This window comes from Schistocerca cancellata, chromosome 1, assembly GCF_023864275.1.
Source record: "Schistocerca cancellata isolate TAMUIC-IGC-003103 chromosome 1, iqSchCanc2.1, whole genome shotgun sequence".
NCBI classification, from domain to species: Eukaryota; Metazoa; Arthropoda; class Insecta; order Orthoptera; family Acrididae; genus Schistocerca; species Schistocerca cancellata.
Window position 1 is genome coordinate 277,156,883 of NC_064626.1, and position 288,358 is coordinate 277,445,240.

A 288,358-nucleotide genomic window follows, 5' to 3' on the forward strand; every position below is an offset into this window, starting at 1 on the left:
TCCCTACCATATACTAGAGTAACAATTCGGGACAAGGAAACAAGTGAAAAATACTGTGCCTTTCAAATCCTGGCTCACTGACTGTATTGATGTACATTAATGGTCAACAAGTAGGAGTAAATAATCAAATACATCTAGTAACCGAAATTCTAGACAGACACTTATTAGCAATCAATAGGCTTTTCTGGCTAACATTTTACGAATTGAGTTACATGCAGAAATAAAAGGGCAGAAAATGGTAAGACAAAGCACTAAATTTCACAGCCTAAATAAATCACACACACAAAAAGATCATACAAGAACATCATTATATGACCATTCCACAAACACTTGGACACAATGAAAAAGGAATAAGCATCTTTCGTGTTGTAGAACAACAGATATAGTTGAAATGACAGGCAGCAGACCCTAATGAAATCAGTTTTATGCAGAATACTCTGTGAGATTTACCCCTTTCTTGGAGTGCATTTATCACAAAACTCTTGCACAGCAAACAGCACCATGTGGTTGGGCAAAAGTGCAGACTACTCCTACACAGAAAAGGAACAAAAGAACGTGCAAAATTCTAGATTAATGACCAGGGTCATTGAGCATGCTATATGAGTTTTATTGTCAGAAAAACTTCTTTTCATAGTGCAATGCAATACACATTTTAGGAAACAGCAGTTGTGTGAAACAACCATAGATACAGATGATCCTTTAACCATTGAATTCCAGAAACCATTCTACCCTGTATCACATTGGATATATAACAAAAGATTGAGCATAGAGGACTGGTAATGTTATAAGTAACTGGTCTGAAGACGAGTTACAAAAATACTGTACGTACAGAATTGTCCTGGATGGTGAATGTTCGTCAGCGATAAAGGTAATGTCACGAATGCTTCAGAATAGTTAGATTGCCAAACAGGGTGAGCATCAGTCCCAACTGTTTGCTGTTGTAATGAAAAAGTGTGATCACTGAGTGTCTATAGAGATATTCAGGATGACTTGGACAAAATTTCCACTTGGTGTGATGAATGGCTGTATATTTTTTACAGTAAATAAACATAAGTTAATTTGTTTAGGTATGATAACATTCATGTAATTTTTAATGTAGTATTATAAGTTGCTTGACTTTTTTACACCCATTGAATATCTAGGCATAACTGCAAAACAATAGGAAGTAGTGATACGGCTTCCTCAGTTATATTAAATTCCCATTGTTTACTTCTTTTATTGTTAGTTAAATATTGACAATGTTGCATTAATATTTGTCTTAGAACAGCATTTATATAAGCACCTTAAGAACAGAGCCTTATTTATAATTAACATGAATCTTCCTTACTCAACTCCAGATAATTTGAAGGCATGGTCAAAATGGTATGTTTTTTCTTTTCAAACAATGGAAACTCCAGGTTGGAATATTAACGATCTATGAAAGAGAGCTATTGCTACTCACAGTAAGGATGACACACTGAGTTGCCGATGGACGCAATGAAAAGACTGTTAAACATTTAGCTTTCAGCCAAAGTCTTCTTCTGCAAGAAGATGCACACACATTCATACAAGCAAGCACACCTCATGGACACATCTCTAGCAGCTCAGACCTGAATGCCATTTTGGCCGAGCTGCCGGAGACGATGGTTATGGCTGTGTGAGCTTTGCTTGCTTGTACGAATGTTTGTCTCTCTCTCTCTCTCTCTCTCTCTCTCTCTCTCTCTCTCTCTCTCTCTCTGTCTGTTTGTGTGTGTTTATTTTTGAAGAAGGGTTTGGCCAAAAACTAAATGTGTAACTGACTTCTTGTTGTGGCTGTCTGCAAATCAGCTTGTCATCTTTACAATGAGCAGCACTCTATTCTTCTAATTTTCTTTTGAATTTCCAGGCAATCCTAATGTGTTGCTCTATGTCAGAATACAAACTGCCTCTCCGAATCCTAAACAAAGTCTACATGAAAATTATTTTTGCGTCTTGAATTGTTGTTGTGCTGATTTTTTTATCAGCAACAAATATCATTAAGAAGTAAATGTACTGAGAAGTGAGTGTATTTACAAAATAGTTGAAGAGGTGTTTGTTTGATACAGATTACCAAGTTTTCTTACTGCTCTCTTTTACTGAATAGATATTTCTTTTACATTAGCTGCACTATCCCAGAAGATGATTCTGTGACAACATGGAGTAGAAATATGCAAAACAAAACTGCAACATGATTTTCAATTCAGTACAATGAAAGAGACTTGTAATTGTAAAACACGTTGAACTGATCTTCTCCAGTGGATGGAAAACACATCTGTAAATGGTGCATCTGCAGTTACAAGTAATCCGTTGGCCAGTGATCCTAAGGGCTTATTATGGCCTTCAAATATAAGGTTACCATGAAAACCTAGTTTGCAAACAGCTCTCTCATGCCTTATCCATACCTGTTCCTCATTGAACATCCTCATGAACCCCCTGCAAAGGAGCACCTTCCCCCCCTCATTATCCAGTATAACCCTGCACTGGAACAACATAACTATATCCTTGGCCAGTGCTTTAACTACTAGTTACTGTATCCAGGAATGAGGAACACCCTTAGCTACGATTCTTCCTACCCCTCCCAAAATGAAATATTGTCACCCACCCAACATATGCAACATCCTAATTCATCATTGTGCCACTTCAGCTCCTAGCCCCTCTCCACAGGGTTCATAGTGGATATGGCTCACAGCATAACAACTCAGGAGTGGCAGTCATTACAACAGGTGGGATCTATTACGCAGACTTGATATGGTTCTCATCTGCCATGGTCCTAGATGTGTCTGACCTTCTCTGGGTGGAGCGCAGACCTATGTAGCCACCTGTGGATGGGTACAACGTGGTACCACATGAGCACATGACTGTGCTGTAACTGGCGAGTCACGGAGTGGCAAATCTGGCACCCCCGGACATTGTGGCTGCTGCTGAGGGCTTGACTGTACTTAGTGCCCTGCTTCGTCTGTTTACCAACAACCTCATAGGTAAGGCAGGGGCTGTACATGGCCTGCTAAACACAGACAGAAGTATCAAACAATGGAAAATCCAGGATGGAATGTAACAATATTATGAAAAGGAAAGTTGCCACTCACCATATAGCACAGGCGCTGAGTTGCAGGTAGGCAAAATAAAAAGACTGTTCCACATAAAACTATCAGCCTGTAAGGCATTCATCAAAAATAGACGACAGACACACACATACGCAAACACAACTCACACAGATGACTGTAGTCTAAGGCAACCGTGGCCACTGTGGCTACAGTTGCCTTGGACTGCAGTGTGTGTGTGTGTGTGTGTGTGTGTGTGTGTTTGTGTGTGTGTATTTTTCACGGAGGCCTTACAGGCTGAAACCTTTATTGGGAACAGTCTTTTTGTTGTGTCTATCTGTGACTCAGCATCTCCACTATATGGTGTGTGGAAATTTTCCTTTTCATAATATTGTTACAGATGGGAGTGTGATGGTCAAACTACACAGGAGGCAGCACTGCATACACCACATATACAGAGGAATTTAAAAAAATTCAATACCATCCTTTACTTAAATCATTAAGTATTATTTTTAAAAAAAACCCTGAATGAGAAAAATGAGTAGTGAGATAGAAGACTAGCAAAAGTAGCACATACAGAATACACTTTAAAATTAAATAACTACAGTGAACTGATAGTAACATAGTTAAGGACATGATAGGTAGCATTCTTTTGTAATCTGAAAACTGACAGACTGGTAGAAGGAATATACTTACGACTTGTATGACAAAAGAGTTATTACCATTGTTTCAGAACACAAAACTACTGGAGGAGTGGAAAATGAATTCATAGTCCTTGAATTACCAGATCATAATTCAACAAAGAGACAGGGACAGATAATATCTCTGTTTAGTAATTAAAAATTCTAGAAATACATGAAAGAACAACTGTACAGAGTTTATGTCCATGCTATTTCTGTAAAATGTAGTCTATACACACAACCAAAGGAGGCTTGCCCTGGTTTATTCCCAAGAAGAATTATATGCAGGATGCTACTCAGAAACAATGCAAACTACCTTAAGTCAGTAATCCCAAGCAAAGTCCATTTCACTTCATATCAAAGTTTCCACATCAAAGTTCTGTCTATGACAGATAGAGTCAAAATATAAACAGCTTAGCCAGATCGATAGCACATTTTCCATGCACTCTATAGATCACATCACAACCAACTCAGACTAAATTGGGTTGGTTTATATGCTGGGTTTTGGTGTGCTATCAGAGAACACCTCTGGGTAGTGGTGACACAGTAGTCAACAGTGATGATGTGCAAAGTTTTGAGTTTCTGTAGTGACATTGGATAGTGTCACTACAGCACCCCCCTCCTGACACCCACTCCTGCCCACCAAGCATGGTCTGCTGGGCAAGAACTCATGGGTAGTGTGTGATCCAGGGCAGCCAGCATTGGGAAAGGTGGTGGTTAAAAGTTCACTATGTTCATGAGCATCACTGTGGAAGGCCAAGGCTCAATGGAAGATGCACGAGTCATTAAGGTACCAGAAGTTTCACAGGGGCAGAAAGTAAGTGGCTGCTGAGCAGCATGATGGAGGCAAAGTTGATTTTGATTACACCACAGAAGTCTGAGGGCAGAGGCCACCGCATACATCATGGATCTGTGGCGGACAGAGATCATCCCATAGATCCACGTGGGTGGTGCGCAAACTGATAGGTCCACACTGGTTGCCCATCCAGAAAGGACAGGTCTCAGTGATGTGTGCTGATGATGAACGCAGGATATTCAAGAAAATGTGGTAAGGGTGCCCCTGCAACCACTCTGCCAAGCTGCAGCCCTTAATTAAAGTAGCTTGTAAGTTGCCAGAAAACTGTAGAGAACATTAGGTGAAGTGTTACGAAAAATTTCTTTGAAGATCTGGGTTTTGAAGGTACAGATAAAGTATTCCACAATACTCTTGGAGCTCACATGAAAAAGAATGATGTGAAGATGTCGTAGCCCGTTAAGGGCACAAAATCATTTGAAGTCATAGGATGTAAACACTCCAAAGGACAATGTGCAGGATGTGGAGCACTCTCACCAAAGAGAAGGGGGAATCTGGATGCAGTAGTGGTCCTCATCCAAGATCCATAACATAACCCCTTGGGTAAGACTTAGTCAATGCCACTGTGGCCAGCAGGGGCAAAATTCGCTCTCAGGAAATGTGTCCAGTCACCTGTTTGTACAGAGTGAGGTGGCATAACGTCAAGGTTTTGCAGATGGCAACTGAGAGGTCAAGTGACGTTAAGGGAAATGCTGAAACTGCCAAATCCAGTTCTAAATCAAGCTGGAAACACATCAGTTCATTTTGATGGAGGGCTGGGTCAGATCCCATGTGGAATGGGACACTGCATCTGCATTTCCTTGTAACATTGCTGCTCAATAGTGGATAGAATAATGAAAATTAGACAAGTAGAATGGCTGGAGGCAATGGGCAATCTAGTCTGGTAAGCGAAGCAACAGGTGATGATCTATGACAAGATGGAATTTCCCTTCATAAAGGAATACTTGCATCAAACCAGTCTTTGGACTGGAGACCACAACAACAAAGGAATACTTGAAATTTCTGAACTGCATAAATGATAGTGAGGGTCCCTACTCTATTTGAGCATTGTATTGCTCAGAAGCAGATAGGTGTTAGAATCATATGTGATAGGGCACTCAGTGCTGAGTATTTATAGGACAGGACTGTACCAGTACCACAGATGGCCCTATCAGTTGTTACTGCCAGAGACAGACCAGGGGTGTATGTTGTCAAACATGGTGCCTGCTTAAGGCAGTCTTTTGAAGCTTGGAAAGCTTGTTGGCAGCAAGGGAACCATTCATTCAAAATGTGCACCTTCGCATCATCGCTGGTTCAGTGGGTAGGAGACTTTGGTTAGGTTTGCAATGAATCAACCATTATAGTTGATCTTACCCAAAAGAACTTCTAAGTTGTTGTTTTTTTAATATTTTATTGATAGGTGCAACATAATTCCTCACTGGTTCCAGTCCATTTGCAGAAAGTTTAAACCCTAAATATGCCAAGGAAGGTTACACGAAAGAACAACTGTGCAGTTTGCATTTAAGCCCTTTTGCTGCCCACCTCTAGAACAAACACTCAAGGTTGAACCTCTGACCAAAATATCGCCAACATATGTAACAGTTGGAAATACTTTTTAGTACATCACCCATAAAATGCTGAAATGTGGCAGAGGCTGAATTGATTCTGAAAGGTAACCAATTATAAAGGTAAATGACAAGTAGGAAATTGTGCACTAGTTAAGATTGTGATGCTGGGTGCAAGGGAATTTGAAAAAATGCCTCTGTGAGGTCAATTTTACAGGATAAAGTACCTACTTTTGTAAAAAGTTGATCTGGGGTCAGCAGAGGACAAGTTGCCATTTCCGTTTGTGTGTTTATTGTTACTTTAAAATCGCTACAAAGCCTCAAGGTGCCATTGGGTTTGTGTACTGTTATCAGGGGAGTGGCCCACTGACTATGGGGAATAGACATTAACACATCCTCATGAGAGAGTCTAATCAGCTCTGTTTTGGGGGCATCCCTTAGAGCCAAGTGCAACAGTTAGCTTTGAAAACACATAGAGCAACTGTTGATTTAAGAGTGATGTGTGCTCCAAAATCAATTGCCTTCCCTAATCCAGCTGAGAAGATCTGAGCATATCTTAAAGGCAGTGCACTGTTTCATGAACTGAAAATCCAAAGGCATATAAAGACTCTATCCCAAAAACTTTGTCCACTTTGGCGTCAACTACAACTAAAAAATTTACTAGACAAGTGACTTGATTGTAAGTTGGTAAAACTGGAAACTTTTCAAGCAAATATGATGACATTCAAAGATGCAAAGATTTGTCTTGGCTTCCTGAGAAGGAGGTGACCTAAACTTAAGTAATTATATGGGTGTAACAATGATACATAAGCACTGGTGTCCTATGTCCCACGAATTACCTCACACGGTTTTTGCTAATGAATGTATTTAAGTACATTTTCTGGGCTGAATTCAGAGAAATCTGCACTTAGGTACAATGATCACTTGCTTGCTCCACTTTCACAGAGTGGGGCATATCAGTTAGGGGAACTGCTAAAACAGACCTCCTACAAGTGATCTTTTTGCTACATCAGTGGCATGTTTCACACAATTGGGAGCATGCATTGCATGTTTGGCAAAAGAAACAATAGTTGAGCTGCTACTGATGTGACGAGACACTGGTAGTATAGTTGTTTATGGAATCATCTGGACCGCTGGAGATGATATGACATTTTGCATGACCAGTGCTGGAGAAATGACTCTGCAATGTCTTCTTCTGTCATAACAAACTTTGCGCTGAGTGAGCAGTTTGTGGGTTTGGGCCATTCACATTACTTCTATCAGAGAATGGTCCAATTTCCTCAATACATTGTTTCTCAATTCCGGGTTGAGAATAAGTCGCACTATAACTTCAATTATTAATATCCACGTAGTTCTACCCACACAAACAATTGAAAATTGCAATTTCTACTTGTTGTTGTTGTTGTGGTCTTCAGTCTTGAGACTTGTTTCATGCAGCTCTCCATGCTATTCTATTCTGTGCAAGCTTCTTCATCTCCCAGTACCTACTTGGTCTCCCTCTACAATTTTACCTTCCACACTGCCCTCCAGTACTAAATTGGTGATCCCTTGATGCCTCAGAACATGTCCTACCAACTGATCCCTTCTTCTAGTCAAGTTCTGCCACAAACTCCTCTTCTCCCCAATGCTATTCAATACCTCCTCATTAGTTATGTGATCTACCCATTTAATCTTCAGCATTCTTCTGTAGCACCACATTTCAAAAGCTTCTATTCTCTTCTTGTCCAAACTATTTACCATCCATGTTTCACTTCCATACATGGCTACACTCCATACAAATACTTTCAGAAATGATTTCCTGACACTTAAATCTATACTCGATGTTAACAAATTTCTCTTCTTCAGAAACACTTTCCTTGCCATTGCCAGTCTACATTTTATATCCTCTCTGCTTCAACCATCATCAGTTATTTTGCTCCATAAATAGCAAAACTCCTTTACTACTTCAACTGTCTCATATCCTAATCTAATTCCCTCAGCATCACCTGACTTAATTCAACTACATTCCATTATCCTCGTTTTGCTTTTGTTGATGTTCATCTTATCTCCTCCTTTCAAGACACTATCCATTCCGTTCAAACTGCTCTTCTAAGTCCTTTGCTATCTCTGACAGAATTACAAAGTCATCAGCGAAACTTAAAGTTTTTATTTCTTCTCCATGGATTTTAATACCTACTCCGAATTTTTCTTTTGTTTCCTTCACTACTTGCTCAATATACAGATTGAATAACATTGGGGAGAGGCTACAACCCTGTATCACTCTCTCCCCAACCACTGCATCCCTTTCATGAACCTCGACTCTTATAACTGCCATCTGGTTTCTGTACGAATCGTAAATAGCCTTTTGCTCCCTGTATTTTACCCCTGCCACCTTCAGAATTTGAAATAGAGTATTCCAGTCAACATTGTCAAAAGCTTTCTCTAAGTCTACAAATGCTAGGAATGTAGGTTTGCCTTTCCTTAATCTTTCTTCTAAGATAAGTCGTAGGGTCAGTGTTGCCTCACGTGTTCCAATATTTCTACGGAATCCAAACAGATCTTCCTTGAGGTCAGCTTCTACCAGTTTTTCCATTCGTATGTAAAGAAACTGCGTTAGTATTTTGCAGCCCTGACTTATTAAACTGATAGTTTGGTAATTTTCACATCTGTCAACACCTGCTTTCTTTGGGATTGGAGTTATTATATTCTTCTTGAAGTCTGAGGGTATTTTGCCTGTCTCATACATGTTGCTCATCAAATGGTAGAGTTTTGTCAGGACTGGCTCTCCCAAGGCTGTCAGTAGTTCTAACGGAATGTTGTCTACTCCTGGGGCCTTGTTTCGACTCAGGTCTTTCAGTGATCTGTCAAACTCTTAAGCAGTATCATATCTCCCATTTCATCTTCATCTACATCCTCTTCCACTTCCATAATATTGTCCTCAAGTACATCGTCCTTGTATAGACACTATATGTACTCCTTCCACCTTCCTGCTTTCCCTTCTTTGCTTAGAACTGGTTTTCCATCTGAGCTCTTGATATTCATACGAGTGGTTCTCTTTTCTCCAAAGGTCTCTTTAATTTTCCTGTAGGCAGTATCTGACTTACCCCTAGTGAGATAAGCCTCTACATCCTTACATTTGTCCTCTAGCCATCCCTGCTCAGCCATTTTGCACTTCCTGTTGATCTCATTTTTGAGACATTTGTATTCCTTTTTGCCTGCTTCATTTACTGCATTTTTATATTTTTTCCTTCCATCAATTAAATTCAATATTTCTTCTGTTACCCTGTTCTAATAGCCCTTGTCTTTTTAACTACTTGATCCTCTGCTGCCTTCACTACTTCATCCCTCAAAGCTACCCATTCTTCTTCTACTGTATTTCTTTCCCCCATTCCTGTCAATTGTTCCCTTATGCTCTCCCTGAAACTCTGTACAACCTCTGGTTTAGTCAGTTTATCCAGGTCCCATCTCCTTAAATTCCCACCTTTTTGCAGTTTCTTCCGTTTTAATCTACAGTTCATAACCAATAGATTGTGGTCAGGGTCCACATCTGCCCCTGGAAATGTCTTACAATTTAAAAACTGGTTCCTAAATCTCTGTCTTACCATTACATAATCTATCTGATACCTTCTAGTATCTCCAGGCTTCTTCCATGTATACAACCTTCTTTCATGATTGTTGAACCAAGTGTTAGCTATGATTAAGTTATGCTCTGTGCAGAATTCTACCAGGTGGCTTCCTCTTTCATTTCTTACCCCCAATCCATATTCACCTACTACGTCTCCTTCTCTCCCTTTTCCTACTATCGAATTCCAGTCACCCATGATTCTTAAATTTTCGTCTCCCTTTACTATCTGAATAATTTCTTTTATCTCATCATACATTTCATCAATTTCTTCGTCCTCTGCAGAGCTAGTTGGCATATAAACTTGTACTACTGTAGTAGGTGTGGGCTTCGTGTCTGTCTTGGCCACCATAATGCGTTCACTATGCTGTTTGTAGTAGCTTACCCGCACTCCTATTTTTTTATTCATTATTAAACCTACTCCTGCATTACCCTTATTTGATTTTGTATTTATAACCCTGTATTCACCTGACCAAAAGTCTTGTTCCTCCTACCACCGAACTTCACTAATTCCCACTAGTGACCTACCCATTTCCCTCTTTAAATTTTCTAACCTACCTGCTCGATTAAGGATCTGACATTTCATGCTCCGATCTGTAGAATGCCAGTTTTCTTTCTGCTGATAACAACGTTCTCTTGAGTAGTCCCCACCCGGAGATCTGAATGGAGGACTATTTTACCTCTGGAATATTTTACCCAAGAGGACGCCATCATTATTTAACCATACAGTAAAGCTGCATGCCCTCGGGAAAAATTACGGCTGTAGTTTCCCCTTGCTTTCAGCTGTTCGCAGTACCAGCACAGCAAGGCCATTTTGGTTAGTGTTACAAGGCCAGATCAGTCAATCATCCAGACTGTTGCCCCTGCAACTACTGAAAAGGCTGCTGTCCCTCTTCAGGAACCACACGTTTGTCTGACCTCTCAACAGATACCCCTCCGTTGTGGTTGCACCTACGGTATGGCTATCTGTATCGCTGAGGCATGCAAGCCTCCCCACCAACAGCAAGGTCCATGGTTCATGGGGGGGGGGGGGGGGGGATTTCTACTTTAGCCATATAAATCGACAGCCCAGGCTGCGTAAGATTGAGTGATGCCCTTTTTTCACTGCCAACTTTCTAACGTGTTTGCAATTAGAGAGTTGCATAAAGGAAATTTAATTTCTTTACCAGTAAAGAAATTAGGTTTCTTTTTTGCAACTGGTTGCTTATTATTTCATTATATTGTTGTAAAATGTTCTTGTGACAAAGAAAGTATTGCAGACTACTCATGTTCCACTGGATTCATTAATGTCTCCTATTTCTGTATAAAGTCATAATGTTGAGGGTTTTCTGACAAGAACATGGCATTTGTCTTTCTGTGTCCCCATCCACATTGTGGTAGAAAAGCTGTAAACACCGGTGGCACGGGAAACATTCCTCTAGATGGCCCATGAATGGGTTGGCTTTCACCCATTCCACACCAATACAGCTCCTTCCATACAGCCTAGCCACCCAGGCCCATCACATCCGTAGTGACAAGCAGTCTCTCTTGAAGTACACTAAGGGTCTCACTTAGGCCTTCACAGACCATAATTGCCCTCACAACCTTGTACAAAAACAGATCTTCTATGCCTTATCTCTCCAGTCGCCCACCACCTCCCAGAGTCCCACTGTCTGGCCCCAGAAGAGCATTCCCCTCATGACTCAGTACCAACCAGAACTGGAGCAACTGAATCAAATTTTCTACCAGGGTTCTGACTGTCTCTGGTCACGCCCTGAAATGAGGAATGTCCTACCCACTAGCCTTCCCTCCACTCTCACAGTGGTATTCCACAGCCCACCAAATCTACACAATATCCTCATCCATCCATACACAACTCCTGCTCCCAACCCCTTGCCTCATGGCTCACATCCTTGTAATAGACATTGATGCAAGACCTATCGAATGCAGTCTCCCACCACTGTCTACTCCATTCCAGTCACAAGCATCACCTATCCCATCAAATGCAGGGTTACCAATGAAACCAATCATGTGATCTACAAGCTAAGCTGCAACCACTGTGCTGTATTCTACCTGGCTATGACAACCAACAAGCTGTCTGTCCACATGAATAGCTACCAACAAACCGTGGCCAAGAAACAACTGGACAAACTCATTGCTGAGCATACTACTCAACATGATGTTCTTCATTTCAGTGACTGCTTCACAACCTGTGCCATCTGGATCCTTCCCACCAACACCAGATTTTCTGAATTGTGCAGGTGGGAAGGAACTCTCCCTGCAATATATCCCAAGTTCCCAGAACCCTCCTGGCCTCAACCATCATTAGTCATTGTCCTTACTCACCTAGCTCCTTTCCTGTTCCCATTCAAGCACTACATAACCCTGTATTCCACCAATCACCCCATTCTCTTTACTTCTCTTCTTTTCTGCTACTCCCCCCCCCCCCCCCCTCCAAACTCCGTCTAACATTCCAACAGCACATAGCTGCCCTAACCTCTCTCCACCCTGTCTCTGTATGCTACCCCAGTCAGCACTTTACTGTCCCTCACCGCTACCCTGCTATCCCTCCCCCTTCCATCTGTAAATTAAATAAAATAAAAATATATATATATATATATATATAGTTATAATAGAAGGAAACATTCCTATATATATATATATATATGTGAATGTAAATATGATTATTTATATTATTTTGGTGTTTTTTTTATAATTTTTGTTGAACTGAACTGAGATGGATGGAAATATTTTTAAAAAATCAGTGAATATATTTAAACTATGATAAGGTGGCATCGGACATATACTTTGAGAATTTTGTCGCCGTAATGAGGAGGTTCATGGGCCATGTTATTTCTGAGCTAAAATGAGATAAATACTGAAAATACAGTTTACATATAATGTTGAAATTTTAGGATCATGGATTAAACAAATAATGAAATTTCAATAGTGTTAATCATAACTATAATTACTGAAGTGCACTATGCTACTTACATTGGGAATACAATATTAATCACTAGTGATATGTTGATTATCCGCACGTCGGTATCTCGTCCGTGCGCAGTGGAAATTTCCTTATATAATTACTAGTATGCGCGAGTATGCACCCTGCGGTAAGCAGTGACTTTTTATAAAATTAAAGAGTTTAAATTAGAGCAGCCAGTCTAACTCGCGAGGCTCTCTCTCGACTCCATTCCAGAACAGATAACAGAAGAAGTAATTACCAAAGGCTAGACATCCTTTCTGTGTCTCACCAGCGATCACATGCGACCGTGTACAAGATAACTTGCATTGGCTTTCATGCTTTATTAAACAGGGTTCCCTGATTACAAAAAATAGATTTAATGCTATGGCTAAAAATGTGCCTTTAAACATCCTATCCCTCCCCCTTCCCTCCTCCTGACCCCCAACACCCAGCTACTTCTCCCATCACGCACTGCACTGCTGCTCGCAGTGTGGCCTCAGCAGTCATGTGTGTGTGTGTGTGTGTGTGTGTGTGTTTTGCCTATTTCTGAAGAAGGCCTTGTTAGCTGAAAGCTCACTTTCTGACAGTCTTTTTGTTGTGCCTACCTGCAACTCAGCATCTTGCTGCATAGTGAGTAGCAACTATCCTTTTCATAATTTTTTTTCCATAATATTGTTATCAACAATAAAGTAATATCTAATAAAAATAAGTCCATTGTGATGAAGTTTATGTTAAATTATAATATACTGGGTGGTTGTTATTATTACAGTTCAGCTACTCATAGAGGTCAGTGTGGAACTGTAATTATCCTATGGCAGCAAAAAGGGGTAGATATGCTAATGTGTTAACGCAGAAACGATATATGCTGGGAAAAAGTTACGTCCAATTTTTGCCATCAGGTGCAAATCTGGTGCTGTGAATGCAAGAAAGGTGTACAGAAATGTTTCCATGTGAATCGAAATAGAAATGGGACGTGGGCAGAAAAAGTCAAACAACTGAGAAAGGCATAATGTTGATTTCAGTAATATTGATTTTATTACTAACCACTGCTTACATAGTTTGTTCAATATTAGCACCAAAGACATCCACAAGATGCTGCATCCATAAATTGATGTGATCAACAGTTGCTAGCAGCTCTTCCATTGGTATTTGAGTAACATATTACTGAATACTGGGCCTCAGATCCGGTAGAGGCCGAACATGCCCTTGACACACGTGCTCTTTTAGATATCCCCAGAGACAAAAATCACTTGGATTCAGATTAGGTGACTCTGCAGGCTATGCTTTTGGAAAACCTCTGGAGACAACACTTTCATGGAAGGTTGCATCAAGCAGATCTCTCATTGGGTGAGCAACATGAGATGTTGCCCCATCTTGAATGAAAATAGTGGTTCCCATACAGTTGCACTCTTCCAAATCAGAAGGTCACAGTACACCTGACAGGCCCTCCAGGTGTATTCCCTTCAAAGGGAATGTGCTTCATCACTCCATAGAATGTTGCCTGGCCACATGCCATCAACTTTCATCTCTACTAGAAACTGAAGAGAAAATCCAGAACACTGCTGTGGATCACGAGATTTCAATTGCTGCACTGTCTGGATCTTGTATGTATACCACTGTAAAATAGATGAAAAAATGTTCCTTAGTGTTGACCATGGGACCGACAATTCTCGTGGCACTGCATGAGCACTAGCACCACCGAGGCACGTGCTGCATGGTAAGTTACAGCAACCTAGTCAATAACTTCCACCCGTATAAGACACATTCCTTTTACAGGTGCCACACCAAGCTCAATTGTGTTTTCAAATTTCATTATCATAATTTTTAAACTAATTAATGAGATCAGGCCTCTCCTCAGATTTTCCTGTCAGTGGCTGTTGCTGTTCACATAAAACAGTTTCATTAACAGTGTATGGTCTCTCTTCTCAATAGCCATACTACTCACTCACATTACAGCACGTCAAATGAAAGTGTGGATGTCATACAAATGGTGTACAGCACTAGATTGGCACATGGTAACCAAAACTGAAGCTAACTTTTTCCTGCAAAAAGCAGTTCCACATTACATATCTACCAAGTTCCACTGCATTACAATGATTGTAGCCCACATTGGACCTCCATAAGTAGTTGCACTTTAATTATATACACCAAGCACAGTAATCATTTTACATGGAAGAAAGGTATCTAAGAATTTGAAGCCATTTTGACTATTTTTCGACCATGACTGTCTCAAGAAATATGTAAAGGTTTTTTTTTAATTACCACTACCAGTGAGTGGTAGCCGTAGTTTAAAAAACCTTTACAGAAAGGTATCTGCTACATTTGGAATCAAAAAAACATCATAGCTGCAACAAATACTAATGTTTCTGTCTTCAGACAAATAGACTATGGACTAAAATATTCATATAGGCAATAAGGGACTGAAAGCAAGGAAGGAAGATTAAAGTTTATTGTCTTATAAACAATAAGGTCATTAGAGATGTCATACAAGCATAGACAGGATAAGGATAGTGAAAGAAACTAGCTGTATCATTTCCAAAGGAACAGTTGGGGCAATCACCTTAATCAATTCAGAGAAACCAGGGATAACTTGGGTGATCAGTCTTGGATTTGGATTCAATTTCTGCATTAACTGCTGCAACACCTAGCACAGTAACATATGACTCAGATCTGGGAAGGGGTGCACCTGCAGTCTAATGGGAAGATATCAGGCTCTAGAATAGAGAGCAATTAAAATAATTACTAGTATTCTGCATTTTTCTTAAAGAAACTGATGTTGTAAGGGAAAATATGGAGCACAGCACAAACATTCATAATTACAAAACAGAAAATAAAGATGATTACCATATACCACTGAGTAATGAAAGAGTAGCTTCTCAAAAGAGCAATTGCTCATTTCTTCCAGAATGAGATTTTCACTCTGCAGCAGAGTGTGCGCTGATATGAAACTTCCTGGCAGATTAAAACTGTGTGCTGGACCGAGACTCGAACTCGGGACCTTTGCCTTGACTGCATAAGGCAAAGGTCCCGAGTTCGAGTCTCAGTCCGGCACAAAGTTTTAATCTGCCAGGAAGTTTCATGCTCATTTCTTGTTGGAAGACATCACTATAAAAGGGCATCAATTGACACAATGGAACTAAATATTTATGAGCTTCAACATCTAATGTGCTATTTTCTGTATACACCAAATAAGCATGGTATTTGAGAATTATATGTCAAGCTGCCTTATCCTGACTAAACTCTAGCACCATATTTCAGTCCATATTAATTGCTTTAATTAGTTAACTGCAACTTAGCTCTGATTTATTGATGATGCAAATATAATCTGCACTCAGGTAAGGGCAGTTGGTCTCCTAGTACACTGCAAGGCTAGCTGAGGCCTTAACAGGCCAAAATTACCTTCATCTGTTTGTTCAGAAATGGATATCTTGCATCTATTTCCTCACAAATACTCAATATTCTTTGCACATCTGATTACCAGCCATAAAGGGACACCCTCTCTCTCACTTAATAGCCCTCAGGACTGTCACGAATGCTTCATATTCTCCACCAGGGATTTCACCTCTTGTTGTGCCAAGAGGGAACCATAAGGCCAAAGAACAATAAGACCAAGAACGAAGTGCTCAGATTAAGAAGGGTGTAAGACAGACATGCAGTCTTTTGCCCCTACTGTTCAATTTATACATCGAAGAAGCAATGATGGAAATGAAAAGGTTCAAGGGTGAGATTAAAATTGAAGGTGAAAGTATATCAATGATAAGTTTCAAAGATGACTTTGCTAATCTCTGTGAAAGTGAACAAGAATTACACGATCTGTTAAACATAATAAATAGTTTAATGAGTACATAATATGGATTGAGAGTAATTGAAAGAAAGACAAAAGTAATGAGAAGTAATAGAAATGAAACTTTTGAGAATCTTAACATCAGAATTGGTGATCATAAATTAGATGAAGTTAATGAATTCTGCCAGGCAGGCACCAAAATAGCCCATGATGGACAATGCAAAGAGGACATGAAAAGCAGATTAGCACAGGTGAAAAGGGCATTCCTAGCCAAGCAAAGTCTACTAATATCAAACATGCAACCTGATTTCAGGAAGACAATTCTGAGAACGTACATTTGGAGAACAGTATTGTATGGTAGTGAAACATGGACTGTAGGAAACTTGGAACAGAGGAGGATTGAAGCATGTGAGATGATGTGCTACATCAGAGTGTTGAAAATTATATGGTCTGATAAGATAAGGAATGAGGAGGTACTCCACAGAATTGGGAAGGCAAGGACTGTATGGGAAACACAGACAAAAAGATGGGACAGGCTGATAGGACATTGATTAAGACATTATGGAGTAACTTCCATGATACTAGATGGAACTGTAGAGGATGAAAACTATAGACAAAGACAGAGATTGGAGTACATCTAGCAAATGATTGAGGATGCAGATTGCAAGAGCTACTCCGAGAAGAAAAGGTTGTCACAAGAGAACAATTCATGGGAGGCTGCATCAAACCAGTCAAGAGGACTGATAGCTCAAAAAAAGCCATGAAATGGGGCATGTCCTTTCTACCCTTGCCAGAGGCTTTCACCAAACATAAGCAATATATTTGTCCATTGCTATGTCCCTCTTACTCTCAACACCTCATCTGTGCGTCATATCCCTGTGGAAGACTCAGGTGCAGTCCTAAATGATAGCCAACCACATACAAATCCAGCCCTGTGGCATTTCCTACCCCATCAGCAGCATGGGCAATAGTAAAAGCAGCTATGTCATACACCAAATTCACTTTCACCACTGCACAACATTCCGTTTGGGAATGACCATTACAAAAACTTGTCAATCTGAATGAATAGTCATTGCCAAATTGCCTACTACACCACCTACCTGTTATGAATACTGCAAATATAATGTGGCTTACTTCAATGGCTAATTGACAATCCATGCAAACAGAGCACCCCCCCCCCCCCCAAAAAAAAAAGCAACCTTTTAGAACAGCAAAAGTGAGAACTCTCTGTAACATATTCAATTAATCCTTCTGACTCCTATTCCTCAATCATTGATAATCCTGGCTCTACATTTTCCTTACTGTTTTATCGCCTAATTCCACACTCCTGCCCTACACTAATCTCATATCCAACATTTTTTTGCTGCCCCTCAATTCATATATACCTTTCTTTCCACATTTCTTTCTCTTACTTTGGATCCTACACCTCCCCCTGTACTTCTCTCTCAGTACTTCTCCCAGTGGTCCTCTACCCTGGCCCCCATCATGCTGAACCCTGATTCCCGTTAAACTGAGTAAGTGCTTGAAAACTTCCCTGCATGCATTTACATGTCTACAACAGCATGAGCATTACTAACTCCTTCACCACCTATTCATCTCAGTCTCTATGCTCTTTCAGCATCCCTGGTACCCACTCCAACCATTTTCACTACCTACAGCAGTCAGGCTACTGCAGTACCAGAAGACGACAATGCATGTTTATCACTTAATACCTGGATGGTACTAATTTTCCCAACCCATTTTCATTTTTAATTAATGAATTAATCCATCTTATGTTAGCTCTGTTCATATGTAAGTCAGTTGCTGTCAGGTTATTTATTTGTTTAGTATTTGACTGTGAGTAATTGCAAGAGGTACAGTATACGACAGATCAGTGGTAGTCATCTTGGTGCCTACTGTCCACTAGTGTGCATTCCAGCTTTCATGGTGGGCGGTTGCCTGTCGGGGTTATAAAAATATTTTAATTAGTTTTTCATAAAATTTTGATATAGAGCATTTGGTAAGGAATTATTGTTGTATGCTTTGACTTGCTCTAACTTTGCTTCCTAAATTTTATGAAGTAAAGTTACTTCCCAACTTTATGAACCACCATTAGTGTGAAATTAGTGGTCACTAAAAAATGTTACTACTAATAGAGCTATGAAAGTGGCCAATGAGTAGAAAAGGTTGACTACTCCCATGACAGGTGAGTCGTACATATGGCAAACATTAATGATGTCATTAACAGACAAATCTCCAAGTGCCAAAACTGTCCACCAGCCCATTGCTGGTTTTTCAGGTCACTTTGAAATGCCCTGCAGGCAAATTTACGTCTCTCCCATAGTTTTCATATGTGTAGGAAGTTAATGGGCCTGTTACACTATTCATAAGCTATGGGGAATACGGAAGCAATTGGGTCAGGATTACATCATCTCAGCTGGTTCACGGTTCTTGCCAGAGTTTTTTAATATTATATTTATTATTAGTGATTTTGACAAAGTTTGCAGGAAGATGGCAAGCCTTCATTCAGTTGATACTACCTCTTTAGTGTGAACAGTAAGTTGTCTTTTTTATGGTAACAAAATATGTTGACCATTCTAATGTAGTATACTGACTGTGCTGGTAGCTCACTAGACCCTATTATGTTCTGATGCAGTAAAAAATGTTTTTTTACAAAATATTGTAAGTGAAAGTTGCTGCTCAGTACTATATATGATTTTAGGAGCATTTAGTATTTGTAGTAGGCATGACAATGCTGCTACTCAAAATGGTCAGTGCAGGCAATGCACAGACAGGTGGCTGGTTGGTTGATTTGGGGGGAGGGAACCAAACAGTGAGATCATTGGTCCCATCGGATTAGAGAAGGATGAGAAAGAAAATTGGCTGTGACCCTTCAAAGGAACCATCCTGGTATTTGCTTGAAGTGGTTTAGGGAAATCACTGAAAACTTAAGTGAAGTTAGTCGGGTGTGGGTTTGAACCATCAACCTCTTGAATGTGTTCCAGTGTGCTAACCACTGCGACAGCTTGCTCGGTACAGACCAGTGGCGACCTGACAACAAGGGGGGATCAGAACCCCATGAGTGGAATGAACTTGCCATGCTAATCAAACCACACTAAGTGTAACATCTGAACCCTTGTAGATAGGTTCTTAACAATACTCTCAGCACACCTCCCGTGTGGGTGGCTAACAACTGAACACACAATAACTCTCAACACAGGCACAAGACTAGGTCCATGGTGATTGAGCTCCATAGGAGCAATGGGCTGCTCTTCTTACTGCAGCTCGCAAGTAGACATCTCTGTCAGCAAGTATGTCCATATGACGGAACACCTGAGTCCTCCATGGCAGGTTTCTGAACCACTCAACTGTTCTGCATATGCGAGCTTATCTGCCTTCGCTCAGGATGTCTACTGGTAGGGATATTAAATCCCATCCCCCTGAAGAGGTCACAGAGAGCTGAAAATAGCCAGACTTGCACTGTGATCTCTGGCCCAGAACTCGAGAGAGCACCGGAGAATCTGGCAGTGGACCAACCACCACAAGAGGCAGCACCGATGCCCCTGACAATGCTTGAACGGTGGAAGGACACAGAGGCTGCAGTAGTGATGGGTCCACTGGTGGCAGTGGTGATGAGCCACCTCCATAAACAAAGGGGAAGGCGTCAGGTCAAAATCCGTGGGCTCCACCATGGCACGCAGAGACACAAGCCACACTGGGGCCTGAGGCTGCAGGGGACAGGAGGACGGTGAAGGGTGTGAGAATGGTGAGGCACACAGCTGCCAATGGGAGCCCACTCTTGGAACAATGTTGCGATCAACCCAGTCGCTCAGTTGACTGGAAGGCCACAGTGAAGTCACTCCAACAGGTCAGGGTGCAACTGAGTCAGCTGCTACCCACTGACATTCACCACAAACAACTGCTGACCTATGTGGCCCACCATGGCACCTGGCAGCCACCCCAGCTGCTGAACGGAAGACTAGGCCCAAATGGCAGCCAAAGGAGGAAAATAGCATACGACTCAGGGTGCAACAAACCCAGGAGACCCTGCAGCTGGTGCCCATGCAAACATTCCTCTGGACTGCACACTTTGACCGGTATCACCCAGTACATAGCCAGAAAACTTGACAATGCACTGTCATGGGAAGGTACAGGTATGGACTTTTTCATCTGGGTATCGAATGTACCCACAAAGCCTATCACATCTGAGTTACATGCAGGGCAGTAGTAGATGCTGAATACCACTGTGGACGCAAAAGCCCTAGAACTTCAGTGACACAAATTGTCTACTGTTATTGGACACGAGGGTCCTAGGGGATCCTTCAATGGCAAAAATAAGCGACAACATGTGAATGGTGGCAGTTGATAATGTATAGACCACAATAATTACAATGGTGCTGAAAAACGGACCCACTAAATCGATGTGAACCCTGTCCCCAGAGTGCTCCGAGACTGGCCCAGGAGAGAACTGGTTGTGTGCACAAGCCCTGCAAGACTATACCAGGTGTTTGAAGTTACAATCGATTGCCAGCCAGTACACATGACTTGCGCCGTGCCTTCATCCGAGTCAAACTCCAGAGCGACACATGCAACAGCTGGAGAATGCGAGGACATAAAGCCAAGGGACAACCACTCAACAGCATTGCTCCTCTGTGGTAAGCATGACCCCCTGTGCAATGTTGAATCTAGCATGTAACAGAAAAAAATGTACGCCATATTGGATCTGCAACCAAAGAGACATGCTCTGACCAAAACACCAGGACCACTGAAATGATTTTCCAGGTAAACGTGTCAGCAGCCATAGTGGTCATGACCTCTTGTGCTCTCAATGAAAAATCTGACAGGATTTGCTGCAAGACAAGATCCAACACAAACATGAGAGCCTCCTGCCGGTCAAACTCTGTATTGGGCCCCATTAGTAGCCATAAAAGTGCATCAGAATTGGCTTGCTGGTTGGTGGAGCGGTAACAAATACCATAAGATTATTACTGAGAAAGAGGGCCCACCAGTGCAACTAGTGGGCTGGCCCATGTGGCAGCTTGGATCGAGGTCCAAATAAGGAAATCTACAGCTTGTGGTCAGTGATAAGAAGGAACCTCACCCGATACAGAAAGATGTAAAACTTTTTAACCCTGAAAATAATAGCTAGCACCCCCTCCTTTTGCCATGGTGAGTAGTTCCACTGTACAGCCAAAAGCATCATTGATATGTAAGTGATGGGCTGTTCGGTGTTGCCTGGGTTCTGAGGGAACAGGAAGGGCAAGTGCCGTACAGGGATGCATCACAGGCCATGGTCAAAGATTTTCCTGGTGTAAAGGAAGTCAGACAGGCAACAGAGCACAAATGCTGCTTGAGAGACTGAAAAGCATGTTGACAGTCCGCAGACTAGACAAACTTAACACACTTCTGGTGAAACCAATTAAGATGCTGGCAGGCATGCGCAGTCCAGGGAATGAACTGAGCAGAGCATAATCCAAAATTTTTCTAAAGAGACTGGAGCTCCTTCAGGTTCTAGTGTGCCAGTAGGTTGACAATGGCCTTGATGTGGTCATCCGTAGTGACACAAGAGGGAATGTTTTGAATCAACTGCTCCAAATACTGTTCATAAATTTCTGTGACAAGATTCCACAAGGTGAGTGATTAAACTGATAAAGTGTAAAGGGGCTTCTGAGGACCAGGAAAGTCTGAAAAAACTGCGTCCAACAACTAGTGTAGGTTAGCATCGTGCAAGTCAATAAGGGAAAAATACTGGTCCCCTGACAACTTTACCAACAACTCCACCTGCCACATAATGGGATACAAATCTTTGGCACATTGAGCATTGACTGTCTGTTTAAAATCACTGCAGATATGCACTGTGTCATCAGGCTTCTGAATTACCACTAAAGGGGTGCCCCACTGACTCGTCAAAATAGGAGAAACCACACCCTGATCCTGCCAACACTAGAACTCAGCCTTTACCTTATCATGCATGTTAAAGGGAATAGGTGGGGAGGGGGGTGACAAAATTTTGCGAGTGCCAATGACTTAAGAGAAACATGTGCCTTGAAAATTTCTGATCGGCCCCAGGTACTCTCAAATAGTCGGCTGTAGGACCGCAGTAAGGAGTCCGAATTGTGCACAGGAACAGACTGAGGCACTAAATGTACTTTGTCCACAATATGAAAGCTGGAAACAGAAAAGGAGTTAAGCCCAAAGATATTTTGTACCAACACTGAATTAAGCACTAACGATTTAAGTTCCCATTCCACATTCTTGAAATATGTGGAGATGGTGCATTACACTCACAGTGGAATGCACTGTTTACTGTAAGATACGATTTGATGGAGTGGCTGTTGCAACTCCGACCATCCCAGGATCTCGCACATATCCAAATTAATGAAGCTGACCCATGCGCCCATGTCTGTCTGAAATTAGTCATGCTGACCATCTGCAATCAATGCCAGCAAGATGCAATGGAATGACAAGTGTGGTGTGTCAGAGGCAGCCCCAGAGTCCAGAGAAAACACCGGGGCATCCAACGACTGCCTTTCCACTCGCCAACTGTCACAAACAGTTAACAAGTACCCTATCAGATGGCATACCCAACACGTGGCCTCCACATGTGGGCAATCTTGGCGAGCATGCAGCAAATTACAATCAGTGCAGGACCAGTGGCTCACCCAAAGAATAGAAGGAGAATTATGCCAAGGATCTAAAACTGGCTGCAGGCAGGAATTATGATGCTGCATGCAACACAAATCCAACGAGCTTGGCGCAAGCAAAGGCAGGCCACACTGGGACACTGTTGCACTGACATCATCGATAGTGGCAACACATGATGGCTCTATGGGATCAGTGATCCAGGCTGCACATGACTGTCCAGGGCACCTAATGTGCTGGTTAAACTGCAATTGCATTGCTACCACATGGGTTTGATGGGCAAAATACTTCATAAGCAACTCACATAGCTCATCAAACGAAAGCTTCTCAGGCTCAGTGGAGGGCTTCAGGCTTCAGACAACTTCATATAAACCTGTACTGCTGGACAACAACAAGGTGGCTGTATCAACCGGATTGACAATATGCCTTACCTGACAGTGGAACAAGAACTGGTGAACATAATTCTCCCACCTTTCCATAGATCCATCAAAACTAGGAATCGGCATTAGAGATGGCAAAGGCAGAGAAAACACTATCCTGTGGGTTGGTGGCACCCTGCTGGTGTGGCAAGGGCGCGAAGCAAGTCCGCATTCTAGGTTATCAGCACCTGCTCCTGTTGCTGCTGCTACTGCTGCTTTTTCTGTAGGTGTAACTGTTTCTGCAGCATTGCAGAAATGCCAAGTCCAAGGTTGGCCAAAGTGAACACTGCAAAAATGGGGAAAGAAACGAGAAAAAAGAACGGGGGCATCATGAGTAAGAACGTCGTTTATTGCCACTTCAGTACCTGCAGTAGGTGTGACATCAATGCCACTTGATACAGTTGGTACAGGCACCAACAAGCTGGCAACGACCAGGATCAACCAGAAAAGAGAACTCCATGAATGCAATGAACTCTTCGTGCCAGTCAAACTATAAGAAGCAGAATGTCCTAACACACATAGATACGTTGACGGCAATACTCTAAGCAAGTGGCTGGCTAACGAGTTAACGAGTGAGCACACAACAATTCTTGACACAGGTGCAAGGCTAGGTCTGTGGAAGTTGAAATCCACATGAGCACTGGCCTGCACTGCTTACTGTCACTCGCAAGTACACACCTATGTCAGCAGGTCTGGCCATATCATGTGACACATGTGTGCTCCATGGGAGGTTTCTGAACTATTCCCCTACTATGGGCTCTGAGCACTATGGGACTTCTGAGGTCATCAGTCCCCTAGAACTTAGACCTACTTAAACCTAACTAACCTAAGGACATCACACACATCCATGCCCGAGGCAGGATTCAAACCTGCGACCGTAGTGGTCGCGCGGCTCCAGACTGTAGCGCCTAGAACCACTCGGCCACTCCGGCCGGCTCCCCTATTATACCCATGCAAGTTCACTTGCCCCCATCAGGCTGTCCACTGGTGGTGATACTGAAGAGAGCAATCTATTTATGTTTGTTGGCTGATTAGGCACACTTTTTTGTTGGATGCTAGTAGTATGACATTTGTTTGTCACAAGTAGACATAATTTTTTACACTTCATTTTGGTAGTATGCTGCACACGATGTTCTTCCATTGCAAAAATTAGGCTTAGAGCAACAATGCAGAGTCAGTCTGAGAGTTTTGTTATTTTCTAGGTTTCATTTCCAAGAAAGATTACCAGTAGTGGCACCTATCATGAGGAATTTTCACAAGTTTAATCATTCTTGGTCTATTAGGTAGCTCACTGGCCCTTCAAGTGTTCATTAAGAAACAACCAAGTTGAAATGGGAATGTTTCCACACTAGCATTTATTTGTTTTAGGTACTATTGAATGCAAATAAGTTTTTGGAACATTCACAGCCATTTTTTGCCAATTATTTACTTTTCAAAGCTATAGATAGTTTTCTTTTGGTTTAGGAACTCAGACATAAGGAGAAAGTCTCCTCAAGACAAAAATTGATTAGGAGATGACGCCAGAATAAAATGAGCTTCAAGTCATAGTGCACCTATGATCAGATTCAGTGAAATCTTAAGTGTTTTATTAGATGACGCATGAGAATATTAAGATTATTGCATCTTCTAATCATTGAACAAAAAGCTGTGTGTTGAATACTTCAGAAAAGTTCAATTACAGGCAGTGAAAAAGAGTGTTTAATATCACACCTGGCTCTCCTAATTTTATTAAATTTTCTGTCAACATTGTGACAGAGGTATCAGTTATGTTTCTGTAATACGGTGTTTCACTTTCAGCAAACTTATCTGATATGAATGTTTTATTGTTAGCATTTGACTGTAATGGGCAAACAAAAAATTAATATAAAACACGAAAGGCAACTGTAATTAAAACTGTCAGCAGTTGTTGAACTACGGCCTTCGACTTCCTACAGGGAGTTTTACTTTGGAAACTGTCCAAAGCTGAACAAATCTACAAGGTATCAATGACTGTTCCCTGCCAGAAAATCCATGCTATATAGTAGCTACAAATAATGATCTTCCCATTAGCCTTAGTAACATTCTCCTTGCGAAATTATACTAGTATTTCTCATTGGTTGCCTGTGGATTGCAAGAACATACACTCCTGGAAATGGAAAAAAGAACACATTGACACCGCTGTGTCAGACCCACCATACTTGCTCCGGACACTGCGAGAGGGCTGTACAAGCAATGATCACACGCACGGCACAGCGGACACACCAGGAACCGCGGTGTTGGCCGTCGAATGGCGCTAGCTGCGCAGCATTTGTGCACCGCCGCCGTCAGTGTCAGCCAGTTTGCCGTGGCATACGGAGCTCCATCGCAGTCTTTAACACTGGTAGCATGCCGCGACAGCGTGGACGTGAACCGTATGTGCAGTTGACGGACTTTGAGCGAGGGCGTATAGTGGGCATGCGGGAGGCCGGGTGGACGTACTGCCGAATTGCTCAACACGTGGGGCGTGAGGTCTCCACAGTACATCCATGTTGTCGCCAGTGGTCAGCGGAAGGTGCACGTGCCCGTCGACCTGGGACCGGACCGTAGCGACGCACGGATGCACGCCAAGACCGTAGGATCCTACGCAGTGCCGTAGGGGACCGCACCGCCACTTCCCAGCAAATTAGGGACACTGTTGCTCCTGGGGTATCGGCGAGGACCATTCACAACCGTCTCCATGAAGCTGGGCTACGGTCCCGCACACCGTTAGGCCGTCTTCCGCTCACGCCCCAACATCGTGCAGCCCGCCTCCAGTGGTGTCGCGACAGGCGTGAATGGAGGGACGAATCGAGACGTGTCGTCTTCAGCGATGAGAGTCGCTTCTGCCTTGGTGCCAATGATGGTCGTATGCGTGTTTGGCGCCGTGCAGGTGAGCGCCACAATCAGGACTGCATACGACCGAGGCACACAGGGCCAACACCCGGCATCATGGTGTGGGGAGCGATCTCCTACACTGGCCGTACACCACTGGTGGTCGTCGAGGGGACACTGAATAGTGCACGGTACATCCAAACCGTCATCGAACCCATCGTTCTACCACTCCTAGACCGGCAAGGGAACTTGCTGTTCCAACAGGACAATGCACGTCCGCATGTATCCTGTGGCACCCAACGTGCTCTAGAAGGTGTAAGTCAACTAACCTGGCCAGCAAGATCTCTGGATCTGTCCCCCATTGAGCATGTTTGGGACTGGATGAAGCGTCGTCTCACGCGGTCTGCACGTCCAGCACGAACGCTGGTCCAACTGAGGCGCCAGGTGGAAATGGCATGGCAAGCCGTTCCACAGGACTACATCCAGCTACGATCGTCTCCATGGGAGAATAGCAGCCTGCATTGCTGCGAAAGGTGGATATACACTGTACTAGTGCCGACATTGTGCATGCTCTGTTGCCTGTGTCTATGTGCCTGTGGTTCTGTCAGTGTGATCATGTGATGTATCTGACCCCAGGAATGTGTCAATAAAGTTTCCCCTTCCTGGGACAATGAATTCACGGTGTTCTTATTTCAATTTCCAGGAGTGTATTTTTCAGCTTGCAGATACACTACTGTTATGCAGCATTCCAAATGTCTGTTCAGTACAACACTAATTAACATCCAAAGTGTTATAGAATATATCTGACACTGTCAGAGTAGGAGAAAGTAAAATTATAAAAATTTTAAGAGCTTTCTATAAAAATTTTTAAAAACCCTCAAAAATTTTCTATATTTTGTTTCAATCGCATTTAACGTTAAAAGTTTTTTACAAAGTGATGACCATCTTCAGATCTGAGAAGAGGCAACCCAAAGTAAAACTGCCTTAAGTAACAAAGATACATAAAAATTGCTATTGGCTTATTTTAAACATTTTTACAGGGAATTAAATCCACATGTAGTATTATAAATGCACTTGCAGTGTGCAACACAGTTGCATCAACCGTAACATACTTATTTTAAATCTTCAGGTAAAATCTGCTATGTACAGCCTAAAATGAACATAAGGACAAACATATTATATACTGGCAAACAAATAAGAATAACAGATAAGAATAAGATATAAACATTTAAAGGGAGGACTAGTTCATTGAACGAACCATGTTATTTGTGATGCCAGTTGATAGAAAAAGCCTTTACAGTGTCATAAAAGTTTTTATGCACTGAAATGTCTATACAATTATTTTTGTTACAGTTAGTCACTGTAAGCACAGGCTGCAAAGGAAGAAGTAAGTCACAAGTGTATACTTTTATTAAATAGCATATGGAACTAAGATGATTGACTTGAAGTACAGCTTACATAGTGTGTTTCACTACAAATGTTTCACTATTCTGAATAATAGTTTTTTGCAGTGTTAACTACAAGCAAACATTTGTAACTTGCTTCTTCCTTTTCAAAGGCAAATCTCTGCTTGCAATTAGTGACTGTATTGAAAATAATTATGTAGACATCTCAAATCATTAAATTTTTTACGGCCCTGAACAGGTTTTTTGTTTCAATATCTGTCATAGATAGTATGCTACATTCAATAACCCAGACTTTTCTCTAAATAATTATCTCTTATTCTTATTTGTTTGTTTTTTATAATTTGCTTAAAATGCAACACCGAAGTCAGGTTTTTGTGAGGCACTTTGTCCTTCTTTTTAGTAGTTCTATGTTAATAAGATATTTGCTAGTAACCATAAAGCCACATCTGTTCAATTTATGCGAGTCCCAAGCAACACTCTGATACGCATAACAAATATGCTTGTATTTCATTTTTGAGAACTGTTGCATTCTTTTCATGTAAGTATTTCCTTAATGCTTGGTGGGATGTATTAAATAAGTAATGGAAGTTGCAAAATATTTCATGAACCCTCAACTTTCACAAAATTATGTTCTTCCTCTAGCTCTCTCTCTGCTGAGAATTAATCATGTCACATTACTGAACCCTGCAACTGGATTAAAAATAGTATTTACTTGCAAATCTTCACCAGTTCTGACTGTGGCCTCCTAGGATGCTACCTAACAGCATGATCATCTTGGTCTTCTTCTTTGTCACCTTCCTCATCTTACCATATTTACTCGAATCCAAGCCGCACCTGAAAAATGAGACTCGAAATCAAGGGAAAAAAAATTTCCCGAATCTAAGCCGCACCTGAAATTTGAGACTTGAAATTCAAGGGGAGAGAAAAGTCTTAGACCGCAATTCAAAATCAAAACAGAGTTGGTCCATTGTACCATGAGACACAATTTAGGTCGAATGGATGAAGATACAGCTCCAGTAGTTTGGTTTGAGTCGTAATCTTAACAGTTAAGCTTTACCAAGTAGCCATTGTTATGTGTCAGCCGCTCCATTTGTATTTATACGGGTACCCTTCCTTTTTAAGGTGCTTCGTCTGGTTTGAATCGATTGCTTATTTTGCTTTGATCTGATAAGTGTCGTTCTCTTTGTCATAGGTATTTATGTCACTCTAAACTGAAAATGCATTATTGTACTGTGTCATGCATTGTTTGTCACATTCTGATAATGAGTGTTTACGACCTGACGCCGCTCGCAGCATGGCTATCTTTTGTGCATGCTACCGCCGCTTACAATAAAAAAAAAAAAAAAAAATAAAAAAAAAAAAATAGAGGAATTGTCTCATAAGCGAAACAATGGCAAAAGACTGCTATTTGTTGTTACTTACACTGCTACTTTCTTTGATAATGATCAACAAGAAACAAATAATAGACTGCATATGATGTTCTGCATGAGAGTTTAGCGAAAATTTTTCTCTGTTTGAAAATCTTTGCAGACGCCTCTTTAGCACAAAATTATATTCCGCACAGAAATTAGAGTCATTTTAGATTTAAAAATCTAGTCAGTTGCCGTGCTTCATTTCTGACTGTATCACTATTCAGCATAAGAATAATACGAATATAAACATGACATGATATGTATATTCTTCCGCGTTTGCTGTTGTCTCACTCTAGTTTCGTAGTTTATTAGGCAGACAGGATTTAAATGAGATAGCAGCAAAAATGAAAGAATACATGGCATGATGTTTACATTCTTCTACCTTTTATTTTAATTTATTTACTGACACAGAGGTTTTGGCGCCAGTATTTATCTTTGTGCCTGCAAAGCATGCCTGTGTAGCGGCACATATATTCGACGGCAGAAGTTATTTGTGGCGGCATCTACCAACATTTTTCAGAACTTACGCTTACTTTGCACTTGATTCTAAGTCACAGGCGGTTTTTTGGATTACAAATACCGGAAAAAAAAGTGCGGCTTAGATTCGAGTAAATATGGTACTTTGTAATGAACACCTTGTATTATCAAAGTGCTTTGGATTTTGTCAGGTTTTCTGTCAGATTCTTTTCTGCCACCAAAGCAATGAACCTACTGGAGCTAATAGAAGTAACTAGACTTGCAGTGTTCCTGAATGTTTGCAATGGCTTGAAAGATTTAACCACAGTCCAGTCATTTGACTGACTCCAAAAATTGCTCTTCAAACTGCAGCTTGAAAATGTTTTAACACTGGAACTTCTTGACAGATTACAATATAACAGATAAGAAATCTTAATATATAATTACTGACTAACAGATACTTTTTGTAAGTGAAACATGAAAATACTAAAAAAATAAATATATTTACACTTCTCAATGACTTATTTACATTACACATACTTAATATTCAAAATTTTCTGGAAATATACAAAATTTATGCATTTGTTACATAAAACTTATATAATTTCATCAATGCATAGTTTATCACTGTGTTTTCTCTTCACTGGTTTTCCTTTAAAGGCACTTATCTTCTTCTTTTTGCTATCCTTCCTCTTTAACTGCTTTTTAATTCTTCGTTTTGCAGCCTTCTGTGGCTCTGTCACAGCCTGAGACAAACAGAATAAAATATATGTAAACTGATTGTACACCTGATTCAGAATATTAAAATGTCATACAGTGTGCATGGCTTACCTCTTGAGCCCTGATTTTTTTCCTGTCAGCTCGACGTGCAGTTAGTGACATCTGAAGCTTCGTAAAATGATGAGTGTATTCATCTGTACCCACTTTCTTCTTAATTATATCTGCTACTTCTTTAGCTAGGCGACGTAGTTCAGAATTTGAATCATCAGAACTTGTTAGCACACGAACCAGAGGGGGAAGAAGATGACGCAAGTACAATGGAAGCTTTTCTTTCCCCAGATCGACTGCCACAGCTCCAATCCATTTGAAAACAGCCTTTTGCTAGAACATTAAAGGTTTAAGATGGTATATTTTAACAAGTTAACAGGTTAAAATGTCTATATTACATTTCAAACAATGGAAAATCCAGGATGGAATGTAACAATATGAGAGAAGGAAGAAAAGTTGCGACTCACCATATAGCGGACATGCTGAGCTGCGATAGGCAATATAAAAAGATTCACACAATCATAGCTTTCGGCCATTAAGGCCTTTGTCAGCAGTAGACACGCATACACACACACACACACACATGCGCACACACACACACACACACACACACACACACACACACACACACACACACACACACACACACTCACATAAGCGCAACTTTCACACACATCTGCAGTCTCAGAGAGCTGAAACTACACTGAGTTCAGTTAAATTGTTAAAAAAAGGAGCAGAAAATCACTTACCAGTGTAGTGGAGTGTGGTGAATGTATTATCTCATTATTTGAAATTCTTCTCATTCGCCGAATCATCCATACAAGAGATAATTTTGATTTATATTGTTCCTCATCATCTGACATCTGTTGCTCTGAACCAAATACTACGACTTCTGGAACATCATCTTCCTCTAAATATTTTAGGACCCTCGCCAAATAAACCAAATCTTTAACCACCTGTGAATGTCAGACACACCATTCAGATTATGTAATTTCTGAACACAGCTTTATTCATATAGACATTTAGGGAGAAAGATTCGTGATTTGTCTGAAAAATCGCAATTCTAAAGAAAACTCGTTTAACCCAGAAAGGTAAGGGTAATCTCAAGGAATTCCTCACAATTTTACAAATTCTAACATAGATGTACTGAATAAGTTTGTTTCTGCTTTGAGGAGTAATTACTTGAGAGGTTAACACAATGAGCTGAGCTGGTATATTGTTCACTCACTCATAGATACTGCACCTCAACATTGGCTCCTGCACACTCTATGATTTGAAGGCCTCTACTTTTGTTTCCAGTACAGGCTCAGACCACCTGTCATTTGTTTCTCCAGCCTACATCCCTATCCCATCCAGTCTGCAGTCTGCTTTCATACTGTATTAAAGTCAATCCGTGTTTCTTAAAAATTATGAAATGCCATGAACAAATGTCTTTCTGTTAATGAAAAAAGCTTGTTATTTAAGCTGTAGAGAGTGGAATTTTTGAAGAAAAAAAAAAAGATGTTGCAAAAGAGTCTGCTATTTTATCATCTACAATGTCAGATTTAAAAAAATAAAGATCGTCTTACTGGCTGTGCCTTAGGCAAAGAAAGAAAAAGATCATCAGGATGAAATTCTCTGTCTCGAGGAGTGCTCACTGCTCACTCAAGTGGATAAATCAGTGTAGAGGACAAAACACTTCTGTGGATGATTTCATGTTGAAGGAAAAGGTCAAGTCATAGTATTAAAAAAGGTCACATCATCATGTTAAAAGTAATCTGTGAAGGGAATGTCAGCAAGGCCAATTCCCTTTATATTGAATGGAGTGATGAACTAAAACAGCTTCTGAATGGCTACAACCCATACAACATATTCAACACAGAAGAAACCATACCTTTTTATAAATATCTTCCTGATTGCACATTAGGAATCAAGAACAAAAAGGGTCTTGGAGGAAAACTAAGCAAGGACAGAATAGCTGTCCTCCTATCGATCCCATGGATGGTTCTCAGAAGTTGAAACCACTCATAGTAGGGACAACTGAGAAACAACACTGTTTCAAGTGAATAAAATCGATTCTCACAACTTATCACTCTAAGACAAAATCATGAATGACGATGTAATTGTTTAATGAATGGCTGACCTTGGTTAATAGTGATATGAAAAAGGGGATATGCAAAATTTTACTGTTTTTGAAGAACTGCATTGTACATAACAATCAACTACCATTAGATCATGTCAAACTGACATAAAGAATGTATTTAAAAAGAAAGATGATGAGACTTACCCAACAAAAGCGCTGGCAGGTCGACAGACACACAAATAAACACAAACATACACACACAACTCTAGCTTTCGCAACCAATGGTTGCCTCGTCAGGAAAGAGGGAAGGAGAAGGAAAGACAAAAGGATTGGGTTTTAAGGGAGAGGGTAAGGAGTCATTCCAATCCCGGGAGCGGAAAGACTTACCTTAGGGGGAAAAAAGGACAGGTTTACACTCGCACACACACACATATCCATCCACACATACACAGACACAAGCAGACATTTGTAAAGGCTAAGGTAAGTCTTTCCGCTCCCGGGATTGGAATGACTCCTTACCCTCTCCCTTAAAACCCAATCCTTTTGTCTTTCCTTCTCCTTCCCTCTTTCCTGACGAGGCAACCATTGGTTGCGAAAGCTAGAGTTGTGTGTGTATGTTTGTGTTTATTTGTGTGTCTGTCGACCTGCCAGCGCTTTTGTTGGGTAAGTCTCATCATCTTTCTTTTTAAATATATTTTTCCCACGTGGAATGTTTCCCTCTATTATATTCATGACATAAAGAATGCTATCATTGGATAAGGGCGTAGTACAAAATTTTAAAACTCTCCACAGCAGAGAAATTCTTTCACTGGTGCTGCTTAGCACTGAAAAATGTGAGAAGGTAAATATAACAGTTTTGACTTCTATAACCATGACTGATGGAAAAATGTCAGCCCTAGCACTCTTTATAACTGCTTCAGAAATTGCAGGTTTGTAATGCAAAGATAAAATGTGGAACAGCCATCACAGTTGTGAGAATTAACAAATTCAGTCACATGGAAAATTCTACCTAGCTGTGGTGAGTTAACCTTTGAGGATTTCATTCATGTTGATGATAGTATCAGTTCCATGGTGTTCTAATTGATGCCGAAATGTTGGTCCATCAGGATGAGGACAAGAAAGACAGGGAAGAACAAATACTAACTCCAGTCGCATTTAGCAAGGCAAGGTCACCTGTCCATATACTACACTCCTGCAACATCAGAATGAAACAAGTGGTGATTTCTTCTCACAAGGGAAACTCTCCATCACACTCTCCTCAGATTTAGTGGTAAGATGGCTCGGTGGGTAGCCCGCCAGAAACTAAACACGGATCAAGCATGAAAACAGGAAGGAGGCATACTGAACTGTGAAAAAATAAATAAATAAAATAAAACAGTGAACAGTCCAAGCTTAACAAGTGCAATAACAAGAAACAGAATGGCATTGTGGTTAAGTGGTTATGGCGTTTGACTGTAAAACGGACGAGCCACGTTCAAAACTCCCTTGTGCCTTTTTTAACAAAATTATGAGAACTGTCCATCTGGTCACTGAAATTTTCTTCTTTCTGTAGTCTTGACATCAACGGCCTTGCTGCAGTGGTAACACCAGTTCCCGTCAGATCACCAAAGTTAAGCGCTGTCAGGCTGGGCTAGCAGTTGGATGGGTAACTATCCGGTCTGCCGAGCGGTGTTGGAAAGTGGGGTGCACTCGGCCCTTGTGAGGCAAACTGAGGAGAGCTACTTGATTGAAAAGTAGCGGCTCCCATCTCGGAAACTGACATACAGTCGAGAGAGCAGTGTGCTGACCACATGCCCCTCCATATCCGCATCCGGTGATGCCTATGGGCTGAGGATGACATGGCGGCCGATTGGTACCATTGGGCCTTCTTGGCCTGTTCGGGAGGAGTTTAGTTCAGTTAGTAGTCTTGGCCACTGTCATACTATACATTGGTTATAGAATGTGTCATGTTCTAAGAATACATTACCGTCACAAGTAAATATGATGAATAGTGAGAGCAGGTGAGATAACACACAGATGTGACAGAAATGAAAACAACAAATAAATGGGTGTGAACTATGTTACAACAAAGGAATTCAAGAGTCGAAACTTTCAAAATCAAACACACCTTCAAAATCGTTAGAAACATCTATTTTGACAGAGCACAGAAAAACTATGAGATTGGGAAACTGTTGCATTCATTTTTTGCAGCTTATGTGACAAACTATTATGTTTTCATCATTTTCTTGAGAGTGATGATATTCACATTCATATGAACACCTAAATCGGGCAAGGAGACATATCTCACTCACTTACCAGGTGTGTCGATTTCTATCATACAACACACACACTGTTACTAATGGCGTGTACAACACACTAGACATGTTTTCTGGTGGAAGATTTGGTTGACTTGTTGCCTTGTCATCAAATGTTTGCAGTTTCCATTCGAAAGCCATTTCCTTTTGCCTAATAATAGAGTAGTTGTGCAGAATAAACTGTCATTATAGGTCCCCACTTTATACCTCACTGTTGCAAACAGATGTTACATCATGACACAGACCATAGACACAAATTTGAGCACAGCAAACAGTGGAGGGGGGGAGGGGGGGAAGGGGTGAGGAGGGGGGAGGGGGAGGAGAGGAATAGGTGGGAGGAAGGTTTGATCATGGTTCGCCTGCTTGGCAGTCCAACACCACTGCCACCTAATTATGATGCGTTGCTGTTGTACACTGCTCTATACTGCACTTTTTGTCCTTGCACCATTCATTGTTTCTATTTTGCTTTTTTTCACATTCAGTACACCTTCTTCCCATTTTCATGCCTGATATATGTTCAGTTTTTCATGGTTTGTCCACTGGGGCCTCTTACCACTAAATCTGAGGGGGGTGCAATGGGGAGTTTCCCTTGTAGCTCACATTACCATTAAAAATTAGCTGGACAATGCTAGATGGAAGTAATTCACTCAAAAGAAAGTCACTACAGTCACTGACTATTTTTCAAAATGACATGTAATGTTTTCACTGGTTTGTTTTTCTTATACTGTATGTATGTACTGTAAGTATACATGCATGTCTTATATTGCACATTATTAAAATAAGGATGAATGTCTACATGTACGTACTACAATTTACTTTCAATCAAAGTCTAGTGTACTTGAATTTTTTTCTCCACCCCCTCTGGATTATTTGAACTTTCTCCATGGTCCCTTGAGTTTCAAATTATCGAGAGTCAGCTATACATATATATTTTAGTGCATGTACTGTTGATCAAGCACTGAATATTCATGTTTTATAAACAAGTAGTAACTTCCTGACTTTACCATAGTTTTAAACAAAGTGAAGTATGACTATAAGGCAATGAGTGTCCATTTTAAATGAGGTTCATTATTGTGCCAACAGGTTATTAGTATTGGACACAATAAATGCAATTTCAAATTTCAATCTGTAAAGATTTGTCATACAATTAAAATCATTACACATTAGTTCAGCATGGTACAGAAGAGTCATGGTAACAACACCCTTCCCAAAGGTAGTGAAGAGTTAACAACTTACAGAATTATTGTTAACAACATGAAAAACTATTGCTAGATTTTCACTGTTTATGTGTGTAGCTGTCTTAAAACTTCCTTTTTGTAATCAAGCATGCTATGTTTATTCACAGTTCTCAGATAATTGAAATAGTCATGTCAAAGAAATTCACAAAACTTTTCAGATGTGCCTAACAATAAAACACAGTAACTTTTAAATGAACTGATGATTCTGCTAAGTGTATACCTGTTCAACAAAGTCATCTGATATTTCAACAGGTTGCAGTTGGGCAGTCAGATCCAATATTAGGGATCTAAGTTTTCCAGAATTGTTCAGGAAACCACAGCCATTATAATTTCCATCATCACTGTTAGTCTTTTTACACACATGAAAGGCCAATCTTTGTGGGTCAAGTGAACCAAAGACAAAGCCCAGGAACTGTGCTGCCCCCAGACGGACCCACTCATGTTCATGTGATAGCAGCAACTTTGCATTTTCTGAAAAGTGAAAATAGATGTATATACAACTATACAATACAAGACAACTCATAAAACTAGAAAGAGCAATGTTATTTCAGAATACCACAAAAACAAATCAGTTAATGTAACTATCTGAAATAGATTACAAGAGCTATTAAATTCACATACACATGGACCGGCAGAATGCACAATTCCAAGCACAGGAAATAACAAAACAGGAACTAAAAACAGTAGGCCCACTACTATCTTTTGGAACAATGGATTCCTTGCTCAGGGTGAAACAGAGAAAGTAACAATTAACTAAGGAAGGGTCTGCCTTCTGCAAGTACACAAATTACTGTTTTGTTTTATCACCCAACCATGTTTCACCACAGTTGGGGCATCCTCAGTGGGCTTTTTTTATTTTCCTAAAATATATACATACATGTTTTTTTAAATTAACGAACATAATACATCAGATTTTGTTATGTGTGTATTTTACCTTTTATATTTTATTTTGTGTGTGTGTGTGTGTGTGTGTGTGTGTGTCCTGTGGTTGCCAACTAAGGATTAAATTAGTACACCATGTCATCTATAAACACAAGGTCCGTTAGAAAATCATCTGAATTGAATTATTTATTAATTATCCAACCTTTACAATGTATGTTCTGGTAAAACTCTTGGCATATACCTGTTTTTGGCCTTACTATTGTAGTACTTTGCTACTTCTTAGCTGTAACAAGTTTGTTTTTATGTACCAAGTGTGCTTTTGTGTAGGTTAGCTGAGATGAACCTGTGGACACTGATAAAAGTTCTGTGTGGCTTGGGTATGGTGAACTACACAAAATGTTCAATTTTCTAACATCTCTCCTGTTTGCAGATGACAAGGCGTACTAATTTAGACCTGTGGCTGGTTTTGGTTGGCAGCAACAGGGCACAAACAGTGTAAAATGCAAGGTAAAGTACAAATACAATTTAAATGGTAATGAAATCTGATGTATTATATTCCTTAACCTAAAAATAACCTGCATGTACGTATTTCAGGAAAATAATAAAAAACCCACTGAGGAAGCCACAACTGTGGTGAAACAAGGTTGGTTGATACAACAAAACAACAATTTGTGCACTTGCAAAAAGGTGGAATCATCTTTAGTTCATTATTATTTTTCTGCAAGCACAGGAACTGAGCTCTAAACTCCAATATGACAGAGAGAAAGTAGTCTGGTGAAATGAGAGATGAATAGCGGCAGATCACTCGGAACTCAAGTTATGTGGGACCCCATGAGGTATAAAGTAAAGATGTGCACAAAGTTAAGTGGAAGTATGAGGACAAAGACAGTACATTATAAGTACAATACAAGCTTGAGTTCAGAAATACGAGAAACAGTTATAGTAAGACGTGAAGATGGATAGAGAAGAAAAGAAAATTACAGGTGGAAAGAACAATATAAATAATGCATAGCAAATAGGGTGTAACTGGGGGAGGTGGTAGGAACTTACAGGACGAAAACATAGAAGGAAAGAGGGTGGAGGATTAACATAAGTTGATTTATTGTAGGTGTCAGGATGAAAGTGTATGTGGGGGAACAAGTTCCCATTTTCAGAGTTTGAGACACTGACTGTCTGGGAGATTATCCAAATGACTCATGGGACTTAACAAGCACTCATCTTTCTTGAAATGAGAATTAAGTGAGACTATAGCATGATTTCCTCAGTAAACCACAACTCATTAACAAGGGTGTCCCCTCAATAAAACTCCAATTCAGTTCTTAAAAGAAAGTAGTAATTCTGCAACAAATTAAAGTACCTGCAAAACCTTCAACTTCATACTTCCAATTGTTGCTCTTTAGGAAAGATGGACAATGTTCACATATCTTTAGGAGGGTCTGAAGTACTTGAAAAAGCAGATGATCATTCCTTATTTCCTTCTGTTCCTTCTTAGTTTCACTATTAGCATCCGATGCTGCAGGAACAACGCGAACAAATCTACCTGGTCGATTATCTTCAAAACCTCTACCAAACTGCTGTAACAGAACTGGCAGCACTACTTGAAAACGGGTTTCAAATTCTTGCTTTTCAGCTTGAACAAATAAGCCACAAAGCTGTGCAGCCAGCTGTCGATGTTTCACCTGAAATAGAAATATGCACTGTACACAACTGAAGTAATTTACAACTAAAGATACAAAAAGACTCATAGATCAGAACAAAACAAGAATTTCATTAAGTCATGTAGCAGGCTGGTGGTGAATTGTCACCATACTCTGGAGCAGCCGCATGCCTGTGTGTTTTGATGCTTACAAAAGGCAAGGTAATCACTGTTGAAGATACATTTGGAAACTGTTGCTTAGTTGACAAGAGAAAGGAGCAAAGGATTCCATGTGTATAGCTCTGCTTGCAAAGTGACCAGTGATGTGAAAGATCCTACCCCTAACACTAAATGCACATTGCTCTGAGTAAATGTAGCTTGAAACTACTGTTCACGTGTTGGGGACGATGTGTGAGAAATTTAGTTCATTGGAATATCTTGGGGTGGCCACACAGTCTCACTTAAGTCCTCATAAAGATATTAATCAAAATAACATTCAAATTTATGGACTGAGATGGTTGTCAAAATTATTTAGTAGAAATTGCAGACATACATTTTAACATAAAACTGTCGACTTTTTTCAATTTTCACTGCTGTTGTGGAGAATACAAAAAGTATAGCATCACTAAATCTCTTGCAAATATTCCATATAGAATAACTAAAATACAAAGTGCAAAACAGGGTATCTGATAAAAATTTAAGCCCCAGAGCATGTCACTTAAGCAAACACAGGTAAGCGTCATCTACGGTGACCACCAAAATAACCCAGAGTCCCAAATCCTATTGCTTGTGAAAATTTAAGTCTCTATAATTCACATGTGGAATTTTTGAAGTTTCTGAATCTGTACTAACTGAAAATTGATTACCTTTGAATTGTAGATGTGATTGACTCGATGTACAAAGTAACATAGGTTCTGTGCACTGTAACTGCCCAAGACAAATAGCTACATTATGCCCACTGTAGCCCCTTGCATCCACAATAGTTGTTATCAACAGTCGAAGCTGATTTACTACACCTTAGAAACACAAAATCTTAATTTTAACCCAAAAGTCTGACCTGAAATCTGCTCATACCATCAATTGTGCTTCCTGGCAGTGATCAAAATGATGTTAACTGACAAAGAATATTGCACTATTTTAGATCAAATTAATTAATCAAGAAACAAAATTCCTCATCATAAGGGCAAATTAGGCAAATAAATGTTATAACTTGCTCAAGTGTGATGCAAGAATCCAAAATGTCTCTGCACTGAATAATACCCAGTGGTACTGGAATTTCTCTACACTGCATTATTTAAATTCATCGTTATCAGCCACTTGACATCCACTACGGGATAAAAGTCTTCTCTGACTTTTCCAAACACCCACACTGGTGCTGAATGTTTGGCCCATCTACCACCCATTTAGCTGGCAACACGTCCCAACTGCTTCTGTTTCATTTTCTCTACAATTCAGTCTGTTGCGTGATACATACATTCGCTCTCCTGTCTATCCTAATAATTCCCACCACTTACAGAGCTGCCCTTAGTTTCATTTCCTTTCTTTTCATTTATTTTCCTGGCCATTCAGTTATTTAGAATGCAAAAACTCATCAACTGGTTAGTTGACTTTAATGTTAAATTGTAATAATTTACTTAAGTGGTAACTGAACATATCTTAATTTTTTAATTTTATTGTAATCGATTTGCTGTGCTACTTTTGAAATTGCCCCATTAAGATCATAATTTGGATGTTGAAGTTCATCTGCACCATAGGAAAAGTGTATGGTGTCAACGTAAGTGGTTCAGGTAGTTTCCATTAACAAGTATCATTCTTCTTTTCCTGTTTAGTGAGCCAAAAACTTCCTCAGTGGCTGCTGGGATAGTTTAGGTGACGCACAATCTCCGTAACTGACTTCATTTACAGCACTGAAATTCTCACTATCCTGATGAAATATAAGGGAAGCTTTTGTGCTCCTGAGTATCCTAAAAATGTTGACATGATGCCTTGTTCATCAAGGGTTGTCTAGTACAGATTTTGTTGAAACCAAATCATAAGCTTTGACAAAATATACGAATTCAAGGCAAAACATTGTAAAAGTTAGTTAAAATGATTTGTACATAAAATTGTACATGTGTCCAATTACTGTGTAAAGAAACAGTAACATGCCATATTCACATGCTGTCTAATGCCATCAGTCATCTTTTGCTCACATGTCACAATGTGTCAGGAGATGCACATGGTCACAATCAATCAATTACTGCAATTTAGCAGTTTCCAGAATTTACTTAATCAGTTTGTAGATATTCTATATGTAAGACGTCTTCTGAGGGCTCTCCTGTAGGGCTGCTGAATGACACATTGTTCTGAGACTGGCATGTTGAGATGAAAAGTTATATCAATATTACTGAATTTCAATTAATCATGTGTTCTGGCACTTGTAGTATCAGTGCAATCAATATTTCCATTAAAATTATCTATTTTCTGAGCCTTAAAACAGTGAATCTGTTTTTATTGTGACATGGGTAGGTAGTAGTAGTAGTAGAAGGGGTTTGTGGGCGCACGACAGCAAGGTCTTCAGCGCCCGTTCAGTATCATAGTGAGACGGGTGTCAAGAAAAAAACTCAGAATATTTACATCAAACGGAACATAAAACACAGAGAAAATCATGGAAAAATATGTGCTCACCCACACCGAAGCGTGGGATGAAGCAGGGCATCAGCAGTAAGACACGGACAACACAGGAAGAAAAAGGTAGAGGGAGCTAAAACAATGGAGCAGATGGAAGTGGCTGGCTGACCGCAAGGAAAAAAGGGAGGAGTCAGCCACTCTGCAATACACTAAAACCACCAGCCTAAAAGTTTAGGCCAGAGTCCAGACACATCACAAAACTTAAAAACCCTAGACACACACGTCTCATCGTTAGCTAAAACACAAGGCAGATCCCCATCAACTTGTGCTTCTGCCCTTGCATCACGGTATAAAAAGCAGTCTGTTAAAATGTGCCGGACAGAGATGTGCACACCACAAGCATCACAAAACGGAGGATCCTCCCGCCGTAATAAATAGCTATGTGTCAGAGGACAGTGCCCGATCCGAAGACGTGTGAGCGCCACCTCTTCCCGCCTGAGCAGCCGGCAGGAGGAACGCCACGGCCGAGTGGTTGACTTTACGGACCGCAGTTTATTGGCCGTCACTGCCAGCCATTCGTCCTCCCACAACTCCATGCACTTCCTGTGGAGTGCAGCGATGACTGACTGCAAGGGGATAGGACACTGGACCACATCCTGCTCTCTGCAGGCCTCCTTGGCAGCCCGATCAGCCTGTTCATTGCCCCCTATGCCGACATGACCAGGCACCCAGCAGAAGGATACCTCTTTACCCCGCCGTTGGAGCAAGTACAGTTGGTCATGTATCAGCTGGACCATCTCTTCAGTCGGGTACAGGTTCTGCAGTGACTGTAAGGCACTTAGAGAATCGGAGCAGAGAAGAAATCGATCGCCCCGAACACGATGCATCTGCTCCAGTGCCGTCAGGATCGCGTGGAGCTCCGCTGCGAAAACAGTATATTCAGCAGGGAGGCGAATCCGGGTAACATGATCAGGGAACACCACAGAACAGCCAAGGAAAGTCTCCTGTTTGGAGCCATCAGTATAAACGACAGTGAAACCGTGATGCACATCTAAAATGTTAAAAAACAGAGATTGGAACGTAAAATCTGGTGTGCCAGCTTTCGTAAAATCAGTCAAATCTAAAATAAGTTTGGGTCTCCGGAGGAGCCAAGGTGGAGATCTGCTCCAACCGCGACGTACAACACGAAGACCAGCCATAGACATCATACCGAGGCAATCCTGTGCGCGAATCCCATAGGGCTGCGTCGCACGTTGCCGGTTATGAAACAATCGTGCCAGAGGAGGCTGAGCAACGGTATGGTATGCAGGGGTGTATAGTGTGGACAACGTTTTATACGCTTGGCGCACTGTAAGTAGCCGTCGCCGCATATGAAGTGGCGGTTCACCAGCCTCTGCACAGAGGCTGGGTATGGGGCTAGTTCGGAATGCCCCAGTGGCCAACCGAAGCCCTTCATGGTGCACAACGTCCAACATTTTTAAGTAAGAAGGCATCGCAGACCCATACACCGTGCACCCATAATCGAGCCGAGACCACACAAACGCCCTGTAAAACTGGAGCAGACAAGTCCTGTCAGCTCCCCATGTACTGTGGCTAAGACATTTTAAAATACTTAAAGCCTTAAGTGACCGCCGTTTCAGGTCTTTAAGATGAGGCAACCACGTGAGCTTCGAGTCAAAAATGAGCCCCAGAAATCTCACCGTGTCTTTAAAAGTAAGAATAGCGTCCCCCATCCTCAACTCAGGAAAGGTTAAAATCGAACAAGAATGGTTAAAAAGAACATATACAGACTTCTCGGTGGAAAATTTAAAACCACTCTTCTGCGCCCAGTCATCCAAACGCCTAATCGTAAGTTGCAACTGACGAGTTGTCGTTGCAAGGCTTGAAGAAGAGCAAAACAAGGAGAAATCATCCACAAACAAAGAACACTGGACAGGACTTTTCACTATGGACATAATGCTATTAATAGCGATGGTAAAGAGAGTCACACTTAAAACGCTACCCTGAGGGACACCGTTCTCCTGCTCAAAGCGATCAGACAGGACGTCACCAATCCGTTATCTAAAATATCGTGGCGAGAGGAAAGACTGAATAAAAAGAGGAAGACAACCACGAAAACCCCATTCGCGAAGCTGCTCCAGGATGAGACGCCTCCAAGTAGTATCGTAAGCCTTCTCGATGTCGAAAAATACACCTAGAAGGTGATGACGGCGTAGGAAAGCTTGTTGTATAGCCGCCTCCAGGAGGGCAAGGTTATCGAAGGTGGAACGAAACCTCCTGAACCTACACTGAAAGCGACTAAGGAGTTGCCGGGATTCTAACATCGAGACAAGGCGGCGGTTGACCATCCGCTCCAAGGTCTTCTCTATGCAACTAGTGAGGGCAATACTACGGTAGCTACTTGGGCTCGTGCGGTCCTTCCCAGGTTTTAAAAAAGGGATTAAAACTGCCTCACGCCACGCGTCAGGAAAGTGACCCGACGCCCAAATGGCATTAAAAAGTGCGAGGAGGACTTCTCTGTTGCGCATTGTGAGGTGCCATAGCATACTGTAATGGATCCTGTCGTGACCAGGGGATGTGTCACGAGCCCCAGACAATGCAGAATCCAGCTCCCACATAGAAAATGGGCAGTTGTAAACTTCATGAGAGGTGGACTGGAAGTTCAGACTACATCTCTCAGCAACCGCTCTATGGCACTGGAAACCGGAATCCTGACTGGTTGTTGCAGTAACTGTGACAAAATACGCTGCCATAGTCTGGGCAATGTCTCGCGGACCCGTGTGGAGAATGCCGTTAGTCATTACAGCAGCTATGGGGCACCTCCCTCCTCTGCCAGAAATTCGCCTGATGGTCTCCCACACAATGGAACTTTTGGTGGAATGATTAATGGTGTTCAGGAACGCTTGCCACGACCTCTTCTTGCTCTCACGAATACTGCGGTGACATCTTGCCCTCGCCACCCGAAAGGCTGCAAGATTCTCAGCAGTCGGCCGACACTTGAACCGACGCAGAGCCGCATGCCTGGTCCTGATCGCAGAGCGGCATTCGGCACTCCACCAAGGCACAGGTGGCCTCTTCCGGTGGCCTGTGGAGTGTGGAATGGATGCTGCAGCGGCGTGGTGGACTGTTTTGGTAATATGATCCACCCACACCGCAACATTCGCACAGTGTTCGAATTGGGCCAACTGGCTATAAAGTGTCCAGTCAGCTCCACTGAGCACCCATCGGAGTGATCTCCTTTCGGGGGACACGCCATCTGGCAGGTGAATCCAGATTGGGAAATGATCACTGCCGTGCAAGTCAGCGACCACTTCGCAGTGAGCACTGGCGGCAAGAGCTGAGAGCAAAGCGAGAGATCAATGGCAGAGTCACTGTGGAGAAATGAGTACTCTGTCCTCCATTGAGCAAGTAGGCACAGGATGACAGGAGAAGCCTCTCAATTGCTCTACCCCTGGGGCAGGTAATTGCAGAGCCCCAAAGCACATTGTGGGCATTAAAATCACCACAAATAATGAATGGCTGGGGGAGCTGGGTCAGAAGGTCGGTGAGGGCTGCTTCATCAAGAGCATCATTTGGGGGCAAGTAAAGTGAACATACCGTCAATGGATGACGCACATGCACAGACACAGCGACGGCCTGTAGAGTCGTCGTAAGTGAGAGAGGCGAGGAGTGGTAGTCCGTCCTGACGAAAATACCTACGCCTCCTCTAGCTCGCTCTCCACGCAGGTCATCCTTTTTGTGGAGTGTGTCTACCCTGAGAGAGTAGACGAAGTTCCTCCACATGCGTCCTGAACCCGTGCAAGTTCCACTGGAGTATGAGAGCCATCTATGTTGGGGGTAGCCCCTTCATCCTGTCTCTCCGACGGGGCGGGGAGACCGCAGAAGGTGGAGGGGCAGGTGTGGGACGAGATGATTGCCCCACACATACATCGTACTCCATCAACTCTGGGGAAGAGTCAGATGAGGCCTCACGTAAAACAACATCCGCATGGTCAGATGGTTTACCACGGGATTTGACGCGCTGTTGCTGCTGTACAGTAGCTTTCTGTGGTTTGGTGGACTTTGGGGGAGCTGATGTGGGAGTGGTAATTGGCGCACTGGGCTTGGAAACAACCTCAGCTGTTGGAGGCGCGAGGGGCTGGACAAAGTTCGCCACTGTACTCGTGTCTGCCGTTCGAGTAGGGGCTACTGGCTCTGAAACACTGGCTGCGTTGCAAGAGCACTGACAGCTGCAGGTGTTAGTGCCAACACTCACCACCTCAGTCTACGTTGAGGCATTGACTTTTGGAGTAGGCTTCTGTACCAGGGATGCAAAAGATGTAGCAAATGTGGGAGGTTGCATCGACTTATAAATCTTCTTGGCCTCACCATAGGGGATACGCTTGGTTGTTTTTATTTCCTGGACCTTGCGTTCCTCTAAAAATATGCGGCAGTCCCTACTCCAAACAGGGTGGTTCCCAGAGCAATTAATACATTTAGCTGGAGACGAGCAACCAACTCCTTCATGAGCAGCCTGACCACAGTTTCCACAAGTCGCTTCGCCTTTACAGCCTAAGGTGGTATGCCCAAAACGCTGGCATTTAAAACAGCGCATTGGGGCCGGGAAATAAGGCCTCACACTAAGGCGAAGGAAGCCAGCTTTAACATGTTCAGGAAGTTTTGTGCTACTGAAGGTCAGAATAAAGGAGTCGGATTTGACAAGAGCGCCATCAACCCTCTTCATGATGTGTTGGACATCAACGATACCTTCTGAAGCCCACTCACGTTGCAGTTCTTCCTTGGGAATATCAGCTAGATCTCGGCATGTCACAACACCTTTGCTGTAGTTCAAGGTGCTGTGCAGTTCAGTGTCTATGGCATACTCTCCAAGGCATTTAGCAGATTGGAGGTTAGTTGCTTGCTGGGAAGTGGAAGTTTCCACTAGCAAGGTCCCATTACGTAAGCACTTCACTGATTTTAAGGAGCCACAGATTCCCTCCAATCCCTTTTGTATATAGAAGGGCGAAACCTTCTCAAAACTACCCTCCTTCCGTTTCACAATGAGAAACACATTCGGATTACCAGAATGCATTCTGTTACCTAAGACTGGACTTTTTAAAGAAGCGCCGGAGTCAGGGGGACTGACTGCACGGGCCCTCTTAAGAGACTGGGTGTTAGAACCTTCCAGCGGCCCACCCTTTCCGCTGGGAGGAAGAAAAGAGGATTTCGAAGGATCCATCGTGGTCCCACGAGCAGCTAGGGAACTAGAAGTCCACCTAGACAGAGCCCCGCGTGCCTAGGTAAGCCTTATACAACTGAGGTGCGGCAGGTTCCCCAGAGGTTGCCCGCTATCGACTGTTCCACCTCAACAGCCATGCATCTCATCAGCGTGCAGCACACCTTGAGATTGAGGTTTTTTTTTAGAGAGGTTTATTCCATCCTCGCGATCCGGGCAGTCAAGCCAAGATCCCCATTCCCTGAGACACACAACGTTCCACCGCTGCGCCGCACGGTGGTCGCTGTAGTATGCTCAGAGTTTACGGTGACAGGGGACTGGTGGCGCTTACCACTCCCCAGCTCAGGAACCCCGGGATCGCCAAGCCCGCACCCAGCAAATGAATGCTGAGCCCCTGGGGGCGACATGGGTAGGGGTAAAACTTCCGCACGCATGCAGAACCAATGATCTACAATACTGAAATGTAGACAGAGTGTACATCTACAACTACAAAAGTTCAGACTTAACATATGTACACTGAAAATTATATTTTAAGAAAAATACGTGAAATGCAGGATAGCAGTTGGCAATGAGAGATGTTACCTAATTACATAAGGTGGTGGAACTAATGACAGAAGTGTGTTTGAAAAACATCGTCATGGCATTACTTACAGGAAGATTACTGGCAGCACACTGAAATGTAAATGTGTGTGATATGATATAGAGCAGGACATGCAAATAAACTTAAGTTGTACTCTTAGGTCCTAACCTGACTACTACATCATACATTTTTTTAAAATAAACTAATATCCCAACAAATTCCATTTAGTTCATTATTTTCCACACACTATCTGTGATAATCTGAAACTAGTTTGTACATCACCTGGAATAGGTTCAATCACAGCTTTTGTATAGTGTTGCCAACTTTCCTCCCATCTTCCTCCTGGACTAATACTGAAGTTTGGCCTCTTTAGGTGATATATCCTATACTTATTTACTTTCTAGTTCCCCAAGTGTCTGTTCGATTACTACCACTGTAAGAGACCCCTTAATCATCAGTTAGTTAATCACTAGAAAATCCTCTGACCACATTGTGTTACAAACTGGTCTGATATTGACTTGTTTGTTCCCTTGACAACAGCTCCTGTCATTAATGCCTGGCACTAACTAACTGCTGGGTGTTCTTATACCATCACCTCATCCCTCCACAGGTACTAGGCACTCAACCATTGTACAGACACTGATGAGCCAAAAATTATGATCAGCTGCTTAATAGAGTGCTGGTGCACCTCTGGAAAGAAATACAGCAATGATTCTGCATGGCATGGATTCAACAAATCTTCGGCAGGTTTCCGGATGCATGGGGCAACAGATGTGTACACACAGCTCCTTAAGTTATGGGCCAGTGGATTGTGGGTCAGGAACTGGCACCCAATAGTGCCACAGCTGTGTTCCGTTGGGTAGCACAGATATAAATGCAAGGTCACTATCATGGCCCTCATACCACTTAGAACAATTCAGGCCTTCCTGCTAGAAGCTTCCACCACTGTCGGGGAAAAACATCGAGCAAGAAGCATTTAGTATCCCAGCTTACAGTAGGTGTCTACAGTCATGGCGACTCAGAGATATTCCAAGTCTCTAGCAGAAAGGTCACCACAACTGTCCGCAAATTGAAGGCCATGTGAGTCATATTGGCAGTGTTGCTAACATGGTTATAAGCTGGCTTGCAGATGGCAAAGGTACTTGGTCTATGCTCCATGAAGTGTTAAATCTATCATCATAGTGCTACACTTCCATCGACTCTGCTTTGTTTATGGGCTTCCTGGGTTGCACAATTGGTTTACATTCACTGCACAGCTAATGATAATTGTTTACAGTTTATGTTTCCATATCAGGAGTGGACAAAAAGTGTTGGTAAGCATTTACCCTATGACGCATTTAGTAACCCAATCACTGTTAGTGCTGATACTATGCACCTGAAGTTTCTTGAATGTTGGTAAAAACAACTAAAACAACTGCAACAGTAACAGCAACAAGAACAGCATGCTGCTCTCCAGCAGCTCTTTGCCAACAGTAAAATCATCAGTCAGTAGTCATGGCTACACCCCTACTGCTATTCACCTGCTTTGACAAGGCTTTATAAAGCTGGAAGGTACACACCCCACATTTTGAACTGCACTGTCTTGCTTATAGAATTTCTGATATGCAGCAAAGTCTTTTACTCCTGTCTTCTAGCTATCATTTGTATGAAGTGGTGCAGAAATTGTGACCACTCTCAGACCCCAGTGATTTATGTTTCAATGCGTAATGTGCTCTGTTAACTGAACAGTATGGCTGTCAGATGCATCTTCCAGCTGTAAGACTAAAGTTTAAAGCTCAGCACACTTTCATTTACAAAATTCTGGTATCAAAAGTAGCTAGCCATCCTAGACTATCCATTATTTGAAAAGTAGTTAGTCACTGTCATGACCAGGAGCCAGCGGATGATACTGACATCGTCATTTTTTTCTTGTGTCTCTGTCTCAGAGTTCACAGTCACCCAGATCATTCACATCTCTTGAGAGACTTAATTATATCAATCACAACAATTCTCTCTCTCAGCATCAAGTAAATCCCTTTTTAGTAGTAAATGGGTGGGTCAAGAGCATCTTTACACCTCAACATTGAGGCAAGTTCCACACATGTCAGTAAAGTTTCAGTCGTGCATTCTGGTGGGGCTGTTGTCATACATGGAACAGTGGTCTGCAATGCACCATTCACTGTCAGGCTTGTGGCAAATGTGGACACCTGGCAGCTGCATGTCAACATGCCACACTCTGGCCTCTTGTAAAAACACAGTCTGGTGAAGGCACATCTCTTCACATAGGTACGTCAGCTGGGCAAACAATGCAAATACCACAGAAATTGACATTGGTTCTCACCTTTAGTGACGTGTTACAGCTGTTCACTACAGTTGCCGTGTCATTAATCAGTGAAGACACACTTTGGTGGCTCAGTTTATTGCCACAGAAAAGGACTCAGTGATGGGTTGTGTCTTACTGGCAAAAGAGAATCCTTCTCCACAAAGAATTGTGAATTACAGCTAATTAATGAATGCCAAACTTCCCTAATTGTAGGTTCACTTAACACTGCAACAATTTCAGCTCAGACACTTTTACAGCACCTTGATTCAGAGTAGTGGACTACGTATGTTTAGTGTCCAGAGCAATGCCATTAACTGATTTTGATACTCTCTGTGCCGCATATAAGGAGATTTTGAAGCATTACTAGGTTGTGGAAAAAATTGTACTTCTGATATATCCATGAAACCACTCGTGGCAGAAAAATTTTGTAGAGCTCACTCTCTACTGTTGGTTGTTGGAGTTGCTATTCAGGCTAAGCTCACATAGTTTCAGGAGTTAGGTGCCATTTCCATATCAAACAGTTAACTGTTGACAACAATGGTTGTAATTAAAAAGCCTACCTGACTATATGCAGTTGTGGTGATTTTAAAGCATCTATCAATGCTCAGTAAAATGTTGATCTCACAGCTGGAAGATCTGATAAAACTAGGTGGTCGATATTATGTAGAAATTAATTTAAAAGAAGCATATCTTCAACCCATTAGATGACAAATAAAACAGCAACTGTTCTGAAGTGCACAATTTGGTGTGTTCCAGTGTAACTAATGCCCCCAGCCACATTTAAAAAAAATACTTGCAGCAATTGATTTGTAATATTCCATAGTACACCAACTACTAAGACATTACTACTGTAACAGAAGAACTCACACAGAATATCTTAAAACGTAGAACCATTTTTCAAGTGGCTTTAGGAAATTGGTCTACATTGTCAGTTATGCAAGTGCAGCTCTTTTTCACCCAGCATTAAATAGCTGGGGCATATTTTCAGCAACAAGTACCGTGGCCACGTTGACATGATAACAAACTTTCCCTCATGTCTAACACGAAACAATTGTAATCTTTTTTGGAAAAATCAACTATTTATACTTACATACCCCAAACAGTGCAAATCACTAACATACTAAATCAGTACCACAAAAAAAGGGTGGCAAATTTGTGTGGTCAGTGACATGTCTGGAGGTTTTTTGATACCCCAAGGAACGTTTAAAATTAGCACAACACTTGGTGCTGTATACACCAGGTTTGTATCTGACATTTGCATTGAATGTGTAACAGCACAGAATGGGGTGATTTTGTTTCATAAGATGTCAGGCACATCTGAAAGGCCAATTGCCTCTCCCTCAAAAACATTAACACCAGTGCAACAAACCTGTTCCCAAATTGACAATGAGGCTTTAGTGATAATGTATAGGATGAAATGAATTCCACATGTCAACTTCACTGTTTGGGAATTAGTCCAAGCTCCCATGAAAGGCATAGCAGTGACAACTATCAAATCCACTTCCACGCCACCAACCAACATGCAAATGCAGGCGTACTGTCGTGCATTGTCATTGACTCTGATGTACATCTACATCTACATCTACATTTATACTCCGCAAGCCACCCAACGGTGTGTGGCAGAGGGCACTTTACGTGCCACTGTCATTACCTCCCTTTCATGTTCCTGTCGCGTATGGTTCGCGGGAAGAACGGCAGCCAGAAAGCCTCCGTGCGCGCTCAAATCTCTCTAATTTTACATTCGTAATCTCCTCGGGAGGTATAAGTAGGGGGAAGCAATATATTCGATACCTCATCCAGAAACGCACCCTCTCGAAACCTGGACAGCAAGCTACACCGCAATGCACAGCGCCTCTCTTTCAGAGTCTGCCACTTGAGTTTGCTAAACATCTCCGTAATGCTATTACGCTTACCAAATAACCCTGTGACGAAACGCGCCGCTCTTCTTTGGATCTTCTCTATCTTCTCTGTCAACCCGATCTGGTATGGATCCCACACTGATGAGCAATACTCAAGTGTAGGTCGAACAAGTGTTTTGTAAGCCACCTCCTTTGTTGATGGACTACATTTTCTAAGGACTCTCCCAATGAATCTCAACCCGGTACCCGCCTTACCAACAATTAATTTTATATGATCATTGCATTTCAAATCGGTCCGCATGCATACTCCCAGATATTTTACAGAAGTAACTGCTACCAGTGTTTGTTCCACTATCATATAATCATACAATAAAGGATCCTTCTTTCTATGTATTCACAATATGTTACATTTGTCTATGTTAAGGATCCGTTGCCACTCCCTGCACCAAGTGCCTATCTGCTGCAGATCTTCCTGCATTTCACTATGAAAAGCCGCATGGAACTTCCGAAACTATCTACTAGGTCATTTATATATATATTGTGAAAAGCAATGGTCCCATAACACTCCCCTGTGGCACATCAGAGGTTACTTTAACGTCTGTAGATGTCTCTCCATTGAGAGCAACATGCTGTGTTCTGTTTGCTCAAAACTCTTCAATCCAGCCACACAGCTGGTCTGATATTCCGTAGGCTCTTACTTTGCTTATCAGGCGACAGTGCGGAACTGTATTGAACGCCTTCCGGAAGTCAAGGAAAATGCATCTACCTGGGAGCCTGTATCTAATATTTTCTGGGTCTCATGAACAAATAAAGCGAGTTGGGTCTCACATGATTGCTGTTTCCGGAATCCATGTTGATTCCTACAGAGTAGATTCTGTGTTTCCAGAAATGGCATGATAAGTGAGCAGAAAACATGTTCTAAAATTCTACAACAGATCGACGTCAGAGATATAGGTCTACAGTTTTGCGCATCTGCTCGATGACCCTTCTTAAAGACTGGGACTACCTGTGCTCTTTTCCAATCATTTGGAACCTTCCGTTCCTCTAGAGACTTGCGGTACACAGCTGTTAGAAGGGGGGCAAGTTCTTTCGCATACTCTGTGTAGAATCAAATTGGTATCGTGTCAGGTCCAGTGGACTTGACTCTGTTGAGTGATTCCAGTTGCTTTTCTATTCCTTGGACACTTATTTCGATTGTCAGCCATTTTTTCGTTTGTGCAAGGATTTAGAGAAGGAACTGCAGTGTGGTCTTCCTCTGTGAAACAGCTTTGGAAAAAGGTGTTCAGTATTTCAGCTTTACGTGTGTCATCCTCTGTTTCAGTGCCATCATCATCCCGGAGTGTCTGGGTATGCTGTTTCGAGCCACTTACTGATTTAACGTAAGACCAGAACTTCCTAGGATTTTCTGTCAAGTCAGTACATAGAATTTTACCTTCAAATTCACTGAAAACTTCAAGCATAGCCCTCCTTACGCTAACTTTGACATCGTTTAGCTTCTGTTTGTCTGAGAGGTTTTGGCTGCGTTTAAACTTGCAGTGAAGCTCTCTTTGCATTCACAGTAGTTTCCTAACTTTGTTGCTGAACCACGGTGGGTTTTTCCCATCCCTCACAGTTGTACTCGGCACGTACCTGTCTAAAACGCATTTTACGATTGCCTTGAACTTTTTCCATAAACACTCAATATTGTCAGTGTCGGAACAGAAATTTTCGTTTTGATCTGTTAGGTAGTCTGAAATCTGTCTTCTATTACTATTATCTAGAGTTTGATAATCGGAAATGATTTGTTTTGTACTTGACCTGCATCTGCAGTCACCTCTGACAGTTTGCAAGATAGGCACAGTATCCACCAGTGACCCGATTCTATGCAAAAGTTTGTCAATGGTACTGTCAAGTTGCCCAGAGAGTTTTCCAAAACAAGCAGACCTCAAACTCCATATTCATTCTGTGATGCAACACTGTCTCAATGCAACAAATGACATCTTAACATTGAATCTAAGATGACTCTGAGTGCCTGGTCACTGTTGCCACCCAGCTCCAACTCAGCATCCTCCAGCTACTGCATTTGAAGACATTAGCTCGGTTGCATTTTAAGGCCTAAAACTGACATTATAATGAACATGTGTGCCATTCCTGTTATAAACGCTTCCTGATTCAGGTGGTCCCAGCACAGAATTTGTCACCATGACCATGCTTGGACCAATCCTGGGAGAGAAAGAACGTTGATTTTGGCCAGGTCATTCCCAGGAGATACTGTGGTTTCTTGTGGTAGACACTCTCTCTAACTTCCACTTTGTGGCCCAAATGTCATTATATACCACTCATGCTACCATTCATGCCCTGTTCACAAATTTTACAATTGAGGCAGTGCACCAAACATTCGTGTCTGGCAATAGTCTGGAGTATACATTGTCCCAAATCAAGGTCTTTTGTTGCCATAACACTGAAAACTTAGCCGCCACCCTTTTCCACTTGGCCTTCAACTTTTGAAGCTCAGCAGATGGTCATGACATTCAAAATTCATATGCACAAAGCCTTTCTGACGAGGTCGGCCAAGGAAGCACTACACAGCTCCCACAACATGTATGGGTCTACAACCATCAATGGGACCAGTCAGGCCAAAATATTGCATGGGCACACACATCAAACACTGTTAGACATCTTGTATCCTATGCAGTGTGCTAAGCCAAAGTATATGTACGACTATGTGCAGGATACCTGTTCTGAATGTGTATGTTTAGGTGTTCTTGTGATGGCCCAAGAGGTCATCATAGGCCATAGGAGAGTATCAGCTGTTCAGCATCACAACTGGCTAAAAGCTCATGACCCTGCACTGAAACCACCTCTGGATGCAACTAGTTTCATGAGCAGCATCACCGCTGTCTCCGTCTCCGACCATGGGACCGGCACCAATGTAATCACTCACTGTGCCACAAGCTGTAACTCTGGGTTGCTCCCTCACTGGTACAAACTACGCTCTCATTACCCCTCTCATACTTGTGCAGATGTATGGACTAGAGTTTGGGAGCTTATGGGACACAAAACTACTACTCATATCACACCAGATGGAGGGCGGGTGTCCGCTGGAGACCGAACCGCACAATAACCCTGGGTTCGGTGTGGGGCAGTGGTGGGGTGGAGGACTGCTGTAGCCTGTTGTGGGGTTGTGTACCACTGCGGCTACGGTGGGGACGAAGCCTCTCCATCATTTCTAGGTCCGCAGTTCAATACAATCCCTGCAATATATCCTCCACTCATGTAACCTTCCTGGCCTCAAGATTTGCTAGTCTGTCCTCTTCCTACCTCCACCCCTTCCTGCTACCATTCCAGCCTCACACATGCCTTCTGTCTCCCAGACTCCCCTCCATAGTTCTTTCCCTCCCTCTGCTTCACTTCTGTCCCCAGCAAAGCTCTCCTGATACTGCACCTAACAGCCCACCATCCTGTCCCTGCTATGTCCCTGCACACTCCTTCAGGTAGCATTACAGCATCTTCCTCCACTCCTTTCCTGCTGTCTCTCCCCCTCCCTATCACACTTACTCTGTTGCCCACTACCCACCCCAACTGAGATTGCTACTCAACTCTGTGGATCTACAGTGTCCAGAGATGCATATAGACAGTCATTTTTCCCTCCCTCTATTTGCAAGTGGGACATGAAAGGAAATGACTTGTCATGGTACAGGGTACCCTCCACCATGCACCGTACAGTGGCCTGCGGAGTATTTACGTAGACGTAGATGATAATGGCTATATGTGTGTGAATTGTGCATGTATGAATATGTGTGTGTGTGTGTGTGTGTGTGTGTGTGTGTGTGTGTGTGTGTGTGCGCGTCATTTTATTGACACTATTCCAAAGTTCATATATTCCAAAAGAATACTTTTAAATGCGCCTGTCTGCTGCTCAATACAATCTATAAGTGATGAACAGCAATCGATCCTGATTCACATTGTCGTTCCATTCCAGATTTTCCACTGTCTGAATATGTTACTGTGAGCGGGGCATGGTTCCATCACTGCATGCCAGAAGTGAATCAGCACTCAAAGCCTATGTTCTTGGACCAAAGAGGAAAAGTCAGTTTCATCTTCTGGAAAAATTAAGGGCAGTGCTGTCGGAAATGCCAAAAAGACCTTTCAGAAGGTCAGTGCACCTGCCCACAACTGTGCTTTGGCAAGGGGTAAAACTGAGAAATTTGATGCTGCCTCGACGAGGCCCATACAACGGGCTTAAGGTGAATTTGCTACAGCTTGTTTAATAGAAGTGACAAAACCTTATGGTTATGCATCAAGTTTTATAAAGTTGACTTAGGACATGGCTTGTTTTAGGCAAACATTTAAATAATATTTTATGTTCTGAAGAAGACATTATTACTAACATGAAACCTAGGAAAACGATAAAGTTAACCTGCAACTGTAAGCTGTATATTCTTATATAAACAATATAAATCAAATGGTAGTTCTTAGGATGACATTGTAGTTGCTTTAAATATAAGTTTGCAAAATTTAAGAGTTTAAAGTACAGAATACGAATTCAAACAATGGAAAATCCAGGATGGGATGTAACAATATTATGAGAAGGAAAGTTGCCACTCACCATACAGCATCTCTGTTATCGAATAAGAATTTACTTATTTTTTCCATTACACCCTTTCTGTCAGAATGTTATTTTGTTACACATTACTGGGAAAGAATGAATATTTATTACTCAACACTTATAGATTTTATTTATTTTTTTGTTACAATAGTCTGCAATTTATAGCTATCAAACTCTGTATGAAAAAGTAAAGCAAACAGTTAGCTTGGACGCTGGTGCATAACAGATGTAGTTCTGTGAATTACTGTTTGCACGTAACAAAACAGAACAATGTAAAGGACAGATTCCTACTCACCATATTGAGGAGGACTTCAGTCACAGGTAGGCAGAATGATAAAGACATTATGAACATAGAACTCTTTTTCATTGTGCCTGTCTGTGACTCAAATTCTCTTCCATGTGGTGAGTAGCAATCTGTCCTTTCCATATCGTTGTTATGTTAGAAAATAGTGTAATGAGGTTAAAGAGAAGTATAATTTTACACATGGGAAGATCAAATTTCGTGTTTTGCACGACTGTATTTTGGCACATATTCAGCTGTTTGCAAGACTTTAGAATTTATCAATTACCTTATCATAATGTCTTGTTATGTGTACTAAATACCTTAACATACTGCTTCTTTAAATACATATAATTTAGGCCTTCAAATTATGGATTCATTACATATGCAGCTGGTTATTTTGAACAGTAACAGTCACTAAAAACTCCATATTACTATTATATATCAAAATATATAGTATCAATAAGGTGCACGTAACACTGTAATGTCAAAGGTTTCTCTACTGTTTTTGAGGCCACAGTTCAATCTTATTTACTACAAACAGATGCTACAGTATATAATAAGTTTGTTAAAAGTATTTAAAAATACTGTGCGTGCATTTCAACCAAGAAAATTAGAAATATGATACTACAAAAGAAGAATGAAACAGAGATGAGAAAACATACCTTTGGTTCCTGAAGCCACACCATGACTATGTCAAAGAGACTATTACGACCACTCTTTCCTAAACGTTCCAGTATTGTCTTGATACATTTTGCAACCATTTTCCTACAGTCTGGTGACTCATCATTTACGAGTTGTGGACTAACAGATATAAAAAACAGTGCACTATGTTCTTCCAGCATCTCCTGCAGGATAAAAACATTTGTATGTTAATGAACAAAGTAGTACTTCACAAAGCTGACAATACATCATTAAAATTATGTAACACAAGCACTTGATGTAAGTTGATGTTTAAAAACCTATGACAGATGTCCACAGAAATTTTAGTCTGGCATTACTGTGAAATACAAAATTTTAATTATGTAAGAAAGGGCAGAATGTCTAGAAATTGTAAGTATGAAAGTTTCAATCAGGTCTCGAAGGGCTCTTAGAGAGCCTAAAGGTTTAGGCAATTGCTCAAAAAGGGAGCAAACCTGATTTCAAGTACTGCACAGAAAAAATTTCTAATTGAGATAACATACTCATTACATAACATGATCAGCATATCTGAACAGTCAACAGTGCTATCATTTCACATCACTGCGATGACATATTCATTACATAAAATGATCAGCATATCTGAATGGTTGACAGTGCAATCATTTCACATAACTGCATCTTCAATGATTTCATCCCTAATGATCAATTCATTTCATTCCAGTGCATTTAATTCAATTCATTCCTAGTAGTTGGATATTTCATAAATCCTATACAGCCCTTGTCTCAGTAGCTCAGGAGTTAAGCGTCAGACTATTTTATTTATTTGTTTATTTAACAAGTTCTGTGGGATTATGTGATCCAAAGCTCTTTGACCACGAAACACAACAGTACAAAGTTTATCGAATGCTGCTTACAAAATCTGTACACAAAAGAATTTAAAACAATGTGAGGAAGTGTATGAATACACAAAATATTGCAGAGAAAAGTTCTCAACTACTGCAAAGAAGTCTGTACAGAATACAAGAAGTGTGTCACAATGAAACTTTTCAACTTGGGTTTGCATACTTTTCTAGTTCTTCCGGGAGCCTTTTAAAAATGAAACATACTAAATAGTGAACATTTTTCTGTACAATGCTTAAGACAGTGGAACAATATCGTGAAAAGGAGATGCTGAGTCACGGCAGGCATGAAAAAAAAGACTGTCACAAATATAACTTTCGGCCAGTAAGGCCTTCGTCAAAGTCGACAGAACACACACACACACACACACACACACACACACAGATATGACTGCAGTCTGCAGGAAACTGAGGCCACACTGCAAGCAGCAGAGTCATTGCATGATGGGAGTGGTGACTGGGAGGGGTAAGGAGGAGGCTGGGACAGGAAGGGGAAGGGATAGTAGAGTAGCAGTGGCAGATAGTGATGTGCTGCTGGGGAGTGCGCAGGGATGAGGTGGATAGAGGGTGGGGCAGCTATGTGGAGTCGGGAGGCTAGACAGAGGGCAGCAGAGAGGTGTATAGGGGGGCTGTGGAAAAGGAGAGAAGTAAAAAGACTGGATGTGATGGAAGGATGAGCGCTGTGTAGTGCTGGAATGGGAACAGAGAAGGGGCTGGATGGAAAAGGAAAATGACTAACGAAGGTTGAGGCCAGGAAGGTTATGGGAATGTAGGATATATTGTAGGGAAAGTTCCCACCTGCACAATTCCGAAAAGCTGGTGTTGGTGTGAAGGATCCATATGGCACAGGCTGTGAAGCAGTCGCTGAAATGAAGGATGTCATGTTTGGCAGCGGGCTCAGCAACAGGGTGGTCCACTTGTTTCCTGGCCACAGTTTGCTGGTGGCCATTCATGCAGACAGACACCTTGTTGGTTGTCATGCCCACATAGAATGCAGCACAGTGGTTGCAGCTTAGCTTGTAGATCACATGACTGGTTTCACAGGTGGCCCTGCCTTTGATGGGACAGGTGATGTTTGTGGCCAGACTGGAGTAAGTTGCATGGGAGAATATACAGGACAGGTCTTGCATCTAGGTCTATTACAGGCGTATGAGCCATGGAGTAAGGGGCTGGTAGCAGGCGACTTAGCATCTCTGCTATAGGGTGAATTACAACTTTCCTTTTCACAATATTGCTACATTCCATCCTGGATTTTCCGTTGTTTGATTAAGAGAGTGGTATGCACATGCATATTCTTCCTCCATTTAGTTTTCACTGAATTAATATTTCAGTTTCTTCTGAATGGGTCAATATTGGCAACAACAAATCTCATGATGGAATACATGTACAGGGATGACAGAGTTAGAACTCCGAGGCATCTCATAAATCACATACACAAAGTTCATGACCACCCTTTTCTGGGTACAGAATATGCTTGACAGAGCTGTTCAAAAATATAGCACTTTATGAGACAATAGAGTGAAAGAAAGCAAAGTACACATCCATCCTTTTCAGTGTCAGAGACAGTGGAGACCATTCTTACACTGAAGACAGCAGCATTCAGTTTCTGCAAAATATTTTGAATGTTATGTTTCCAAGAAAGCCTTTCATCTACCCACAGCTCTAATAATTTAAAATGGCCACCTTCACTGACTCTTCAGTCACTAAAATTTCACTATTACAAGAGTTTTGTGTCAGAAATTGCATTTTGTTGCCTTTTGGCATTAATTTTCTAATTTGTTCTGTGAAAACTACGAGCAGGTTTTACTGCCCACCCTGTCAGCAACATTCACGTTATGTTCCACCTCTCCCATAACAACACCTGTTGAACTATCAGTCTTTCCTTCTCATCCTGTTGGGTAAGTCTCCCCTGACATGGGGTTCTGGGTGACTTTTCTGAACTGTACCCCTTTCCCTAAACCTCTGCAGTCCTTTTTCTTCACCCGTCTTCCTTCCCCTACAACTCTTCTGTCAGAAGAAGGAACCACTGGCTATGGAAGCTTGTTAATGTTAAATCCTTTTGTATGTGTGTTCTCCTGTCGCCACTTGGTGAGTAGATTTTTTATGTATCCATTTACATTATATTATCAATAACTCATTATTTTCATTGCCATAACAACACCTGTGTAATCTACAAACGGAAAAAAAAAAAATTTGGATCATGTTTCTCATTCGGTGGCATCCCTGTCGTGCTTTACACAACCTCAGGCGGCTTCAAATTACTTCCCCGTTTGTTGACCGGAGGACAATATTCTGCTTTGCTACTTCTTGTGTATGAACTGAAGCATCGTTCAGCATTTTTCCTAATCATGTAATGTTCCAACTAATGCACAGATATTGGATGCTCCACACAACTTGATGATTTTGTTAAATCAATTATCGTTTAGCCCTGACAGTGCCTGTTCATACAGTATTTGGGTCTGGATAATCCAGTCCTTAACCAACACCTACTCCATCCCCACCCCCTGTGAAATTATTTCCACATGCCAAGTGGGTGAACCTTTGTCAGTAATGTTCAGAAATCATCAGTGAAAACTGTGACTGAAATTTGAGCAAGGCCTGGAGATTTGCTCATATAGCCCAAATGATTAAGGTGACTGCTCACAAAAAGCAGGAAATCTTGATAAAGCCAAATTTCAATTGTCACAACATATTTATTACAAATAATAGCATTGCTGAATGGGAAGAGGTTAGTTTTGAGTTGTCAACAAATTTCATTGTTCCTTTCTTTGATAATTCTGTGGAGAACTTCCTCACCCCTTACTTTATCAGTCCACCTTATTTTCAACCTTCTTCTGTAGCACCACATTTAAAATGCTTCAATTCTCTTCTGTTCCAGTTTTCTCACAGTCCATGACTCACTACCACACCATGATACAATATATTCTCACGAATTTCTTCTACTAGTTAAGGCCTATGTTTGATGTTAGTAAAATATCTTGGGCAGGAATGCTCTTTTGCCTGTGCTAGTTGCCTTTTATGTCTTAAGTTATTTTGCTTCCGAGGCAGCATAATTCCTTAACTTCGCCTATTTTGTTGTCATCAGTTTTGACGTTAAGTTTCTCACTATTCTCACTTCTGCAACTTCTCATTACTTTTGTCTTCAGTTTATTCTCAATCCTACTTCTGTACTCATTAGACTGTTCATTCCATTCAACAGCTTCTGTAGTTCTTTTTCGCCTCCACTAACAATAGCAATGTCATCAACAAATTTATTTTAAACCCACTCTTGAAACCCCCCCCCCCCCCTCGTCATTGCTTCTTTAAAGCATAGATTGAACGGCAGGGGTGAAAGACGGCATTCCTGGCTGCTTACACCCTTTTTAATCTGAGAATTTAGTTCTTATTGCTTCCTCTCAGTTCTTGTACATATTGTATATTAGCAGTCTATCTCTATAGCTTACTCCTATTTTCTCCAAATTTTTAACATCTTGCACTGCTTTCTATTGTCAAACACTTTTTCTGGGTTGATGAATCCTATGAATGTGTCTTGATTTTTCTTTAGTCTTGCTTCCATAATTAAGTGCAACATTAGGACTGCCTCTCTAGTGTCATTATCTTTCCTATAGCTCCACTGACAATCATCTAAGAGATCTTCAATTTTTGCTGTTCCATTCTTCTGTACATTACTCTTGTCAGCAACTTGGATGGATTCTACACTGATTTTGTGATAGTTCTCACAATTTTCAGTGCTCGCTATCTTTGGAATTATGTGGTCAATGTTTTTTAGAAAGTCTGAAGGTATGTCCTGAGTCTTATAGGCTCTACTTGAGTAATTTTTTGAATGCCACCTCTCACAACAATTTTAGAAACTCTGATGGGATGTTATCTCTATCCTTTTTGCCTTATTTGATCTTAAGCTTTCCAAAGCTCTTTTAAATTCTTACTTTAATACTGGATTCCTCCCTCTTCCATACTGACTCCAATTTCTTCTTCTATCACATCATTAGACAATTCCTCGATCTCATGGAGTACTCATTATATCTACCTGCTCTCTTTCCAGTGCATTCTTAAAGTTGCCAATCTTGCTTTTAATTTCCACAAATTTTGTTTCGTCTTTCTTCAATGCTGATTCAGTCATTCTGATGATAATTTCTTTTTCAATTTTTCACATTTTGCTTACAAGCATTTTACCTTGGCTTCTCTGGATTTCTATATGTTTCGTTCCTAAGTGATTTATTTTGCTGTATTCTTGTCTTCCCCAGAACATTTTTGAACTTCCTTCTTTAATCCAAGGTTTCTTCACAGTTACCTTCCTAGCACTTATGTTTGTCTTTCCAACATCTGTGATTGCTCTTTTAAGAGATGCCCACTTCTCTTCAATTGAACTGACTACTGTAGTATCCCTTACCGCAGTATCCACATCTTCAGTGAACTTCAAATGCTTCTCATCCTTCCCCAGTACTTCAGTGTACCACTTCCTTCCACTCTGATTCTCCCATATGATTCTCTTTTAAACTTCAGTTTCCTCCCTTTCGTTACTATATTATGACCTGAGTCTGTATCTGCTCCCGGGTACACCTAACAATGCAATATCTGAATTTGGAATCTCCACGTCTTTTCCATGTATACCTCCTCCTCTTAAGATTCCTAAACAGAGTATTCGCTACTACTAAGTGAAACTTATTGAAGGACTGAATTAATCTCTCTCATTCCTGCTGCCAATCCCACATTCACACATAACTCCTTCCCCTACAACTACTTTCTGGTCCCCAATGATTATTAGATTTTCATCACCTTTTACATACTGAATTACCCATTCAGTATCCTCATAAAACTTACTCTATCTCTTCTTCTTCTGGATACAGCATCAGCATGTATACTTTAACTACTTTTGTCAGAGTTGATTGGTTTTTGAAGCTGGTAAGAACAACACTGTCACTGACCTATTTGCAGTACCTCACCCTCCGCCCTACCTTCCTATTCATAACAACTCCTGCAGCAGAAATTAGTATAATTGATTATACTAATTTCTGCTGCAGTTGATATCATCCTATAGTCATCTGACCAGAAATCCTCGTCTTCTTTCCATTTCACTTCACTGACCTTCACTATACCTAGATTGAGCCTCAAGCATTCCTCACATGGAAAACGTTTATAATGGTAAAGTATGCCAGACACAGTGTATGTTATGGTTGCTGCATGCTCTGAAATGATGTGCTGCATCTCATGGAATGTGTTTCTCATCAACCACAATTATCTCTAGTGGCAGTTCCAAATCACACCTTCTACTTACTAAAGTGGATACATGTAAAATAGCTGCATTAACTCTGTTAGCAACTGTTGAAGAAGAGTGGAGAAAATCGCAAAGAACATTCTGGACTCATCGACAGTTTCAACAGTGAACTGCTGGTAGAGCAATGATCTGAAATATATTACTAGCAGAAGCTATTCATTAACTCAATTGAATCTCCATCTCATTTTTTATTTTAAATTGAATATAGTTGAAGTATTGTGCTTAATGTCAGTTTGTGCAAGCATAATATTCATATTCTCAATGTTGTGTTAACTATCATCACTCTGAAGTAATGTACTTCTTCACATAGATATCAAAAATCGGGATTTGTTTTGTAATCTTGTTCGAATGGAAGAGGAGATCTCTTCGAAACTGCTCACCATCACGAAAAAGGTTATTTACCAACAAACATGAGGCAGTCCATACAATCAAGACAAAGAAACATGTATTTGACACAAAGTTTCATAATGGCAAAAACTTCCTGGGTGTAGTACGTGTTTACCTTCTGACAGAGTAAAAGTCACATTACGATTGTGGCCACTGCGGACACATTCCAGCATTGACCCATACATCAATAATTGTAGTAAATACATTGGCTCTTGCAGATAATACTTCTATAAAGCTGATAAGACAGACCCAGAATTTTTGGGAACAAGAAGGAAGTAGCTTTCTTCTTTTAGTTCATGATGCTATTACCAAAACTACAGATTTCAGTTATGTGGTATACTACATAGCGTAACAGTTGCATCTAAAAATGTTATATCTGATACTTAACGAAGACCAAAATATGACACACTTTTGGTATATTATCATAGTGCTGTAGCACTGAAAAGGTAGACTTTCATTCATAACACACATTAACAGCAGCAAATACAGGAGCCTTAACTACAGAAATATTGTTTGTTGTAATTTTATTATTACAAATCGTACCTGAATCAATGCATTTTTGAGAGATTCTCAATGTGCTGATGTTTTGAAACAGCTTATATTCATATTACATATTCTATAATAATAATAATAATAAAACATCAAATATAAAGTTTAAAACCATACAATATGGCTTCTCCTAAGTTCTGACTGTGCTGTAAAACTGTGGTAACGAACTAATACACACAAACATGACTTTCTTCATACCTTCTGAGCATTAAGCCTCTCAGGACTCCACAAGTCACAAAATATTGTTGTACACAATACAAACTAGAAATACAATAAGAGATTCAGCCAGCACTAGTTCGTGCGTATGTAGGTGCTGGCCACCAGTAGATGGCACAGCAAAGACAGTGGCATGTGCAAGCTTCCTAATGATGGACTCTAGCAGCCAGCTTGCGCTGATACAATTGGCGGGTGATTTGAGCGCACACGAGAGGTGACCCACACTTGGCACTCTCACACTCATAAGCATTAGTAGCAGGTCACAGCACACCTCTCCCTCACGCGAAGTGGTGCACAGTTGAAGAAGGAGATGCTGGTTGCCTAAAGAGAGACATGTCCATCAGATCCGGAGGGGAAAGGATGTTGTGTCAGGCAGGACCGAGGCATAGGGCCAGGACGTACAGGGATGCGGGCCCGCCCAAGAGCGGTGAGCTCATGTGGCACCCGATGATGGCACTGAAGAGGAGGATGCCACCACCAACTATGTGTCTTCATAAGTACGCAGGTCACAGGGTGGAGGAGATGGGGCTGGACCCAGTGGCAACGATGGCCGAGGCGATGACAGTGGGGCTTTTATGGGACCCAATCGTGGAATATTTCTTGAATTGGAACAGTAGGTTGTTCAGTAAGTGTGAAACACAGTTAAGGTTTAGTGATTACTCAAGAAATTATCCGAATGAAGATGCTGGAGATAAAGAGGATTTTTCCAACTGAATCTGTCACAGAATTCAAAGCAAGTACGAGACGGTGCATGATGATGATGATGATGATGCGACATTTGACAAAAACCTACTGGCTATCAGTCTCACATAAAGTAAGAGACTGCCATGACTGTTTACAATACACAGTGTTTACTTTCTGGGACAGGTATTATGTACTTCACATCAATAAAACAGTCTCTAAATTTGATTAGTCAGAATAAAAAATTCTCAGAAAACTTCCTAAAAAAAGGGGGGGGGTTGTCTTATTGCTGGGTAAATACGCTAATTCATAGGTCTCATTTTTCCTGCATTTACTTTTTTTTTCATTGTGATAACGATGCATACGAGCTACTTATGATATGACGAATCAATTTGTCTTAACCACTTAGCATTGCTTCTGGGAGTGGTTTGCTCATTTTGACCCTAACAGTCAATGTGTTAACACAAATGAATAACATTAAGAGAGAAATATGGATTGATTGATCGATTGATAACAAGTCAGTTGATTAAACAAGACTATATTTTCAGCAGACTGCAACAGTCTACCTGTAGCCACATGTTAGGAATAAAATATTGTTATCAGTCTGTGTTTCAAATTATTAGTTAATTATTGAGTAATATGGTAACTTTTTCCCATTATCTGGTAGTAAACAGCATTTTATTAGTATAAGCCAAAGACATAACTCTTTGTTATGGGCCTGTATCAACGCAGAATTTGCATGCAAAGGTGTGTATTGACATACTAACTACAAATACCACGGCAATGTACACACACAACAATGTGGCCACATCAGCAGCATAAGGAAACAACAATGTTTATTCCATAATCTTTTGGTCCTGCTTCTGGAACAGTAACATTCCAACCCTATAGGAGGGTTGATGACTGAATTAAAAGCTTCTAAAACAATAAGATACTGTGTAGTAATTTACATTTTCTCCCTTCATTTTGCGGTGTCAAGTATGGCTATACAGTTAACAACTGAAATCTCAGAATAAGAAATATACTGTCCTAGATGCATGCCTGGATGATGATTGAATAACCTACCTCCCAGAAAAACTTCAAAGATGCAACATTCATCTTATAACATGCAGCAAAAGATGGCTGAGTGGCAGTAGTATGGATGGTGAACTTTATCTGGCTGTCAGCACTTCACAGAGTTTAACAAAAATAAGTAAGTGAAGACTCTCAGAAGTAATGTAACACCCAACTAGCACTTTCTGAACTCTAATTTCAATACATCTGACCATGTTGCTCAGTTTAAAATGAGAGCACATAATGTGTGAAAAGAAAAGAGGAAAGAAAGGCAATGGTACAAAAATTTTTAGTACTGTAATCTACAACAGTGCCATTCAGTGAGGCTTATTAGAAGTGTGCAGCCACCCCAATTAAAAACAGTGCGACAGATAAGAGCAACAGAACAACTTGGCTACCAGGCCCAATAGTCAATGCACTGTGAGATGGTGGACAAAGGAAACTGCTCTAAGAGTATGCTTTCACCACTGTTTTAATGATATGCAGAACGTTTTGTATCTTTTCTTAATTGTGATGGTTACATGAAGCATTTAACGTGCCATACAATAGTGATCCATACAAAGAAATTCAATCTGCAGTGGAGTCATACCACAAATCACACAACAGAGTATGATAAATAAATAAAATTTGAGCACAAGGCATAATTCTTGATCTAAATGCTGGACTGTCAAACTAAGTAAGTTACCACTTAATTTAAACATGTGTTACTTAGGTAATATGATGACAACAGCATGAATTAAATCCACTTTCACTTAGACAGAAACTGTGATTTCAGTATCGTGATCTTTAATGGCTAATAATTTTTGATAAAAGCAGTCGTGTTATCTGAACCACATAAATCACTGAGGAAGAAACTCTACTGTGAGAATCAGCTACAAAATGTGTCAAAGGACAGCTGTCAATTTGAAACCATTTTTTGAAGGCGACTTCATTAAAGACCACATTTTAATGGTAGCAGAAGAAATGTGTCCACAACTGCTGTCAGTATCCCTGTTTCAAACAACTGTAACTGTGATACTGAAATAAAACCCAGGTATCAGTCCAAAAAGACTGTGTGATATCTACAAATGTTTATCATAAAAATGTTTCATGAATCTTCATAGACAAGCAGCATGGATGCTTAGTACAATGTACAGCTGTAAGCAGATCTTTTGTCCCACAACATGATTGAAATGTTTCAAATCAGACTGTCAGTTTTAAATGTATTTTGAGGCTGACTCAGTCACTCAGTCATTCCCAACATTGAGGGTCTTGTGGGGAGGGGGGATAGAAAGAAAGAAATTGAGAAGGTAAAATAGAAAACTGTTCTGCACTGATTTGGTCTATTTCCATTGTGCATTGTGATTTTGTTTATCAGTACTGAGTAGAGTTAGTTGATTGATGGATGTAGTGATCGTGGATTAGTTTAGTCATTTAGTTCTCATTTACATTTATTTCATATTATTTTGTTGCAGCTGTTTCCTTAATGTTACAATTTATTAGTAATTAATTTCAATGTAATAAACTTAACAAATTAAATTGCAATTGCCATCTTTAATTTATGACACTGCTGCTGACATTAGATATGGTCAGGGTGCAATTTTATTTGAAAAGAGGTTTATGTACTTCTGCCATTATTTCCTTTTCTTTCCTTAATAATCCAAAAGAGTTACATTTGTTGCCTGTTACTAAATCATCTGTTATGTGCTCTGTGTGTTTTATACAAAAGTTTTAATCATCAAATATACCACTCATATACCAAGGTGTTAGCTGTAAGGTAAGTTCACCAAATGTCAATAAATAAAACTAAAATAAGGAAATAACAGCCTCATGTAACACTGATTCATGAAGGCAAACTATTGATTAAATTTACTAGCTGATTAGCTGATGTAATACAGCATTCAAAACACACATTAATAAGTTTGAGCACATTAATTAGTCACTGACATTCTTGATAATAGATTTTAGTTAATGTCTTGTTAAATTTAATGTAGGACATGTCCGAAAGAACAGATACCATCTTTGTGTGTGTGTGTGTGTGTGTGTGTGTGTGTGTGTGTGTGTTATATAGTTATGGCACACCGGCCACTTGACCATCTTCTTCTTCTGTGCGAATGCACAAACAGTGCCCGAACTCTTACGGGAATCAGCAACGCGCCGCGAGTAATGAGTATAATGGGCGGGGGCACTACGAATGTAGTCCAGGGCAAGACGTTGAGAATGTGGGTTTCGCCGGAGGTGTGCCAGAGATAAATCCCTGCAGTTCCGCTATCCTCTGTGTCCTTGGTGGCTCAGATGGATAGAGCGTTTGCCATGAAAGCAGGAGATCCCGGGTTCGAGTCCCGGTCAGGGCGTACATTTTCATCTGTCCCCGTTGACGTATATCACCGCCTGTAAGCAGCTAAGGGTGTTCATTTCGTTGTAAAGTTATTTAGTATGTTTGTGGAAGGTGGGGGGACAGTTGACAGTCCATTGTCTGCATCCTATCTGATGATGAATGTGCACTGAATGAAACACAACACAGGCGTGAACTGGCCAACTAGAATGGTCGTCATATTCCCTTTGTCATAACAAAAATCGAAGATTATGAGCAGAAGACAGATGACCTATTAGATCTGATGCAGATTATATGGGATACAAAATGGTCTTATCAGCAGAAAGAGGAATCTGTACCACACAGAAGTCCTACCACACTGACTGTATGTGTTACAGAAAATCCATAAAGATGGTGTACCATTAAGACTGAATGTGAGGGCTCCTGGGTCTCCGATGTATTAACTGGTTAAACTCTTGGCCTCTTCTATTCAGTCACAATGAGGGAAGACAGACATACATAAAGGACTACTGACATTTCTTCACAAAACTGAAGAAACTAAATCATGGGACGAGCAATATCCTCGTTAGCCTTGATGATGTTTTTCATTTACCTACATGCCACTTAAAGACTCTCTGGAGCACACCGATTTGATTTTCTAACAAGATATCACAAAGCTGTTTCATGCATGTCTTATCACCAATTTACTTCATGTGGAACAACAACTTCTATGAACAGTGAGTAGTCCACTTATTCCCATGGTTGCTAATTTCTTCATGGAGCATTTAGAAAGACAGGCAATGGACTTGCACCTTATAAACCTGGGCATTTTGTGGGTACATCAGTGACACCCTTGTATGTGAACCCATGGTGAGGAATGGCTTGGAGACTTCCTACGACATATGAATGGTCTCCATGACAGCATTAATACTTTGACTGCTACAGGCGTGCTTGCTGCTTTCTGTGCTTAATGTGGCTTAGTTGTTGACTAATATCACTACCTGCGATGAGACATTGCACTCTAGTACTAGTTTTGGTGCATGCCCCAGCTCACCTGTGCTGAACATTTCTGGTGTACAGAGCATGATGACTTTGTCTACTGCTCTGGGTTCACCACCCTTGGTACAAAATAAACACAGTTTCTCTGAGGACTGAAGTTTTTCATTTCAGAGCTCCTCTAGAAATGAATTACTGCATAAATGAATACACAAGTTATTTCATGCCTAAGAATCAGATCTTTCCTGTAGCTTTTAGTAGGATTTTAGTAGACTATGATGAAAGCAACATGTCACTTTGGATTCACCTAAATAAATTAGTGTTCTTTCAAAGTTATTCTTCCATAATACCTGCATTCCTCCATATATTCATTACTACAACAACACAAGGAAAGGATGAATCTATTGGTGACACTACTCTACTCCATCATCCGTCATTGGGAACAACAGTAATAATTTCTTCCTTCTGTTTCATGACCCATCTTCGATAATTTCATGTACAATTTGTTCCGTGTATGATAGCAATCTGAATGTTTTGTATGAAAATTAAAGATTGTGTGCCTGTAGTACACACACTGAGGTAGCACTGTGACTGTGGCACAGTTCCCACACTTCAGTCTGACAGCCAGTCAAAGGGTTTCTTAAGCCCATGACTGCTTGCATACAAAATTATTTCAATATACTGTGGTTTCAGGCAGTTTACCATTACATTCACAACATCTCTCTTAACAGCACTTCGAAATAATCATAGCAAGTGAATAACTGAGGTTAACATCACTCCTATCTTACTAATCTGAATCAGATTCGGCACTTTTGACACACACACACACACACACACACACACACACAAAGCATGTAAGAACACTAGTTGCCGTATGTTCTTTATACACAGAACTGGAAGAAAGATGGCACTGATACTGTGTGTATCTGTTTTTTCCTTTTAGAGTAATAGTGACATCTTGTACTTTCTCTTGTTTCACTTGCTCCTTGTGTGGTAACTAGGTTGTGGATATCCACAAAACCTTATATTTTCTCCTGCAAGTGGTGTGGTGTGCTAGGAATGGACTTCAGTTTTGTCATGTGTACTTTTGTAAACATGTAACAAGTCTCCTCCTTGGTGTTAAGCCACTTGTATTCAACTTGTACAGTATTTGAGCATATATTGCTCTGACGTTCATGAAGTTGAAAAACAGCATAAGTCACCATTACTTATTCTTGAAACAAATATTACAATTGCAGATGATAAACAACATCTACACCTAATTTTGTGCCTGTAGAATGTAAGCACTCCAAGTTTATTCACTTCACCATATTCAGCATCTATACTCATGTCACTGAGTGTGGTAATACTATAAGTTAATTGTATGAATGCAGAGTCTCGCAGCGATAACATTGAATAAAATGTTGTCGGGTTTCCAACCGCGTCAATTTGTTAAAACTACACGAGCTTTCGGCCAAGCACTCCTTGGCCATTGTCAAGTGTTATGACTGCCAGTGGGCTGTTGGTGCGCCCTTATATACGCTAGCTGCCGGCTGTGACGTCACTGGTGCCCGTGACATTGCCATATATGGGCATGTTTTGAGTCGGCGTTCGATGTGCCCTCTTCAACCGCGTGATCGCTGGATCCCACGCATCGCTGAGCTGTAAGCCACCGTCTCTATTCAGGGAGTTTGTGGTAATTTTTATTTTAATAGCTCCCTGTATTAAACTGTCCAAGAAGCCGTTAGTGCGAGCCATGACAGAGGTATCGTCAGATTTTACGTGGTGACCATTTTCTAACGCATGCTCAGCTAACGCAGATTTCTCTTGATAGCGTAGGCGATAATACCTCTCATGTTCTTTCCTGCGTTGTTCCACAGTGTGCACTGTTTGTCCGATGTACTTCTGGCCACACTCACAAGGTATTTCGTAAATTCGGAGGTGTTCTGATACCTATAGCATCTTTAACTGGTCTCAGTAATTGACGGATTTTCGTTGGAGGCCTGAAGATCGATTTGATCTTGCAGCTTATCTTGCCCGCCACAGAGCCACAGAATGGCAGCAAAGCAAGTTTCTTTTCCTGCTCTTCGTTGCTAGTCTTATTCTGATATTTCCCAGAAATCACTTCTTTCAATTGATGTGTGCTGTAGCCGTTATTCCTGAAAACCTTGCGTAGGTGGCTCAGTTCGTGGGGCAGGTTGTCGTCGTCTGATATTACTCTTGCACGATGCACCAATGTTTGCAATACTGTGCGCTTCTGTGCTGGATGATGATGGCTGGTAGCATGCAGGTACAGGTCTGTGTGCGTGGGTTTTCTGTAGACGCTGTGACCAAGGCACCCATTTCGTTTACGGTGGACAAGGACGTCGAGGAAGTTCAATGCATTATTTTTTTCCACCTCCATGGTGAACTGGATATTACTGTTGATGCCATTGAGGTGTTCCAAAAACTCGTCTAATTTCTCGCGTCCGTGTGGCCAAATGACGAACGTGTCGTCAACGTATCGAAAGAAACACTTAGGCTTCAATGGCGCAGTATCTATGGCAGTATCCTCAAAATTCTCCATGAAGAGGTTTGCAACAGCTGGAGCCAACGGGCTACCCATTGCTACGCCGTCTGTCTGATCGTAATATTGGTCGTTGTACACGAAGTAGGATGACGTAAGAGTGTGCCTAAATAGCTCGACCACGTTACTTACAAAGTACTTGGAAATTAGATCTAGAGAATCTTCGATAGGCACATTCGCAAACAGCGCCACTACATCAAAACTGACCATAATATCGTCCTCACTAAGGCATAGACAGTTGATTCTGCTGATAAATTCTGCTGAGTTTTTTATATGATGTTCGCAGTGTCCCACATGTGGAGCGAGGAGCTTGGCCAAGTACTTCGCCAGCTTGTATGTTGGAGAACCTATTGTGGACACAATAAGGCGAAATGGCGTCCTGTCCTTGTGTATCTTCGGTAATCCATAAGCAGTAGGTGGTCTTGGAACCTGTGGGAGAAGATTCTTAACCACACTGTCTTCCACTGAAGATCGCTTAATAAGTTCTGATGCTTTTCCTACTATTCTTGATGTCAGGTCGCGTGGGAGCTTCCGATAAGTATCTTCATTCAGTAGCGCACAGATCTTCGTATCACAGTCCTCGAACTCCATAGTTACGGCGGTATTGCCGTTGTCAGCAGGAAGTACCACAATGCTTTCATCATTATGTAGTGCTTGAAGGCCGTTGCACTCAGCCCTGGTCATGTTGGATGCTGGTAACTTCACCTTTGTCAGTATACGGCTGGTTTCTTGCCGTATTTTGTCCGCTGTTCCATGTGGAAGCTTGTGGACTGCCTGTTCCACACCGCTTATTATTTCACAGACCGGAATGTCCCGCAGTGAAGGTGCGAAATTAAGTCCTTTCTTAAGTGCCGACATTGCACCCGCGTCTATATCTCTCGCCGTCAAGTTGATGACGGTGCGTTCTGAAGATCTGTGGTCGGCACCATGTTGTTGCGAAAGGTGGCCGAACTTTCCTTTCTGCTTCTCTGTAGTCCGTTTATGTGCTGACGTCTGTTGAGAAACCGTAGCAGCGTCGACCCATTCCCAGTCCAAAGCTGTGAGTGTTCTTGATAAATGCAGGTGTAAGGCCATAAGAGCACGTCCATTTGCATCCAGCTGTTGCCTTGTGTTGTGAACCGTTTCTCGTAATAATGCAAAGCTGGCACGACGAAATATCCTCCTGGTAGCAGCGGTGTAGATATGATACCATAGCAAATCGTGGAATGGTCTTTTCGTCGTGGCAACGCAGAAGGAAGGCTAGTGAACTCAACAAATTTGCCTTCTTGACATGCAGCTTTCCGAGACGTTTTACGCTGCGCCACATTTCCTCCCCATAGAGGTACGTAATGTATGAGTGCAGAGTCTCACGGCAATAACATTGAATAAAATGTTCTCAGGTTTATTCAATGTTATTGCCGTAAGACTCTTCATTCATACATTACGTACCTCTACGGGGAAGAAATGTGGTGCAGCGTAAAACGTCTCAGAAAGCTGCATGTCAAGAAAGCGAATTTGTTAAGTCCGCTAGCCTTCCTTCTGCGCTACCACGACGAGAAGATCATTCCACGATTTGCTATGGTATCCCATCATATCAACACCGCTGCCACCAGGAGGATATTTCTTCGTGCCAGCTTTGCATTATTACGAGAAAGGAGTCACAACACAAGGCAACAGCTGGATGCAAATGGACGTGCTGTTATGGCCTTACACCTGCATTTATTGAGAACACTCACAGCTTTGGACTGGGAATGGGTCGACGCTGCTACGGTTTCTCAACAGACGTCAGCACAGAAACGAACTACAGAGAAGCAGAAAGGAAAGTTCGGCCGCCTTTCGCAACAACAACATTGTGCCGACCACAGATCTTCAGAACGCACCGTCATCAACTTGATGGCGAGAGATATAGACGCGGGTGCAATGTCGGCACTTAAGAAAGGACTTAATTTCGCACCTTCACTGCGGGACATTCCTGTCTGTGAAATAATAAGCGGTGTTGAACAGGCAGTCCACAAGCTCCCACATGGAACAGTGGACAAAATACGGCAAGAAACTAGCCGTATACTGACAAAGGCGAAGTTACCAGCATCCAATATGACCAGGGCTGAGCGCAATGGCCTTCGAGCACTACGTAATGATGAAAGCATTGTGGTACTTCCTGCTGACAAGGGCAATACCGCCGTAATTATGGAGTTTGAGGACTATGATACGAAGATCTGTGCGCTACTGAATGAAGATAATTATCGGAAGCTCCCACGTGACCCGACATCACGAATAGTAAGAAAAACATCAGAACTTCTTAAGCGATCTTCAGTGGAAGACAGTGTGGTTAAGAATCTTCTCCCACAGGTTCCTAGACCACCTACTGCTTATGGATTACCGAAGATACACAAGGACAGGACGCCATTTCGCCTTATTGTGTCCACAATAGGTTCTCCAACATACAAGCTGGCAAAGTACTTGGCCAAGCTCCTCGCTCCACATGTGGGACACTGCGAACATCATATAAAAAACTCAGCAGAATTTATCAGCAGAATCAACCGTCTATGCCTTAGTGAGGACGATATTATGGTCAGTTTTGATGTAGTGGCGCTGTTTTCGAATGTGCCTATCGAAGATTCTCTGGATCTAATTTCCCAGTACTTTGTAAGTGACGTGGTCGAGCTATTTAGGCACACTCTTATGTCATCCTACTTCGTGTACAACGGCCAGTATTACGATCAGACAGATGGCATAGCAATGGGTAGCCCGTTGGCTCCAGCTTTTGCAAACCTCTTCATGGAGAATTTTGAGGATACTGCCATAGATACTGCGCCATTGAAGCCTAAGTGTTTCTTTTGATACGTTGACGACACGTTTGTCATTTGGCCACACGGACGCAAGAAATTAGACGAGCTTTTGGAACACCTCAATGGCATCAACAGTAATATCCAGTTCACCATGGAGGTGGAAAAAGATAATGCATTGAACTTCGTCGACGTCCTTGTCCATCATAAATGAAATGGGTGCCTTGGCCACAGCATCTACAGAAAACCCACCCACACAGACCTGTAACTGCACGCTACCAGCCATCACCATCCAGCACAGAAGCGCACAGTATTGCAAACATTGGTGCATTGTGCAAGAGTAATATCAGACGATGACAACCTGCCCCAAGAACTGAGCCACCTACGCAAGGTTTTCAGGAATAACGGCTACAGCACCCATCAATTGAAAGAAGTTATTTCTGGGAAATATCAGAATAAGACGAGTGACGAAGAGCAGGAAAAGAAACTTGCTTTGCTGCCATTTTGTGGCTCTGTACAGGTAAGATAAGCCGCCTGTTGAAAACACACAAGATCAAATCGATCTTCAGGCCCCAACGAAAATCCGTCAATTACTGAGACCAGTTAAAGACGCTGTAGGTCTCAGAACACCTGGAGTTTACGAAATACCTTGTGAGTGTGGCCAGAAGTACATCGGACAAACAGTGCACACTGTGGAACAACGCAGGAAAGAACATGAGAGGTATTATCGCCTACGCTATCCAGAGAAATCTGCATTAGCTGAGCGTGTGTTAGAAAACGGTCACCACATAAAATTTGATGATACTTCTGTCGTGGCTCACACTAACAGCTTATGGGACAGTTTAATACAGGAAGCTATTAAAATAAAAATTACCACAAACACCCTGAATAGAGACGGTGGCTTACAGCTCAGCGATGCGTGGGATCCAGCGATCACGCGGTTGAAGAGGGCACATCGAACGCCGACTCAAAACATGCCCATATATGGCAATGTCACGGGCACCAGTGACGTCACAGCCGGCAGCTAGCGTATATAAGGGCGCACCAACAGCCCACTGGCAGTCGTAACACTTGACAATGGCCAAGGAGTGCTTGGTCGAAAACTCATGTAGTTTTAACCAATTGACGCGGTTGGAAACCCGAGAACATTTTATTCTATAAGTTAATTCTTTTTTTTTTCCTGTTTGGAACATATGAGAAAAGGAGGCAGTTGTTACTTGGTTTCCCTCCCAATGCAAAAATGTTGTGATCAACTGGCCTATCCTTTATTGGCAGTATTTCTTTTGGAATTTCTCTTCTACGCCTCCACAGACTACTTACTACTGTGGGTCGATGATTAGTGTACGATTTGTTAACAACTGGTATCGATATAAATTAGGTGTCCATCACCACGTTTCTGCCTGTATTGTCACTGGGTTGAATTAGTGGTAATACCCTATCTCATGGATCATTAGGTACTTGATATGGACCAGTGGACTATTTCTATACTTAGGTGTAAAAAAATTCTACCATCACAGAGCGCATATACTTTTATATTGAATTTTGTGGGCTTGTTTGGAACATACTGCCTGAATCTGAAACATCCAGGAATGCTTCTTTTGTGTTAGCAGAAGAGCAAACACCGTGTTATGAGTGGCGGCCGAAATGCACGCGTTTTAGCTCACGCAGGCTGGCGTGAAGAACTATACTGACATGAGGTCTGGAACATGACAAGGAATGAGAATTCAGAAAGCGGACTTAACTAGTTTCATACTTAACTTTAATCCATTAATGATGAATGTCGCTCTTGACGGTACATGATTCACAATATTATCTGTTCAGAATACATTCCCGAAGTAATTATAGTAACTGAATATGGCGCCTTGCTAGGTCATAGCAAATGTCGTAGCTGAAGACTATACTTAACTGTAATCTCTGCAAATGAGAGCATATGTAGACAGTGAACCATCGCTAGCAAAGTCGGCTGTACAACTGAGGCGAGTGCTAGGGAGTCTCTCTAGACTAGACCTGCTGTGTGGCGGCGCTCGGTCTGCAATCACTGATAGTGGCGACAGGCGGGTCCGACGTATACTAACGGACCACAGCCGATTTAAAGGCTACCACCTAGCAAGTGTGGTGTCTGGCGGTCGCATCACAGCTTCCATCATCTCGTCTGTTTTTGTCAATGCTCCTGCACATCCACAAATTCATCAAATATTTAATTTCCTTATTCTGCACTGTCATAGACTAGTAACTGTCAAATTCACAGCTCTAGGAGTAGACAGTCAACCCTCCATTTGCTTATCGACACAATAAAAAAAAACAAAAATCTGGTGCAGTCTTATCAGTGGCCCATACACCATCGGATTGAGGTACTGTGGCTTTTATACACCTGCAAGCTATAAAACACCAAGAAAAGCAGATAATTCTTCAAAATCTGTACATGGATAGTCTCAAGTACTTCAGGAATATGCTGCTGCCATTCTGTCTATTTCTTCTTTGCGAATTTATAATGCAATTAATTACACTCTATGGGAAAAATAGTTGCAGCAATTTCAGAACTTTTTTCAAATTTTGGCTTCCCCTTTACACCTTGAAGCTGTGTCCCCAATAGTCTGATGACCAATTTTTGCTGGAGGCACTTTAATACTTGAACCACTTTGTTTTTCCACCCCTACCTTTATACATATCACGATTTGCAGAAGTTCCAGAATTGCCATCGGACTGCTCTATTGCTGTGTCGAACTCTTCACCCTCAGACTGGGTGTCAGTGTCTGAAGACAAACAATCTATGTGCGTATTTCGTCTAGCGCTTCCTCCAGCCATATCAATAGCTGTTCATCTGACATGATTCCTCTACTACTCAGTCTGGCCTCACCGGCCAGAGATAGTGAACATGAGTTGTGATATTATGTGTGTGTGTGCGTGCGTGTGTGTGTGTGTGTGTGTGTGTGTGTGTGGTCTATTTTAGAAGAAGGCTTTTTGGGCAAAAGTTCACTTGTTAGCAGTATTTCTGTTGTGTCTGTCTGCGACTCAGTATTTCCATTATATGATGAGTAGCAACATCACTTTATGTTCTTGGTGTTCACCACTGTTTCACTCAATACGTAAAAGCCAATAAGAATACTTATAAATGACCTAAATATGCAGAATACATCCAGCAGAAAAGAAAAAAAAACAATCACATGTTTCTTGCACAAAGAAACAGACTAAAATAAAAGCATAGTGATAATGCAGGAATGTACAAGAAACTGTTACATAATAATTCCCATAAAAGAGAAAAATCTGACAATGTGCACTCTTTCAAACAAAGCTGGCATTAGTAAGCTTTACTTGTGTTTGACTGACGAAAGACCCATGGACAGCAAGTTCAGATATCAAAGAAAGCATTCCTAGATCAACACTTCAATATCTTAAAAATATTGAAATATTCCAGTGAAATCAAGAATGTTATATTTTTTCTAAAGTACAAGTGATGATGGGTTGATTTCCATTCACTTCCATGTGCAACTGAGATTTCTTTAACTGGCTGAGGCCTAAGTCTTGATTTTTTGAATTGAAGTTAGGAAATAAATCCTGTAAATGTAAAAGTTCCTGTTCATCAGTGTTAGTATAATAGTTCTTCTGCAAGAAACTTTCGACTGAAGATGTCTTTCTGGGGAACTCTGTGGAAGTTTACCATTCTGTTACAAGGTCACAAATGCAATAAAATTTCTTTAGGCAACCCCCAAAACCAGATAATCAAGGTTTCTGAATATTTTTCGTTGATGTCAGAATACTAGTGATGTATTGGGAACAGGGGAATATATATAATTTCAATTCACTGACACAGTGATTGCTGTACTTTCAACTCTTGTATTTCATGTAATTTAAAATCAGTGAGGTTTTTTGTTTGTGAATGTGCCAATTAACGTGGAAAGAAGTTTTAAAGTAAGAGTCTCTAATTGTTCTTGTACATTTCACACTTTCTGTATATATTTCTCGTCCTTCATTTGGATCTTGGCTTTGGACTATCATAGGTGAAGTTAAGAACGTATGCATGCAGACTGAAGCAACGAGTGAAAATTTGTACCAAGACTGGGATTCAAATCTGGCAGGCCAGGATTTGAATTTGAGTCTCTTGCTCACTATGTGGGCATGCTAACCACTATGCCACCCTTGCACAATGGCTTTGCACAACTGCACGGACTACCCTAGCACGTCTCCTTCCTCAATCCAAATTCCTGTTCACACTTCAGCCCATTTGGTATTCCCCCTAATCTCGAACAGCATTGCAGAGGCTTTACAACTGTACTGGAATAGCACCTCAGCATCAAACAAAATAAGGAACTCTGCCTCAAACCCTGACATAGGTGCTTGAATTAAATGAAACTGTATATGTTCCAAAGACCTTTTCAAGTCTCAGACATCTATGTAGTATGCATGTAGCCTGAATCAACAAATGAAAATTTGTACCTAGGCCAGGATTCTAAACCAGGACTCCTGCTCAATACGCAGATGCACTAACCAAAGCACCAACTGGCAAAGTGCACAATGGGGGATGCTGCCTGAAGCCCAGGCAAATACGGTTCCAGTCACCACATTTGATTAAAGCATCTAAGCCTGGGCTTTGGCACTGAGGTGCTATCCAATACATTTGGAGAGCCTGTGTAATGCTGTTTGAGTTTAGTGGCGATACCAAGTGGGCTGAAGCATGAATGGAAATTTGGATTGAGGAGGGACACATGCTAGTATAGTCTGTGAAGTTTTGCAAAGCCACTGTGCCAGGGTAGCTTAGTGGTTACCCCATCTGCCTAGTGAGCAGGAGAACCAGTTTCAAATCCGACCTTGGTATAAATTTCCAGTCATTGCTCCAGTCTGCACATCTCCATCATTGATGCTTGAGACTTGGAAAGGTCTCTGGAACCATATAGTTTCATAAGTTGAAAAATGTCTTTTTTAAATTTCGTTTTTGGTGTCATTGTTTATTTTTTGCTGGTCGTTTTATTTTAGAGATTTATCACTGTAATGTCATCTTTCCTATGTGGCAATGCATGGTTAATAATTTATTTTTTGTATGATAACAGGGTGTATACTGTATTTACTCGAATCTAAGCCGCACTTTTTTCCGGTTTTTGTCATCCAAAAAACTGCCTGCGGCTTAGAATCGAGTGCAAAGCAAGCGGAAGTTCTGAAAAATGTTGGTAGGTGCCGCCACAAATAACTTCTGCCGTCGAATATATGTAACGCTACACAGGCATGCTTTGCAGGCACAAAGATAAATACTGGCGCCAAAACCTCTGTGTCAGTAACTAAATTTAAAAAAAAGGTGGAAGGCGAGCTTTTTTCTCCGCCCCGAGTTTCGACCACTGTATTTTCATACATTATCCAATGAAGTAAATACAAATTCCGTATTGTTCATCTTCAAATGTAGCAGCATTTCAATATACTTCGAAAATCCGACTGGCAAGACTGTTTGGGATGTTTGTCAATATGGCGAACTCTACGTTCTGAATTTTTTCCTACCTGTGAGAAGAGATGGTTGCTAATAGGAACTTTTATGAATTGTGAATCACATGCAGTATTCTCTTCACCATAAGAATAATATGAATATAAACATTTTGCCATGTATTGTTTCGTGTTTGCTGCTATCTCATTTAAATCCTGTCTGCCTAATAAATTATGAGACAACAGCAAACACGGAAGAATATACATATCATGTCATGTTTATATTCATATTATTCTTATGCTGAATAGTGATACAGTAAGAAATGAAGCAAGGCAGTTGACTCTAATTTCTGTGCAGAATGTAACGTACTAAAGAGACGTCTGCAAAGATTTTCAAACGGAGAAAATTTTTCGCTTAACTCTTGTTCAGAACATTTTCTATCATACACAGTCTATTATTTGGTTCTTGTTGCTCATTATCAAAGAAAGCAGCACTGTAAATTTTTTTTTTTTTTTTTTTTTTTTTTTTTTTTTTTTTTTTTTTTTTTTTTTTTTTTTTTTTTTAAATTGAAAGCCATGGTAGCACACACAGAAGCAAGCCATGCCGCGAGCGGCGACAAGTCGTAAACACTTATTATCAGAATGCGACAAACAATGCATGACAGTCCAATAATGCATTTTCAGCTTAGAGAGACGTAAACACCTATAACAAAGAGAACGGCACTCATCAGATCAAAGAAAAATAAGCAATCAATTCAAACCACGTGAAAAAGGAAGGGTACCTGTATAAATACGGATGGAGCGCCTGACGCATAGCAATGGCTACCTGGTAAAGCTTAACTGCTAAGCTTACGACTCGAACCAAACTACTGTAGCTGTATCGTCATTCATTCGAACTAAATTGTGTCTCATATTACAATGGACCAACCTTGTTTCGATTTGGAAGTGCTGCCTAAAACTTTTCTTTCCCCTTGAATTTCTAGTCTCAAATTTCAGGTGCGGCTTAGATTCGCGAAAATTTTTTTTTTTTTTATTTCGAGTCTCATTTTTCAGGTGCGGCTTGGATTCGAGTAAATACGGTATGCGGACAAGGATAAAACAATCCCAGATTTTTCCCGGTTAAAAACACACTTTCTCCCGGGTGAACACACTTTTTCGTGTTAAGTGACAGAACTGTAAAACTTATCAATCCTTTGAAGGGCTATGGTTTTATAGGAGAGCGTAGAATTTCCTGACACTTTATAAAATGAAACTCAGGAAAAAAAAAAAAAAAAAAAAAAAAAACACTTTTGGGAAGATCTTTAACGTGCAGCAACATGTACACTGCATATTTTCGTATTAATGAAAGTATAAATTCGAAATCAACCAAACATTGCATGTTACTTTCCAAAGCATTTAAATCAAGATTGCGATGCGCTTTTGTATGTCAATCGTACCTCATGTCATGCAATCTCGCCAGCCAATGACAGCGAATATTCAGAGCAGAGATGTAGTCAGCGAATAGCAACATCACTGTTAAAAGCACGAACACACTAACAGGAAACGTTCATGGTTTCAATTAATATACATAGTGTTGCTATAAGAAAAGCAAAGCTTTCACATATAATATTAGTCTCTAACGTTAATAAGCTGCAAGAGAAGCTAAGATTTCACATATAATGTTTATCTTTCTTGCGTGAGTTACACTTTACGATATATCACACAAATGTGCCAGTAAAAGTTTTTTGAACAATGACATAAATGTCTGCTCTTCTGGGTTTGAAATTCTTCTAAAGGGCTCGTCATCAAAGAGTTGATTTTTAAATGAGAGCTAAACGCTCTGAGATTTAAGAAATTCATCGTACATTCGCACACACAGTTCAACTTGCGTAAATGGAAATTTACTTTGAAAATAACACTTTTCAAACCACCATTCGCAATATTTTCCCACGACCTATTAGAAATAGGTTCATTTCAGCAGTTGCCAGGAAGCTCCAGATAACAGGTGCCACCGTGATTGCGCAGCTACAATGACGTAGGAAGCCTGGATTGTTTGTGCGTGTAAAATATTATAAGTTCTTACATTATGTCATAAAAGAAACAAGACATCATAAGATACTCCAAGAGCATTTTAATTTCATGAACAATACTAACATGTGCACATTTGAAGTGCATACTTAAAGTGCACATTTGTATGTCCAGATGCGCAATGAAGTGGGCCTCGACTTGATATTAAGCTTTTCAGATTGGTTTTTGGGATGTAAATTTTTTTGGAGTACCAGTACTGTATTGTCCCATGTTTCGTTCTTTATAATGGCATAATGCCATACGTGCTAGAAGATGAAAACATGCACTTGAAATGTAGCGAACAGTTGAAACTAGCTAATAGTGTGGCATTAAACACTTCGTTTCAAATACATTGACCACCTCAGTGGAAAAGATTAATAAAAGCCAAACTTCTTTAGCAAACCAACAAAAATAACTTCATTGTTCTGTGCAAGGTGATTAATGCTTGACTTGACAGGAAATAAAATAAGAACTGAAACTAATAACATATTTTAGCCTTCTGTGATTAAGTGAATGTATTTTAACTCACTTGATAGCTTCTGGCCACAGAAATCTGTTTTGTTTTCATTTGACGTGAGAGCAGTAAATGAAGAGGACACGGCAAAATCACTAAATGTAAACATGGGTCACGTGGAGACTACCCACTTCCCCACTATAACTCTCACTGCTCTGCGCATCAGTCCCGGATCTAAGATATTTCCGAATCAGTGTAATATTAGATAGTGGTGGCCCCCCCCCCCCCGAGCATTTGAGATACGACATCAAAACTTTTAAAAAATCCAATTTCCAAAAATATATTCTTTTTGTAGCGCATATCTTTCTGAAGAGTCTGATACATAAAACATATGTGTTCGAGGAAATGTAAGACATGTTATTTGGTCTTAAGTATGCTACAGTGCAGTGTCACGCCTCTTTATACAGCATTCCTCTAACGCACATCACTGTATTTCACTCTGTGGAACTGAAATGTGTACATTTTGTAAGGGATGCCATCAAACTATATTCAGGACAGTGGAAATTAAAATTTCCTGCGGTGCCTCTCCAGCTCCCAGTCAGCCAGCCTAACATCCTGCCCCCTCCTTTAAAAAAAAACTGAACGGGATTATTTGTAATCGGGAGAACAATAACTCTTCAGAAAATTTGCACTCTTTATTGCCTATTAGGTAATAACTTGCTGTTTTGTGTGATATAAAATTAGGTACAGGATACATAAAACCACTAAAGACAATCAATACAGTACACATTTCTTCAATCCTTAGATCCTAGCAGTTCTTTCTCTCTAATCTTGTTACAGCTTTACTTGGTGTGCTTTCCCTTCTGCAAAAGGGTCTATTACCTCCTCTAAGTTTGTCAAATGTTATGCTACATGAAAAATCGAAATGTTGTTGTCTAATACTGAAAAAGCTGTTAGTACAAAATTTATTCGCCTGTTAACTTCACTAACCCAAGACACGTGTGGTTTCTCGATCTGATTGTCTATTTTGTCACTGTCTACTAGATAAAACAAAATCGGCCTTTCTAATATTGCAGAAATTGTAACACACACCAAATAAACGGGACTGTTTTGGCACAAGTGGTCATTTTTATAACACGACAGAATATAATTCACTAAGCACCAATATCAAATGCCTATTACGCCTACTACAAGCAAAAAGCTTTATGTTAGGAAATAGTTTCACATTTCATTCATTTGCTCCAGTTTCTCTAGGATGAGATCGAAAAGTAGTAGTAAGAAATTTTATATAAATTTGGAATTGTCATTTACTTCCATAATTTATGTGATGTCCCCATTTCTTCTCCTTCCTTGTTCTAACAAACAATCTTGTCATCATCAATTCTGCAGTTATTCCTGCCATTGTCAAAATTTGTTCGCTGATTAATTTCACAAACCCTGCTAGAACTGCTGAACTATTCCAACCCATGGCATAAAATATGATGATACAAAGACAGTGAAAATTCATTGAGTACTATTAGGCACACTTTCAAGAGCTTACATTGTATCTTAAAACAAAGAAAAATAACATTTTGGTCTTACCTGTGGAAATGATGTTACAATCATTTGTAACATTTCCAGAGCAGACTCACGCCCAGACTGGATTGGATATCTCAGTTGTGCAAAACAGAATGACAAGTGGTGATCAAGCTTCTTTCCCAATGGATAATGCATAATGTACTGATGAAAAACCTAAGACAAAATATGTATACTAAACAAGGGCCACATGAAAGGAGAACCATATTAATAAAGAATTTTTTTAACAGTTCTTAGTACAACATGTGCTTCAGGTAAAGTGTAGCACAAAGTTAGTTTTGATATCAACAAAATTTTGTTTTTGTCTAATTGATGTGTCCTGAAAAATAAGGCAGACTGATTTGCAGAATAGTTTTGTTTATGTGGCTTATTATGTATGTTTCACTTGAATGGGTAAACTGGAACAGCACACGATCATAACATTGCATGGTTTTTTTCCCTAAATAATTCATTGAAATCTGGTGAAAGTTTATAATGAATACAAAATAAGTCTTACTTTTCTGAAAGAGAGGTCCACGACAATCCAACAATAGATTAACTCATAACTAGTATCAGAGGAATGTTTTTTTCAAAATGTTGAGAAAGTTCACAATATGGATTAAATTTAATGAAATGGGTATAGTTAAAGGCATATCAGAAGAAAGAGTACACTGCATTTTATATGATGGATTAACAGTAAGAGGGATTCATGCACATTTGCTGAATGGCAGCCATAAGCAAAACTGAGTATAACATTTTTTTTAGCAATGTTTCGAACAGATTCAAATGAATTCATTTCATTTTGTGGGTTAAAATGTTATTGTAGCTAACATGCCAGTCCACCACACACTGATGAAAAATGTATGAGGAAAAAAACATTAGAACAAAGAATCTACGTACAAAGATGTTTTGGCAGTAGGCACAACTTGTAGATTTTATGAACAGATTGTTGAAACATTGGTAATATTAATTGGACTTGGCAGTTTTAAGTCACATGAAAATGTTAAGATAGCTACTGAAGGTCACAGTTTTCAAAAACAAAATTCAGGGAAGTGTATACACTCAACTGGAAAAAAACAATTTAACTTGCAAGCAGTCATAATTGTGTAAACATGAATTGCATTCCAACTAGCATAGTCCAGTAACAATAATAATAATAATAATAATAATAATAATAACAATAACATTGCATAGGAATTCGCAGGCTGTTTTATGATTTGTAATTACAATGTCAACTGATCAATAATTTTCACATCAAAAGTTCTGACATTTCCAAATTGTTAATATTGCAAGTGTTCATAGATTATTATAAATTATTTATGTTTATGAATATTTCAGGACGGAAACATGGAATGAAATAAGGACGACCAACTACACCCCCCCCCACCCCCCCGAAGCCACGTAACAGGTGATGCACACAACCACACCCACAACTTCTGCAGATCAGAAGCAAAAGAATACAAGTGTGATAGCTGTTGTGGCTACCTGACCTGTAAAAGTACCGATCTGGCAACTAGCATTCAGCAGGTGAGTGGTTGCCATCGCCATCTACATCGATACTCTGCAAGCCACCTTATGGTGTGTGACAAAGGGTGCCCTGTACCACTGCTAGTCATTTCCTTTCTTGTTCCTCACAAACAGAGCAAGGAGAAAGAAAAAAAAAAAAAAAAAAAACAAAAAAAAAAAAAAAAAAAAAAAAAACAATTACATATCAGCCCTACTTTTTTTGTATTTTATCTTTGCAGTCCATACATGCAATGTATGTTGGCGGCAGTGGAATCATGTGGCAGTCGGCTTCAAATGCCAGTTCTCTAAATTTTCTCAATAGTGTTTCTCAAAAAGAACATCGCCTTCCCTCCAGGGATTCCTGATTTGAGTTCCCAAAGCACCTCCATAATAATTATGTGTTGTTCGAACCTGTTGGTAACAAATCAAACAGCCAGCCTCTGATGTAACTCTTCAGGCTTTCCCAGCTATATCTTGACATGTGGAATAAACTGGTCTACTGCCGGATGTTTGTGTCGCTCTGGCACAATATTTCGGCCACGTAACTCATTGCCTTCTTGAAAACATTAGTTCACAGGGCTCAGGATCTGTCGGATACGGAAAGTCTGGCCACAGAAATAGAACATCTACAGCTGGTGTTCAGCAAAAATGGATACTACTCCACAGACATCCAAAGGGCACTTCGTGCTACCAGCCAACCAAAGGGTACAGAAGAGGAGCCAGAGGAGGCGAAGAAGGTGGCATACCTGCCATATGCTGGACCTATTTCTGCAAAGATCAGCAGAATTCTCTCAAAATACGATATAAAGAGTATCTTCTGTCCACCCTCCAAAATTAGAACAATGCTAGGGAGTGTGAAGGACGACCTGGGGCTACGTAAACCAGGCATTAACAACATCCCGTGCCAGTGTGGAAAATCATACATTGGCCAGACAACCAGGACGGTGGATGTCAGGTGCAAAGAACACCAGAGGCACACCAGACTCGGACAGGCCACCAAATCTGCCATAGCAGAGCACTGTCTGGAGCTCGATCACCTGATGGACTACAACAACACCAAAATTGTGACCCAGAGTCCAAGATTTTGAGACAGTGTCATAAAGGAGGAGATCAAGATCACAGACAACCTAATAAACCGAGACAGTGGTTACCAGCTCAGCTCGGTGTGGAGTCCGGCTCTGGAGCTTATCAGGGCCCAACGAAAGGAACCAAGAAACTCCTCAAGAAGTAGTAACACTGCAGCAGGAGCAGCGCCAGGCGGGCGTGGACTGCGAACGCAACTCCCGATGCAGGATGGGCCTCTGACAGCCGCCACGACCACAGATGATGGACAAGCCGAGCACGGACGACTGTCAGAGCACCAGGGAAGTGCCAACACCTCAGGAGCAGCGCCTAGTGGGCACAGACCATGAACGGAACGCCAAATGCGGGTCCAGCCCCAGACAACTGCCACGACCACAGATGGTGGACGAGCCGGGCGCAGACATCCGTGGGAGCACCAGGGAAGGGCCAAACATCAGGAGCAACACCAGGCGGGCACGGACCGCGAATGGAATGCCCGACACAGGACGGGCCTCAGACAGCTGCCACAGATGGTGACCAAGTCAGGCGAGGACGTCTGAGGGAGCACCGGGGAAGAGACAACACATTACAGGCAGTGCCAGGCGGGCGCAGACGGCAGAGAGAGCACCCAGCGCCCTCTGAGCATAAATGCTGGACTAGATCCTCCAATACGGCAGTCTCATGTAGCACCTGAAGCAGGCAACGAGTTACGTGGCCGAAATATTGTGCCAGAGTGACACAAACATCTGGCAGTAGACCCGTTTATTCCACATGTCAGCCTGCCTCTGAATTGCTTTGATGTCTTCCTTTAATCCGACCTGATATTTAAATGACTCAACTGTGTCAAGCAGGTCACTAATAAGACTGTATCCAAACATTACAGGTTTATTCTTCCTACTCATCCACATTAACTTACATTCTCCCAAATTTAGAGCTAGCTGCCATTCATCGCACCAACTAGAAATTTTGTCTAAGTATCTTCTATCTTTCTACAGTCACTCAACTTTGACACCTTATCGTACACCACAGCATCATCGGCAAACAACCACAGATTGCTGCCCATCCTGTCTGTCAAATCATTTACATATATACAGAACAAAATCAGTCCTATCACAGTTCCCTGGGAAACTCCTGACGATTCTCTTGTCTCTCATGAACACTTGCCGTCGAGGACAACATACTGAGTTCTATTAATTAAAAAGTCTTCGAGCCACTCACATATCTGTGAGCTTGTTCCATATGCTTGTACCTTCGTTAACAACCTGCAATGGGTCACCATGTCAAATGCTTTCAGGAAATCTAGAAATTTGGAATCTGCCTGTTGCCCTTCATCCATAGTTCACAGTATATCATGTGAGAAAAGGGCACAGAAAGGGGTGAATTATACTGGCACTAAAGTCTTTGGTCACTTACCAAATAGTATCAAAAGTCTGACAGATAACCAACAACTATTTAAGAAGAAATTAAAAGAATTTGTGAATGACAACTCCTCCTACTCCATAGAGGAATTTTTAGATATAAATTAAAAAAAAAATTAAAAAAAATAAAAATAGAAAACACAAAAAAATGAAAAGGTTGTTATATTAACTTAAGTATGTTGTTAAATTAACTTAATTATGTCATGTATTGGAAAATTTGACTCGTTCCACATCATTACGAAATATCGTATTCATGATCCATGGAACTAGTATTAATCTAATCTAATCTAATCACATGAGCTATGCTTTCTAATACCATGCTGATTCATGGACATCAACTTATCAGTCTCAAAAAAGTTTAATATATATGCAAACTGATAATATATTCAAGGATTCTTTACTCACTCATTGTCTTCTGTTCATTACTTAATTTTTTTTTTTTTCATAATGCCTTCAAAGGTGTCTGAGAATGACAAGAGCATTAAATTTCACCCAATGTATTTCGGTTTTAACACGATGGTGTTTTCTGACCTACTGTTGTTAAGGCAGAACAAACACACTGGAGTCAAGCAAGTAATGAAATATTTACAATGGACAACAAATTTAATTATAAACTATTGTGTTGTCTCTAACCAGGTGACAGGAAAATGTTTATAGCAAGTCCTTATAATGGCTGAAAATGCAGCCTCACTACTGCGAAGCAATAAGTCACTGACACTATATTCTGAAAGAATATGCACTTGGATACTCAACAAATTGTACTGACTTTAAAGTGGCAATTTATCTTTGTTCTAGGCACCATAATTATTAAGTTCTTGATCTAACCTTCCAATTTAACTATTTCATGGGTGCATTTTACGTAGAAACTCAGTGAAGATAATTTTTTTTACTGTCCTATTAGAATTGTAATCAACTGACAATGTTTATTTTTTGATAATTTTATTTTTGTGATTTAGGACCAAAAAATCTGATACACATCACAATAACGTGTGTGTGTGTGTGTGTGTGTGTGTGTGTGTGTGTGTGTGTGTGTGTGTTCCCACAACAAACAGAAACTGATTGTTGTAGCAGTTTTCATATACCTGTTGCAGTGTACTAGCACAAGATGTCAGGTATAGACAGAGGTGGTAAGACATATTCCCAAAAGCATTGGGATATCCCTAATTTGGCAGTAAGTACGCTTTCCAAGGACCACAACTGACAGATCAATTTTGTGGTAAGGACACTTCCCAAGCTCCTTCCAGAAACTACTCTGCTGGTAAGCATACTTCCCAACAACCATTGAAATACTGTTGTTTGATGGGATATATAATTCCCATAGTCCTGGAGGCTATTATACACTGAAGAGCCAAAGAAACTGGTACAACTGCCTAATATTGTGTAGGGCCCCCGAGAGCATGCAGAAGTGCTGCAACAAGACGTGGCATGGACTCGACTAATGTCTGAAGTAGAGCTGGAAGGAACTGACACACTGAATCCTACAGGGCTGTCCACACATCTGTAAGAATACGAGGGGTGGAGATCTTTTCTGAACAGCACGTTGCAAGGCATCCCATATATGCTCAATAATGTTCATGTCTGGGGAGTTTGGCGCTCTGCAGAAGTGTTTAAACTCAGAAGAGTGTTCCTGGAGCCACTTAGTAGCAATTCTGGATGTGCGAGGTGTCGCATTGTTGTGCTGGAATTGCCCAAGTCCATCTGAATGCACAATGGACATAAATACACTCCTGGAAATTGAAATAAGAACACCGTGAATTCATTGTCCCAGGAAGGGGAAACTTTATTGACACATTCCTGGGGTCAGATACATCACATGATCACACTGATAGAACCACAGGCACATAGACACAGGCAACAGAGCATGCACAATGTCGGCACTAGTACAGTGTATATCCACCTTTCGCAGCAATGCAGGCTGCTATTCTCCCATGGAGACGATCGTAGAGATGCTGGATGTAGTCCTGTGGAACGGCTTGCCATGCCATTTCCACCTGGTGCCTCAGTTGGACCAGCGTTCGTGCTGGACGTGCAGACCACGTGAGACGACGCTTCATCCAGTCCCAAACATGCTCAATGGGGGACAGATCCGGAGATCTTGCTGGCCAGGGTAGTTGACTTACACCTTCTAGAGCACGTTGGGTGGCATGGGATACATGCGGATGTGCATTGTCCTGTTGGAACAGCAAGTTCCCTTGCCGGTCTAGGAATGGTAGAACGATGGGTTCGATGATGGTTTGGATGTACCGTGCACTATTCAGTGTCCCCTCGACGACCACCAGTGGTGTACGGCCAGTGTAGGAGATCGCTCCCCACACCATGATGCCGGGTGTTGGCCCTGTGTGCCTCGGTCGTATGCAGTCCTGATTGTGGCGCTCACCTGCACGGCGCCAAACACGCATACGACCATGATTGGCACCAAGGCAGAAGTGACTCTCATCGCTGAAGACGACACGTCTCCATTCGTCCCTCCATTCACGCCTGTCGTGACACCACTGGAGGCGGGCTGCACGATGTTGGGGCGTGAGCGGAAGACGGCCTAACGGTGTGCGGGATTGTAGCCCAGCTTCATGGAGACGGTTGCGAATGGTCCTCGCCGATACCCCAGGAGCAACAGTGTCCCTAATTTGCTGGGAAGTGGCGGTGCGGTCCCCTACGGCACTGCGTAGGATCCTACGGTCTTGGCGTGCATCCGTGCGTCGCTGCGGTCCGGTCCCAGGTCGATGGGCACGTGCACCTTCCGCCGACCACTGGCGACAACATCGATGTACTGTGGAGACCTCACGCCCCACGTGTTGAGCAATTCGGCGGTACGTCCACCCGGCCTCCCGCATGCCCACTATACGCCCTCGCTCAAAGTCCGTCAACTGCACATACGGTTCACGTCCACGCTGTCGCGGCATGCTACCAGTGTTAAAGACTGCGATGGAGCTCCGTATGCCACGGCAAACTGGCTGACAATGACGGCGGTGGTGCACAAATGCTGCGCAGCTAGCGCCATTCGACGGCCAACACCGCGGTTCCTGGTGTGTCCGCTGTGCCGTGCGTGTGATCATTGCTTGTACAGCCCTCTCGCAGTGTCCGGAGCAAGTATGGTGGGTATGACACACCGGTGTCAATGTGTTCTTTTTTCCATTTTCAGGAGTGTAGATATAGGTGATCAGACAAGATGCTTATGTACATGTCATCTGTCAGAGTTGTGTCTAGCCATATCAGTGGTCCCCTATCGCTCCGCCAGCACATGCCCAATGCCATTAAAGAGCCTCCGCCAGCTTGAACAGTCCCTTCCAACATTCTGGGTCCATGGATTCATGAGGTTGTCTCCATGCCCGTTTACGTCCATCCGCTCGATACAATCTGAAACAAGACTCGTTCGACCAGGCAACATGTTTCCAGTCAACAACAGTTCAATGTTGGTGTTGACGGGCCCAGGCGAGGTGTAAAGCCTTGTGTCGTGCAATCATCAAGGGTATACGAGTGGGCCGAAAGCCCATTATGAAAGATGTTTCGTTGAATGGTTGGCATGCTGACACTTGTTGATGGTCCAGCATTGAAATCTGCAGCAATTTGTGGAAGGGTTGCACTTGCTCTCACACTGAACAATTCTCTTCAGTCGTTGATGGTCCTGTTCTTGCAGGATCTTTTTCTGGTCGCAGTGATGTTGGAGATTTGATGTTTTACCAGATCCCTCATATTCACAGTACACTCGTGAAATGGTCATATGAAAAATCCCCACTTCATCGCTACCTCGTAGATGCTGAGTCCCATTGCTTAAGTGCTGATTATAACACCATGTTCAGATTCACTTAAATCTTGATAACCTGCCATTTTAGCAACATTAACCGATCTAATAACTGCACTTGTTGCCTTATATAGGCACTGCCAACCACAGCGCCATATTCTGCCTGTTTACGTATCTCTGTATCTGAATACGCATACCTATACCAGTTGCTTTGGTGCTTCGATGTGTTTCACAACAAACAGAAACTACAGTTGGCGCAGCAGACTGACACTTGATGCCAGGAGTGTACAGAAGTGGTAAAACATATTCCCTCAAATGCTGTAAAGAAATACATTTAGTAGGAAGTATACCACCATGGCCCACAAAACGGTTAAAGCCGCATTTAATGAGAAAGACAGAATACACTGGTTTCTGCGGTATGCTTAGTTTATGTTGTTGACATTACACAGATAATTTGTAAGATGTATCATCTTCATTATGGAATGAGTTCATTTTACAGGAGATTTAACATATTTTACATTTAAATATGATTGCACACTGTCCATTCATATATGAGTGTTTACTACAGTAGAACTAGCTTAGTTCAATAACACAGGTCTCAGAATAAAAATTCTCTACAGAATAAGTAATATTTTCAGCCTGCTTTCAAATATAGTTCTGGCCCTGCCAAATATTTTATCTCATTACAGAAGTAATGACAGTGAGTCATGAACAGCCAAGTGCACAGACTATGACCATAACTACAATGTATTTATGGCCTGTAATAAGCTCACAGAAAGTAATTTATGTGATTTGCTTCCAATTGGTACTTGATGCTCAATCCTAATTCACACAGTTGCCATTGCAAATGGCACTGACATAGGGCTTAAGAAAACAGGCCTGTATTTTGAAGATAAAGATTTAGGTCCACAATTTACCAATTTACAGTTTCCTCAATTCACTTGATGTAGATGCAGAGTAGTCCTTTCTGTGAGATTGTGTCTTTAGTAACCCTGCTAGACCTGTAAATGAAAGATATGGATGAATTGATGTGTGTCACCTCTCCCATGTCCTGTGAGAGTGCTTGTCGCAAGGGCACTATTGATATTGCCAATGGTCACATGAATTTGTGTAGAGGTAAATATAAGGCCAGACAATGGGCGTCCCTTCTTCAGTTGATGTTATCCAACTTGCCTCTACATGTGGACTTCGACTGTCATGACTTTTTACTGTGTGCATACTGTTATGAATTTTGAACTTGGAGTTTCCAACACCGCTGAGCTTAAACCCTCCTCTGACTATGGCAGAAATACTTACCAGTATTGTATTGTATGGAACTGGGGACCTAGAAACAACAGACAGGCTTCATACCCGCCGTAGCCCTCAGTGGTCAGCAATCGCCGACATAGTGTAACTGAGGTGGAATAAGGGGAAGCAGCCCACATTCACCGAGGCATACTGAAAACTGCCTTCAAAACCATCCACAGACTGACCGGCATATCGGATCTCGACACTAATCTGCCGGGCAGATTCGTACCGGGGACCAGCACACTTTCCCGCCTGGAAAGCAGTGCATTAAGCTGCATGGCTAACCAGGCGGGCTATTACTTACCAGTAACTGATTTCTTTCCTGCATTTACGGGAATACATTGTACCACTTGTGTATGCTCCAATCATCTAGTGGTAGTCTATTGCAGTTTCTGTTTATTTCTTTTAGGGCCATGCTTCTCACCAAACAACATTGTTTTAAAGGCTCTTGGGAAGTATGCTTACCCCAATAAGCTTTTGGGAATGTGCATGACTTTTTGTGGTAGTATACTGTACCAGATGTATAAAAATATTGCTGCAAAAATCAGTTTCTGTCTGTTGTGAGATCACAACTGCTGTCACATGTGGGGGGGGGGGGGGGGGGGGAAGAGCTTCAATTCTACAGTGGGAAATACACTTACCAACATAACAAAATAGTTCACAAAGGTGCCTTGGTATATACATACCACCACACTTTTTGGTCCAACTAGTTCACTACTGTAACAGTAACAGGCATTGCCAGCTATTCCAGCATTTCCACTATTTAATAAGGCTCAAGACAACTGGGAAGTATGTCAAAGACTTCTCACACTGCATTTTCAGGCAAGTAAGATTAAATGTCCAAATCATCAAAGGACCTTTTTGTTGTCTATGAATCTTCAGTTATATTATTTGGTTCAGAAGTTAGCCCTGTTGTCCAATCCCTGATGTTACAGTTGTGTGACATATTCTCTTTATTATCTGAGCATTTTTCCCATAAAGTGCATAGCTGCAAAGCTAGCAATTCTTGCAACATCAGAAGTCGGATGGTATAAGTCATGTATTAGGATTTGTAAGGACTGAGTTTAAAATGTAAATTTACATGTGAATGGCAAAACATAAGTGGAAACTTTAATACATGATTTAGTGATTCACTTAGCCCCAGATAAGGAGGTTCACACACAATCTTTTAAGAGAATCTGACCCCTCCCTGGCTGAAGTCTAGCAAATTGCGTGTGTAGTTGAAATACTGCAAATGGTACAACAAACTTCTTCAGCAGACTTTCACATTTGGGGCCCAGAGCTGTAGCTCCTGTATGAGTCTTTACAGCAGTAAACAAGTTCAATTCAGTGGTGGCAACCAGACCACATTCTCCACAACACTGGACTAGTATCAGGTGATATTTGTAGCAATAATCTTTATTTCCAAGTTCCCAGGACTGTTTCTTCTTGAATCCCAGATGAGAATGTCCACATTATGAGGGCAAGTTGTGTCACATTTTGGAAGTATGTCATAGGATGGTAAGCACCACGCAGTGGCCCCAGCTGTTTCAAATTAATAACATTTCAAGCACTGATCAGGTGATGGCTCTGCATAAAATTTTATTACAGGAAACACTGCAAGATATTCCAGTGGGCTTCACTATTACTAGTGGTCAGGAGACTTTAAGCAAATCATTAATGCTCAAGCTGATACTGATTCTTATCCCATGCCTTGTTCAGGTGAACTCTTTTCTAAACTTTCAGGAGGTAAACTATTCTCAAAAACTGATATCATTGAGACATATTTCACTGGCTCATGGAACATGCTGTTCAGATTGTATCAATATAATAGGATGCCTTTTGGCAAGCCTGTCACACCATCTATATTCCTGAAAAATTCTTGAACAGCCTTTAGCAAAGATTCCATACTGTGTAGCCTATCTCAATGATATACTGGTCATAAACCGTAAGAACACTTGTCCTATCTCTGTCTAGCTTTTGTGATACACACAGTGGTCATAAGTGCAACTCTTCCAAACATTCAATCTTTCAGCCAGCAGTCACTTATTTAGGTTACATCCCCAGTGAAAGGACCTTTGACTCACCACAGATACACAAAAGCCAATCAGAATATGCCTGTGCCTAAATCCATCATGGGCCTTCAGTAATTTCTTGGAAAACTGAATTACTATGTGCAATTTATTCTCCACACAGCCTCCATAGCAAATCCATTAAAATGACTCTGTAAGAAGCGAGTCTCTTTACACTGATCCAAAGAATGCCACTGTGCTTTTCAGAAATTAAAATTGGCTCTTCAATCAACACTCTGCCTCGTGACTTACAAGCCCAAGTTGCTATTTGTATTGGCAACAGATGCATCCCCAAATGGTGTCAGTGTAGTTCTCTCACATAAGTTAAATGTTTGTACCAAGAGGCAAATTGCATTTATATCAAAGACACTAACTCCAGCTCAGAGGCATTATTCTCAGATTGAGGAGGAAGTGTTGGGCATCACCTTTTGCACTCATTAATTTCATATAATTTGTATGGTTTCAAAGTTCGTTTAGAACTGACCATAAATCACTCTTGACACATTTTGAACCCAATGATAAATTATCAGAGCGTACCGTGCGTTAGCTTCATTGAGGGGCTCGCTATTAGATGAATTTCCAATATTCCAGACCACTATCACACTGCCATTTAGCATTCTAACACAAACGCGCTTCTCTCACCTTCCAGCAGGTCCAGAACCTGAATTTCACCACCAGAAAACAGTCTGTTTTGTATCAACTGGAGCAATCCCTCAACAAGTTTCCTATGAGTTCCTGGTACACGGTTAAAGAGTCTAAGCACGATCCACTTATTCAATAGGTCCTGCAATATTTTCAGCCAGACTGGCCTCCCAAGCTCTCAGGTGCAGATCCATTGGCAGCAAAGTGTGGTTTTCCTTACAAAAGATGATGAATGACACTGGATAGTGGTGCCATCCTCCCTGTAATGTCAGATGCTTCAAATGATACATCAATCCCATTGGAAAATATCCAGGATGAAGCAACTGCCGCACAATTACATCTCACGGCCTTTTATGGATGACAATGTGAAACAGGAGGTGCAACTGTCTGCCATTTGCCAGGCAGACCAGCTGGTCTCATCCCAGTTGTTCCCACCATGGTCAGCATCAACACAGCTGTGAAATCACGTTCATTCTGACTTTGCGGGACCTTTCTTAGGGTTTACATGGTTAAGCATTGTGACTCCTTTTTCTGCTCCCTGTATGTCATCTGCCTCCCACAGACAACAATGGCAGCCACAGTGTAAGCCTAGGAGCAGATCTTCACAACATATGGTACATTCCACATGCTGATGACAGATCCCTAATTGACAGTGAGCAATTTAAATAGGTTTTGCATCAACAAGAATTTAAACACCATTTTGCTCAGGCTCAAATGGGCAGTCAGAACAGCTTGTTCACACTTTCAAAGTGCAAATGCTAAAATCGACTTCATTGCGAAACACACCTTCCTCACTTCTTCCAGGTCCACACTTGTCAATGGTTGAAGCCCAGCAAAGGTCTTTCATGGGCAACCCTCACAGGATATTTCTGAATCTCCCTTGTCCACCCAAAGAATATGAAGCAGATCCAGCTACACCATTTTGTGTGGGTGCTCCAGTACAGGAAAGTATTATTAGGCAAAATACAGGGCGGATCTGGGGGAGATGTGGTGGAACAACAGGGGAGCCAGGTGGCTACAACACACAGGATGCTGTGCCAGCACCTCAACCAACTCCAGCTGGGCACCATAGTCAGTGGCCTCCATCACTGCACCATATCCACTATCACAGCATCATAGCTCCCTGGATCATACAGGATGGCCACCTGTTCCTTCATCCCCTTGAGCTACAGACACTCCCATGGACACTGATCTCACTTCATCGATAGTTGAATCACTGGATCATGTGTGCCCTACAGAAATGTCTCTGCTCACAGAAGTCTCTGGAGCAACACCTGAAACTCTGGATTCAGCACAAACATCACTGGTGGTCTCAGACGTGTTAAGGAGCTTTCCATCTTGACACTGTTCAGCTCCGGGTCACTGCGGCTGCATTGTTCTCCCACAGATGCAGGCAGGTTCATGCCATATATGATGGTTCAAGGGGGGGGGGGGGAGGTTTAGTAACTTCAACAGATGTGCAAATGGAAGCTATGGATGTATTGATGCTTGCACTGAGGGCACTGATGATACTGGCAGCCAGTCACGTGAATTTCCGTAGTGGGCAAATATAAGCTCACCCAGAAGTGGTCTCCTCCTCAGTTGTTGTTATCTAACGCACCTCTACCTGTGGACTCGCAACTGCCAAGACTGTTTTCTCTGTGTGCAGTGCAACTAATTGTAAACTCTTTGTTTTCACCACCATTAGGATTAATGAAATTCTGATTACTAAATACGTGCTTATTGGCTAAGAAGTGCTTGGATTGTATTCAACTTAGTCCAGAATTGTCTCATATTAATTTCAGTTGGGACTCAGATGAATTTTACTGTTTGGTTTGTGGACTAATAGACAATTTTAATTTGTTGTAGCAAAAGTTATTTGCAATTAATACACAAGTAAGGGTTAAAAACTATCCAAATTCTTCCTACATCTTTTACCTGCTGAAATGTTGATCAATCAATAACAGAAATCATGTAAAAAAGACATTAAGTTCAAACAATCGTTTAAATCACCAAGAGCACTGGTTTTGAAATGAAAATGCAAAAATGGAGTCTCATACAGACAGAACTGACCCTGAGTCACTCACTATTTTAACCTATCTATTACAGCAAGTGATTTTAATGAAAAGTCTTACAGTAAATAATTGCTTTGCAGTATGTTACACTTCATACTGTACAGTATGGAAAGCTCTGGCAGAAAGTAAATAATTTAGGAGTAAAGGTAACAACTCATTGAATAGTAGAGGCTTCGAGTAATTGACAAGTACACTAAAGACTGAAGTTTTCTGTCTTATTTGTGTGTCTGTTGACAGTTAATGCCTCTATTATGCGGTGAGTGATAACTTAAACTCATAAATCACTTACACTTCATACTGTGTTTTTTTCTCTTTTTTTTCTTTTTTCCACAAGAAGAAAATGGCTAGGACACTTCACAAAATATTTCTGGGATTGGGTCCACACAAAAATTCTATGGTACTGCATACCACAATTCTGTTACATCATTGCCACGCCCTAGGAGCAAATTGTTACAAAGGATATATTTCACGTGTACTCCTAGCAGAACATCTTAAAAGTAGTATTAACTCATATGGGCAGAAACAAACAAAATTGGTGATGAAAATGGCAGTACCTGGAATCACACTTTATTTCTCACCTGTCTTGCCTGCATCCGTACGTGGGAATGTTCAGATGTTATACTAAGAGCAGCAACTTTCTGCATTACTTCTGGAATTTCAGACACAATGAAACGGCGTACCAGAATTGCTCTCAACAATCCAAATGCTGTTGCCTGTCGCTGATAATCATGCATATCCTTTTCTGCGTACAGTAACAAAGCTTTCAGCTGGTCAGAACTCAAGACATTTTGTTCCACATCACGAACCAGCACTGTCACTGCCTGAAAAGAAATTACATGTTAAACACTATGTTTCCTCAAATCAATTGTAATTGTTTCTCACAAAATATTTTTATCAATATGTTAAGAGGGAACAAAGTCAATGAATTCTCAAGCTACACTGTGTTCACTCTATATAAAGTATCAGATAGAAACTGCCGTATTCCACTACTAGTGCATGTAAGTGTGAGTACGCCATGTCTGCATCACCATGCATGTACGCCTGATTCAGCTGCCAACTGTATCAGTGTGGGCCAATGGCTGCAGGCCACGTACAAGAGGTGTGCATGTGGCATGGTTTCCATTTGTATCGTTTTTATTATTAGACTGCAAAACCAGGCTAAAAAATTCCTAGTTCATAAAGCTGAACAGACCTTTATAATCCCTGAAAATTGTCACTGGAATTTTCTTCTTCTTCTTCCTTCTCATCATCATCCTCTTCATATATGTCTTCTCTACAATTGAGAGCATTACTTATGTCACACTTCTTGAAAGATTTAATAATAATGTCTTCTCTCACTCTAGACCTTGACTGTTTTTAATCCACTGACGCAATTGTTTGATTGTAGATCGTTTTAAAGCTCCCTTCAGCATGAAGTCATGTTGGGTTTCATCCACCATCGATTTGTTCCATTCCTCTCTCATATACACTCTAAATGGTTCATTTATTGAGACATCAAGAGGTTGCAATTGTGAAGTAAGTCCTCCCAGAATGACAGCAAGCTCTGTATTTCTCTGTCTCAATTTCTCTTTCACAGAATTTTTCAAATGACTACTAAACTGATCCAGCACAAGGAGAGAACTCTTTTTCAATAAAGCATGTTTCCTTCACTCCTATACTCTTTTAATCCATAATTTCATACCAGTGTCATCCATCCAACCCGTATCATGTACATTAACAATAACACCTGGCGGTATTTATGAAGGTTTTGGCACTCTTTTGCACTTGAAAATGATCACTAGATTAAATTTAGTGCCATCAGCACAACATGAAAGGACAAAGGCGTAGTGTATTTTTTCCATGTTCACTTGTTTCTAAAGTTACAGATTTAGCACCTTTCATGGGAAGAGTTCTGTTACTCGCCATACCAACACAGAGAAGTTTCGTATATATTCGGTACTTGGCTTACCTCCACATTGGTTTTCTTTTGATGTTGAATAATAAAGTAATGGAAAGATAATATTTTCTCTTCATACTCTTGTGGCATTTTCTAAGATATTTTGGTTCACATGCTAAGTCCATGATGCTTCATAAACTTGCACCACCAATCAACTTCATCCTTAAAGTCTGTTAAGTTCCACTGTAGCACTAGCTTTTGAGTATGTATTTGAATCATTTTTGTATTCATTCCAATGCCATTTTGATGGTGTCCTTGAATCCATTTCAATACGTCATCGTCTAGTTTGGCCATTTTTATACAGTCCTCTATTTGCACATTTAGTCTTCCTCATTTTTTTTTTCAATTCTTGCCCACCAGTTGTGAATTGTTTTTTTGTTGGTGGAGAGCTGAAATGACGCTCAGCAGCTTGTTTCCATGTTCTTCTGCATTTACTATTACTTTCAATTTATAGCCTGCATTATATGAATACTTCTTATTTTTTCCATTATGAAACTAGCAACCAACAAAAAATATTGTACCGTTACAAATAACTTAAATCACTTTCAATTCAAGTTCGCTGGCACTGTAGACTGCAATGAAGCGTCATAGGCCTGACAGTGTTCTGGGTTTGTGATGGTAGGGCAGGAGGGAGACAGTGTTAGCAAGCTTGTGAATCCCCACAACTCAAGTTCATCACATCGGTGCACTGCTGCTGCCAGGTGAACTCAATGTAGTCAGTAACCATAGACTGTGGTCATGCGTGTGCGAGTTGTATTTGCATGCGCATGCGTGTGCACGTGTGTGTGTGTGTGTGTGTTTTGGACAAAGGCCGTGTTTGCCAAAAGCTAATTTCCTGACAGTCTTTTTGTTGTGCCTATTTGTGACTCAGAATCTCTGCTATATGGTGAGTAGCAAGGACAACATCAACTACAATCGCAATGGGCATGGGATCTACAAGACCATGGATTAAACCGTCAGGAAGTTTCATATCAGCACCAATTTAGTACAGATTGAAAATTCATTCTGAAAGCAACCCCCCAGGCTGTAGCTAAGTCATGTCTTCACAACATTGTTTCTTTCAGGAGTGTTAGTTTTGCAGTATAGCTTCTGTGAAGTTTAGAATGTAGGAGATGAGGTACTTGCGAAAGTAAGGCTGTGAAGGCAGGTTGTGAGTTATGTTTGGGTAGTTCAGTTGTTAGAGCACTTGCCCGTAAAAAGTAAAGGGCCCAAGTCTGAGTCTTGGTCTGGCACACAGTTTTAATCTATCACAGTTTCATATGAGAGCATGCTCCACTGCAGAGTGAAAATTAATTCTGGAGGCTTTACAGTTTTTAAATGCTTTCAACAGAGAAGACCCCGCAATCTGTACACAGAACAAGACCTCTAATCCCTTAGCTAAATTAAAATTGAGGTATATGTCCAGAGGTGAATGTGTTTAGAACACTCAACAGTAAAGTAATATGTCTCATTTTTACACATTTCTTCACAAAACTTAGCTTATTTCTTTAGCATCTAGCATCCTCTCTTGTCTTGCTGTATCATTTAGCAGCTCTTTTGTTTTTCATAATCAGCAGCATCCTCTTTCCTCTTCCAAGACTCAGCATTTCAAACTACCTTTTTTTTGACAACATCAATCAGTATAGACTCCGTGTAGATAACATCAACATAATTAATTCTTATCTATCAATATTTATCTCTTTAAATTCCAAAGGGTTACATGAGGTGAGGTACATACGATTAAAGAAAACGAGGAGTGCGTGCTCAGATTACAGATCGGTCAGAAGTAATGGATAGAATCAACTCTTGTTATGAGTAGGTTATTTTACCCAAAATTCTAACCAAATCACTCAGAGTTGATTTCAAGTATTCAGCCAATCTATGTGACATCATAGTTATAATCATGCAGAATTCCTCCCAAGCATCCTTCTATATGGCTCATACATTTTGTGCGATAGGCTATTTTCCTATGTTAAAAATATGGTTTGGGTTGTTGTTAGTCTGATTCACTGTAACATTCAGATAGCATTTATGGTCAATATTCTCATAAAATATCTGTTTTTATGTAATTAAAGCTTAAAAATTATTATATATCAAAATTTGGTCACATGATTGAGAATGATCTGTTACTGGCTGAAGCTGTTGTGATGTCATAGACTAGAGTAAGACAAAGCTATACATGTGTCATAGGAGTTACGAGGTCTTTACATACTTTTTCTGCAAAAAGTTTAGTTATTTAGTGAAGGAAATCTCAATTACAACTTTCAAGTAATAACAGAAAGTAATTTTGCGAATGCTGATAATGGAAACCTTACAGAAGTTGATGTGTTTATGGTCCACCCATTTAGAGCGGCAATATTTGCAACAATGGACATTCTTTTCCCTGCTTCCTAAAACATCATTAAACTCACTCAAAACTAAGGAACTGTAGAACCTTTGCAGATGGATCCTTATATTATAACTAGATTGTCAGCTATCAGTCATGAGCTACGACCAAAAACATGATAAAATTGTTCTTGGCAAATCTTAGTGCTGATTTTCTCTATAGAAGACACTCAGCAGAAAAATACTATGAGCAGGCACTCAGTGGTGCAACAGGTAGTGCATTTGACTGTGGATAAAGAGGTCACATGTTTGAATACTGGAAGAGTCTTATATTTTTAAAAGTTTTATATGAAGTACAAAAAGAGCATTAGCAAGAACTGTAGTATTTGATTCAGTGGTGGGATGTGTTATATATAGCTTCACATTTTCACAATAATCTTAGTCTGAGAAATGGACACCAGAGGATAAATGAATTTACTTCGCAAACAAACAATTCACTTTTTTTGGAAAGCATTGCTAGTAGTGAAGATACCACTATATGTCCACAGTACAATGAGGTTTAGGACGATGAGATTCTCTTACGGAGAGATACAAAGCACATACAACATGTTGCTAACACAAACAAAAGGGCTGTGATGTGTGCATAAGCTAATGTCAGTGTCTCAAGCAGTCTTACTCCATCTTTATGTAAGATGATGAAACTCTGAAAGTTTAAGAAATAAGGATCCTAGCTCTACAGTACAAAGATAAAAAACATTGTTTCTAATAAAGCAAAACATATGTGGTCACATTAACAAGAAAATATCTTTTAGCATGTCATTGTCATCATCATCATCATTTTTCCAACTCGTTTCCCTGGTATTGTGTACAAGCACTTGCCATCTCGTTCTGTCTTCATAGATCGTTTGTTTCAGGACAGCTTCCCATTTGTGTCCTTTCTCTGCCACATCTGATTTTACAATCTCTATCCAGTGTTTTCTTGGTCTTCCCCACAGTCTTCTTCCTACAAGGCTCAGGTTGAAATACCTTTCGGCAGGTCTTTGGCTGTTCATTCTCAATATGTGCCCATACAACTGAAGCTCGCATTTCTTTACGACACTGCTAACAGGAACCTCAATACCAACTACTTTTCTGTTCACCTCATTCCTGATCTTGTCCTTTCTAGTTATTTGATGCATAGTTCTAATGAATTTCATTTCTGTTGCCTGCATTCTTTGAGGTCTTTGTTTAGTAGGGTACATGTTCCTAAACCATTTGTTAGGATTGGTACAAAATATAATTTTTCATAATGTGGGACCACAGTCATAAAATATTTCGTTAAAGTCAGTACCGCCATTAGACTGTTTTTTATTTACCGTTTTACATTTACACGACCACGATTTCGGCTTTAAAGTGCCATTATCAAGTGTTTTAATGTTATACAGAGCCTAAGATGGCATACTGCCATATTTAAAATACAATACTGTCTAATAGTGTATTTTAAATAACAATATTAAAGAACAACATTAAAACACTTGATAATGGTACTTTAAAGCCAAAATCATGATTTTGTAAATGTAACATGGCAAATAAAAAACAGTCTAAGGGCAGTACTGACTTCAAAGTGGTACAAAATAGTGTTGTCTTTCAGGATCATGCTTCCTAGGTACTTGAAATGTGAAGCAGATTCTACTTTGACTCCTTCTAGAAATATATTTGAGGCTATTCCTTGCCTGTTGATGGTCATTTCTACTGTCTTTCTTTTACTTATTTTTAGTCCGAAGTTTTTGAATGTGTTGTTCCAATATTTAAGTTTCTTCTGTGCTTCAGCTTCTGTCTCTCCCCATACTATCAAATCATCAGCAAAAACCAGGGCATCTGGTTCACTTGTAAGTAGGCTGTTTATGTTTTCTTATTGGCAACGTTACGTAGCGCTCTGTGTGCTAGTTTTGCATTGTTGTCTGCCATTGTAGTGTTGGGCAGCGGCAGCTGGATGTGAACAGCGCGTAGCGTTGCGCAGTTGGAGGTGAGCCGCCAGCAGTGGTGGATGTGGGGAGAGAGATGGCGGAGTTTTGTAATTTGTCATGAACTGCTATAGCGTTGCACAGTTGGAGGTGAGCCGCCAGCAGTGGTGGATGTGGGGAGAGAGATGGCGGAGTTTTGAAAAATGTCATGAACTGCTGTATATATTATGAATATTGAGGTAAATACATTGTTTGTTCTCTATTAGACTCTTTCATTTGCTAAGACTATCAGTAGTTAGTGCCTTCAGTAGTTTGAATCTTTTATTTAGCTGGCAGTAGTGGCGCTCGCTGTATTGCAGTAGCTTGTGTAACGAAGATTTTTGTGACGTAAGTGATTTGTGAAAGGTATAGTTTAATGTTTGTCAGAGCCATTCTTTTGTAGGGATTTTTGATAGTCAGATTGCGTTGCGCTAAAAATATTGTGTGTCACTTTAGTGAATGTGTGAGTACGTTCAGTTTTGCTCAGCTGTTTGAAAAGCAAATAGTGTAAGAGGTTTATAAGCACAGTCGTGTATAAATTGCTTAAAGGTGACGTTTCACACTGTATATTTTCTTGATAGATTTTATGATCTTGTTTAATGCTATTATAAATCAGAGTGGTGACAAGGCACTTCCTTGTTGGAAACCTCTCTTTGTTTCAGTGCATTGTGATCATCTGTTGCCTATCTGGACACAGCTGTAACACTTTTGGTACAGCATCCTGACTTTGTCGATTAGGCACTTTGGCAACTTTAGGTCTTCCAAACATTCAAATAGCTATTTCGAGGAACACTGTCATACGCTTTTTCCATGACCACAAATCAAATCACAAGATTTGTTCTATATTCCCAGTACTTTTCTGTCAACATTCTTACTGCAAAAATAAGATCCAATGTACCTTGGTCTTTCCTGTATCAATGTTGTTCTTCCTCAAGCGAATGTTCTACTATCTTTCTGATTCTCATTTTTATGATCTTTTCTAGCACCTTCAAAGTGTGCGACAGCAGTGTGATACCTCTGTAATTTCCACATTTTCGTCAATTGCCTTTTTTTAAACAGAGGGATGATGACTCCTTTACTTCAGGCTTCAGGAATTTTGTTTTCTTTCCAAACCACTGATAATACTCTATATAGCCAATTTAAGCCTAATATACCAGCTGTCTTTATCATGTCTGAGCTGGGATCATCAAAGCCTGTTGCCCTACCATTCCGCATGCTCTTTAATGGCGTTTCTACCTCACGCCATGTTAATCGGTGTCTGTTAGTTTGGATTTCATTAATTACTCTACAGTCGTTTAGGGTTGTGTTCTCCCCTCTCTATTTAGCAGCATGCTGAAGTACTTTTTCATTTCATCCCTGATGCCTTCCTCTGTTCATATTAGGTTACACTCATCTGTTTCCAGGGCAAGGATATTTACATATTAATTTAGTTTGCTCTTTTGTACTTTGAGTAGTAATTTCCTACTTCCCTGCAGTCTTCCTCTATCCTTGTCTCCCCAGAATTTTTCCTTTTCTTCCTGGATCAGTCTTTTTACAGCTAGTTTCTTTTTCCAGTATTCTTGAGCTAGATGTTCAATTGCTAATTCTATCATCTGTTTCCTATCTTTTACTGCTGTCTTTACCTGACCATTCCACCAAGGTGTTTCCTTCTCTTTTGGTATGGCATTTGTTTTCCCACAGAGGTCTGCTGCTTCTCTAACAAGGATTTCTTTGAATAAGGACCAGTCTTCTTCTAACCCCCTTTTCTCAGTTTTGGGTAACATGGCTGCTATTCGTGCTTTATACTTTCTATTCTTTTCCATGTACTTCAACAACAAGTTTTAATCTTTAGCATTCCCTTTTCTTTTAAATTTTGGCACCTGAACATCTTTTAGGTCAGCAGTTAATAGCCAGTGATCGCTATCTAGGCACTCACTGGGTGTGACTTGAACATCCATAACATACTGACCACCTTTTCTATCAGTGATGATGAAGTCTATCACAATCTTGGGCTAACCATCCCAGCATCATGTTTTTCCATGTAATGTGTGCAAACAGTGATTTCAAATGTAAAACATGTGAAAACAGCAAGGAAAACACAAATACATTCTATTTCTGATCGGTGTGGTGAAATTTTTCAGTTGTGGTTTGGTTTTCATATGAGAGGACTGTCAAATCATTTTATAAATAAGTTAAAATAGTCTTTCAGGTTTGATTCGAACCAGCGATCTATGGACACCATCTTATAAAACTTGATGGTCTACCACTCTATCAATTGAGTTACCAAATAATTTATGTAAAGTTGGGTAAAATAACAATCTTCACTAAGAGTTTAATTTCGTTGAATGATGCTATCCTTCCGTGCAACAGTAGGAAAGCATATCTCAGAGGTAAATTGACAACTTCAAAATGAAACACATTTTCAATTAAGTTGGGGAACATGTGTATCGATGTAATGGCATTTTGCCAGTACAGTGCAACAACATTTTACACATCTTATCATTCTCTGGAACACTCAAAAACAAATTTCAGGAGTTTTTGTAGATGTATTTGTACACTGTGGTACGACGTGCTATCCAAAATTTTCAGGACTGGTGCAGCCATTTGTTGAAAACCTTACCTTTGGACTAATGGTCACCATCACTCTCGAAGTAGTTCCCATCCATACATACACACCGGTCCCAGTACTTCTGCCACTGCTCAAACGTTTTCTGGAAGTACTGCTCTTTGAGGGTGTTTATCACCACCAGCAATGCTTCTTGAATCCCCTCTAGAGTGTTGAACTGACAGCCTTTCAACTAGAGTTTCAATTTGGGAATAGCGCAAAGTCGCAAGGTGCCAAATCTGGTGAGTACAGTGGGTGGGGTACAACCGCCATGTTGTTTATTGCCAAAAAGTTCCTGGTGAGCAAGGACATGTGACAGGGCGCGTTGTTGCGATGCAGCAGCCAGTTCCCTTGACGCCAAAGTTCAGACCGTTGTTGCCGCATGTTTTCATGTAGCCATCGCAAAATGTCACAGTAGTGTGTGGAATTCACTGTTTGGTTGGGTGGGATGAATTCTTTGTGCACAATTCCCTTGGAATCAAAGGAAACGATGATCATACTCTTCCCTTTGCTCTTCACCTATCCTGCTTTTTTGGGTCTTGGAGAGCCCAGGCTCTTCCACTGGGACAACTGTTGCATCATCTCTGGGTCATAACCATAAATCCAGCTCTCATCACTGGTGATAACCCGTGACAAGAAGGTTGGATCATCACAGATGCGGTCTGATAAAGGTCCGCGAACACTTCAACAGGCTGTGCCTTCTGACTGGCAGTCAAAATCCTTGGCACAAATTCTGCGGCAACACGATGCATGCCCAATTCATCAGTTAACATTCGTTGACATGTCCTATAACCAATACCCACTTCATCCGCAAGGTCTTGAATGGTTCGACGTCAATCCACACGAACCAATTGTTGAAGTTTGGCAACAATGTCTGGCATTGTGCGGCTAACGGTCCTTCCAGTGTAAGCATCATCTTCGACGTCTGTACGGCCAGCCCTGAACTGAGCATGCCACTCAAACACACGCATATGGCTCATGCTCTGCCCCCAAACACTTGTTGAATCATTGCAAGGGTCTCCGTAGCACTTTTCCCGAGATTTGCACAGAATTTGATACACATGTGCTGTTCTGTTCATGGATCCATCTTAAAATCACCATACACTAAACACACAGTATCACGGAAATCACTGTGGACACACAACACGTCCTCCCAGCTGAATGCCAGTCCGAACACTGACTCATCAGATATGCAGCTCTCGCCACCTAGTGGTGCAAAGTTCTACTACTCCTACTTTCCAGATGGCAACACCAGTCCTGAAAATTGTGGATTCCACCTCGTACTACACATCATTTGTATGTAACCCATTTTCCAAAATGTAAATTACAAAACAAGACATCATTGTCAATTAGCATTATGACAATAGGAGCAGCAAGATAGCCAGTGATGTCACAAGACTCTAATGGAGCATTTTAGTGGGCTTTCAAATTATTTGACTTTCATTTCCATTTTTATAAAAGAATACTGAAAATCAAGAGGAGAAAAGCCATATTAAGAGCACAAAATAACAGAATTAATCATTTAAGACAATTTCCCGAAAACTGTCAAATACCCTATTGTAACACAGATAAGATCCTTCAGAAAACTTTTTGAATAAGTGAGAAAAATGCTTAACACCAAAAAATCATCATGAAACATTAGCATACAACACAGTTTAAAACAAAAAAACTTGTGCCAACTTTATGCTTCATCTTTAAAAATAAAATTCTGGGTAAAGTTCTGCAAGTCTAATATCTGTATGTCAGACAATGTCAAAGGTAATACTATAAAATCTTGCCAGAAAGACACAGTGGAAGGTAAACAAGTAATCTTACAAAAAGAAAATATTATAAATGGAAAACATACACACAGTATAAAGTAATAAACAGAAAGTATTCTACTACATAGAAAATCTGTCGAGAGACACATAAGAAAGCCGCATTACCTTCAGAGGTAGTGATGAGTGACAATTTTTGGAAGCAGGAATAATCAAAGAAAATTCTGAAAAAAAGTTTATTGTTATATTTCTAATTTTATATGCGGAGGATAATCTCAGGATCACAAATGAGAACCAAAAAGAGCCCCGGCTTCTCTTTCAGTTGTGTTTTTTGTCCACTGTCACAGCCTGAAGTTGTGCAAGTAAACTTTACCCTCTTATTATAGTAAGCTGACACTACCACCCAATGTCAACAGACTTACTATAGATGTTGCTACAGAAAACATTAATCTCATAATTCACCTTGATTATCCGAAGTGTACTTCTGTTACAGGCAATACACAGACACAAAATTTAAGTGCTTTGTTTAAGAATATGCTAGCACAGTGATTTTATGACCTTGTAGTCAAAATATAAGTTAACTAAACAGGCAACATAAAACTTACCTTAAATGCTGCTGCTACTAAGTCATAATTATCTCCTTTGCTTATTCCTGAAACTGCATACTTATGAAGAATAGTAAAAATTGATGTAGTCAATTCTTTCCCATAAGTTTTAATACTAGGCAGATCCATTTTAAGGATCCAAGACAAACACTGAAGAGCTTGTGTGCTTCTCTGTGAAAATAAAAATGAAACTTTTATCAAAAAATGGGAGAATTAAAAAAAAAGGCATTTTGTCAATATTCATTATATGCTTAGCAGTATTGGTTTGCCATTCCAGAAGTGTGTGCTTGAATGTAACCTGCATAAAGCATTGTTACTTATTAGAAGGAGTATAAACATAATACGTGCTATCATGACAGGACAGCCCATCGACTGGAAGTGACTATTTTGTAGACTTTACAGACTTCCATCATGCTGAGACGGATGCATACTGTTGTGCAACTATTCAGTGTAATTCAGTTATCTTAAAGACGAAATTGCCTTCGATTTGATATTGAAATGGAAACATGAAGAAATACCCACATGATCATTGGACACCATCATTCACTGAAACAGAAGCTGGCAATTTTTTATCATTTCCAAGTCCCTGGTTGGAAAGGAAGTGTGGAATATTCAGATAAGTGGATTGAGCTTACGATTTTCTGTCTCCAGTACAATTTTTTGATACATTTTGCCTAACAAAGGCCGATTCATCTGTATAACTGGAATAGCTGAGATTCCTCTACAACAAAATTTTATCTGTTTAAAATAAATCTCATACACAACTGGAAATGTAATTTTGTCAATACAGTGGTAATGTCCTTGGACAGTTACTCTTCTTTCTCTCAATGTGTATATTTTAGAGAAGTATATTTTAGATAGATTTTCTTACATTCATTAACAAAGAAAAAATTACTTCACATTTATTTCAGCTGAAAATAAGCAGGGTGGATAGGATATGTAATAACAATTAACTATAAACCCAGCAGCCCATCTTTCACAATGAAACTGAGGATGTGAAACTGAGGATGCATCTACTTCTGTAAAAAGCAGCTCTTGCATGCATACAAGGAGTGTTACACATTCACTTCACTAAAATTACTTTGTTTAAAATTTAGGGAAACTAAACTGCAGAACTTTAGGATGTGAAGATAATTTTGTGGGATTAGCAGAGGAGTTAATAAGGGCAAATGGAATACATCAGGATTTTTAAAGTGTGTGTGGGGAAAAAAAAAAAAAAAAAAAAAAAAAGGAATCGAACAGAATTAAGATCAGGGGATGTTGTACTACAGAGTGAGGAGGAAACTCAGTTGTAGGCTTCAATGGGAACAAGGAAAGTAAACACAACATTACATGTATAGGAGGAATCTCTGACAGACTTGTTTTACTAAAATATTGGAAATAATTTAAGACCATACACTAAACATGATAGAACCTAAAGAAGTCATTGGGGAAAGAGATACATTACTAGAAGTGCTCAAGAAGAAAATTAATTTGGTAAGGAACAACTAGAATTAAAAAGGAAACTGACTATAATCTATCAGACAATAAAAAAAACTATAAAGATGCGGCAAACCTAAAAATTTTTGAATTGCGATCCTAGACTTCTACTGTTCATATTTTTTTTTGATAGTTTTCTTTGTGTCAGTTCTGTGTATTGTGATACATTGTATTTTTTCGAACATTTACATGTACCACAAAAATCTCATACTATATCGCTAATTGTGCCTTTTAGAAACTTTTGACCACAGTAACCTTGTTCAACACCAACAATTCCCTAATTTCGTTATATATTTACATAAAAGGTATATTTTTGAAAATTTTCAGATGCTTGCAAATTTATGTTTTCAAGAATTTCTGTAAGTAGTGAGTGTTGCGGCTAGCCTATTTCATAGTAAATAGGCATTTGTGAATTACAGTTATTGTTACTAACTAACTTAATCATGTCACATTAGTTTTCTCTTTTAACAGAGTTGTATATTGTCCACAATAATCATAAGTTAACACTATTGTCAAATTTCTTAGTGACATAACCTTGAAAACAATTCAAAGTAACTGTAAATTTTGTACCACATTTTTCTGTTGTTATAATATGTACCTCATTTTGACTGTTAGTCACTGCAGTTCTAAAAGGCTGCTGGTAATATTTGTAGCATATCAGACACATAAATTAAAGAGAATCAGCAATCTTAAAAGTTACTTGTTTACCATTCTGTAAAATATTGCACCAGGCATAATGCAGTCACACTGTGTGAGCTGTTCCCCGAGAGGAGACAATTAATGTTTGTTTGTAAGCAACTGGAAATCGTCCTGACTACTGCCAAGCACATGGAATCTGCTGCAAATGGGTGTGTTGGGAGGGCTACTGAGAGTCATATACCAGAGATACCAAAGGTACCTCAAGTACTAGCCTCTCCTGTAGATACTGTCTCTTCTGAAGGAAATACTGGATCTATCACTACTCGTCCACATAACTGTAAGTGGTGTGCCAATAGTACATCTCAGTATCCTCTACAGAGGAGACAGGTGCCTGGGAAAACTCATGCTGTTACAACCATCTCCAGTTTCAAGATATTGCCTTCCACTGAAACAGAGCCAGTAAGGCTCACTTCATATGTTGTGAAAAGTGCTGAGCCCTGTGCCAAAAAAATGGCTCTGAGCGCTATGGGACTTAACACTGATGATCATCAGTCCCCTAGAACTTAGAACTACTTAAACCTAACTAACCTAAGGACATCACACACATCCATGCCCGAGGCAGGATTCGAACCTGCGACCGTAGTGGTCACGCGGTTCCAGACTGAAGCGCCTAGAACCGCACGGCCACACCGGCTGGCCCTGTGCCAAGGGAGGCAAACACAGAAGGGTAGAGTTCTATTAATCATCAGCAATTTAAATGTGCAACAACTGATGGCACCACTTTGGGAAATGGCAGCAATGGATGGGAAGGAACATCATGAGCACTCAGTGTGTAGCCAGAGTCCACATTCAACATGTTGAAGAGGCTATTGGGGCAGCCACTGAGGCAACAGGGCATAACCAACTGCAGATTGTGATGAACATTGCGACAAATGATGCCTGCACCCTGGGCTCTGAGGTCATAATTGGATTATTCCAGTGACTGGCAGAGAAGGTTGAGAATACCAGCTTTGCTCAGAGAGATTCAAGGAAGTTCACAATCAGTAACATTGTCCCTAAGACAGATTATAGCACCCTGGTTCTCAGTTGAGTGGAGCTCTTGAACTAGAGACTGCAAAGGTTCTGTGACAATGTAGGCTGATACTTTTTGGACTTGCACTATAGAGTTCAGAAACTGTAGGATCCCCAAAAATTGATCGATGTGTATTATAAATCAGAGAGGTAGACGACACTGTGTGGGATGCACATATAGGTTTTTTCGATTAAGCAACTCTCCATCCTGTCTGGAGATAATTACAGCTGTAGGAGACCACACAGTATCAGTGTAAGATTCAAAGAAATGTCCCACAGACAAGAATATCAAGATCATTTGCAACGAAGTGGCAGAGCTTGAGGTGCTCCTAAAAGCAGTGAAGCTAACATATTACTAGCTGCAGAAAGGATAGTTAAAACTCAACACTGATTGCAGAGAGATTTTTGAGGAAAATTTACACACATGTATCGAAACAATATGCTAACGGGAAATGGAGATGGTGTTTTTGTTGCAGGAAAACTCAAATCTACTGAGGTAGAAACTGAAGCTGAATGTGAGATTGTTTGGACAAGGCTCAGTATCAGGGATATGCATAAAATTGTACTTGCGAAAATGCATGACGCAAACCTGTATTAACCTAGAATGAGATTTTCACTCTGCAGCGGAGTGTGCACTGATATGAAACTTCCTGGCAGATTAAAACTGTGTGCCCGACCGAGACTCGAACTCGGGACCTTTGCCTTTCGCGGGCAAGTGCTCTACCATCTGAGCTACCGAAGCACGACTCACGCCCGGTACTCACAGCTTTACTTCTGCCAGTATCTCGTCTCCTACCTTCCAAACTTTACAGAAGCTCTCCTGCGAACCTTGCAGAACTAGCACTCCTGAAAGAAAGGATATAGCGGAGACATGGCTTAGCCACAGCCTGGGGGATGTTTCCAGAATGAGATTTTCACTCTGCAACGGAGTGTGCGCTGATATGAAACTTCCTGGCAGATTAAAACTGTGTGCCCGACCGAGACTCGAACTCGGGACCTTTGCCTTTCGCGGGCAAGTGCTCTACCATCTGAGCTACCGAAGCACGACTCACGCCCGGTACTCACAGCTTTACTTCTGCCAGTATCTCGTCTCCTACCTTCCAAACTTTACAGAAGCTCTCCTGCGAACCTTGCAGAACTGCAGATGGTAGAGCACTTGCCCGCGAAAGGCAAAGGTCCCGAGTTCGAGTCTCGGTCGGGCACACAGTTTTAATCTGCCAGGAAGTTTCATATCAGCGCACACTCCGCTGCAGAGTGAAAATCTCATTCTGGAAACATCCCCCAGGCTGTGGCTAAGCCATGTCTCCGCTATATCCTTTCTTTCAGGAGTGATAGTTCTGCAAGGTTCGCAGGAGAGCTTCTGTAAAGTTTGGAAGGTAGGAGACGAGATACTGGCAGAAGTAAAGCTGTGAGTACCGGGCGTGAGTCGTGCTTCGGTAGCTCAGATGGTAGAGCACTTGCCCGCGAAAGGCAAAGGTCCCGAGTTCGAGTCTCGGTCGGGCACACAGTTTTAATCTGCCAGGAAGTTTCATATCAGCGCACACTCCGATGCAGAGTGAAAATCTCATTCTGGAAACATCCCCCAGGCTGTGGCTAAGCCATGTCTCCGCTATATCCTTTCTTTCAGGAGTGCTAGTTCTGCAAGGTTCGCAGGAGAGCTTCTGTAAAGTTTGGAAGGTAGGAGATGAGATACTGGCAGAAGTAAAGCTGTGAGTACCGGGCGTGAGTCATGCTTCGGTATCTCAGATGGTAGAGCACTTGCCCGCGAAAGGCAAAGGTCCCGAGTTGGAGTCTCGGTCGGGCACACAGTTTTAATCTGCCAGGAAGTTTCATATCAGCGCACACTCCGCTGCAGAGTGAAAATCTCATTCTGGAAACATCCCCCAGGCTGAGGCTAAGCCATGTCTCCGCTATATCCTTTCTTTCAGGAGTGCTAGTTATGCAAGGTTCGCAGGAGAGCTTCTGTAAAGTTTGGAAGGTAGGAGACGAGATACTGGCAGAAGTAAAGCTGTGAGTACCGGGCGTGAGTCGTGCTTCAGTAGCTCAGATGGTAGAGAACTTGCCCGCGAAAGGCAAAGGTCCCGAGTTCGAGTCTCGGTCGGGCACACAGTTTTAATCTGCCAGGAAGTTTCATATCAGCGCACACTCCGCTGCAGAGTGAAAATCTCATTCTGGAAACATCCCCCAGGCTGTGGCTAAGCCATGTCTCCGCTATATCCTTTCTTTCAGGAGTGCTAGTTCTGCAAGGTTCGCAGGAGAGCTTCTGTAAAGTTTGGAAGGTAGGAGACGAGATACTGGCAGAAGTAAAGCTGTGAGTACCGGGCGTGAGTCGTGCTTCAGTAGCTCAGATGGTAGAGCACTTGCCCGCGAAAGGCAAAGGTCCCGAGTTGGAGTCTCGGTCGAGCACACAGTTTTAATCTGCCAGGAAGTTTCATATCACCGCACACTCCGCTGCAGAGTGAAAATCTCATTCTGGAAACATCCCCCAGGCTGTGGCTAAGCCATGTCTCCGCTATATCCTTTCTTTCAGGAGTGATAGTTCTGCAAGGTTTGCAGGAGAGCTTCTGTAAAGTTTGGAAGGTAGGAGACGAGATACTGGCAGAAGTAAAGCTGTGAGTACCGGGCGTGAGTCGTGCTTTGGTAGCTCAGATGGTAGAGCACTTGCCCGCGAAAGGCAAAGGTCCCGAGTTCGAGTCTCGGTCGGGCACACAGTTTTAATCTGCCAGGAAGTTTCATACCAGCGCACACTCCGCTGCAGAGTGAAAATCTCATTCTGGAAACATCCCCCAGGCTGTGGCTAAGCCATGTCTCCGCTATATCCTTTCTTTCAGGAGTGCTAGTTCTGCAAGGTTCGCAGGAGAGCTTCTGTAAAGTTTGGAAGGTAGGAGACGAGTTACTGGCAGAAGTAAAGCTGTGAGTACCGGGCGTGAGTCGTGCTTCGGTAGCTCAGATGGTAGAGCACTTGCCCGCGAAAGGCAAAGGTCCCGAGTTGGAGTCTCGGTCGGGCACACAGTTTTAATCTGCCAGGAAGTTTCTGTATTAACCTTTTGTTATAATTGCTAATGGTTTTGGCAAAATACTTGCGAAGTCAAACAAACAGACCTGACGCATTTGAGGATGTCCAAATTGAAACTGGCATCAGGAACCATGAGACAGTTGCAGTAACAATGATTATCAAAGTGCAGAGGGCAACTAAAACAAGTAGAATGATTTCATGTTCAGTCAACAAGATAAAGAAGCAGTAGTGTCTTATCTCAGAGACAAGTTTAACTTTTAGCTAAGGTCGGGCACACAGAGGACCTACGGCTCTTGGTTGACCATGCAATGAGTAGATATGTACCCAGTAGAACAGTTCACGATGGGAGGGATCCTCCATAGTATAAAGCGACTGTAAGGAAATTCCTAAGGGAACAGAGACTACTGCATAATAGGTTTGGAAAAAACAGAGGGCTACTGATGGAGAGACACTGAATGAAACACATTTGCCTGTCAACAGGGCAATGTGTGAAGCCTTCAATGACTACTTTAGCACAATATTGTTGAAAGACCTTCCATGAAACCCAAACAAATTCTAGTCAGATGTCAAGGCTATAAGTGGTACCCAAGTTAGCATCCAGTTACTTGCAGATGAGACAGGAACTGAAACTGGGGATAGCACAGCAAAAGCACAGGTATTTAACTCCACTTTCAAATGTTCTTTTATATAGGGAAACCCAGGAGTACTGCCCCAGTTTAATCACTGTCCCACTGAAAAGATAAGTGACACAGATATTAGTGCCAATGGCATTATAAACAGCAGAAATCATTAATATAGAATGAGGCTCCAGTGCCAGATGGAATCCCTATCACATTCTACATGGAATTTGAAGCTAGCCCGTCTTTTAACTATAGTCTATTACAGAACTGTAAACCAAAACCAATTTCTAGTAGATGGAAGAAAGCTCAGATCACATCCACCTACAAGAAGGGTAGCAGAAGTGATCCATGAAACTACCACCCAATGTGCTTAACATTCACTTGCTGCAGAACTGTAGAACATATTCTGAGCTCTAATGTAATGAGGTATCTCAAACACAATGAACATGTAACTTAGCACCGATTTCAAAAACATGCAATTTCCTCACATGGCATACTGAAAGCTGTGGATCAAAGCAGACAGGTAGATACACCAACTGGTGCTTACTTGGTAATAAATATGCAACCAGTCACTTTTTTTACAATTTATTCAACCATGAAAATGTTTTCAAGGCAGTGTAGGCTCATCTTCAGATGGGGGTGTCACAGAAACATTATCTTGTGGACCAAATTTCCATAATTTCCACCAGCACTGCATCTGGCTACACTTGGTCCACAAGATAATATTTCTGTAACACCTCCATCTGAAGATGAGCCTGCAGTGGCTCGAAGACATGTTCGTGGTTGAATAAATCGTAGAAAAGCAACAGGTTGCATATTTATTACCAAATAAACGCTAGTTTAAATCACAGTCGCAGTTCATCATCCACAATGGATATACTGAAAGGTAGATACATATTTCTTGATTTCTGAAAAGCATTTGACTCAGTGCCACACCTATGTTTACTATCAAAAGTATGATCGTATGAATTATCGAGCAAAATCTGTGACTAAATTGAAGATTTTTTGGAAGGGAGGATGTGGCAAGTTTTCTCGGGTGGAGAATCATTGACTAACTTCAGGTGTGTCCCAGGGAAGTGTGATGGGTCCCTCGCTGTTCTAGTTATGTATTAACGACGTTGTTGGCAATAATAGTAGCAGCCACAGACTTCTTTCAGCAATAATAGTAGTAAGCACTGACTTATTTCGGATGGTTTTGTTATGTATAATGAACTACAGTTCAAAAGAAAGTGCACAAGTACTGAGTCAGATCTTGATAAGATTTTAAATTGGTTCCAAGATTGGAAACTTGCTTTAAATGCTCAGAAAGGTACAATTGTACTTTTCACAAAATGAAAAGAATGTAGTACACTACGATTATAATATTAATGAGTCACAGGTGGAATTAGTAAACTCATACAAATACCTTGCTGTAAGACTCTGTCGAGGTATAAAATGGTATGATCGTGTAGGCTCAGGCATAAGTAAAGCAGATGGCAAACTGCAGTTCATTGGTAGAATACTAGGGAAATGCAATCAATCTATAAAGAGGCTGCATACAAAACCTCATGCGACTAATCCTAGAATACTGTCAGGTGTGTGGGACACATTCCAAATAAGACTGATACGGGACATTGAATGGATACAAAGAACGGCAGTATGAATGCTTAAAGGATTGTTCGACTCATGGTAGTGTCACAAAGAAGCTGAATGAACTAAACAGACAGACACTTCAAGACAGCTGAAACTATTCCATGAAAACCTCATTACAAAGTTTCTGGAACCACCTTTTGTGATGAATCTAGGGATACATTACAGTCGCCTATGTATCACTCCCACAGGCATTGCAAACACAAGATTGGACTAATTATAGCTTTGAAGCAACCATTTTTCATGATCCATATGAGAATGGAGTGGGAGAAAGTCCTAATAGCTAGTATAATGGAAAGTATTTTCAGTCATGCACTTCACATTGGTTTGCAGAGTATAGATGTATAACAGTGTGCAGCACTTAAATCTGGGCAAATTTCAGTTTCAATTTCCTCCCATATCGTAGTTCCACCAGAGGTCGCGACTGGTGTTCTAGAAAGCCATAGGCATTTAGTAAACAGTCATAACCTCAAAATGACCAAGATGTTACGGCAAGTGAGGAGTACAACCGAAGAGCTGCGATTATCAAAAGTCTTCGTGCTGGGCGTTCGCCCTCTGAAACAGTTCGATTCTTTGTGTATCAGCGATCAACCGTTTGCAATATTGTGGCCAAGTATAATGCTTTGGTGAGGTCTGTAGGAAGGTTCTGCTACCCTGGCGAGGAAATCTCATTCAAGGAAACATGTCACAAACTGCAGCATTAATTGAAAAGGTTCAAGTGCTGATTTCAGAGGATCCAGGTAAATTGCTGGGAATTAGCATCAGTACTGAAATTCAGCGAGTGAAGAATGTGGTGGATGGCAGAGGACAACCTCATATGATCCATTTAGTACAAAACTGGCTCTTGGAAAACGTTGACATGTTATGGTCAAAGGAGTTCTGACCCCCGAATAGCCCAGATTTGAATCCCTTTGACTACTATGTTTGCAGCGTAGTTGAAAGAGTTACCAATAAGAAGAGGCAGCGTAATGTTGCATCTCTATTCACAACTATTGATGCAGCATTCGCAAATATGGACAGCACTGTTTTAAAGAGTGTGTGTGATTGCTTCAGGATAAGATTGAAGGCCGTTATTGTGGCTGGAGTGGGTTACATAGAGTAATGTTACTCTTCAAAGATATCACTAATATGTAAAGGGATTTTCATTTTCATTTGTATTTTGTTTCAATAAATTTGCATTAAGAAAAAGAAGTTTTCATTTGTCAGGATTTACGTGCCGCACCCTGTAGAGGGAGGGGGGATCACTGGGTTTTCATCAGGCACAGGAACAAGCTTTAGAAGTAAATTATAGCACTACAGACCACAAGCAAATTCTGAATGAAGTCATAAAATTGAGCAATGAGTATGGATGACTTTTCTGCCTGGGATTCATAGACTTTTGAGAAGCTTTTGACAGAGTTGGAACAATGTGTACTGACAGCCCTCGAGAAATAAGTCAATGAGGCCATCTAAGTGAATGTACCAAAGCATACATAGGTCAATGTGGCAGTTTTTGTTATACTTCACCAGGACAATGACAAATTTAGAACTGACAGAAGAATTATGCAGTCATCAGCAAAACTATTCTCAGAACCCATAGGGGGAGTTTTCAGGTTGCTAAACTGGGAACACAAATAGAGAGAATATGTAAGTGGGATATACCTGATTCATCTTCACTTTGGTACTGACATTTTGATTGCCTCTAGTGCAGATAATCATCATCTAATGTATGAAATTAATATAAAATGTCTGAAAAAGTAGGAATAAAAATGAATAATAAAAACATAAAACAAGGTTCCATTTCAAATAATGGAATGATGTAAATACTGAAAATGTTTGAAGCTTTTTATGGAGCAAAATATAGTTTCCAGAAAGAAATAAAATAATCCAGTATATCACTAATGCTTTGGAAATAACGCACCTTAACACAACAGGAGTTTTATAAAAACAGTATAATATAAAATATTTTAGCAGCGGATGAAGGAAGCAATGTACGTGTGATTTGTAACTTGTCACACACACACACACACACACACACACACACACACACACACACGCGCGCGCACGCACACACGCGCGCACGCACGAGCATGCACACAATTGTAGGGAAAACAAATGACAGACTGGGATTCACTGGTAGAATACTAGGGAAGTACGATCACTCTACTCCTGCAAAGAATGCTACAATATTGCTCGCTCACTCCCTCACGTACGTGCGTGGTTGTGTGTGTGTGTGTGTGTGTGTGTGTGTGTGTGTGTGTGTGTGTGTGTGTGTTACTCCTGAAATATTTCTGCCAAAAGTTTCCTTACTGTATTTAACAGTAACTTTCAGGATGCCAGTAGCCATATTTCTTAATGAAATAATGGATTCAAGAGGAGATGGAAGAGACTGGAAAACGATCTGAAGTAATAGCTAGAAGAAAATTGGAAAACATCAAGCAATTTCTGTCCATTCAGATAGAAGTTTTCATCAGCCACAAAATTAGTAATGCAACTTAAAAATGTATGACACCAGGTATAATCATTATAGTTGTAAAAATGATGTGGTATGAAATAGGCACCATTATCATAACATAAGTACAAACATTTATGAATTAAGACTAATTGATTACAGAATAGAGATTTTGCTGAAGACTTGCATTATCAACACTTCACGGAAATTCCTGTATGGGAAAATAAACTGCTTGACAACTGTTAAGGAATAGAAACATTGTTGGATAGAAATAACCACAGGCAATAATTTACAACATGAAACATAGTACATAAGTAATAGAGGCAGAGTGGTATACTTATAATGAAAAATGGTACAGATTTCACCACATGGGAAAGCAGGACAACAGACATAAATAACTTTCTCCCAGTATAAAAGTTGATATTGGATTATCAGTAAGGAATACATCCTCCTCAAGCATTAATGTACATTTTGCACCTGTTGTGCATGCTGGCTACCAAACTGTTACTGAGTCCTTGGGGGATATTATACCACTGCTCTCCAAAGGCGGTTTTTAGTTCTTGCATGGCTCAGGGAGAAGGTGCTTCGTACGTTCAATATCTTCACTTTCCATTGTGTCCGAGACCACAGCAGTCCTGTGTGGATAGATACTGTCATCCACAAACAGAAAGTTGGGACCTACCACACCCCTTAACAGATGGACATGATTCAGGTTAATCTCCTTGCAGTATCACTATGCTGCAATGGCACTAGTGTTGGCTATTGTGCATAATGCCTGCCACCACCATAACACACAGGCTATACTGATGACATTCATGAACATTCTGTGGTGATAAATGTACCTACCTCCCCCCCCCCCCCCCCCCTCTTCACACTAACTGGTGGTCAGAATACCTTGTCGCAGTGAAGCAGGATTTGTTGGCGACATCACTCTGTACCACTGCTGCTGACCCCAAACAACATAGTCCCCACACCAACAAACTTTATTGACAATGGTGTGGCTGAAATGGGATGCATTTAACGTGCTTCTGAGCATACAAACCAGCCTGATTTAATCACCACAAAATGGTACTGGCAGAGACACATGTACTGGTAGCAGTTGAAAGATCTGCAGCAATGTGGTGTTCTGTCTATAACCACTTCCACCTTCACTGGCCTTTTTTAATCCCGTGAGGACACTTTTTGATGCATTCACTAGTGTGGCCACATTAGCGACATTTTGACTAGTTTTGAGCCATCAAACTGCTCATCCACAATCATAAGCACTAAAATGATGTCTTGCAGACATGCTGCCATACCACATGGAATGTTTCACTAATTGGTTTCACAACAACCTTTGTCAAACACTGTACCGCATTAACTGTCAAATGCTTATGGAGCATGTGTGCACAGGCTTTGGTGCAATTAAAACTTCCTCCCATCTACATTTTCTTTTACTAAAATTGGTCGGGCGTTCCATAGCAATTGCTGAATGTTCCATGGCAACTGACAGTTGTTTTGAAACAACTAACAGTTGTCCCTGAGCAAGTGACAGTTTTCCTTAGCAGATGACCATTGTTCTGTAGCAAGTGTCAGCTGTTCCTTAGCAACTGCCAAGCAGTGTACATAAAACAAGGGAAAAGCAACCACTTACCTACAGAGGACTTGTGTGTGGTGCACAGAAATGTATAATATAAAACAGTTAACATTAGCTTTTGAGCTCTCGCTCTTTTTCTAGTGAGAGTGCTCATATTACACACACAACCACCCACACGTACATGCTCATGGCAGTAGTGTCTCTATGAATTTTTTTCCTGTAGTTGACTTTAAGAAATGCTGAACTATGTTTTCCTTATGCATGTAAAGGGCTCATATAATCCATATACGAGTTGTACATAACTTTAGTTGACACTGGAAAATTTTAGGCATAATACAAACAATGAAAGCTCAGGTTATGAAGTCATTTTTCTTCAGAATACACATACACATTGTTTTGGTGCTGTGATAGTAAGCTCTTGTTTATGCGGCTATCTACTTCCCAATACCTCCAGTACATATAAGTAATTATCTTTACTCAGTCCACTGTTTGGTAACTAATATACAAACTTTTATTTCACTAAAGAGAAACAATAAAAATATTGCCGAGAGTTATTTATGGAAAATGATATGTGTGAGCAGTTAACCAACATGGAAACATGATGAAATTTACTGTTGCAGACATTTAAAATATTAATTACCTTGACATGCTGAGATCTCAAACAGTCATGTAAAATAGAAACCATAGGATCCAAAAATTGCTTATAATATTGTGACTTCAGCCTCTCCTTTTTTAGAAGTATATGAAATAGTCTAAGACCAAACTCTACCAGCACGTGGGCATTAGCTTGTGATGAAGTCTTTGCTTTCACATTTGTAGCCCCAGACCGACTTCTAGGTGCTTCAGGAATTAAAAATGAATCTGGTCTCTGAATTGATAATTTTTCTTTCTCAGTTTCAAAAATTTCTTCCTTCTTTAGCTCAGGTGATAGTTCAGGAATTGACTGTGATGTGACTCCATACACAAATATAATGAGAGATTCAGCAGAGACAAAATTATTTTCTGATAATCCTATTGCAACTTGTCGCAAGCACTCAGAAACCTTGTTCACAATTTTGTGATTATGTGATTGAATCAATACCTGTAACAAAGTACATATATTTATAACCATGAAAAGAACCTAAAGTAACAAATGTGTACAACAGAGAACAAGAAAGTATTTTAACACTTTGGAGACCAGCCACTTAGAAGAATACTGGACCTAGTAAACTGGCTATTTATGCTGTTTTTTAAAGCATTACTGGCACATACATGATTGATGTATCTTCAAGAGTAATACCCAGTAAAAAAGGGCCATGCTTCGATGTTTATTTTTCGTATTTACTTTAATTGTTTGACACATTACAATTTTAAAATAATCATGACATGAGGTATATTTATCTGCCCAAGGAAAAAGTGATCACATTGGCTCAGTCATCCACGATAGCAGTCATTATGTCCGCTAAAGTCTCTTCCGAAATAATTCTAGAAATTGACAACAGCAGGTAGCATCAAACAAGGGGCAAGCTGTGAGACGTCCTTACATTGTTCTCATATGAAAATGAGTCCTACATTGAGAAAATCATAGTCTAACCTATATCTGGGTCTGAAGTCTTTCTAACAAGAAACTGTAGCCTGAGCTATGCTTTGGCTTGGGTCCACAGTGTTAAGAACATTTACATGACTAATGCAATCATGTTTACCTCTTTAAGGGGCAACAGCAGATCAGTGAGACATTTTTCACTTATACACTGTGACACAATATGAAACATGTCATAACTTTTAGTAGACTTCGCCTCGAAAAACCTTGCAGTAATCTGTGAAACAGATTTTTCCTCTGCAGAAGCTCCAAACAAATCCAATTTGCAAAGCTGGGAAAAAGAAAACCATTATTAGAGAAACAACAACCAGACTGGAAGTTAAATACAGATTATAAAGGTTGGAATATTCACTAAAGTACTACATGCTCCAAAGAAAAAAAAGTCCTCATTAGTTTTACTATTGTTATTGACAATCTCTAAATGACATTGCTATTAATTCAATAACTGTGAATGAATGATAAATATGTTAACTTATATTTACAGCTATGCTGGGTTTATATTATATTACTATTATTATTTGATTTTTATTGTTATTAACTGTTCTGCAGACTATCTCAAGTAATGTAGTTAAAAATAAGGACATGAAAGTTTAAAATAGATGCATAATACCTCAAGTATGGACTGAAGACAGTTATCTACATCACCAGCCCGGAACATATCTTTCATTACAACAAGTACTGAATGAACAGTGTAAACAAGGACATGCACTTGAAATCCTTTTGTGAGAAGTGATGACATTTCAGATACTAAGATACTGAGGTAGGATGGTCCAAGTGTCACCATGATCTTCTGGAGAATTTCTCTTGCAACACGACGCACACTGTCCATACGAGACTTCAGGAAAGTGCACAGTCTCATAAAAATCCTGTACAACAATTATAAAAATAAGTGTTACATTATTAAGAATACCACATAGCGACATTTACTTAATTTCGTTATGGCTTTGGGAACATGATATTATTTCAAGTCTGAGACCTGGAACATGAACTAATTTTTCTATTGCTTAAACGGTGAATTAATTTAGTTACTAAAACTACCACTAGGAAGGAAGTAGATTTTTTTGGACCTCCTTGGTTCACTTCAAAGTTATAAATGATTGTAACCGACTAAATACAGAGACCTTTTTACTGGACATGAAGTACAGATAAAATGAATAAAACCAAAACAAGACGAAACTATTCAATTTTGCCTGCTGCTTTAAAAAAAGTGTGTGTGTGAGTGTGAGTGTGTGTGTGTGTGTGTGTGTGAGAGAGATTACTAAAACATTACATCTAATTCTTCCTTCCTTCCTTCTTTCTCTAGGAGGAGGAGGAGGAGGAGGAGGAGGACGGGGGGGGGGGGGGGGATATTCTCAACTGAAGCACTCACAAAAAGTTGTGATTACTGCAAATTCCTGGAGAAGAGATCATGGCATGCTGCATCAACCAACCAGTCAGAGGGGGGGGGGGGGGGGGGGGGGGGGGGGGGGGGGGGGAAGGAAAAAAGGGGTAATGATTATAAAGAATCCGCCTCAATTGCAAATAGAAATCGGATGTTGACCTAGGTTTCGGCGCAGATAACCGTGCCTTCTTCGGAACAAACTAAAACTGCAAACTGCCTAAAGAGGCATGGTCCAACATTAATACAGAACGCCCAGAAGTGCAAAAGACTCACATAAAATGTAAATTAACAATACGTGTGTACCATGTCAATAGCTGTACTTAGCTCAAACGTCACAAGCGTGCTTCCTCACCCCAGCCAACGTTCGGTGGGCAGCGGGATCTCAGAGCTCTGAGAGTTTCTGATGTTTGAGCTAGGTGCAGCTGTTGACATGGTTACACGTATCATTTATTTTACATTTTATGTGAGTCTTTTGCACTTTTGGGCATTCTGTATTAATGTTGGACCATGCCTCTTTAGGCAGTTTGTAGTTTTAGTTTGTTCCGAAGAGGCGTGGTTATCCGTGCCGAAACCTAGATCAACATCCTGTCTCTATTTGCAATCGAAGTGGATTCTTTATAATCATTAAATTATTCACGATTGCTGATGCACTACAATGTTAAAGTTCTCAAAAAAAGGGGTGTTGTTGCATAACTCATTAAGACACAAAACTTCTTTTGAAACCAAAAACAACAGACCAGATAACACGATTCACATTGGCAACACTTAAGGGAAAAGCATAAACCATTTATGTTATAGCATTCCGGTAATGTGAAACCATACACACACTGTATGATTACATAGGTAATCTGAAAATTACAGATGTCAGCAGCTGACAGGTAGTGCAGTGCAAACCACCTCATAAATACTACAACATTAATCTACCAATGTTTGATTATCTCTGTATAAGCCAATAAGAGAACCAGTGAAGATATCTACCAGTATTTTACATGTATTAAAAATATATGACAAAACAAGAAACGTTGGCACGTGGGAGACTTGGATCATCATACACTTTCTGAATATGAAAAAGTCTAATTTTAGCTGAGTTTCAGACAGGTACAATGAAAAGACTGTTACACACTGAGCTTTCAGATACAGCCTTCTTTAGAAAAGAAAAGGAAAAACACGCACACATACACACACACACACACACACACACACACACACACACACACACACACATATTCACACACAAGCAAGCACATCATACGCTACGTGACTGCTCTCTTCAGCTGCTGCAGCCAGAATGCAATCCCAGCTCTTTGCCACAAGGATCATATCTCTGTGGACCAGGCCCACCAAGACTTGCCTAATCCAACCACCCAGCTTCTTTCTATTCCAGTCCAGTCACAGGCTTGTTCTACCCCATCAGTGGGTGGGGCACCGGTGAAAGCAGCCACATCATATATCAGCTGTGCTGTAATCATTTCGCTGCTCTTTGAATTGGTATGACTACCGATCAGCTGTCTACCAGAATGTACGGGCAATGTCAAACTGCGGCCAAGAGCAAAGTGGACCACCCTGCGGCACAACAAGCAGCTGAACATAACGTGCTTAATTTCAATGGTTGCTTCATAATCTGCGATATCCGGATCCCCTACCACCACTCTCTAACAATCGTACTCGTCTTTTCCTCCCTCTGCTGCTGTCCTTCGAACACCCCCCCCCCCACCCTACCCTCCCTTTCCACCATAGCTAGCTTGCTGATACCATGCCAGGCAACCTTGTCTGGCCACCATCTAGTCCCTGCACACTCAATTAGGTGTGTTATGCAGTGCTGACTCTTCTCCCCATACCTCTACCCTGTTACCTCTCCCCCTTCCCAATCCAAGCCAGACTGCTACTTCCACTCAAAACCATTGCATTCTGTATTCAGCAGCCACAGAGAACAGTCATGTATGCATGAGGTGTGCTTGCTTGTGTGACTGTGTAAGTGTGTTTTTTTTCTTTTGAAGAAGGCTTTGGCCAAAAGCTCAGTGTGTAACAGTCTTTTCATTCTGCTCTGCCTGCCTGCAACTCAATGCGTCATGTTTATGGTTAGTAGCAATCTACTATTTTCACATTGTTTAATAAGAATGGTTTTTTTTAAACATCTAGGAAATGATTCATAATGCTCAGTAGAAAAAGAGGTCTAATGCACAATATGTGAAACAATATGGTTAGTTGAGCACCACTGATGATTTGAAGAATTAACAGAAACATTCAACACAGCACACATTAGATCTCAAATGATTTGTGTAGCTCTTTTCCTGAAATTTTTTTCATGATATTGACAGTCTATATTATCTAAATAAATAAAAAGAAATACAATCAAAAAATGTGGCAGCAACGTGCCTTTCATTTTGAAAGTGATGACAGAACAAAGAGCTGGGATTCATTTTAAAGTAACTTATAAATACAACGATGATTGTAACATGCAATTTTTATGAGGTATGTGTTTTGTACCTTAGATAGGAAAATTCTACTAAATCACACATTGTCTCATGTCCTTAAAAAAGCTTTAACTCAGAACACAAGACATGAGAGTGACTATGTCAAGTAGCTGCAGCGTATGGCAGAGTAATAAGAGTTGTCAGAAACAATGTAAGCATAATGACCACAGACAATAGTTAAATATACTCCAAATTGAAGAGACAAACAACACATTTTGAGTTAACTATCTATATGAAACAATGAACCAGCTCAATCCATCTGATATCTACAACTTAATCAGCATAATATAGCCAGATGATTAAGTTACAAGTGCGCGATAAAACACTAGCATCAAAGTCAAGACCACAACAAAAGTACTAAAGCACTTGTTACAAGCCAAATAGCCACAAAGTTACAGAAACTTGCTGGTAATTGAGTATTATGACATAAGAGCATTTCAGTACTGAAGATATGTTAGCAACTCACTTGTGTAACACATGAAAAATAAATATGAGAATTTGTTATATGGTGGTAAGTTTGGCTTTAACAAAGGTAAAAGCACCAGAAAGGCAGTTCTGACATTGAGTTTGATAATGAAAGCAAGAAGTGTTCACACATTTTTCTCAACCTAGAAAAAAGATTCAACAACATAAAATGGTGCAACATATTTGAAATTGAGGTTGGATTCCACTGGAAATCACATGCTCAGCAACCGCAATATTAGTATTGTAAACAAGAAAATTGGCAGCATTGATTATAAGATATTCAAAATCATTTATAACAGCAAAATGACTTCAGTCACTGTGTGACCATCTTCAGCGAAAATATTAAAGTCTTGAAAACTCATGTAATAAAAGCACATTCATAACTTCAAAATACATAGTATGTACTGTTTCCCATCTATTATAAAACATAATATTGTTGTGTTAAAAGTGAATGCAACACAGATATAATTATAAAATATCATTAAAATCATAAAAAATCTTTCTCTAAATAGTAGATACATAAACTACTGATGGAAAGTCCAGATTGGCCTGAGTGGCTGTAGATAGCGATGTGTGGTTGCTTATGTGAATGTCTCAGTGTATTCCTTTTCTGAAGAAGGCTTTGGCTGAAACCTCTTGCATACAATCTTTTCATCATGCCTGTCTGCAACTTGCAGCTCAACGTGTCTTTTTCCAGATATATAATCAGTTTAATAAGTCACAGATGCAAAATACTAATGCGAATTCTTTACAGACGAATGGAAACTCTGGTAGAAGCCCACCTCGGGGAAGATCAGTTTGGATTCCGCAGAAATATTGGAACACGTGAGGCAATACTGACCCTACAACTTATCTTAGAAGCTAGATTAAGGAGAGGCACACCTACATTTCTAGCATTGTAGACTTAGAGAAAGCTTTTGACAATGTTGACTGGAATACTCTCTTTCAAATTCTGAAGGTGGCAGGGGTAAAATACAGGGAGCGAAAGGCTATTTACAATTTGTACAGAAACCAGGTGGCAGTTATAAGAGTCGAGGGACATGAAAGGGAAGCAGTGGTTGGGAAGGGAGTGAGACAGGGGTGTAGCCTCTCCCCAATGTTATTCAATCTGTATATTGAGCAAGCAGTGAAGGAAACAAAAGAAAAATTCGGAGTAGGTATTAAAATCCATGGAGAGGGAATAAAAACTTTGAGATTCACTGACGACATTGTAATTCTGTCAGAGACAGCAAAGGACCTGGAAGAGCAGCTGAATGGAATGGATAGTGTGTTGAAAGGAGGATATAAAATGAATATCAACAAAAGCAAAATGGGGTTAATGGAATGTAGTCGAATTAAGTCGAGTGATGCTGAGGGAATTAGATTAGGAAATGAGACACTTAAAAGTAGTAAAGGAGTTTTGGTATTTGGGGAGCAAAATAACTGATGATGGTCAAAGTAGAGAGGATATAAAATGTAGACTGGCAATGGCAAGGAAAGCGTTTCTGAATAAGAGAAATTTGTTAACATCGAGTATAGATTTAAGTGTCAGGAAGCCGTTTCTGAAAGTATTTGTATGGAGTGTAGCCATGTATGGAAGTGAAACATGGACGATAACTAGTTTGGACAAGAAGAGAATAAAAGCTTTTGAAATGTGGTGCTACAGAAGACTGCTAAAGATTAGAAGGGTAGATAATATAACTAATGAGGAGGTACTGAATAGGATTGGGGAGAAGAGAAGTTTGTGGCACAACTTGACAAGAAGAAGGGATTGGTTGGTAGGACATGTTCTGAGGCATTGAGGGATCACCAATTTAGTATTGGAGGGCAGCGTGGAGGGTAAAAATTGTAGAGGGAGACCAAGAGATGAATACACTAAACAGATACAGAAGGATGTACATTGCAGTAGGTACTGGGAGATAAAGAAGCTTCCACAGGATAGAGTAGCATGGAGAGCTGCATCAAACCAGTCTCAGGACTGAAGACCACAACAACAACCTGAAACATCAGTACTATAAAATCTAGACCACCTCTTAGTCCTTTTTTTCAAACTTAGAGAGAGAGAGAGAGAGAGAGAGAGAGAGAGAGAGAGAGAGATGTGGGGAGGGAAGGAGGAGGGAGTGGGAGGTGTGTTATTTTTGGTCCTGGCAGAAGCAACAGTCTGGACTCTCAAGGCAGAATTCTGGAAACCCTACTCTCTCTCCATTGGGCCTCAATACCTCAACTACTGTGCCAATGCAATTAGTCATTTCTGTCAACTGCAGCCATTGTATCATTATGGAGATAACACTCAAAATCATAATTATTCCAACAACTATATTTATTAGTGAAACCTAAAATTTTGCATTCATTATGATCAAACAGTTGAATGTTTTCCAGCAGAATCACTGACATTTTAAACCAAGACAATATACAAGATGCGGAGGTACTATCAAGACATAGATCAAAACCTTTCTCTGCAAAAGTGACAGGGTGCCAGATGCAGCTAGTGAGACACATCCAACACGAGCCTGAATGTTGGATGCTACTTGGAAAGGAGTTGAGGAGGACAGGGAAGAGGGATCAGAAAAAAAGTTTCAAGTATAACTGTTTAAACAGTGTCTCAGAAATTCGTTACTTTCTGTCATGATAAGCCTGCATACAAGCCTGTAATAAAGGCAGATGGTCAGGCCTTGTTGCACAGTGGTTTTTTGCATTGGACCATATGATGGTGATGACTGCAGATAGCAACACTAAATCAGAAAAAAAATTATAACCTCTCTGCTTCCTGCATGTTGTATATGGTACATGGAACTGCTGACTTTTATCTGCATACAGAAACCATCTAATGTCAAAGATATCAGCACAAATACTTTGCTCACCTTTCACAAGGTGCCATTACCAACTGCAACAAGTTTGAGTGCTCTGTGTCGCCAATTGCGTGTAACAGAAATTTTATAGGGATAAACACATTTTCTACAAGTGGAACTGAAGAGAATAGACAATATCTACTGCCTTTGGATGTGAAATAAAATGACACTAAGGGTCATACTAGCTGGTACTACCTTGGCTAGAAATTTACACTGATACATTTATCCCAGACAATGCACAAGCAGAGAGAGACAGTTTCACTACTTTATTTTGTTCTTGTTTGGCACTGAAAACTTCCTTATATGGCAAGTAGTGATCTGTCATTGTACCAATAAAATATCTTTCACCAAAAATTTTCCATTATTATAAATATTTCTTGTTAGTCCTTCAATATGATACTGGAAAGTCCTGGGTGGAATACACACAGAAGCAGAAGCACGGGGAAAACCACACACCCTATGGTTGACAGCGTGCTCAACAAATATGTAAGTTGTTAATAAGCTTTGGTGACACCTTTTGTCTGAGGGAGGGAGGGAATGTCCAACATTGTCCCGGTGCTGCTGCTTCAATTGGGTTGGGACAATGTAGGCCTGTGTGTGTGTGTGTGTGTGTGTGTGTGTGTGTGTGTGTGTGTGTGTGTGTGTGATCTAATGACTTATTTGACAGGTAGAAAGGAGAATGAAGTTGAATGACAATAATACTGAGCAATTCCAGTTTTTTGGTTCTTCTTGTCTAGGGCACTTTTAAAACTGATAATGTTAATTGTAGAGTATAAAGTTTATTTATACTCAAATTCTTTATGTAACTCTGAAGCTCAAATTTTACTTCAATAACAACATTTTACTTGTTGCTCAGCAATTTCACAACTATGGCCATTGATATGAAAAGTTGCTTAAACTACAAGTAACTGGAATCACAAATAAATCTATTATTCGAACTTACATACTATGCAAACGAATACAAGCCTTACTATATTAAATACCCTGGTAAATGTTGATCAAGCACATGTTGAGGAAGTTTCTGTAGAAGTTTGACAGATGCCAAGGCTACTGGAACACGTAAGACGTCCTCCTCATCTTGGTCTGGACCAGTTTGTCGTCGATTTAATTTATGTAAAGTATCTGCTACTGATCGCTGCCCAATTGTCCGTTGTAACTGTGGAAGCAGGCTGTTGGTAATTGTGCTGACCACTCGTGATGCTGCTGACTTTGGAAGTTTTGCTTCTTGGTCAACAGCAAATGTCTTATTTTCAGGAATTCCAGTTTCAAGTTCCATTTGTTCATTTTCACAACTATCCAGCAATGTATCTAAGTCCTTCTCCATTACAACTTCATCTGTTTTCTCTGTAATTGGAAAAATTTCACCAATTCTTTTAAAATGTAATAATTCGCATATGAAAGTAAAACATGTTATATACACATGATAAGCAAATGTAATGTAAGAAAAACCTAAGGTACAGAACAGGGGGATAAGAGAGATATCAAAGACAAATGGAAGTGTGATTTAAAAACAGTAAAAATTAAAATTTTCAATCTCAAAATAATTTCAAGGAAAAAAACCTACTCTCTTCTCCATTACTCACTGGCTAGCTCTTGGACTTGCCCAAACAATTTTTCTTAAAAACTAGGAGATTATTGAGGTACTGTTTACATGTACTCACAGCATGACAGCTTTAAAAGTCTCACTCACATCATTACCATTTTTTACGAACTGAATTTAGACTGTGATCTGGCTCTGAACTTTAATAAATCATTTAAACAATTTTAGCAACTAGCCCTAAGCTAAAGTATTTTCAGCGAGAACGGCACTCAAGTTTTGAAATCCATTAATTTGTTTTTGCTTCTTGTTACTAACTATCAGTTCACTAATGTTCCACTGATGTCTTCCCATTCTTTCTGAATGGTGATAAGGCAACCGAATGTAGGTGTGGCACAGGACCTGGGCAGCTCTCTTCAGTTCATTATGAAGATATCATCTGCATAGAGCAAATACACAGTCCTGTCACATTAATGTGGTCACTTGCCAAAAGCTTACAAAATCACCTTTTTCAGTGCGGACATGCAGGAAGAGCATCAGTGAGGTTCTGGAAGGTATGGCAAGGATGTGGAGCTATGCCAACTCCAGTGCCATTGTCAGCTGCAAAAGGTTTCTCTGCTGAGAACCCATGGTGCAAACAACTTGACTGAGGGGAGCCCACAGACGGTCATCTGGGTTTAAATCTGGAGAGATTGGCAGCCAGCAGAATATGGTAAACTCATCCTCGTGCGCTTCAAACCATGCACGTACACTGCGAGTTGTGTGACATGTTGCATTGTCATGCTGGTACAGGCTCTTTTGACGAGGAAAAAACAAACTGTACATAGGGGTGGGCATGGTCCCCAAGAATAGATGCATATTTGTTTCCATAATAGTGAGCTAACCTAGGGAATGCTGCGAAAGCATTCCCCAACCATAACACTCCCTTAGGATTGGACCCTTTTGATGATTGTTGCAGAACCATACATGCCAATGACTATTTGCCCAGTGTAGCACAAATGTGATTCACCTGAGAAGACCATCTGACACTACTCAGTGGACATCCAGTTATGGCACTGGCATGCAAATTCCAGCCTTTGTTGCCAAATAACAGCATTCAGCATGGGTGAATGAACCAGGTGCCTGCTGTAGAGACCCATATGCACCAACATTAGCTGAACGGTCATTAAGGAGACACTCTTGGTAGCCTCCTTGGTTTATGCTGGTGGTCAGTTCTCAACAGTTGTACATCTAGTTGCCCGTACACATTTCCACATCTGTTGTTCACCCCTGGCATCCATGACCCATGGTGCATTACAGTTGCCACAGTTTTGGTTTTGTATAGCATCATTTTGCATGCACAGTATATTTTAACCACGGTGGCAAGCAAACAGTTTCCAAACTTAGCCATTTTGAAAATGCTTCCACCCTTAGCCCGAAAGTCAATGATCATGCCCTTTTGGGTATTAGATAAATCACTCTGTGTCTGCACTGCAACAACTGCACTGTTTGCTGTGTCTTCTCAACAGGCTAAACATATCCTCTACTGCTAGTGCTGCCATTTGCAGTATGTGTGTGATTACTGCATGTTGATGCCGAACGTAGGCGGCAGTCACATTAATGTGAATAGACTATGTACGCACAGTACATTTTTGTGTTTATTGAAATGCATGAAATTTATTTTCATGAAAGTCTCTCATGACCTTCTCAATTGCTACATTAGACTTCTTGCCTTAACTCTGAGACCATTTAGAAACTTTTAATCACTTCATTGCTTAATTTTCCTCAGCCTCTCTCTCTCTCTTATTTCAATAAATCACAGAAAGGAAAAAAAAATTACACTGCAGCTACTACTTATAAAGTATTTTGCAGACTGATTTTAGAGCATTCTATCAGTATAGTTCAAATACTCATACGACAGATTTTGTGTTTGAGCATGTATAGCTGAAGAAGTGGTGGTGTCAACTCAGCTCCGGATCTACATTATTTCTGAACCGGGGCAAAAACTCGATAGTGACAGGCCCCCCCTCCATCCTTCAGCATTTGAAATACGACATCAGAATTTTCTGCAAAATTGATTTTTCAAAAATATGTTCATTTTGTAGTGCATATCTTTTTGAGAGAAGTTTGATACACAAAAGTTCGAGGAAATGTAAAATACGTTATTTGGTCTTACATGAACCAAAGTGCAGTGCACCAAGCCTCTTCACACAGCATTCTTCTATCACACGTGGCTGTGTTTCACTCTGTCGAATTCAAATTTGTTTGTGGTAAGGGTCTATGAGACCAAACGGCTGAGGTCATAGGTCCCTAGGCTTACACACTAATTAAACTAACTTAACCTAACTTAGGCTAAGGACAATACGCACACCTATGCCCGAGGGAGGACTCGAACCTCTGACGGGGACAGCCGCGTGGACTGTGACAAGATGCCTCAGACCCTGTCGAATTCAAACATGTTTATTTTATAATGGAAGCCATGAGACCTATATTCATGAGAGCAGAAATGAAAATGTCCTGTGGATCCTCTCCTGCTCCCAGTCAGCCAGTCTTATGTCCTACCCACTATTAACAAAAACTCACAATAAATAGTAGGTAGGATTATTTGTAACAGGGAGAATTAGAACTCTTCAGAAAATCTCTTTTGTGTGGCATAAAATTAAATATAGGAAACATAAAATGAATAAAGGCAACAGACAAGCAAGACAGTACACATTCCTTCAAAGGTCGTAGCATTTTTCCTCTCTAATCTCACTACACCTTTACACAGCTTGCTTTCCATTCTGTCAATTAATCTATTACGTCATTAAAGTTCATCAAACGTTTTGCTACATGAAAAATCAAAATATCACTGTCTAACACCGAAAAAGCTGTTAATAGTACCAAAGACTCAATTGGTTTGTCGATTTGATTATGTCTACTTTGTCACCGTCTGCCAAATAAAATGAAACACACATTTATAATATTACAGCAATTGTAACACATGCTAAATAAGCAAGGCTGTTTTGGTACAAGTGGTCATTTTTATCTACGTCATTTACATAAATGCCAATGGCCTTGCCGCAGTGGTAACACTAGTTCCCGTCAGATCACCGAAGTTAAGTGCTGCTGGGCTGGGCTAGCACTTGGATGGGTGACCATCCAGTCTGTTGAGTGCTGTTGGCAAGCGGGGTTCACTCAGCCCTTGTTAGGCAAACTGAGGAGCTCCTTCATTAAAAGTAGCAGCTCCAGTCTCATAAACTGACAAGGCCACGAGAGCAGTGTGCTGACCACATACTCCTCCATATCTGCATCCAGTGACGTTTGCAGGCCGAGGATGAGAAGGCAGCCGGTCAGTACTGTTGGGCCTTCCAAGGCCTGTTCAGATGGAGTTTAGTTCATTTACATAAATAATACGACAGAATATAATTCACGAAGTCCCAATATCAAATTCCTATTAGGCCTACTACAAGGAAAAAGTTTTATGTTAGGAAATAGTTTCACATTGCATTCATACACTCCAGTTTCTCAAGAATGACATCAAAAAATAGTACTATGAGATTCATGTATAAATTTGGAATCATCATATTCTTCCTTATCATTTTTGTGGGATGTCCCTATTTCTTCTCCTTCTTCGTTCTAACAAACAATCTTGTCATCACTAATTGTGCAACTATTCCAGCCATGTCAAAATTCCATTTTCTTGGATACACCAAGAAGATTGATATGTAATTTTTGTTACTCATTATTCCTATTAGTTGTTTCTTTCCACACTGGTAGTCTGAAACTAAGGATTTAGCTAATAATTATAATAATGCTGATCATTTGCATACCCAGTCAATCACAGAAACAAACAGCATCTGGCATTCACCCGTCCGGGCTTATTTGGCTCAGCTCATATAGCCCCATACCATTTTGTCTGCGGGAAAGTTTTTTATTTCTTGGTGCGATGGGGATTCCCCTGGTAGAGACATCATGTACACTATGCACACATCCAAAAATCAACTTAGAATGTGTTCAAAAACTGGCAGCGATGTGTTTCAAAATCATATGAATAATTGGATGTTAGACACTTGGTGAAACAAAGTTTTTTCTTTAAAGAATACGAACTTGGCACCCGCTGAAATTGCCGCCTGGGGCAGATACACCGGTTTCCAGTTGTACAAGTAGAGTATCTACCTCAGATCACAGTAATGTTCCATCAGCAAACATAAAAAAGAATACATGCACCATGAAAGAACATGAAAAGACAAAAAATGAAATGATCGTAAGGCATTGTTGGCCGGGATGTCCCATGTGGGGGAATTCGGCCACTGTATTGCAAGTCCTTTTTAGTTTACCCCACTTCAGCGACTTGCAAGTCAGTGATGATGAAATGATGATGATAGACACACAACACCCAGTCATCTCGAGGCAGAGAAAATCCCTGACCCTGACGAGGATCGAACCTGGGGCCCCGTGCACGAGAAGCGAGAATGCTACCTCAAGACCACAAGCTGCGGACACGTCTTTTCATTACTCATTACATCCAGTAATGAAAAGACAAAACAATGGTAACAATTCCTAAAACTCCTTAATTATAGATTCATTCCATGGGACATATGAACAACAGATTACACCCAAATATCCTGCTGACCACTACAAGGGCTAGTGGCTCTGTGCAGCTTAATTTATGGACATGTACTCTTTCTGGTGGCCATCAAAAGAACATCACAGTAACCTAGCTATGTACACTATTCGTAAACTGCAATGAATTGTTTGCATTCAAAATGGAGCAATAATACTCTGAAACTGGTCTGCATAATAGCATGTTTAGTATAAGTATGAAGAAATGTTTGCCTTATAAAATGGAAGACTGCAACTGTAGGTTCAGTGCATTTCACCATAATGGGAAAAAAACCCCATGAGAAAGACAGACAAGCTTTTCCTGAAGCCCAAAATTCTTCAAGGTCCTAATTAAACTGTTGCTAAGGATGATGTTTTCCTTCTGAAGGTCTACCAGAAATTTGTGTACAGTTTACTCCCAATTATTCAGGGTAATGTGGGGGAGAAGGTGCACAAATAATTGAGATATTTTCAAACATGTATTCTTTGTTCGATAAATTATCAAAATTCCATGCACAAATATTGTAAGCCTGTTTATTTCTAAGAATAGTCTGTGTTGTTGGTCTGCTTCTGAGAGGAGGTGACTTACTTCCCCCCCCCCCTAGAGCATTTCAAATTATTGTTGCAAAAATAATGCTGTCATATTGAAACCCTCGCTGGCCCATATAATCTAGAAGAGTATAAACACACTGCAATGTAGTACAATGACTGACAGAGTCACTGCCTTCTTTCCCACTTTCACAATCATTTTCCTCTTCTCAGTTTTATTGTGAAGCAGCAGTCCAAATTTTGGCATGACATTTATACTGGAACTGGGTTCACATGCATTGATCTTTAGCCATTCATTCATGTTTTCTTCGCTGACATCTTCAAAACCATTTAAACCCATTGTCATATTAATTATCTGTGCAGCTGATATTTCTTCATCACTGAAACCTTGAAAATCACTTTCTTCTATAGCTGGAAGAATTTTGCTCCACGACTGAACTAGTGTATGTGGCTTGAGTTCCTGCCTGGCATCAGAAATCTTGTGCATGGCACCTAGAATAGTCAACTTCTTCTGGAATGCCACCAAATCATCCTCGTCAACTAATGTTCTCAGTAGACCAGTCCAGTAATACCATTTTACTGATGTGATTATGCCTTGGCCACTGGCTGTATAATGGCAGTCACATTACAAGGTAAAAACTTAGTTACGATGAGATCATCATCAGATAAGATAACCCTCTCATCGGGATGTGAAGGGGTGTTACCAAGCAACAGAAAAGCCTTCTATAGAAATCCTTTCTCTTCTAGATATCACCAAACTTGTGTACAAAATGTGTATGGAATTAATTTTTGAAAACTTCTCTATCCACACAGGCTCCTTTTCAGCTGTAATAATGCACAGAGAGATCGTTAGCTGTTATATCGTCGAGTGTTCAGGTTGTCTCTGATTTTCAATCATTAGTAGTTTTACTTCGTGGTTCCCAGAAGCATTAGCGGTGCACAAAATTGTAATATATTCTTTCGACAACTCATGTCCAAGGAGCATAAATTTCCCTCTTAAAAGCAGGAGTTCTGGTTGATTGACATTTCCAATACAGACCACTTCCCGGAAGGAATCAACAGCTGCAACTTTTGAACTAAGTCGCTCTCTTTGCATAGTAAGTTCACAAATCGTGTGACGCTGTTTGAATTCATTTAGCCATCCAGATGAGGCATTAAATTCTCCCTCAAACCCTAGAGCTCCATGAAAAAATTTAGCTGTTTCAGATACCGTTGCTTCTGAAACAACACCTTCTGCTTGTTTTTGGCTAAACCACTGCAAAAGAGCAGTGGTTCTAGTTATGCACCATCTGCATGAAGAGATCTACATTTGGTCAAATAGATACTGCAAAAGACCAGTATGTAATTGATCAAATGTAGATCTCTTCATGCTTTTTTGTGCTGATGGTCCATAACTAGAATCGAGTTTCCTGACAGAAACTTGCATTTTCTGCTTATTGTTTTTAATGACCCAATCATTCAGCATTCCAAAACCATACTGAGTACTTAGTTTCACAGCCATTTCCCTCTTCTGAAATCTTTCAACTAATTCTAATTTTTGTTTTAATGTCAACCCACATTCCTTTCATTTATAAGTCATCTCTTCTACAAATTTCTTTTAACATACACATATGCCGACTAACATAAGAAAACTTAATCTGTTTTCAATTTACACAGAACAGGCTGGCCAATAACAATGGAAATAGAGCTCTGTTGTCAAGTGGCTTAAAATAATGGAAATGGCACTTACTGTCATGCAACGGGTTGTTAATTGCTGTTTCCTAGAGAAAAATATTGCATATCTTCTTTTTAATTTTTAAATTTTTAGATGCGTGTATAACCTGCAAACTAGATAAGCTGCACATGAATAATTGGGAGTACACTGAACTTGCAGATTATATTCATATGCCTTGTTACATATTTGTCTTCAAATAAACATTTGATCAATGACCAACCATCCAGAACGGAAATCACCTATGTATCCTCCAATTATTTTTGCTACAAGGGGTTCAGTTGGTCTAGAAGGAATTCTGAGAAGATCTTGTGGCAAATGTGACAAGAATAGAGGCACATGCGTGTTAAATACGCTATTTTCCCCATTCTTGTGTATGGGACAGTTCACTGTTACTTTATATTCGTGTTGTAATATTAGTTCTACACAAACTCTTTGCTTTTATAAATTTGCAATATTTGTTCTACATAAATTTTTATAAATTTGAAAAGACAGGCTTTCCTCTTCAACACCACAGATCTCTGCCAAAATTCCATAAATACAGAGTTTGAATTTCTTTAAAGCGGATCAAATACCATTTCTGAAGACTTGAAGACTGAAATGGGCTGTACTTGTATGAAGAATGACATATTAATGGTGGCTGAAAATAGCAATGGATATGGTTTCATCAGGGAAGAGACCAGTAGGCAGACATAGGTAAGGAAGGAGGTAGGGGGTTGGATCTGGGAGAAAGACAGTGGCAATGTTCAGACAAGGGAATGGCAAGATCATTAAGGATAGACCAGAAACTTAGATGGGGAAACGAAAGGTAAGGAAATCAACCCAGTCCTTTTCAAAGGAGCGATCCCAGCATTTCCTGTAAAGGAAAACCTAAATCTGGATGGCCATTCGGGAGTTCATCAAACCTGAGTCTAGAGTCTAAGCATTGTGCCACTTCACTCTGTGACTGGAGAAGAAAACTGAGTTGAGGGTAAGGGTAAGGGTAAGGGTAAAGGGTAAAGGGTAAAGGGTAAGGGAAAGGGTAATGGTAAGGTATGGGGACTAGTGAAGGTCTAGGCCATGGAGATTGCGAGAATGGAGGATATGCTGGAGAGACAGTTATAACCAAGATAGTTTGGGTACCCTTGGCATTTCCAGATTTGGTATTCTAAAGAGAAACAATCAGAAGTTAGAAAATTGTTCCAAAGGATTGGAATGGAGGTGGTGGACTTGCTAACAGGACACTGAGAAAGTTGGAGTTTCATGGTAGCTAGATCATGCACATGGAAGATGTCTGTGTACAGGGATTTGCCATTCATTGTGAAAAGCAAAAATTCTGTTTGTTATGGGAAAGGAACTGTGAAAAGGCACTATCAGGAATTATCACTGTCTTGGATGTAAAAAGAGAGACCAGATAATTGGCTGAAGGTCCAGGTTGACAGTATTCTATGGAAGTACTGTAACCTGCCACAATGGAACGACTAGGTGGGAGACAAGTGGATATGGGCTTGCTGAGCTCGAAGAGTAGGTAAAAGGTAGGTCTCTAACGGACTGCCAGAATGAAGAGGAAGACAGATTCAGGAAACAAATTTTGGAACGGGCCTAATGTTCTGAGGAGCTGAAGGAGGTAATGTTGGACTTATGTAAGTGGTCCAAATGATAATGTTTATAACTAGTGGTGGCAGAAATATGGTAATGACTCTCAGCTAAATACTCACTGTGATTTGTGACCATGGTGGTAGATCCCTTCCCAGCGGTACGAACCATGCCAAGAGTGGTCTAAGGGTAATGAACTGTTATTTGCTCCATAGCTCTGATTTTGGATTCAGTGGGAAGAGTTTTGAGGAAAAAAGGTAAGGTGGGACTGGAGATGAGGTGTTACTGGAAGGCTACAAAAGACTGCTGGGTTGAAGTGGTGACAGATCACAATTGGCACTCTTTAACAAAAGGCTCTACCTTTCAGCTGTCTATAGTCAGTTTGGAGGATGGCAAAGAAATGCTTCCACTAAAGTGAACAAGTAAACAAAAGCACACCCTTTTTTCACAAGTGCAACATGATTAAACTTAGGTCTGGGGTCAAAGGCAAGATGTTTTCGTGCACTGAGGCTCCTTCAGGGTCAAGTTAAGAAAGATAGGCTGCCAACTGTGTTGAGAGTCTACAGAGTGTGCTTAGAGGCAGTTTGATTTATGGTGGTTGTACAAAATTTTTGGTATGTTGTAGATAACTCAATATGGCAGGTTCTGGGTTTAAAATAAATTGAAGGATACTTTGAAGAGAGAGTCTTCAATGTACAGAGGTACTCCCAAGTAGAAATAAGAGATTAAGTAACTGAGATAGTTTCCTTAGATGCACCTGGGTGCATCGTTCAGAGTAACAGAAATGTGATGTAGGAAATTATTTTCACAGTATAAATGATCTGAGATAGGATGGTGTGATTATGCAAGACCAGAGGAATCAGAAAGGGTAAAAGTCTTCATGAAAGGACATGTGTTGACCATAAATACTGGTGTTAATGGTAAGTCAGTTGTAAGGGACACCAAGTATTAGTCAGGCTTTCATGAATACAGAACTGGATTTTTATGATAGCGTCACGAAGTTTTCTGAAAGGATGAAGTTACAATGAGGAACTTCATGGTTGGATTTGCAATAATAAAATGCAGCAAAGAGGACAGCAAATGAAAATTCAATAATGAAAACAGTTTTAATAAGAATTAACTATAACAACAGGTAGAGAAAGTGTTTACATTGTTAATATAGTCAAGGTGACCAAAAAGGAGAGATCAAAGACTTGTCTAAAACATGCACTCGAAAAGCAATCATATAGAAACATACACAGTTGAGTAGTTGTGTTTCACACAGTGATATGGAGTAAAAGGTAAAATAAAAATAAATAAAAGGAACAAGAAAGAAATCTTAGTGATGAAATGTGGCTGTAAGAACAGGGGGCTGCAGTATGGCAGCTGCTGGAGTAACTGTTACACTAGGGGACATTCAAACTGTGCAACACTGGTTCATAAGAAGATGTGTGGGATGAAGGTAAGGTAGAGGAGATAAAAGCAAGAAATTAAGAAGGTACAAAGAATGCACAATTTGAGTCTACATAAGAAAACAATGACTTTTACTTTTGACGTGCCAACACATCATTCATGTCATATGTTGTACATGCTGGAGATTTAATGGAAAGATATTGTGTGTATCTACTACAACATGTTTATAGTAACTCTACGAAGAACTGATGATGGTAACATAGTTTTACCAAAACCGGTCATCCACAATACAGTGTTTTATTGTGATCTTGGCTAAGAAATCTGTCTTCTCCTAAGAAAGACATTACTAAATGGATGGAAAAATGAATACTTCTACATCTACATTCATACTCTGTGAACCACTGTGAAGTGCACAGCAGAGGGTACAGGGAACATCCCTCTGCACCAATTATTATAGCTTTCCCCTGTTCCATTCATATGTGGAGTGCAGAAAATTTTTTTTTTTTGGAACTACCAATGTGTGTTGTAATTAATCTAATCTTATCCTCATGATCCCTATGGAAGTGATATGTAGGGCCTGTAGTATATTAGTACATTCCTAGAATAATTATTTAATGCCAGTTCTTGAAATTTTGTCAGTAGAATTTTTGGGGATGGTTTCCATCTTCCTTCAAGAGTCTGTCAGTTCACTTCTTTCAACATCTCAGTGACACTAACCCAGGAGTTAAACAGACCTGCGACCATCCATGCTCCCTTGTCTGTATATGTTCAATACCCCCCACTAGTCCTATTTGGTACACAACCCACACACTTAAGTAATATTCTAGGTTTGGTCACACAAGTGATTTGTAAGCAATCTCTTTGTCGACTGATTGTGTTTCTGTAGTATTCAATCAACAAATCAAAGCCTGCTACCTCCCTTACCCATGACTGAGCCTATGCAATCGTTACACTTCATGTCCCAACTAAATGTTGCAAACAAGTATTTGTATGGGTTTACAGATTCCAGCTATGACTAACTATCCGCAATTCCACATTTTTGAACATTTCAAGAATTTGTAAATCACTGCACCACTTTGAAATCTTATCAAGGTCTCACTGAATATTTGTACAGATCGACTGTACTTCATTGTAGATAACCATATCATCTGTAAAAAATCTGAGGTTACTATCAACATTGCCTGCAAGATCATTCACATCCAGCATGAACAGCAGGGGACCCAACGCGCTTCCTCGGGGTACACCCAAAGCTACTTCTACACCTGTTGATGACTATCCATTCAAGATAACATGCTGTGGCATCCCTACCAAGAAATCCTCAATCCCATCACATATTTTGTCTGATACCCTATAACATCGTACTTTTGATAACATGCAAAGGAGTGGTACTGAGTCAAAGGCTTTTCGGAAGTCAAGAAATACTGCATCTACCTGATTGCCCTGGCTTTTAGGATGTCATGACAGAAAAGTGTGAGTTGGATTTCACACATTTTGTGAATCCATACTGGTTGGTATGGAGGAGGTCATTATGTTCAAGATACCTCATTATGTTTGAGCTCAGAATATCTTCAAAGACTCTACAAGAAATGGATGGATGCAAGATTGGAAGAGAGCAAAATTGGCAAGATATTTCAATAACACAAATATCTTTATGTTGTTACATGTTAATGTGCTGCGAATCACCCCGTTACAGGTGTGTAGTTCCTGTTCTTGCCCTTGGTCTTGCAACAGCGGTAACACCAGATCCTGTCAGATTAGTAAAGTGGGGTGCTGTCGGGCTCCGCTAGCACTTGGATGGATGACTGTCCAGGTTTGCCGAGCACTGCTGGCAAGCGGGGTGCATTCAGCCCTTGTGAGGCCAACTGAGGAGCTACTTGATCAACAAGTTGCAGTTCTGGTCTCACAAAAACTGGCAATGACTGGGAGAGTGAAGCGCTGACCACTTGTACCTCCACATACGCATCCAGTGATGCCTATTGGCTGAGGATGACATGGTGGTCAGTTGGTACTTTTGGGTCTTCTGAGGCCTGTTTAGATGGAGTTTATAGAGTTTATTTTAGCGTTCCCTTTCTTCACTTTTGTTTGTTGTTCTTTTTATTGACAGGATACAAATGACAAACAATTGCTTCATCAGCTCTACAGAATACGCACTGAAAATAAAATCTGCCCCTACGTAATTGTGGCAAACTACTGTTGGTGGACGGAATTCCAGTATCTCTGTTGGTAAACTGCCACATGTAGTTCCACATAACGTAGATTGCATCATATTCAGCCATCAATTCATACTTTTTAATCCTCCAGATTGTACGGTTTAGCAGTCAATACAATTACGTACACTACTTACATCTCCCTCCCCTCACATGCACAACAGTAAATCTCAACTGCTTAATAAATTCACAGAAATACCAGAAATTGAAAATACTGCTTCAGTTGTAAATTTATTTTACTATCATGACCAGTTTTGGGCTCTCATAAGCCCATCCTCAGATGTCGCAACTGTGCTGTGGTCCCCTAGCAAACTGCACCTAGTACATGTCCACCACGGTGCTCGGGGGCCACAACACAGTAGCGACAACTGAGGATGGGCTTATGAGAGCCCAAAACCTGTCGTGATAGTAAAAGAAATTTACAACTGAAGTGATATTTTCAACCTCTGGTATAATGCTCAGTTGCGCATATTCTTGCAACAGGATTGTTCCTTCACAGAAATAGTTGTGTACAGTGGCACTTACACATGATGAGACATAAATGGAACAGCAGTCTATAAAACTATATTTAGTTAAAATTTTCTCTCTTAAGCTAAAAACTAATATTTAAACACAACCTTCATCAGATGACTGGTGTTCCGAATGAATAACACTGTCTTTCTCAGCCTCCTCATGACCTGCCGTTAGCACTATTTTGTCCTTTTCATCACTTGCTGCACGTTCTGCTGCATTTTCAAGGCTGCTCATTTTCACATCATTTCCTGCATTGTTCACAGCTCTGTCAAGATTAAAATGGAAAGCATCCAGAATTGCTATGATGATTCGCACCAGCTGTCTTTGGAATTCAGCAGATACACGCATCTTTCCAAGATAAAACCTAAGTACAGTCTCATACTGGTGCCAAGGAAGAAGACGACAAACCATGCCAACTGCCTGAAATGCAAAGTATCATTAGAGAAAATATTCACACAATTATAGAATCAAAAGTATTCTGCAAATCAAGTACCTGAATTGCAGCATCAACAAGACTATTTTTGTTGGCAAACTTTTCTGAACAAAGGAAAAGCGATGCACATGGAAGAATAAAATGAGTCAATGTCCGAGGAGTTGGTGGTTTTACAAGGCCTTTTGCCACCTCACAGAACCTGAAATAAAGCAGATAAAAGGCAGATAATTACAATATTTGCAAAATATTGAATGCTACTGCTAACACTGCACAACGCAGAAAGTAATCACTTACTTCAGTAAAGCTCTTGCTTTCCTGTGACTTTGCAAATGAACTATATTTTCAAAGAAGTCCACTTCTGGATCTGTCTTGCTGCTTAGCTTGGAGAGGTCCCGTAAAACTGGATGTAATTCTTCACACTGCCTAGCCTAAAATTAATTGCAACACTTAGTATGGCTGAGGCTAAAACAAGTAAGTACACACCACATGCCAATGATGGCCCTTTCGTACACTAGAACGTGGGGTAATTGTTTTTTGAACCAGCATTCAAATGAGGAACAAAATTTTCTACTCCATTGTAATGTTGTATATTCATGGCTGAACACAGAAAACAATAATTCAAATTGCTTCTATGAGCCTTCTTGTTCTTTAAAATAGGTCCAGTTCCAAGCCTAAGTACAATATACAGAAGCCTTTCTGGTAATGCATAACACAAACTCTGCTTCTGAGAGATTAATTTCTGAAGAGGGCATGGAAAATTTATGTTATGAAACTGATCTTTGTGCCATACATCTCAGAAATTAATACAAGATTCCAAAATTCTGAGAGGAATACAAAGAAAAAAAGTAAAGACAATCTCTCTGCATATAGTGGACACAGCGAGTGTAAAGAGGCATATAAATGTGAACTGAAATATTGTAATGAGTAGAGTAAAATAGGAGATGGGAGAGGGAGTGAGTGGTAAAGGTACAGGAAGGGCAAGCCTCAACAAAAAGGATAATATGGGAAAGGACAATGGTCCCAGAGAGAGATCCGCACCCTGCTATGCACAGAGATAGTAGCTTGTTATACATAGTGAAAACTGGTGTGAGATTAGAAGGGGCAGGGAGGATAGAAGGAGTTTTAGAATACAAGAAAATGGAGACCACGAAAAGAAAAATGTGGCTGAAGATTCATGAAAATATGAGGCAAACTAAGGTTAGAGTCAAACTGTTGTAATGAAGGGTACGAAGGTGGTGTAAGGAAAGAAAAGTGAAGGAGGTGGGAATGGGGGTGGATGCTGGTGCAGGACAGCATGTACAAACATTTTTGCCCAGGGATACAGCAGAACTGACGGAAGTACAGTCCCACCTATCCAATTCAGAGAAGCCGGTATTAAGGAGGGGGTGGATGGGGCCAGGGGTGGGAGGGGGGGGGGGTGTTGTTATGATATGGATTGTGATGTATCCATTAAGTACAGCACAGGTGACTTCAATGCACTGTCAATTTATAACTGGAACTGTCTGAGAAGTGTAAACTCCTGCAATTCTGTCAGATGTCTTGGTAGATCAATCGATATAATTATGTTCGGTGAGGTTGCTAGGTGTGGCACAGAAGAATACATCTGCCAGGACAAGGTCGTGTGGCATAACATCCATGGCAGATTTAAGGGTTGTTGTAGACCATCATGGTCTTATCTGTCGCACCCAGCCAAAGTTTATAGCATGCTCTCCAGAATACCAACTGACAACAACCCTGCGCTATGTGGTTTCCCCTGGACTATTTGCACTATGTTGGTATTTACCATCAACATTTGGGTAGCACATGGACTTGCTTCTCTGCCTAACACAGTACTGTCTTTGCTCACTGTTCAACTGACAACTGTTTTCAGTGAACAAATGGACAATAAAGAGTGCACTGAGTGTGATTTGTATTTGAGTGCTTCTCAGCCGAACCTACAAAGTGTTCTCCTGCACTAACAAGAGAGTTATTTAAAAAAACTTCTGAAGTACTGTATTGGTCACCTCTAGAAGTGCTTTGTTTTGTATATTTCCAGAAAAGTCATAGAATATTGCTTTCTGTGATTTATTTGTACATAACCTAAACAATGGTTTCTCATAATACAGCAGATGGGTTGAGTAGCACATATGCATTTAAACAAAACTTGAAAATGGTGGTTCAGACATAAATTTCCAGCTGTACATTGGCAATTCACATATTCTTCATAGGGCACAAAAAGATTTAAATAATCTCACAGCTGTGAAATAGTATCAAGCATGGTTTTGCTAACTTACAATACACTCCATAAGATTCTCAAAAAATACATATAGTTTCAATTTTGCACAAGTTTGTTCATTTAAAATATATGGTTGATGTATTTTTGAGGACATTTCCTATATTAAAGAGTGTATTTGCAGAATTTTAGTGCATAAGCCTGGCATTTTTAACCTATTTGAAGGCATATTTTGAATGTTTTAATGAATATCTTAAGGCCCTCTAATAATGAGATTTAAATAATCTGCAAAAAAAATTAAATATCAGATGGTTGTCTCATTAATCTACATTTGATGTTACAGTACAGAATGCAGATTACCTCTTAAAAGTATTTTCATTATTAGTGAAATGGAGGGAAACTCAACAGCCTGATAAATTTAGTACAGCTACTCTGCAAAAGGTGCATAATTTTCCATGAATCATAAATGACCTGCTCCACTGAGCTTTACAGTTCCCGTATTTCATTGTTCATCTTCCAGTCTCTCTCTTAGTACTAGTGAGTGGACACAGCTAGGAAATATCTGTGATTACACAAAGATCACAGGCAACCATTTAAGCAGTAGAAAGGCGTTTTGTAATACGTTGCGACTAACAGATTTCAATCAATAGTTCTCAGAATAAGCATTCTTCATAGGTGTATTAATTAGAAACAATTCTTTATGTCAATTACTATAAATGTAGGCCATGATTGGAAATTAAAGGTAACTAACTGTTTTGTAGAAATCATTAATAATAAAGGAATTAGGCTGTATCGAAACCTATGCGAGTTAACCAATATAATAGGAGAGAGGGGCTGGCACACTTACTAAGTTAAGGGCATGTAAGGAATAAAAATTAAAAAAAGCAGGTAAGCTGATAATAACAGTTGACAAATAATAATTATATTTACCAATTCTCCAAGTAAGCATAATGATTCATGTCTAACTATTTCATTAAAATCTTTTATCCCCTGCCTAATCAAGTTTAGGAGGGTGTCACTGATGAGAAATTCTCTTTCAGCAGAGATGTCTGAATGTTTATGACACATAACAGGTGCCAAATTTCGTAGGCAGTATCCAGCACTATCTCTAAGAGACATGTCCTTTTCCTGCAACAAAAAGAAAGTAACTGATAAAGAACAAAAAAGTACAGCCACTGTGAATAAAAATTGAATAGTTTTAATGAAATGTGTTACTGATAAAGCACTGCATTCTGGTTTTTGGTTATCAGTGTATTTAAAAATTGCTCTCTTCCTAAGCCCTCTAATTTCTGTTTTGTTTATTGATCTTATAGGAAGTAAAGCATATGACACATGGTATCATCGCGGGGAAATGCAGAAACCTAACGTAAACTAACTCAAAGTACTGAAGAGGAGTTTTTTTATTGCAGTAGTACATTTGTTCATTCATTCATATTCTGTGTTACATAAATCTTATCAGGACAGGGGGCCTTTATGGGTATGGTATGAGGTAACCACTGCACATTACTGGAAGCCTTCCATGCAGACCAAACCCTTTGCAGTCTTTCTCTGGTAGCCTTTCTTCTTCCCTCTGTTCATCTGCAGTTCTCTTTTTGTTTATCATGGAAATCTATAAAGTTGTCTAGGCCCGTCTCTTCAGTTTAATCCAACATGTTCATGATCCCTTCTCTCATTCATGAACCAATTGTCAGAAGCCTTAGGGCTTCTGTCAAATATCTTGAAAACGTTTTGTCAGTCTCTTCTCATTCATCCTCAACAAAGGCCTTTTTCTAACTGATTCTCTGAATCTTCCATTTTCCTTCTGCAGTTCTTCGTTTCCTCATAATTTATACTGTCCATCTACAATTTTTGGAACCATTATATTATTAATTATGGGGATTACTTACTAACACATTATAAATGCAGGTATATTAGCAGGAAAGTAGTGCATTACAAAAAAAAGTCATTACCCTTCCTCTTACATTACTTAGTTGCTGTTTTTACCAACTACTTCATACTAAGAATTTATACATCTCTACTGACTACAGAGAAGATTATCAACAGTCAATATATAGTCAAAGTTAAAACTTTTTTTAATATGAACATTAGTGTTAACCTGAATTTGCAACCTCTGAGTCTAAATATTATGATTAATTACAAGGATAGAACTTAACTACTATTTTCTTTTCTTTTTTAATATCTAGAGATTTCCAATTTCCTGCCTGTCTGCTGGCAACATGTTAAAATCTTTTGTACTGGACTGTAAAACTGAATTCTGATTCCTAGACAGGGATGCAAAAGCTACATTTAAATTATTTTCACTTCTAGTATTGTGGGTGCATTTCACAGTTACCCCAAATTCACTCATGCCATTGATAAAAAATACCAAAAGGGGGTGAATATACTGGCACAAATTTGTAAAAATACCAAGGCCCCTGAAGACACATCTACGTATTCTTAAGTTATTGACTTTTTTTCAACATTCTTACTGCACATTTCTCTAGCACAAACACTTTTTTTTTCACCAAAGGACAGTGTCAAGTAAAGGTTTGCAAAGTACATTAGCAATCACACTGACAGGTCAAGAATGTGCACAGCAAGCCGAATTTCGTTTCTTGGTTAAATTAGCCATGTATTGGTGCTCTGGCAGTCAGATTTTTATGTTAGAATTTTCATGTTAATTACCCCAGTTTATAGCATCGTAAGGGGAGAGGGAGAAGGTAAAAAAAATAAATTTACTGCCCATACAAAGGTTGTTATAATAAGCTCATAAATAATAACCTCTTATTGCTATTTGGAAACTCACTATTTGTATTTACAAATTAATTAACTTACTGATTTTAAGATGTGGAAACAGTTGTGAATTATCATCACACCAAAGTCAAGGTTGATTTTCCCTTCAGACAACATTTCTTTGACTCTTTTGAAACCATCAAGACGCCTGTTGAAATCTGGTTGTTCAATCCATCTGGCATCCCATGCATTTATTTCCATTAAAAGTTGAGCATTAATAACCACATCACTTTTCTGTTCCTTTAAATCTCTTTCTGCAATAGCCATTACCAAATCACAGAGAAGTTTTCGTGGAGCGGTAGCAGAGACTGTACCAAATAATGGTGCTAATGACCTGCAATATAAGCATAATCATTATGCTGCAAATTATAATACAAATAATTTTAAAAAACTCATATTTAAATGGATGAAACATTTCTTATTTTGCAGACAACTTTTTTGATTTTAAAACATCCACATTATATTAATATAATTTTAAGGCGCTTGATAATTTAAAATTAAAAGGCAAATCAAACATTTAGACTTTATATTTATTGTCTCTATACCATAAACTTCATAATTTCAGGTGGATTAAACTGTTTCCTTTACATCACAAGCAAAGAGCGGATAATCACAGTACAAAGTGAGTTGGTGCAGAATATACCCAATGTTACAGTTTCAAAAGGTCAGGCTATTACACAATTTGAGCCTATACAGTGACAATTTTCATATGAGACCCTATTTTTTTCTCTCCTTTATTATTTTTTTCTAAGAATACACTTATAAGCATACTGACAATGTGTTTACAACTTCCTCTAACTTCATGAATAAGATATAACTGGAAGGAATAATGAAAATTATTTAATATATGTTAAGATCTTCTCAGTGATGAAAACCTTAATTGGACAATATATTTTGGTGCTGCTCAAACAACTTTGTTCAGCAACTTCTGCTCTTTCTATAATTTCTAATTTTGGAAACAAATATATCAACATTATAACATAGTTAACTCCTGAATGTCTTATAGCATAATTTTAATGTGGAACTCATTAATTAGAAAGGAAACCTTGTTTGCAAAAGAGTGAGCAATGGAAGTAGTATACCGTGTTTACATACAATCATCTTGTGGACACTTTTAGGAGAACATTACGCATTTTAACACTGCTGTTCTTCACAATTGCTACATTCACAAAACATATTCTTCATAAATAATTTATTGCAATTTGAGAAAAATATTTTTGTCCTCAGCTAAAACACTATAAGGGAAAAAAAAGGACCTATCTCAATCATTACTAAAACTATCTGTGGCTCCAAAAGACAATTACAAAAATCATTGAACATTTATCCACATAGCATAAAAATGTAAAATAAGATTCCTCGCCAGTCTCAGGTCATACTCTTGGGTGTTTAAAAATGCAAAAGCTAGTATTCAGTGGAAGGGGGCTTTATCCAGCCAGGAGCCAATGAGATAGTCTCTCTTTAATCCGTCTAAAGTGTTTTGTGGTCAGAGCCTTTTAGACTGACTTAAGGAGTAGTGATTCTCCTGTGGCAGCTGGTGTTGTACCGAACTTGTTAGGAATAAGGAGTGCTACTGGCGTGAGAAGGGAATGATCAGTGAGGATGCTAAAGCTGACTGTATGATATGTTTAAAGATTTTTACAAGCTGTTAGTAGCTCTCATGATTGAAGAGTAAGCCACAAGCCTTTCCAGATGTAAGAGGCAGTCGTGTGCCCTCTGGAATAAAGATGTTTAACATTTCTGAAGTCAGTAGTTAGGGAACCTCACTTAAAAAGGTTATTTTCAAATACAAAAAAGGATGTGTTGTTATATACAGATGTTGAATTCTAATAGGTAATTTACCAGTTTTCTACACAAGCATTGAATTTCAGTGAGTGAGCACTTCCTTGATAAGCAAAAGCTTCATATCACATCATGGAGCCATTAGCTAACCAGAGATGGGGATTTAACGAAAAAGGTGGACTTGGCGAGATCTAATTGAAGCCAATAAATTAATTTTGTTTCTGCAGAAGCATTAAGTATGGTGTTCCTGTGTGGCTTTTGATGTATTTACTTTGAGCTATTATCCAGTAATGTGTAGTGCCTATTGGCAGAATTTGTTTTCTAGTACAGTAGTGGGATTCAGAACATTTCTGAACACAGTTATGTAGCTACAGGGCATTAATCAGTGTGCTGCATTTTGGCCATGGCTGCGAGTATGAATTTGTACAAAATTACCCCCTCTCTGAGGACATAATTAAGAAACGTTTCAAAATGTCTGACAGACAGCAAAACAAATTTTAAATCTACCATGAAATCATTTCTCCTGTACAACTCCTCCTATTCCACAAACAAATTTCAAATTAAAAAATTGTAAGCATGTGAGTCTGTCTTCCTTTTCCTTTTTTTTTTAATTATCAGTTATTATATGAGTAGAATGAAAGACTAACATATTAATTGTTATTAATATTTAACCGGTGTGTCATTTAGTAACTTTTAAATAGCCAGCTTCTAGCCATACCCACAAACAAAACGGATACATGGCCAGCAAACTGACTTGGTCCACATTTACGGAAAAAGTAATTTTAAAAAGTCTATAGTAATCAACTTGCGATTATGAACACTTATTGACAAAAATAATTAAAAAAATTATTAATAGTTTTTTGCTTTGCAGTCTGCAAAATGTATTACCTTGTGATGACAAGTGTGCAAGCACCAAATGCACGAGTTTCATATTTCTGCAGGTTTATCATGAAATACAAGCGAATTTGCCACTTTGCTGCATATCAGTCACAACATAACTACTTCAGTAAAAAATGAATGAACATGTATGTGCTTCACAAGTGATGAGTAGTGGGCAAAGCAAAGCCATCTGGCAGAGTCTCCACATCGATGTCATAAAGAGTACAAAGAAAAAATACCATCTTCAACAAACAACAAACCTGAGATATTTCAATGGGTGTGCAATGTTCTTGACAAGATTAGTAATGGTTGTGAAAAGTTGAATCACAGTTTCTTCAGCTGCAGATGCTTTTCTGTTAAGTGTGGGTAATAACAGTTGCAGTAAGAGCTCACTCGTCGATGGGTCATGCACCAGCTCTGATACTCTTGCAAGCACTTCTAAATCACGGTGACCAAGGCCTGCTTTTGATGACGACAGCTTGCGCTTCAAATGTTCTAGTATTGCTGGAACATGTGGCAACAGCAGGCCACTCCCATAGTTCACTGTTAACAAAGCACAGTATTAACTTTAAAATGGATTTCATGTGTTGCTGTTTAAATATTATATCATTAAACCTTCATAATGTTACTTAAAACAATGCCCATACCAAACACATAGAAGTCTTCTGTACAACTGTATGTAAATATTGACAAAGATGAAGGACGAAGTGCCTGCTGTTCTGTGTCAAATTAGAGACTTATGAATATAATAATGAAGAAACACTAAATTAATGCCTTTTTTATGCATTCATCTACAGATAAGTTGCTTAGCATTAGCTGAATACATAAGGGGTGGATCTACATTTTCTGGGTGATTTCTAAAGCTCACTTCAACTTACCAACATTTCAAAGAGAGAAGTTTATCACATGCATTTGACTGCATATTCAAGTTTACCATAGGCATTCGATTGCATATTCCATCTGTTGGGAAACATATACTTTATTTTGTTGTTGTTGAATAACATTGTGATGGTATTGAATGACTGTAGGTGGTGTATGCTTGAATACACACGAAGAGACAGTGTTGTTGCAGTTCAGTGGTCATTTAAATGGCAGGCTGAAAGTTGCATTTCTTACCAACAATTTAAAAAGGTGTACAAATAATTTGGTCACAGGTTGCACTTGCCACCAAGAAAAAGAAAGATTTGAAATTCAAGTGTAATTTTGATAGTCAAGAAAGTGACAAAGGTTTAAGCGTATTAAATGACACTGTTAAATAATACGGTAAATAAGTGTTTTGAGTTCCATTTTAACTGAATCACCCTGTAGAAATGAATGGGAAAAAATCTATGGTCATCCACATTTTCAAGGTGGGCTGTTGGACAAATGAACATAATTATAGACCTATATCACTGACTTCAATATGTTGCAAATAATGGAACATGTTCTATGTTCACATATTATAACATTTTTGAAGAATGAAAAACTCCTCTATAAAAATTAACATGAATTCCATTTACAGACACCTTGAGAAATACAGCTTGCTTTGTTCATACATGAAAGAGTTCCTAGGTTGATGATGGGTTCCTTGAATGCATAAAGGCATTAGATACACTACTGCATTGTCATTTGGTGAACAAAATTGAGCTTACAGGCTATTGGACCCGATTCATGATGAGATTTAAGACTTTCTAGTAGATGGAACTCTGTCCATTTTCTTGACAGACAGAAATCAACAGATGTGAAGGTAACTTCAAGAGCAAAACCTCTGTGCACAGCAAGTGGGCAGTTACAGCTACCTGCATCCACAGAGATAAAGATTCCATTGAAGAACTGCCACAGGATCTTGTAAACCTAAAAATGATACATAAACTGCAAACTCAATTATACTGTGGGAGCGTGGGAGTAGCCAGTGAGGCATGCTTCGTTTACTCCATTCCAGTGCAGCGGACATTAGATATAAGTTTTTACTCTTTGACTGTTAGTTCATTTAGTTGTCTTTTCCGAGATGCAAAAATAAAGTATTTTATGCAAAGCTGTATGTGGGTTTACTTTGTTGCCTACATAGCTGGTGATACCAGAAAAAATAAGAACAACTCTCGCAACTTAATACTGTACGGCAGTTTCACCAAAGATGGAAGAAGCTAACAAAATTCTGCAAGCAACAAACGACGAGATATGACGGCTAAAGCAAGAGTTTGGGCTTTTGGAGCTTGCAATGCTGAAGAATGATAGCAAAATGGAATTCATGAATTTGCAAACTCCAGTAGTAGCAGCCACACCACGAGCATACTCACATGCTGAAGATTTTTCATGCATGAACATGCTGTTGCCGTTGCAGTTCAGAGCACTTCTATTCAGGCCTACACAACCAGATGTTTGGTTTGCAATTATAGAGAATATCTTCGAGTAAGAACGTATTACTGAAGACAACGAAAAATTCATTCTCGCAATAGCAACCTGAATCAGAGGGCAACAACAATAGTCTCTGATATGATCATACATCTGCTGCTCTAACAATCGTACACCACACTTAAAATGGCGTTGATCACTTGCTGCTTGAAATTACCTGGACAGCGACTTTCCCAGGAGAAACACAGGGACAGAAGTCCATCTGAATTTTGGAGCCATTTATGCACTATAGTCGACGCAACCACGATATCCAATGAATTGTTACTGCATGTCTGGTGACAGCAGCTTCCTCATCAAATTCAGCTGATGTTGATTGCGTACGAAGCACAGTCTCTCAACAAGCAACTGCAAATAGCTGACAGAGCTTTCACTACTCTACAGTCGATGCTCGTAGCATCCGTAGGAACGTCATCTGCCACCTCTGCAACAGAGCCAATGATGACTCATCGGTATGGTTAGAAGAACTGCGGTTAAGCTATGGAGTCACAGGCTACAGACAAAAACCAGGCATCACTGAGGGGATCAGGAAACTGCAAGATGCGATGGAAAATACGGCTACTCGGTTGCATAAGTTGGAGCTGCAGACGTCCACCAGGTCCACCAGTAACAAGAAGAGGTCACACTCCAAACGGGATCAAGCTCACACCGATAATTTTTGCTGGTATCACTGACAATTCGGGCTCAAGCTACGAGATGCACAAAACCTTGTGGATACCCAAATGACAAGGGCAGCCTGCTCTAGGCATCACGGGCTGCAGCACTCACAACCGGCACCATATAAGAATGAGGATCTGGATGACAGTTGCAGGCAGCAACACGTACAGTCAAGGTAAGGCACTTGAAGGCTTCCTGTATGCTATACCTTTATGCCAGTTTGCATCATCTTGGGAATATAAGCTAACAGCGCACAGATTACAAGTGGTTGATAGACTCCTGGGCCTTAACTTCGTGATAGGCACCGGCTCGGAAGTGAGTACCTTGCCGGCTACGAGCTTTGTTAAGAGGGACACGTGGGAGCCTTTGAAACTGACAGCAGTTAACAACCCAAGTATAAACACGTATGGTTATAAAGAGCTCACGATAGATATTGGTTTATCTACTCGTTACAAGTGGAATTTTATAGTAGCAGATATTTTACAGCCGATCTTAGGCGCAGATTTCTTGTCTCATTTTGCACTCACAGTAGACTTGGCAAATAACTCTCTCACTACCGGATCAAACAGGGCCATGATAAAAGGTTTTTGGTGCAGTGTGGCAGAGGCTGTTTTAGGAGTACTCAGTAGCTCAGCTATACAGTCCCTCCAACAAGAAGCCATAAAGACTCCAGCAGTTAAACATAATACACAGATTAGCCCCACAGCGATTAGTGGAGACAAGAGCGATAATTGAGGAGATGCTCCAGGCTGGAGTAATTAGAAGGTCTGACAGTTCTCGTGCGTCCCCTCTCCATCTAGTGCGCAAGAAAGATGGCACATGCCGTCCCTGTGGTGACTACCGCCAACTGAACATGAGAACAGTCTTGGACAAGAACCCCATACCAAACATTAAAGAGTTTATCTACGCTATAGAGAGTGCAAAAGTATTCTCAGTACTGGATTGTCATAAGGCATACAATCAGATTCCTGTGGCTCTGGGTAACGTGGCCAAGACAGTGGTGATCACACCCTTTAGGCATTCAAATTTCTGTTTATGCCATTCGGACTCAAAAATGTGGCCCAATCCTGGCAAAAATTCATTGATGAAGTGCCCTACGGATTATCTTTCTGTTATGCATATTTGGATGATATTTTTGTATTCTCAAAGGATATGTAACCACATGATAGACATATTCAGGAGGTACGACAGAGGCTCGATACATATGGAGTTGTGTTAAATATACGCAAATGAGTCAGGGGCAAGAGTCTGGTAACTTTTCTCGGCTATATAGTCTCAGCCGACAGTATTGAGCCATTATCAGAGAAGATCGACATGTTATGCAAGCTACCCAAACCTACTGACTACAAACAACTTAGGTGTTATCTTGTCATGGTAAATTTTTACCAGCATCATTTACCAATTACCACTGAAACACAGGCACCGCTTACAGGTGCACTGGATAGCAACAATACCACAGGTAAGCGAAAGCTGCAATGGACACCAGAAATGACCAAAGCTTTTGGCGATTTACAAAGAAGCTTAGAGGAGGCAGGATACTCACACACCCTATACCTGCAACACCGTTGAGTATTGTAATAGATGCCAGCCAGGTCACAATTGGTGCAGCCTAGCAACAACAAGTCGGTGGGCAGTGGGAACCTCATAGTTTCTTCTCAAAGAAGCTGCAACTCCGACAGAAAAAAATGGAGTGCATATGAAAGAGAGTTGTTGAAGTCAGGCCATTAACAATTTTCATACATATTGAAACAACGCCAGTAACAATTTCCACTGATCATAAACCTATAGCGTCAGCTTTCAGCAACATCAACAATAAGTGCTCACCAAGGTAGTTCCAGCACATAGAGCTTTTCAGTCAATTCACGATGGATATAAGGCACATCAGAGGTGTGGAGAATCTGGTTGCAAATTACTTTTCTCATGTTTGCAGTGTGACCAGCACAATAAATGATGAAGAACTCACGACATTGCAGGAAATTGATTTGGATCTACAGAAGTTATTGATGGACCACACAACAGGGTTACACTTAAAACCGATACTCATGCACAGGATGAAGTTATAGTGTGATATATCATGGCAGAAGCCGTGCCCATACATTCCACAACGATTTTGTAAAGCAGAATTTGACAGTGTTCATGGCCTGGTGCACCCAGGAGCAAATGCCACAATCAAGTTACTGACAGCACATTTCGTCTGGCCATCAATTAAAAAGGATGACAGGGAATGGACTTGTACATGCCTACAATGTCAGTGCTGCAAAATAGGGTGACACATTCATGCAGAAATTGGGAATTTCACAGGATCACCTGGAAGATTTGCCCATGTCCATCTGGACTTAGTGAGTCAACTTCCAGTTTCTGATGGCTATAAATACTTGTTAACAGTGGTAAACAGATGCATGGGCGGAGGCCATTCCAATCACTGACATAGTTGCAGAAATGGGTGCAAAGGCGTCTGTCTCTCAATGGTTAGCTTGCTTTGGGTGCCCCATTCATATCACAACAAATCAAGGCCACCAGTCTGAGTTTAGTCTGTTCAATGAGCTAGCTAATTTATGTGGGTTCTAACACCACCATACAACAAGTTACCATCCAGCGAGCAATGGTATGGTGAAGAGGTGGCACAGGACGTAGAAGGCAGCTCTCATGTGTCATCAGAGGAGCTGGACAGAAGCATTACCATTGGTTCTCCTTGGATTATGGACCGCATACAAGATGGACATCGGTGCCTCAGTGGGGGAATTGGTGTGTTGGGATTACCTAACTGCTACCTAATCAACAATGCCAATAAACCTCTCATCACTGATATGTGAAGTCCATGAGCGTGTGGAGACAATGAGAAGGTCTACGGTATCTAGACATGGTAAGCGACCAGTTTTTTGTGCACGAGGCATTGGGAGATTGTACACGTGTCATGCTCTGCATAGATTCAGTCGGAGCACCACTACAACCTTCATATACTGGACTTTATTGAATCATATGACACAACACCAATACTATGGACATCTCACAGAACGACAAAACTATTAAGAGTGTCCATAGAGAGGGTAAAACCAGCATGGATCTTACCAAAACTGGAGTATGATGACACTCAACAGGATGTCAAGGACCAAAGTTTGGAACTCACTACGCATGATATGGCAGAAGAACCCGTGGCAAGAGGACACGGAACCACAAGGAAACACAACGCAAGAGCCCACACCAGCTTCCTCATCCTCGCAGCAACAAGTCGTCCGTTGTATGAGAGCAGGGAGACAAGTCAAGTTTAAGTACCCATTTATCCCAGGTGCTCTGCACTTTGGGGAGGGCGCTGTATGGTGACGTGAGAGTAGCCAGTGATGTGTGCTTCGTTTACTCCATGCAAGTGCAGCGGACATTAGGTATAAGTTTTTACTCTTTGACTGTTGTCAGTACACTTAGTTGTCTTTTCTGAGTTGGAAAAATAAAGCATTTTGTGCAAAGCTGTATGTGGGTTTAATTTGTTGCCTACAATCCAATAAAAAGGATGGCATGGCATTTTTAGAGAATTTGATGACCATTACTGATCAGGATGAGGGCTTGCTAAATTAATAAGTAATAAGTCCTGCGAGGTTGCACCATGAAGAGGGCACTGAGCTACTAGCCTTCACCAAGAGTGGTCCACCAGTTGGCTCTGTAAAACATATTATGCAGGGACAGATGTAAATGTAATGTCTTGTGAATATATACAAAGAAGGATCCTTTATTGTATGATTATATGATAGCGGAACAAACACTGGTAACAGTTACTTCTGTAAAATATCTGGGAGTATGCGTACGGAACGATTTCAAGTGGAATGATCATATAAAATTAATTGTTGGTAAGGCAGGTGGCAGGTTAAGATTCATTGGGAGAGTCCTTAGAAAATGTAGTCCATCAACAAAGGAGGTGGCTTACAAAACACTTGTTCGACCTATACTTGAGTACCGCTCATCAGTATGGGAACCGTACCAGGTCGGGTTGCCGGAGGAGATAGAGAAGATCCAAAGAAGAGTGACGCGTTTCGTCACAGGGTTATTGGGTAAGCGTGATGGCGTTACAGAGATGTTTAGTAAACTCAAGTGGCAGACTCTGCAAGAGAGGTGCTCTGCATCGCAGTGTAGCTTGCTGTCCAGGTTTCGAGAGGGTGCGTTTCTGCATGAGGTATTGAATATATTGCTTCCCCCTACTTATACCTCCCAAGGAGATCACAAATGTAAAATTAGAGAGATTCGAGTGCTCACGGAGGCTTTCCGGCAGTCGTTCTTCCCGCAAACCATATGCGACTGGAACAGGAATGGGAGGTAATGACAGTGGCATGTAAAGTGCCCTCTGCCACACACTGTTGGGTGGCTTGCGGAGAATAAATGTAGATGTAGATGTAGACTGTCTGTGTTATCAAGGACATACCTGACATGCAGAAGACTGATCCATGATTGACCAGGGTTGATATATTGCTGTCAGACTTTGGCTGTCTACTATGACTTCTGCTTATGCACTTGTAATATACCTGGTTTACATTCTGGCCTGGGTTTTAATTGCATACTACCGATGATCACATATGGACTATTTTTCTAAAAACTAGGATTTTACTATGTGCATATGTGAGTGGGTGTTTTATCTAATAAACATTACACGTTCCAAGCTACCACACAACTGACATTTCATTTATCTGGAAAAATAAATAGTTACAATTTGCAGAAAGTGAGGCTTCATTGGAATCAAACTAACACAGGAAACATGAGTGTGAAATATTGAAACATTGGTCAATGACACAACTTGCAGTGGTGGGGGAGGGTCAGGACACTTAAATTAACCCTTGCTGGGTTCATGTATAGCTCACTCATCAGCCACAAACAACAGTTTCTGAACAATGTTGTCCTGCTTATTTCTCAGTGTGGTATTTCATCCTGTAGGTTTCATTGTGGTGAAAGTTTATATCTCCCCATATCCAGTGACAATGCTAAAATTGAGATGATTGAAACTACCACATCGGACATGCTAGAGGAGGCCTGATATGAGTGAGATATCTATTATTATTATTGTTATTGTTGTTATTATTATTATTACTCACGGGGCTCACATCATGTAAATCGGGTCTGTGGAGGAAAAAAAAATCCAATTTTCCTTATTGAGGTGGTAGAAGATCGTGTACTCCCATGTGAGTAATAGTACAGCCTCATGTAATTACCTAGTGAGTCCTTCCACATACCCCAAACTTTATAATAAGAACTTTGTTCATTTAGGAGACAAAAGTGCATTATGTAACACTTTGCATACAATACATCCAAAAATTATGTGAAAGATACAGATCCTGCAACTTGAAGAGTGTCAAAATGACAAACATGGATAGTTTCTCAGTTTACTCTGCATGTTAATGTAAGAACAGCAGTTCTCAAATACTAAATACACGTGTTCCAGTGACTTTGAAATCACAGCAAACTTTCAAATGAATGAAGTCCCAAGTTCACGTCAATGGCTGACAGTGACTGAAGGGAAGAAAGAGGATTGTGGCTTAATGTACTGTCGATGATGAGGTCATTAGAAGTGATGCACAATATTTGATTAGGGAATGGAATCATTCATGTCCTTTTCAAAGGAATCAGCCCAGCGTTTGCATTAACCAATTTAAGCAAACCACAGAAAACAAAAACTGCACTGAAACTTCCTGGCACATTAAAACTGCATGCTGGATTGGAATTTGAACTTGGGATCTTTGCCTCTAATAGACAAGTGCTCTACCAACTGAGCCACCAGAGCAGAACTCTCAATCTATCCTCACAGCCTTACTTTTGCCAGAACCTTATCTCCTACCTTCAAAACTTTACAAAAATTCTCCTGCTATTCTTGGGGGACTGGCACTACTGGAAGAAAGGACATTGCAGAGAAATGGCTTTGCTAAAGGCTGGGGTCAGTTTCCAGAATGAATTTTTATCCTACAATGGAGTATGTGGACAGGGATTTTAACCACTGTCCTCCCAAATGCAATTCCACTGTCTTAAACACCACACCGTTTCACACAACATGAATGACAATAGAGAAAAATAAACTCTGCTGTTGCTGTCTGCCTTAGATGCATGTCAACAGATTGGAGTAAAGACATTCTCAAAACTTTTAGAGTGACTTCTACAATCAGTGCAGATTAAGACGAGATCACATGCTATAAGCTGTTTAAATAAAGTGATAGTCATCTGTGAATTTCCACCTTCACACCTAGATTTTGCAAAATGGGTGCTTAACAAAAATGGGCACATAAAATGCTGTTTCATGACATTTTACACACACATAAAATTCTTACATGATAATTGAGAAACAACATCCTCATCTACTGGAAGCACAAAATTGACTTGCAATGGAGGCACAAATTTTCCTCCTTCTTCTGCAGTTTTTGTGTTGTCTTCTTGTTGCTTTTGATGATCTTGTAACGTTAACAAATTCTCCACTATTTCTATGATTCCACTCCGTACGGAACTGTGTGTCTTTTCTCCAAGCAGGAGCTTCATAATATATGGTAATGGACTTACATCTGGATTGCCTCTTAAGTGTTTTGCAAACAGCACAAAATATCTGAAAATAGAAAAAGAAATCTTAAAGGTTTAAAATTTTTTTGGTTACATAGAAGAACAATTTAATGATAATCTGTCTAAACATAACTGGACCCAGTTCTGTCAGCTTCAGCACCTGATCACAGTTCACTGGCTGCTGCACCAACTCCTCATATCTTCCATCACCCAGATGCTTCCCCTCTGCCACACCAAGATCCGATGCTGCCATGCAGTATTGCTTTTCACCCAGTAAATGCAGCCACGGCTAGCCCTCTCCCATAGACGGTGGTGCCCAGTCAGGATGAGAAGACAAGGCTGCTCTTCACAAGCCTTTCCCTGTTTTCTGAAGTCACTTCCTTTGTCCTGTTGGAGCTTAGTTTCATTAATTTATGGCTGCTGGTAAGTGTTATCCCACTGCAGCTGCTGCTGTCGGCACCGCCTCTGTGACCATCGCTGCAGCAGGGCTGGACGTCCTTCTTGTGCCCAGCCATCTCTGTGGTGCCAGCACTGTCACGGCTGTCCCTTTCATAGCCGTACCCCTCATGGTTGCCCTTCTCTTTGATGACACTGCCTGCACCTTTATTGGTACTGCCACGGGCACAGCTCTCGCAACTGGCCCTGTGACGAAGTCACTGCTGCCACCTTCACCAGAACTGCCACGGCCTTTCCTCTCATGGCTGGCCCTTTCCTCTCCAGCACCACCAATGTTGTTGCTTTCTCTGCAGCCATCTCTATGGCTACTCCCACCATCGACATCAGGCCTCTTGCCAACAACGCTGCTGTGGCTGTGGACACAACCGCGGCTGCCCCTGTGGCTTCTCCTGTGTTTGTTGCAGGCCTGCTCTTCTGGGGCAGGCCCAAAACAAACACAGGAGAAGCCACAGGGACAGCCGCGGTTGTGCCCACAGCCACAGCTGTAGTGTTGGCAAGAGGCCTGATGTCATCCCAGCTACTGCCACAGACATCTCTTCTGGTCAGCCCACTCTGCAGTGTCACTGCCACAGAACTGTCACAGCAGTCCCTCTTGTGGCTGTCCCTCTCTGCAACGACATTGCCTCCATCTTCGTTGGTATTGCAACATGCACCACACTCATGGCCGGCCCTCTCTGCAATGACACCACCACTGCCACCTCCACCAGCAATGTCATGGCCATTTCTCTCCTCTCCAAAGTCACCGATGCTGCTGCCTCCTACGTCACCATCCCTATGGCCCCTCCCACCATGAACATTGGGCCTCTTGTCAACGCTGCTGCTGTGGCTGCAGGCACTGCCGCGGCTGTCACTGTGGCTCCTTCCGCATTAGTCAACAGCCTTGTCCCTACAGGCTAACTCGAAGTCGTTCCAGCTATTGCTGTAGTGACCTCTTTTGTGACCATTCTGCGAGCTGTCCCCATTGACCCCTCTGATCTCACTGTGTTCCTCCGGTGCTGGGTGCATTTCCATGCTTCAGTCTGTGCTGTCTTGCACCTTCACCATGGCACCAGACAGTGCTGTGCGACCACCGGCCTGGAAGGGCCTGCTTCCATAGGTCATCACCTCTACCAAGGATTGGGACTTTGTACTCAGGCTCACACACTTCATAACACTACAGGAGATCATTTCCATTGTAATCTTCAATTGTCACAGGAGGACATTTTCCGTCTTATTTCATGTGCGGATTTTGTCCTCGAATTGTACTGGGTTTATTTCATGTTCAATAAACAATGTTACTTCAAGTGTGCTAATCAGTCATTACCAAAGTACATTTACTAAATAAATATTCTGGATTTTATGAGGGATAAACATACCTGGCATTGTGACTCCAAGTTATAAATAATTTAAGAAGTGCTGTTGGGCTATGGACTCCCTCTGTTGGTAAACGTTCTAATGATGGCCAAACAAACACATCAAATACAGTATCGATTTCAGTTGGAGACCATATGAACTCATCAAATTGTGAGAAAAAGCGAATAAGGGCTGCTGTGCAACTATTACGAAGAGTACGGAGGGCAGGAATGTATGCAGGAAATATCTGAAATTCACAAAAAAAAAAGAAAATTACAAAACAGGTGATACTGAAAGAATTACAATGATAAAACAATCATACTTACCTGTTGTAGTTTTTTATGAAATGCAGCAAAATCTCGAATTTTTCCCATTCCCATGTGACAATAATATAAATCTGAGGGCAGCAGTTTACTAATATTAGTAACTAATAGTTACTGAAAGCCAAAAATGTATACTGATTTTTTCCTCAATTCTGAGAATCATGTATAATCTTAGAATGTCAGTTGATATCTCACATAAAGAACTATGGCTCTATATGTGACTAAACAAACTAGATTTCAGTAACAGATTTAATGGGTGATGTAAATTTTACCAAAAATTTTGCACAACCTATCATACAAAAGAATGGCATATTTTTGGGATATCTTTCACATGGTGCCTCAAACTACATATTTTCATAACACACAAGTGTAAATACAAAAACAAGAGATACAGCACTATAAAAAAATAAAATAAAATGAAAACATGTAAATCAAGATGGTGTCTGATACCTTCCAACGTAACCTAATCCCTGGCCAATGCAACAGGTCATGCCGTCACCACAAACTAAACCACAAAATAGTAAAAATAATATTGAATAAGTATTTAAATGAACATTCCAATGTTTTGCTTTTCTGCCAGAAATATATTAGCATGACTTCACGTATCCTGTGCTGCGGCTGGCTGCTTAATGTTGATTTGTGTGTTTACGTAGCTAAAGTGCCGTATTTGGTGATTTTTGTATTTATACTTGTGCACCACAAAAAGATGCACTTTAACTGATGTAACACATTATAAAGATCTCTCCAAACCACATCATTTTTGGTTCAATTTGTTGCACAAAAATATCTTGAAACCTGATGTCACTGGATAAAACATTCACTGTATTCCAAGTTAAAAGTGAAGATTGTGTCATTACTGTGGGAAAATGAATTAGTAGTGATTAAACCCATTATTTATTTAGTAATATGAAGGGATGAATATTTCAAAAAGAATTGATGGAAACATTAAATACACTGGGTTTCTCCTTCAAAAAAGAGTAAAAGCTCTTAAGGTCACATCCACATATTAAGTCTGTGCTCACAGCTATATTTCTCATTTCAGTCAAGGGAGGATTATAAACTCTATTAATGCTGACATGGCAAAGAGTATATTATATGTACCTAAAATAGCAGATCTCAGCTGTGTAAGATATTCTGAAGGGATACAAAACCTTTCATAATTTAGTAGAAAAGAAACTTTCCATGTCAGCAGGATATGTGGACATGAAATGTCTAGTGTTGTGCTGAAGGCAGTGTGTCTTCCGTGTTCAAAATTTAGACTCCGGGCATCTGTTTTCACACTATAGCAAAGTACTGATGCATCAGTGACAGTAAGTCTCAAAAGAGAACTTTGAAATTCTTCTGTAGAACTTTATACTGTGTATGGCTGCAAAGTGACTTTTTCTTTGATTGATACGGTTTAATGGCTTCAATACAAATTATTTCATTTTAAAAAGTGTAAATAAAATATTTGGTGCCAAGAAATATAACTTTATTATGGTATAACTGCATTTTGGTGAGTGGACTCCTAAAGTATTTACAGTTCAATGTGACTGACAGGTATATTTTCATTTTCAACATACCATTGAAAAACAATGAAATAAGACAAAAATAGGAGCATACAATATACAAGAAATAAGTCAGAAACAAATACCAAAATCACAAAAAATAATTGTAAAATTGGCGCAAAAAAAAGGGTCCATCAGAATTGCCAGTGAGTACCGTATTTACTCGAATCTAAGCCGCACTTTTTTTCCGGTTTTTGTAATCCAAAAAACCGCCTGCGGCTTAGAATCGAGTGCAAAGTAATCGGAAGTTCTGAAATATGTTGGTAGGTGCCGCCACAACTAACTTCTGCCGTCAAATATATGTAGCGCTACACAGGCATGCTTTACAGGCACAAAGATAAATACTGGCGCCAAAACCTCTGCGTCAGTAAATAAATTAAAAAAAAAAAAGATGGAAGACGAGCTTTTTTCTCCAACCCGAATTTCGACCACTGCATTTTCATATATTATCCAACGAAGTAAATACAAATTCCGTATTGTTCATCTTCGAATGTAGCAGCTTTTCAATGCACTACGAAAATCCGACTGGCAAGACCGTTTGCGATGTTTGTCAGTATGGCCAATTCTACGTTCTGATTTTTTTTCTACCTGTGAGAAGAGATGGTTGCTAATGGGAACTTTTGTGAATTCTGAATCACATGCAGTATTCTCTTCACCATAAGAATAATACGAATATAAACATTTTGCCATGTATTCTTTCGTGTTATCTGCTATCTCATTTAACTCCTGTCTGCCTAATAAACTACGAAACTAGAGTGAGACAACACAAACGCGGAAGTATATACATATGTCATGTTCATATTCATATTATTCTTATGCCTAATAGTGATGCAGTCAGAAATGAAGCGCGTGCGGCAATTGACTAGATTTTTAAATCTAAGGTGACTAATTTCTGTGCAGAAAATAATGTACTAAAGAGGCGTCTGCAAAGATTTTCAAACGGAGAAAAATTGTCCCTAAACTCTCGTTCAGAACATCTTCTACCATACGCAGTTTATTATTTGGTTCTTGTTGATCATTATCAAAGAAAGCAGCAGTGTAAATAACAACAAATAGCAGTCTCTTGCCATTGTTACGCCACTGAGACAATTACTCTCTTTTTTTTTATTGTAAGCGGCGGTAGCATGCACAAAAGCAAACCATGCCGCGAGCGGCGACAGGTCGTGAACATTCATTATCGGAATGCGACAAACAATGCATGACACAGTACAGTAATGCATTTTCAGCTTAGAGTGACGAAAACACCTATAACAAAGAGAACGGCAATTACCAGATCAAAGAAAAATAAGCAATCAATTCAAACCAGACGAAGCACGTGAAAAACGAAGGGTACCCGTATAAATAAGGGCGGAGCGCCTGACGCATAGCAATGGCTACCTGGTAAAGCTTAACTGCTAAGCTTACGGCTCGAACCAAACTACTGTAGCTGTATCGTCATTCATTCGACCTGAATTGTGTCTCATATTACAATGGACCAACTTTGTTTCGATTTGGAGGTGCGGCCAAATACTTTTCTCTCCCCTTGAATTTCGAGTCTCAAATTTCAGCTGCGGCTTAGATTCGGGAAATTTTTTTTTCCTTTATTTCGAGTCTCATTTTTCTGGTGCGGCTTAGATTCGAGTAAATACGGTAACAGCGAAATTGGCAAAAAATAACATTGAAACTGGCAAAAAACAACACCAAAACTGGAAAAATAATATGGAAATTGGCCATAAAATAAAATTATTTTGTTCTGCCCTACAAGTAAGTATCTGAAGAGCTGTTACATCTGAAAGCCAAAGTTGTGAGCTTAAGGAGTGGAATGGCCACTAACTTAAAAAAACTAATAACAAATCAATAATGAAATTTAAAACAAATGTAACAATAATGGAAATTTATGGATGGAATAATACATAAAATAAAGGAAAGGCAACCACTCACCTATAGTGGAGTGATGTGTGGTTCATAGATGCACAGAACACAAAGCACTACTCACATTAGCTTTTGCTCCAACAAGGACAAAATGAATAACATTTACTATGTATAATGTACACTTTGATTCTCTGATAATTATTATTTACATCACGAAAGACTTGCATTGCTTACAAAACCAAAATATAGGTTTCAGTTTTGTTCAGTTTAGTGTGGTATTATTCTGACTGATTCAGCATTTATATTTACATAGCTTCATCTCTACTAAACCCTCTAGCTTCCTGCATTCATCCTATTTTTATTTTCCCTCTTTACCACAGAAGGAACCTCAGGTTTCACAAGCCAACAATTCAATTACATTTTCCATATTACTGTATTGCACACAGGTACCGGTATGCATAGTTGAGAAACTGAAGCTGTCTGATAATAGTGTTCAACACAAACTTACTGAGAACAACATGTATACACTGATACATACCATCTCTCTCCTCTCTAGCAATCCCTTAACTATGGCACCAACACACAGTATTACTCTTAATAAATATGGTAACAGCTGTTGTCCCATAAGTGATCCAAATTTGTCTAACACTACACCCAAAAGATTGACTGAGCTTTGTAGTTGCTTTGGGTTAGGTGCACATTCCAAATTTAGTGATTTATCGATAGTAGTAATCATTTCAGTAGTGTCATCTGAAAAAATACACAGTTTTATTGCACCAATATTGTAAACAATTAAGCAAATGTTTAAAGTGGAATTCTGAATGTATAGTTCTTTATAAATGATACAAAAAACATGAAAGTCACACATTCTTACATTCTAATATGAGAAGAAAATATTTCATAATATAAGTCTGTGTACGGTATCAAAATACAATACAAAAATGAAAGTCTTGGACAACAAGATTTTACACACCAGGGGGAAAAAACCCTATGGTTTTACTACTTATTTGTGAAAATGTCAGCAATTGAAATGTTTCAAGGAGTAAAAACTGAAAGGGTTTTTATTGACCATCACTATGAATGGATGAGGAAGTATCTATGAAATGTACGAGGGTAAGTCAATTATTATCCGCAATTTTGTTATATTTTTGTTTACTCTGGTAGTACTGTCATTTTACGTTGATGACGCATGCTTTGTTTATTTGTTGTTGTATCTTTGTAATTTTCAAGCTGCTAATTTAGTTCCGTTATCATTATCGTGCTGTTAATCACAGCTGTCCGCTATCTATTTGCATTAAAGAAGAGCAACATTCAGTGATCCGTTTTTTTGTGGTCGGAAGGCGTATCAGGGGCCGAAATTCATCGAAGACTTTCGGTACAGTAAGGGAATAGTGTTTTGCCACACGAATGGACTGAAAAATTCCGAAATGGTCGCACAAGAGTTACGCACAATGAAGGAGCTGGACGACTGTTTACCACGACAAATGAAGAAACCATTGAGCGTTCACGTGAAATGATTCTCTTAGACAGACTATTAACTATCGATGAAGTGGCACATCGTCTGCAAATTAGTCACAATTCTGCCTACAAAATTATCCACAACAGACTAGGGTTTTATAAAGTTTGTGCAAGATGGGTCCCAAAACAACTCACACAGTTGCATAAACAAACGTGCTTGGACATCTGTAAAAAACCTTTGGATTGTTATGGTAACAAAGGGGACAACTTCTTAGACAGGATCATTACTGGTGACGAAATATGGATCCATCAGTATGAGCCAGAGAGTAAATGGCAGAGTATGGAATGGAAACATCCAAATTCACCATGCAAGAAAAAGTTCAAGATCCAACTGCTCGCAGAAAAACCAATGCTTACATTATGGGGAAAGGGGTACAACAATAACAGTATACGACGTTACAGTGAGATGCTGAAGCCTGCAATTCAAAGCAAACATCGAGGATTGCTGTCAAAACGTGTTGTGTTGTTGCACAACAATGCCCATTCACATACAGCTGGCCACACTGCTGAAACGCTCCAGAAACTCAAATTTGAAGTACTGGATCATCCTCCATATAGCCCCGATCTTGCCCCTTCTGACTATCACTTGTTTGATCCACTCAAACAGCCATTAAAGGCTCGTCGATTTGCCTCGGACGAAGCAGTGAAAGAAGTGGTGCATTCCTAGCTCGCAGCTAAAGCAAGAACCTTCTTTTATGAGGGCAGCAGGAAACTCGTACTACGATGGACCAAGTGTGTTGAAGCGCAGGGACTATGTTGAAAGATGATGTTCTTGTAAGTTTCCTATTTGATTACAATCAAATTTTATAACTACATTGCGGATAATAATTGACATACCCTTGTACTTTAAGCATTTGCAGACCTGACCATCAGTTAAAGGTCATACATTACCTTAAAGAAAATATTTATGTACACCAGCCTTTCGATGATTTTTATTAAATTGGGGAACACTATGCCAGAATGAAACCAAAATAGCCAATGGAAATTTCCTTCAACACTTCTGTTACCTACATGTTCACTGATCGAAATGCGAGTATGCACTTATCCTGCCCCATTATGATTCATACCCATATGATTTAAGATTCACTACTTCATCTTTCCTAGTTTAATTTTTATTGTGGTGAGAGATCAACAGATAGATATCATAGATGGATAGATACACACTACACTCTCGCTAATTCGGCCCTTAGTAGTCCGGCCTCTCAGTATCCTGGCGCACATCCAAACCACGTGCACAATGACATTTATGACATCAAAAAGGAAGAAGATGTTATTCAACAGTACTCAGGACAAATGGATAGTGAGTTGGGAAAACGGAAGGTTATGCAAAAGAGTGAGAATGAAGAACTGGACATAGCTGTTTATAGATGGTTCATACAACAATGCAGTAAAGGAATTCCTGTCAGTGGCCCGATTATAAAGGAAAGAGCAGCTGCATTTAACAAACAACTTGGTGGTAGTAACTTGTTTGCAGTGAGTGAAGGTCGGCTATCAAACTGGAAAAACATGGCATTCAGCAGCTGACAGTCACTGGGGAAAATCGCTCAGCTAACGATAAGGATGCTGACGAGTTTGTAAACAGGGTATGGAAGATAATAGAGGTGGAAGATATAACTGCTGATGCCTTGTATAATGCTGATGAAACAGGACTCTTTTACAAGAGGCTTCCTTCAAAAACATTAGCTGCCAAGAATGAAAAGGAAGCTCGTGGTTACAAGCTACGGAAACAGTGCGTAACATTAATGGCATGTTGTAATGCAAATGGGAATCATAAACTACCGATTATGGTGATCAGAAAATCCCAACATCCACGTTGTTTTCAACACAATGACATAAATACTCTACCTGTGCAGTATTGTGCTCAGAAGAAAGCATGGATGGACAGACAAATACTCTCTCAGTGGTTCCATGAAACATTTGTACCAGCAGTGAGAAAACAGCTAAAGAAGAAAATGCTTCCACTGAAAGCTATCCTTATAACTGACAATGCTCCCAGTCATCCTTCAGATGTTTCTCTTAAGTCAGGTGATATACAAGCATTTTTTCTCTCTCCCAATGTGACAGCACTAATTCAGCCCATGACCAGGGAATTTTGGAATCAATTAAACTTCATTATCGGCATTCACTTCTCGTCTCCTTGCTGAACTAAAGTGAAAACGACTCAATCGAGACTATGGTGATGACTTGGAAAGCAATTAACACACATGATGATGTTTTCCAAGCAGCCGAAGCATATGATAAAGAGGAGAGCGCTACCATAATGAAGACTTGGTGAAAATTGTGGCCATCCATTGATGATTTAGGAACCAGGTTTTAAATTGTGTAAGATATTTCCAGGGGCAGATGTGGACTCTGACCACAATCTATTGGTAATGAACTGTAGATTAAGACTGAATAAACTGCAAAAAGGTGGGAATTTAAGGAGATGGGCCCTGGATAAACTGACTAAACCAGAGGTTGTACAGAGTTTCAGGGACAGCGCAAGGGAACAATTGACAGGAATGGGGAAAAGAAATACAGTAGAAGAAGAATGGGTAGCTCTGAGGGATGAAGTAGTGAAGGCAGCAGAGGATCGAGGAGGTAAAAAGACGAGGGCTAGTAGAAATCCTTGGGTAACAGAAGAAATATTGAATTTATTTGACGAAAGGAGAAAATATAAAAATGCAGTAAATGAAGCAGGCAAAAAGAAATACAAAGGTCTCAAAAATGAGATTGACAGGAAGTGTAAATGGCTAAGCAGGCATGGCTAGAGGACAAATGTAAGGATGTACAGGCTTATCTCACTAGGGGTAAGATAGATACTGCCTACAGGAAAATTGAAGAGACCTTTGGAGAAAAGAGAACCACTTGTATGAATATCAAGAGCTCAGATGGAAACCCAGTTCTAAGCAAAGAAGGGACAGCAGAAAGGTGGAAGGAGTATACAGAGGGTCTATACAAGGGCGGTGTACTTGAGGACAATATTATGGAAGTGGAAGAGGATGTAGATGAAGATGAAATGGGAGATATAATACTGCTTGAAGAGTTTGACAGAGCACTGAAGACCTGAGTAGAAATAAGGCCCATTAGAACTACTGACGGCCTTGGGAGACCAGTCCCGACAAAACTCTACCATCTGGTGAGCAAGATGTATGAGACAGGCGAAATACCCTCAGACTTTAATAATATAATATAATAATTCCAATCCCAAAGAAAGCAGGTGTTGGCAGATGTGAAAATTACCGAACTATCAGTTTAATAAATACTAAAATACTAACGTGAATTCTTTAAAGACGAATGGAAAAACTAGAAGCCGACCTCGGGGAAGATCTGTTTGGATTCTGTAGAAATGTTGGAAAACGTGAGGCAATACTGACCTTACGACTTATCTTAAAAGAAAGATTAAGGAAAGGCAAACCTACGTTTCTAGCATTTGTAGACTTAGAGAAAGCTTTTGAAAATGTTGATTGGAATACTCTCTTTCAAATTCTAAAGATGGCAGGGGTAAAATACAGGGAGCGAAAGGCTATTTACAATTTGTACAGAAACCAGATGACAGTTATAAGAGTCAAGGGGCATGAAAGGGAAGTAGTGGTCAGGAAGGGAGTGAGACAGGGTTGTAGCCTATCGCCGATGTTATTCAATCTGTATATTGAGCAAGCAGTAAAGGAAATCATCATCATCATCATCATCATTGTCATTTAAGACTGATTATGCCTTTCAGCGTTCAGTCTGGAGCATAGCCCCCCTTATAAAATTCCTCCATGATCCCCTATTCAGTGCTAACATTGGTGGTAAAGGAAACAAAAGAAAAATTCAGAGTAGGTATTAAAATCCAGGGAGAAGAAATAAAAACTTTGAGGTTCGCTGATGACAATGCAATTCTGTCAGAGACAGCAAAGGACTTGGAAAAGCAGCTGAACGGAATGGGCAGTGTCTTGAAAGGAGGGTATAAGATGAACATCAACAAAAGGAAAACGAGGATAATGGAATGCAGTCGAATTAAGTCGGGTGATGCTGAAGGAATTAGACTAGGAAATGAGACACTTAAAGTAGTAAAGGAGTTTTGCTATTTGGGGAGCAAAATAACTGATGATGGTCGAAGTAGAGAGGATACATAATGTATACTGGCAATGGCAAGGAAAGCGTTTCTGAAGAAGACAAATTTGTTAACATCGAGGATAGATTTAAGCATCAGGAAGCTGATTCTGAAAGTATTTGTATGGAGTGTAGCCATGTATGGAAGTGAAACATGGACAATAAATAGTTTGGACAAGAAGAGAATAGAAGCTTTCGAAATGTGGTGCTACAGAAGAATGCTGAAGATTAGATGGGTAGATCACATAACTAATGAGGAGGTACTGAACAGAATTGGGGAGAAGAGGAGGTTGTGGCACAACTTGACTAGAAGAAGGGATCGGTTGGTAGGACATGTTCCGAGACATCAAGGGATCACCAATTTAGTATTGGAGGGCAGTGTGGAGGGTAAAAATTGTAGAGGGAGACGAAGAGATGAATACACTACGCAGATTCAGAAGGATGTAGGTTGCAGTAAGTACTGGGATATGAAGAAGCTTGCTTAGGACAGAGTAGCATGGAGAGCTGCATCAAACCAGTCTCAAGACTGAAGACCACAACAACAACTACCATTGATGCCGAGTTGGATCAAGTAGTGAGTGCTAGTGATGAGCCAGTCAATTTGGAATTATCAATTACTTTGTACACTGACATGTTCCACAACTTTCCAGGAGAAGAAGTTGATGATGAAAATGTTACTAAGTGGCTGAATGAGGAAAATTGTGATACGGACCAAACCTTAACAGATAAATAAATAATTAAAAGCATGCAAGAAAGTAATGATGAAAGTGATGAAGAAGAGGACACAGGAACAGAGAGCATGAAGATTTCTCACACTGCTAGCGGTGAAGCTACTGAGCTCTTCCTGGAGTGCATTATGCAACAACCAGATACATGCAGTACTGATGTAATGCTTGTAAAGGGGTTGTGTGATAAAGCATGGCACCGTCACTTATCATCTTTGCGACAGTTAAAAATTAGGAACATATTTCATAGTGAATGATACGACTGTATAATTATGTACAGTATACACTCAAGGACTAAGTTTTCTTTGAAAATTAATGTATTTTTGGATTTAATAAAGTATATCTTCTATGTTTCAAAATTGTATCCTTCGGTTTAATAAAGTACAGTACACTATATCCCCTATGTTTTCAAAATAAATAAAAAACCAAATAAATGAATAAAATGAATTTCAGACACTCAATAATCCGGCACTTCCACTAATCCGGCACCCATATTTACCAGGAATGGCTGGATTAGCGAGCGTCTAGTGTACATAGATAGATACAGAGAGAGAGAGAGAGAGAGAGAGAGAGAGAGAGAATAAGTTTCCCATGTTTATCAATAATGTGTCACCTGCTATACAACTGAAGGTGCTTCTGGCATGTACACACACAAAGACAATTTACTTAAAGTAGGTGAAAATAACAAAAGTACAACAGTAAAGAAACAAATAAATCGCAAATTACAGGATTCAAAAGAGATTTCTTCACCTTTTAGGTGGTCCATTAAATTTTTGAAAGCCATTTGCACAAATATCATCAGTTCGTTCTCATGACAGCCAGCCAGAAACCTCAAAACTAAAGATCGACGTAGCTGTGCTGCTGCTTTGCCTGTAGATTTTGAACCAGTTTTTGTCAGCATTTTACTGTAGACTATCCTGGAATACAATTTGTTAATGAGAAAAAAGTTATTATTACACTGAGAGTTAGAGACACTGTAGGTGCATTTCTGTTTCGGTAATAATCAAGCAGCTATGCTGCTGTAATAAGTTCTGCTGAAATAGTATATTTATAGTTTTACATTTTTCATTGTTAATAGTTTGTTCACTAGATGAACTGTTTATAGATATCTGTATGACTTACCTCATAATTATAGGTATAAGTTTCTCACGGTGTTCAGTTTGAATTACGTCACTTTCTTTGTCAATGCGAAACATAGTTATTTCACTTTTGAATGTTTTATCATCTAACAAGTTGAACAAATTAGGCCTAGAACAAAGAAGGTGTCATTTTGTTCTCACAGGCAGTTGATGTATTCCACATGATAAAGAAAAAATTATGGTACTTACTGGTATGGAAGAAGAAACTTGTGTTTATATGTAAGCAAGCAGCTGAGTGCCAGCTTCTGGACATCATTATTTTTGTGCATCAGCAGATCATAATACAACTTACTTAACTCTGATTCTCTAAAAATTGCTTTTGGATTCCGAAGTTTTGCAAAGACACTCATATGTGCAGCAAGAGTCCTGTGACAAAGGTAGTGGACTTAATAAATATTACAATGTATTTCCACATAGCGCAAAGTTAGTTAAAAACTATCTGCCTACATTAGACTTTATTAAATTGTAATGATACATGTTAAATTTCAGACAGACACAATTAAAAGACACTTGCATGAAGCTTTCGGCCACAGCTTTCATCTGCAAGAGAGAAACATACACCATTCATATGAGGTGCATTCAAGTTCCAAGGCCTCCTATTTTTTTTCTCCGAACTGGAAAGAGATAGAAACGTGCCCATTGTTTTAAAATGAGGCCGCGTTCATTGTCAATATATCCCAGAGATGGCAGCACCGAATGGCAGATGGAATTTTACCGCCAGCGGCGAGAATGAGAACTGTTTTAAATACTTAAAATGGCGACGTTTTTCTTACTTGAACAGCGTGCAATCATTCGTTTTCTGAATTTGCGTGGTGTGAAACCAATTGAAATTCATTGGCAGTTGAAGGAGACATGTGGTGATGGAGTTATGGATGTGTCAAAAGTGCGTTTGTGGGTGCCACAGTTTAATGAAGGCAGAACATCGTGGGACAACAAACCGTAACAACCTCGGGCTCGCACAAGCCGGTCTGACGACATGATCAAGAAAGTGGAGAGAATTGTTTTGGGGGATCGCCTCCAGTGTTGGCCATTCTGTGGGTTCTGTGCACACAATCCTGCATGACGACCTGAAAATGCGAAAAGTGTCATCCAGGTGGGTGCCACGAATGCTGACGGACGACCACATGGTTGCCTGTGTGGCATGTTGCCAAGCAATGTTGACGCGCAACGACAGCATGAATGGGACTTTCTTTTTGTTGGTTGTGACAATGGACGAGACGTGGATGCCACTTTTCAATCCAGAAACAAAGCGCCAGTCAGCTCAATGGAAGCACACAGATTCACCGCCACCAAAAAAATTTCGGGTAACCGCCAGTGCTGAAAAAATGATGGTGTCCATGTTCTGGGACAGCGAGGGCATAATCCTTACCCATTGCGTTCCAAACGGCACTACGGTAACAGGTGCATCCTACAAAAATGTTTTGAAGAACAAATTCCTTCCTGCACTGCAACAAAAACGTCCGGGAAGGGCTGCGCGTGTGCTATTTCACCAAGACAACGCACCCGCACATCGAGCTAATGTTACGCAGCAGTTTCTTTGTGATGACAACTTTGAAGTGCTTCCTCATGCCCCCTACTCACCTGACCTGGCTCCTAGTGACTTTTGGCTTTTTCCAACAATGAAAGACACTCTCTGTGGCCGCACATTCACCAGCCGTGCTGCTATTGCCTCAGCGATTTTCCAGTGGTCAAAACAGACTCCTAAAGAAGCCATGGAATCATGGCGTCAGCCTTGTGAAAAATGTGTACGTCTGCAGGGTGATTACATTGAGAAGTAACGCCAGTTTCATCGATTTCGGGTGAGTAGTTTATTAGAAAAAAAATCGGAGGCCTTAGAACTTGAATGTACCTCGTACACACCAGCAAGAATACCTCATGCACACATGACTGCCAACTCCAGCATCTCGGGCCAGGATGCAACTATCACGTGGAATGCAAGCAGCAATATGGAGGGGGCGGGGAAGGGGAAGGGATAGTAATGTACAGGAGGGCTGAGAGACGAACACTGTCTAGTGGAGTGTGCAGGGAATAGAATGCCAACAGGTACAGCATCTGGAAATTGTGGGGCAGGGAGGTGATATCCCTTCCCCTTTCCTGCCCCTTCCGGATTGTTGCTTGCATCCCACATGGTAGTTGCATTCCGGCCTGAGATTCTGGAGTTGGTGGTCATGTGTGCATGAAGTTTGCGTGTATGAATGGCATGTATTCCTCCTTTTCCAATGAAGGCTGTGTCAGAAAGCTTACTGTAAGTGTCTTTTAATTGTGCCTGTCAGCAACTTGTCTTCTTTACAGTAAGTAGCAATCTGTCTTTTCCTACATTGTTGATATTCCTACATGGAGTTTCCATTGTTTGAAAATCACTATTTTGACAGGAAAACGACCCACAACAGTCAATACAGTTCACGCCATGAGAATCAACTTTTCTTATGCATATAAGTGCTTACTGAGTCTTCTGATAAGAGCTTAAATTATAACTTTTCTCATGACTATAACTGCTTACTGATTTTAAGTCTTAGGTTACTGTGGTTACCTCACAAACTCTTTAGCACTCATTGTTCTTTCTTTTGGAAACGATATTTCTTGATGAATCACAGCTTCTTCTGGTTCTTCTTCACTGTCACCTGAGCTTTCATTCTCATTTGTCAGTGTATCCGTCTGCAATGCTGTATCTTTTCTTTTAATATTCACTGTTTTTGCTTCCTGTACATTTGTTCTAAAAAATTCATCCCTGGAGACAAATAAATAGTGTGTTACAAGCCAGTAATTGTGGGTATTATGTAGAAAAACTGATACATTATTTTTTTCTGTAGAATTTATTATGGATAGTCACAACGGATATTTTTTATTCATGTATTTTCAATTCAGTACAACAAAACTACCGTATTACTAAATTGAGCATAAATTATTGCATGTATTCTCTCTCTCTCTCTCTCTCTCTCTCTCCCCCTCCTCCTGCATCCCTCCTTTGGCACCATCTTCACTCCATTCTGTTTGTCTACTTGTATAACTATGAGAACTGCTTTATCTAAACTTTTCCTTTTATTCTTTATTCTACACTTTCAAATTCACTATTTCATTCCCTTCTAATTTCTACCACAAAGTCCTATTCTCCTCTTTATGATACAAAGTTACTACTGTACACACTTTTCAATGAGGTCTCCAGCTGTGTACTATAGTTTGCACCTCATTCATTTACATCTTTGATTTATAGTATGCATACTAAGTGCATGAAGTTGTCATGCTTTGTTCAATAACTTGAGTTGTTGCAGAATCTGAATTTCAACATGGTAATTAAATTTCTTTCAGCTGTTATCATCAATTTTATACCATGTGTCCCACTAAGCCTTACAGCAGACAACAAAAAGTATTCACACATGATCCTCAGACTGGTGCCTTTAGCTGGTCTCTAGATGAACAGTATACCCATCTGGATCCATAAGGTATCCCCACCTCTGATACTAACCGTAGATGCACTGCAACTCAGAACTTAGCCTTTAATAAATACCCAGAAAATCATTTGTGATAAGAGATATATAATCAAAATTGTAATAAAAATTAGTTACTGGAAGTATTCAAACCAATCTTTTAACAGCCATATAAACATGGAAAAAAGCTGTATAATTTCTTCTTGCAACATAATAAAGAAGCCATTAGATGAAAAAGCAATAAGGTATATTCTATTAAGCACTATAATTGTTTGTCTGAGTTACCATATACTCCAATAAAAGAGTATACACACAATAGCAAGGAATCAAGTTTTCATTCTGTCCCCAACGAATACCATTTGAGTCCAAAATTCAATTATATTGGCAATTGAAGTATGGGGTCAGGTGTGATTACTGACCAATGAGATTCCAAAAATGTGCTTTAGATGCAACTCATGCAATAAATAGAGCCTTTGAAGCTTTGAACATGGCACTAACAGTAATAAAATTATTCCATGAAAAATGAAATCTATCAAGTTCAATGCTTACATAATATCAGATTAGAACTGAGGACACCTTTACAGATATAACCCCACACGAAACTTCGAGAACACTCCAAGGGAGTGTTGTAACACTGTTAGTGCTCATAATATTCAAACCACCTGGCGAATAACATGGGAAACTGTGTGAAACTACTAGCAGATACAGTTGTACATATGAGACCTAGAAATGCTAGAAAATTGTAGAAAAATGAAGGAAGACCTGCAAAGAGTCAGCACTTGATCCAGGAACAAGCAACTGACCCTCAACATAAATAAATGAAACATATTGCACATTAACAAGTGGGAATACCCATTGTCGTTAGATTGCACGATAGTTGATAAACACAAACAGTAACTACTGTTATACTTATAAGAGTATGCATCCATAGTTATTGGAAGAATCCTAAAGAAATGTAATTCACCTATAACAGAGGTAGCATACAAGACTCTCAATTGATCATTTCTTGAGTACTGCTCATCAGTCTAGGATCCTTGTCAGGTAGGATTAATAAAGAAGATAGAGGAGATAAAAATAATAACACAATGTTTTGTCACAGATTCATTTAGTGAGCGCAAAAGTGTCACAGAAATGTTCATCCAGCTCCCGTGACAGACAGAGCACGACAAGCTCCACTGGCAAGTCTTCTTAACAGTGCACTATTTGTGAATGGAACATGAATTGGAGGGGCTCGGGGGACGACAGTAGAGCACAAAGTACATTCTACCACACATCGTTACATGGCTTGTGAATATACATGTAGATGTGGAATTTCAACTGTTCTATTCTCTTAGTGCTTCATATATGCTCTCTCTCTCTCTCTCTCTCTCTCTCTCCCTCTCCCTCCCTTTCTCTCTCCACAGTATTTTCAAATCCAAGGTTGAAGCATTCCTTGTGGTACACTACTCATTTCTGTATAGTAATTCCCTGAAGCAGCTAAGAACTTTTCTTTGGAATGTGTTGTTTATTTGTATACTCTGTCATAATTTTTTGGTGTTTAATTCTTTTGTTTGTAAATTTTCAATCAGCATTCTGTAATATGTACTGATTTGTTCCATGAACAGTAGCACTGGCTTGCATGGTCCTACATAACTTGAAAAATAAATAAATAAAGCCATAAGTTTCATAAATTTGCCTTTAGTATTCTGACAGTTGCAGTGCATTTGTTTAAGTTCTGATGTGACCACAATATTCCAGGCCAAACAAAGAACAGTGACATGAGCATAACAAATCTGGTACTTAAAAAAAAAAAAAAAAAAAAAAAAAAAAACAACGAACACTCGAACACTAATGCTTTGCTACGTAGTGAAGTCTCCATTTTTTATACAAATGAATTTACAACAATACAGCTGCTTTCACTAAAAATTAATTCTGTTATTACTGTAGAAGTAAAAAATGTGCTTTAGGGTACAAAAATAAGGAAACCACTTACTCCACAAAAGATAAGAAAATTGGAGATACTTCCTTATTTTTTACTTCACATATTTCTGGGAAATCTGCAAATGTTTTCCAAAGCAAAATGCGGTAATTTACATAATCAGGCTTATCATTCATCTCATTCAGAGATACATATGACAACTGCAGAAATTCATCTGAAATAAAAAGAATATTTTAAGGCCATCATAATTGACCTTAGACAATAATAATACAGCTTACAGCAAACACTTTAAAAAATTATTCAACTATAGTAAGTGAAAATGCAAAAGTGTATTATGATGTGGCACAGTTCTGAAAAGTGTAAATTTTACAAGATATATTGGCTGAGGAAATATTTGGTACAAATACCACTGTGGAACAAAGAAACATTGATTTGTTTAGGGCATTCTGCAAGAACAGTGGCTATTAAGACCTGATATACTGGGTCTGGAGCATGAAAACCTGATCAGTATAGTTTATGAATCAACATGGTGATGCACAAATTCCACATGAGGAAAAAAAGCACAAATTATGAGTATCTGCATACTGATACCAAGTTTCCCCTTGGGCCTGAATGGACAGGGGAAGTGTAAAATTTGTGGCTACAATTGGTATGTGGATGATTAAAATGTGACACAAACAAAAAGTATAGTGTCATACATATAAGGGTCCTAATGCGGAACATGCTAAGATAATGTAGTTAGATAGACAAAAACTCTACTCACCAAGTGGTGGTGGAACACACAGATAAAAGAAGGTTATAATTAGGCAATCTTTTAGAGCCAGTGGCAGAAGGGTTGAAGGGGAACAAAGAGGGGTGAAAGAATAGGACTGGAGAGATCTAGGAAAATAAGTATAGTTCAGAAAAGTCACCCAGAACCACGGGTCAGGGGAAACTTACTGGATGGGATAAGAAGGAAAGACTGATTGTTGGAGACTGCACGGGACAATATCTGAAAACCTGGGAGATTAAAGGGGAAAGACAAGGTAGTATGCAAACAGAGATTACTGCTAAAACAGTGTACAATTTAATAAGAGTGTGTAGCTAAGAACACTGTATGTAATTGAGGCAGGAGGGGGATGGCGAAAAACAGACAGGTAAGAAAATGAAAGATGTAGAAAATTAAACAGGGTGAAAAAAGGAGTAGTTACTGTGAAGAAATGCTGGGCATGTTTACCGCTCGTTCCCAACTGCGGTGTACTGAGAAACTAATGTCTGGGGGAGGGGGGGGGGGGGGGGGGGGGGGGGGGGGGAAGAATCCAGATGGGGTGTGTGGTGAAACAGGCAATGAGGTCTTTACTGTCATGTTGTAGAGTATGCTCTGCAAAAGGATACTGTGCATTGCCAGTATACACCCTCTGCGTAAGCCCATTCACCCTAGCTGAGAATTTGATGGTGATCATGTCAATGTAAAAGACCGAACACCATTTACATAACAGCTGGTATATGACCTATGTTATGTAAACATTGTTTGTCCTGTTCCATTGGCATGACTAACACCAAATTATCAGTTATGATGAATGAGCGTACGCAGAGGATGTGTAATGGCAACACACAATATCCAGTTGCAGAGCATGCTCTATAAAATTACAATTGTTACCTTGCTGAGTGTTTCACCATACATGACATCTGGATTCTTCCCCCGGAACTAGTTTCTCAGAACTCCACAGGTGGGAATTAGTGCCAAACATGTCCTTGGTTCTCGTCACCCACCTGGCTTAATTTACATTTACTCTTATTAATTTGTACACAATGTTTCAGCAGTAATCTCTGTCTTGCATATTACCCTGTTTACCTCCCTTAAGCTCTCAGGTTTTCAGATCTCATCCAGTGCAGTCCACAACAATCAGTCTTTGTTTCTCATCCGGTCCAATAAATCTCCCCTGACACACAGTTCTGGGTGACTTTTATGAAATCTACCCCTTTTCCTAGACCTCTCCAGTTATTTTCCTTCACCCCTCTTCCTTCCTTTTCAACTCTTCTGCCTGAAGTAGGAGCCACTGGCTCCAAAAGCTTGCTTAATTATAATCTTTTATGTGTGTATTCTGCCACTGCTTGGTAAGTAGATTTTTTATTGATCCAGTTAATATTATACTGTCAAAAATCGATTGTTTTCATTGGAATTCACAAAGAGGAATATGCGGGTGGGTAACATCTCACTAATAGGAGAGCTGTTGATGATTTGATGTTATTGTACTGGGTGTTTCAGAAGAAACAGGAAGTATTTTTGGATGTGGTAGTATAGACTAATTTTAATAAAGCATTTCATATAACATGTATTCAATTTTATTGTTCATGAGATACAGAGTTATAGATACGAGTTCTCATTTTGCATGTTGGTAGTCCCGTTGCTATGGATTTATTTATTGTTAGTCATTTTTGTTTGGAAGTTCAAGTTGTGAAGCTGATTTGAGTTTACTGAATTGAATTTAAGTTCTTTGAATTTTTTGACATAATTTCAATTTGATTGTGGTATTTGAGTATGGGGGTTTGTAATGGAAACAATGCTGCTTGTAAGGAATATGGTAAATAATTTCCTACTTGTAAGAGCACCACATTGAAGAGTGTTTACTTACACTTCCCCTAAAATTGCGAGAGGCTGGGGCAGCACCCAGCACTCATTTTTCATCTGAATGTGCAAATAAACAGAGTGTGGATGAAGTAGGCAAGATTATTCAGTTGGTACAATGCAGTCCTTCAATAAACACATGCAAAATTTCTACACATATCGGTATTCTACATGCAAGAATAAGGCAATATTACACATGTATGGCATCTAGCATTATCATTTCAACACCTTCAGGAAAACAGGTGAAGGCAAATGACTGGGTGTTTGTCACTGCCGAGTGAGCCTATTAATAGGGCTTACTGATGAAGCCACTTTCATCCACAATGGTACAAGTAACACTCGTAGGTCACACTGGAGATCTGACGAAAACTTGTATGCCTCTGTGGAGACACATTTTGAAGAATACTTCTCTGTAATATGTAGTGTGGTATGATGGACAGTCAGTTCTTTGGTTCTGTTGTGTAACAGCATCGTCTCACAGACTTCATTATCTAGGCATTCTTCCAGCATTATTAGAAGAGGTCTGTTAGGCTGCAAGGATGAGTCTGTTTTCCAGCATGACGGGGCCTCTCCATATTCCAGTCATCAGGTGACACATCATCTAAATCTAACATTCTCTGGAAGAGGAATTGGCCCAAGTAGACATGTTTCTTGACCACCACAGTTCCAAAATCTTACCCACTTTGGATTTTTGCCTGTAGCGATGGCTGAAACATGCAGATAACTAAAAACAAGTACACACAAGAGATAAACTGATCATTTAGATTATGATCAGTGCTGCTCTCACAAACAAATACGAAGAGAACCTCAGAAGAACTACACAAAGCATTGTCAAGAGAATTCAAAAGAGTATTGAAGTATGAAATGGAATTTATGTAAACCGAATATTAACTTAATCATTTGCCTTTGCTTAACACCTTCTGAAAGTACATATTTGGGTTATCTCTCAACAGCCATATCTCTGTGTAATGAATAAAAACTGGACCCATGGTTGGTTGATTGATTTGGGGGATGGGATGAAACAGCGAGGTCATTGGTCCCACCGTTAGAGAGAAGGATGGGGAAGGAAGTCGGCCGTGCCCTCTCAAAGGAACCATCCCAGCATTTACCCGAAATGATTTAGGGAAACCACACAAAACCTAAATTAGGACAGCCGGAAGCAGGTTTGAACCACCATGCTCCCGAATGCGAGTGTAGTGTGCTAACCACTGCACCATCTTGCTTGGTTGGACCCATGTCATAAGGAACATTTTACTCGAATTAGTCTATAATACCGCATTCTAAGATATTTACTATTCCTGCTGAAACACCGTGTAAATTCAGGATTTGTGTGAAACCACATGACGTGGAAGGACAAACGAGGATTCTTAGACATGAAATGAAATTATAGTATGGCATTATTGGCCAGCAGATGCCATCTGAGATAGTTCAGCTGCCTAGTGCAAGTCTTTCTATTTGACACTAACTTGTGCATCAATGATGATGAGATGAAATGATGAGGACAACACAGACACCCACTCCCCGAGCACAAAAAATCTCCAACCAGCTTGGAATCGAAACCCAGACCCTTGGGTCTCGAGGGAGAAATGCTAACCACTAGATTACAAGCTGCAGACTCTCAAAAATTACAGATTTACTGATAATGTGTTTTATCTTAGAATGAGTGTGCTCCCTGCCACCCTTGGATAAGCAGCTGCCAGCAGCAACTCGTATACTCTTAGCTCACTTATTTGTTACATAGTTTAATTCTTAATTTCTTTGCTTGTTTTTGGGTACTTGCATAGTTTAATTCACAAATTTCAGGCGTATTATAGTATTTGAGAGTTGTAGCATCGCGTTTTAGTACCTGAATAGTGTAAAATCGCATAGTCTCCTTCTGCTGCCGAGCAGTGTGTAGCAGTGTGCAAGTAGCAGCATTACTGCATTTACTAGGCAATCTTGTATTTCAATAACCGTTTAAATTTTGTGTCGATTGTTTGTGCTCTCTGTAGATTAGTTCAGACGTTCTTTGCACAAAAGTAATTAGCATGGATAGGGACTGCAACTGCTGTGTTCGGATGCGGGCTGAGTTGGCATCCCTTCGCTCCCAGCTTCAGGCAGTGTTTGCTTCAGTCACACAGCTTGAGCCTGTTGCCAATGTGTATCACTGTGGGGGTCCAGACGGGGGTTTGTCGGGGACGGCCAGCTCATCCCACGCATCCCCCCCGATCGGACTTTGGCTGCGGCTGTCCAGGATACTGCCCACATTGAGGCTGACCCCTCACCCGTGGTAGAGTGGGAGGTCGTCTTGAAATGTGGCAGGGGGCGAAAGACATTCTGGAGGGCTCAACAGATGGCCTCTCCAGTTTGTCTGACGAACTGGTTTCAGGCTCTGTCTCCGTCTGATACTGATCTTCAGCCAGACATGGCTACTTGTCCTGTTCCAGAGGTTGCCCCTCAGTCTGCAAGATCAGGGCGGTCGCAGAGAGTGGGCTTACTGGTAGTTGGGAGCTACAACGTCAGGCGCGTAATGGGGCCCCTTACGGATATGGTTTCAAGAGAGGGGAAGAAAACTAATGTGCACTCTGTGTGCATACCAAGGGGAGTCATTCCAGATGTAGAAAGGGTCCTTCCGGATGCCATGAAGGGTACAGGGTGCACTCATCTGCAGGTGGTCGCTCATGTCGGAACCAATGATGTGTGTCGCTATGGATCGGAGGAAACCCTCTATGGTTTCCGGCAGCTATCTGATTTGGTGAAGACTGCCAGTCTTGCTAGCAGAATGAAAGCAGAACTCACCATCTGCAGCATCGTCGACAAGACTGACTGCGGACCTTTGGTACAGAGCCGAGTGGAGTGTCTGAATCAGAGGCTGAGACAGTTCTGTGACCGTGTAGGCTGCTGATTCCTCGACTTGCGCCATAGGGTGGTGGGGTTTCAGGTTCCGCTGGATAGGTCAGGAGTCCACTACACACAGCAGGTGGCTACATGGGTAGCAGGGGTTGTGTGGCGTGGACTGGCCAGTTTTTTAGGTTAGATGGCCTCGGGCAAGTACAGAAAGGGCAACAGCCTCAAAGGGTGTGGGGCAAAGTCAGGACATGCGGGGACCAAGCAGCAGTCGGTATTGCAATTGTAAACTGTCGAAGCTGCGTTGGTAAAGTACCAGAACTTCAAGTGCTGAGAAAGCACCGAAGCTGAAATCGTTATGGGTACAGAAAGCTGGCTGAAGCCAGAGATAAATTCTGCTGAAATTTTTACAAAGGCACACGTGGTGTTTAGAAAGAATAGATTGCATGCAATCGGTGGTGTTTGTCGCTGTTAGTAGTAGTTTATCCTGTAATGAAATAGAAGTGGATACTTTCTGTGAATTATTATGGGTGGAGGTTATACTCAACAACCGAGCTAGGGTAATAATTGGCTCCTTTTACCGACCTTCCGACTCAGCAGCATTAGTGGCAGAACAACTGAGAGAAAATCTGGAATACATTTCACATAAATTTCCTCAGCATGTTATAGTCTTAGGTGGAGATTTCAATTTACCAGATATAGACTGCGACACTCAGATGTTTAGCACGTGTGGTAGGGACAGAGCATCGAGTGACATTATACTGAGTGCACTATCCGAAAATTACCTCGAGCAATTAAACAGAGAACCGACTCGTGGAGATAACATCTTGGACCTACTGATAACAAACTGAACCGAACTTTTCGACTCTGTAAGCACAGAGCAGGGAATCAGTGATCATAAGGCTGTTGCAGCATCCCTGAATATGGAAGTAAATAGGATTATAAAAAAAGGGAGGAATGTTTACCTGTTTAGCAAGAGTAATAGGAGGCAGATTTCAGACTACCTAACAGATCAAAACGAAAATTTCTGTTCTGACACTGACAATGTTGAGTGTTTATGAAAAAGTTCAAGGCAGTCATGAAATGCGTTTTAGACAGGTACGTGCCGAGTAAAATTGTGAGGGACGGGAAAAACCCACCGCAGTTAAACAACAAAATTAGGAAACTACTGCGAAAGGGAGGTAATGACAGTGGCATGTAAAGTGCCCTCCGCCACACACCATTGGGTGGCTTGCGGAGTATAAATGTAGATGTAGATGAGTTGACTTAGTGACAAATTTCATTTCATTGTTTCATGGTAAATGATTCCACTTAAAAAGTTAACTCACTTTTGAACAAAGAGCAGCTTTCAGTTAAATCTTCAGTCTTCATGGGAGCTTTTATGTGAACTGCAGCCAATCTTAACTGGTCACCAAAGACAGACCAGAAGTCTGAAAGTTGCATTCCTCGAGCATACGAGGAAATCAACTTGCCAGTTGGTTCCCACAAAAGTTGAAAATTTATATACAATGTGCCAAGCAGGTGATGTAGTGGAACCTGAAAAAACACACATTCTGTAGAAATACAACTGAATAAAAGGTTATAATTATAGGTGGGGGAGGGGGGCTTATGGCACTTTACATTCAAAAAATATAAAATGTTGCAGGATTTGAGAAGTGATGACAAATCAGTTTGTAATTTACTAATAGTTGTGCAGTTAATGTTTGATACCTGCAAATATAACAATAGCACCAAAATTTTCAATTTCAATTCACTCTTTTTTTACTCTTTAATAATAAAGCAAAATAACTTCCTGCCTTTAATGAAGTGATAAATAAGAGGGTCATTCAATGAGTAATGCAACACTTTTTTTTTCCTTGGCCAATTTCGTTTGAAAAAACTTCATTGTGGGACGTCGTGGAATATTACTGCTTCAGCCCCTACAGTTTTACAAAGTTCCAATAGGTGGCAATGCTATACGTAGCCTTCAAAATGGTGTCTATAAAAGAGTTGTGTTCCAAGCAGAGAGCTGTAACTGAGTTTCGTAGGAACCTGCAGAATGTCTATGGAGACATGGCTGTGAACTAAAGCACAAAGATTCATCGGCTGATGTGTCTGTCATAATTGCAACAAGGTCAAGCATATATGTTCAATTTACCGCATGCTGGCTGTCCAAACACAGATGTGACTCCTACAATGTTGGAATGTGATGTGTCTCTCATTCAAGGTGATCAACGGATCACAATCAAACACTTCGCTGTTCAGCTGGATGTCTCTGTTGGTAGTGCTGACACACTCATCCACCAGCTGGAGTACTAAACGGTGAGTGCCTGCTGGGTTCCTTGAAGTATGACAGAAGACTATAAAGAGTGACAAAGGACCATCTGTGTGGAATTGCTTGTGAATTACGAGGCTGATCATGACAGTTTTTTGTTGAAAATTGTTGGCTCTGATGTTGACCAGTGGAGTGGTACCATGTAGGCATACAGGCTCCTCAATTACGGTGGTATAAGGCTGTCGCACTGAATTGAGATTATTTTGAAAGGTAGGGTTTTGTAGCCAAAAGAGTGGGGAATAATCTGGCATATTTGAATCCTGAATAAAACTAACCTGCTTTCAGGAAAAAAAAAAGTGTTGCATTACGAACTGAACATCCCTCATACCACGCTTTAATTGCATCTCATATAGTTGCTTCACTTCCATACATGGCTACACTCCACACAAATACTTTCAGAAACGACTTCCTGAGATTTAAATCTATACTCGATGTTAACAAATTTCTCTTCTTCAGAAACGCTTTCCTTGCCATTGCCATTCTACATTTTATATCCTCTCTACTTTAACCATCATCAGTTATTTTGCTCCCCAAATAACAAAACTCATCAGCTACTTTAAGTGTCTCATTTCCTAATCTAATTCTCTCAGCATCACCTGATTTAATTAGACTACATTCCGTTATCCTTGTTCTGCTTTTTTTGATGTTCATCTTGTATCTTCCTTTCAAAACAGTGTCCATTCTGTTCAGCTGTTCTTCCAGGTCCTTTGCTGTCTCTGACAGAATTACAATGTCATCAGAAAACCTCAAAGTTTTTATTTCTGCTTCATGGATTTTAATTCCTACTCCAAATTTTTCTCTCGTTTCCTTTACTGCTTGCTCAAAGTATAGACTGAATAACATCTGGGATAGGCTACAACCCTGTCTCACTCCCTTCCCAATCACTGCTTCCCTTTCATGCCCCTCAACTCTTATAACTGCCATCTGGTTTCTGTACAAATTGTAAATAGCCTTTCGCTTCCTGTGTTTGACCCCTGCCACCTTCAGAATTTGAGAGTATTCCAGACAGTATTGTCAAAACCTTTCTATAAGTCTACAAATGCTAGAAACATAGTTTGCCTTTCCTTTACTTATCTTCTAAGATAAGTTTTAGGGTCAGTATTGCCTCCCATGTTCCAACAGTTCTACAGAATCCAAATTGATCTTCCCCAAGGTCAGCTTCTACCAGATGTAAATTACAAGGAAAAAATGGGATGTGGCTATAAAGTTGAGCAATCAATTGTTTTCTGTCTTGAAGCCACAAATTTAATGTTTTTAAGTAATGAGCAGTCAAAATTTTGAGTCACATAACCACCCTGAATTTTTTAATTCACATATAATTTTTATGGTGACATCTGAAGAACTAAGTTCCATGTCAAAGTTGATACCTCAAGATGGAACCACAAGTATGGACAGCTGCTGCCTCACACAGAAGCGAATGAGAAATGTTGGATAGACACACCCTCAACAGGTTCCATACACCACTGCTGTTGGAAGAGTACTTACGTCAGAGATCAGTGACACTTAGCACACACTGCAATCATCGCTTATGACATCATCATCATCTGATCTTGATCCAGCAGTTTGAGGGTGTATTAAACCTCAGAACTGTATCAAAGTTTATAGTCAATCGTACACTAAGCTGAGACTATAATTCTGAATTATGTCAATTAATAAGTTACACAGTATGGCCACAGTAGCACATACATAAGCAACATTCGTGTGGATAAAGATTGTTTCCAACTATTCTATGTTCTTCAAGTTTTAATAAAGTGCTATAATATTTTTTATGTACTGTAGTATCCACTTGATCTCCTCCAGAAGTAAATCTACGCTGGCTACAGCGCCAATGCGAGTGGCTGAAGTACTTTTTTTGTCTGGCACTACAATTTTGATCTTTTCTGTCAGGAAAATCTCAATTTTGCCATTTTAATTCAGAGACTCCTCCAGTGTTTTAGCATGATTTAGCCATCTTATATCTGGGTAAGAAAACCACATCACAATGATTGCTTTCAATGCCTTCAATAGAAGTTTTAAACTTTCAGTGACTGAGACCACAAGATCCTATGGAATTAACTTTAGGAACCACAACTTTCATGACATGTTCAAAACTTATTTCTTATTCAGCATAATTGTATCTAATTATCACCATGCACTCCTAAATGCTGTTTTAGTAATGATAGCAATCCAGAATTAATCTTTACTGTGGAAGCACTCCATCAGTTGTAATAAATGCTAACTTAGTTTGAACTAAATCAATGTGTGAACACTGTACCAAGACTCCAGTGGACATTTCACTAAACTAAGATTGCCCTGACAACGAACTCATTCCAATCAACTCTTTTCAAACTTCAAACTCGTGTATTATTCCACTTGCAAATGCTAGCAACCGGGGCATGGAGGTGATGTCAGTTGATTCATCAAAAACCATTGCACAGTATGAAAATTTCTTTGAGAAATTTTTTAACTGATCCTTTATATTTGCCACCATTGCAGTAATTCTCCTCTGCCTTAACAGAATTTTATTCAAAAATTTAACTGATTTTGGGCACATTTTTTTAGAAACTATCTTGAATCAATTTTTGACAAAATCTTTGTCTGTAAATAGCTGACAGCTGTTTGCAACAAGGTGAGAGGTTTCAAAACTTATTTCTGTTGCAATTTCTGAATTTTTAACAAGTTTTCTGACATCACCTGCTGACATGCCAATCCTTGTTTCAAGGAAGAAAATTTCTGTTCATGTAGTCTTTCTTATGACTTAAAAAATGCAGAAAGTAGTCTTTTGCAGTTCTCTTTAATTTGTATTCCTCTGGGGTGGCTGCAAAACTTCCACACATATGTCAAATGAAATTATACAACTGAACAAAAAATATTTTTCAGTCCAGCTATCATGAAACTGCCAATTCTTATCCCGTAATTTGTATTTCCTTTTTGTTACACTTTATTAATTCTATGTTTAATTTTAGACCTTCTTGAAATGGAGACAGTGTAACTTCACAATGGCTATGAAGAAAAAACAAAAATGTTTGTATACTAAAATACGATTACAGTATAAAATTTTCTTATATTAATGGTGACTGAAGATCATGAAGTAAATGCTTAAAGGTGCACAAAAACTTGATGATTACCTTCAATGTAAAAAGTTCAACACACTAATGAGTATGTTGATAAAGCTCACTGACGAAATGAATATACTGTGAAATACACAAAACACTGACTGCTAAACAATGCCATTCCCTGCAGGCCCACAAGCTGTTCTCATTGCTCTGACTGCCTTCTTGTGCAAGTGTGCAAATTGCAAAATAATGTGCTGTGAGACAAGTTACTACTCTCAACTGGGATTCCCCTGCTCCAATTACAGCTAGAATGGCATGGCTAAAATGAACTAAGGTTTATGAGGGCCTACCCTTTTCCTTCCGTAAGGAAATAAAAGATGGGTAAAAAGAAGTTACAAGAGCAAATGGTGAGGAGTGGGCTGCTTGGAGTGCATTTGTAGTCATGAGAAATTTCCACCTTTCCAGCCTCAGAACTCAGTACTCATTCACAGTTATGGCAGTGAGTCCAGGTGAGTGAGTGGAACGGTTTTCAGTCCCAAGGAACAATGAAGGAAATTTGAAAGATTAGAGATTCATGGCCAATTGTGGATGAGGTAATTAGCAATGGAGCAGAAGCAAACATAGGTCAAGTATGGGGAAGGAAAAATGCCATGTTATTTTTCAAGGAACCTTCTCCGCCAGCACTTAAATTGGGACAGTCAAGTGTGGATTAAAACCTATTTATCTAAAATATGATTCCAGTCATTTAACAATATTCATACACAATAACTATGCCTCTCCGATATATCACTAAACAACATCCTATAATTGCACAATGTGTGAGTTAGCTAGGGAAACTAAAAACAGTGGCCAGAACTCAATGACACTTCCACAGTCCACTCAACCAAACCAGATAAACAGAAGAAGCATGACAACAAAGAAGACACGATTGGAAAAAACAACTTTTACTGAAGTCTCCGACATGGATTGCCACCACATAGCAGCACATAAATAGCCAGTTTCAGTTACATGTCCTCCACTGTAGACCCTGGGATAAAATCATTGCTACCTTTCCCAGACTGTTCTACACATAATCTTAAACATCTTTATTTTCTGACACAGTCAGAATTATATTTTCACATAACTGTTTCCACCGCCTCAGGCAGTCATCATCAGATTCACATGCTACACAGGAGGACCATGCACTGAGAGAGACTGCATGGTTCTCTTGTGCAGCACTAGATCTGGAGATGGAAAATAAAAACCATGTTAACAATGTAGCAATACCATTTCCAGGCAGTAAAAATACCATACTTTACACCACTGTTGCCCCCATAAAATAAGTTTGGTTCAATTGCACCAAACATGTACATATACTAACTGTTTGTAGCTCATGAAGTGCATGCAAAATACACAATGACCATGCAATTGAACCATTACAGAACACTGAGACAGGAAACCCTCAAAAGTGACTAACTAATGCGCAGATTATGGGAAAAATAACAACATTTCAAACAGATACAGGTGCATTGGCTTCCCTGACAAATTAAAGCACATTTTGACACTCTGTACACTCATAACAGTAAAGCTGTAAGTGGACAGTTAATACACATAAAAGGGGAAATTCACGTAGAAGTCATATATAAATGGTTGACAAGGAAACAGCCATTCATTACTGAATCTTGTGACGCACATGATATATTTGGTGTGCACATAGTCTACACCATCTGATTTACAATTATTGAAACAGTTAATCTGAATTCAAATGCAGCTTTTCACTCTTATTAACTGTGCACAGGTATTTTAGCAGTGATCTCTGTCTCGCATTTATCCTGTCTTCCACCTTTAAACTCTCAGGTTTTCAAATCTCGTATGGTGCAGTCCCCAACAATCAGTCTTTCCTTCTCATCTCGCCCGGTAAGTCTCCCCTGACCTGTGGTTCTGGATAACTTTACCGAAATCTACCCCTTTCTCCTAGATCTCTCCAGTCCTTTTCTTTCACCCCTCTTTCTTCCTCTTCACCCTTCTGCCTGAAGAAGGAGCCACTGGCTTCGACAGCTCACCTAATTATATTCTTTTATAAGTGTGTTTTGCTGCCACATGGTGAATATATTTTTTTATATATCCAGTTACCTTACAAACATTTACTAGTATTATTCGGCTCTCGGTCATCAATGCTGAATAAAACAGCACAGCACTTACAAAGGTGGGCTTTATTTGTGTCATCCTACAGTCATCAGATCATTTACAAGTCAATATCAAACCATGCCAACATAGACACCATTTTCAGAATATCAGCAGACCCCGATCTTGATTTAGATCAGCAGGAAGTCATCTTATTTCAAATTGACTCATGCGCATTCCATGGGTTGGGAGACTTTCCAATCGTTGCCCCTGTACTTGCACGAAAAAACATGGAAAGATGTCATACTACGTGAAGTAATAAAAAGGACACTGTCTGGGTGAGAACAATGTCTACCATCCCTGATGAAATCATCATTAAGGGCATACTTTGCATTGAACATCACCTTATGCCTCAAGATGGAGTCCTGTTGCCAGGAGTTGAACATGACACCAACTGAGTGTTAATTCAACACAAACTTCAGTCGAAGGTTTCATTACTGCTCCTTATGAGTCACTGAGGTACCACCTGTATGAAAATCCTGGCTCAAAGCAATGTTTACTGACCAACAATCAATAAGGCCAGTATTACACTATCATATTTCTTTGTCAAAGTTGATATGACGAATATTTATGTCAAAGAAATTTGATGGTGTAATACGGAACTTTGTCAAATCTCACCTGTCGTCAGTTCAATATGATCAAAACTAAGGCCTCGCTGTACATTTGTTCATAAAAGTCGCTTGTCTTCTGTTCACTGCAAATAGAAATGTATAAATCTGATGAGGTGCTTTACAACATGTGGCACCCTGAGTACAAAAATAGATTAAGGAGACTGGAGAGCTACAAAACAATTGCGGAGATCATTATATGTGAGATACGGCCCGGGTCCACGGCTGACGAGATAAAAAGAAAAGTGATGGTCTCCGCTCAAGCTACTCTCATGAGAAAGGAAACGGACATATCTACATAAAACTGTCTATTTTTGTACTCAGGATGCCTCATATTGTTAAGTGCCTCATCAGCTTCGAACATTTCTATTAATTTTGTAGTTGTGGGACACAAAATGTAATTATTACTTTGATCTAAAATAAAAATAGTTCTTAATTCACATAAAATGTATTGAAAATTTATTTACTTTCAGATATTGGCCTTTAGTGCTTTATAAAGTGCTTCACACATTTCAGGTATTATTTTAGTTAATTTGCACTGTGGTATTTGAGTGCTGTACTGTAAGCTAGAGTAACTCGTTCCTGCAGCAAGAAATCAAAGTGTTATTGTGAGCCTGTCTTCTACAGATATAGCAGTTCTTAAGTGAGTATTGTGCTTTGTGATATGATGAGACACTTCACTGAACTGAAACGTATGCTCATCCATTCTTAAGTAATTTATGTACGACCTGACGTCCTCCACTTTTGTTGAATGCTTTTATTGTCCTGTCATAAAACCCCCAGCTTCACCCAGATATATTTCTTTTTTTTCTCCCACTTCTCTTCCAAATGCACACACAGTGCAATTGTGGTACATGCAACTGCTGTGCATAAGAACAAGGTTCTCTGTAGAGACTGAAGGCTTCCAGGAAATGTCAGCACCAGAAGCAACTCCTATTCTGACAGTGTATAACATCATCTGACTACTCACTACAACCAGTAAATTTGACAACCATGACATCAGTGCTCCATGCAGTCACTGACACAATGCTAATCAATTGGACACTGACACCACAATTTGCACTACTACCATCACTGGCTAGAGCAGAAGCAGTTACAGCAGATGGATCCTGTATTTGTCACTTTTGGCAGTGAGTTAGCAGCTTTCCCCACAAATGGTACAGCAGAACAGGGGGTTTACAGCAAGAGTGGTTCTGCAAACAAATGACAAACTCCTAGCTGCTATGTCACATCACATCTTGTCATCACAGGGTCTATGTACTGGAGCTGAGCAGGACCACAGCTAGCAGAATCCACTGTGTTCAGTGTTTGTGTTCTCTATTTCAGTTCTGACCATCTACTTTTAAATGATCTTGCTTGTGGAACTATGCTGGTGTGGATTAATATTTTGGTTGGTTTTACATATTTGCTTTGTCTGAGAACTAGTACAAAAAAGGTCTTTCCAATATGTGTACTGTTCTCTGTGTGCATTCTGCTCAACACGAAGTGTTGACCGTATGAGACGACAATAGCTGAACCATTACACTTAAAACTGAGTATCTAATGAAATTTTAAAAATAACAAGGTTTTATTTGAAAATGGATTTTTACACATATTATGATTTTTATTTTTAAATTCATTTTACGTATATTATGATCTTTCTTTAATTAATAAGAACAGTAGCATATCTGAAGAACAGAAACTAGATACCATTGAAGGAACTGCTTTCTGAAAGTATTTGTATGGAGTGTAGCAATGTATGAAAGTGAAACATGGACAATAAACAATTCAGACAAAAAGAGAATAGAAGCTTTTGAGATGTGGTGCTACAGAAGAATTCTGAAGATTAGATGAGTAGATTATGTAACTAATGAGGTGGTACTGAACAGAATTGGGAAGAAGAGAAATTTGTGGTACAACCTGACTTCAAGAAGGGATCGGTTGGTAGGACACATTCTGAGGCATCAAGAGATCACCAATTTAGCGCTGGAGGGAAGCGTGGGGAGCAAAAATTGTCGAGGGAGACCTACAGATGTAACAATAAGCAGATTCAGAAGGATGTAGGTTCCAGTAGTCACTCAGAGATGAAAAGGCTTGCACAGGATAGAGTAGCATGGGGAGCTGCATCAAACCAGTCTTTGGACTGAAGACCACAACAACAACATATCAGTATTTGATACTGACCTTTCTGTATTATTCAGTAAAATAAGGCACCAAACATACACACACAAAGTGTAAAATTTATTAAATAACCAATGTGAATGTTAGTCATATGAAATAATTAGTATGTACATTTATTACTTCTGAAAATTTTAATAATTGATTACCTTATTAAAGTCACAATTCTGTGACAGAGAAACTCTTGTAGCTTCATATTCCAAATTCTGCATATGTTGCAATTTCTGTCTATAATCTTGAACAGTTGGTGGTATCGACTCTGAAGTGAAACAAAGATGGAAGACAGATGATGGAACATTGTTATTCAATGTTTCAGACTCTTTTGATTCACTTTCAAACAGAGTAAATATATGGGCTGTAAGGAACCGGACCTGTGAAAGTGTGTTACACACAATTGAGAACTTAAATCTGCACTTAAAAATTAAGACAACTATAGAAAGAAATTATTAATTATTACACACACCATACAAAAATAAAGATAATATGCACTGTTGAACCTACAAGGCTGCACTTTTTTTTTCTTCAAAAAAATCTACAAGGCTGCATGTGAAATTCCCAAAGTATTTCATTGTCACAACTGATGTCCATATTCAAGTGTGATGGTTCGTCACTTGTATCAATGAAAACTGTAGGATTTCACAACAATATCTAGTGTCTTGTCTGAGAACCATTTCAACAAATAGTCCATTGGGAAAGCCTCAAGCAACACAATTTCAATACTAATATCTTAAAAGTGTTTCCAAAACAATTTTGAATCTAAGTTCAAAACTTATAATATTTGGATTTTTTTTATTTTAATTGTTCATAATAATACAACAAAACACTTCAAAAGAAGTAAAATATCATGACTCATTCTCTTTTTTAACTGTGCAACCCGACCACAAAAACAATGCCTGCTTACCTTGTGAAATGGTGAAGAAAGATTCCTTTCCAGTTTGTTATGTAATTTTTTCAGGAGTGTAAGACGGACATCATCATCCTTTTTACTTATATTGATTGCAGTTAGATATATGTCAATTGCTCGCAATGCATTTACAAACCTTGGTTTACATGCATATGGTAATAAGTCATCTATTACTTCAAGTTTCAAGATGTCTTCCAGCTTGTCTCCTCTCATTATATGTACCATTGTTTCTATAGCAAGACAAATGAAATACAATAGTTGCTCCTCATTTAATATGTTACTCTGTGGAGTGGCAAAGTCTTGAGCATCTCTTGACATTTCTCCTCTTTCTTCCTCTGATACTTCTATGCTGTTGTTGTTAACAGAGCTTTCAGACAAAAATTTGAATGCCAACTGAATGAGAGCACCTATAAATTTCTCATCTGTCTTTTGAGGAATCAGATGAGGAAGACAAATCAATGCACATACAGTGTCTTCAAAATGGGAAGCCAATTCCTCAGCCGTTTTAAATTGTAATATGTCAATAACAAAATCACAGAATGTTGCTTTCACAAGTGACTGGCGAGTTTTTAACCTGCAAGAATGAACAGATCACAAGTTTTGAATCTACTTCAATTATACAGGGAATATATGTTCAAATCACAATTGTGTTACAAAGGCTAAGCTAGAAAGTGCTGAGATCTTATCAGTGCCTCATTAATTTTAGGTAGAGGTACATTATTGGAAGACCGGTAGAGATGATAGGTAAATGCTAAGTTGCGTGAAATATATACAGTCATTCAAGTGAACATCACTAACAACCAGTCCACATGGAAAGAAGAACTGTATGGATGCTCCACTGGACACTTTCTGATGGTGGGGGGGAAAAAAAACTATGCTGTTCAGCTTTGCCAGTATACAAAAGAGATGATTCCTTCAGATACCACCAAGATATACACGTCACAATCTCTGCCCTTCCTGTTACATCCATTACAACAACCAGCAATGAAGAATAGAAAAGAACTGACAGAAAGCTCTGTCTCTGGGTAGGCACTACACTGATATAAACTGTAATTATTTCAGTGTCATCTGATATTCATATTGGGAGTCATACACACAAACACTACACGGGGATAGTAGGAAGTATCACAATATTTACCAGGACTGCAAAGAAAAAAAAAAAAAAAAAAATCTGAAAAAATAATTCCTTCAAAACTGGCTACGGATATACGACAAATAATTTTCTAATATGACACTGCTATACTCACAGAGGAATAATACAAGAAAGAAAACAATCACATGCATATACAGGTCATGTTCAACACACAAGGATGTTGCCTTCTCATACTACATGGCAGTACGTTCTTGGACATGTCTCGATATCTGCTCTCAGGTACCATGGCAACAAGGGCCAAAAACAGTACATGTTCTGAACTACAACCACCACCATGGCGTCTCACCAAGTGCACCTCAGGATGCCACCACTGCTATCTCATTAACAATGCTCCTAGGAGGTGCAGCTAATGTGGATCTATTTGCTTCCACCCTATGACGTGGCCGCAAGTAGACTGCAAGACATTCTTCTGCAGCCTAGAGACCACTGCCTACAGAGCCTACCTCAAGCTGCCAGCCAGGCACTGTACTGCTACGCTACACTGCAACTTGAGCTCACAAAGCTCTAGCACCAGTACTTTGGAGTATTTAATGTATTAGTATTGTGTTTGCATTCTTCGACAGCTATCATTCTCAGTCCATCTGGACATAAACTTTCTTTACCTTTTTACAGTTAGTGAACTTGCCTGCCACAATGAATAGTTTCGGTTTGTTATCAGACCACTAAAGTGCTTGAACAGGCACAGCTATATTCACCAACAGAATTTGTCATGACCTTTCTTGAGTTTAACTCAAATAGCAATTTACTACAGAAATGACAAGTATGATTTAGTGATATTGTTAAGAAATGTTTTGTTCCTTGTTTACCTGGGAGCAAGTTCTTGCTTAGAGAGCCCTGGATCAGCCAATTCCAATACCAAAGCATTCTACACCATGTACGTATTTCTAACTCCGCGAAGAGCTCAGAATAACATTACATATGAGGACTTACAGACAAAAATTTGTAACTCTAACACTCAATGCTTCAATAATGAAAATGTTATAGTAAATTGGACACAGAACAAATCACTTTCAAAGGTTTTCTATCAACTTAAAACATTTATTCATCAGCAACACAGAGAAAAGCTACTGAAACTGACTTAAGCAGCATTTGTAACAATACGAGAGAAGGAAAGTTGTTACTCACCATATAGCAGAGATGCTGAAAAGATTCACACAATCATAGCTTTCGGCCATTAAGGCCTTTGTCAGCAGTAGACAAACATACACACATGCACTCACACTCACACAAGTGCAACTTGCACACACTTCTGCAGTCTCAGAGAGCTGAAACTACACTGCAAGCAGCAGCACCAGTGCATGATGGGAGTGGCAAGTGGGTGGGGCTAAGGAGGAGGCTGTGGCGGGAGGGGGAGGGATAGTATGGCGGGAGTGGCGAACAGTGAAGTGTTGCAGTTTAGCCGGAGGGCAGGAGAGAAGGTGCGGAGGGGAGAGGGGGTAAGTAGCAGAAAGGAGAAAAATAAAAATAAAAAGAAGAAATTAAAAGACTGGGAGTGGCAGTGAAACGACAGCTGGGTAGAGCTGGAATGGGAACAGGGAGGGGGCTGGATGGATGAGGACAGTGACTACCGAAGGTTGAGGCCAAGAGGGTTACGGGAACGTAGGATGTATTGCAGGGAAAGTTCCCAACTGTGCAATTCAGAAAACCTGGTGTTGGTGGGAAGGATCCATATGGCACAGGCTGTGAAGCAGTCATTGAGATGAGGGGTATCATGTTTGGCAGTGTGTTCAGCTGCAGGGTGGTCCACTTGTTTTTTGGCCACAGTTTGTCGGTGGCTGTTCATGCGGACAGACAGCTTGTTGGTTGTCATGCCTACATAGAATGCAGCACAGTGGTTGCAGCTTAGCTTGTAAATCACATGACTGGTTTCACAGGTAGCCCTGCCTTTGATGGGATAGGTGATGTTAAGTGACCGGACTGGAATAGGTGGTGGTAGGAGGATGTATGGGACAGGTCTTGCATCTATTACAGGGGTATGAGCCATGAGGTAAGGGATTGGGAGCAGGGGTTGTGTAAGGATGGACGAGTATATTGTGTAGGTTCGGTGGACGGCGAAATACCATGGTAGGAGGGGTGGGAAGGATAGTGGGTAGGACATTTCTCATTTCAGGGCATGACGAGAGGTAATCGAAACCCCTGGCAGAGAATGTAATTCAGTTGCTCCAGTCCTGAATGGTACTGAGTTATGAGGGGAATGCTCCTCTGTGGCTGGACTGTGGGACTTTAGGAGGGGTGGGAGGCTGGAAAGATAAGGCACAGGAGATTTGTTTTTGTACAAGGGTAGGAGGATAATTATGGTCAGTGGAGGCTTCAGTGAGGCCCTCGGTATATTTAGAGAGGGACTGCTCGTCACTGCAGATGCGACGACCATGGATGGCTAGGCTGTAGACTTCTTGGTATGAAATGGGTGGCAGCTGTCGAAGTGGAGGTATTGCTGGTGGTTGTAGGTTTGATATGGATGGGGTATCCCTCTCCCCTCCCTGCCCCAGCCTCCTCCTTACCCCCACCCACTCGCCACTCCCTTCATGCACTGATGCTGCTGCTCGCAATGTAGTTTCAGCTTTCTGAGACTGCAGACGTGTATGCAAGTTGCGCTTGCGTAAGTGTGTGTGTGTGTGTGTGTGTGTGTGTGTGTGTGTGTGTCTACTGCTGACAAAGGCCTTAATGGCCAAAAGCTATGATTGTGTGAATCTTTTTATTGTCCCTATCGCGACTCAGCATCTCCGCTATATGGTGAGTAGCAACTGTCGAAGTATTGTTACATTCCATCCTGGATTTTCCATTGTTTGATTTAAGCAGCATTTGCTGATTACAGATTTTTGATGTGAGATACTTTGATGGCACTGGATTGGGTGCAGCTTTGGATTTAGAAATATTCAGCTGATCAGTGAGAACTTATTTTTTGTACAGCAAGATTAACCCCTTAACACAAACCCCTGAGTTACCTAATTTTTATTATTTTGACAGAAACTTAAAATCTTGAGTATACTACGGTAACTGAAGAAGAGATTTTCGAAAAAATAAAACTCCATTTATACTCCGGTAGTTTCAGCACTGACAGTTAGATGTTCAGTGGCTGGAGAGCATCTGGTACTACATTTGCAGTTGGGCTGTGTTTTGGTGGTGGAGGTTGTCACTAGATGTCATCTTTACTGCGTGCAGCTTTGGATACTCAACAAAAAAATGTGCGCTTTTAGACTCTCTACTTTATTGTTGTTTAGGCAATGATTTCAAAACAGTATTACTGTAGTGATCCTGATTTGGACATTGAATTTAGCAGCTCAGAAAGTGAAGAAGAATGTGCTGTTACTTCAAAAAGAGACTGAAAATGATGACAGTTTGTCAGTTGAGTGACAAGTGCTTGCCAGTAGTATGAGATACATTCATCCACTGTCCTCCAGCCAGCTTCTCCATGATTTATGTTCACAGGAAACCATTGTGAAGCACATGGTTGGACTTCTTAGCTACACAGGAACTAAAAAAAAGACTTCAAGTTTCAAGATATGTTAGTCAAAATCCAGTGCACAAGTATACTTAGGAATTTATTATTGGCGATTTTCAGAACTTTGCAACTTATTATTTTCAGCTTTAAAAGCCACCTTTAGCTGGCTATATGAAATGTCATTTGTTACAGGACATTTTTCATTAATAAAAAAATATTTTTATTTGGAGCATAATTTGAAAAAAATTGTTAAGGGGTATGAAAACTAATAATTATATGATGATGAAACCCTGCTCATCAGTATATGAAGCATATGTGGCTCGTTGTAAAATACCTTCTCTACTAACTCGTTATCTCTCTTCTCTGCCTGGTCAAAATGTCTTAGTATACTGTGCTAGTAAGGCAACAGTTCCTTTAAGTCATGGACTGAAAACTTCCTACATGTAGTCATATCTGTCACCAACTACTCCAGTTGTGTACTTGAAAAAAGTTATCTTCTCAAGCAGGATGCAGTTAAAGTTTTATTTCATTAACATAAATACAAACACTGAACAGCTTTCTGAACAGTTGTTTGTCTGTGTCTGTTCTAATGATTTCTTATTCATCTGAACTTGTACCTCACTGTACCATGCAAATATTATTTAGTGATTTTCCATAAAAGAGTCCAGGCCATAGGAAATGTAGATTCAAATGTAACATTTTTTTCCTAACTAGTTACCTTTCAAATTGTGCAAAGTTAAGTGGATACACATGCCACTTTTCCAGATCACAACCAGAAGCACAAAGAGGAGCCTTATATAATAACAGCTGGGTTAAAACATATAAGACTCGGTGACAATCCTCATTTGTTGGCAAACAAGAATTACAGTACTGGAGAAGACGCGGTAAAACCAGAGTGTCAAACCCTGAATATGTCATTATCTTGCGAGTGAATTCCAACCACAAAGTGGGACGTGGCACGCCAAGAATCTGAAAATTTGGTATTAATGTGTTGGTTTATGTTGAAAATATTACATATGAATAACAATACAATAAGAAACTATGACATCACTATTTACAGAAAGGCAACTAGTATAACCACAGTAATTTAAAACTGAAAGTATGTAAAATATTGCTTTCATGCATGAACCACATGCTGACAACTTAGTAACAGTATTTAATGCATTTACAAATCATCCACAACTTAAATAAATGATGATACATTTGAATTAATATTTGCCAGAAACTGAACAGTGTGTTTTTTGACTCTGCAGTCAAGAATAATTTTTTGCGGGGGGTGAGGGTGGTTATGAGAGTTATGACTGGTAATACAGCAGAATGGGATTGGATATTCTGAATGTATCACTACGATTTTTATTTTAGATTAACTAAAGTTTACGATCCTTATATCAGGTTTTGTATCCCTTTATTACACACAACTTACAGTCTTGTTCTCAGTGCATACACTGTACTGATGAAATAACCATTTACTGATTTCAATTGAAATAGTAATGTATTAATGTAATTATTAAATTTCAAAGCACATCACCATTGCCTAAGCATAGACATACACCAGCTATTAGATTTCATGATCTTTCAAATTTAGAATCTTTACTTCTGCATAAAAGGTTGATTTGGGGCAGTGGACAAAACAGCGAGATCATTGGTCCCATCAGATTAGAAAAAAAAAAAAAAAACCTATTTGAAATTGATGAAAACATTTTAGCACCTTTTACAACAGCGTAATGTTGTTGTAATTCATATGTTAGTGTGTGTCATTGTTTATGTAATCAGCACTGCATATTTATGCACTGCAGTATTAATGGATTGATATAATTACTAACAAGTATAAAACTTTATGTCAGAACAATGCTTCCTCCATTACTAAATTCATCAAATTAACTTTAATTGTAATTTTGTAAAAAACATGAAACCAACAATGTGAGACTTTGTTCCATACTACTGTAAAGTTATTTAAGGCATGTGCTTGAGGCCACATCAGAGGCAGTGTCAAGCATAGTTTTTTAATGTGAAACCTATGTCAACCTGAGGTACAAGTTTTATTTTTTGGAATATAGAAGATTTTCAGTAAAATCAGTGTGTTGTATATGTTTAAATTAGAGTGCCAATTCATTATTTTGATACTGTCTAAGAACATACAGATCAATCTAATGGAAAAATGGATTTCTGTAACTGTTCATACACTCGCTTTTTGAATTGCAAGTTAAGGAAATACGCATGACTGGCAAATTTCAATTGGCAGGACCCTTTCAAAATGTTCAGCCACGTAAAAAAAGAAGCTGCATGTCAAAATAAATCGATTAGTTTTGAACAATATGTGAAATTTAATGAGGCTAAGAATTAAAAAAACTTAACATAAAATGATTAAAAATATGATGTATTACACTAAACTTAAGAGGGACACAGTTATCAAAGATTTATAATTTTATAACAGAACACACATTTTTAAGTGACTGGCTTTGTTTTTGATATTTCATCTTCTTCAACTAGAAAATGTGAACAGTTCAAAAATATATGTACACTTCCTCATGTTAAAGCACTTACCTTCAGTAAAAGCAAACTAGCGTGTTCTTGAGAAAGTCTTAGCTGGGAAGAAAGAAGCAAGCATGCCCCGATGTCTAGAACAACTGATAAAACACTATCTGGGAGACTGTGCTTCTCTAAAATATTAATCAGATGTTTTGTTGTAACTCCTGAATCCACAACAAAGACACCATTTTTGTGTTGAACTAACTGATAAAAAAGTTTCAACAGGTACAGCAAACCCTTCTCATTGTGCTGACTGTGATCAGTGGACCAAGATGACTGGAAAAACTGCAATGTTTCCTGTACAAATAAATTTATTTCATTGAAAAAAATAAAATATAAATAAATATTGTATATTATTTACTTTGATTACAGTCAATGGCACATAAATGTTTCACATGCTCTGAAGGGTTGGGGAGGAAAAATCACCTTTGCACAGTACAATGAATATATTGTACTAATTACATAATATTTGTCATGTAAAAATGTTCAATAATTACTGGAATTCTCCATAATAAGATGTCTCACCACTTAAAGAGAGAACATTCAAAACTGTGTTTCTAGACATATCATGTTACATACATATACAAGTGTTTTAATGGCACTTACTGAGGCTATGGGTTTATATGTGAGAATTGGTAATCTAAACACTTTTAAATATATGAATGCGTGGACATGTATATATATGCTCCAGGACAGGTATGAAATACCTGAAGCATGTGACATAGTGCCGGAAACTAATTAGTAGAAATGAGACACCTTTAACACCAATTCGTGTGGGTTGTTGTTGTTGTTGGTGGTGGTGGGAAAGTGGTGACATAAAAACATAAAAAACACAACAGCAATTTACAAATAAACAGACAACAAGATGGTAATCATATTCCTTACTATCTGGAATAAAATACTGTTGGGATAATTCCTTCCAACACCATAATGGGTGGGTTGGGTAGCATGTAAAAACCTAGGAAAAAAAAAAAACTATATCAGCAGATAAATGTTCCAAGGATTTCTTGCAGTGTAAGATTTAATGTAAAATCAAGCTTTCAATGCTGGCCGAAGTGGCCTAGTGGTTCTAGGTGCTTCAGTCTGGAACCGTGCAACCGCTATGGTCGCAGGTTCGAATCCTGCCTCGGGCATGGATGTGTGTGATGTCCTCCTGTTAGTTAGGTTTAAGTAGTTCTAAGTTCTAGGGGACTGATGACCTCAGCTGTTAAGTCCCATAGTACTCAGAGCCATTTGAACCAAGCTTTCAATGACTTCCTCTGTTTTTACTGTCAGGAGTCATCTATAGGCCGTGAGGTACTTTATTTGTCTGGCCAAATCATGTCATAGAGACACCATGAACTACAAAACTTCCATATGCTACCCTAGATGCCAGTTCCAATAACTTACCTAACACTCCATTGACAGATGAGATGGGGCAAGGAGGTGGTAACATGGGAAGAAATAAAAAAATTACTGATTTAGAGACATATGCAAAGCCTTCACAGTCTTTGGTTGACTGGTTATGGTCCTAATCACATTTCACCTCTACTGGTGGGATAAGGGTGAGTTGGAGATGACATAAAAATAAATAGGGCAATACCATGTGATCAGCTAGTGGTGACAACAAAATAAATAATGTTAGTAAATTATGATAGCTTTAATTATATAGCCACAATAATAAATAAATATATTACTCAAAGTTTCTGTCATAATTGTGGACTTAAAAAGAAACACGGGTGTGTTACTGTAGATACAAAGATATTAATGAAATCACAAAGATAAATATAAAATATTACAATGCACAGATATTAAGTAAGAGAGTGATACTTGTTAGTCACCTACATACATGTGCGAATAGTTAATCTATGCAACACCTACACCGGACGTTTTTCAACATTATTCAAGACCTGCAAGCAATTAGGTGCACTTGTATTGAGTATTTTTAAAAGTAATTCAAGAGCTGTACGCCTCAAATTGGGGCACGTCATATTTTGCGATGGCATAAATGGGATATTTTCAAATTTCATAGTATCAGAAAGTGATAGCAACTTGCACTTCAAAGATAGTCACCACACACTAAAAATGTTGGACAAAACACAATGACCTGAAAGGGAACTAAACTAAAAAAAGGTGCATTTTTGGCAACAAAATGACCATAATTCACCATAAGGGTAAGAAATTTTCTCGTTTTTTCATCCTATTAACAGACAACTTTTCATTTCATGGCCTGACTCTACAATTTCATAAAAAAAGTTTTTTGACTCACAGTTCAAGTTGTCCTTTAGATAACTTCCTACAACACTTATGTTACTGGAACACTGAACACCATTTGACAAGTCCACTTTCAGTTACATCTGCCATAAATATTATTCATTGTACACCACATTCCTTCCTTTCTTCAATTTTACTAATGTTATGCAATATATGCAAACAATATACTGTATTTAATATCTCTACACTACAGTCCGTTTTCATCAACATTCATACTTTATACAGCCAAAAGGTTTTAGCACATATGAGGACACCACATACATGAAGACTGCTACTGGTGACTTAAAATGAAGATATTAGTGTATTCCGCATACTTCCATTCACTAATGAATTACAGAATTACTTACTGGTGAAACTCTACTCCAACTCTACCCAAAGGGATAAAGTTTTCAGAACATGTAAGCATATAAGCATGTTATAAGAATTATATCCATTGTTACTTCTTGAACATCTTGCAGACACCCCTTCCAAAAACTTGGGATTTTTGTCAATTGTTCCAAAATTCATAAATTTATTTATCTTATTAAATATATTACAACATAAATACTCCTGGAGTAACTGCAGCAAAAATTAGATTTAACTCAGATTAAAAGTAAATTATGGTACTCACAAATAATGCAGTCCACAAAGTATTTGCTTTCTGTGGGTTGGTTCCACTGGTCAGGGCAGTCATAAAATGAGATAACACATCAAATAACAAGTCCTGTGGTAATGCAGCATTGTTTAATGACTTCATATATAAAGGTAATATTGTTTCGGCACAGCTATGGAACTGGCCAGACACACCTTTAATAACTTCAAACAGCAAACGACCACAACCTGAAACTCCCTGCAAAATAAACTTTCATTGTAGAAATTATTCTAATATCCACAGAAAATCGTGAATCTTTTCTCTCTAGTTACCTCTGGTTTTTCTTGGAGTGTTTTTAAAATTAAAGCAAGGAATCCCGTTTTGTCCTTGACTTTGCGTGCAAGAAAAGCAAAACTTTCAGCAGCAAAATTATTTATATAAGGTGGCTTTGAATTTCCAAGAAGAGGAATCAGGCTATCAAAAACTGCATCCACATCTTTTACCAGATATCGCCACAAGAATTTGAATAAGTAAGCCAAACAATTGAATGTCCACTCTAATTGATCAGCATCTTTGCTTGACAGCAAAGGAATTAATTTTTGTAAGATATCCTGATAAAAAGGATAAATCTCTTGACGAAGATCTTGTGCAAGAGCCACAACCAACCTAAAACAAACAAAAAATTTCTTTTTATCACAAAATTTGAAAAATGGTATTAATTTTCATAGATAGGCTAATCTACACAAACACACACACATATCACATACATACACACCCATGTACGAACACGTGAGTGCAAGCGTGTGCACACATGCATGCATGCACGCGAGGGGCCGCCCCCCCCCCCCACACACACACACAGAAAGAAAGATATATATATATAGAGAGAGAGAGAGGGGGGGGGCAGAGGGAGGAGAAGATTTTTATAATTTCTTAATAACGTAATAACGTGATTCATGTTACATGTCTTACAAGATATGACGTGACACACTCTCCCCCTGCGTGAAACTACAGCAGAGTAAGGGGATATTTACAATGTTAAAGAAGTATATCTGTAATAAAACAAGATTATAAGAACAATATGTTGAGCTCGCAGAGTGTGTGCATTGTATCCAATAATGAAATAAGTAAGTATCAGAAATCCATCTAAATGAAATATATTCTTCTTATCATTGTGGATAAAGAAGGTCATGGGCAAAAAAAAAATTAGGGTGAAATACAAACAAAGATGCATTAGGGCAGAACATAAACAATAGAACAGGTAAAGATAACCATACATGCCTTCTTCTACAAACTGCTGTGCCAAGAGACTGTAGGTACGTGTTTGAGTTCTAAAGAAGTGTAATACCTGTACTGTGTTCCTTTTCTTTTTCACATAGCTGTGCACTGCCCAACTTCCGTACACAGTCAGTGATTACTTTTACTTAACCAATTGCTTGATGTACTGCGGAGATGATTTCTCACTTCCAATAGCTAGAGTTTGTCTAAGAAATGTAAGTGTAGGCCTATGCTATCCTCCAATGCAGTTCTGTTGCCCATAATCTTCAGTGTCTTTGACCTTTTCTATTTTGAAGACAAAAATTATGCACATGGGTCTTAGATGCCAGTTCAGCTAAAAATCCTTTTAATGGGAAAACACTTTTAGTCCAGCTGTTAATTTCTCTTTAATGCCTTTGAAGTGTTTATAGCACCACCACATAAGAGGGATTTTGTGTCTTAAGATTTTGGTTGACTGTCTATATAGACACTCACGAAGGAAGGAAGATTAGGGTTTAATGTGCCTTTGACAAATTTGCCACTAGAGACTGGGTGCAAGGTTGGACTGTTTCAAGAAAAGGGAAGGAAGCCAGCTGTGCTCTTGCAAAGGAACCATCTGGGCAGTTCTACATCTACATAAATACTCCGCAAGCTAACATATGGTAAGAGGCAGAGGATACCTTGTTACGCTAACAGTCATTTCTCGCTTTGTTCCACTCACAAACAGAGAAAAAAATGACTGTCTACGTCCTTCTGCATGGGCTTTAATTTTTCTGTGGGCCTTACACGAAATGTACATTCACAGCAGTAGGATCCTTCTACAGTCGCCTTCAAATGCCAGTTCTCTAAATTTTCTCAATAGCATTCCTCAAAAAGAATGTCGCCTTCTGTCCAGGGATTCCTGGTTGAGTTCCAGAAGCATTTCCATAATACTTGTGTGTCAACAGAACCTACCGGTAACAAATCTAGCAGCACACCTCTGAGTTGCTTCAATGTCTTCCTTTAATCCGACCTGGTGGGGATCCCAAACACTCGAGCAATACTCAAGAATGGGTCGCAGTAGTGATCTGTACACTGTTTCCTTTACAGGGAAACCACACTTTCCTAAAACTCTCCCAATTATGATCCTTACATGCTTGCTCCATTACATTTCACTTGGCAACATTACGTCCAGATATTTAATTGGCTTGACTGTGTCAAGTAGCACACTACTAATACTGGATTTGGCATTATGGGATTGTTTTTCCTACTCATCAGCATTAACTTACATTTCTCTGCATTTAAATCTACCTACCATTCATCACCCCAACTAGAAATTTTGTCTAAGTCATCTTGTATACTTCTACAGTCATTCAATGATGACACCTTTTTGTACACCACAGCATAATTGGCAAATTTGGTGCTGATCTGTCTGTCAGGTCATTTGCGTATATAGATAATAATAGTGGTCCCATCACACTTCCCTGGGGCACTCCTCATGATACTCTTTTGTCTGATGAACACTCATCATTGAGGGCAACATACTGGGTCCTATTACTTAAGAAGTCTTCAAGTCACTCACATATCTGGAAACCTATTCCATATGCTAGTACCTTCGTTATCAGTCTGCAGCGGGGTACTACGACAAAAGCTTTTTGGAAACCTAGGAATACTAAACCTGCATGTTGTTGTTCATCCATAGCACACAGGATATCATGTGAGAACAGAGCAAGCTGTTTTGCATGAGCGATGCTTTCTAAAACTTCGCTGATTTGTGGACAGGAACTTTTATTGTATTCGAACTGAAAATAAGTTGAAGAATTCTGCAGCTAACTAATGTTAAGGATACTGGTCTGTGATTTTGAAGATAAGTTCGTTTACCCTTTTTATAAACAGGATTCTGTAGAAATGTTGGAACACGTGAGGCAATACTGATTCTACGACTTATCTTAGAAGAAAGATTAAGGAAAGGAAAAACCTACATTTCTAGCATTTGTAGACTTGGAGAAAGCTTTTGACAATGTTGACTGGAATACTATCTTTCAAATTCTGAAGGTGGCAGGGGTAAAATACAGGGAGCAAAAGGCTATTTACAATTTGTACAGAAACCAGATGGCAGTTATAAGAGTCGAGGGACATGAAAGGGAAGCAGTGGTTGGGAAGGGAGTGAGACAGAGTTGTAGCCTCTCCCCAATGCTATTAAATCTGTATATTGAGCAAGCAGTAAAGGAAATGAAAGAAAAGTTCGGAGTAGGTATTGAAATCCATGGAGAAGAAATAAAAACTTTGAGGTTCGTTGATGACATTGTAATTCTGTCAGAGACAGCAAAGGACTTGGAAGAGCAGTACAACGGAATGGACAGTGTCTTGAAAGGAGGGTATAAGATGAACATCAACAAGAGCAAAACGAGGATAATGGAATATAGTCAAATTAAGTCGGGTGATGCTGCGGGAATTAGATTAGGAAATGAGACACTTAAAGTAGTAAAGGAGTTTTGCTATTTGGGCAGCAAAATAACTGGTGATGGTCGAAGTAGAGAGGATATAAAATGTAGACTGGCAATGGCAAGGAAAGCGTTTCTGAAGAAGAGAAATTGTTAACATCGAGTATTGATTTAAGTGTCAGGAAGTCGTTTCTGAAAGTATTTGCATGGAGTGTAGCCATGTATGGAAGTGAAACATGGACGATAAATAGTTTGGACAAGAAGAGAATAGAAGCTTTCGAATTATGGTGCTACAGATGAATGCTGAAGATTAGATGGGTAGATCACATAACAAATGAGGAGGTATTGAATAGAATTGGGGAGAAGAGGAGTTTGTGGCACAACTTGACTAGAAGAAGGGATCGGTTGGTAGGGCATGTTCTGAGGCATCAAGGGATCACCAATTTAGTACTGGAGGGCAGCATGGAGGGTAAAAACCGTAGAGGGAGACCAAGAGGTCTTGTGACATTTTTAATCCTTTTTTATGATCTTGCTTTGGTGAACAATCTTCTGTATAATTAATGAAAATTCTGTTTTCCAGCAGTTCTCAATGTATCATACTCTTTGATGATAATACATAATTTCACAAATTGCCGGCTGCCAAAAAGTCACTCAAAATTGTTTCTGTCAGTCTGTCAAGTTCAAAACTGCTTTAAACGAGGAGTGCCTGTTTTGTGCAAGGTTTATCAGGCCAGAAACTAGTTTGTTGAGATATCTGACGGGGATCTATAGCAGATGTCATCTGTTCAATAAAAGTGTCTCAAATATCTTACATACATGGCTCAACAACAAGCTGGGTGGTAACTTGAGCACTGGAAGCATGTACCTAATCCACATGATGCCTACGATGAGCAAGAGAGAGGGCAAATAAACTTTGCACTGTTTGATGGGAATTACTGAAGGCGACTGACACCACCGCAACTAATGACACAACTGTTTGGGAGACTTTCATAACAAAGTTGAATGCATGCTTATATGCATAGGCTGCAAAGTTGCAGTGTGTGTAGGCTCAGTGGTCTATCAATATGCCTCCCACAGTACTGTCACACAGCTAACTACCATGTTTCCTTTGCTGCATGAAAGGGTGCACACATCTGTTAGATTGCATTCAGTGAGTGCCTACATGAAAGTAAGTGAGGGGAAAAAGTGCTGCACATTCGACTTTGACACACATATGAAGTGCTCTAATGGTTACCCTAAGGTTCAGATGAATTTTTTTATTTACTTCCAACAAGCCAACTACTCTGTGTCATCTGGAATGTTGCAAAGACTCCCACAGCTATTAAACAGTTGAAGGATTCAGTCTCACACTGCCACCCCAAAGCTCTAATTAGTTCAGTAAAGTTCTGCAGCTCTCTCTTTTTTCCCCTCTGCCAATGTCTTTCCACAGTGTTGAGGTAAGAAAAATAATGTAAGTATAGATTATTCTTACTCCTGGTGTTTGTTTATCTTTGTTGTTCTGTCTTCTTTCTTGAAACCTCACATTGTCATCTATAGCTGATTAGCTGATAGACTGTGTCACCTCTTATTACTTTCAAATGTGTGAAACAGCCGAGGTTGTTACCCTTAATTACAGTACCTGTTTTACCACCTGTAGATACATTTGCTTCCTTCAGCAGCTTTTCCCAGTACATCTTTGTACCAGTACATCTATAAGCACTTTTAAAGCACTTATAGCGCATTTAAAATTAGTTGTGACTTTTGACGTTTGGCACACAGGAGGGCACATTATGCCATTGCCCAGGTAACACTAATGGCGAGCTGGCTTTCCCTACCACGCCTCCAGTGGTTCAGTTGGTAAAGCGCCCCCGCTGCCACGCTGTGGATAAACACTACCATGTTATGCCGTGCATTAGATGCACCTACGTTCGTTAGCTCTCCTTGTAAAGTAATATTTTCTTGTGCTGAAGTGTTCTGCAGTAATCACGTATTGAACTAGTGTTTTGTGTTGGCGTCACTTTGATAAAAACAGTGCAGCGCATCTGAACACGAGATTTTCAATAAAAGTGGTCATCCAACAACACATTCACCAGCTGTGAAGATGATGATGTTCTGTATAATATTCCTCCAAATTCGACAATAATAAAGGACAACGTGCCATACCATTTCAACCTGATGGATAGAGCTTCAACAATGCATGGAGGAAAGTGAATATTTTGCTCTGGGTACAAAGAAATGTTCCATTGGATAAAAGTGAACATAACTTGTGTAAGGCGGAGTTAACGGAACTTTTGTACAAGCCAAAAACTCCATGCTGCCAGGTCAACAAATTGGCTTATGCTAAAAGAAATGGCATAGTTTAATCAGGCTTCCTCTATATCGTGCTCATTTAAATCCCACTGAGAATATATGAGCCTAGGTGAAGAGTAATGTGGCTGAGGGGAGACGTATTCATGAAGGATTATGACAAGTTTTGAATAATACACAATTTCCCTTGTGCCATGTCTAAACACAGCAGAGTTTACAAATATTCAGCTCACTACCAGTCTAATGCCCCCCCCCCCCCCCATGAACCATGGACCTTGCCGTTGGTGGGGAGGCTTGCATGCCTCAGCGACACAGATAGCCGTACAACCACAACGGAGGGGTATCTGTTGAGAGGCCAGACAAACGTGTGGTTCCTGAAGAGGGGCAGCAGCCTTTTCAGTAGTTGCAAGGGCAACAGTCTGGATGATTGACTGATCTGGCCTTGTAACAATAACCAAAACGGCCTTGCTGTGCTGGTACTGCAAACAGCTGAAAGCAAGGGGAAACTACGGCCGTAATTTTTCCCGAGGCCATGCAGCTTTACTGTATGATTAAATGATGATGGCGTCCTCTTGGGTAAAATATTCCGGAGGTAAAATAGTCCCCCATTCGGATCTCCGGGCGGGGACTACTCAAGAGGATGTCGTTATCAGGAGAAAGAAAACTGGCGTTCTACGGATCGGAGCGTGGAATGTCAGATCCCTTAATCGGGCAGGTAGGTTAGAAAATTTAAAAAGGGAAATGGATAGGTTAAAGTTAGATATAGTGGGAATTAGTGAAGTTCAGTGGCAGGAGGAACAAGACTTCTGGTCAGGTGACTACAGGGTTATAAACACAAAGTCAAATAGGGGTAATGCAGGAGTAGGTTTAATAATGAATAGGAAAATAGGAATGCGGGTAAGCTACTACAAACAGCATAGTGAACGCATTATTGTGGCCAAGATAGATACGAAGCCCACACCTACTACAGTAGTACAAGTTTATATGCCAACTAGCTCTGCAGATGACGAAGAAATTGAATAAATGTATGATGAAATAAAAGAAATTATTCAGACAGTGAAGGGAGATGAAAATTTAATAGTCATTGGTGACTGGAATTTGAGTGTAGGAAAAGGGAGAGAAGGAAACGTAGTAGGTGAATATGGATTGGGGCTAAGAAATGAAAGAGGAAGCCGCCTGGTAGAATTTTGCACAGAGCACAACTTAATCATAGCTAACACTTGGTTTAAGAATCATGATAGAAGGTTGTATACATGGAAGAACCCTGGAGACAGAGATTTAGGAACCAGGTTTTAAATTGTAAGACATTTCCAGGGGCAGATGTGGACTCTGATCACAATCTATTGGTTATGACCTGTAGATTAAAACTGAAGAAACTGCAAAAAGGTGGGAATTTAAGGAGATGGGACCTGGATAAACTGAAAGAGCCAGAGGTTGTACAGAGTTTCAGGGACAGCATAAGGGAACAATTGACAGGAATGGGGGAAAGAAATACAGTAGAAGAAGAATGGGTAGCTTTGAGGGATGAAGTAGTGAAGGCAGCAGAGGATCAAGTAGGTAAAAAGAAGAGGGTAGTAGAAATCCTTTGGTAACAGAAAAAATATTGAATTTAATTGATGAAAAGAGAAAATATAAAAATGCAGTAAATGAAGCAGGCAAAAAGGAATACAAACGTCTCAAAAATGAGATCGACAGGAAGTGCAAAATGGCTAAGCAGGGATGGCTAGAGAACAAATGTAAGGATGTAGAGGCGTATCTCACTAGGGGTAAGATAGATACTGCCTATAGGAAAATTAAAGAGACTTTTGGAGATAAGAGAACCACTTGTATGAACATCAAGAGCTCAGATGGAAACCCAGTTCTAAGCAAAGAAGGGAAAGCAGAAAGGTGGAAGGAGTATATAGAGGGTCTATAAAAGGGTGATGCAATTGAGGACAATATTATGGAAATGGAAGAGGATGTAGATGAAGATGAAATGGGAGATACGATACTGCGTGAAGAGTTTGACAGAGCACTGAAAGCCCTGAGTCGAAACAAGGCCCCCGGAGTAGACAACATTCCATTGGAACTACTGACGGCCTTGGGAGAGCCAGTCCTGACAAAACTCTACCATCTGGTGAGCAAGATGTATGAAACAGGCAAAATACCCTCAGACTTCAAGAAGAATATAATAATTCCAATCCCAAAGAAAGCAGGTGTTGACAGATGTGAAAATTACCAAACAATCAGTTTAATAAGCCACAGCTGCAAAATACTAACACGAATTCTTTACAGACGAATGGAAAAACTAGTAGAAGCCAACCTCGGGGAAGATCAGTTTGGATTCCGTAGAAATATTGGAACACGTGAGGCAATACTGACCTTACGACTTATCTTAGAAGAAAGATTAAGGAAAGGCAAACCTAAGTTTCTAGCATTTGTAGACTTAGAGAAAGCTTTTGATAATGTTGATTGGAATACTCTCTTTCAAATTCTGAAGATGGCAGGGGTAAAATACAGGGAGCGAAAGGCTATTTACAATTTGTACAGAAACCAGATGGCAGTTATAAGAGTCGAGGGACATGAAAGGGAAGCAGTGATTGGGAAGGGAGTAAGAGAGGGTTGTAGCCTCTCCCTGATGTTATTCAATCTGTATACTGAGCAAGCAGTAAAGGAAACACAAGAAAAATTCGGGGTAGGTATTAAAATCCATGGAGAAGAAATAAAAACTTTGAGGTTCGCCGATGACATTGTAATTCTGTCAGAGACAGCAAAGGACTTGGAAGAGCAGTTGAACGGAATGGATGGTGTCTTGAAGGGAGGATATAAGATGAACATCAACAAAAACAAAACGAGAATAATGGAATGTAGTCGAATTAAGTCGGGTGATGTTGAGGGTATTAGATTAGGAAATGAGACACTTAAAGAAGTAAAGGAGTTTTGCTATTTGGGGAGCAAAATAACTGATGATGGTCGAAGTAGAGAGGATATAAAATGTAGACTGGCAATGGCAAGGAAAGCGTTTCTGAAGAAGAGAAATTTGTTAACATCGAGTATAGATTTAAGTGTCAGGAAGTCATTTCTGAAAGTATTTGTATGGAGTGTAGCCATGTATGGAAGTGAAACATGGACGGTAAATAGTTTGGACAAGAAGAGTATAGAAGCTTTCGAAATGTGGTGCTACAGAAGAATGCTGAAGATTAGATGGGTAGATCACATAACTAATGAGGAAGTATTGAATAGGATTGGGGAGAAGAGAAGTTTGTGGCACAACTTGACCAGAAGAAGGGATCGGTTGGTAGGACATGTTCTGAGGCATCAAGGGATCACCAATTTAGCATTGGAGGGCAGCGTGGAGGGTAAAAATCGTAGGGGGAGACCAAGAGATGAATACACTAAGCAGATTCAGAAGGATGTAGGTTGCAGTAGGTACTGGGAGATGAAGAAGCTTGCACAGGATAGAGTAGCATGGAGAGCTGCATCAAACCAGTCTCAGCCCTGAAGACTACAACAACAACCAGTCTAATGCAGTTGAAATTGTGACAGAATCCTAAAACAGTGTGTTATTAAACTAACAACTGAGTGCAAGACATGTCAACAGGTATGAGAAAGCACTTTCTCAGTTTTAAAATAAACTTGTATCTCCTTCACTTATACTGTTGCAAAACCCACAGAAAATCTTGTTTCATCAGCTATTGATGGTTCTTAAATGTTACATTATTTCAATTAAAAACTGTAGCTGTTTGAATATCAGGTTAGATACAGAAATTTTGCATGTCACTTATATGGCAAAATACTCTCCTCTTTGCGTGGTATCATTTTCCAAAAACTTGTTTCGGTATCTCAGACCATTTATGAGATATGAGGGATTTATAAAATTTTTACTGTGGCTTTTTCACTGGCACGCGTTTGTGACAGCGCCATTAACATACTGCCCAATCACCACCCTTAATTAAAGCCTCTCTGGGGCAGCTAACTCGGAGTTCTTCTGTCAATAAGTATGTTTCTCAGCTCACAACTACCAGGATTTTATTTACGATGGGTTTTGCAATCCTTCTGAATTTCCGTGCGGACACATTTGTTGTAACATCAAGTTGAACACATATATTTCAAAATGACACAACACATGTATGTCACTGAGCAAGTTGACAAAGCACGACATGTGAACACTGTAACATTCCAATGAGCACTGAGTCCAAGTCTAGTGGCTGCTGGCTGGATGGCTGCTTAGGTGGCGCGGCTGCTGCATGGCTGGCAGACAGCGTCGCATGTAGAGGACGCGCGCAATTGTGCGGCAGCACTTTGAATGATCGGTGAGTCACAACAACATTACTGGCTGGCTGCATATTTAGCTTAGTATGATGACATGACAGGATATGCTACAAACTGCTTTGTGTGCTCATTAACAAAACTACTATTCCTGAGTGCTTCTAACTTAATCATGCATTATCCAATGGCTTGAAAAGTATATGTGAAGAAAGGTTAATGTTAATCAGACATGTTTCTCTGGGGGTAGTAGGGTCTCGACATCTGATTACTTGAATTACTAATGTGACACTTCCTTAGTGGGTGCAAGTGGGAAGGATTTTCATTTTCATCAAACAGTTTGAGAGTATTAACATCGTCACAGAGATGGAATCTGAGAGTCATTGTCTGCAAACTAAAACGTAGGTTTGGTTTCAGACAGTAATGACAGACGACAGCTAGAGTTGTTGATGTCAGTTCTGGGTCACTGCTGGCAACAAAGTTTCCAGTGAGAATGTATGGGAAGACTGCCAGTGTCACTACAACTTGTTCCAGAAATCTATAGGAACTTGGAAGTAAACAGAAATAATCAATATTTGATCTGATAGTAAGAAAACGTGCTGATCAAGTAGATTTAGCTAATTAACATAATAACATTACATATGAAGATAAACCAAATGGAACAAACGTTTCATAAAATCACTTAAGTATTTTGTGCCAATAAAACAAAATATCTATGAAACAATGGAGAATCTGGGATGGAATATCAACATGAATTAAGACAGATTGCTACACATAACATAGAGGCGGTACAGACTGGAAGATAGGCATATTTAAAATACCTAAAATACGACTATATGATATTATTAAGCTACTGGACTTCGCACTTCATCAGATCTAACCTCGCATTCACACACAGCCACTGTCACTTCCAGGCACTGAGGCCCAACTGTGGTGAGTAGTGATCTCAGCTGAGGTGGGTACTGGGGGTACGGAAGAGGCATGAGGTGGGGAGGGATAGCAGGTTAGGGAAGGGGGAAGATTCTGTACTGCTGCCTGTAGCAAAATGCAAGGATGTGGTAGGGTCAGGGTGGTGGACTGCTAGGTGCAGTATTGAGAGGTTGTGCTGGGAGACGTGATAGTATTCCACTGATCACCAAACTGCACAATGTCTTTGTCTTTGTCACTATGCAACCCCCACTCCCATCACCTTGCCCCATAGTTCATATACCTGTAATATACCTGAATGCAAGACATATCCCATGCATTTTCCCACTACCTTCTCCTCCAGAAGAGATTGAAACAAGAAAGCAGGTTAACATGGCTGGCTGACCACGAGAAGAAAACAGAGAAGCCAGCTACTCTGCAACACATTAAAACCTCCACACAGGGACAAAAGACATGTGCTTAAACTTAGATCAAATGATAAAACCCACCCTCACGAATAAAACGTAAAACTAAATCAGCTGATGAGGCGTTGTCACATAAAATTAGCGGCAATGAATGTGGTAACCTAAGATTTCGTCGCAAGGCAGTCAAAGTAGGACAGTGGACCAGAATACGGGTCAATGTCGACCACGCGCCGCACCGACACTGAGGCGGCTCTTCACAGCGAAGGAGGTAGCTGTGGGTCACCCATGCGTGGCCAATGCGCAGCCAGCAGAGAACCACAGAATCCCTGCGAGAGACCTGCATGGAAGACTTCCACACATTTGTAGTCTCCTTAACTGCACGCAGTTTGTTGTGCGTACTGAGATAATGCATTTCTGTCTCCCAAAGCTCAAAAACCTAGCGGCGTAATAATGATCGCAGGTCAGTTACGAGTATACTGATCTCCAGAAGCGGTTTCCGGGTAGCCTGTTTCGCCAGCCTGTCAGTAAGTCCATTTCCTGGCATTCCAATGTGTCCTAGGGTCCACGCAAACACCATCGAACGACTGGACTGTTCCAGGGCATACAGGGACTACTGGACGGTCGCTACCAAAAGATGGCTACGGTAGCACTGGTCGATAGCCGTGTTCCGCAAGTCTCTAGACGAACGGAAGGTTCCAATTGATTGGAAGAGAGCACAGGTAGTTCCAGTTTTCAAGAAGGGTTGTCGAGCAGATGCGCAAAACTATAGGCCTATATCTCTGACATTGATCTGTTGTAGAATTTTAGAACATGTTTTTTGCTCGTGTATCATGACATTTCTAGAAACCCAGAATCTATTCTGTAGGAATCAACATGGATTCTGGAAACAGCGATCGTGTGAGACCCAACTTGCTTTATTTGTTCATGAGACCCAGAAAATATTAAGATACAGGCTTCCCGGTAGATGCCATTTTCCTTGACTTTCAGAAGGCGATCGGTACAGTTGTGCACTGTCGCCTGATAAACAAAGTAAGAGCCTAAAGAATATAAGACCAGCTGCATGGCTGGATTGAAGAGTTTTTAGCAAACAGAACACAGCATGTTGTTCTCAATGGAGAGATGTCTACAGACATTAAAGTAACCTCTGGCGTGCCACAGGGGAATGTTATGGGACCATTGCTTTTCACAATATGTATAAATGACCTAGTAGATAGTGTAGGAAGTTCCATGCAGTTTTTCGTGGATAATGCCGTAGTATACAGAGAAGTTGCAGCATTAGAAAATTGCAGGGAAATGCAGGAAGATCTGCAGTGGATAGGCACTTGATGCATGGAGTGACAACTGACCCTTAACACAGACAAATGTAATGTATTGTGAATACATAGAAAGAAGGATCATTTATTGCATGATTATATGATAGCGGAACAAACACTGGTAGCAGTTACTTCTGTAAAATATCGGAGTACGCGTACGGAACGATCTGAAGTGGAATGATCATATAAAATTAATTGTTGGTAAGGCGGATGCCAGGTTGAGATTCATTGGGAGAGTCCTTAGAAGATATAATCCATCAACAAAGGAGGTTGCTTACAAAACACTCATTTGACTCATACTTGAGTATTGCTCATCAGTGTGGGATCCGTACCAGGTCGGGTTGACAGAGGAGATAGAGAAGATCCAAAGAAGAGCGGTGCGTTTCGCCACAGGGTTATTTGGTAAGCGTGATAGCGTTACGGAGATGTTTAGCACACTCAAGTGGCAGACTCTGCAAGAGAGGCGCTCTGCATCGGGGTGTAACTTGCTGTCCAGGTTTCGAGAGGGTGCATTTCTGGATGAGGTATCGAATATATTGCTTCCCCCTACTTATACCTCCCGAGGAGATCACGTATGTAAAATTAGAGAGATTTGAGGGCGCACGGAGGCTTTCCGGCAGTCATTCTCCCCTCGAACCATACGCGACTGGAACAGGAAAGGGAGGTAATGCAGTGGCAAGTAAAGTGCCCTCCGCCACACACCGTTGTGTGGCTTGCGGATATAAATGTAGATGTAGATAGCTTGTAGGCTGCTCAAGGAGTCAGTACACAGAATAAATGACTCAGCAGGGCATGAGCAGATGTGCTCAAGGGCACAAGATATGGCCGCCAGCTCTGAAGTCAAAACACTGCAGCCATCTGGCAAGGAGTGCTCTTCAATATGTTCTCCGTGAACATACGCAAAGCCAACGTGATCATCAGCTATCAAGCTGTCGGTGTAAACCACTTCATGGCTCCCGTACATGTCGAGAATCGAGAGGAAGTGACAGCAGAGAGCCACAGGGTTAATGGAGTCCTCAGGGCCATGTGAAAGGTCCAGACGAAGCTTCGGCCAAGGTATACGCCATGGAGGTATATATGAATGGACCTCAAGTAGAGGTGGTAAAAGGAAGGACTCCAATTCAGACAGAAGGGACCAGACGTGAATCGCAATTGTACGCCCTGACGTGGGCTGCCGATGCGGGAGATGAACCGCAATGGTTGGGAAAACGAGATGGTAATTCGGATGCTCACGAGAACTACGAATGTGTGCAACATAGCTGGCCAGCAGTTGTGCACGCCTAACCTTCAATGGAGGGATTCAGGCCTCCACCCGGATGCTGGTGACCAGACTTGTCCTAAAAGTTCCTGTTGCTAGTAGAATGCCACAGTGGTGCACTGGGTCAAGGAAATGCAAAGCTGAAGATGCTGTTGAACCATAAACCAGACTCCCACAATCAAGGTGGGATTGAACAAGGGCTCTGTAGAGTTGCAGCAGCGTAGAGTGATCTGCACCCCAGTTGGTGTTGATCAGGCAGCGGAGGGTGTTGAGGTGCTGCGAGGGTGTTGAGGTGCTGCCAGCACTTCCGCTTCAGTTGACGGAGGTGAGGAAGCCAAGTCAATTGGGCATCGAAAACCACTCCTAAGAATCGATATGTCTCCACTACAGTGAGTGGATCATCATTAAAGTAAAGTTCTGGTTCCGGATAAACGGTACGGCGCCGACAGAAGTACATAACACACGACTTTTCGGCTGAAAGCTGGAAGCTGTGGGCTACAGCCCATGACTACATCTTGTGGATGGCTCCCTGTAGGCGCCGCTCAGCAATACCGGTACTGGAGGTGCAGTATGAAATGCAGAGGTTGTCTGCATACAGAAAAGGTGAGATGGACGGCCCTACAGCTGCTGCTTGACCGTTAATGGCCACTACAAATAGAGATACATTCAATACTGGACCATGTGGGACCCCATTCTCCTGGATATTGGGGACACTATGGGAGGCACCAACTTGGACACGGAAAGTACGGAGCGACAGGAAATTTTATGTAAAAGTCGGGAGCAGGCCCTGGAGACTCCAGTCATATTACGTGGCAAGGATATGATGTCGCCAGGTTGTGTTGTAAGCTTTTTGTAAATCAAACAAGGTGCCAACCAGGTGCTGGCATCTGGAAAAGGCTGTTCGAATGGCACACTCGAGGGACACAAGATTATCAGTCGTAGATCGACCCTGGCAGAAACTTCCTGGCATGGAGCCAGTAGGCCACGTGACTCCAGGACCCAACACAAACGCCGTCTCACCATACATTCTAGCAGGTTACAAAGAACTTTGATGAGGCTAATGGGCCAATAGCTATCCACATCAATTGGGTTTTCACCGGGTTTGAGCACTGGAATGATGGTGCTCTCCCGCCATTGCAATGGAAAGACACCATCGCACCAGATACGGTTGAAGATGATGAGGAGATGTCACTTGCAGTCGGACGAAAGATGTTTAAGCACCTGACTGTGGATCCAATCTGGTCCAGGGGCTGTGTCGGGGCAAAGTGCAAGGTCGTTGAGGAGCTCCCACTCTGTAAATGGGGCATTATAAGGTTCACTGTGGCGTGTAGTGAACAACAAAACCTTCCCTTCCATCTGCCGTTAGAGGGTGCAAAAGGCTGGGGCGTAATTTGCCAATGCAGAGGCTCAAGCATAGTGCTCAGCAAAGTGCTTGGCAATCACGTTTACGTCAGTAAATGACAAGCCATTGATGTTAATGCCAGGGTCACCTGTTGGGGTCTAGTAGCCAAACCACGTCTGATATTCACCCAGACTTGGGAAGGTGACGTATTGCAGCCAATGGTTGAGACGTACCTCTCCCAACACTCCTGTTTCCTCTTTTTACCAGCTGGTGAACGCGGGCACGGAGCTGTTTAAAATCTATTAGGTCCTCTAGGGAAGAGAGCCACTTATGTCACTATACAGCCCGCCTCCGCTCATTAATGGCCTCAGCAATTTCCAGCGACCACGAAGGTACTGACTTTCGCCGAGAACACCCTAAGGAACAAGGGATTGTGGTTTCCGCCGCAGAAACGGTCTTTTGAGTGGCCAGCTCAACCACCACATCTATGGTATCATGTGGGGCAGGTGAAAGCTTCCCTTGTTTAAAGCCCATCTGGGTAAGCATCTGTGGGCATGACAGGAAGATGGGGAAGTGGTCACTACCACACAAGTCATCATGGGCTCTCCAGAGTACAGACGAGAGAAGTTCTGGGCTGCAAAGTGATAAATCAATGGCCGAGTAACTACCATGGGGCACACTGAAATGTATGGCAGCCACAGTGTTTAGGAGGCAGAGATCGAGCTGAGACAGTAAATTTTTGATACCTCTACCTCGCCCAGTAAGCATGGTGCTACCCCACAAGCGGTTATGGGCGTTAAAATCTCCCAAAAGTAGGAAAGGTTTAGGGAACTGATCAGCCAGTGCAGCCAATATGTTCAGGGGTACTGCACCATCTGGAGTGAGATACACATTACAGACAGTTATTTCCTGCGTTGTCCGTATCCTGACAGCCACAGCTTCAAGAGGAGTTTGAAGGGGAACAGGTTCACTACAAACCGAGTTCAGGACATAAACACAAACTCCACCTGACACTCTATTATATTCGCTGTGGTTCTTATAATATCCCCTATAGCCATCGAGGGTAAGGGTCTGCATTGCCAGAAACCAGGTTTCCTGGAGGGCAATGCAGAAAGCAGGTGTAAAACTTAACAGTTTCCGTAGCTCAGCCAGCTGGTGGGAAAAACCGCCACATTTCAACTGGAGGATAAATGTTATCACGAGACTGGGAAGGCATGAAACACTCAATGAGGCAGTCTACGCCTCAGGGTCACCTGCTGCCACCGGATGAGTACCTGTGCGGTCAACATCCATTGTGTGTGAGGGCAAAGCGAGATCTAGGTCCTCAGCGAACACAAAAATCTCCACTTAATCCTCAGACACATAGCTTGTAGGTAGCGGTGGTGTGGGTGCCACTGCAGTGCCTTGGCTCTCGGGGGTCTTTTTCTTTTTTTGGTTTCTCTCACTGTTCCTTAGATTTTTCCGGCTGGGAGAGCTTCAGTGATTCAGTCTCAGTGACTGAGGAGGACCGTGAAGCCCTACGACCAGCTACCTGTGGGTGCTTCAGCCACTGGCAGGTGTCCACTTTGCCACTGGTAGGATACTGGGAAGGGAGTGACCCAAGGGGCCCCTTCCTAGCGAGAGTAGCTACGCTTCTCCAGTTGAGAATGTGGGACTGGTGTCCCCGATGGTTTGGGGGTTGTTCCTTCCGAAGTAGGTGGTGCAGGAGCAACAGGGAGGGAAGTGCCCCCCACCATCAAGGGGCAGGTGTAGTTTTACAGCTCCGAGAGCCGACTGGAATTGGTGGAACTGACAAGGTGATAACCATTCTCGTAATGGCGTGTAGGAAGATGTCACAGGCACAGGATGTAGGATTTCAAACTTCCTCTTAGCCTCAGTGTAGGTCAGTCGGTCCGGGGTCTTGTATGCCATGATTTTCCTCTCTTTCTGTAAAATCCTGCAGTCTGGCGAGCAAGGTGAATGATGCTCTTCGCAGTTGACACAGATGGGAGGTGGGGCACATGGAGTAACTGCCGCCTGCTTCACGTCTGCTGTGCAGCGAGCTACCTTAATTTAAGTATTAACTGTATTTTTCTTACTTGTCACTTCTTCTTCCGTGTGTATTTGCTTTTAGGAAGCTTTAATTTTCGAGTGCTCTTAATAGTGTTCCATAGATTTCGTGTTTGTTTTGAATACAGTCAGAGAGAGTCCCTTTAGTCAGCCATAGTGCCAGTAGTGTCAGTGTCGTCGTAACTGCCGCCTGCTTCACGTCTGCTGTGCAGCGAGCTACCTTAATTTAAGTATTAACTGTATTTTTCTTACTTGTCACTTCTTCTTCCATGTGTATTTGCTTTTAGGAAGCTTTATTTTTCGAGTGCTCTTAATAGTGTTCCATAGATTTCGTGTTTGTTTTGAATACAGTAAGAGAGAGTCCCTGTAGTCAACCATAGTGCCAGTAGTGCTAGAGTTTGTTTTCAATACAGTCCAGAGACAGGTAGTGCTATTTTCATTGTTTTCTACAAGAAGTGGCTAGCAACCACAGTTTAGTGAATAAGCAGCCGCCTTTAGTGAATTAGCAGTCTAGTTAAAGGTTGATTAACTCTCTTCAGTAAATTGTTTCCTTAGGATGGATAGGATGTGTGACTGCTGTGTACGGACGCAGGAGGAGCTGGCCAATGTTCGCGAACAGCTGAGCGTGTTGATGGCCGCGGTCAGCCGTCTTCAGGCTGCTGCCTCGGAGTGTAGCGGCAGTGGGGAGTCTGGTGCGTCGCAAGGTACACCCCAGGTGTTACATGCTTCACCCACTGTCCCTGCTGTTGAGACATCTTCGCGGGTACCGGGCGCGGTTGGGCCACCCTCTCCCCAAGGGGAGTGGCGGGTTCAGCGGCGTTCGCGGCGCACGAGGCGGAAGGTCAATGTGGAGGCTGGCCGTGTGGCATCGCCCGCTCTGCCTGTGAGGGGACATGTGGCTGCTCCTTCAGCAAGGTCCGAGCAGGCACACGGGGGGAGGGGTTTATTAGTTATTGGGAGCTCCAACGTTAGGCGGGTGATGGAGCCCCTTAGGGAAATAGCGAGAAGGTCGGGGAAGAAGGCCAGTGTTCACTCTGTCTGCTTGCCGGGGGGTCTCATCCGAGATGTGGAGGAGGCCCTACCGGCGGCAATAGAGAGCACTGGGTGCACCCGACTGCAAATTGTTGCTCATGTCGGCACCAATTACTCCTGCCGTCTGGGTTCAGAGGTCATCCTCAGTTCGTACAGGCGGTTGGCGGAATTGGTGAAGGCGGAAAGCCTCGCTCGCGGGGTGGAATCAGAGCTAACTATTTGTAGTATCGTTCCCAGAACCGATCGCGGTCCTCTGGTTTGGAGCCGAGTGGAAGGCTTAAACCAGAGGCTCAGACGATTCTGCGGAGATCTGGGGTGCAAATTTCTCGACCTCCGCTATCGGGTGGAGAAATGTAGGGTCCTCCTGAATAGGTCAGGCGTGCACTACACGCCGGAAGCGGCTACAAGGGTAGTGGAGTACGTGTGGAGTGCACATGGGGGTTTTTTAGGTTAGAGAATCCCCTCCCTAGGCCCGACAAGACGCCTCCTGAGACGCGGCAAGATAGGAGTAGGCAAAATGCAACAGGGAATAACAATATTAATGTGCTAATAGTAAACTGCAGGAGCGTCTATAGAAAGGTCCCAGAACTGCTCTCATTAATAAACGATCACAACGCCCATATAGTACTAGGGACAGAAAGTTGGCTGAAACCAGACGTAAACAGTAACGAAATCCTAAACTCAGATTGGAATGTATACCGCAGAGACAGGCTGAACAGTGAAGGGGGAGGCGTGTTTATAGCGGTAAGAAGTGCAATAGTATCGAAGGAAATTGACGGAGATCCGAAATGTGAAATGATTTGGGTGAAGGTCGCGGTTAAAGCAGGCTCAGACATGGTAATTGGATGTCTCTATAGGCCCCCTGGCTCAGCAGCTGTTGTGGCTGAGCACCTGAAGGATAATTTGGAAAATATTTCGAGTAGATTTCCCCACCATGTTATAGTTCTGGGTGGAGATTTTAATTTGCCGGATATAGACTGGGAGACTCAGACGTTCATAACGGGTGGCAGGGACAAAGAATCCAGTGAAATTTTTTTAAGTGCTTTATCTGAAAACTACCTTGAGCAGTTAAACAGAGAACCGACTCGTGGCGATAACATATTAGACCTTCTGGTGACAAACAGACCCGAACTATTTGAAAAAGTAAACGCAGAACAGGGAATCAGTGATCATAAAGCGGTTACGGCATCGATGATTTCAGCTGTAAATAGGAATATTAAAAAGGGTAGGAAGATTTTTCTGTTTAGAAAAAGTGACAAAAAGCAGATTTCAGAGTACCTGTTGGCTCAACACAAAAGTTGTGTCTCAAGTACTGATAGTGTTGAGGATCAGTGGACAAAGTTCAAAACCATCGTACAATATGCGTTAGATGAGTATGTGCCAAGCAAGATCGTAAGAGATGGAAAAGAGCCACCGTGGTTCAACAACCGAGTTAGAAAACTGCTGCGGAAGCAAAGGGAACTTCACAGCAAACATAAACATAGCCAAAGCCTTGCAGACAAACAAAAATTACGCGAAGCGAAATGTAGTGTGAAGAGAGCTATGCGAGAGGCGTTCAATGAATTCGAAAGTAAAGTTCTATGTACTGACTTGGCAGAAAATCCTAAGAAATTTTGGTCTTATGTCAAAGCGGTAGGTGGATCAAAACAAAATGTCCAGACACTCTGTGACCAAAATGGTACTGAAACAGAGGATGACAGACTAAAGGCCGAAATACTAAATGTCTTTTTCCAAAGTTGTTTCACAGAGGAAGATTGCACTCTAGTTCCTTCTCTAGATTGTCGCACAGATGACAAAATGGTAGATATCGAAATAGACGACAGAGGGATAGAGAAACAATTAAAATCGCTCAAAAGAGGAAAGGCCTCTGGACCTGATGGGATACCAGTTCAATTTTACACAGAGTACGCGAAGGAACTTGCCCCCCTTCTTGCAGCGGTGTACCGTAGGTCTCTAGAAGAGCGTAGCGTTCCAAAGGATTGGAAAAGGGCACAGGTCATCCCCGTTTTCAAGAAGGGACGTCGAACAGATGTGCAGAACTATAGACCTATATCTCTAACGTCGATCAGTTGTAGAATTTTGGAACACGTATTGTGTTCGAGTATAATGACTTTTCTGGAGACTAGAAATCTACTCTGTAGGAATCAGCATGGGTTTCGAAAAAGACGGTCATGTGAAACCCAGCTCGCGCTATTCGTCCACGAGACTCAGAGGGCCATAGACACGGGTTCACAGGTAGATGCCGTGTTTATTGACTTCCGCAAGGCGTTCGATACAGTTCCCCACAGTCGTTTATTGAACAAAGTAAGAGCATATGGACTATCAGACCAATTGTGTGATTGGATTGAGGAGTTCCTAGATAACAGGACGCAGCATGTTATTCTCAATGGAGAGAAGTCTTCCGAAGTAAGAGTAATTTCAGGTGTGCCGCAGGGGAGTGTCATAGGACCGTTGCTATTCACAATATACATAAATGACCTGGTGGATGACATCGGAAGTTCACTGACGCTTTTTGCAGATGATGCTGTGGTGTATCGAGAGGTTGTAACAATGGAAAATTGTACTGAAATGCAGGAGGATCTGCAGCGAATTGACGCATGGTGCAGGGAATGGCAACTGAATCTCAATGTAGACAAGTGTAATGTGCTGCGAATACACAGAAAGATAGATCCTTTATCATTTAGCTACAAAATAGCAGGTCAGCAACTGGAAGCAGTTAATACCATAAATTATCTGGGAGTACGCATTAGGAGTGATTTAAAATGGAACGATCATATAATGTTGATTGTCGGTAAAGCAGATGCCAGACTGAGATTCATTGGAAGAATCCTAAGGAAATGCAATCCGAAAACAAAGGAAGTAGGTTACAGTACGCTTGTTCACCCACTGCTTGAATACTGCTCAGCAGTGTGGGATCCGTACCAGATAGGGTTGATACAAGACATAGAGAAGATCCAACGGAGAGCAGCGCGCTTCGTTACAGGATCATTTAGTAATCGCGAAAGCGTTACGGAAATGATAGATAAACTCCAGTGGAAGACTCTGCAGGAGAGACGCTCAGTAGCTCGGTACGGGCTTTTGTCAAAGTTTCGAGAACATACCTTCACCGAAGAGTCAAGCAGTATATTGCTCCCTCCTACGTATATCTCGCGAAGAGACCATGAGTATAAAATCAGAGAGATTAGAGCCCACACAGAGGCATACCGACAATCCTTCTTTCCACGAACAATACGAGACTGGAATAGAAGGGAGAACCGATAGAGGTACTGAAGGTACCCTCCGCCACACACCGTCAGGTGGCTTGCGGAGTATGGATGTAGATGTAGATGTAGAGTATTGGGATGCAAAGGACTTCCACAATCTCAACAGGTGACGCTGGAAGTACAGTGGGAAGACATGTAGCCGAACTTCCAGCACTTAAAGCACTGCATTGGGGGAGGGTTATATGGCTTAAGATCACAGCGGTAGACCATCGCCCTGACCTTCTCGGGTAATGTGTCACCTTCGAAGGTCAAGATGAAGGCACCAGTGGCAACCTGATTATCCCTCAGATCCCAATGGATGCGCCAGACAAAATAAACACCTCGCCACTCTAAATTGGCATGCAGCTCGTCATCAAACTGCAAAAGAAGGTCCCTGTGGAAAATAAATAACCTGGACGATATTTCAGCTCTTATGGGGTGTGATAGTAACAGAAACATCCCCCAGCTTGTCACAAGCGAGTAATGCCCGTGACTGGGCAGAGGAGGCTGTTTTTATCACGAGTGACCCAGAGTGCATTTTGGACAATCTCTCCACCTCCCCAAACTTGTCCTCTAAATGTTCTACTAAAAACTGAGGCTTCTTCGGCACAAAGGATTCCCCAACAGATCTCATACACACTAGGCACCAGTGCAAGTAAGATTCGCTACCATCCTTAGCCTGGCATTCCTCCCATGGTGTGGCCAGGGAGGGGAACGAGTTTGGGTCATACTTCCGTGCATTAAATTGAGCCCTTAAGCACTTAGAGACTAATGGTGGTTCACCACCAGTAAGAGATAATGTACTACGCTTCATGGTCATTGCCGGGACTCCTGATGCCCCAGGGCGATGTGCATCTACTCCTTGGCATACGTGGGGAGTTAATGGTGCACAGGCATCAGCAGAGCGATCCCTGTGTGGTCAGTGGGCTTCAACCAACAGGGTACATGGTGGCCCCACCACAACGGACTGGCTACCGTGCTGGATATAAGGTGCAAACAAGTCCATTATCATCGTCAGTGCAGAAAACGATACTGCTGCACTGTGGATGGAGGAAAATGCACCCAGGAGTGTGACCTCGCCCAAGAGCTCGAGAATGGGTGGAAGTGCAGATCCATGTCAACGTCTGCCAAAGGTCTTAGAGCACGATGGACATGATGCATCATTCAGGCGCCCTTCCCCAACTGGCTTGCTCTTCGAGAAAATTTTGAAGAATGGAGGTCAAACCCTATAGGAGACGATCCCATAAAGGCCCAAACTCTTGAGACTCCTTTTAGCCTCCTCTTACGACAGGCAGGAATATACCTCGGGTCTATTCTAACACCTGGACCAGCAAGGGGATGGTGCTTCTGCATCGTATTTAGTATGTGTATGTGCAATTCATCAAAATGTCAAATTAATGTTGGCTTCAGCAATATCCATCCAAGATGACTACAAGGATTTGATGACAAAAGTTGTATGCAGTTTGGAATAAAAAGAACGTATGCTGCAATGTTGTGAAGAATGTCCGGAAAAAATGCAACTAGAGGCTTTTCCTGACGATGCTTTTAAAGGCTGTGACCTTGAAGAAACAATGGAAAACAAGCAATGGGTCCTTAGTGACAGACATACATTAGAGACATGTCTGAGAACAGTAGAAAATTTCATGGAGGCACTAATTCTGAAAATTCCTGGTTTAAGAAGCTATCACTTTGTGTCAAAACACCAAAGTTTGTATCTTAAGCAACTAATAATAAATCTTGCAAAAAATGAATTAATTATATTGATGGATTTTGCTGAGAATTATTCAGTTTTTGTTCAAGATGCTGTGCAAGGATTTCATTGGGAGAATAGTCATGTCACATTACATCCATTTGTTGTCTATTTTGGTGAGAAAGAATGTCAGAGTATTAGCATTTGTATGATTGGCAACTGTCTCTGTCATGGTACCACTGCTGTTCATGCCTTTCAAATAAAGTTAGTAGTACATTTAAAAGCAAAGATTGAAAGCATTAGGAACATTTATTACTTTAGTGATGGTTCAGCTGCTCATTGTAAGAATTTCAAAAACTTCATCACTTTATGCCTGCACGAAAAGGATTTTGGCATCACTGCCAAATGAAATGTTTTTGGAACAAGCCACGGTAAATCGCCTTGTGATGACACTGGGGGACAGCAAAAAGACTAGCGGCCGGTGTTAGTCTGCAGAGGCCCTTAGATAACCAAATATAGACTCCACATAATTTGTTCAAATTCTGTGATAACAGTATTCCAGACTAAGTTTTTTTCTGTACCAAAAGTAGAGATTGAAAAAATTCAGCTTGGTCAAGAAACGAGGTTTGGCATGGGACATACAATATCTGGAAAAAGAGAAAAATCATAAATTTAAGCCAGTGAACTGTAATCAACTCAGAAGCAGAGTTTCCAATGACACTGCAGCATTCACAGTTCATGTCTTCAAAGCAGATGAAGAAATTCCAGCAATCTCAATTGCACATTTACAACCAGGAGAATGTATTGTATCTATGCATGTCTGTCTGTCTGTATGTATGTATGAACGACAATTTTTAGTGGGTTGGAAACGTGTGAACTTTCACATGAACAACAAGATGTCCTCATCAGCTTTATGCACCCACACAGTTCTGCTTGTTCCTTCCACTGACCAACTGCTAAAAGACACCTGCTGGATTCCTGTGCAACATGTTTTCATGACTTTAGAAGCACCAACAACATCATCAGGAAGATAATACAGTTATCTACAATCTGCCATTGGCAAAATTGTAGAACTATTTAAAACAAAAAATGAAACAGACTACTTCGTATTTTTGTTTTGCAAATTTGCTGTGTTGTGTATCATACTTGTTTTCATGGCATGTGTTATATTAATGTTTGAAATTGATTTATATAATGAAATAAAAAATTAATTATGGGACTTAATGAGCAAAATGTTTCACTTTTCAATCTTCTCGAAGTGCTATAATAATAATAATTTTTGAAACATATTCTTACTCACCAAAATGCAAGACCCAAAAATTAAACAATATAGCTTTAAAGGCTTAAAACACACTCATTCCAGCTGTATGGGAAAAAAAAGAAAGAAAGACACAGTTGAGATACTGCCCCCCCCCCCCCAAAAAAAATATGCTTATATTTGCAGTAGAAAATTTTGGCCAAATTTGCACATGCATATCTTTTCACCTAAGCATCCATAAAAATGTATCTATATATATTAAAGGAAGTGGCCAAATGTTTTCTAGAACTTCTAAAAAAGCCTGGCAAACTTGGCACATTTTCACCTTTGTATTATTGCGAAGACAAGTGGCCTCTCTTTAAAAGCCCCTAGAAATTCAGCCACTGAAGATACCGGACTGAAATTTGGTATACAACCATCCAAGACCTTATAGAACCTTCACACCAAATTTCATTAGATTTGGAGATGGTCGAGTGGGGACCCCTGGTTCCCTTGACATGGAATGACCCATTAATATACCTAGGCCATCTTTCATCTTCTAATATACAATGTCTAGATATTCTTTAGTTCCTTGGCACAGTGAAGCATCAACCCGATTTCTACTATCCAACATACACACTCCACAAGCTCCTGGACAGCACATGGCACATTGTACTAATATTATCAACTTTTATCCTTATTCCAATTGAATATTAAGCAAGGGGACAAAAAACCATCCATATGTATTTGTATGGAGTGTAGCCATGTATGGAAGTGAAACATGGACGGTAAATAGTTTGGACAAGAAGAGAATAGAAGCTTTCGAAATGTGGTGGTACAGAAGAATGCTGAAGATTAGATGGGTAGATCACATAACTAATGAGGAAGTATTGAATAGGATTGGTGAGAAGAGAAGTTTGTGGCACAACTTGACCAGAAGAAGGGATCGGTTGGTAGGACATGTTCTGAGGCATCAAGGGATCACCAATTTAGTTTTGGAGGGCAGCGTGGAGGGTAAAAATCGTAGGGGGAGACCAAGAGATGAATACACTAAGCAGATTCAGAAGGATGTAGGTTGCAGTAGGTACTGGGAGATGAAGAAGCTTGCACAGGATAGAGTAGCATGGAGAGCTGCATCAAACCAGTCTCAGGACTGAAGACCACAACAACAACAACAACAACAACAACAACAACATGTCCCCGTACAGTCTTTAATCTCTCTTATCTTACTATCCTACACAGGACATATGATGGTAGCAGAGTAACTGTCACACAATCTTCTTAGAATACAGGTTCTTTAAATTTACTCAATTTAGGGTTTCACTAGAACTATGTCATCTTTCTTACAAGGCTTCATATTTAAGTATCCATGATTATACTAACAGCACATCTCTGAATTCGTATTTAATGACTACTGTCATGCTTACTTAATAAAAATTGCAAACACTGGACTAATACAACAGAATTGGACCTGTATGTGATTTCCTTTACAGATGCATTGCATTTTTCCAGAATCCTGCCAATAAATCTAAGTCTCCCATTTACCCTCCCTAACACTGGAATAACTTGATCATCCCATTTAATACCACTTCTTAGAATATTACCTCTAAATGCCTTTATGATCTGATGAGCTCAAAACATTTACCACTAATCTTATAATATCTTTGAATTTAAAGAGAGTTTCCAACCACTATTAATAAACTAAACTCCATCCAAACATGCCTTTATAGTATCGACCAACCGCCATGTCTCTCCCTGCCATTGTCAGTTTTCGTGACTGGAGCCACTACTACTCCATCAAGTAGCTCCTCAACTGGTCTCACAAGGGCTGAGTACGCCTGCTTACAGCGCTCCGCAGACCTGGATGGTCATTCACCCGAGTGTAAATGAGAGCTGACAAGCACTTAACTTCAGTGATCTGACAAGAACCAGTGTTCCCATTGCAGTAAGGCCATTGGCAAGCAGAAATTCTGTTCATGTCTTTCTGCAACTCCTTACAATTGTCCAGTGATGGTGTCCTCTTGTACATGAAAGAGCATCACCAGCAAACAATCTTAAACTGTTGACATTCCTACATGAAAAAACTGCTCAAGCATATTGAAAACATTATAGGTCTTATTTGCTCACTTGTGGTACACCTGAGAATTATTCGCAGTCCAGTACAGAGTACTGGGTTCTACTAGTAAATTAGTCCCTGAGCCAATCACATTTTGTGAAGATACTTCATAAGGTCATATCTTGATAAGCAGTAAACAGTGTGAGACAGACAGAATCCGCCTGCTCATTTATGTCTAATGTTTGAATGATACCTATCTTCACATAAACACAGTTCATTTCAGTCAGACATATTCTTCTTGGCATTGCAACTTTTACATATATTAGTGTGTGTTACAAACAGCTCTTCAACATCTCCCAAGCTGTTACACACACACACACACACACACACACACACACACACAGAAAGTGAGACAAATAAAAACTAAGAACAGCAAAACAATCTGTAGGATTATCAAACAAGAAACAACAGTTAGACTTAGCAGAGAGAGGATCCCAGCAATATCTGTTACTGAAATTGTACAATGCTGAACTTCAATGTTTATTTACTAATACCTGTAGGAAACATAAGAATAAATAACAAATAATCAAATTCAGATGCTCTAGATTTACACCTATTTGAGCAGACAATAATTTCAACCTACAGCCAGTAAACATATTGCTAAAGTACCATCATAAACCAGTAACTGATCTGATTTAGCAAAATAACAGACATGCCAAAACTGAATTACTGGAAAGGGCATTTGTTCCCTTCTCCTTTTAAATAAGTCTAGTACATTAACAAGCATGCCATCCAGCTCAATAACACACAGGCTACAGAACTACTGTAGTTTGTAACAGTTACTTCTCTCTTTTAATGTGTAAATGGGCCCATTAAAAATATCTGAGAGTGCTGCAGAAGGATGAATCCAGCAAGGGGCAATGTATGCACAGCCATCTGTCATGAAAACACAACTATTTCACCATTCACCACAAAACTAACATGTAACACTAGTAGTGAGTAGCAACCCCATGCCTGCTCAGCTCCTTGCAGCACTCTTAATTCTTCAAGGTGGTGGGATTAAAAGAACAGAGTATGTGTAGAAGTAGATAAAGTCAGATTTTATGTGTGTGTACTAGCTTAACTTGACTTCTCCTTTGATGGTGAAATACTGTGTATGCATTGGTATACCATTTTAAATAAGCCTGTTGTTATGCGTGAATTTGTCTGTCTCTGTCACACAAATTCTCCTGCTGACATCTTACGGCTATAGTAGGTATAAGATCTGTGTCCTCTAACTATTCCTGACTGTGTAAAGGAAGCTTTTTACAGGTGCTTTTGTTGTAAATATTCCACCTACTAGTGCCACTCATCTGCTGTGACTCATGACACCATCAAAACAGCACTCAAATATGTAAAATACACACTATAACTGGAATTTTAATTACTCTCATAACATCAAATTGACTGGCTTTGCAAAGTCACAACCTAATATTCAACTTCCAAACCAACGTTGACTGTGAGTACACGACAGATCAGACTATCATCATACCCTACAATCAAAAAAGTAACATAGAAGCAAAACAAGTATTCTCAGTGTTCTGTTTTCGTTCACTTTGCACATGAATGTAATCACATGTGTTATCACTTCATCATGAGTCAAAGCTGCGTTCTTGTACCAGTAGGTTCAACCACCCATTTTGTTCATTATTGGATTGCTTTCAACGTTTTGGTGACTTAAACACAAATACATGGATACAGTGTTGTACAATAAACTGTACTGTTCATTTTGACACACATTCACCACAGGTGTCAAAGTGATCAATCCTGATTCAATGTTCATAATCGTCTGCCATATACAAAAGTATAATTAAATTAAAACTGAGCTATTCATGGGATCATATGTCTACCATAGCTCTGAAGAAATAAAAATACGGTTTCAGTAACCTAATTGAAGATAAATATGCTTGATATACATTTATAACAACTCAAATATACTACGCTAATAATGTTCAATTATGACAACACTACTGTTACTTTAAGCTACTGCAGAGAAAAAAGTATGTGATATGGCCACTTACTCCAAAATAGGTTGTAATGACAGCGGATCCTTTGCTGCAAGATGTTTCAAGATTACTGCGACAATCACTTCCTTTTGATTTAAAATAAGCGGTAACGATTGAACATTCGGGAGCTCCCTTTTAAAGTTATCATAGCTATCGGTCAGGTTTAAAACATTCCATTTTTGAAGACACTGATGCATGTATGTGTCATCCTCATCAGCATCCTCAAACTTATGCCTGACGCGGTGGAATACATCAATGTCAATATTTGCTATGCGCTCCGAAAATGGCTGGAACTGCACAGAAATAACTTCAGCATAAGTGTACCATAAATATGATAAATTTAAATATTATATTTCAAATAGTAGGTCAGTATAAAGCTGCTAAATGTAGACAACTTTCAGTGTTTCTCAACATTACAAATAAAGTATAAATGAACATTTTACTGTTGTGTCAAGGGAAGAGCAAAAAACACACTTAATGATGGATGAACATTAGAGAGCCTCATAATGAACTAGTGTGCATTATAATTATTTTCTACAAATGCTACTGCGTTCTCAATTTCAGTTAGAATCAGCACTCAGACCTTAAATGTGTTGCGTTCCTTGTGTCTCGTGGGCTTATTCTTCATTTTACAACCTCTAGTACAGCAAATTAGACAAATCTGACAAATGCACGCTCTTCTAATACAATAACGAACTAAGAAACTACACAACACTACGTATACACTGTACCACCACCGACCACATGGTCTTCACGAAATAAACAAACCAAAGATAAAGGTAAACATTATGTCAATTGCTTCGTAGCATCTATGGTCGAAATTCTTCGACCATTATGGTCGAAGTCGAAATTGTCAAAAAACAAGTGAACACCTCGATTCGATAGTTAAATTCGTAGTTTCCGATGTGCATCTACATTTATTCTGTGGAAAGCACTCGTTAAGTGTATGGAAGATGGTACTTTGCTTTGTCCCATGTAATAGAGTTTCTTTCATACCATTCGCCAATAGCGCGTGGGAAGAATGATTGCATAAACGCCTCTGTGCATGCTGTAATTAGTCAGATTTTGTCTCTGCTGTTCCTACGAGAGTGATGCGTAAGTCATTCTACTGTATTCCTAAATTACTCAATGAATACTGGTTCTTGAAACTTTGTAAGAATAAATTCACGAGAAAGTTAGCGTTTATGTTCAATTGTGGTCCAGTTCAGAGTTTTCAGATTTTGTGTGAAGCTCTCCCATGGGCCAAACAAACCCACAGGGGTATAAATTCTCTGTCTTCTGTTCCATCGTCTATTGCGGCTTTCATTACAACAGTGTGTAGTTGATAAAGAAATCTCTAACCTCAAGCAAATCGAAGTGGTCAAGGATAAAAAACACCCGATGTTAGGCATTGCTGGATTAAGACACCGGTAAAGAAACAAAAAATGTGAGATCATAATAAGACAGCCCATAATAGTGATACTAATCGTACAACTAAAAATAAATTTACAGCTCTAACCTACAGTGGCCTGATGTCAGAAACAATAGACCAATGTTTCCGAAAGATGGACATTCGGATTGGTACGCAGATAACTAATTCGCCAGGACGTGCTTACGACACCGAATAGATCCAAAACCTAATAAGTTCAGCAAATCAGGTGTCTACAAGATGCATTGGGATGACTGTGACAGTTAGGCATACTACTCATATACTGTCCAGATGGGCTGCTCTTGTGAATTCTGCTGCAGGTAATATATCCATTCTCAAGAACAGCTTTTGTCACAAACGTTGTCACTGGAAAACATACTCTGTAGGATACTGAACATGGGTTAGAAATGTCGCATTACTCAGTGAAGAAGCTTGTTCTACTCGAGGCACTGGAGTTCTGTATGGGGAAGGCCCCGATATGATCTTGAACGAACAAGTGGAGTTCAACCGGAAGTATTCTTTTTTTCTTTTTTTTTGTATTTTCGAAGAAAAGCTGTAGAGTTCATTACTAGTTACTGTTATGCAATCGCACTTCTTCTGGACCTTAGGTTGTGAGTATACCACTGTCATCTGTCATCTAGCCACATTTGTCGCCCAATTCTAACAATGGAACTACTGTGCTGTTTGAGGCTTTCCCGGCGCTGCATCTGCTTGATAGGTTCCCGGGATTTACGCCGGATCATATTGTAGAAACCGCACAATATTTCAGCGAGACAACTGCCCGCCATCTTCAGGTGCTACTGTCGCGTCGCTGAGAAGCGCGCCAATTTATATGCTGGCTTTCTAGAACAGCGCAGGCGCCAGCGGGGCATAACGTCATCGAAGACCAATCGTAGACAGCGTCGAATACCAGAGTCCTCTGCTGAAGAAACGGGTCGCGGTCTGCGGAAGCGCGCCGCGGCGCGGGAAAATGCGGCCGGGAGCGACGGACCCCGTTCGCGCGCGCGAACTACTTCTCCTTCTTTGTGTTCCAATATAGATTATGTCTGAATCGAAATGCTTGTAAATCCAGTTACGTCTATCTATAGACCATGTGGGTGTCTTACGTTTTACATATAGCTTTCCTTTTATTTTATGTAGATTTGTCTTTCATAGTGTCTCCTGTTACATTAAAATTTCAAGAGTAGTTGAATTCATGTACAATATTTTGTTGGTTCCTGAAAAGTAGTGAAGCATGTAGAATACTAGTACAGAAATTTGGTTAAAAGATTAAGTTGGCAATATTTAGATTTTTGGGGAAAATTTAAGTGTATATCGAAAGATAGGCTAACAGAAAATGCAGATAGTGCATCTATTGCATTGGAAAAGATACTCAAATCCACCAAAACAGCAACTAAAGCTGCATGTGAGATAGTCTGAGGAAGACTTAGTAACAGGGGTGATTATAAAATTGGAACTGAATCCTTCTATTGGCCTTCACACCCACTTCTTGATGTAACCCAAAACTTTGGAAAAAACCAACGTTGATCCACATAAGTTCTCCAGTCATACCGTAATCTATTAAATTTAATTGTTTTTCATACAAAAATTTTTTGCTTAATAGGTCACAATTTACACGAGACAATTAAAACACGATGATTGGTTCTGGTTGAGTACAACAATCATCTAAAGATCTGTAAACGAGCAGAAAAAGAAATCCCCTCAAAAATCTTGACAAAGTAATATACAGTTTAAAAATATTACAGCCAACACAATACACATATCAGGAGAGCCTACTCCATTAGTAAAATGAACATGCATCACAATCAGCTTTAAAGCATTGTATAGATAATAATTCACTGCTTTCAAGATAACCTACCACTCAGATCGTAGATACAGGTGAATCTGCACTGAACAGTTTCGGTAGTGAATATCATAAAAGTATTGACAACAAAAATATCATCAATGGCGAGCCAGGTAGTAACCCTGTAGAAATAAACAACAACTACCTTACCAAGAAAAAAACATTGTAGATGAATTCAACTACTGTTGAAATTTTAATGTAAAAGGAGACATTATTACAAGACTGGGAAAATATCCTGTATGACAACATGTAACATATAGAAGACATATCCTTTGAAATTGTCAAATGACATGATTTCATTAAAATACTAGTGTAACAATAAAAATATAAACATGTACCATAATCTTGCGAGGTTTAAATAAGAAAGAGGGGGCAGCTGCATAAGCAAAACTGCATTGATCATCCATTACTTGCATTTGTAAAACAGATAATACGGCAAGAGAGCTTTGTGCAATGGCAAAAAGAATTAAAAATTGTTCAACACCTGTAAACCAGTATGTAGTAATACTAAGAACTGAGTCTCTGTTAACAACAGTATACGAAATAAGGAGAAAACCATACCCAGATTGATGTGAGCATTATATATTATAACATAGAAAATAGCCATCAGTGCTGACAGAAATAAAAGGAAAGCTGTCCAGCCAGACAGTTAAGACATCCCCATTCTAAGAATAAATGAACTATGTAAGGAGTTGCACTGGCCTGACAGAAGTAATCAACAAGACTGAAATGTGGTATGTGAGTACACGAATTTACACCAAGTGAGATGAACAAATCATGAATTTTAACATACATACAATGCTTAATACAAGTGAACATAGTGTGACTGATAAACAATAAGTAAGTTAATTTTTTCCTATTAAAATATCATATAGCATGTATTACAAAAAACATGACCATAAATCAAATCTACGTAAAATAAAAGGAAAGCTATATGTAAAACGTAAAACACCCACATGGTCTATAGATAGATGTAACTGGATTTACAAGCGTTTCTCTTCAGACATAATCTATATTGGAACACAAAGGGTGCCACCTCCCAAGAAGGAGAAATAGTTCCATTGTCAGAATTGGGGACAAACGTCGCTAGATGGCAGATGACGGTGGTGTACTCACAACCTTAGGTCCAGAAGAAGGGCGACTGACTGCATATCAGTAACTAGTACTGAACCCTACAGATTTTCTTCGAAAATACAAAAAAACAGTAATTCTGTTTGAACTCCATTTGTTCATTCAAGATCATATCAAGCCTCCCACATACAAGAATAAAACTCCAGTTCCTCGAGTAGATCAAGCTTTCCTCCCTTCAATGAGCAATGCAGTATTTCTAACCCATGTTCAATATCCTACAGAGTATGTTTTTCAGAGACAGTGCACGTGACAAAAGCTGTTCTTGAGAATAAATATGTTCCCTCCAGCAAATATTTCTGGCACTATGTTGCGAATGCTTTGACGGCAACCACTAGGATTCCAATAGTCTTGCCTGTGGGGGATGGGGACGGCATTCCTTTGGAGCTTTCACCAATACAGCTTTTGTCATGTGGATTGAATGGAGAATCACTTAATCCATAAAAATAAATCTTGAATTCGCTGCACACACAGTCAGCTACATTGGTAGCAGTCTCTGATGTGTAATGCACATGTGACCTATTCAGGGGGACACTGCAATGCTCAACACTATGGTGCAAGCGCAGGAAGTCACAGTCTAGCTTGTCAGAGAACCTTTGAAGTCTCTGGTTCAGTCCTTCCACTCAACTCAGAACCAAGACGCCATGACCAGTTCTGGGCACAATAATGCAAATTTTGAGCTTCAGTGAAATTCAGTCTTCTCTATCAGCCACAGGAATGATTCAAGTATGACCTCAGTGCCTAGACGAAAGGTCTTGTTTATTCCAATATGCACCACAATCTCCAGTAATCTCCAGTTGGTTGCATCCTGTTCTCTCAGTGGCTGTGGGAATAACCTCTTCAACTTCATGACTGAGGCCCCAAGAGCAAACAATCAGTGTACACAGTGTCCCTTCCTTTCCCTTGCAGCCATTACCCTAGTAGCATTATTTGCCCTAAATTTATTTGAGTGGCTGGCGATTAATAGACCCCTACCCTCTATCTTCCAGTGTGTGGTATGCGCCAGTTAGCGACTTGTTGAAGTGAGAAAGTTTCCAATGTCCACTGCTTAAAACGAATTGCAGTCTTTTTATCCTCAGCTAATTTCTATAGAAAATTTATTCCTAAATTCGATAAAGTCATAAAACGCATCACACAGTGATGTAATTCCAGTGGTCTTTGGATTGTAAGACAGGATTTGTAAGATTAAAAGATTTACTGACTACTGGCCCAGTTCTAAATTTCCTGCACTACAAAAAGCAATTTATACTTGCAGGCCATACCAATAATCTTGTCTTGGGCTGTGTCCTAAATCAGAAAGTGGATGGAAAAGAATATTTATTAGCACATAAAACAAGACAATTCAATAAGGCAGACAAAAATTATTCAACTAAAGAAAAGGAAAGGCTAGCACTAATACCTAGAGTTTTTTCCACTTTTAATCATATAGAGGACGCTTTAACGTAATAACTGATCATGTGCATCGAATTGGGTAATGGGACTTGAATATCTGACAAGTTACTTAACTAGATGGACATTAAGACTAAGCAAATTTGATTCCGAAGCGGAACATCAATCAGATAAATCACATGGGGATGTGTATGGACTAAGTCGGAAAATACGTGTTGTGGAATACACCAATGTAGGTAGAAAAGAATGGCAGGAAGTACAAGTTGATGACCCATATTGTTGAAGCAATCACAGTTCAGCATTGAAGAAGGTGTGCTGTATAAAATAAACAATGAGCAGTTTGCAGATAGTAATACCAGCAAAATTATGAATTGGGTGTTGTGGTAACTTTATGATTCAACTTTCGCGTGACGCAGTGGCCACTGAGCTACAGAATACCGAATCACAAAAAATCACTGGTGGAAGACACATAAGTAAATAGCCGATCAGCATTACAAAAATTTTATTCCACGCTTGCAGGTATTGGAACTCATTCATCAAAAAATTGCATAACAGTTATTCACAATGTTAGATAAATCATTTTAGATGATGGCATAGACATAACTGGACCATTCTCTCAAAAACAGCAGGGAACCACTGTGCACGTCTTATGTTTTGTGTCCATTATCACCATATCTAACAAGCAGGCAGACGCAGTGCCACAAACAACAGTTAAACAATGGATACTGTAGTTTGGAAATCTTGACATTGTTTAATGTATCAAGGCACAAATTTCATTTCAGACTTAATAAATCAGTTGTGTCAAACATCACGCATTAACCTATTCAGGACTAGTGTGTTACACCTGCAGGCAAACAGATCAACTGAGAGAGTCCACAGGACAATACAGAAAATGTTGAATTACTGCATCAGTAGTCACCATAATAACTGGGATGCCCTACTCCCTGATGTAGTAGTGGCATACAACTCAAAGATCTACGAGGGTGCAGGCTTATCCCCATTATGAGGCTGTTTTTGGCCAAATATTCCATGTCCTTTCGAGCTGCACCAATTCTGTCCAGGAAAATATGTGTCATCATTTCGAAATTTTTGAAAAAGATTAAAAAGTATTTGGTGCCAAGATAAAAATATGAACACTAAGACCCATAATAAAAAAGCAACAATAGCAAAATATCATGTTGGACAATGGGTGATACTAACTAACCCATATGTGCCAAAAGGGAAAACAAAAAAATCGGCTCAGTTTACCAAAAAACCTTCGAAATAACAATGATATCATGTGTTAACATTAAATTGCAACTGTCACCACACATCATTGCAATGCACAGAAGTCATATTCACCTGTTTGAAGGAACCCCAGTGGAGCTGTCTTCATTACTGATAGCACCTCCGGAAGGGGGAAGAAGAGTCACAGACTGAAATGGAAAGATAGTGGCAACTAACTGGAACACGTTACACCTACATTTATTCGGTCCATTCCTATGCCCTTCAGTCGTGAGTGGGGATGATAGGATTTCCTCTTCCTTCTCAAGGTATATCCACATAGAAGTGGCATATTATTTATGCAACATGCAGACATATTAATCTCAGATCAGCAGTGGACCCTAAGAATGGAACACGGAAAACAGAATTTAGAAGTTGGAAGATACCGTTAGCAAACTGCAATTCATGATGAAAAATCAGACTAGGTCCAACGATACACAAGGTGAATATCAATTACTGGGATCAACTTCTACATGGAAACAGATGCAACTACACCTAACTACAGACCCAGTTCTGCAAGTCTGCTGGAAAAAGGGCTAGCTAGATACAGGTGGTCGAAACCTGAAAACATTTTTCAATACAACTGATGCAGAGGACATGAAAAGATCAAAAACCAAGAACAAGCGAATGTAGAAGACACCCAGAGAACCATAGATCTACTCACTACACAGCTCGGCAGTCTGGAAGATGACAGAGCAAATAACACTAAACAACTCTGCTTCTTGGGCACGGCCACACATTGGGGAATTGGAAGATACTACCAAACACGAGTTGGACTTTCACAGGGACTGTCTGTATAATGCAGGTGCCCAGCTAAGGATAGCAAAACCCCTTTGTAGCCTCACTGATGGTGTTACTGACACACATAGAAGCCACCACACTACAAGAAGCGTTTTTACACACTGTCCAAGGCCATCTTACCCCAATACTCCTACTCCCAGTTCAATTCCTGGAAGGAATATGACGCATTCAAGCAGAATTACCAGTACTATCGGTATTTCTAGCAACAGTGGAGGAAGAATTTTGGTTGCTGTGCTGTCACATAGTCACTGCACTAGTATGCAAGATGGCAGTAGAAAATTCAAATAAAAATACCATTAACTGTCAGGAACTGCAGATTTCGGTTTTACACCCTACATATCTACCTACTAGCATGGGGACTCCTGAAAATGTTTGTGTGTCTAAAAGTATATGAAATATTACTTGAGACATCTTAGAGACACCAGCAAGCGTTGCCCTCCACACAGGAATTATTACACTGCAAAACCATGGCAAGACCATCTGCCTCATGCAACGAACACTCACTGTCACCTGATCGTGTGAGTTTACTCTATTCCACCCCCAAATATCTGCAATGGATTGCCCTAAAGAGGTGTTTACACATAAAACGTCCTTTTTCAAAGGATAATATTGCATTGGTTGTTCCCAGTGGCAACACACTGGTTGTCATTGGTAGTGCACATACTGTTGCACAACAGGTAGTTTCTAGTGACCTTTTCCAGTGTTGTTCGCTGATTATAATTGTACATATTATCAATGTTTCATTGTCAAAGACACTTATTTGAAGTATTGTGAAATAATATTCTCGCCAATTATTGAAAATAATTTTGTAAACATTGTGAGTAGATACATTAGCAATGTGAGGGACTTTGCAGTTGTGTAGAATGCAAAGATATTGCCTGAATGGTACTAGTGTCTGTGGTACATGGGAGAGTGAATAGAGAGTCACAAATCAGTAGTGAAAAAGATCAGTTGTGGAGCATATGTGAGATTTTGCAAAAATAAGTGTATGTAAACTGAACATTGTCATACCATATAGCAAGATTTAGTGGATGTGCGGAGCCTGGAAATGTATGGGCCACGGTACAAGAAGTGGTTTAAAGAAGATTATAAAAATAAAAGTACTGTGTGGTCAAATATATTTTAAATTTACCCATGAATGAAAGAAGAGCCTTGTGTAAATGGTTGTTGTTGACAAATCATTAGATTGTGCAAATTCCAGACCCAGCTCAATATAAGACTGTGACATTACAAATACTTAGAAATTACACTCCTGGAAATTGAAATAAGAACACCGTGAATTCATTGTCCCAGGAAGGGGAAATTTTTTTGACACATTCCTGGGGTCAGATACATCACATGATCACACTGACAGAACCACAGGCACATAGACACAGGCAACAGAGCATGCACAATGTCGGCACTAGTACAGTGTATATCCACATTTCGCAGCAATGCAGGCTGCTATTCTCCAATGGAGACGATCGTAGAGATGCTGGGTGTAGTCCTGTGGAACGGCTTGCCATGCCATTTCCACCTGGCGCCTCAGTTGGACCAGCGTTCGTGCTGGATGTGCAGACCGTGTGAGACGACGCTTCATCCAGTCCCAAACATGCTCAATGGGGGACAGATCCGGAGATCTTGCTGGCCAGGGTAGTTGACTTACACCTTCTAGAGCACGTTGGGTGGCACGGGATACATGCGGACGTGCATTGTCCTGTTGGAACAGCAAGTTCCCTTGCCGGTCTAGGAATGGTAGAACGATGGGTTCGATGACGGTTTGGATGTACCGTGCACTATTCAGTGTCCCCTCGACGATCACCAGTGGTGTACGGCCAGTGTAGGAGATCGCTCCACACACCATGATGCTGGGTGTTGGCCCTGTGTGCCTCGATCGTATGCAGTCCTGATTGTGGCGCTCACCTGCACGGCGCCAAACACGCATACGACCATCATTGGCACCAAGGCAGAAGCGACTCTCATCGCTGAAGACGACACGTCTCCATTCGTCCCTCCATTCACGCCTGTCGAGACACCACTGGAGGCGGGCTGCACGATGTTGGGGCGTGAGCGGAAGACGGCCTAACGGTGTGCGGGACCGTAGCCCAGCTTCATGGAGACGGTTGCGAATGGTCCTCACCGATACCCCAGGAGCAACAGTGTCCCTAATTTGCTGGGAAGTGGCGGTGCGGTCCCCTACGGCACTGCGCAGGATCCTACAGTCTTGGCGTGCATCCGTGCGTCGCTGCGGTCCGGTCCCAGGTCGACGGGCACGTGCACCTTCCGCCGACCACTGGCGACAACATCGATGTACTGTGGAGACCTCACGCCCCACGTGTTGAGCAATTCGGCGGTACGTCCACCCGGCCTCCCGCATGCCCACTATACGCCCTCGCTCAAAGTCCGTCAACTGCACATACAGTTCACGTCCACGCTGTCGCGGCATGCTACCAGTGTTAAAGACTGCGATGGAGCTCCGTATGCCACAGCAAACTGGCTGACACTGACGGCGGCGGTGCACAAATGCTGCGCAGCTAGCGCCATTCGACGGCCAACACCGCGGTTCCTGGTGTGTCCGCTGTGCCGTGCGTGTGATCATTGCTTGTACAGCCCTCTCGCAGTGTCCAGAGCAAGTATGGTGGGTCTGACACAACGGTGTCAATGTGTTCTTTTTTCCATTTCCAGGAGTGTAGAAGACATGCCAGTGTCATAAAATTATTTTACTGAACAATACAATAGAGAGTTCAAACTTTCATTCTTATCTTGTCTTAATGAATTTCCCATCTCACTATTGACAACAGCAGATTCTTTTGCTGTCACTACAACAACTGAATGTTGCTCAATTAAAAGAGAATGAAACCTTCATATAAAATTAATGAATGTGCCATGTACTGAAATTTCAGTTTTGCTCCTTCACTGAAAAGATCAATGTTGCCAAGTTATTGATATCATTAACCAGTTTTGTAGTTTGACTAAGATCATTATCTCTCTGGAAATAAAGTTCAGTAAGTAACTGTATCATTTTTACTGGCAAACTACACAAAAATTTTACATGCTAATGTAAAAGTGTCATTCTATTATGGGCTATTTATTGATTTTTTATGGCGATTTTGGATTTTGTGCTTTCACCATTGTCTTTTGCTAGCTGCTGTTAATTTCAGTCATCTTAAAATTCATTATTGTGTTTTCTTGAATTTTGATCAGTAGTAAGAGATAATTCATAAAACCTAAAAACAATGAACATTATGATCACTAATATTGCTCAATCAACAGGCCTACTACAGTATATATTGCTATTAGTAAATCATTTTTTAACTTGTATGATTCTAAAGTGTTCAATATATTGACAGTTGACTTTCAAAGATTTAGTAATCGCTTGCATTTCCATTGAGCTCCTGTATGTGCACTGAACATTATAACTTGCTTATTTTTACATAATTACATAATTCCTAACACAACAAAAAATATTTAATTTTAGAATTTCTGTCCATAAACAGGCAGATGACCATTTTATTTGATTTAATGATGACAGTTTCAGGAAACTTAAGTTTCATAATTAATAACAAACATGACTAATTAGTCAAAGTGATCAACCTAATTACACAGTTTTCGTTTCAAGGCATTATCAGTAGCATAGACACTTGTCTATAATAATAATAATAATAATAATAATAATAATAACTGAACTGTTGAAAAAGTGTATTCACGGAAAAACTCAAAACCCCAATGAAAGTGTAAATAGTGTTATATGATCGAGAATCCCCAAGACTGTATTTGTTGGAATTGAAACACTTCACTTTGGTGTGTATGATGCTGTTGCGACTTTCAATGATGGCAACATTGTAAGGTGCAAGGTATTTAGAAATATGGGAATGAAGATAGGTTCTAACATGGTACGAGCAATGCTTGATTTAGACAAGGAACGCCTTCGGGCTGCAGACAGGGCTGTAAAGAGTCTAGAAATACAAGCAAGAGTAAACAGGAGGAGGAACAAGAGGAAGCTGGAGGAGGAGTTTGCAGAGGATGAAGGTAATCCATCCTATGGACCTGGAATGCACTAAAAAGTTAATCCAATCTTTGTCGCTCGATTCCCATAACTTTTATTTTCTCATACTAATTACATGTTTTCTAAGGATCTTCCAAACATATTTGTTTCAAACTTTCAGTAAATGTTACACAGTACCTTCTGCATAATTTAACACAGCCTTTTTCCAAAAAACTGTATATTTTTGAATATATAAATAAAAAATTGCAAAAAAATGTTGTGAATTTTCATTACAATTGAAAAAAATTATCTTTAATAACTGAACTAAAATTTTGTAAAATCCCTGTGTTAAGTTGTAGCCCATATTCCAATAAATAATCTGTAAAAAGTTCAACTTCCTACCTCAAATATTTTGTGAGGAAAGATGTAATTTATAAGCGTTATTTTAACATTGCAAGTATAGGGCGTTCCGGAGCCTCTTAATCACAGTCTATTACTAATAATTATGAGTGGGTTACAACGTGACATCTCTATTCCAAACTTCTGACTACCATCCACTATTACGTAAATTGAAAGGAGAGGTGGGAGAAAGGAAAGGGAAGTAACTGATAATATCAGCTACATCATGACTTTATGCTGAATCTCTCCACCATCAATGGAAGCACCATACTAAATAATACCCATACTTTAATTTACATATCCCATTTATCCTTTCAGGATATCCCATTTATCCTATTCACTGAGAACTTGAACTATCTGAAAGATAGTTTGGACATGGCCCTCCTTGCCTCCCTAGATCAGATGTAAGCTGTGTGTAATGGCCATATGTCAGTGGAACTGATAACCATAGGAACCACAGCCTCAGCAGTTTGCATAATTCTAGTCAGAACATGTATTTATTACTACCAATTCCAGTGTAAGGGTGACCAAATTACATCCCTGTCAAACTTCAACCCTCAGGTAAACACCAAAGTCTTGACTGACATAGGACAGTGCAAATTATGAACTAAAAACTGTGTTTGTGACAAGCACTTGGGAAACAACGAAAAAAGTGTAAATAGTGCAAAGGAACAGACCACTGAAAGTAAATTTCACCACTAGGAGTGCTCACAGAATTCAAGTAGGAGGATACAAATAGTATGTAAATGTTATATTACAGTGCTTCAGTTGCAGCCCATTTTCAAACAGGAATTTTCTGGCAACATTTAGCTAAGGAGGGAAGAATATAATGAACTAAATGGTGCTGGTAGCTACACCATTTTTGCAATAGTGACTGCGACAATCAGCGACCCCATGTTGATGAAGCACCCTCCTATTCTGTGCCAAGCTGCTTCTGTGAGGCCATGACTGGGTCTATGGACACTAACCACTCTTTGAGAAAGGAGTTCGAGACACAGAGGAATGTCGCAGTAATACTTCTTCTGTATGATCAGATCCAAACAGCAGTATTTATACCCCCCACCCCCCTCCCACGGGTCAGCCAATTATCACCAGGCAGCTGGGCTATATTACGATGGTCATTCTGTGTCCAACACTGCTATGAAGATGATGCAGCCGCCACCGCCATGACCTGGTCTTGAACCCTGGATTTCTGCCTGACTGCCCTGGCACTTACCCACTGCAGCTGCCACCACTGTGACCAGGCCTTGAACCCTAAACTGCTGCCTGACTCCCCAAGCACTTGACTGCCACTGTAGGTCCACTCACCAGGATCCAATTTCCTTCAAATGATCCAGATTTGATACTGAGGACCCCCCAGTCCTGCACTGCTGGGGCTTACATGGGCTGCTGCAGCTGTAAAACATTTGGTATGTAGTTCAGGCCTTTTTGGTCGCCCGTCCGACTTCTCCGTGACAACGACAGGCAATGTAGCCAGGTCAGCGCACAGGCTGATTACTCAGCGACATGCCAGCGTTATAACACAGCAGCTGTTGCTATCGGTAGTCGCTACTGCTCACAGGACCCATGCTGTGACGATGATGTGCTGAAAGATGATGTGTCGGTGTATTTGTCGACCTTACTGAGGTTCCAGAGGTTAACACTCTTAGGTCCAAAGACTAAATTAATGTAAAAAATAAACAATAAAGGGCAGATCAGGATTGGGTAATGATGAAGAGTAGGCTGAAGTTTAAGAGACTAAGCAGGGAAAAACTATTTCCAACGAAGTGGGTTACAGACATTCTAAGGAATGAAGAGACATGCCTGAAGTTCTCTAAGGCTATAGATACTGTGATAATGAATAGCTCAGTAGGCAGCTCAGTTGAATGGACATCTCTAAAAGTGGCAATCACAGAAGTTGGATAGAAAAACTAGTGGTATGAGGAAAGGTAGCTGCAAAGAAATGCGGGCTTTCAAATAACTATGCACCCTCCGACTCAAAGTTGAAATATTAAAAATTTTGGCTGGTTTCATTCCCTAGGGGCTGGGATATGTAGTTGCCGCATTACAGGCCAAATAATTCTGAGTCTACAATGTACAATACGAATACAACATGAATCGAATGGTTGAAGGTTTCTATCACTCGACCATTGCGAATTATGAAAGTAACATATAAATTTATATATGAAAGATTGCTATTAAATAAAATCTGCGGGTACTATCTTAACGACTTAAAATGATAAGTACAATACTAGAAGTATTTTCGAGAATGCGGTATATTTCTGCAAAACAGTTATTGGTGTTGATGGTCCAGCAATTAAATAAAGTATAAGTTGAATAAAAGGGAAACAATAGATTCCTAGTTGACATAATTAGTTGTGATCAACAACTCAGCTCATGAGATATTCACTCCTAGTTGCACAAAATGTCTTCAGCGTAGAAGCCACGGAAATCTCTCAAGTAGACAAGTCGGCACTCCAAAGTATTTCTATCTGCCACAACCATGGGCAAACTGCTCCACACTCTCCTCTCCAAGCCTCTGCCGCGACCGAGCGTCCGTCGCGCCATCACGTCCAGCACTTCTGTGTCCTGTGCCATACTCTCACGAACTCCCTACCATTCACTTCAGTAGTTGCCTCCCTTAGTAACGAGTGCTGTGGTTGGCTAGAGCGCCAAGCTAACGTACACTCACAAACATAAAACACTTTCGAAGTATTGGATTTACATTTAAATAACTTGAAATTAAATAAATATTTCTACGGTTAGACCATAAAAACGCTCTAACACAGATTATTAGATACATAAACAAATTTAATAAACATATATCAAAGGAATAGAACAAAAGGTAGGCCAGTAGACTATTGTCTCTGTGCTCTCTATAACACTAAATATTTAACTGATTTCTTGATGAATAGTGTATATCAGATATAAACAAAGATATTCCAAGGAATGAAGAGACATGCCTGAAGTTCTCTAAGGCTATAGATGCTGCGATAATGAATAGCTCAGTAGGCAGCTCAGTTGAAGAGGAATGAGCGTCTCTAAAAGCGGCAATCACAGAAGTTGGAGAGAAAAACTTAGGTATGAGGAAAGGTAGCTGCAAAGAAACCATGGGTAGGAGAAGAAATACCTCAGTTGATCAACGAAAAAAAGAAGAAAAAAATTTTCAGGGAAGTTCATGAATACAGAAATATAAGTCAGTTAGGATGAAATAAATCGGAAGTGCGGTTAAAAAATTGCTACATGAAAAATCTGAAAAAATCGAAAAAGAAATAATTGTCAGAAGGACTCAGCATATACGAGGGTAAGTCAGTTATTATCCACAATTTAGTTATATTTTTGCTTATTCTGGTAGTACTGTCATTTTACATTGATGACACATGCTTTGTTTATTTGTTGTTGTATCTTTGCAATTTTCAAGCTGCTAATTTCGTTTCGTTATCGCTGCTGTGCTGTTAATCATGTCTGCTCCGCTGTCTATTTGCACCAAAGAAGAGCACCATTCATTTATCCGTTTTTTGTGGTCAGGTGTATCGGGGGTCGAAATTCATCAAAGACTTTCGATACAGTATGGGAACAGTGTTTTGCCACAACAGAGCGTCTACAAATGGATTGAAAAATTCCCAAATGGTCACACAAGAGTTACGATGAAAGAGCCGGACGACCGTTTACTGCCACAAATGAAGAAACCATTGAGTGTTCACGTGAAATGATTCTCTTATACTGACTATTAACTATTGACAAAGTGGCACGTCGTCTGCAAATTAGTCACAGTTCTGCCTACGAAATCATCCACAACAGAGTTGGGTTTCACAAAGTTTGAGCAAGATGGGTTCCAAACAACTCACACAGTTGCATAAACAAACAAGCTTGGACATCTGCAAAAAACATTTGGATCGCTATGGTAACGAAGGGGACAACTTCTTAGATGGGATCATTACTGGTGAAGAAACATGGATCCATCATTATGAGCCAAGAGAGTAAATGGCAGACTATGGAATGGAAACATCCAAATTCGCCATGCAAGAAAAAGTTCAAGACCCAACTGTCTGCAGGAAAATTGATGCTTACCGTTTTTTTTGGACGCAGAAGGTCCAGTACTGGAACACTATGGGGAAATGGGCCCAACAATAAACAGTGTACATTACAATTCGAAGCAAACGCCGAGGATTGCGTTGTTGCACGACAATGTCCATCTGCATACTGCTGTCCACACTGCTGAAACGCTCGAGAAACTCAAATTTGAAGTACTGGATTATCCTCCATATAGTCCCGATCCTGCCCCTTCTATCACTTGTTTGGTCCACTCAAACATATAAGGAGCCATCGATTTGCCTTGGACGAAACAGTGAAAGAAGCGGTGTATTCCTGGCTCACTGCTCAACCGAGAACCTTTTTTTATAGGGCATCAGGAAGCTTGTACAACGATGGACCAAGTGCGTTGAAATGCAAGGAGATTGTGTCGAAAAATGATGTTCTTGTAAGTTTCCTTTTTCATTACAATAAAATTTTATAACTACTTTGCGGATAATAACTGACTTACCCTAGTAGAAAAGTCACTTTCTGTGAAATTAAAAGCAAGAGCGGTAACATGAAGAGTGTAATGGTAGTTCCAATCTTAAATGCAGAAGAGAGAACAAATAGGTGGAATGAGCACGTTGAGGACCTCTATGAGGGGGAGGACTTATCTGATGATGTGAAAGAAGAAACAGAAGTCGATAGGAAAGAGATAAGGGATCCAGTTTTAGAAGAGCTTTGGAAGGCTTACAATCAAATAACATAGCAGGGTTACATAACATTCCATCATAATTTGTAAAATAACTGGTGGAAGCGGCAAGGAAACGATTATTCATGTTGGTTGGGGAATGTGTGAGACTGGCAATATATAAAAACCATCCACACAATTTCCAAGATTGCAAGCGCGACAAATGGAAGAATTATAGCGAAATCAGCTTACCGGTGAGCATCCAAGTTGCTGACAAAAATAGTATACAGAGGAATGGAAAAGAAATTAGAGGATGTGTTAGATGACGATCAGTTTGGCTTTATGAAAGGTAAAGGCACCACTGAAGAATAATCAAGCGGCATTCATAGGATCTGTCGACCTGAAGAAAGAGTTCGACAATGTAAACTGGTTCCAGATGTTTGAAATCCCTAGAAAAGTAGGGGCAAGGCATAGGGAAACATGGGTAGTATAAAATATGTACAAGAACCAAGAGAGAACAATAAGAGTAGAAGACCAAGAACTAAGTGCATGGGTTAAAAAGGGTGGAGACAGGGATTTAGTATTTCACACCTGCTGTTCAATCTATACATCGAAGAAGAAAGGTTAAAGGTGAAAGGTGAAAGGATATCAATGACATTGCTATCCTCATTGAAAGTGAAGAAAAGCTACAGGATCAGTTGAATGGAATGAACAGTCCAATGAGTACAGAATATGGATTGAGAGTAAATCGAAGAGAGGCGACGAAAGCAATGAGAAGTGGCAGAAACGAGAACAGCAACAAACTTTATATCATAGCTGGTGATAATGGAGTAGATGAAGTTAAAGAATTCTGCTACCTAAGCGGAAAAATAACCCATACTTGAGGTAGCAAGGAAGAGATAAAATGCAGACTAACACAGGAAAAAGGGGGATTCTTGATCAAGAGAATCTACTAGCATCAAACACGGGTCTTAGTAGAAAGTTCTCAGAACGTACGTTTCGACCACAGCATTGTAGGTCAGTGAGACAATGACTGCGGGAAAACCGGAACAGAAAATATTAGAATCATTTGAGACGTGGTGCTACAGAAGAGTGTTGAAAATTAGCTAGACCGATAAGGTAAAGAATGAGGAGCTTCTCCACAGAATCGGCGAGGAAAGGCATATATATGGGAAACACTGACAAGAAGAAGGGACAGCATGATAGGGCGTGTGTTAAGACATAAGGGAATAAGCTCTGTGGTACTAGAGAGAGCTGTAGAGGGTAAAAACTGTAGAGGAAGATAGAGCTTGGGATACAGCCAGAAAATAATTGAGGGTACTGATTGCAAGTGCTGCTCTGAGATGAAAGGTTTGGCACAGCAGAGGCATTCGTGGTCTGCTGCATCACACTTGCCAGAAGACCGATAAGTACCTGTCAGAGAGGTCACAGTTTGTACAAGAAGTAATTGATGGGAAGTCATCGAGTAAAACAGAAGTGACTTCTGGCGTTCCCCAACGTAGTGTTATAGGCCCTTGCTGTTCCTTATCAATATACACGGTATGGAAGACAATCTGAGCAGCCCTCTTAGGTTGTTTGCGGATGATGCTGTCGTTTATCGATTAACAAAATCATCAGAAGATCAAAACAAATTGCAAAACGATTTGGAAAAGATGTCTGTATGATGCGAAAATTGGCAATTGATCCTAAATAACGAAAAGTGTGAGGTCATCCATATGAGTGCTAAAAGGAATTACTTAAACTTTGGTTACATGATGAATCAGTCAGGTCTAAAAGCTGTAAATTCAACTAAATACTTAGGAATTACAATTACGAACATCTTAAAATGGTAGGAGCAATAGAAAATGTTGTGAGGTAGCTTAACCAAAGACTGCATTCTACTGACAGGACAATTAGAAAATGTAACAGATCAACTAAGGAGACTGCCTACACTATGCTTGTCCATTCTCTTTTAGAATACTGCTGTGTGGTGTGGAATCCTTACTTGATAGGATTGATGGATTACATCGAAAAAGTTCAGAGAAGGGCAGCGCGTTTTGTATAATCGCGAAATAGGGGAGAGAGAGTCACTAAAATGATACAGGATTTGGGGTGGATATAATTAAAACAGAGGCTTTTGCGCTGTGGCAGAATCTTCTCATTAAATTCTAATCACCAACTTTCTCCTCTGAATGCGTAAACATTTTGTTGGCACCGACCTACAAAGGGAGAAACGATCACCATGATAAAAATAAGGGAAATCAGCGTTCGTACAGAAAGATAGAGGTGTTTGTTTTTTCTATGTGGTATACGAGATTGGAACAATAGCGAATTCTGAAGGTGGTTCGATGAACCCTCTGCCAGGCACTTAAATGTGATTTGCAAAGTTTCCATGTAGATGTAGATGAAAAAATAAACGAAAAATAAAAAATGAAAAGGCATTTGTATCCTCTGCTGCCTTCTTTTGCTGCACTTACAACCAATCTCCAGTAGAAAATCACTCGCCCACGTCAAGCCAACCTGAAACTCACAACATATGAAAATATATAGTTTAAGTGATACAATGTAGTAAACATCTCGTAAAAGTGCATAATTTTAGGGTTATTTCTTATGCTAAAGTGTCACATAAGTCATGTCTGTGGATAAACGTGCCACCACAGATATGGCCCAGGTCACATGTAATAAAGAAGTTAATAACACAGATTATATTTTTCTAGTGTAGAACATGATACGTTATCTTCTTCTCCCATAAATTATGCTTGATGAGTTGAAGCATTGCTGAAAAACTTCTAAAAATTTCGTGTGGTGATCGTTTTATCCTTGTGCCGCCAGTAGCATAGCCTCAGATTGGCTTAAGATCGAAATGATAGTATGTTTATGTATTTTGAAAAATATCATAGTCAGTTTAGGAATCGAAACAGTAATGTGGCACTTAATTTGAGAGTCAACAGTCATGTTTTAGGCATCAAGGGCAAATTATACATTAACTGAACTCTTCCATTAGCTTAAGGCTATAGAACAGTAATTCAGACTGCCTAATGATTTTGTAAAGTATCATTGCTGGCCTGCTTAGCATAGTATTTTTGCCAACATGAATTTTTTTGTTATAGGCTTAATTAGGTTCGTTTTTATTCATGGTATCACTTAGGCCTAAAATGAAGTATCAACTGTCTTCTTAATATACTACTTTCAGCATGTGTTTTGTTGTATTCTTTTATAACAATTTAGGGTGGAAATAGTAATGCAGCATTTAATTTGAGACTAAAATATGTTTTACGTACTAATTTTGGCAGATATTTTAGATGCAGAAGCAACTTTATAACACTTTACATAAACATTGTGTGTGTGTGTGTGTATGTGTAATCTGTGTTTCCATATTTGAGGGGTGGAAAAATAGTAAGCTGTACCAGTACTGTCAATATCTTTATGTTTTTGAACATGGCGCAAAATTCCGACTGTTCAGACACTTTTGAACTTAGCAGCTACATTTTAATAGCCGGTTAAATGCTGTACTGAGACTGGCTGTTTCGTTTACATGTCCAGTATATCCCACTGTGACACCAGGGAAAGGAAGGCGAGGCTGGTGTTATCATGACAATGACATCATGGATAGGACCGAGCAAGGTGGAACAGAAGTTAGCACAGTGGACTCACATTGACGAGGATGACTGTTCAAACCTACGTTCAGCCATCCTGATTTAGGTTTTCTGTGATTTCCCTAAGTCACTTCAGGCAAATGGCTCCTTTGAAAGGGCATGGTCGATTTCCTTTCCCATCCTTCCCCACTCTGATGGGACCAATGACTTCCCTGTTTGGTCCCCTCCCTCACATCAAACAATCAACCAACCATGGAAAGGAGGCATGGCTTATGACATTATGTGTAGGGTACTAACCAGCACATGTGGCAATACAAATAGAAAGAATGTGCAGAAATTAGCAACCGTGAATTGTTCAGAAATTAAGAAATTCAGCCTTCAGTTGCAAGGTAAAATTTTATTAGTTTACCTAGATTTCGATGCCAATAATGGTATCTTCTTCAAGAACCTATAAATTAATCCCTACAGACATATTTTACACATTGAAATGCATTATCAATCTAATGATTTCATTATAAAGAAAATCGTGGCACTTACAAAAATTAAATTATTTTGAGGGCCAATCGTTGGCCATGTTACAGAATAAAATTAAAAAAGAATAAAGACACATAGTCATAAGATTGTGTCTGTCAAAACTAAAAACATTAAAACAAACATAGATGGAGCTATGCCGGCCAGGAATAAGAGTCACATGTAAACAACGAGGAAATTAGGTGTCGCGAGCAGTTCCATGGTGAGGCTTGGCCAGACAGATGGTAGCTGTACTACTTCCATTCCTCAGTAAGTTCTTAATTAGTACCATAACTGTAAATGCAGTGGAGATCAAGGTGAGCTCCTGAGCATTGCATATTTCATGGTATCTTTTGTGTCCCATGTGGTAGATATGCACACAATAATCAATGATTCCCTGAGTGCAAAGAAGGCTGGAGGAGGTGAAGGCTTCAAGGGTCATGGCTGATGGCTCATTGTGGTTGTTGTTGTGTATCTTCCATGGTGGCTGCAGCAGTGGTGCCATTGCATGGTGTAGATATAGGAATTGGGCTCAGCTGGAAGGAGCTGGCGAGCATAGTCAGAGCCAGCTTGCAGTCAGACAGTATTTACATGTACAGCTGGTTAAAGGATTTCTGCATGACGCCCAGAGAGGATGAGACTCACAGACACAGTATAGTGCCCACGCTTGCTGTGCCAGTGGTAACAATGTGCACTACTGGTGGCGAGGCTAGTGGCGTCTGCTAGAGGCTGGTTTGTCAACAGGCATACATATGTTGTCGACTCTAATGCTGCCATACAGGTGGTGCATGTCTCTAGCAGGTAACTCCTGTGGTACTGGAGTACAATCATCCCGTGGTCACAGATGTTGTGCTAGTAGCTGTTGTGGCAGTCAAGTGGCCAGGATATAATAGTGTCAATATCACGTCAAGTATCTGGAGAGACTTTTGTAGCTTTTTCTAATTAATAATGTGTGATGAAATAGAGAGATGACAATTGTTATGCTTTGCTTGTGTGATAAGCGTTGGAAAAACTAGACATTACTATAGCATGCTGCTAGAGGAGGCAAACAAAATGCTGCATCTCTGTGGTAAATTGGAGTGCTTACAATGGGCTTCAAAGCTTAACTGACATTTCCAAAAAATAAATGTATGATATTCAATGTTTTCAGGTACGTGTCTAAAGTCATGTTACTCATTCAAATCCCTGTACCAACATACCATAGAATGCTGCTAAAGAAGCCAAAGCTAAACGATGTAGTCCATCTTCATTCTGGCAGCAGACTACATTATTTTTTTATGGAGATTTAGAGCAGTGCCTCCTAAACTCTGACAGAACATTAGAGAACTCTGGTACTCTGATAGAAGCCTTGTTTATTTTGAAGGGTGATAAAATGTAAAGATGAGAAATATCTGTTTATTCAGTGATCACTTCAATTTTGAATCATAACTAATAAGACAGAAATAGACATAAAATTAAAAACATAGTATCGTCAAAATGCTGTAAAAACCACCACATTACTAATAACTTTTTGTCTAGTACTTATAAACTTCCTGTGGAACACCAGTATTCCGCAGAACACAGTTTGGGAAACCCTAACCTAGAGGCACACTACTGTGCTGTTGTCTGGGGGGGTTTCATTGTGTACCTGCACTGTAGACATGTACGTCCCAACACTAAACAAAAATATTATGTTACTTTCTTTTATTGCATGTGACGATTAAAGTATTATGACTACCCCTTAATTCTGCACAATCTTCCAGCCAAAGTGATTTGACTTCTGGTGGTACTTACCTGTACACACATTTTAACGTCTGGACTTTTCTCCAAGCATCTTCAGTGGTTACACAGGCTACAAACACAAGAAGAACACTTTCAACTGAGAATTTCATCTACATTTATATCCATACCCTGCAAACCACTGTAAAATGCACTGCAGATGGTGCTTCCCATTGTACCATGTTTAGGGTTTATTCCTGTTTCATTCATATATGGACTGCAGGGAGAACAATTACTTAAATATCTTAATGTTCACTGCAATTAGTATAATCTTGTGTCCACAGTCACTATGGTAGTGCAATTAGCACTTTTAATTACATGTTAAAGGTTAGTTAGCTTCAATTCCTATAGAGGATTAGTAATTTGTTAGCGCAATAGATAAAAAGATAATCAGCAGACTCAATTTAAAGTTATTTATTCACTGTCCTGTAATATATGGCACAAGCCAAAATGCAGCCCCAGTGTGAATGCTGTTCTCGAACATGGAATGAGTTGGTTGACATTCATAAGCTGCTGGGAATCGCCCTGACTACTGCCAAACGAATCAGGTATTCCAAGAGCTACTGAGAATCATATACCTGTGGTGCTGGTGCCAAAGGTACCTTAAACCTCAAGTAATATCCTCTCCTGTGGATCCTGTCTTCTCTGCATGCAGTTCAGGATCTGTCATTACTAGTCCATTTGACTGCGAGTGCGTTTCAGTGGTAGTTCTAGGCGTACTGTACAGGGTGTTTGCGGATAAGGGAGCGCTCAGCGTGTTATTCTGATCCCCATAAGCAACAGGTTTGAGGTGCAGTCCTTCACTGAAACTGAAACTGAACCAGTGGGAACACTGCACCTGTTTTGAGGAAATCTGTTTTGTCCAATGTCAAGGGGGGGCAAACGCAAAATGATAGGGGTATATTAATTATAGGCAGTTCAGACATACGGCAAATGATGGTACCCTGAGGGAAATTGCAGCAAGGGACAGGAAAGAACACTGTGTGCACTCAGTGTGTATGCCTGGGGGCCTCATTCAACATGCTGAAGAGGCCATTCTGGCAGCGACTGAGTGATGAGGGTGCAACCTCTGGCGAAACAAGCACTTTATCATTTCAGAGACAAAGTGGCAAGCCAATGTGCTGGAACTTTCCTCAGATTACTGCTACTAGCGCCACATCATCATAATGCAGTTATGCACAGCATACAAATTATTGCATACCAATTAAAAATTAAAATTGCTTTTCCAAACTTTGTGAACATATGCTTCAGTACATTAATGTTTAGATTGTTAACTGTCAGAGTCATTAAATAAATATGTTTCCCTAAATGCGTCGTTTTAAATAAAAAACACGTGGCGCTAAATAAGAAAGCTAGAAAGCCTAAAATCGGTCAGAAAGTGCAAATGTATGTCAAAACAAATGTTACAAGTCTCAACTTGATTGCAAAAATATTTTGGTCGAAATCCACGTTATTATGAAAAATTAAAGGCGCTAAATGTTAGACTTAGAAAGAAGAAAATTCACATGAAGCTTCAGTTTGTCACAAAAACATTAACTATGTGTCCCTATTAAGCTACCTCTAATAGTAGTCAAGTAATTTACTGAAAACTAAATTTGCAACGAAAACGTCCTTATTTGTAATAGGTCAAGAATCATTTATATTACTGATAGTTTCGATTACAGAACCTAATGAAACTCATTAAATAACAGAGGTATAATAAGTTTCAAAGCTTTGATGCAAATACTGATCAGTACAAAGCCTCTTAAAGGGATTGCTTCAGAGGTCATATTCTACAGTTAGTTCCATTCTAAAAATTCTAGACGGCAAAGTTTAAATACAGGACGCTGCAACTAAACGCATGTTTAAGTTACAAATAGGAAGTGAACTCACGCGGCCTATACATAGTCCTGGATCGTAAGTAATTGTTTGTGTGCCCCCGGTAATGTTAACAAAACTACTTGGCAAGTGGTGACATTATTTTCCACTTTTTTGGCGAGCAATTAACTTTAATTATCAGAAGTCATGGCGAAAGACCGTTTAACCATTTAATGGGAATTTACTGTAAAGGTCGCCTCTGAACTGTTCATAGTGCCGTTTATGATAGAGACATTATTATTATCAGGAATATCACTATGTTGTGTGTGTGAAATTTTCTTAAATATAATTGAATCAGTTAGAGCTCAAAACTTTTATTTATTATAGTTCCTGATCCTGATCAGTAAACAGAGAGTAGAAATGTTTCTTTTTGTAAACAGAAGAAGAATGTGGCCTTGCAGACTGGAAACTATGGCCACTCCATTGCTTTCTGGCTGGCCACAAAAATAGTTTTCAGGCTGTCCTGAAAGAGACGGAGCCACCGTCCGACAAACTCAGTGCAGATTGTGGCGCATGTTGGAACAAATAATACCTGTTGTCTGGGCTCTGAGGTCATATTTGATCCATTCCAGTGTCTGGCAGAGTAGGTTGAAAATATCACAATTTGCAGCAGTGTGCCCATAAATGATCATGGTTCTTAGTCGAGTGGAAGGACTGAACCAAGGACTTAGAAGGTTCTTTGACAAGTTAGACTGCGATTTCCAAGACTTACGCCACAGCATTGAGAACTGTAGGGTCTCCAAATGAGTCAGGTGTGTACTGCACATAAGAGGCTGCTACCCAGGTGTCTGACTGTGTGTGGTTACACACAAGGATTTTTCAGACTAGGCAACTATCCATCTAATGATGGATAATGACAGTTGTAGGAAACCCAAAAGTATCAGTGTAAGAGTGAAAGAAATGCCTCCCACAGGTGAGAGTATCAAAATCCTAGTGGTCAGCTGCCACAGCATTTGCACCGAAGTACCAGAGTTCGAAACATTCCTGAATAATAGTGAAGTTCACACAATACAAGACAAAGAAAGGTCGCTGAAACCTGAAATTGATAGCACTGAGATTATTAGGGAAAATGTAAGAGTTTATGGAAACGATAGGCTAATGAGAAATGGAGGTGGGGTATTTGTCACAGTTGACAAGAAACTCAGATCCACTGAGATAGAAATTGAAGCTGCATGTGAGATTGAGTGGGCAAGACTCAGTATCAGGGATTGGCATAAAATAGTATTTGGACCCTTCTATCGCCCACCAGACTCGTCTCATGATGTAACTGAAAACTTTAGCAAACATGTCAGTTTTCTTGTATGTTGGTTCCCCAGTCACACTATAGTAATCAGTGGAGACAGTAATTATTCAATAAACAATTGGCAAAATCACAAGACAGTCTGTGAAACAATACTTAATGAACAGATAGTTCAGAATCACACTCATGATAGAAATGTAATGGATATAATGGCAAAAAATAGAACTGACCACTTTGAGGATGTCCACATCGAAACTGTGACCTTGATGCATTTATGGCAACAAGGATTACCAAAGTATAAAGGACAACTAAAACAAGCAGAAAGGTATATATATGATCAGTAAACTACAAAAAAATCAGTAGTGTCATATCTCGATAAGGAGCTTGAAGCTTTCAGCACAGTGCAGAAGTGCCTGGAGGAACTGAGTATTAAATTTAAAAGAATAGTTGACCATGCACTGGATAGCTATGTACCCAGTACAACAATTCATAATGGAATGGATCGTCCGAGGTATACATCACATTACATTACATTAATACTTGTTGTATAGATCATGAATATGATATTTTGTAATGATGTGGAACATGTCAACACAAGTTTTTTTACACACTATAATTTTTTTCTTCTGTATGTCTAAAAGTTTATCTATTATTTTTTACAATTACTACTTCATGTCTAAAAATTCGACTACTGAGTGGAATGAGTTGTCATTCAGAAATTGTTTTAATTTGTTATTAAATGCTGCTTGGCTATCTGTCAGACGTTTGATGCTATTTGGCAAATAACCAAAGATTTTTGTGACAGCATAATTCATCCCTTTCTGTGCCGAAGTCAAATTTAATCCAAAATAGTGTTGTAGCTATGGACTTTGCTATTATTTTGAACCGAGATAAGTTATTAATAACAAATTTCAAAGTGAATGTATGTATTGTGAAGGTACTGTGAGTATCCTGCACTCCTTGGAGTTCTTGGCTGGGCTCCAGATATTATTCTGATCACATGCTTTTCTACAATGCATAGTTTTCTTCTTAATGATAAAGTATCCCAAAATACGATGCCATATGAAAGCAGTGAATGAAAACAGGCATAATAACCTAATTTACTAATATGTTTATGACCAAAATTAACAATAATCCTAATGGCATAAGTAGCTGAACCTAAACGTTTCAGCAGATTATCAATGTGTTTCTTTCAGTTTAATTTATCATCGATTCATACACCCAGAAATTTTTAATATTCTGCCTTAATGACAGACTTCTGTTCAAAGTCTACATTTATCGATGCTGTTGTACCATTTGTTGTGCAGAAAGTATATACTGTGTTTTCTCAAATTTTACTGAGAGTCTATTTGGGGAGAACCACTTAATAATTTTCTGGAAGATTTTATTTAAAATTTCCTCAGATAATTCTTATTCATTGAGTGTGATTATTATACTTGTATCATCAGCAAAAAGAACTAGCTTTTCATCTTCATGAATATAGAGTGACATGTCGTTGAAGAACAATAAGGGACCCTAGACTGAATCCTGTGGGACACTGTTCTTGATATGTCCCCAGTTAGAGAACTCTGATGTTTTTCTGAGTATCTCTAAGGTAAATTTTCAACCTTCTGCATTCTTCCAGTTAAATATTAATCAAACCATTTGTCCACTGTCCACTCACACCACAATACTTAAGCTTATCTAGAAGTCTTTCATGATTCACACAATGAAAATTCTTCGAGAGATCAGAAAAATTCCAATGAGTGGTGTTCGGTTTTTCAGAGCATTTAATATTTGTTCAGTGAAAGCATAAATATCATTTTCTATCGAGGAGATTTTCAAAAACCAAATTGACATTTTGTTAGAACTTCATTTTTACAAATATGTGAAGCTTCTGTTGAATACATTACTTTTTCAAGAATTTTAGACAAAGCTGTCAGAAGTGGGATTGCGCGTTAGTTGTTAGCATCAGACATATCGTATTTTCTCTGAAATGGTTTAACAATAACATTTCAGTTCATCTGGAAAAATGTCTGTTTCAGTGTGGCTTAGAATCCTTCTTACCTGTTTATCAAACTGCATAGGTATTGCCTCTTCCACATAAATCCTTGCATTTTCTAAAAACAGCTGGATCCTATTTTCTCTACAACACTTAAAAATGATTATTAAAAATATTTTCTACTTCTGACGTTTTGTTAACATACTTTTCGTTGAGTTTGATAAAAATGCAGTATTCCTGTGCTCTCATTGCCCTGTTTCCCTTTTAACAATATTTCAAATTGTTTTAATTTTGTTACCAATTTAATTTTGATACTATCTCAGACATAATGCACATACTTCTGGACTTTTTAATAACTTTTCTTAATACAGTGCAGTAGTTATTGTAATATTTGACTGCTTCTAAATCATTACCCCTTCTACCTATAAGATACATGTTCCTTTTCTGTTAACAAGATATTTTTATTCCATTAGTAAGGCATGGCTTTATAGTTGGTTTCTTAGGATTATGTTTCACTATTTTCTTAGGGAAACTGTTTTCAAATATTTTCACAAAGGTATCATGAAATAGGATAAATTTTAAACTAACATCAGGTTCCCTGTACATCTCATACCAGTCTAATTGCTTTCCCTGAAATTTGTAATTGTTAAATCATTAACTGAACACATTATTTTGGAGGACTGCTTTGCATTACTGTATGGAGCTATGTCATATAGTGCAACAAGCTGTGGATCATGATCAGAAAGACCACTCGTAACAGGAAAGATCTTTTTTTTATTGAATTGATCTTGGTCTATAAAAACATTATCTAGCGGTGTGCTGCTTTCCTGTACCAAGAGTAGGAAAATCAATAAATGATGTCAAACTGAAAGAACCAAGTAATACTTCAAGGCAATGCTTTCTATTAGACTCTTATCAGAAAATCTACAGCGAAATCACATCTGCTTCCCTCTGTCTGACAGATAGCACAACAAAGAATCCAAGTTTTTCAGAAAGAGCTGAAAATTTGAGAATGGGGACCTATACACAGATATAATTATAAAAGTATCATTATTTAGTTTAAGGTCACAAGCACATGCTTCTACATGTTTCTCTACACTAAATTTTTTTAGTTTCTAAATTTGTTCACACTGAATAATTTTGACATATATGGCATCTCCCCCTCTCTCCACAGTATCTCTACTTACATGTGCTGAAGGCTTATATCCATCTATGCTCGCCTTTTCCAAATCTGTGACTGTATGATGTTTAGACAGGCATAGTACATCTATTCCATCCTCAGTTTCTACATCTTATAAACAAATAAGAAGTTCATCTATTTTTTTTAATCCCCAGATAGTCTGATGCAATGTACTAACTGTACTTTTATGAAAATCTTGTGATATACAACCATTATTTTTTGCTGTACTTTTATGAGACTCTTGTGATATTTTAACGTCTCTAGTACCTGCCCATCTGAGATCCTCATTAAGCTTGGTTTAATTCAGTGTTGAATCATTGGACACTGACCTTAGCCTATTAAAGAGGTACTCCCATGAGTTTCAGTGCCCATCATCCTTGCCAATTTGCCTTTCCCTTTCCTACTGAGATGCAAACTATGCCTTGGGAAGTCCCACCTACCAAGAGCATCGACAGGAACCACACCTAAGCCTGACAAAGTAGGCAGCAAAAGCAGCTGATCTAACTCCATACTGAGCATCCTGACAGAGTTGTTCAATTGGGGCCGACTATACTGCATGAAAGCAGAAGCCAAGCCAACATTTGTATAGTTTGTTGCAGATTCTATTTTTACCAGGTCACACCCAATACTGTAGCCTTGAATCCTATCAATACTATTTCCTGCTCCACTCACTACCACAATACCATTCTGCTTTTTAAAACCCTTGCACAGTGATCCTACATCCTCTAACACTTGACTATGATATGCACTGGGCTTGTGGCTTGGTACTATCGCCTAATTTTTCCTTCAGGCTCTGGCCCACACCTCTTCCATGGCTACTGCCTAACAACAGAACTTACCTCCTATTTTCTACTTTTTTTGAAACAGTTGCTTAGCCACTGAAAGTCTATCGAGTATTAACTACACTTACAGCTACCTGAACCTCTTCCTTAGTTAATCGAGGTACCAAGGTAAATCTGTTGTTTGTATCAATGACGAAACTGTCACATACTGTTCGCTTTCTGTGCCCCCTGGTCCTTGCTACCATTTGCCGCCTGTCTTCGCCCTTCTCTCCCCCTCAACCTCACCAGTTCCCGCCTAATACTATCCAGTTCAGCCTTAAGGGATCTAATCTTTCCTTCCTGTGCAGCTATTTTCGTATTCCCTGAACATACTTTGCAACACCAAGAAAGAGAACCATGTTACTTCCCCAATTCCCATGCCACTACTTCCCCCCAATGTAGCCATGTGTCACAATAGCTGCATAGGACCCCACCCCCCTGTCAATCCTCTGGGCCCTGGTTCGATTCCCAGCTGGGTTGGGGAATTTTCTCCACCCAGGGACTGGGTGTTTTGCTGTCCTCATCATCATCCTATCATCCTCATCGACTGCAGGTCGCCGAAGTGACGTCAAAAGACGGGCACCCAGAGAACGGTCTGCCTGGTGGGGGCCTCTAGCCATACGAATAAATAAATAAATAAATAGGGTCCCAGAACTAACTTTCCTAAAGCAACTCAAACACTTATCGCCCAAGGTGACACTAAAGTTATGTAGAACAGTAACATCTGTGTATACAATTATATAGCAACATAATGCACTTAAAATAAATTTGAAAGTCAGATCCTGTATATCCGAAAAATTAGGCATAAGATCTCCTAAGTTCAATATGGACTTTTGAAAAGAAATAAAAGATATAACTTAACACCTTTAATTCCCCGGGTAGATATGACACCAATAAATAGCCGGCCGAAGTGGCCGTGCGGTTAAAGGCGCTGCAGTCTGGAACCGCAAGACCGCTACGGTCGCAGGTTCGAATCCTGCCTCGGGCATGGATGTTTGTGATGTCCTTAGGGTAGTTAGGTTTAACTAGTTCTAAGTTCTAGGGGACTAATGACCTCAGCAGTTGAGTCCCATAGTGCTCAGAGCCATTTGAACCATTTTTGAACCAATAAATATACATGTAACGAAAACAACGTAAATGATTCATTTAATACTTGCGCAAACGTCTTAAATTTGTATGAAAACCTACATTAAAAGCACCCAGAAACAGGCCCTGGTGTATTATTAACTTAACACTTACTACATTATTAACTACTTATCTTCACGCGCTCAGTGTGTGGTCTGCCCCAGGACTGCCAACCTACTGTAAAGAAACTTCTAAAGAAACAGACTACTGTATAATAGGTGTACAACAAAGGATATGACTGTAGATAGAGAGACGCTGAACGAAACGTGTTTGATTGGCAACAGAGTAATGGGTGAAGCCTTTAATGATTGCTGAAGCATAATGTTGTCAAATGATCTTTCACAAAAACCAAAGAAAGTATGGTCATATGTAAAGGCTGTAAGTGGCACCAAACGTAGTATCCAGTCCCCAACAAATAAGACAGGATCTGAAATTAAGGGTAGCAAATCAAAAGCTGAAATCTTAACACTGTTTTCAAATGTTCCTTTACAAAGTAAAATCCAGGAGAATTTCTCCATTTTATTCCTCATGCCACTGAAAAGATGACTAAAATGAATATTAGTGCCAGGGGTTTTGAGAAACAGAAGAAATCACGAAAACTGAACAAAGCTCCAAGGCCCACTGGAATATCTATCATATTCTAAGCTGAACGTTCAGCTGAGTTATTCTCGCACTCCTTAAACAAAAAAAACCATGCCTTTTGTTGGAAGAAAGCATCTGAAGGTGAGTTTCTGTGCGTTGCATATTGTATGGTATCTTTTGTGAGCTGTGTGGCAGATATGCACAAGATAATCGATGATTCCCTGAGTCCAGAGAAGGCCAGGATCAGAGGAGGTAAAGGCTCCAAGGGCGATGCTGCCATACAGGTGATGCATTTACCAGCCAGTGTACTATCTTTAGCAGATAACTCCTGTGGTACTGGAGCAAGACCATTCACTGGTTGAGGGTGTTGTGCTAGCAGGTGTAGTGGCAGGTAGATGGCAGGATGTAATAGTATCTACATCAAATGAAGTACCTGGAGAGATTTTTGTGGCTTTTTCCAATTAGTAATGTGTGAACGAAATAGAGGGATGATGATTGCTATGTTTTCCCTGTGTGATAAGCAGTGGACATACTAGACAATACTGTAGCATGCTGTTAGAGGAGGCAAACAAAATTGCAATATCTTATTGATAAATTGGAGTGCTTACAATGGGTTACAAAGATTTAAGTAACATCACCAAATAATAAGTGTATGATATGTAATTTTTTCAGGTACATGTCTGAAGTCATGTTACTCAATCAAATTCATGTACCAAGATACCACAGAATGCTACTAAAGAAGTCAAATCTAAATGCTGTAGTTCTTCTTTATTGTGTTAGTGGAATGTATTATTTTTTATGGACACCAAGGGCAGGCCTTCCCAAATTCTTTGACAGAACACTTTAGGAATCCTGGTATTCTGATAGAACACACTTTTTGTTTTGAAGGGTGATAAAATGTTAAAAATGAGAAAAAAGCTGTTTTATTCAATGATTAATTCAATCTTGAGTTGGGACTAATAACACAGAAATGATCATAATATTAAAAACATAGTATCATCAAAATGTTGGAAAAACCACCATGTTATTAATAGCTTTTAGTGGAGCACTTAAACTTCCTGTGGAACACCAGTATTCTATAGATCACAGTTTGGGAAACCCCAGCCTAGAGGCACACTACTGTATTGTGGTCTGGGGGTTTCACTGTGTACCTGCAGTGTAGACAGGTACACTCCAACAATAAAAAAGTTATTATGTAACTCTGTTTTATTGTAAATTATTATTAAAGTCTTATGACTACCCCTTGATTCTGCACAATATTCCAGCCAAAGATATTTGACATCTGGTGGTATTTATCTGTACACATTTTTTAACATTTGAACTTTTCTCTAAACATCTGTAGTGGCTACACAGGCTACAAACAAAAAAAATGACACCATGGACTGAGAATTTCTTCTATGTCTGTATTTGTACCCTTCAAACCATTGTGAAGTGCACTGCAGAGGGTGGTCCCTATTGTACAATGTTTAGGTTTTATCCCTGTTTCATTCATGTATGGATTACAGGAAGAATGACTGTTTAAATGGCTTAGTGTGCACTGTAATTGGTATAATCTTGTCTTTACTGTCACTATGATAGCACTGCATAGGGGATTGTAGCATATTCATTGGTTCCTCTCTTAATAATGACTTGTGAAACTTCGTGAGCCTTGTGGGATAACTTTCCATGAACCAATCAGTGGATTTCCTACATCTACATCTACGAGATTACTCTGCTATTCACAATAAAGTGCCTGGCAGAGGGTCCAATGAACCACCTTCAAGCTGTCTCTCTGTCGTTCCACTCTCGAACTGCACATGGGAAAAACGAGCACTTACATTTTTCTGTGAGAGCCCTGATTTCTCTTATTTTACGGTCATGATCATGTCTCCCAATGTAGGTGGGTGCCAACAGAATGTTTTTGCAATCAGAGGAGAAAACTGGTGATTGAAATTTTCGAGGGAAGATCTCGTTGCAACGAAAAACGCCTTTGTTTTAATGATTGCCACTCCAATTCACGTATCATGTCTGTGATACTATCTCCCCTGTAGCATTCATTGATTGAAAACTATTATATTTATTGTTGTTATGTATTAATTATTAAGTTTTGTAAGACTACTGTTCAAAAATGGTTCAAATGGCTCTAAGCACTATGGGACTTAACATCTGAGGTCATCAGTCCCCTAGACTTAGAACTACTTAAACCTAACTAACCTGAGGACATCACACACACCCATGCCCTAGGCAGGATTCGAACCTGCGACTGTAGCAGCAGTGCGGTTCCGGACTGAAGCACCTAGAACCACACGGCCACAACGGCAGGCTAAGACTACTGTCATTCAATATGTAGACATTTTGCTACACTATATTTGCTTAGTCCTCATTGTGTGATATGGGAAAGATTCTGAGTACAGGTTTGATGGACTATGGCGTTACGTATAATTACCCTAAATGATGTTACTATGTAGCAAAAAATATGAAGATATCTTAAATAATCAGTTTTGTTAACGTCTTTGTTACTGACTGATGATATTACATATAAGTGAAAGGTTCTAAGCTGAGCATTTTGGTTAGATCACGACTATGGGAGGACCAGTTTAATTTGTTGTTAGCACAGATGCCAGAAACGTCAATAAATTTCTGGTAGAAACTGCAAAAAGGATCAAGCACCAGAAAGATTGAAATATCTCTAATTTATCGCATGTGTGTAGAAAAGGTAAGAAAAGAGTAATTAACAAACAGGAACACATCTTAATTCTGCAAGTAATCTACAAAACATTTTACAAGCTCTTCAATTCAGTGAAGATCAACAGTTCGAGTATTGAATTTGAGATTATGAAATTAGCATAAGATGTGATACATTATATGCTAAAAGAAAAGTGGAACTTCGAATGAATCATACAAATAGACATTAATAAAGAGATAGTAGAAATTTAAAAGAATCATGCAACTCAATAAGCAGACACTCATACAGCATATAATGGAAAACATGATTTTTTTCGATGAAAAGACTCAAGGATTCAAGTTCTGCTCAAACTCTAAGGCAAATTACCTGTTAGCTCTAATATAAAATCAAAGAAAAGGAAAGGAAACAAGAGTTTAACGTCCTGTCTAGATGAGCTCATTAGGAATGGAGCACAGTCTCAGAAAGGACAAGGATAGAATTATTCAAAGGAACTACACCAGTATTCATATTAAATGATTAAATCAGGATGGCCTGATTCAGTCTTAAGCACTGCTCCCCATGAATGCTTCTCCCACTGTGCCACCACTCTGTGTGAATTAGGGAAGATGATGGGCTAGGTCTATTCCTGTTGAAATGACCTGTGCAAATGCTTACCAAAGAAAGGAGGAGACATCCTGAGGAATACAGAATTAACTAGTCATACTGAATTATTAGTCAAAAGAATTTGGATTAGTTTATATTAGTTTACAAAACACAAGCACTACTTAATCAGAACATATTTCATGAAAAAGATGGAATATTTACAGAATGAGGTAAAGTGTAGCCCCAAGGACATTTGACATAATAAAAGTGTCTGAAATATGCAAGCAAAAAAATTCTGAATTAAATATATATATATATATATATATATATATATATATATATATATATATATATATATCAAGAAACCAGATATGGTTGCTTTTAATTGACATACAGTTGTAGCAGTGATGCAGCATACTCCGCAAGATGGAGAAAGAGTCCTATTAGCAGCTGGTGACCTTAATGAAATGAGAAAAGGCTGTACAGAAGTCTAAAACATATCATGATGTTAAGTCATCTCCGTAGTACATCGTCATCTACATGATAGTTCTACAATTCAAACTTAGGTGGTTGGCTGAAGGTGCAAAATATCACTTTCGTTATATTCACAGTTTCACTTCAAACCACATAAAATACACATAAATCCTTTGATTCTGGTTATTGTATCATGACGGTCATTACTCAAAAAGTCAGTAGGAAGAAACTTTTTTTTGTGTTTTTGCAAAAAATGTTGTTGAGTAAAATTATGCCACTGTGAAAAACATGTTTGTTTAAATGATTCCCATGCTAACTCACTTATCATATCCATGACAATCTCTGCCATATATTGTAACACAAAAGAGTTACTCTTCTTTGTACTTGTATGACATCTTGTGTCAATCCCATCGTGTAAGGATCTCATACTGTGCAGTAAGCTAGTGGAAGACTGACAAGTGTAATGCAAACAGCATTTGTAGTGAATTTGTTGCACCTTCTAAGTATTCTGGTAATAAAACACAGTATTCGGTTCACATTCCTACAAAATTGTCTGCATTACTGTTTCATAATAAGTAGTTCCTACCTGCAATGCCTAGATATGCAGGTAAATTGACTACCTCTAAATCTGTGCCATTTATCAAATAACAGAAATTACACGGAATTAGTATGAAGGACCTCATATTTTTACTGTTCAAGGTTAATTGCCACTTTTCAAATCACTCACATATATTTTCTAAATCATTATGTAATTTGTTCTGGTTTTTCTTTTGACATCACTGGAGAGTAAATGATGCCATTGCTTACAAACAAGTTAAGTGAAAATAATTTTTATAGCCAACATCAGACTAATTAATATTTATTATTGACGACCAGTTTCGGCTGTTGAAACTGCATCTTCTGATGTGTAGCACCATGTATTTACATAGAATGCATCTGTCATCATGTTTTGTGAAAAATTCATTGTTTGACATTAGAAGTAGCGAAATGGAAATTGTACATTTTCATACTTTCAAAAAATATGCGGTTATAATATAATGGTAGATGTGTTCTATGTAAATGCATTATGTTATAGACCAGAAGATGGCAGTTGAAACTGTCGAAACTGGCCGTCAATAATAAATATTAATGAATGCGATCTTGGTTATACCAAGTTTTTTCACATTGAATATGGTTCACTCCTTCCATTTTTTCAATATAAGGAACTTGAATTTAAATTTTCTGCTCATATTACTTCTTAAATAATGTATATGGATGAAGAACAGAAAAAGGCCCTTTCACACTCTCCTGACGAATACGAGATATAAGTTTACTTTCATTTCATAAGTTTTTGCCAATTACTACGTATATGACTACTCTGACAGTAATTCTGGAGTCAAGGTGCAAAGCTGAGACGATTTTTCATAGGTACGTAATTTGATAAGAAGCCAGTTGTTAGGAATGGCGTCAAAAGCCCTGTGGAAATCTAGGAATATAGAATCAACTTCAAGTCATCTGTCGATAACATGCATCATGAACTAGTTGTGTATCATATCAACGATATTTTCTGAACATATAGGTTAGATAATTACTGCTACAAAACGACATAAAACAGTGAATGAGCACAGTAAGAGAACAGTGTCACTGATCAGAACATAACAAGAATTGTGATGGAATCAGTACAAATCAATCGCCAAACAACTGCTGGAATGGTATTGTGAAGAAATTGTTGGTAATTTGGTTCCACAACAAGTCTTCCAATAAATGCTGCAGATTACAGTTGTGTAAGGCATAGGTTCCATGTGTCAGTCAAGGGTAACAGGTTGCTACCTCTCGTAACAGAGACAGTAGAGGAAGACAATGTAGGACAACATTCAATCAGCAGAACCATCTCAGGTTGCTAACACATCATCCTGCTGAGATATCATATAGGCTGGACGAGAAGACAAATTTGAACATGTCACTATGTACACAAAAAGCTAGTCATCGAAAACACGTAATACATCCCCATCAGAACTGACTTTAATTAAATAAACGATATCAAAAATTCAAAGTACTAGGATAAGTGCTCCACATTAGTAGATCAGGAACAGAAGAACGTGTTGAAAACTAGAAACATTCCATAAACAGGTTTGTTAGAGATCATTATCAGTTTCAAATCCATTGTTAATGTGCAGAAATTGTTTTAGTGTTACAACATGTTTTAGTGTATGAGCTCATCTTCAGGGAAAAAATACAAATATAAAAATATTTATTTGAACACAAGTAAATCTTAATGTAGTAATTTTTTAGAAAGGATTTTCTCTTTACAGCGGATTGTGCACTAATTCCAAACTTTTTGGCAGATTAAAACTGTGTGTCACATTGGGATTCGAACTTGCAAACTTTGTCCATGAAAGGCTAAGATCCTGGATTCGAATCCCTGTTCGACACACAATTTTAATCTGTCAGGAAATTTCAAATCAGTGAACACTCTGCTGCAGAATGAAAATTCATTCTGGAAACAATGCCCAAGGCCGCAGCTGAGCCATTTCTCCATTAGATCATTTCTTCTATGAGTGCAAGTCCTGCAAGGTATGGAAAGAACTTATTCAAAGCTTGGGATGTACGAGTGCAGTGCTAGCGGATATGAATCTGTGAGGATGGACCATGAGTCATGTGTAGCACATTCTGCCATGGCATGAGTTGTACATTTTTTGTGAAGAAAGAGGTCTGTAACTTAGTAGAATAGATGTAGGTGAGGGCATGGATGAGGATACTCTAGGTCAAATAGTGGAGACTATGAATACCATGAATCTATTCTTTATTGCTAGATAGCAATACAACAGAGAATGTGTGTACGCCACAGAATCTCATAATGGTCTAGTGCAAAGAGTGTCCTGTGGCAGAGCTGTAGTGCTGGCCGAAGAGTTTCTTCATGCTGTATCAAGTGTTCGCTGCATGGCTACCCAGGAGGGGAGGTGGGTGAACAGCGCTGCTGCAGACCTCATCTTTGTGCAGGTGAGCATGACCAGCTGTGCAGTGGCTGGCCACCTAGAGCTGAGCACAGCTGAACTGTTTCTCACTGTGTTGAGTAGGTGGAGAATACAAGATTGGTAGCAGTCAAAAAAGATGGTGTTGCGTGATGTGATGTCGTAGCTGGTGAAGTCATTTAAAAGGGGAGTGAAAGTCATGGTGGCCGAGTGGTGGAGGCTGAAGTAAGGGAGGAGGCGTCGGTGTCATAAAGAAGAGCATGTGTCTTACTCTGGTGGTGAATGCTGGATCTGAGGGTGTTTTCAGCAGCTGTGGGCGTAAGAATCTCGTCTGCTGAAAATGTGGGAGCGATGGAATCAGGATTGGCATCCGATGAAAGTCTGTATTGTTGGGAGAATCTTCCTGGGAGTTTGCCCTTGGCAACGTGTTGTTCATCTTGTTTTCGATGCTTTACACAAAGTTTGCATCGTCATCAACGATGATAAGTGGCAACTGATACAGTCTTGTGTTACCTTCCTCGGCCATTTGATTTGCCATGACGGCGTACAGCCTACACAACAATGGGCTGAACTCAGCTAAACCTACCTCAGTATGATACACTTTTATTGTAAACACCGTCTAATGTAGCTACCTTCCAGGCACCTCCTACAAATGCATTAGCAGGCAAGCATGCCTCTGGCAAAAAGGACATTAACTGGACCCTGCAGATGCAACAAGCATTTGAAAAAATAAAAGACTGTCGTTCTCAGGTTACAGCGATGGCACGCCCATTATCAGTGGGTTATCCACTGACCATTTGACGATCATCTTCATTGCAAGGGACTCTGTGCTGTTCATCAGCAGTCAGTAGCATGCATGCAGCAGCCATTGCATTTCTTTTCCAAACTTGAGGGACTCCCAGTATAAGCGGTCGGCCTATGATAGTGAATGGTTGGCAGTTTATGAAGCAATACAGCACTTTAAAGACGACATTGAGATCAGACCTTTGACAGTCTATATGGAACATTGCCGTTTAGTGGATTCTGTTCGCTACCCAGCTAAAGATTGTTGGTCATGGCGTTTCCTTCATTTGGACTATATCGCGCAGTTTACAACAGACGTCCGACATCTTCATAGCAAGGACAATGTCACAGATGATTTCCTTTCATGGATCAATGCCTCCTCAGTAAATATTGGTTTCGACAGACTTGCAACAGCGCAACTTGAGTACACACAACAGCATGAACTACCATATGAAAACGTAAAAGGATTGCACATCAAACAGTGCAGTGTTGCTTACTCTTCATCAGATGTTTCACTTGTATTTCACAAAACTACTTTCGTTCGCTAATACCACTCGCTATGAGGCGGCCATTTCCGATAAATTACATGGGTATTACAGCCTGGGATCCAACCTGCAACGAAGCTTGTCACTCATATTGCTCCGTATCGCCAAATGTAAACCTTGGACACAAGTACATACTGCCTGCCAAAGCTCTAAAATAGGATGGCAACACAACTGCTGACCTATCCCTAAGGGCCATTTTCAGCTTGTCCACGTAAGACCTCATTGGACCTGAAAGGAATGTACTTGTATGTGGTACCAGAATAAGATAAGAATATTAATAAATTAAAATGAAACTAGTATACTATAAACGATTAATGTCTCTGATAGGCTCGATAATGCGGATCGCTGGCTATGCGCGAGCGCAAAGCCAAAGATAATGCTTTGTTGGAGTAAGGGAAAGACGATGGAATGGACAGTTTCTGTGGTGTGCTGTGTGAAGCCACCAAGAGTTACATTAATGTGGGTATGTCAATATTGTTGAACATGGAAGCAGAACTCTTCAGGCAAAGATGTTCAATAATTATGATTTCCGTTTTTTGCCAGCGCGTTAGTATAAAAGAGTTAGCTGATAATTTATAATTGTTGAGTAACCCCAAAATGACCGTAAACGATTTTGATAAACAGGCTAGTTAAATATTTCATTTTTAATGATTGTAAGATTTGTAACAGAGCTATGTGTAATTTGATGATTTTCGTTTATGTTGGGTTAATGAAGTTAGGTAATACTTGCTGTTTAAATCTCAGTTTTTGTGAATCAACTGTGAGTAACGTAACTGCAATTGCCAGATGTTTTTGAAAGACAAACTTAATTTTCAATATAATTTTGCTAAAAAAACTGAAGGTTAGTAATTCACCATAATCAGTACCGTCTCTCAGCCCAGGTCATATATTTAATAAAGAAGTTGAGTTTTGTTAAATGTTCTCGTTTATCAGCCAAAAGAATTTCATGTGCATTTCAGGTATTATGGCCAGCATTGCACACTGCTGAGCCTGTAGCTAGCATTCATCATTTTTTTGAGAGACCAGAACATATAGCGCTACTCCGTTGCTGCTTTAGAGGTAACACAATTTATATGTTTTGTGAACCGGACCTTAGGATTCAGTGCTTAAGGGGGTGAATGTAGTGACTGTATTTCTTTATTGGTACTGGGAGTTGCACTGCTCAATCGATTCGTAAAGTTTTTCTATCAATAAGACAGAGTAAGCACACGACTTGCACTTACAACAGCAAACACGACAGTTCGAGTTCTGTATCCATCCCACAGATCAGACTTCATTCAGCGTAATCGTAATCTTTCTCTTTTATAAAAGAACGTTACTTCTCTTTTTATAAAAGAACGTTACACTTGGCGACAGCTCTGCCAGTCGTTCGCTTTGTAAATTCTTTGATACTGAAATAGTCAGATAAATATATTGTGTTCTCTCAACCACTCTGTAGCGATAATAGTAGTTAGATTTTTTGGCGAAACGCAGTTTACTAACTTGTATAAAATTTTTCCACATTTCATCGGCATTCTTATGCTCCGCCTTGTTTTTTCATTGAGTTGAGTCTTGAAATTTTGTTTTCAGATTCGCACCCTGTATGTGATTTTAGATGCCGCGTAAAACTGTTAAGGTTCCGGCGCGTAATCTTACAAATAAAGAAATCGAAATCGACGACTGTCCGATTATTGACAACAATGTTGAAATGATAGTGACCACTCTACGGTGCAACAGTTACAAAGCACCACGGAAAACATGTGTTCCGTTTCCAAAATTAATGAACAAATTCCTGACACTATAAACTTCACCCACTGATTTGACTGGTAATCAGACGGTAGATTCGGGTACTGCGGACGCCGCTGATCTGCTCGTGGCCGATGCGCAAAATTCAAAACTTGATTGTTTAACGAATGAGGTCAGTGATTTGCTTACTTTACATACAATTAATCAGATTGCCAATAGTATGTAAGTGGAAACAATAGTGCAAAGTGCTCAGCCTGTCCTTGGAAATCCGTTGGATTTTATTAGCGGTATATGTGCGGATAATAGAACAAACGAAATGTCCATGGTTGTAGATGATGTCTCCACAACGCAAACACAACACAGGTGACACCCGACGCATCAATTGAAAAGAATATGGAAGCGACGCTGCAAAATCTCAAGCAAATGAACACACAGTTCAATGGACAATTTTCCAGTTTACGAGAAATACAGGTTGACACCACCACTCAGTTCAATGAACGATTTAGTAAAAATGATGAACAATTTTCCATCATACGAGAAATACAAGTTGACACCACCAATCTGTTCAATGAACAATTTTCCACCATACGTGATGAGCTTAAATCGTACACAGAAGCGACATAACTGTCTCAGACAGGTAGATACAGATATTAAGGACAGTGGAAGACGTGTTTGCAATAAAATTGAAGCGATAGCCAGGCAATGCGCAGACAGTACCAAATCCCTGAGAGATGACATTAGTGCTTTTAAGATACCAATGTAGTGAAACCTATAATAAGCTTACAGATGAAATCCAGTCATTTAATGACAGAATAGATCAATAAGACACTCGGTTAGATGCACGTCTTAATGTTCACAGTGTGACCTCTGTGAAACAGCATGAAATTGTCAGTTTTTTCTCCAACGCTGCCGTTAGCGACAACAGTTTGATAAGCTCGGAAAGCATTAATAAACCAGTTGTACCTACCAAATCTGATAACAAAGCTAAGTTTCCCAGGTCAGAAATTTCATTACATTGGATCGATACTAACGCAGCACCCTCTGCAGTGACGCACATGACCACTTTGTTGAGCCACCCATGCAGTCCGAAACAGTTAAGAGTGAAGTTACGAAGCCCCATATTAAGCATGATGACACTAGCAACAAAGAAGTTTTCTGTCAACCCAGAAGTGGTGCACACAACGCCGCTTTTTGTCGTAAAAACCTTCCGTTCACACCACAGCTTTCCGCTTCGTCGTTTGCAAACACTTCTGTTTCTGTCATACTTTGTGCTGATAAATGCTATTTCCCACCGATTGATTTGCAAACCAGATTCATACAGCAAAATACAATCACAAATTACTATTACAGGGTGTACACGACCCGGGACAACCAGGAGATCCGGGAAAAACCCGGGAATTTTTTAGAATTTCGGGAACTTTTCATTGTTTTACTTTTCTGTTAAATTTTTGTAATTTTGACTGGTAAGAACCGATATTCTAACAAAGGATATTACTGTATCCAGCTACTGCAGAATAATACTTCAACAATAAAACATAAACGAGTGAAAAAAATTAAAATAACTTAAATTGCAAAGGAAATGCGCCATATGCAACAACGACACACAGTGTTCATGCAGGAGTCTGCCAACATCAAAATGTGTCAAAGACTTTAGGAAGAATATGCAATGCTTCATAGCAACAAATTGCCTCCGATGAGCGTGAAGTTACAACTGTTTACATTAGATTCGTTCTAGGAGTTACGAGCCGGTTCACGCGCTTGCGCAGTTGAGTCGCATTTGAGCTGTAGATTCTCCCGCTTATGGCTACAGGAATGTGGCTATTGGCTGTGCAAGCAGTCGCAGCAAGCAGCTAGGTGCTACCGGGAAAAGGGGCCGCCAAATTCATATTCTTGAGGGGAAAAAAAAAACTTATTCCACAAAGCGCCTAGCATCCAGCGTACGTTTGTCTATTGGGTATTCATATGATTTTGAAACGCTTCCCAGTTGCTTTTTGAACATTTTTGAACACATTTTAAGTTGATTTTTGAATGAATCATAAGTTGATTTTTGAAAGCGTGGACAGTGTACGTGATATCTCTGTCAGGAGAATCGTCGTCGCATCTAGAAATAAACTTTCCGCAGACAAAAGGGGACGGGGCTGTACGAGCTGAGCGGAGTAAAGCCGAACGGATGAATGCCAGTCGCTGTCTGATTATGTGGTTGATTAGGTTTGCGAATGATCAGCGTTGTTATAGTTACTAACGAAATCCATGGATTCAGACTACCAGAATGGAAATAAACGACTGAGAGGAATAACAGGTGAGAAAGATTACGCACTATCTTATCGGTGTACCCAAGAAAATTAAATTTTGACAGAAAATTTTTGCCCAGGTGGCTACACTAGTGAGGGCCAGTTGTACAGTCCCCGGCTAATAGCCGATTAAATTCTATTCTGGAAGTAACGTGGAAAACGTGTTGCACGAACATGTAATAACGCCTAACGGGAAACAATCGCGGGATTCTGGCAGGGTTAGTGAAATTAATCAGCGAACAAATTTTGACAATGGCAGGAATAACTGCAGGATTGGTGATGACAAGATTGTTTGTTAGAACGAGGAAGGAGAAGAAACGGGGACATCACACAAATTATGGAAGAATAAGACGATTCCAAATTTATATAAAAATTTCTTAATACTACTTTTCGGTCTCATGCTTGAGAAACTGGTGCATACGAATGAAATGTGAAACGATTTCCTAACATAAAGCATTTTGCTTGTAGTAGGCCTAGTTGGCACTTCTTGAATTATATTTTGACGTGTTATAAAAATGACCATTTGTGCCATTTTGGTGTGTCTTACAAAAGTGCTCCAATATTAGAAAGACCTATTTTGTTTTATCTGGCAGACAGTGACAAAATAGACGTAATCAGATCGAGAAACCACTACAGTCTTGGGTATTATTTGTGCTAACAGCTTTTTCAGTATTAGATTACATTTCGATTTGTCATGTAGCGAAACGTTTGACGAGCTTTGATGAGGCAATAGATTCTTTCGCAGAAAGGAAAGCACGCCATGTAAAGCTGTAGCAAGACTAGAGAGAAAAAATGCTAGGAGCTAAGCATTGAAGAAAGTGCACTTTCTTGCTTGTCTCTTTTCTTTATTGGTTTTATGTATCCTATATTTAATTTAATGTCACACAAAACAGCAAGTTATTAGCTAATAGGCAATAAATACAAATAATCCCATCCGCTATCAATTGCGAGTTTTTTTTTAAAAAGAGGGGCCGGGAAGAATGTCGAACCGGCCGACTGGGAGCAGGAGAGGCACCACAGGACATTTCAATTTCCACTGTCCTGAATATAGTTTGATGGCATCCATTACAAAATATACACGTTTCAATTCCACAGAGCGAAATACAGTGACGTGCGATAGAAGAATGCTTTATGAAAAGGAGCGGCACTGCACTTGGCGCAATTAAGACCAAATAACATGTCTTACATTTCCTCGAACACATATGTTTTATGTTTCAGACTTTTCAGAAAGATGTGCACTACAAGATAAACATATTTTTGAAAATTCGATTTTTTGTTGTATTGACCCGGTTCGCAAATATCGTAGTTCCGAGGCTGATGCGCGGAGCAGTCTGGGTTATAGTGGGTAGTCTCCACGTGACCCGTGTTCACGTTTAGCGATTTTTCTGTTTCCCCTTCGTTTACTCTCACGTCAAATGAAAACAAAACAGATATCTGTGGCCGAGAGCTATCAAGTGAATTAAAATACATTGGCATAATTACGGAAGGCTAAAATATGTCATTAGTTTCAGATTTTATTTTATTTCCACCTGTCTGACTGTCAAGCATTAATCGCCTTGCAGAACAATGAAGTTATTTTTGTATGTTTGCTAAAGAAATCTGACTTTTATTAACCTTTTCCGCAGAGGCAGTCAATGTATTTGAAACGAAATGTTTAATTCCAAAGTACTGGCTAGTTTCAACTGGTGGCTGCGTTTCAAGTGCCCGTTTTCATCTTCTAGCGTGTATGGAATCATGCCATAATAAAGAACCAAACATGATATAATACAGTACTGGTGCTCCAAGAAAATTTGCATCCCGAAAACCACACTGAAAACCTTAATATCAGGTCGAGGTCTACTTCATTGGGAATCTGGACATACGAATGTGCACACTAAGTATGCACTTTAAATGTGCACATTTTAGTATGGTTTACGAAATTCCGATGCTCTTGGAGAATCCTCTGATGTCTTGTTTCTTTTATGACATAATTTATCATCTTTTAATGTTTCACATGTACGTACATACGGGCTTCCTGCGTCATGGTAGCTGCGCAAGCGTGGTGTCGCATGTTATCAGCGCTCTCTGGCAACTGCTGAAACGAACCTATTTGTAACAGGTCGCGGGAAAATATTGCAAATGGTGGTTTGAAAAGCGTTGGTTTCAAAGTAAATCTCCGTTTACGTAAGTTGAACTATGTGCGAGAATGTACCATGAATTTCTTAAATCACAGAGCGTTTGACTCTCATTTAAAAATAAGCTCTTTGATGACAAGCCATTTAGAAGAATTTCGAACCCTGAAGATCAGACATTTATGTCATTATTAAAAATTTTGCTGGCGCATTTGTGCGATATATCTTAAAGTGTAACACGGGCAAAAAAGATCAACATTACATGCGAAATCTTACCTTCTCTTGCAGCTTATTAACGTCAGAGACCAATATTATATGTGAAAGCTTTTCTTTTCTTATAGCAACACTATATGTATTAATTTAAACTATTAACTTTCCCTGTTTGTGTGTTCGTGCTACGTAACAGTGATGTTGCTGTTGGTTGACTACATCACGTGTCCTACGCACTGAATATCCGCTGTCATCGGCGCCGAGATGACTAGCTTACAGAAACGCATCGCTGTCTCGATTTCAATGATTCGGAAAGTAATATGTGGTGTTTGGTGGAATTCCAATGTATACTTTCATAATACGAAAATACACAACTTACATGTTGCTGTACATAGAAGATATTTCCAAAACGTGTCTTTTTCTCCGTGTTTCGTTTCCTAAAGTGCAGGGAAATTCTTCTCCCCTGTATAAAATCATAACCATTCAAAGGATTGATAAGGGGATATATACTGTCACTTAACACGGAAAAAGCGTGTTTTTACCCGGGAGAAAGTGTATTTTTAACCGGGAAATCCGGGAATTTTTCTTCCTTGTCCGCGTATATTTGTATCATTTCCCTCAGATTAATAATGCGAACCATCAAACATCTGACATTCAGTCTCAACAAAGAACAGAGTCTGTTTCCTTCCGTGACGCATACCATAAATAGTACACTATCACTGCGTCACAACGCTAAATTTTTTGAAGAACAAGACGATTTCCCTCACACTGAATGTTTGAATTGTGCAACTAACACTGCATAAAAGCAAACTACGTATACCCCTCACAGCTCACTAACATACTTAGCAGCCCATTCTGAAAAGCAAAATTTTTCTAACAGCACTTCTGTTCGATTTACTATTGCTACGGATTCCTGTGAAACCATGCATTATATCACATTCCATTTATTTATTGTCTAGTTTTACATAGCATAAACATCAAAGCTGAGAAGGTATCATAAAAATATCATTTACCTATAACTTTATATGGCACTTAGACGCCTATGCATAATTCACAATAAGAATGTGTAACTCGGGCATGGCTTTCTACAGGAACAAGTGGCAGTATAAATGTGCGGCTCTGTATGGCCTGTATGAATACCTACTAGATGAATAGAATTATAGAATCAAAGTATGGTGCCAAGGTGCAAAGCAATTACGTATAGTCATGAAAACCTACAGTCAGAACCCAACATTAACAGCTACAAGAAGACGATGTCCATTACTACAGAAAATAAAACACAGAAACTTCGTGGAAGTCACATTCAGCATTCCAGCACGGCTGTAGATGTTATTTTGAACAGAGTTTTATGAGCGACGATAAGCCAGCTCAGTCTGACGTCTCAGCCCGTAACAATCATGATGACAACAGTTCGAATTTATTTCTACAGTCCACTTCTAACGAACAGTGTATTCACTCTGATTACGTTAGAGAACTGCAGTTGACAGCAGCTTTCATAATAGTAATAAGAAAAAAATTATCTTCTGGCACAGTTGACCTCACACTGTCAAGCAACATTTCTGATGTTTCAGTTAAAATTTGTGAAACCGTTCAGAGTAATACTTTCAGCACCTGTACAGAAAAGTCTAAGCAGCAAGATTCTCCCTACCTGGCACGTCGCCACCCAATGAAATGCTGAATAATCAAGGAATCGTGAAAACAGGGTACAAATAGAATTTGTATAAGCATGGAAATTGCATCAGGTAAAAAGATCTGTGTTGCTTCATATTATTATGTACACTCATATATGAATCAGAATAAGCATATATAAAAGCTGGCAATATGAATACGCTCACCTGTAAAAATTTTTTACAGTTAGCAGAGTTCCTGGAAAATAGCAAAAAAATTTATACAAGCTGAACGGCGAAAACCAACATTACCATCAAACGAACTATGCTCCACTTATGGAAAATGCAATGTAGTAGATATTAATCAAAGAACATTTGGTCATATTTTAGTTATTAAGGTCAACAATTATTTATCTGTAAAACTTGGCCACTTTGAGCTACAAATATGACGTCTGTAACATTTTATAGCTACGAAGATCAGCATTTATGTATGTAGAAAGGCAGGCCTCTGAATGACTTTTTTCTATTCAATTGTTTTAGTTATTAAGATTTGCATGTATTATAAGTACTAGGCCAACTGGAGCCATTCAGTTCTTGATTGTCCTGTTAGATTTCTTATGTAATTATAGCACAATACTGCATATACAAAGCCACTGTGAGCCACAGTAAAATGTTATGAACCAGTGATGTTCTGTGTAATGTTTGGTTATTCTATGTCTAATTGGCATCCCAACGCCACACTTATTGATGTTATCTTATTCAGAGCTCACCTCCAACTTTGACTGTCTCTGCGCATGACTGAGGAAAATAGTATGGTGTTCTGATGTCTTGGTACACTGAATGCAGTCTACATGGGTCACTCTTAGTTGTTGAATCTGCACAAAAAAACGATACAGACTTTATGATGCAGTCACTTCAGAATGCTCCTAGGCTTCAGCCATGACTCTTCCTTTCCCTTGCCCAATCCTATACCATTATGTTGACAATTAGGACTCCATACTGATTCTGCTTTACATGATTTATTTGCCAGAAACCTTGTTTAGGAGACAATTTACTCAGATTATAACCAGATTACGATTTATAGTAGTGCATCTGAGCACTATCAATTCTTTCAAGTTTAATGATAGAGTTAGATAAATTTACCACACATTTTTTGTACAAGCTACTTCCAAATACGTGCCAAATTTGCTAAACCCCACTGGAGGGTTGTGAAAGGAGTATACTGGGGCACACTTGTACGTGGCACCAGAACGTAATATCTCTTTATATTCAATGAATTATTCTGATACAATTCTACCCTTGAATGTCGTTTACAAATTTTCTATCTTCATACTCACAGAATCCATGCGCAAAATAGTTTCATACAATAGCTATGCCATGAGCGCATAAGTATTCTTTGTAGTACTCTCTCTGGTGGCTGTTAGAAAAAAAAGAAAGGGAGCTTCCGAGATTTCTTCGTGCCGATTAGCCTGAGCTTGGTTTGGAAGAACTGTAATCTGATTATTGAGATTTATAACAGAAGATGACTGATACGAACTGTACGATTAAAAAGGAAATATATATATAGATTGCTCCTTCATACAAAGGTGTGTATTTGACAATTGAGAATTAATGATATTTATCGATATATTGTGTAGTTGTTAATCAGAAGGGACTTCCGAAAGACTGGATACGAACCTGCATTTAATAATCCAAGAGCTCCATTACTTCTTCGGAAGGTTAAACTTCATAAAAGCCAAATATCCGCTTGATCTGAGGTTTGCCGACTGATTATACAACGCTCCCTAAATAACGAGGCATTTTATTTGTACAGATTAGCAGACTGCCGCAAAGCACGAGCCTGCAGAGAAGAATAATCATCGCCTGATTTCATTCTAACAAGTAAAATTTCAGAATCATTTTGAGTGACTGAGCTATGACTGTGTTTCCTATCATGAATGATTGATTGCTCGAACGAATTGAGAGCTACAGAATTACGTAGATAGGAGGAAAACTTACAGTGGCGCCAGTGTGACGGGACTCTCTTGGATTGTTATATAATATATGTATTTTTTGTTTCATGAAAACCAACGAGAACGAGAGGTAACTAATCTGAAGAGAGATTCGGTGCCCATAGTAAAAGATTGCTGATACCAAGAAACGATTTAAACTGTTGGACAACACCGAGACTACAGAACAAGGCCAGAGAAATGTAATTTTTTATCCTGTAGTTAAAATAGTTTGAAATCAATTGTTAAAGAACTTTTTTCCAGATAGTAGTTAGATTGTAGATCTGTATATTGTGTGATTTTCGTATCTGGACATTGAACTTTATACCATCTGTGAAGTAATTTGAAAGTTAAGTGTGTCTTCGAAAGCAAATTTGAAACTGTATTTAGTGATTAGAACCTGATATTGACAGTTATTTAATGGTGTTGACTAGAGCGGCATTTAAAATGTCACTGAATCAGCAACGAGAAGTGCAACAGTCTTCAGCTGTTTGCGCAGGAGCAGAGGCCACGGATAGCAATTCTGAGACTGTTGTGGCTAGCGGTAGCAATATAAATAATCCCGCTGATTCAGAAAACATTCATACAACAGCTGATCAGACGGTTGTTGACACATTAGTTGTTATTATGCAACAGTTGTCTCTATTAGCCGAAGGCCAAGCGGAGGTAAAACGAGACTTATCCGTTATACAAAATGAACTCCAAAATCAATTAGCCGAAAATCAAACAGAATTACAAAATCAATTAAGAGCAACCTTTACCGAATTAGATCAGAGATTAAATACCCAGACACAGGAAATAAAAGAACAGGCAGTAAGGACCCAACAGAATCTTATTGCTCAAATTGAGCAAGTCCGCCAACAATGCCAAGAAAACAATAGTAAATTAAAAGCGGAACTAACCGAATATGTATCCGTCAAAATTGACACAATACAAAAACAAGTAGAACTGTTTCCTCAAGTAATACAAGCTCAAGACGACATACAGTGTTCCGTAGCTATGATACCAGAAATTATAGAATCCCAAGATAATCTAAAGAAGCAATTTGACGAAGTGAAGGAAAAACAGGAGACAGTGGAACATAGAATGAATGTACTTGCGGGAAATTTTTCAGAAATGTTATTAGAGCGGCAAAATTTTCCTTCGGAAACCATAGGAGAAACTGTGAAAGTAGCTTTACATTCAATTTCAGAGAGTTCCGAGGAGAATTTTTTCAACAAAGGGTTAAAGGAAGTTCGAGAACAACTTGGCGAAAAATTCTCGCCTTGGAAAGAAAATATCGAAAGATCACTAAATCTCTCGCAGGAGGATTTAGAAACAGCGAGAAGTAGGAAACAAAACTCTCAATCTGCGCGTGAAATTCCGTCCACGTCAAGATCCGATGTAGACAGAACTGGAACGTCACAAGTTAGATTCGATATAACGGATTTTTGGAATCATAGTACCGTTGAGGAAAAGATGATTAAACAGAGTAAAGTGCCCTCCGCCACACACCGTTGGGTGGCTTGCGGAGTATAAATGTAGATGTAGAATTTCAAATCTTTAACCCTGACAAAAAGAATGTTCATCCTGTAGTCTTTATTCGAAGTTTCAGAGGTCTATTTCCACGATCTTGGACAGAATGGCAAAAGATTAGTTTTGTATCTGGATATATAGAAGGATCAGGAGAACTGTGGGCATCCGGACAAACATCTTCTTGTAAATGTTACAAAGAATTTGAGCAGGCTTTTCTAGCAAAATGTTGGTCTGCTGGAATACAAGAAAGACTTAGGCAGGAAGTATTATATCCTGAGCCTTTCTCATTTTCTAGAGGATCTCTAGAGAGATATTTTGAGAAATACATTAATAAATCTTTGTATTGGGATGTACAGATTCCTTTGCCAGATATACTTAGAATAATCAAGTCCAGACTACCCACCAGTATAAGGAATCAGCTGTTATACATAAGTGATAAGGATATAGACTCATTTATGACTACGCTTGATCGTATTGATATAATCGAGGAGGACAATAAAAGGGCAAGAGAAATGTCATATCAAAGAAGAGCAATAGAAGCGAATCCGAGTTGCAACTCGAGTGGGAATGGCAATAATGGTAGCAGTAACAATAATCATAACCAACTACACTCTCCGAGGAGACTTAGCAATGGAAAAAATGCAAACAATAATTATTACCATAATGGCAACTTTAGTAATGGTGCAGCGAGGGGCTATTTTAGGAACAGTAGGAATTTTAATCGATATAATCCAATGTATGGCAACACAGGACAGTTCTACCAACACCAGCAGAACAACAACAATAATTACTCGAATCAAGCAAGACAACATAGACAGAATTCACAACAACAACCGATAATCACTGAAGTAGCTGAAGAGACAAATACCAATCGGACCAACAATCAGTCAAACTAAACATGACCGCATCGTGCCCCGGAGGAGCGGTCAGGAGATCTTTAAGGGGCGAAACAGTAAAATTACAGTTGTTAAGATATAATGATGGTGAGCTGCTGACTGAAGAGTTAACAAAGGATTTAATAACGTGTCATAATGACAGATCGAGTGTTCCGGTATCGGCAGTATTTGTTGAAATAGAGGAAGTTCCAACGAATGTGATATTAGACACCGTCGCTTCCGCCAATGTCATCTCAGGCGCTCTTTTTCGGAGAATGATTAGGAAGAAGAAGGTACCAATTTTGCCAGTACAGAACTGCAAAATCATCGGAGCTGTTGGAGCATGCTCTCCCAATGTCAAAATACAAACACAATTAGAGATGAAAATGGGAAATGTAGCAATAAAATGCACGTTCCTTGTAGTGGAGAAGTTATTAGTGGACTGTGTTCTTGGTATTGGGAGTATGCAGGAGTACGATTGTCAGATTGATTTTTTGGAAGGAATAGTTAAATTTAGATTAAATGGAGAAGAGATAGCACTGGATTTAAATAGAAAGGAAACGGCGCATGAGAAATATTGTTGCGGTGCCATAATTCAATTAATTGACACTACAAACGGTCGTTGGAAGGAGCTTTCAAAGGATTTGATACAACAGGAGAACTTTAACCAAACAACAATGATAAAAGCTAGTGAATCAAATCAGCTTACCGGAGAACAAAGGCAGCAGCTTCATTATTTGTTAGAGGCATATGAAGAGATTTTTGATGAGAAACCAGGAAGTATTAAAGGGTATATTTGTCACCTACAAGTGAAGCCACATCAGACTTACTGTTACACGCACTATCCGATCCCCTGGCGTTTAAAACAATCCGTTCAAAGGGAGATAAACAGAATGTTAGAATGGAACTTGATTGAGCCATCAACTAGTCCATATTGTTCTCCGCTCTAAGTCGTCCCAAAACCTGGAGTTAACGTTAGATTAGTTCTGGATGCGAGAGAGATTAATAAAATAATAGTACCTGTAAGAACTCATCCGGAAAATATAGATGAATTAATTCAAAATTTCCAGGATGTTTCGTACTTAACTAGTGTTGATTTGAGAAGTTCGTACTGGCAGGTCCAAATGGATGAAGAATCTAGGAAATATATCGCATTTATCTATCCTGGGAGAAATTACCAATTTAGAGTTGTCCCGTTCGGACTTAATATTAGTGCCGGAATATTTATTTCAGCGTTGGATTATGTTCTTGGACCAGAATTGCGTAGTCGTATAACTGTGTTTGTTGACGACTTATTAATAGCCACGAAAACATGGGAAGAGCATTTGCATATTTTGGAAAGGATTTTTGCTGTTTTCAAGAAAACCAGAATTACAGTAAACTTA

The 288,358-nt window shown here is 40.0% G+C and overlaps 1 protein-coding gene and 1 non-coding gene across 2 annotated transcripts; one reads left to right on the forward strand and one right to left on the reverse strand.

Moving 5' to 3' along the window:
- Positions 1-30,071: 30,071 nt before the first annotated feature.
- On the reverse strand, positions 30,072-235,799 carry LOC126171255 (small subunit processome component 20 homolog). Its single transcript, XM_049920787.1, has 36 exons — positions 235,727-235,799; positions 235,159-235,436; positions 206,670-207,003; positions 206,377-206,595; positions 203,529-203,810; positions 201,703-201,953; positions 196,387-196,963; positions 195,635-195,856; positions 186,537-186,744; positions 179,829-179,988; positions 176,962-177,159; positions 174,621-174,797; positions 174,415-174,540; positions 174,043-174,209; positions 167,511-167,722; positions 163,275-163,498; positions 161,241-161,509; positions 152,160-152,442; positions 149,284-149,575; positions 147,400-147,597; positions 144,552-144,685; positions 144,318-144,456; positions 143,929-144,244; positions 130,761-131,121; positions 123,240-123,495; positions 122,733-122,900; positions 121,691-122,131; positions 108,590-108,760; positions 98,000-98,242; positions 83,690-83,839; positions 56,567-56,749; positions 38,189-38,510; positions 36,170-36,420; positions 31,105-31,311; positions 30,419-30,688; positions 30,072-30,333 (listed from the first exon to the last, which is right to left on the reverse strand). Exons 1-36 carry the CDS (start codon positions 235,769-235,771, stop codon positions 30,184-30,186), a joined length of 8,484 nt encoding a protein of 2,827 aa, XP_049776744.1. The 5' UTR covers positions 235,772-235,799; the 3' UTR covers positions 30,072-30,183.
- Positions 67,863-67,936, forward strand: Trnas-uga (transfer RNA serine (anticodon UGA)). The gene has a single exon. It is a non-coding gene; the product is annotated as a tRNA-Ser (tRNA).
- Positions 235,800-288,358: the final 52,559 nt, after the last annotated feature.

Coding starts and splice junctions, on each gene's coding strand:
- LOC126171255 (XM_049920787.1), bottom strand. CDS start 235,771: ATGAAGAATAAGCCCACGAGACACAAGGAACGCAACACATTTAAG. Junction 122,901..123,239: donor GTCTTCAGTCCATACTTGAG/GTATTATGCATC, acceptor TCTTTTTCCCAG/CTTTGCAAATTGGATTTGTT. Junction 36,421..38,188: donor TGAAGTTGAAGGTTTTGCAG/GTACTTTAATTT, acceptor TTCACTTTTCAG/AAAATGCAAAGTTGCTGCTA.